The 258,495-nt window shown below is 43.6% G+C and overlaps 1 protein-coding gene, 6 long non-coding RNA genes and 1 other non-coding gene across 17 annotated transcripts; 5 read left to right on the top strand and 3 right to left on the bottom strand.

The window, feature by feature from the left end:
* Window positions 1–15,193: 15,193 nt before the first annotated feature.
* On the bottom strand, window positions 15,194–24,854 carry LOC131423351 (uncharacterized). The gene is made up of 3 exons (XR_009224786.1): window positions 21,727–24,854; window positions 17,677–18,394; window positions 15,194–17,311 (listed from the first exon to the last, which is right to left on the bottom strand). It is a non-coding gene; the product is annotated as an uncharacterized LOC131423351 (long non-coding RNA).
* A 52-nt stretch (window positions 24,855–24,906) lies between these two features.
* On the bottom strand, window positions 24,907–128,884 carry LOC124078498 (uncharacterized). Of its 6 annotated transcripts, none has more exons than XR_009224785.1 (6): window positions 126,964–127,221; window positions 86,382–86,582; window positions 83,217–84,069; window positions 81,161–81,285; window positions 29,540–29,840; window positions 24,917–26,507 (listed from the first exon to the last, which is right to left on the bottom strand). It is a non-coding gene; the product is annotated as an uncharacterized LOC124078498 (long non-coding RNA). The 6 variants fall into 6 exon arrangements; XR_009224783.1 differs by lacking the exons at window positions 24,917–26,507; window positions 29,540–29,840 and adding exons at window positions 49,610–49,841; window positions 86,025–86,219 and having other exon boundaries at window positions 126,964–127,220; XR_009224784.1 differs by having other exon boundaries at window positions 24,907–29,840; window positions 126,964–127,216.
* Window positions 118,248–121,615, top strand: LOC124078496 (uncharacterized). 2 transcript variants are annotated; one of them, XR_006846925.1, is made up of 3 exons: window positions 118,248–118,342; window positions 118,672–118,866; window positions 119,112–121,615. It is a non-coding gene; the product is annotated as an uncharacterized LOC124078496 (long non-coding RNA). The 2 variants fall into 2 exon arrangements; XR_006846926.2 differs by having other exon boundaries at window positions 118,259–118,480.
* Window positions 128,885–131,168: 2,284 nt separating the features above from the next.
* Window positions 131,169–134,261, top strand: Pou3f3 (POU class 3 homeobox 3). Its single transcript, XM_046423308.2, has one exon. The coding sequence runs from the start codon at window positions 131,206–131,208 to the stop codon at window positions 132,703–132,705; it is 1,500 nt and encodes a 499-aa protein (XP_046279264.1). The 5' UTR covers window positions 131,169–131,205; the 3' UTR covers window positions 132,706–134,261.
* A 4,015-nt stretch (window positions 134,262–138,276) lies between these two features.
* LOC124078493 (uncharacterized) lies at window positions 138,277–142,793 on the top strand. Its single transcript, XR_009224782.1, has 2 exons — window positions 138,277–141,289; window positions 142,282–142,793. It is a non-coding gene; the product is annotated as an uncharacterized LOC124078493 (long non-coding RNA).
* On the bottom strand, window positions 141,178–148,172 carry LOC124078492 (uncharacterized). The gene is made up of 3 exons (XR_006846922.1): window positions 147,894–148,172; window positions 142,580–142,668; window positions 141,178–141,326 (listed from the first exon to the last, which is right to left on the bottom strand). It is a non-coding gene; the product is annotated as an uncharacterized LOC124078492 (long non-coding RNA).
* A 12,015-nt stretch (window positions 148,173–160,187) lies between these two features.
* Window positions 160,188–182,217, top strand: LOC124078499 (uncharacterized). Of its 4 annotated transcripts, none has more exons than XR_009224780.1 (4): window positions 160,188–162,143; window positions 162,310–171,465; window positions 176,873–177,110; window positions 178,574–182,217. It is a non-coding gene; the product is annotated as an uncharacterized LOC124078499 (long non-coding RNA). The 4 variants fall into 4 exon arrangements; XR_009224781.1 differs by lacking the exons at window positions 176,873–177,110; window positions 178,574–182,217 and adding an exon at window positions 171,908–176,849 and having other exon boundaries at window positions 160,189–160,852; window positions 161,950–162,143; XR_006846932.2 differs by lacking the exons at window positions 176,873–177,110; window positions 178,574–182,217 and adding an exon at window positions 171,908–176,845 and having other exon boundaries at window positions 160,199–162,143; window positions 162,310–162,531; window positions 168,539–171,465.
* Window positions 182,218–223,346: 41,129 nt separating this feature from the next.
* Trnaa-ggc (transfer RNA alanine (anticodon GGC)) lies at window positions 223,347–223,419 on the top strand. Its single transcript has one exon. It is a non-coding gene; the product is annotated as a tRNA-Ala (tRNA).
* The last annotated feature ends 35,076 nt before the right edge of the window (window positions 223,420–258,495 follow it).

Here is a 258,495-nt window from a genome sequence, read left to right as displayed (position 1 = left end):
AGAATGGGCTGAGGCAGAGTGGGATGCTGTATTGACACCATGGAAAATCCTGATAGGAAAACAACAGTCCATGCTTACAGGGCTTCGAACATCTGTTCCCAAGAACGGAAGTGTTCTCCTTTCCAGAAACAGTGCTTGACCCACTTATGGATCTTGGTAGACCAAATGTCTGACTATGAGACAACAAGTAACCAGGTGTTCTGAGCTGACCATGCATAACTGGGTGTTATCTGAGTCACCAAACCATAGTCGGACTCAAGACACATGGGGCATTATCTATGGATGATTAGTTTAAAAAACATATTCAAAAGGGAATCTGGTTTCCAGGCTGTTCTGCATGATAATGCCAGTGACAGTCATGAGCCAACCTTACCACCATAACAGCACTCCCTAAAAGACAAAGAAGAAAGGAATCCTCATATTTGGTGGAACCTCAAGCAGCACATCTGTACTAGAGTTGTTGTTGTTGTTGTTTCCTGGAAAAAGAGAGATAACTAGCCATATGATCAAAAGTTTAGGAAAACCAAAAGTGAAGGATTCATAATAAGGAGATTTGGAAGATAGGTATATGAATGCATAAATTAAAAGGGCCTCAGAGTGTCGATGTAAATCTCTATCAAAAGGTCTTCTCGTGGAGGAGATTCTAAATAATCAGGGCAATAAGAAGAGGACCCCATGGATGTTGTTCAGCCCTTTTCTCTAACTGCCCTACCTAATTCTCAATAGGCTCATGAATTTAGCAGCCACAGTTGTGCAAATGGAGGTCATGGACACATGGATTTTTGCTTCTCCTAGGGCTGGTCTTCTTGGCCTCATAATCAGAGGATCCAGCCACCACCAGGTAGCAATCAGTTCTAACTGGACCTCTTCTAGCATGGCAGAGGCAGCAATGTCAATCCTGGCATGAAGACATATACATATGATGTTTCCTTGACTGCTGTCCCCTCTGACTAACATGAAAACATAAACATTATAAACAAACATAAAACATTAAGTAATGCACAGTTGCAAAATATTCTGTGAATCAGCACTCGGTATGTGCTGGAAAACACATTGATAGGACATCCAAGGGAAGGAAATGAAGCAGACACTCTTACTTTTCACTTAATAATACACCCACAAAACTTATATGCTTTCTGTGCTGGAAAATTTGGGCTTTACTTTCCCAGAGACCCTAATACCCAGAGAGAAATTCCTTCCTAGCAGATAGTAGCAGTGATGAGATGATGTGTGATTTGAAACTGCTACCTCGCCACAACCCCACTTTAGATAAAGGGGCATTGTCAAATAATAACTTTAAATACTCTCTTGAGAGAGTTTTATTCTTTCTTCTTATAGCTCAAGATTTTATTCACATGTTATATTTATCATCTTCAACCCCCCATCTTATCGAACTCCAAAAGTTGGCTGCCTTACATAGAATCAATACTAGTACAATTTGTGGCATGTCTCCAGCTGCGTGTCCTTGACCCAAGCAAGTTCATTTTAGCTCACTAAAATCTCCAATTATTATAATTTGGATTTGAAATGTCCCCCCAAAAAGTTCATGTGTCAGACTATGCAGCAATGTCCACAGGTAAAATTATTCAATTGTAAGGATGTAAGGACCATAATCTCATCAGTGGACTAATCATTTAATGGGTTAAAATTTGAATGGATACTGGGTAGTAACTGTAGGCAAGGGGAGCATAGCTGGAGAAAGCAGGTCACTGGGTTCATAGCCTTAGGGACTATATCTGTCCCTAGACCCTCCCTCCCGGCCCTCAACCTCTGTTCCCCAGTTGTCACGAGCTGAGCAGCTTCCCTCCATCATGCACTCCCACCATGATGTTTCCGCCTTGGAGCCTGCTGACCATGGTCTGAATCTTCTGAAACCATGATCCAAAATAAACCTTTCCTCCTGTAAGTTGTTCTCATCAGATATTTTGGTCACAATGACGAAAAGCTGTTCAACATGCCCATGTTAGATTCCATGGCATACATTGTTGATTTCCTGGCATATCTCCAAGAGTTCTTCAAGACTTCTCCTCCAAGCTGCTGAGCTGAGACACTGAGATCTACCTTGCACTTGGTGGAATGGAGGACCACTAAAAATAAGCCTTTCTCGACCCACTAACAACATTCAGGTATAAAAACTTCCTGGGCCAGATTGCCTTAGTCATCGATTCGCAGCCAAATATCTATGAGATGAGAGAATGTCATTTACTGTGTAATTGAATTTTTAAAACTCAGCACTCAATGATTGGGTTGTATCAGGGAAGTCACTGGTATACCTCCCACCTGCTAGCCATATGAATTAGGGTGCTTGAGCCAATAAAAGTATTACATCTACTTTCATAGTTCTATTTTTTTTTTTCAAAAAGACAGTGAATCGGTCTTTATTTTTTGACATAGGCTGAGTCCTGCCCCATCCAAGACATGATCCATGAGCTCAGAGACACGCTAGCAGAGGAAAGAGGAAAGAAAAACAGATTATAGGCTAAAGGTCTCCATCTAGTCGACACACAAAGGTGGAGATGGGAGAGAGATTGAGAAACCAATGAGGATCGGAGGAAAATGGAACTGAAGGATCAAATGTAGATGAGCAAGGAAAGGGGAGATATCCCAGCCAGAGAGGGCAGTGACCTCAGCGAGGACAGTGACCTGAGAGAAAACAGGAAGCAGGGAAACAATGCTCTGAGACTTCTTCAAGACTTCTCCCCCGAGCTCATTACACACTGTGCTGCAACTATTCCAGTCTGTTCCTCGTAGGCTACACTTGTCCTAATTAATCTCCATTACAAGAGGAAGACACTAAAGTCTGAAAAGATTCAGCAGTTTGGCCAAGGTCAACAACCAGTAAGCGCTAGAGGGAGAACAAAAATCCAAAGTGGTCCTGCTCCACATTAGATGTGGGCTCCTTTTCCCTGTCTTTACCGTCTCTTTAGTGGCAACCCAGGTTTCCATGCCACAAGATCCAAGAGTGGGAAGGATTGTTCTCAGCTGGAATCAGAACCACTCTTGTTCACAGAAAGCTCCAGGTCTGTCCACGTGATGGGAGTTGCCCACGGCTGAGGTAGTCCATGGGCAGATGTTGAAGAAAACATCTGCTGATGAGGTTCCTGGTTGGTTTTCCAGGGTTGGGCTGCTCCTCAGAGCTCACTAAGGAAACCAGGAGTATCATAGCCTTGCCTCTGCCTTCAGAGACACATTTCTTCAGTCTTCTTAAGCTACAAGGGAAAAACCACTCTCACTGCATCTCCCTGGGCACTTAAGGAAGCAAAGAAGCTCATTAATGATCATGAGTGTGGGTGATGCTGTGGAAGGCACTCAGCTGCCACCTGGGGCTCTAGTGTCCTTGGGTAGAGGGAGCCTGGCCTCTCCACATAGAGATCAGGAAGGAAGAGGGTATTACATAGAGGAGATGTTGGCAAGATTAGTTCTTCTGCCATTCACTTTGGAAAAATCCCAGTATTCACTTCTGGAAGCTCTACTCCCACCCTGACAATCTGCAAAATGAGAGACCCAAAGTTAACTTGGTGAAGTTTTAAATTTTAGCTAGACTGATCACAAAGCTCTCCAAAACTGCACACTTCTAAGAGTAAAAGGAGGTGGCTTTAGGATGATAAATACTACATGTTCTCATTTATATGCAGAAAAGTTGATCTCAAAGTACAAAAGAACAGAACAATGCTTACTAGATCTAGGAAGGTGGGGGCGGGGGAGGACAGAAGGTTGGATAATGGGTACCAAAACAGTTAGAAAAAGACAAGTTCCAGCATTCTCCAGCAAGGGAGGGTGATGAGTTTACAATAACTTACCATATATTTTAAGAACTAGAAGAGGGATTGGGGATGTGTGGTTGATCCTCAGTGCTACCACCACAACATAAAACCTAGGAAAGAGAAGTTGGAAGTTTCCAAACACAAAGAAATGTTTAGGGAAGGAAGGCTGCTTATTCTGGTTTTATCATTGCACATTGTTTGCACGTACTGAATTATCACACTGTACCCCACAAATATGTAAAATCGTGTTTTTGAATTTAAAAGGAAACATGATATTTTTAAAAAATAAAGTCAGAAAAAAAGGATAAGAGAAGGCATTCATAAATACACTGGAATAACGTATATAAAATGTTTTTCTTCTGCTTCTTGATGCTCTGGAAAAAATTACATTTAAAATATTTTTATTAGTTGGCCACCTAGTAAGTGCTATTCAGTACAGCATTTGTGATTTATTTGCATATAGGAAAGAGAAGCAGGAAGATCATCCAATCAAGCAAAACAACCTCACTGCAGTTAAAGTTCGGGCAAGTGTGTGTGTTTAAAACATGGTAATCCTGACAAGTGCAAGCAAGGGACAGTACACAGAACAAGCATTAGGATCAAAAAAGGAACTGTAACTACCCAGATCCCTTACAAAGAATCTTTTCTGGTATGGGATAGGGGTTGCTATGCTTTTGATTTTCCGTTGTTTGAAAATAATGTAGCAGTAGGGTTGCAACTGTATCAGTTATCTCTTGCTGCATAACAAACCACCACAAAACTTAGTGGCTTAAAACACAAATGCTTATTTTCCTAGTTTCCAAGGGTCAGGAGTGCAGGAGTGGCTCAGTTGGAGGTTCTGGCTCCGGGTTGCATGTGTGAAGTCAGCTGGGCTGTGTCCTCTGAAGGCCTGGGTGGCAGGGAGAGCTTGAGACAGTGCTGAAAATGTGGCTGTTAGCAGAGGTTTTTATTTCTCCCCTGGATGTTGGGCTGAGGCTTAAGTTCTTTACCCCCTGGACTTCTCTACAGAATGGAGCCGACTGCTCCTGGATCCAATGATCCAAGACAGAAGGTGCAAAGTCTTCCAGAAGCTGCAGTAGTCCCACGGTAGCTTCAGGGGATTGGTTCTAGGATTCCCCACAGATACCAAAATCCACAGTGCTCAGGCCCCTTAATAGAATGGAATGTTCTTTGCATTTAGCCTACGAACATCTTCTCATGTACTTTAAATCATCTCGTGAGAACTGAACTATTTAATACAATATAAATGCTCTGTGAATAGTTGTTATACTGTATTGTTAGGGAATAGTAACAAGAAAAACTCCTGTACATGTTCAGTACACCTGCAACCATCAGAGCCCAAACTATATCTTCCCCAGTGGTTGGCTGAATCCACAGATGCAGAACCCACAGACACAGACGACCAACTGTGTCCTCCAAGCTGATTACCACCATTTCTGCTGTAGTCTGTTTTTCCCACAGACTAACCCTGACACAAATCCTACACATCCATGGAACTACTATTAGTGGAGCTCATTGGGGGTAATTTTGGAGACTGGTTACCACACAGACTTTCCATTTTGCTAATTTTGGAGGTTTGGGGGGGCACCAGGGGCACTCTACGTCTGAGCAACATCCCCAGCCCTATTTTTTATTATTATTATTTTTTTTTTTATTTAGAGACAATGTCTCACTAAGTTCCTTAGCACCTCTCTTTTGCTAAGGCTGGGTTTGAACTCAAGATCCTCCTGCCTCAACCTTCCAAGCCACTGGGATTACAGGCATACACTATGACACCCAGCCATCTTGCTAAACTTTTTAATCCCCAACTGATACAACAATTATTTCATAAATATAAATGAAATTTTAATGCTAAAAGATACAATATAAGGGCATCATTTTACTTAAATTCATGACTATATGAAAAGCGTACTAAATTTTTCTAATTTTGCCATCTGTGATTATATACTTATTTGTTTTATTGACAACTTATACAGATATTTGTCTATCTCATTGAATGCTGTATCCCCAGGGATGAAAGTAGCTGCTGATGTAAAGGAGGAGACATATACACATTCATGGGATAGAGGAATGATGAATACTTTACCTTGAGTTGGAATCAGCAGTGGTCCATGGCTCTGGAGAAAAGATTTGGGCCTCCATCCTGAAGATGCTCTTTCTTCCCAAAAGGACAGAACTAGTCACATAAACCCTAAGAGCCAAATCTTTGCTGTCACAGAACTTCAAGTTAGAGAGACAAACTGCAGGCCAGGCTGTAAGCCCCCTTCAGGGAACAAGAAGCAGGAATTCTTCTATGACCTTGAAAACTAGGAGGACTCCTCCTGAATAACATTGGTGAGATTTGTCCTTTCAGGGAGCACAGATCAGATACAGGTGGCCATCTTGACCACAGCAGTCTCCAAGGAAGGCCTTCTCCTAGTTGGCTGGGTTTCCATGACAGTGGTATTGTTGAGGCTGGGAGGGTTTGAACACAGGGTCATGGAGCTGGAGTCTAGTCAAAGTCAATGGTTTCCCCTCCACCTTGTTCACCATCTGGTATAATCCTTACAACCACCCCACAATGACTGAGGGCAGAAAGTCTCTCCCAAGGCAACCCTGAGCTCCACAAATTACTCATCTTCCCCCTGGACCCTACTCCCAGTGAAAAATCCAACGTTTTGCTTAAATTCATGACTATATGGAAAGCATCAAACCACCAGGATTTCCGGGAGGCTCCACCCCACCCTTCTCCAAGCAGAAAACAGAGGTCACAGAGTGTGAGTCAGCATTTATCAGTGACTTTGCCTTCCTCCCAAAAGAAAGCTCGGTAAATACAATTTAGACCTAAATTAAAAATCTGTTTAGCAGCCAGGAGTTGTGACGCACGCCTGTAATCCCAACAGCTCCGGAGGCTGAGAAAGGAGAATTGCGAGTTCAAAGCCAGCCTCAGCAATTTAGCAAGGTCCTAAGCAACTCAGTGATACCCTGTCTCTAAATAAAATACAAAAAAGGACTGGGGATGTGGCTTCGTGGTTGAGTGCCCCTGGATTCAATCCTTAGTACCAAAAAAAAAAAAATCTGCTTAGCAAAGTAAAAGAACCCTTTAGCCTCTCTTCATTCCAACACACCTTGTTAGATGCAACAGGTATGTATTTCTTTAAGAAAGAAAGAAAGAAAGAAAGAAAGAGAGAAAGAAATTTTAAAACACACATACACCAGTAATTTAAATTCACTACCGAGTTAGCTATTTAGCGGAACCCTGTTGCAAATCCTTTCACAAACTGAAGAACATTTAAGTAATTACCCTCTAATTTATGTGCTCTGTAAGGTCAACTATTTAAATGCCTGGCTTTCTTAATTCGAGGCACACCCACATTTATAGAATGTCTTTAGAACTCATTCTGGCTGGAGATATATTTCTTTTCTTTATCAGGAAAAAAAAAACCCAGCATTTTGGTGAAGTAGGGAGAAGATATCTATTATTCTTGCTTATTGTAAAAAGGATTTCTATGGAATAAATCGAGACTTGGTATGATGGATCTAAACTCAAATTGTCTTGTATTTAAGAACATATTGTGAGCACATACACTCAAGTCCCTGTAATTTGTATGCAATCCTTAAGCCCCTGTTATTTTATATTCATTCAAGTCATAATTTGCCTGGTGGTTAACAATGTGTTTTTATTTCCCAGTAAACTTAATGAGAAAGCTATCTATTAATATAAGTTAATCATGGCAGTACTAGCAAACATGGAAGAATATTCTTTAAAACAGTTAACTAATACATTGCCCTTTATACCTCATAAAACCAAGATAAACACAGTGAAAATTGTGCTCCTTATTTTGACAGGATAAGTTTTCCACCATAGACCATTAAGAGAAACTAAGGCACAAATTGAGAGTTCATTTGGGCTGATCAGAGTTGTAACTTGGGAGACACAAACTTCAGGCAGGTTGAAAGTGTTCTGGGGTCTTATGGCTCTGACGGCAAAAACCATGAGTGGGGGAATGACATTAGTTGATTATCCAGGATTTAGATTGACGCCAACAGGTTAGCATCATGGTGTTAAAAAAGGGATTAGATAACTGTTTTAGTGAGCTTATTCATTGCTGTGTTAAAAGACCTGACAAGAACAATTGTAAAGGAGGAAAAGTTTTTGGGGGGGCTTAGGTTTCAGAGGTCTCAGTCCATAGATAGCATGCTCCATTCCTTGGGGCTTGAGATGAGTCAGGACATCATGGCAGGAGTGTGTGGCCGTGATGAGGGAAGAAGCTCACATGATGATCAGGAAGCAGAGAGAAATTCCACTCATCAGATACAAAATATATACCCCAAAGGCATACCCCTAATGACTCACGTCCTCCAGCCACACCCCACCTGCCTTCAGTTACCACTCAGTTAATCCCATCAGGGGCTAAGGCTCTCATGACCCAATCATATCTTCTCTAAGACTTCTTGCATTTTCTCACAGATGAGCTTTTGGGGGACACCTAATATCTAAACCATAACTGTAACTTAAAGAATAGACTTAAAGCAGTTTTCTGAAAGGGAAGGAGTAAAAAGATAAGAGCAAAGAAATTCTTTGGAAAGGGAGGGAATTAGGGGCGAGGGGTGCCTAGTGTCATCTGTGGGATTGGAAAGTCTTGCTCTAGTGAAAACTACACGGCTCGGGGTTGAACTGCAGGAGGTAGCAAGTTGCACTGGGTGAGAAGTTTATTTGGTGGTAGACATGGCTGAAGGTTACTCTCTCATGTCCTCTTGGCCTAGTGTTTGGGGGCACCTCAATCTGCCTTTGCTGTATGATTTCAGGGTTAAAACTTGGTCTCTATTTGGTGGATGCAAATGTGTTTAGCAGAATATACCAGAATTTACTAACCTTAAAGGAACAAAATATTGTCTAAAACTGGCAGGTTAGAAGACATTGTTTGGCCATCAATGTGAAGTGCCAAGTTCCATGAGCAAAGTCTCAGGTGCCAGGAGATCTCCAACCTCCCCTGGGACCTGGCTGAAAGGTGGCCACCAGGCGAAGGCCATCACGGCATATCTGTAGGAACCCCATTTACCTTGAGTGCACTGTGAATAGCGCCCCCTGGAGCACAGTGTTGGGACAACTTCTCACGCAGGTGAACACCCCCAGTGGTGTATCAGAGCACCCCCACTCTGCTCTGATCCTCTCAGGTTCAATTCCATAAACTGGTCTAAACATAACTAAGGGAAGAGGTTGTTTCTATGCTTCCCAACTCACCCTGCCCATATTCAGAACAAAAGGATGATCAGAGGAACCTGATAATGCTTCTACACTGCCCGCAACTTCTCCATGCCAAATGTCAGCATTGCCAAATGTCAGGGTGGACCCAGGAGGACGTTAGAAAGGCTACAGTGGTTGGAGGGAGGGGGGTGTATCCAAAAGCACAGTGCAGCTCCTGACTCTAGGCACCTGAATGCACATATTTTAAAACTCTGAACCATACAAGTGACCAGATTTGGACCAAGGGCTACACAAAAATAGCTGATATCAGGGGACAACATCAAGGACCCTATTATAGCAAGTGACAGCTTTCTAAGAAAGAGAAACACCTGCTCAATCCATACCTGGCTGCTGGGTTCTTTTTTCTCAATATGATCCTAATATAGTCATCACTAGTATAAACTGAATGTTTGTGACCCTTCAAAATTTACCTGTTGAAACATAGCCCCAGTTTGATGATATGAGGAGGTTATTAAACCACGAACCTCGTAAATAGGACAGGTACCCTTGTGAAAGGAGCTCCAGACAACTCTCTCACCCCCTTTTTGCCTCTGGAAGACACAAGAAGACAGTCATCTACAACCCTGAAGACAGCCCCCACCAGAGCCCAACCATGCTGGCACCCCCATCCCAGACTTCTGGGCTCCAGAATGGGGAGAAATAGATTTATGCCACTTAAGGGACATTGTTTAGCAGCTGTAATGGACTAAGACAGTCACCATCCATCATCACAGCCGACATGTCCTTAGAAGTCACATACACCAGCAACGGTCTGAGTGATTTCCCACGTTCATTTCCCTGGGTGGGTTTCTACCTCAAACCGTCCTGACCTCCTGCTTCTTTAGAACCCCTGCTGCACCTGCCCCAGGTGAGCCTCTAGCATCTCCGCGCAGGCGCACGGGCTCCATTCCCCAGCCTCTCTATCACCTCTGACCCTTGCCCCAGAGCTCCTCTGGTGTCACAGTAGACCCACAGAATCCTTCTCAGCACTCCACGATACACAACTGAGAAGTCTGAGGGTAGGGACCACTTGGGATCAAAGGCAGACCGTTCTGAGACGTGTCTTGTGAGGTCCAGGGCACTGAACAGCCCAGCCATGCACCTCGTAAGTCTCACTGGGTCAGCTCTCCCTCTCTCCAGGATTCTCTCCCCAACTCCCCACTCTTTTAGCCTGAGCTCTCTAGCTCCAGTAATCTACTCACGCATTCATCTTGGTCTTGACTCCCCTTTGGGGGAACCCGAGTGAGGATCTTTGTTGTTATACACAGAATATTTGTGTCACCCCAAAAACTAATATGTTGAAGCCCTAACTCCCAATGTGACTATATTTTTCTTTAAAAAAAAAAAAAGTTGTCTCTTGACAGAAATAATTAAGGTTAAGTGAGGTCATAAGGGTGACCCCTGGACCCTGAGGATTAACGTGCCTGTAAGCAGGGACACAGAGAGTGAGCTCAGGGTGACTTTCTCTCACCTCCATCTCCCTGCATGTGCACACATGTGAGGACACAGCAATGAGGCTTCTGGCTACCTACTAGCCCAGAAGAGAGTCCTCACCATCAGAAACCAACTCTGACTCAGCACCTTGATCTTAGACTCACAGGGTTTGGAGCTGGGAGAGATAATTTTCTGTTATTCAAGTGACCCTATCTGTGATAGTTGATATGGCAGCACAAATAAACAAATATAGTTGGGCCCCTAACCAGTCAGATGGCAATCAAGATATCATTGCTGGGGGCAGGTGGGGTCATACAGTCGGTCCCTGAGATGAGGGACATGCAGAAGGTGAATTATCAGCTTAGTGATATTCATGGCACTTGATGTGAGTTGGGCTTTGCTCCTTGATTTGGAAACCTTGAACAACAACAACAGCAAAGGTAACTGTATATGTCACTAAGCATTTATCAGCACCCACAGAACGTACACTGTAAACCCTGATGAAAAATATGGACTTCAGTTAATAATATGCCAATGTTGGATTATTGGTTATAAGAAATGTACCCCAGGGGCTGGGGATGTGGCTCAAGTGGTAACGCGCTCGCCTGGCATGCGTGGGGTGCTGGGTTCGATCCTCAGCACCACATACAAACAAAGATGTTGTGTCCGCCGAAAAATGAAAAATAAATATTAAAAAAATTCTCTCTCTCTCTCTCTCTCAAAAAAAATTTTTTTAAAAAAGAAAAAAGAAATGTACCCCAGGACAAAATGTGAGTGATCAGGGGGCTGTTCATGGGGGTGGGAAGGGAGATGAGCAATCTCTGGACTTCCCTCCCAGTTATTCTGTAAAAAAAATTGTTCCTTAAAAACATAAAGCCTATTAATTTTAAAAAATTAAATTAAATGGATATAAATATGAGAAACTTAAAAGGCAGGGAAGGCAGAGCTACGGGCTCAGTTCAGCCAACTCTCAGCTCAGTACAGGTTCACAGTCACGTCAAGGTCTTGCTGAGGGGGCAGGAATGCAAAGAGGACTGAGCCCACAGCCAGGGCTGGTGTCCCCTGCTGCAGTCAGGGCACAGGTAGGGAAGAGCAGTCCCTGAGACCTTAGGAAGATGCCACAGGCTGTCAGATAAGCCTGAGACTCTCAAGCCCAGATTCCCCGAAGCTCTGAGTGGGCAGAAGCAGTGCTTGTTCCTTGATGGCAGAGGGGCCACCTGTTGGCCCACAGAGAGCTGCCCCGGGGCGTGCTTCACAGAGATGCTTTCTTCCTCCTCACCTGCCTCCATGCCAGCTCTCATGCCCAGCAGAGCCTGGGTGGAGAAATAAAGTCCCGGTGTGAACGGAAATAGCTTACACACCGACAGTGTGGCAGAACATGGCAATAGCCCCCCAGGTGCTGAGAGCCATAGCCGAGTCGGAATGACGCATGGCATTTTTGCCAGAACGGGGTGGTTGAGAGGTGATGCCAGCAAGCCATTGAGATGATGATGGTTATGTTAAGCTGTGTATTCATTTATATATTAGACCCCTGCTGTCCGCCTCTGCCTGCTGCTTTGGAGTTCTCGCGGGGATTCCCGGAGAGTTCCCATTGGTTGGGGAAGTGCGGGAGGAGGAATTTCCGGAGGAGGGATTTCTGGCTGGTGGTTCCTGGAGGAGCCACGTGGCGTTTGGGAGAGTTCCCGGGAGCGTGTGTGGAGTGTGCTGGTGGAGTTCAGAAATAAAGTTTGTTCCTGCTTCAGTGGCTCGTGATTTGTGCCCAGCCAGACGGCGGCACCCAGGTCTGTGGATTCAACCAACCTCAGGCTGAAAATACTCGAAAATCCTTGGGTTTACACTACACATGCCCAACTTCTCCCTCCATCGTTAGTCCCTGAACAATACAGGCTAACTACTACTTATAAGCATGTACCTTCTATTAGGTGCTCTATTCATCTAGAGATGATTTCAAGTGTGTAAGTTCTATGCTAATACTAGACCATTTTGCATAAGGGACTTGAGCATTCATGGGTTTGGGTGTTCAGGGGGGTCCTGGAGCCCATCCTCTGGAGAAATCAGAATGGACAGGGAGGCAGGGGGAAAAAAATACCAGGGCAGAGAATGCAATGTACGTGCTGACTCATTAGTCCCCGTACCTACTCTGTATGGTCCCTTGGAGTTGGGACCAGGATGGCCATCAGCCAAAAAAAAAAAGGGCATAAGAGGATAGCGTTGGCCTAGAGATGAGGAAGAGGAGGGGGTTCAGAAGATTATAAAAGGTTTATCAAAGTGAAGTGTCTATGTTAGAGTCTGGACGTGAGGTGTCCCCCCTAAGCTCATTTCTGAAACGACGTCAGAGGTGAATGATTGGGTTTTGAGCAACTCCACCCTAGTGCACTAGTCAACTGATGGCGGTTAACTGGGCGATAAAAGTAGTAGGCAGGTGGGGTGTGGCTGGAGGAGATGTCCCAGGGCTATGCCCTTAGGGTTCCTATTTTGTCCCAGGTTCGTGGCGCTCTGTGCTTCCTGGTTGCTGTGGCCTGAGCTGCTCTCCTCCACTGCACCCTTCCACCATGTTCTACCCCGCTCAGGTCCAGAGCGAAGGAGTCAGACACCCTTGACTGGATCTCCGAATCCATAAGCGAAAATAAACTTTTCTTCCTTTAAATTGTTCTTTCATGCATTTGGTCACAACAATGGAAAGTTCCGTTACAGTGACTAAAACTGTGTCTTTCCTAGACAGATCAAGTCCCTGATATTGGAGCAGTCTGTCACCCACAGCCATAGCCCTTGTAACAAGCATGTCCTTGGGTTGGCACTCTTTCTGTCCCTATCCCTCACTCCTGTTCACACTCAGCCTCGGGGAGCATCCAGACTCCAGGATGGACTCTATCTTTATCCCCATTTTTCAGGTAAAGAAACCACGGCACAGAGAAGTTGACAAACTTGACCAAAGTCACACAGTTCGTGAGCAGGTTTGAGCAGGGATGTAAACCCAGGAAATTTGACTTTCAAATCAACAACTTCCACCAAGGCACTTAATCAAATAAGACAATTTGGAGAAGTAGGGACTTCATTTCTGGAAATCCTAATCCATAAATTCTGAAGTGGAGTCAATTTTCTTAACCACACTAATCTAAAGTGTTTCATTTACCTACAACCTTTGAGTCATTAGGAAGAATTAGATCTTGGGTCCAGTCATCCAAACACTTGCTCCAAGGCTTTTCTACTTTGTCATTATGATGTGGTTCCTCTGTCCTCTCTGATAGTTACCAGATTTCCCCTAACAGTGATAAAGCCACTAAAATTATTATTGAAGATTGGGGTGAGAAAGTAACTGAGAGAAAGTGCCCTTCAAAGAGGTGGGGAAAGCACTGTGGAGTAAGTGGAGTTTCACAGGTAATACTCACTGGGTACCCACTTTGGTTATGGTTGGTCTAAACTCAGTGGCAGGACCAAAGAATGTTAGCTAATTTTTTTTCAGTGAATTTCCTTAAAAAAATCATTATTTTCTAAGAATAATTCTTACAGAAGGAAAATAAGCATGATTCCTATCTCAAAAAAAAAATATTAAAGCCAACACCTACTTATTAGACTCTCTTCTGTGATTCCACCAACCCACTTTCTCCAGGTCTCCTCCTGAGGGTCATTATAGGCTTGGTCTCCTTCACTTCCTACACTGTCTCTGATCATCCCCAAAGGTGGGTCTGCCCTGGGAATCTGACCTGGGGGGGTCATTCTTTCCCTGCTCAGTTTGAGGCCTCTTATTACCCATGACCACCAGCCTGACCCTATACACACACTTTTCAGCAAAACCCTAACTACCCAACTATTTTTTCCCTTTCCTCCTAAACAAACCAAATTCCTCCATGCTTCCTCGTCTTTGTATACCATAATTTCTTTGATGAACTCATAGTCGTATTCCAAAGCCAAGTGTCAATGTCTACTGCAATCCAAAGACTTGACTTCCTCGGATGCCTGCATAATGCCTCTCAGACCTCATCTTCCTTTGCTTATCGTGTCATGGTTTGGTTTGTGTTTATAGAATGGGGCCAGCTGCCTGCCTGCTATTTACCAACAGGGAAGACTCTGACTGTGGACTATAGACCGGCGTCAGATGGTTTAGTAAATTCTACTTTGGAAAGTTGAAGAACTTCCCCCAAGATGTTCCCCCTCCTGTTCCCCAGACCAGCAGACAAGTCCCCTTTCCAAGCAAAAGAAAACATGATAAAGAACCTGGAGATAAGGATATTGTTCTGAATTCAGAGAAGGGGCCCAATTGAATCAAAGGTCTTTAGGGGGCTGAAGGGTCAGACTCAGACAGGGGATGTGACCATAGAGCAGAGGTCCTGAGGTGCAGCCCCAAGCCAAAGGATGCAGGCAGCCCCTAGAAGTTGAAGAAAACAAGGAATTGATTCTCCCCTAGAGGCTCCCATACCTGTTTTTTAATCCTGTGAGATCCATTCTGGACTTTCAGCTGTCTTAAGTGCACAATGATATCTTTGTGTTGCTTTAAGCAAACTACTAAGTCCGTAGTCATCAGTCACAGCAGCCATGGGAAATCACAAGCAAGCAACTCCCAGCCGGGATTCTGAGTTCCTCAAAAGCCAAGATGGGTTGTGAGCACTTTTTTATCCCCAGAAACTACCTCTGTGTCTGGAAGAGTGGAGAAATGTTTGCTGACTCGTTCTGAAAGTGAACCTAAGAGTGCAACTCATTTTTATTGTTTCAGAGCTGAACTCACTATTAAATATTGACGTGACCTGAGCGTGGATAACGATGGGTCTTTGGTACACACAGAATCACGACTCAAGTTTATTCAGCACTTACCAAGGGGTAAATTAGCAATATTTTCTTCTTTTTTAATTTTTTTTTACTTCTATTATCTTTATATCCATTATATTTTGGGGCATGTAGCGTTATGTGTTTTTGACCCACTGATAATTATCAAAACCCTGCAACACTATACATCAAAATACAAATATTATCCATCTCTAACTTAACTGAAAAAAAAATCTCTGAAATGTGTTCACTAATACTTTCCTAATATTGCTTTAGTTTGGGTTTTGATAAAGCATTGACTCTGACACAATTTCTATATGTTATAAATAGGTGAAAACAGGAGGTCTCCTGGATAATTCTTCAGTTTTTCAAATACAAACCAAACTTCACCTCCTCTAAAAATTAACCTGGTTACCAAAAAGGCAAGACCATCCCAGAAACAACACCAACTCCAATTAAGCAGGGTGAGGAAAAGAGAAGGAATGAAGACCAGGGTGGTTCTGTGATTTGCCAGAGTTAGAATCACAAATTCAAGTCATGGTTGGAATGAAGACCCATATTTTCTGATTCTTAAAAGAATTTTACCATTTTCACACAACAGACACATCCCCAAAAAAGCCTGGGATCTCGTCACATGCCCTAGAGTCGTATTCTGGAACAACTGGTCACGATGGCTTGCAGGAGGAGCAGGGAGAGGGCCAGCTGTGTGCCAATGGCCTCAGTACTTGTACTTCCTGTAGCCCCCCTTCACTCCTCTCTTCCCTTGTGCATCATCACCTGTATCCTCACTTTTAATCCCACTCTTCTATGAACTACTAAAGAGGACTTCCAGGGAGAATCAAGAGAATGCAGTTCAGCTGAGAGGAGCCTTCCCAGGGCCAGCTGACCTAAGGTGGCCACCCTTAGGTGGATCTAAAATGTCCCACAAAGTTCCATGTGTTGAAGCCTTTGTCTCCATTTTGGCACTACTGAGAGGGGGTGGAGCCATAGAAAGGTGTGGCCCAGCAGGAGGTCTTTAGGTAACTGGAGCGTGCCTTCAAAGAGGGACTGTGACCACCATGCACTGTGCCACCACGGATCTCAAGCAACAGGGCCAGTCACGAGCTGAACCCTCCACAACTTTGAGCTTAAATGTGTTTGGTTTTCTGAGTTGATTTTCTAAGGTATTTGTCACAGTAATGGAAAGATGACCAGCTTGTTATCACTCCACCATGTGTCCCTGGGCCACAACAGCACCACGTGTCCTGTCACCGTGAGCTGAGTGAGGTGTTCATCATTGGTTTTAGTCAGCTTTGTCACTGCTGCTGTGACTAAAGGACCCGACCAGAACAAGTATAGAGGAGGAAACGTTTATTGAAGGGCTCATGGTTCCAGAGGTCTTAGTCCATAGGCAGAAGGCTCCATTCCCAGAGCTTGAGGTGAGGCAGAACATCATGGCAGGCGCGTGTGGCAGAGGGAAGCAAAAACTCACATCTTGACCAGGAAGCAGAGACTCCACTCACCAGACACAAATATGTACCCCCAAAGCCATGCCCCAACTCCACCTCCTCCAGCCACACCCCACCACCTCAGTTACCACTCAGTTAATCCCCACAGGGGGATTAATTCACTGGTTGGGTCAAGACTCTCACAACCCAGACATGTCTCCTCTGAACCTTCTTGCGCTGTCTCACATGTGAGCTTTTGGGGGACACCTCACATCCAAACCATAACACTCAGCCTTCCTGCAGGCCCAGCCTCAAGAAACTTCAGTACAACAGTGAAAAACCACATGACAGACCAGTGTCGTAGTCCGTGTCACGACACCTGCAAGTTACAGTAGAGGCACAACAGTGGGTGGTGAAGCCACTTGGAGCTTTGCAGACAGATTCCTCAGACCTGGAGGGTGAGGAGTCCTTGGCAGGGCTGGAAGAATGTGGGATAAGAAGAAGATGAAGGTGGAAGAGAACAAGAAATGCAGCTGGAGACACCAGTGGGGGCCAGGTCCTGCATAAACTGTGTGCAAGACTCATCCTTCATCCTTCTCGGGTGGATGTCGCGTAGGGACACGCGTGGCACACTTAGACGCATTGTAAAATATCCACTCCGTTTTTCAAGACGGCAAACAATAGAGAAACACAAGACCCTAGAGAGGGAGAGAGAGAGAGATGGTTGGTTAGACCACAGGAAGAAGTCACACTGATTCAATTATTCATTCAACAAACATGAACTGAACTTCTACTGTGGGCTGAATAATGAAACAACAAGAGCCCAGATGGGTCCAGTCCAAGCTTTCCTGCAGCTGGCATTTATAAAGTGAGAAGGGCATGACCTCTTCACATCAATATATCCTTACAAACCAAGGTAAATGCCATGAGGGGAAGTATGCGCTGGGGAATTGCTTGAATCCTCTGCTCGGAGGAAATATCAGAAATTTAAAGGGAAGACCAAGCGGGGATTGATGGTGGGCTCTCACAAAGTAGAGCCAGGGGAGGTGGAGATCTGACCCACCTGTGACCAGTTGGTGGTGGGAGGGGTTACAAGGCTGCAGTCTTGGGCGAACCATGGGGAGAGAGAAGGTCAGCAGAGGTGTGGATTTTGAAGGAAGAGGTGATGGTGAAGTGATAAAGTCAGGCTTAGACATCTTTGAATTTGAGGTGCCGTGGCGCATTCAAGTGCAGATGCCGCTGAATAAGTGAATCTGAAGATGCATCTTAAGTCTAGGGCAGAGCCAGATATGGGGTGCAGGAATGCATGCAAGTCCCCAGCAAGGGTAATACTACGGTGAAATCAAGGGAGCAGGGGAAACCCAGGATCCGGGAAATGAGGAGACTTCAAAGGGGCCGCCCAAGATGGAGGAGTCTGGCTGGGCACAATTCACGAGCCACTTGTCAAGCAGAAACGAACTTTACTTTTAGAGCACACGCAGCACCACAGGAGCTCTGCAGGAATTCCCTCAGGGCCCAACTGCCACCACCGGCTTCCAGCGAGCCTCTCAACCCCCACTCCTCCTGCTCTGGAGGCCGATTGGCTGGGTCGTGTGGGTGGAGCCAAAAGAGCCCCCCCAATGAGCAGCTCCGTGGTCTGAAAGGGCGGGGAAACAGCCCAATGAGCATCACCGCAGAGGAGCCAATCAGCTGGCAGCTGGAAGTTTGCTGGGGCCCCTTCGGCTGTGGCTCTCGACAAACTGAGAAACATATCTTCCACGTAGAGTCAAGATGTTGTCCACCTGTATCAGAAGAGAAGGTGCACATTGTCTTACCTTGAATTAGAACAGCTACATACCAATCCACTCCCCCACATACCCTTGTTCTTCCTCATAGCCAAGTGGGGAGTAGCCAGACTTGGGATAAAATCACCTGTCCCAGAGCCAAAGAAACTAATGTGTCCATAGATGATTAAAAGTTGCCCTTACTCATAAAATGCTTTAATAAGATCCTGACTGCATGTGTTCTCTTAGCTTTGCCAACCCAAAAATACTTATTGGTATTCTCAGATAAGTCAGCACTCATGTTTATTTAATATTCTGGGTATTTAATATAAATTAATCAGGTTATTGGTGAAGAGGGGAAATTTGGGTCCTGTGAAAAATTAACTATCTACTTTTTAATATAAACACAACTGTGTTATATATGGCTTTGTGAAAATAAGAAGCCGCAGAAATAAAAATATGTCTATATAATGTACAATGGGGCTTTGTCATCTAGGTGACCTAATGAGTTTGCTCAACTTTTTAATTGATACTGATCGCTGTAGTATATCATTCGGAACTTCTCTACCTGAATCATATCACTGCCAAACCAATAGGTTCTGAGGATGCTCATGTCTCCTATTGCCAAATCTTCCCAATCAGCTGACTTTCTGAAGCAACACTGGGCACCATCCTAAGTCATGAGCATGACTCAGATGGTACCATGGATTGGAGGTGGGACCTTGGTCCCCAGAGTGGCAATGTGGGAGCTGAAGGAAACTTTTAAGAGATGGAGCTAGTGGAAGTCCTTATATCACTAGGGGCACTGCCTTTGGAAGGGAATGTTGGTCTCCTGGAGTGAGTTCTCCAAGAGCAAGTCATCATAAAAGCCTAACCCTAACCCCCAAATCTCTTTCTGGCTTCTTATTTCTAGATATGGTTCTTCTTCTACATGTGTTCCCACCATTGGCCATGGAATCCTTGCCAGATCCAGCACTACGCTCTTTGAATTTTCAGATTCCAAAACTATGAGCTAAAGAAGCCTCTTTTCTTTAAACCTCTTTTCTTTATAAAGTTAGCTTGCCTCAGGTATTTCATTATTGCCATGAAAATTGGACTAATTCAGATAGTCAATATTATCATTGAAAACCATTCCTAAATCAGGTTTTAAAATAGATTCAACTCTGGTTATGAGGAACTTGTCTTCAAAATCATAAGTGCATGGAAAACTAAATAGAAACTTCATACAACCATCACTAGCTTTATCATCATAACTTACATTATTTTTCTCACTACTGCCAGACTTTGCAAAACCCCTCCATCGCTCCACCTATTAAACCATACAATGAAGAAGAAGAAGAAGAAGAACAACAACAACAACAACATGAATCTGTCTACAATGTTTTTTTTTTTACCATATTCAATGCCACTGGTTATCATTCAAATAACATTGACATAATCCCACTGAAAATGAATTTGTGCATTCAAACATGTCCTTGGATTCTATACTATGTCAATCAAATGTGATGCATAGATTCAAGAACAAGTCCTGAGATAATATAATTATAGAAAAAAACAAGCAAAAAAACAAAATGTAGAATATTTTTCCATTATGTTTAAAAACGTCTTAACTTTTTGAGATCATAAATACCTTTGGTGCACCTTAGCAGTTCTTCCTAATCTTGAGAAAAGTTAGCAAGAAACCAATCTGAATGGCTGGTGGTACCTCCTTCACTCTGGTGACCACAGATCTTCATCTTTGGTTCCACTACCAAGCAGTGACCCAGATAACTATAAATAGTAATGAGAACCTCTGGCAAGATGCCATCAACCTTTGGACATAGTCACTGCTTACTGAGCATGCACCGTGTGTCAGACGAGATATGTCTACATGTACAGATGCATTCCGGAAAGATTGGTCAGACTGGTCAGTGTGGTTTTTTCTAAATCATGGTAGTACTCAGAAGGAACATTAAACATTTATTTTACAGAGAAACTCTTTATTCTTCTGCTTTGTTAGGTTGTCATTTAATCTCAATTTATGAAATTTTTTTAAAAATCAGATTAATGATGGAGGCAATAACTGTTTCAAAACATCCTTTAGTGAAAGCCTGTATATGTAAAAATGAGGAGTTAAAGGTACCACGATAATTTGGAGAGAAGACGGTCAGTGGAGGTTCTCTCATGAGCTCACCTTCCAGGGTGGCAGACTGTCGGGGGCAGCCCCTGGGTTTTGGTGGGTAAAATTCCACAGTTTCAATCTGTGATTTGACAGCACTTGTTTTTAATTCTTTGAACTTACAGTGGCAAAGGTGACTCTTCCTTCCTTCACTGTTGTATTTGGTAGATCTTAGGAGATTATATATACATATGACAGAAAGTTGATTTCCTTTTGAATCCATGACAGCACAGCCTAGGAATCTCTCTTGCTTCTATGCCAAAAAATTTAAAAATATATATATATATTTTTTTTAAAAGTGGAATAAATTTTTCCCCTTTAATTCTCATGAATGAGCCCTGATATCTACATATGATTTCAGGGAGGCAAAGCTAATTTTAAGGACAGTGAAACTCTTTTCCTCTCTCAAACAATAGTCCAGGACGGAGAGGCACAGCACTCTTTTCCTTGCAGTTATTAGAAGACCTAAGGTTGGAATGTGTCTGCAAAAGTTCATGCGTTGGAAATGTTTATCCCCAAATTTGTATGTTAATGGCATTTGGACTGGGGTCTTTGGAAGGCAATGAGAATTTAATGAGGTTGTGGTGGCGTGGCGAGGCTCCCATTATAGCATTAATGGTCTTGTAAGAATAGAACATAAGACCTAAAGTAGCACCTTGCTCTATCTTGCTATGTGATGCTCCCTGCCATGTTGTGATGCAGCAAAAATACCCTCACCAGATGCCAAAACCATGCCTTCAGACTTCTAGAGCTGTGAGCCAAATAAACTTCTTTTCTTTATAAATTGCAAAATACCCAATCTTGGGTATTTTGTTATAGCAGCAGAACATGGACTAAGTCAGGGACTTTGGTTGCTTCCATCCACTTTCTCCACCATTCCATGGGTATCACCCTCATTTGCTTGGTTAAAACCAGTCATAAGCTATTCTTTTTTTTTAGTTTTTTTTAATGTTTTTACATGTTGATGGCCTTTATTTTATTCATCTATTTATATGAGGTGCTGAGAATTGAACCCAGTGCCTCACACATGCTAGGCAAGCGCTCTACCACTGAGCCACCACCCCAGCCCCAGTCATAAGCTATTCTTTATTTTGCCACCAACCGGAGAGAGACTGTGTGTTAGGATCTAGGCCTACCAATATCTCCATTATAGCATCTCACATCATTTTGGCAGCAAATTATACAGACATACCTGCAAGGAGCTCTTGAAACATAGTCCCCAGCTGATAAGCCACATGCCAGGCCACATCTGGATTATTACCTGGAAGAATGGGAACTAGAATTGGTAGACAGCGAGTCATCTTCACAATGGGGTATGGCCACCATTCTTGGATCCGCGGTACAGCAGAAGCTTAGGTCTACACCACATAAAAGAAACAATAAATCAGGGAGAAAGGAAGACCTCATGAATTGATATTAAATGGTGAATAAATTACTATTTACCTATGCATCAGGTTGTGAGCCTGCCTAGTTCACATATTGTCTTCCGATCTCTAGTTTTCCTAGAACAACATTGTGAGGATGAAAGGCCACAACACCTTCTTCAACATATGGAAATGAGTATCATCTAAGAAGAGTACGAAGGGATAACAAAAATATTTCCGCATGACACTGGGGGTCAAGGATATACCCAGGATGCCTCCAAATCTGAAAATGATGCTGAGTTGGGAATCAAAACAAAATCTAAGACTCTCCAAGGCAAAAACATAAGGGCCTTCGACACACATATGGTTTTCATCTCTAGCTGAAAGAGCTGGATCTAAATGGAGTTTCAAAGCACATATGCATTTTCATAAATAGAATTAGGTATGTCAGGATACCTTCCAACCCAGAAGTTTAGCAATGTCCTTTGCACAACTGAAGATCTGCTTTTCTGAAATCTAGCCTTTGCTGAAGTTTCCTGGCTGGTCTTGGATCTTCATAAAAACCAGTTTTCACATGTGTTGGGGAAGCTTGAAAGACCTGCTTTGTGAGAAGTCTAATAAGATTGCCAGAATTTTCATTTGGGGGTTAAGGGTATAAACTAAGCCTATATACACAATCTGAACATTTGAAAAGCATCTTGAAGACATGAATTTTGAGGATTGACCTCTCAATAAAATGTACATTCTATCAAGAGAGCTTGATCCGTGAGATTGTAATCACAGCTAAAACTAGGACATATCTATGGTCAAGAAGAATTTACAGAACCCAGAATCATAGCTCTTCCATATTCCATTGCCAAAATGCAGTACCTAATCTCCTCTAAGGACTACCAACTTGAAAATATGAAAGGAAATTCAGAAATTGTGAATCTGAAGTGAGAACCTGATGCTCCCTAAATGCTCCAAATTTATTGAGTCCCTGGTCAACTCTCAATTTGATCAAGGTAATGACACACATGTGAGGAAAATCTCAGTTGAAGGATTGCATACATGGAAAGTTTATCCCCTGTGCTTATTTCACTTTGTAAGATATGTTATATTCATACATTGCTTCCTCAAAAATCCTCTTTTTGAGGTAGGAAGGTTTTGATGGTTTGCTTTTCAATTACTTTTGGGTCAGGATCAACTGACTTTTTTGCCCAAACTCATGATGTGATTCTTCTAATTGCTATGGTTCTAGAATAAATAAAAAGGGAATAAAAAGAAAGGTGGGGGGGGGGCGGAATAAAGCCTGTTCTTCAAATGGGTACACTGACCCAAACCTTTTTATTTGAATTGATTTCTGCCCAACCAGCACTAAACAAATAGTAGCTTAAATCATTCATGAAAAAAATTCCATTTGAAATGTCTCAAAATAACCATATCAGCTGTACGAAATCCAAATTTCTCTGAGAATTTCCAGCCTACGCCTTTGCTTGATTGGAGTGTGCGTGAATTAATCTACTTTGGTGGGGGAAGGCTGAGAGTTAGCCAGCATGCAAGCCCTGTGACTAAATTCCTGAATGTGTGTGTCTTCAAATATGAGACCAAGATCATGCAATTTCCAGGTGAAACTCTGACAATTGCACGTTTACCAATATGAGTGTTCTCCTTGGATGCAGAGGTTTTTACGGCTTCTATGACTTGCTACTTAGAAGCAACCTTAATCTTATGTACAGTTAATGGGAATAAGGTTCAAAGAGGTGAAATAACTTGCCTCAGTTTACAATACCTTTGACACTCATTCCAGTGCTCCTTTCTGATCTTACGACTTGCTCACAAACCCTTCCCAATATTCTTCTAGAGGAAAGTTGGTTGTGGAAATCCTAAGACCATACTATCCAGGCTGGAATAGCTTCAGTTTCTAGTCAAGCAATCAAATAGCTGATTGGAAAGTCACAGAAGGTTGAAATATGGCAATCACAGGATTGTACCCAGGGAAAAAGAGACTCATTGGGGGAACAGGCTTAAGCCCAGGCTGCTGCTCTTCAGAGTCAGGCTACAAGGAGTCTCCAGGAAAGCATCCTATAAAGTAAAAGGAAGATTACATTTGCTAGTCTGCCCTTTCTTAATAAGCCAAGGAAATGTTGGCTGCCCATCCACATGGAGAACGGTTACTGTGGGCCCAGGAAGGAACTCTTGGAGTATTCATCTGCTAGGGCTGGGTTACTGAGCCTCACATGAAAGTACCTGAAAAGCCCCAGGTCAAGACATACTTGTCCCTTCCCAAGAGATGTCAGACTAAGGAGGGTCCGAGGATGAAGCTCTGGGTGTCATATTGAAAAGGTAGCATTTAGTTAGACAGGACCTCTCTCTCCCTAGTTGTGAGTGTGAGAAAGGGGTTTTAGTTTTAATGAAGTATAGTACACCCTCTTCTATCCCAGTGTTAGTTTTGTGCATCATTCCATAGAAAGGAATTTTCTAGAAGTAGCACAGGAAATATTCAGAAGCAGAATTTTTTACTTGCACGTTCACTAGCCACTTGGGACATCCAAGATGGACAGCTGCTGTTCTGTGGCTGGAATGTCCGTATGAGCTGGAATTGGCTTGAGTGAATATGGAACAGAGAATTAAACTCAGATCACCAAGGGGAGGCACATGCAGGTTTACCTGTCCCAGACCTGGCCATTCTGCATGTCATTCAGAGAGCTGTGCTAGAGAAGATGGAACTGACAGGGATCCATGTACTCTTTCCTCATGGCCAGAATGAGTTTTTAGATAACAATCTCTTCAACTGATTGACATGTCCCCTCTTTACTCATAGTCACCATTAGATCAATAAATTTTCACTTCATGCTTCATTAGGAAGAGTCTTAGGCACTCTTTGACTCTCCAAGAGCAGAATATGTGGATTCTCTGCTATTCAAATTCTCTCTAGCTGCTGGGAGCCATTAGCCAAGTAGGTATGACAATTTCCTTGCCAGCGTACCCCATGTTGCTGACATGTTGCAGTGACATTGAATGTACGTGACCTTGCTCAAGGACCAAGGCAGATTAGGGTGTTCCCGGTTTTAAGATAATGGTGTTTAGGGCGTTCCCAGTTTAGGTTCCAGGTTTAAGGTTTAAGATTATTCCTGCTGAGAATAGGGCGTATCCTGCTGCCTGAGTTCCCCTTGAGTTCTCACGGGATTCAGACAATATATTTTGGAGATAGAAGCCCAGTGGAGGTGGATTTGGGCAGAGAACGTGGATTTCCCCAGAACGTGATTGTAGACGGCTGGTGTGAGTTCGGGAATAAAGAGTTGCTGTTTGAATCTACAAGCTGTGTGGTGGCTCGTGATTGTGTGCCCAGCCAGACTGCGGCATCTAGCATGGCTAACCCCTCTCCTCCTCCTTCTCCAACCATCAGTCCTATTTGGCCAATATTTAGATCAGATTTCAGACCATAACAGAATGGACACGGAGCATCCTCCAGGGATTCTCTAGCCTGGCGTGATGTGTGTTTAATTGTTATGTTTGGTGATTACTAATGGAGACAGAGCTTCGGCTTCTGGGCTGCTTGCAAGGCAGAAGGGAGCATACGGATTCCACACTGCACTCTCCTTTTAACTGACCTGCAGGAGCACCCGGGTGGGGCTGAACAATCCTAGGAAAGCATATCAATTAGGCAAGCCTAGGCTCAAGGGGTTTTTCAGGAAATTGACCTATCAAACGCTCTGATTCTGTCTATTGGTGTTTCTATTCAGTACCTGTCACCTTATTGCCTAGTCTCTTTGAAATGATGGTCACTTAAGGAAAAAAAAAAAAAAACAGAAACAAGCGAGGAACACAAAAAGTCATCTAATTCTTCACATTCTAAAACACTACCTGACCTTCAAACCTTAGGAATCTATGAAACGTTCAGGAGTATCTCAGTGGAAGTGCTGAGTAAAATCTTTATAAACTCTACAATGTCTGTATTTGTTAGAACATGATATGTTGTACTAGTGACAAATAAGGCCCAAAGTTGTAGTAGCTCAACTAATAGAAGTTTGTATATCACTCTTGCAAAGTCCAATGCAGGTCAGCAAGGCTCTCCTCCATCTGGTGTCTCAGGGATCTAAGGATTTCCATTTCACGATGCTCATTTCAGTACCTGGCTACTAGTAGAAAAGAGAACATTGGAAACTCTTAATTACCTTGGAAAGAAAATGGAATGCCCCTTCAGCAAAGTCCATCAGGCAGAACTAGCTAGGTGGATCTTGAACTGCTTTCAGGGCATCTGGAGTCTGTCCACGTGCTCAATAATGAAGGAGACTCAGACCCAGTAAGCACAGTACGTCTCTATTGCTTCCACCAATGGTCAAACTACTTCACTGTGAAGCAGATGTTTTCATTACCCCCATCAACACTATTGTTAATAACTGTCCCATCTGAAGGATGGTGTGTCCTTTGCTTCTAGGATGATGAACTCACTGAGGTCCCAAGGCCCTGTCTTCCAGGCTCATGGAGGGTTTCTTATCACTATGTCCAGGAGTATCATGGTCTTACTTCCTTACCTGGAGGTATAGATTAATTTCTGCTTTTTACCAGTACAGCCTGAAAAACATCAGCAGTAACAGGAAACTGGTTCTCCAGAATCTCTTATAGCCTGGGAAATCAAAATACCGTCATCATTATTTGGGTATGAAATTTGTCAATGCTGAGGCATCACATGTTAGAAAAGTAAAGCTGAAATTATTACAGAAGAGAAAGAAAAAAGCCAAGGAGGGTCAGTAGACTGCCTCATTCCTTGAGCTAGTACGATTTTGATACGATTTTGATCCAGGAATGTTCCCGCAAAAAGTTCACATGTTAGGAAATGTAGAAATGTTCAGAGGTGAGAAGATTAGATTATGAGACCTCCCACCTCATCAGTGGATTAATCATTTGAATGGACCACAGGGTAATAATGGTCAGCATGTGGAGTGTGACTGGAGGAAGTAGGTCTCCAGGGACATGCCTTTGGAGACTATGTCTGTTCCCTGGCTCCTCTCTCTCTCCTTCCCAGTTGTCATGAGCTGAGAAGCTTTTCTCCACCCTACCCTTGGACCTCAATGTTCAGCCTCCCCTCAGGCCCAGGGCAATGACTTTGACCCACCATTGGCTAATCTCTGAACCCCATGAGCCCAAAATAATTTTTTTCTCCTCTAAAATTATTATCAGGTGTTTTTGGTCACAGTGACAAAAAGCTGACTGACATGGGAGCCTTCTCATGGAATCCGCCCCCCAATGTTTGATGAAGTGACTAAACCCAGAAATGGCATGCCTAAGAGTGGCCCTTCATGAAAAACAATGGCATGGGCTACCAAGGGAGCATTCTGGCACCAAAGCAAGAGGGGGGCTTAAGGAAGTAACACCGAGAAAAAGAAATCGCAGAAGAACTGAATTCTCCAAAGTCTGACCAGATTCTCAAAGGCAGGAGCCCATCTCACACCCATCTTTTGCAGAAATGGCCTGAACCCACCTGGATGTGGACAAATGAGACCCCCAGGTAAGCCATAGGAAAGGGGGTACAGCTGATATAATGAGCTCATTGTATGCTCATCCTGGTGCCTTAACCTCACAACTCCTGGACACTTACAGAAAAAGTGTATCTACTCTCACATCTCAGGTAGCTTACATCATTGGGAATTTTGGTTAACTTATTCCCCTTCACTGCCACCCCTACATCTGCATCTTGACAACTAGGACCTAAGAAGATCAGCACAGATTTCAGGAATCCACTAAATAGATTGGGGATGTGGAAAGGTCAGGGAAAGCAGAAGATAATTCCCAACTGCTGAGAACTTACACAAGGGCAGAGGTCATCCGTGGTGACCAGCACGTCCTCTACTTCCATGGAACTCAGTTTTGCAGGCACTGGCCAACAGAATCCACATAGGTGTGGCTGTAAACTGAGCCCTGGACAATGAGCTAACTACGTGTCGAAGTGTGGTGTCGAAGTTCATGGAAGAATTTTCCAGAAACAGGAACCAGCCCTTTGCCACTTATTCCCAATCCCTCCTTTTTGCTAGCAGGAATAGAAGTGTGATGGTCAGCACTGAAACAGTCACCTTGGACCAAAAAGTTTTCCTTTGGAACAGAAGCCCATGTGGAACCACAAGAACACAGGAACAAGAGATGGATGATGGACCTCCCAGGAGTCTAGTGTGTGAAATAAGCTAAGTCCCCGTGACTCAGAGAAAAGGGGCAAAGAGTGAAAGATAGGGTCAGCAGAGTTCTTGACCGCGAACCTCCTGATTTTTATGTTAAAAAGAAAGAAATCTCCATCTTACTGAAGGTGCTATCATTCTGGATCTCATTTTACGCGCAGTCCAACCCAATCCTAAAAGGTAGTAACTTACTCTACCTGGGTGGCTGTAGATGACATTTCCACTTACCAGCCGTGGCTGTTCATTATATTTCTATTCAATTGTTCTGGGATGCTAGCATTTATTATAGCATTAATCTTATTTTAACAGAGTTATAATCTCACTCCCATATAAATGCTCTCCAAAAATGAAGATTGAATGTCAGTCCCACTAATGTCCGTCTTGCCTGGATATAGTAACAGTTTTCACAAATCTATTTTTAAAAGAAAGGCAGCCAAGACAAGATCTTATGATTTTTCTGAGCTCTGGCCTTAGGAACACCTTATGACTTGGGAGTGTGCACCAAAAAGGGGAAAAAAATTATTTGAAAAGGCTCTGGCCTCCCTTCATCAGGGAGTCATTTCTAAACATGAACTTGGCATTCTCTATGACTCACCCAGTGTTAATGAGTCTTCCCTCTGGGTGAGCATCATTTTGCAAAGATCACCTAATGCAGAGCCACTCCTGTTAACGGGCCAGGTTGGCAGAAGCTTCCTGGCACATTCAGACAGCTCCTCCGCTACTGTCCCAGGGCCTGGGAGATACCAGTTGCTGGCACTGTGGATTGTGCTGCCCACCCAAGCCAGTGGAGAAGAAAGGAAGGGGCAGGAAAGGGTCCCAGCCAGGTGCTAGCCCCCGATTAATGCAGGTCACCTGACAAGGGCCAGGTCCCACCACTTCTCTAGGACTGCTGCTGCACATCCCCAAGAGTGTGGGCCTGAGAGTCAAACTCCTGGGTTACGTTGTTGGTGGGGTGTTTTTAACACCTTGTGGCTTTAGGCTGTTGGATTCTTTTGCCGCTATTAATAGGTATTATTCCCTGGAATATTCTTAATGGCTTCTAGAAAGTAAAAAAAGAAAGAAAAAAAAGAAATTTGGTATTTAAAATTGGCAACAAGGGGCTCTGAGGGTCATGCTCTGCAGCTTTGAAAATTGAAGGACCTGTTGGAGAGATTCCCCAGGTACCTGGCCCAGGAACAAAATAGGAGGTGGGCTTTAAAAACAACCACTCAGCTGGGCACAATGGCGTACACCTGTAATCCCAGCAGCTTGGGAGGCTGAGTCACGAAGATCACAAATTCAAAGTCAGCCTCAGCAATGGTGAGGCGCTAAGCAACTCAGCGAGACCCTGTCTCTAAATAAAATACAAAATAGGGCTGGGGATGTGGCTCAGTGGTCGAGTGCCCCTAACTTCAATCCCTGGTACCCATACACACACACACACACACACACACACACACACTCACACAATGCCAAAAAATGCAGCAGAGTTGTTCTCTCTGCCTCTTACCTTAGACATTTGAATGGAAATAAAAAACGTATTCTTTAGAGCTCCTTAGCTGAGGGGGAGAAAAGAAAAATCGGACTGAGAACTAAGCCAAGATTTGCAGGTCCTCCAGCAGCACAGGTCTCTCCCCCAAGCCTAGCGTCTGATGGACTTTACAGATGGGAGGTGCTCGGACTGATTCAGGAGTGTCCAAGCTCTGCAGAAGCTGGTGCGCTGGTTTCCGGGCATCTTGGCTGTTCTTTTCACGTGGGCACAAATGAGCAGTGCACATCCAGCTGCGCCTTGCTCTGTTGTGATTTCACCGCTGAAAAGCCAGAGAAGGTTAGGATGCAATTAACAGAGTGACCTGCGGTGGGGTTAACTTGCCAGGGCAAAGGCAGCTGCAAATCAGCATCCTGGCTTCACGCACAAGTGGCAGAAGGAAATCACAGGAGAGGGCTTGAAGTCAGCCAAGCCAAACAGCACCAGCACACCTAGACGCTGGTTTCTTTTCTAGAATCTAGAATAGGTCTTTGAGACAGAAGGACTTCTCATTTCCACAAACTAAAACAGGGAGGCAAGTTGCAGTGTCCACAGAGTAGATGTGGGTTTTGTTGTGCTTTTTTAATTTTTCTTTTTTTCTTCTCCTTTTTTTTTTTTTGATTGCCAAAGAAGAGTCCTTATTCTTATTTGGTGATGGACTTGCATGTTCTTTAAAACCCAATAATACTCTTTTTAAAAAAATTTTTTGGTACTGGGGATTGAACTCAGGGACACTCGACCACTGAGCCACATCCCCAGCCCTATTTTGTATTTTATTTAGAGACAGGGTCTCACTGAGTTGTTTAGTGCCTTGGTTTTGCTGAGGCTGGCTTTGAACTCACAATCCTCTTGCCTCAGCCTCCAGAGCCTTTGGGATTTCAGGCATGCACCACCGCACCCAGCTGAAGTCCAATAATACTCTTGATAACAAAATAGAAAAACCAGAATTGTCCTTCTGTCTCTGTTTTATTTTTTCCTTTGAGAACTGATATATTTGATCAAATATATTTATGAACATATTATCCTAATGTTAAAGAAGCAAAATCATTTGTTAACCACCTAGTATGTGCCACCTGTTTATCTACAACAAATTATCCCTGTAATTGTTTTCACAAGATCTCCCCAAGTGGATCTAAGTGGGACCATTTTTCAGAAGATGAAACTGAGGACCAGAAAATAAAACATTCTTTGCAAAATTATGCCATTGACAAGTGTCAGGGTGAGAATTCAAAAATTTAAAGACTACAAACTCAAAATTCCATTTTTTCCCACCTCCTTCCATCAGTATTGGTAAGAATTTTACATAAAATAAAGGTATCCTACAGAAAGCCATCTAGTTGTTCTTGAGGTCTTGTTCTGTGCAGCACCGAGAGTTGGAATCCTTAGGACACCACCTGTCTCCAGGTTTGACCTCAGTCTGTATTGTTCTGGTTTCCACTTGATGCGTGACCCTAAATACCCTTGCCACCTGTGTATTTCCATAACCACTGCAGACATCAAGGAAGAAAAGCTCAGACCGGGTGTGCCACCAGCCCAATATGTCACATAGCAAATAGTGCCAGAGCTGGGGACCCTCCCAAAATTCTCTTGAATGTTAAAGCCCCACTTCTTCCCACAGATTCCACCAATAATTAAAGATAGAAGAGAACTGGGGATCATGCATTCCAAACCCTGTGACTTAACTTATTTTAAAAACGGAGTTGACCAAGGTCAGAGGTGGGCAGAAAAGGAGCCCGACAGGCAGCTCCTGGTCCGTGTGTCCTGCCACACAGAAAGGAGGCCACCACGGCACATGTGCCAGGGGCTGCTACAGAAGGGCCCAGGCGGTTCGCTTAGAAAACTACACATGGGTTCAAGGAAGATTTGGATAAAAAGGGATTGGACCTTTTACGTGAAACGTGAGCTCTCGATCACTCCAGAGTGGCCAGGGTTACTAAATAATTAATCAAGAGCAGTTTGAAATGTAAATGGGATGGAGGAAGGTGTGATGCTGTCATCCAAGAGCCGAATATGTGACTGGAATAAAGAGCAGGCCGCTCCTGGGAAGGCGTGGGCACAGAGGAGAAGTGAGGCCACCCAACAAAGGACACCAGAACCCCGAATTCCTACCTTTGACCTGCGGATCGCTTTCATGTCCCTGTCCCCAAAGAGATGTTAAAAAAATGATGAAGAGCTGGCCAGGGATGAAGGAGGGGAAGGGAAGCTAGCTAGAGGTGTGTTACCTCCTGACACTCCTGAAGACACATTTCTTCCTTATGTTTTTCTGCTTCTCACTTTTGTCTCTCCTCCCTCCCCTTTCTTCCCCAATTCTCAAGAGCTCTTCCTGCCAGCGGTTCTGTGTGACTCAAAGGAAGAAAACAGCTGCAAGCCAAGGAACAACAAAAAAAGAAGATTGACAGTAGGATAGGGGACAGGTGAGAGAGACTCCTTTACCGTATCAAACCCAAGAAATGTTGTGGCTTAAAAAACAAATAAATAAAATCTGCAGAAGACACAATGTCTCTCCTCTTGTCTAAACATTGATCAGATCATGACGTCTGAGATCTGGAAGACACATCCATGCCTAGTGTAGCGTGGTACACAGTAGGCACTAAATATATACTAGGGTTGTTTTTTTTTTTAATATCCTCTCTTTTCTTATATAATGGATTCCCACTGCCCTCAAGTCTGCTAATCTGGCAATGCTCCCATTTACTTCCCAGGAAAAGGGGGACCGTGCTGTGCCCAGTGGATGGGCTGTGTGTGGTGTCCAGGGCTGAGCACGTCCCTTGGCATTCACGTGAGCTAGGCAGTAAAGGTTGGTTTTGTCATTCCAGTCTCAGGAAGTCACCATGCACTGCAGAGCAGGAGGGATGATCTGTTTGGAGAAGCTGCCAGTTCTGGGAAGCCAAGTCACAGCGTTCCGGCAGGAAGGGCAGCCAGAGAGGTGGGCAAGGGCTGGAAGCAGAGCCCAGAGGGATCATGCACCTGCTGGGTGCCCTTGGGGGAGGAAGAAGGCGGGAAGGGAGGCAGATGGAGAAGGAGCAGGCAAAGGAGATTGGAGCCAGTTCAATGAGTTCAATATCGAAGGGACACAGTGGAAATGTTAAGGTTGCATGTCGTTTTTTGAGTTCCCCTAATCCTGTCCTCAGTACCCAGATCAAGGGTGAGGTGAGTGGGTGAGATGGGGCACCAAGCATCCAGCTTGGGTAGAGGCCGGGTACCCTGAGCTTCTCAGCCGTCCTGAGATGGGTGATATTTTCTGCTGCTTTTCCCTCTTGACATCTGTTTCCGTTCCTCTTGCCCCTCTCCTTCCCCCCTGTGTCTTCCTCTCCCAGGCTCTCAGCATCCTGACCTTCTCTCCTTTGGAACAAAGTCAGCAGTGATTTTTCCTCCCCCTCCTTGAAAGTCTGCACCCACCTCCCAGGTCTTTTCATAGGTCCTCCTTTCTGCTTACCTGTCTTCTTGCTGGTAGTTCTGATAGGAAAGGCCAGTTTGGAGGCCAGGACATGGGAAGTTCCCTGAGAGGAAGCATGGAAGGACCTCTCTGGGTCCACGTGACTCCTCCTTCCTTCCCCACCTCCCTGGCTCCACCCTACTCCGCTCCATGCCGTGGCTTTCAGGTATGACTCAACTGGAAATCAACTGTGTACTGGAGAGTTCTTGTTACTTTCTGATGCACAAAAGCTGGGTCTGGTGGCCCACATCTGTAATCCCAGCAACTTGGGACTTGAGGCAGGAGGATCCCAAGTTTGAGGACAACCTGAGCAAATTAACAAAGCTCTAAGCAATTTAGTCAGAACTTATCTCAAAATATAAAGGGCTGCCTGGCACGGAGGTGCATGCCAGTAATCCCAGCAGTTTAGGAGGATCTCAAGTTCAAAGTCAACCTCAGCATTTTAGCGAGCAACTTAGCAAGACTTTATCTCAAAAAAAATAAAATAAAAAGGGCTGCAGATGTGGCTCAACGGGTAAGAACCCCTGGGTTCAATCTCCAATACCAAAACAAACAAACAAACAAACAAAAAACAGCCATTTTTAATGAATGTAAAAATGGAACTGAGCAGCCTTTCTTGTTGTATGTGTCAAGTTACTAAGGCGCATACACACATTGTTCCAGATTTGAAACCTAGTACTTAACACCTCAAGATTTGGGAAGACAATATTATATAACCCTGCTGTTCACGGACTTTTTCCCAGTAATTTATGGTCTATAGTATGCATTTCTGTAAGAGGGTTAGTTCATAACTTTAAAAGGTGATAGGCCAAGACTGCTAAAACTGCATGAGTTAAGAAAATCCACCATTTCACTGTAGAATTCACACACAGAAATTAACTGTTAGGAAAAATCATTGTGGGGAAATTGACAGTTAATTTGCATTATATCTGGGGAATATTTTCCAAAGGGGGGAAAAAAAACAACATAATCCCATTGAGTTTCTCACTGTTCTATAGTGAAAGCATATGGAGGAATGGGGTTTGGGGTGTGTGTGTGTGTGTGTGTGTGTGTGTTTCATTTCTCAAAGAACTGTGGATTTGCACACATAATACTGTAACCAGCTGTTCTTCTCCCCCACCTAGTAGACAGTGAGAAGCTCCTGATTTAAACTCCAGCGGGAAGGGTTTTAGAGCACTCGGGGGGAAAAAGAATTCCTAACAGCGAGAATTGTCAGGACACTCATCCAGGTTGCCAGCGAGGACTAGGTCCCCTTCCCTGGAGGATTTTACCATTCTGTGGCTGTACACCTCTCTGCAAGGCCCAGCCTTCTTCCTCTCAGGAGGAAAAGCAGCTAGTCAATTCCCCAAGGTCATACACCCACACCTCTTCCCCAAGACCACCTTGATGTGCCTGAGGGAAGGATGATAGAGAGAGTATATTCCAGGGCCAAGGTCAGTTCTGCCACTTGCCAGCCACGGGTTCTTGAGCAAGTCACGTGCTGCCTCAATCTTTCACCTCCACAGCAAACATGATATAATAATCATACATTCCTCCCAATCTTATGGTGAAGGTCAAAATAGGAGTAAAAGGATCCATTAGGGTAGAGCCTGCTACAGGGGTGGATGCTATTAGATGCTGCATGAAATATACATATTGTTGGTTATGGTTCCAGAGGTGTTAATAACAAAACGTGCAGGTCTTTGGTCTAATCTCAGGGATTTTTCTTCCCCACATATGATATATGTGTAAATGTTGTACAAATGAGCAATTCAAAGGTCCCAGTAGCATCTTCAGTGATGGATAAGTTCACACCAAGTCTCTTCCAGCCATGAAGTGTCCATTTGGATAGTGGTTCCCAGCTAACCAGAAGCCAGTGTCTGTCCATACAGAAGGTCAAAGATCCCAGAGTGTCATTCAACCCCATGAGTTGTACCACTTGGCCCTATTGTTGCACAAAGAAAGTGGCCAGACCCCTAGTGGTCTTCGTGCCTGGAAGGATGGAACCTCGTGACTCCTGGCTCACATGGCCAATGCTAGTGCATCAACCCCACAAAATGCAATGAAGACAAGGCCAGTCCTGCAACACAGACCTCTTAAGTGAGCATCACCACCAACATGTTTTTTTATTTATATTTATTTACCTATTTTTACAGTGCTGAGATCCAATTTCCTTTTTGGATGGATTTCAAATTTCTCCCCACTGGCACTGTAGCTAACTGACAAAAAGCCATGCTCCTATTGGGAACCAGATCTGGGAGTCTCTGGGCACCATTTTCTTTTCCTTCATATTTAACTTAATATAAGGCTCATATAATTATCCTAAAGTCAGAGATGGTAGAAGGTAGCAGGAGTCTGTGCTTTAAGAATGTTTTTAGGAAAGTAACCTTGGAACCGAGATGGTTTCTGGGAAAAAAAAAAAACAAACTTATGCATTACTGACCAGGGTGGTAGAGAAAAGCCCAATTGCTGCCCCATCCACCTGAAGGAAGAAACTAAGAAGCAACTAGTGTAGAGTTGACTCCACGGAACACCAGTGTCCTCACTGCTAGTATCTTCCCACCACATGAGACTTGGTCCCTTGAGCTGCAGAGAAACCTTTTCCCATGGACAGAAGCCTAACACACCTCCAGCACTGGGTGGAGTGAGCAGCTGCCCATCATCTCCCAGGCCATGGACACAGGCCGGCCTTGCATCATGGAATTCAAGTCTGGTTGGCCCTCCAAACCCATGGGTTGCACATCCTTGGATAATACCAATTGGAAAAAGAAAAGACTTTTTAAAAAGTACCTTCACTGAACATGCACAGGGAGTTTTTCTTTTATTATTTTATAAACAACAGAGTGTAACAATTCTTTTCCTAGCATTACCATTGTATTGGGAGTTATAAATAATCTAGAGATGATAATTTAAAGTATGTGGGAGGAAAAAATCAACATACTGCAACAACATGACCACCTGAATGTTTATAGCAGCACAATTCACAATAACTAAATTATGGAATCGACCTAGGTGCCCATCAATAGACGAATGGATTAAGAAATTATAATATGGGGACTGGGATTATGGCTCAGTGGTGGAGTGCTCGCCTAGCAAGGGCGGGACCCGGGTTTGATCTTCAGCACCACATAAAAATAAAGGCATTCTGTTGTGTCCATTACACCTAAAAAATAAATATTTTTTAAAAAAGAAATTATAGTATGTATATATACACACACAAACACACACACCCCCCAAAAAAATATTGGAGTTCTACTCTGTCACTAAAAAGAATGAAATTAGGCATTTGCTGGTAAATGGATGGAAATGGAGAATATCATCATGCTAAGTGAAATCAGCCAAACTCAGAAACTCAAAGATTGAATGTTTCCTCTCATAGGAAAGGATAAGATAAAATGAAGAACCGACGGAACCTTAATTAGTGGAGGACTGAAAGGAAGTGTACTAGGGGAAAGAGATTGGGAGAGGGGAGAACAGACAGGGAAGAAAAGTGGGGATCCTGAACTGAAATTGATTTCCATGCACATACGAGTTCATCAGGATGAACCCAACTACTACATATAAGTCTCTAAATAAATAAATAAAGTTTATGGGTGAACATAGGTTATATCATATACTCACCATTTTATATAAGGGACTCAATCATTTGCATATTTGGGGATTTCAGGAGTGGGATCCCCATCAACCTAATCTCCCCAGATACCAAGGGACACTGTACAGTTCAATGCACCATTTTAGCCAGAGCCAATGGCTGTCTAAGGTGACCTTTCTCTCTCTTGTCACTAAGAATTTAAAGCACAATTCATTTTTTGCATAAAATATAGTCCCAGAAAAACAAAAAATGTTTCTGTGTTGAAATATCACACTGAACTCAATATGAACAGTCAAAACATCAATCAAAAATAATAAAAATTAAAATCTCTATGGCCTGCATGTTTCTGTAAGTTACAAATAAAATACACGTGTCTAGAATATTTTTCGATACAAACAAACACAAGAGTTGCAAAATGCTTTCTAGAAAGGATTTCCTTCTCTGCTAACTACTCATAAAACAGGGAAAAGAGAAGGTCTTGCTGAATTCTTCCCTGAGGATGTATGAGGGCAGGAAAGGGGCGTGTCTATCTCATGACCCCAATCTGGGGCACTAGCTACATGACACCTCTGGGTCAGCTTCCATCCATCTCAACTTGGATGTGAGTTGAAGCTCAATTACAAAGAACCCATGAATTCAGCCCCAGTGCCTCCCACTACCTTCCTTGAATATTCCCAAAACTCTCAATCCTTTGTCAAAGTGCCCAAAGGCTGGCAAATAAAATCACTGGAAATTAAGAACAAAAGTGTGTCCCCCCCCCACTTTCTCATCCATGTCAGGGAAGAGGCCATTGGCTGTAACAGAACAGTTTCATACTTAGAAGCCTAAGATCGGGGTTGAAAAACCACATTCACCCATGTTGAGCTGTGACCCACGAACCAACCAGTGAGCGCCTCTGAGATCCGGTTTCCCATACCCATGGAATAGTAATTCCCAACACTACCAGACCTCACAGGACCAGTGGTGAGATGTAGGTGAGACAGAGCAGTTGACATTCCCCAGTCCCAGGCCCTGTCCCTGCACAAATTTCTCAATGGATATTGGTTGATAAGTCCTGAGGGAGGTCTACTAAAATCACACGACCCATTACAGGAATTGTTTGCCCTACTGCAGCATCTGTACCAACCTGTGAAAGAGATGGCTGCACCCTGGGCTCTTCTCAAAGACCACCCCTGTTGCACATGGGGAGCTAGGAGTTGGTCTCCCGAAGGCAGTTCTGCAGGCTTTGAAGTCTTGGCCCAGAAAAGTGTTATCAGAGGGCAGGGCAGCTGTGACTCCAACAATGAGGAGGAACCCATTGTCTTCAAATCGGGACTAGCTGCCTGCCTGGAAGGCCACTAGCAAGAGACTCAGCCCCTCAGGCCACAGTGGGGACAAAGAATCGGCCAGCAAACTCCCTCTCCAGTCCCAAGCACAGTGAGGACAGGGACTCAGATCTGTGCCCAGGACAGATCTTGGCATGAGATGACCACCAAGGACTGATGAATGAGAGGATGCATCATGTCAAGAGGACACACGGCACATGCAGTCTCCAGGGCACTGATGGGAGAGACAGGGGACCCAGAGAGCCCCATGATGCGACTGGCTGGAGGGGAAAAGAGCAGCCCGCGGGGCCAGAGCACCAAAGACACGCTCTGCTCTGCCTCAAGTCACCGCCCACGGCCATCCTGCAGCAGCATGTGTCCCCCCACTTCCTCAACCATGTCAGGGAACAGGCAGGCGCTGCCAAGACACCCTGTGACGTGACTCAACGCTCTCCTTCCTCATCCTCAGGGTGTCTCCTGTGGTCCACCTACATCCTCCCAGCCTTGCTCTCAGCTGGCACACGGCAGAGGGACAAGTGCCAGTAAGTGGATGCTAGAGAGCATGCCCAGGGTTGGGGACCCGAAGAACAGACACCACCTCCGCGGTCCTCTCTGGGCTGGGGTGAGAACACGTTCTCCAACACATTTGCTCACTCTTCTGGAGGCGGTCCCTCTTCTGAAAGAGGTCACCCGGGTTCCCCTGGGTCTACAGTTACATCATTGCTAATTTATATGATATCATCATCATCAACCTTGTCATCAAAATCTAGGCCTCTCTGTCTCCCCCCCATTTCTCTGTTTTCTTACCAACTCCTTTTGTCTCTGTTCCTCTCCGTCTCTGTCTCATCCTTTTACCTCTCTCATCTTTCTGTCTCTCTCCCTCCCTCTCTTCTCCCCCCACCCCCATCCTGGCCTATTTTACGTTCTAAACATGTCTCCAATCCACGTCTCCCCTTTCCTCTCCTCACCTCAAGGCAGACCTTCCACACCATCCCATCTGAACTCTCTCAGTTTCCTCCTTGCCCATCAAACCCTCAGCTCATCACCCTCCGAGACCCTTCATTCTCCTAACCCACTTACTAAAATGTTTCCAGAATGTTCTTCATGAAACACTAACTTCATGAAGAAGGTTCCCTGCTGAAGACCAGTAGGGACCCCCACATTCCCATCCGCAGAACTGCCCTTCTCAGCCCGGGGTTCCTGCACCCCAGCAACATCAAACTACCACCTCTGAGCCCTCAGGATCACGGAGGACCCTGCCAATCTCTGTCATGGAATCTTCCATTGAATTTTCATGGCATCACAGGGAGGGGCCCTGCCATCTCCACTTTAGAGTAAGGAAGCAGAGACTTGAAGGTCTCCCTCATGTACAGCAGTGGCAAAGCCAGATTCTCATCCTGATGAGTCCAGCCCAAGGTGCTGCTCTCTCCACCTCCATCCAGTACCCAAGGTCACTGAGAAGTTTTGAGTTCTCCCCAACCTCCCAGAACCAGCTGCAAGGCACCCTTCTCACTCCCCTCAAGTCAGTAGCTTGGTTGTAAGTCTGTCTTCCCCATCGGACTGCATTCCTTGAATATAAGGATCATTTCATGTGCCCAGAGCTGTGCATGGAGCAGGTCCCTGGGAGGGCTCATTGAATTAAATACCGGTCAGCTAAGAAAATGAATGGATGCAGAGCTGTCACTCACTCAAGCGGTCACATGCTGTCTTTCCTGATAGAACTCAATTCCTTGGCTGGGCTCTGTTAGAAATGAGTTCACTGGTTTACAGAAAAGCATCAGGATGCAGTAAAAATGTCATCCTTGAAAGAGGGCGGCGTCCTTACAATAAAAGTATTCTCGTGCTCTTGTCATTGTTGTTGCAGTTGTTTACTAGGGAATGTCACCAGGCTTGAATTCTAAGCAGATGGGTTTGGGCTCCATTCATAACTTCCCCGATTTAGGAAGAGTCATTGTCACAGAAGGGAACCTTGGCACTTGCCAACTGCCGGGGCCCCACAGCAGCTTTGGTCTTGGCACAGGTGGATGTGATTTTCTTCACCGGGGATCCTGCGCTGTTTGTCCCTCTGACGACGCGGGTGAAGGATGGAGCCAGGGCTCACCCTTTTTGGGGGGGACATTGAGATTCCTGGGCATTATACCAACTCAGCCATATGTCACCCCAGAAAGTAACTGCTTTTTCCATATATGATCATAACTAATGTTGCAAAGCCTGTTTTGCCTGGATCCTTTTACAGAACCTATGCAAAACACGCTGGGTGCTTTCGCTCCATATTTCCTCCTTGGGGTGAATGGCTCTGCACACACAGGGAATGTGCTCCTATTCTGTGCATCAGGAATGATCATTATTCCATAGGCACATTCCCAGTGCTTTAGTTATGTGGGGTGACGTTCTGGCTCGGGAACAGGAGCTAATGGAAACAAGGATCCTAATGGCCAAATACATCCTAATGTTCTCCTTTCAATTCTTTCATTTTTTCTGTCTTTACCTTTTCGAAAATGTTAATGTATTCCTGATGAATTCAGTGTGAAAAAAATATGTTTATCAGCTTAGGTTTAAAATTTTTATTCATAATAAGAAGATAGTAGCACTGGCAAGCATGTCGACCCTCAGATCTTTGCCAGCTCTTCCAGGCAGGGTAACCAAGATGACCACACAGAAGCGTCACACGGCAAGAAACTCAATGCCAAAATGATAAACAAACGTGCTTGCGTTATGTTGGTGCTTTGTTCTTGCCATGTGTGGGACCCAGGGGGGGGCGGGCAGGCTCTGGTGGCAGATAACCCTGCAAGTTGTCATTTGGTAACTACATAAGTTGGGCCTCTAGTCAGGGCCAAATGGATGATAAGTTTGTCACTGTTAACAGCCACTAGTTCTTTGGAGCAAACCATACTTTGTCTTGCAAAATCAAGCTTCTCGGTTTCCTGACTACATTTCCTCATCTAGAAAACAGTGAGATGGGAGTCCTAGGGTTCTGCAGCACAGAAGGGCGACTACAGTTCAAAACAATTTATTATATATTTTACCAAGAAGTAGAAGAAAGAAGTTCGAAGATTCCCAGGACAAAGAGATGAGAGTGGTATTATCAAATGATAATTGGATCATTATGTAATGTATAGAACATCACACTGTAACTCATAAGTCTGTGCAATCGCTGTACGTCCATAAAACACTGCTTGGGAAAAAAACAGGAGCAAGGGGAGATAAGTCTGGCGGCTTCTTCCTACATCCCAACCGAGGCACGCCTGGGTCTCTGTCAAGCACCCTGTCCCAACCCAGTGTGTGTGTGTGCAGGTCCTCCCGACCCCGCCTGGCTGGCATTTGTATTTTACACCAGTCTACTCACCTCAGAGGCTTCACGGCTCCCCCTAGTAAATGCTGCAACCAGCTTCACAGCTGGGGTTTTAAGTTTGTTGTGAATCATTGCAACGTGACAGGGCTCCTCTCAGCACAAAGACGTGCTGAGGCACCGGGAAAAAAAGAAGAAGGAGAATGCTTCAGAAAACAAGCCAGCCAGGAGAGAGATGGAGGCTCCAGCTGCCTCCTCTCTTTCAAGGCCTCATCCTGTTGCCTGGGATCTGTTCCTCTCTGCTGTAAACAGAGCCAGGCAGGAATCACAAGGCCCCAAACGGCAGTCCTGGCCACAGGGGCGCCTCTAACGCCTCCCGGGCGTCTGCAGCAAACAGTGCTGCCTGCTCTGTGGTCAGACTGGGGACAGCCAGCCCTCCCGTTGTTTGATTTCTAAACCTACCTCCACCTCCCCGAGGCCTCTGAGAGCTCTGGGTTTGCAAATCAACACAACATTTAATTAACTGCACATTAAACTTTCCATCTTTCAAAGAAGGGAATTAGGGACAGTGCACTTTCTGAGGCATTCATTAATGAAAAAATAAAATCTAAAGCCTACCGAGTTCAGGGTGGTCCTGGCCATGCTACGTGGTTTCCTGCCCTCATTCTTGGGGTCGGGCTGGTTCCTTTAAATGAGCTGCAATCTTCAGGGTCCTCTTCCAGGTAAGCGCCTGTAGCTCTCCAAGAGCTGGTCTTGGTTTTGCCCCATCCCAGGGCACCCTGAATAATCCTTAAGAGTTTGCAGGCAATACGCAAAAAAATGTTTCCAATTATACTGAACCGTGAATTCTTTTTATTAAAAAACAGGTATACAGAAAGTCCGTGTGATGCTCAGGAGAAGTACAAACAGGGAAGGACACACTGAGACCAACCAGGAGACACCCAGTTCAACTCACTGTAAGCATCAGACCCCCCCACCCACCACCAACAACAACACACCTGCATTTCCTGCCAATTCGGGATGCAGCTACAAGCCACACATTCACCTCCTGTTTGGATTTTTGTGTGTCCCCAGATGCTGGTCCTGTGTCTACCACGAACTCATTCTGCTTTTCTGAACATCCTCCTCATCTGCAAAACAGGGAACCTACCTGCCCCAGCATCAGGAACACCTGCTGCCCTTTCCGTGAGTTATTGTTGCATTATTGCTAAAGGGAGTGATCTTGTCGTATCTTGGTACTTATCTTTCTATGTCCATGGCTCCTCTCAATGTTAAAAAAAAAAAAAAGATCGGATCTTTCTTAACCTTTTTTAATGCTTTGTGCATATTTATTTAGTCATGGGACATGTTTTATTTCATTTCTATTAGATGCCAGGCACATCAAGGATATAGACCCTGGCCCTGCCCTTCTAAAAGAAGCAAACAAATAACAACTAACTATCAATTACGTTAGGCAGGAACAAGGCTGAAGAGAAAGATGGCCAAAAAATAATAATAATAACAAATGCTGGTGAGGATATGAGAAAGAGGAACTCTGATACACTGTTGGTGGGAATGTAAATCCTCACAGTCATAATGGTAAATAATATGGAGATTCCCCCAAAACACTCAAAATAGAAGTGCCATAAGAATCAGCAATCCCACTACTGGGTAGAGACATGAAGAGATTTAAAGCATTCTATCAAAGAGATGCCTGCACTCCGTGTTTATTGAAGCACAATTCACAAGAGCCAAGATATATCTATATCCACTAAGTTATCAATGGATAGAGAAAGAAATGGATGAAGAAAATGTGGTACGTGTTGTTCAGTAATTAAAAATGCTGAAATCCTGTCATTAGGAGCAACCTGGAACTAGAGGACATTGTGTTAAGTGAAATAAACCAGGCACCGAAAGACAGATACTGCATGCTCTCCTTCATTGGTGGGAGAAAAAGAAAAGTTGATTACATAGAAGTAGAGAGGAGAATAGAAGTCAGCAGAGGCTGGGAAGGGCAGTGGTAGGGGAGGAGGACATAGTGACAAGTGGAGAGGGTGAACAGTGGCATCCCGGGCAGAGGTATCCCACTCACAGCCTACACAGAATCAGTGATACTTGATCTTTTGATACAAGTTTGACAGATAAAATTTTTAGCTATGTATAAGCAATTAAAATTCCAGGCTAGCATCCCAAATCTGAAATCTGAAACCCAAAATGCTGCAAAATTTAAAACATTTTGAGTGTCCAAATGACACCACATAAGTGGAAAAGTCCATAGCCCATCTCATGTGATGGGTCACCGTCAGAACACAGGTGCACCAAAAATACTGTACAGGGCTGGGGCTGGGGCTCAATGGTAGAGCACTTTCCTAGCACATGTGAGGCCCTGGGTTCAATTCTCAGCACCACATATAAATTAAAAATAAATAAATAGAGGTCCATAGACAACTAAAAAAATATTAACAACAACAACAAAATACCGTACAAAACTTCCTTCAGGCTATTTGTGCAGGTATATATGAAACATACATGAATTTCATGTTTAGACACGGGACCCATCCTCTAGATATCTCATGATATATATGAAAATATTCTAAAAATCCAAAATAATCTGAAATCTGAAACACTTCCGGTCCCAAGCATTTTGGAGAGCAGATAGTCAAACTGTGGTAAGAGAATGTCTCCCAAATATGCTTGTGTATAGACCAAGCATCCAGGAAGTGAATCTCCTCTTTCCAGGAGGTGGCAGAGCCCAGTATGCAAAGGGGTCCTTTTCCCTGAGGGTGCCTCTGAGACCGTAAAACACAGGGGAGCTCAGACTCTGTTCCCTGTAGGCAGCCTTCTTTCTTTTCACCTACCCTTACATCTCTGGTCAGGACCCATAAAGCCCTTATCCAGCAAACTGGAACACCAGCAGGTTCTAGGCTTTCAACCATAATTTCTTGAAATTCAGTATTTGTGTCTAATCTTTGGAGTTTTCTCACCAGTATGGCATTAGAGGAGAGGCAGCATCTCAATTTCCTATGATTTTTTCCTTGAAGTAGCCTGAGGCATCATCCCATATCATAAGAACACAGAGAGAAGGGACAGAATCCGTAGAGCCTATAGGCTGTATGGGCAGCTGGCTTTGGCTTTGGGTCACGGATGTGTGTGTCCCGTCTTGGGATGGAAGTGGGAACAGACAGAACAACTGCAGATTGTTCAGCCACTTGGCTCTGCTGGTACCAGTGCCACATTCTCCTGATTCCCTGCTGGACTCCATCAAAGGGGGACGTAGGTGGGGACCGTGAGGTAGGAAATATCTAGTGTGGCAAGATCTAGGACAATAGCAGGTAACTTTTTCTGACTGATCTATCCACCCAGGAGATGAGTATTTTTGCTTATTTAATCAAAAATTGCTGTCCCGGTGCCAGGACCTGTTCTGTGCCCCTCCCTTGCATTGTCAAAGGAGAGGCAGATACATACAGACTGAGACATCTTGTCTGTGTTACCAGTGTGCACGAGCAGCATGCGGCTGGAAGATGTGCCTTTTTGTCCCTGGAGACCATCCTTCACCAACAACAGTTCTATGGACGTCTCCTGAGCCAAACCCTGAGTGACACTGTTGGGGCTTTACACATGATGCCGAGTCTAGACTTCCCTCAAAATCCCAGCCTAGCAGGGATGTGTGAGCAGAAGGCTCCAGAACACGGATGGGGTGACGACTGCTATGATGGGTGTGGGCAAAGGGGATGAGGGGACACAGAAGATGATCCTGTCACCCAGTCCTGGGGGCACTGATGGAGGGTTCTCAGAGGAGGAGAGGCCAGGGTTCACTTTTCAGCTGGTCCAGAGGACAGACTGACACTGAGTCAACAAGTCAACCAGAGGAAAATGTGAGAGTCTCCATCAATACGCACAATACTGAAATGCAGTCCTCATTGCTGGTTCTCACACAGGTCCGTGGATTGGTGGGATAGATTCTAACGTTGAAATCATGGAAGGCCCCTCTGTCCACACCAGAGAGCCTAAGCTTGTGGATCTGGGTTGGGGCTCCAGAATGTACTTGTTTGCTTTAATTCTCTAATAAGATGTGTAGTGGGGATCTGGTTATTTCATTCCCACAATATTTCTTCGAGCGTCAGGAACTACCCTGCCCCATCCCATCTGCAGGAAGCAGTCATCCCAACATGTAGAAGCCACTCAGACCTGGCAACAGCGGGATTGAACCCTGACGGGTTGGCCAAGTGCTTTCTGCTGCAAAATTCTGATGGATGATGCTTCTTTTGACTGGGCTGAGCTTTAATTTGTGTTTCAGGGAAACACTTTCTTACTGTCAACGACAAAAGGCGATCTTTCCAGTCCTGGAGAATCAGCTTCAACGGTTTCAGCTCTTTTTTTTTTTTTTCTTATTTTAACAAGGCGTTTCAGTTTTATTTTGATGGAGCAGAAGAGTTTTGCATGCATCCTAGCATCTACTGTTGTGACAGCTGCGTTTAATGAGTGCAAAATGATCAGAAAAACATCCTTGGCTGTGAGTTGCCAGTTGGTGACAGGGGAGAGGTGGTGCTGGAAGTGGAGCAGTAAAGTCATGCACACATCTGCAGAGGCAGGATTCCTGCCTGACCAGGTCTGGTCTCTACCAGGTGTCTCAGTGCATGGCCTCGAAACCAAATAAGACTGTGGCCCAACGTCCCGCGGACCCCTTCCTCAAACAGCAGGATGGAGAGTCAACGGGACCACCTCGGGCGGTTCTGCAGGAGGTTCATCCAAAGTCAAGTTTTTCTTAAAATTCCACATATCTGTCTTCCTGAGAGAAGATCTTTCTATCTAACCTAACATCATCAACAAACTCAGGAAGGAAAAAAAAAAGGTAAATTAAATAATTCCTGTGTAAAGTCCTAATCCAGAAAATAAAAGACTTTCTTTCAATGTAGCCATGGTAGATTGATGGAGCATTCAGCAAATATCCACTGTCTGCCCCCTGACACATAATAAACACAGACCTCCGTGAGAGGTTTACTTTCTTGCTGCCCCACTGTTGAACTTGCCCATGGGACTGCCTTTAGCCAATGAAAGGCGCATAGACATAACCAGATGCCAATTTGGAGCTCAGGCCTTGGGGCACTGCATGTTTGTATTTGGCCCTCTAAAAGCTTCCATTTCTACTTCAAAACAAGCATAAGCCAGAGAGTGCTAGGCTCTCAGGTGAGTCTTGAAGAATGAGAAGCAGGTGAAACAGACCTGAACTCAACATGCAGGTTGAAGCAGAGTTGTTCCAACCAGTCCATATACCTGCAGAGCCTTCTGAGAGGAGAGTTGTCAGACGGGGCCCATCCCTGATCAGCCAGGCCATAGCTGACCTACGGCCCAGGAAGCAGGAGCACATATGACAATTGATTTAAGTCACTGAGATTTGAGGTTGTTTGTTATTCAGTGTGGCTATGTTGTTTTCTAAGCTTTCAATAGAGATCGCCAACAATGCATGCTTGATTGTGCACCCAAGAAATTATTCCAGCTGTGCTAAATGCCTCCACAGCTCTGCAGACATGGAATGAGGGTGCTCTTGACTCAGTGTCAATGTACCCCTCAAAATTCACATGTTGAAGTTCTAATACCCTACCAGACAGTATTTGGAACCGAGGTCTTTGAAAGGTGATTAGGGTTAGACTGAGTCATGAAGGTGGAGCTCTTATAATGGGACTGAGGACCTTTATAAAAGAAGAAAGGACATGAGATATCTCGCCACCCCCCGCCCCGACCCCAGCATGAGGGCACAGCAAGAAGGCATCCAGCCTAACCAGGAAATTTTGATCAGCTGGCACTTTGATCTTGGACTTCCCAGCCTGCAGAACTGTGGAAAATAAATTGTTGTTTAAGCCATCCTGAATGGTATTTTTTATTTTTATTTTTATTTTTTTAAGAGAGAGAGAGAGAGAGAGAGAATTTTTTAATATTTATTTTTTAATTTTCAGCGGACACAACATCTTTGTATGTGGAGCTGAGGATTGAACCCGGGCCACATGCATGCCAGGTGAGCGCGCTACCGCTTGAGCCACATCCCCAGCTCCTGAATGGTATTTTTTAATATGGCATCCTGAACTAAGATAGGAGGAAAGCAGATAGAGCAAATATCCAAGTCAATCAATCCTATCTACCAAAGGCTAGACAAATAACACCATGCTGAACTACACATTTTCCATTTTTATGGTTTCATTTTAGGGCCATAGAGTCACACTTAAGATTAACTGAGGTGCAACTTAGTCAAATGTCCAAGGCAGCTGGGCGTGGTGACACATACCTGTAATCCCAGTGGTTTAGGAGGCTGAGGCAGGAGAATGACAAGTTCAAGGTCAGCCTCAGCAATTTAGTGAGGCTTTAAGCAATTTAGTGAGAGGCTGCCTCTAAATAAACTATTTAAACAGGGCTGGGAATGTAGCTCAGTAGTTAAGCATCCTTGGGCTTAATCCCTGGGTTTACTGAAAAAAAAGAAAATGTCTGAGGCAGCTCTTTGGTTCCTCACACTCTTTATCAGTTGTTAGCATCTCACATCTTACAGGTGAAAAATAAAAGCACCTACCTGTGTCCATTCCCATCCATTGATTTCACTTCCATGTGGCCCCATTCACAATCTTCTCACTTTCCTTAATCATGGAAAAACAGTAAAAACAAACAGCCACCGTGGACCATGGTGACAACCGTACTCTTGAGGGGAGAATCCTGTGGGTGTCTGAATGCTTACTCTAAGTTGTATTTGCTTAATTTATGCTTCTACTGACAAATAATTAGGGTAGCAATTAATTTTAAAATGCAAATGTGCGATGGGTCTCCCTGTTTTGTTTTAAATATCCTTTGTCCTCAGTTCTACTTGTGTTAGAGTCTTAATGGATTTAGTCTAGCAAAGGAGTGAAATTATCTTTTCTAATGCTTTATTTACTTGATTGAATCAGAATTCTATCAAATATTGACAACAAATGTTTGTTCGAGATCATATGCTGTAGAATTTAATAGAAATAAAAACCTGGAGTACAGAACCATCATATTTTACCTGTCTTGCGGGTGATCTGCCTGAACCATGAATCAATGACAGGCAGAGGTGGTTTATGGCCATGTGCCTGTCAGTAGAAACTGCTTGTGGTTGATGGTCAGAGGGAAAAGTTCCTTATTTTCTCTGAGAATATTGTATAGATATTTTTTAAGAAAAGAAAACTTTCCAGCTGTAAGGACAAGCAGAATGGCTTCTATTTCTTTTTGCATCCTCCCATACGGGGAGATTGGGAACACAGTTAAAAGTCTATTAAACATGCCTTCCTCTGCTCATTCACCCACTGTTTACTGATGCCTCGTGGAGACGGGTGCTGTCCTTTAGGCCTGGTTTTCCTGTCCCTTTTCTCGGAGGGTTCAGTCTACTGGGAAAGTCAGGCAAGGGAAACTTCTACTCTGCTTTGGCCACAGCATGACCTGGCATCTTCTCACATGTGTGTTTAAAGTCTCTCCTTCCCTAGATTGTGGGCCCAGGAGAACAGGGACTATGTCTGTGTTGTCACCATCTGAGAAAGACCCACCCCAGGAGGGACATGCTATAAATATTTGTGGCTGTTTAAAAAAAAAAAAAGAAAGTTAAGTGACATTTTAGATGAATGGGAGCTCAAAGGAGAGATGCCTTTCTCAACAGAGGCTGTGTTGGAAGGTGGATGGATGGAAAGGTGGCAAGGAGGAGGTGAGAACCAGACCAGGGGTTTCCAGAAGGGAATACGCAGGAGGCACTGCAGAGAACAGAGTTAGGAAGTGCAGAGCAGGAGTGGAGTCCAGGAGGAGGGAGCGATCTGTAAACTTTGGAAAGGCTGAGGAGGTTTTCCTGGAGTGACGGAGAGCGTCAGGAGCTGGGGTTAGACAGGCAGCAAGAGTCATCTTACACCTCCATCGAGAATCCTCATCTTTCCCTGTGATCAGTGTTAACTCTGGATTGAAACATGTCCATGCCTAACTTTCTAGATAGCACAGGAACTTAAGAAAAGCCACTGTCCACTTTAAGCAGAAAGCTGAAGCCCTGCATAACAAACCCCCGTGCTTCTCCACTGACATGTGACTGGTTCAGGAATAAGCCAAGACCCCACCAACCAACCCAAAGAAAGTATGGGGTCACCAACCCCGAGAGTCAGCTCCAGCCATTTTTCCATCCATTCTCTGGATATTTAAAAGCGTACCACCGTTTTGGTCTGAATTACCTGAATAATCCCACAATTCTCCATCTGCTTTTAGGAGAGAAAAAAATAAGTGTTTTTAAAATGAGGGACTTGGGGCGTGGCTCAGTGACAGAGCAAGCGCTGAGCACAAGCAAGGCCCCGGGTTCAATCTCCAGCATCAAAACCAACAAACAAAAGCACTAAACGTTCTTCACATCAAAGTCTCTGATTTTCACCCACGTAAGAAAATATTCATTCACCCAGAATTAATAAAAGACTTCACACAGGCTGGTGTATTTATTTCCTCATTTATTTATTTATTTGATTGCTTTCTTTTGTTTCATGGACTTTTCTGTTTTATTAGGGGAGTAAAAAAAAAAAACCAGACAATTAAGTGGAGCGCATGTGCAGGTCCCACCCTGCCTTCTGCCGGCTGCGGGTGGAGGTCATCAGTCAGTGGTAACAGGCTACTTCTGAGCTAATTGTGAATTCTTCTCATGTGTACACAGGCTTCATCCCAGGATGACAAGGATTTTTGAACTTCAAAAAGAGAGAGAGAGGAGGGAATCACAATAAATATTTCATTGTCTAGTCAACCCAATTTATGAAGCCTGATTATCCCTTTCGGTCTTTGGAGATTGCTCCCGGAAGCTACCCCAGATGTTTTCCCTTCCAACCAAAGTTACCACGGGTGTCAGAGGAAGGCAGCCCAGTGTCTCCAGTCTGGAAGCTCAGTCACCAGGAAAGAGGGGAGAGAGTGAGTCACACCCACTGGGCATCACCTGGCCCCCAGCTGACGACCTCACCAGCTGCTGACTGGGTGCCTTGACCAATGATTGACTCAACTTTATTCTGCTCGGGTTTCCATTCTGTCCCAAGCTGGGGGAGTCACGGAACATGTGGGCTGAGAGCTGCTGAGGGAGGAGGGAACTAACCATCCTTTTTTCTCTATATCCACAGATGTCCCTAAATGATACCTGCCGCAGTCCGGCTGCAGCAAAATAACCGGGGGGTGACGAACAACTTGTGTACGTTGATACAGCAGGAGTGGGAGCCGTTTATTGTAGGACAGGAGGGGTATATATACATTCCACACAGCTTATCTAATTAACATAAACTAGATACAGCAGTCAACCAATAAGGAATCTCCACACTTAATGGCTCGCTGGCGTTACTTCACAAACCACTCCCTCTGCAAAATGCCAGGCGCCATCCTGACTTGTTTACAGACCTTAACAGACACCAACTGGACAACCACTAGCAAGGACAGGACAAGCACTTCTGAAGTTCTTCATGTGGTCCAGGCATCCCCTCTCTCTTTTCAAGCTACCCAGCTTATGGTTTCTCAGTTAGTGATGGGACTCTGAATTCTTGGGTCACTTGGTGGTATCATTTGTAAGTTCATATTATAATGTGAATTTCATTAGATAGAGTCATCCTTGGCACCCACAGGGGTCTATTTCAGGATCACCAAAGATACCAAATGCTGGGAAGACTCAAGTCCTTAGATAAAATGACAATAGTGTTTATAGAGAACCTGCTCAATTCCTCCCACATACCTTAAATCATCTCTAGATTACTTGTAATCACTAATACAAGGTGAAGGTCATGTAAATAGTTGTTTTACTGTGTTGTTTAAGTAATAATGACAGCAAAAATGTCTGTAGATGTTCATAACAGAGGCAAAGTGACATGCCTAAGTATAGTAATACACAATCTATGGTAGGTTGGATCCATGGATGTGGACTTATGGAGATGGGAGGCCAATTGTATAAAATAGACTATGAATTTATTATAATACAAATTGCACTACATTGTATGTACCGTATTATTCTTTCATATCATTCTTTCAATATGGGTACTTGTTCTTCCACTTTAAATCACAACAATATATTTTAGCTCATCCCACCAGTCTTAAACCCATCTTTTCCTTGCCTGTGGTCACAATGGCTACACCTCAGTACACACTATCATCATAAAAGAGCTTGGTCCTAGTGTGAAATAAGACAGAAAGAAACATCCTTGTGAGAGATTATCCTCCCACAAAGAGCCCTTGGGAGTTGGACCAGCCAAGTTAAGATGGGTGTAAGAGCAGTTCCCCAAGAATCCTTGTTTGGGTTTTTCAAAATCACAAAACCAAAAAGTATGAAGGTAACCTTGACCCTCTAACACCCGGCGACATGAAAGCAGATGCCCAATAGATTCATGACAAAAAAGGCCCCATGCACAGCTCCTTGGCAGAGTCTCTGAAGGCCATAGCTAGAGGCTGAGGGGCAGGAGGCCTGGGCGCACACAGAGATGGGTCTGAGCCAAAAGCAGGAGCTCAATGGATCTGTTGCTGAGCAATCTCAGGCAAAACAGGAATTTGTGGCTGTCCTCATTTTTTTGTTTCCCTCGTCAGTTGGACACAGTACCTTTATTTTATTTACTTATTTTTATGTGGTGCTGAGGATCGAACCCAGGGCCTCACACATGCAAAGCGAGCGCTCTGCCGCTGAGCCACATCCCCAGCCCTCCTCGTTCAGTTTTTAAAAGATGAGGCATTTCTAGTGCTATGGGTTAGATAAATCATTGATTACCTCTGCTTCATGGTCAGTATGTAATGACCTCATTTGGGTCTGCTAATGATCAAGTTTTACTAAAAAAAAAAAAATAGAATTAAGAAAAGAATGAAATATAAAATCATTTTGTAGGATACCGGATTTCTGGGTGTGTTTCTCATAAGAAATTCTATGTAGGCCCCATGACTTTGAATTATTAAAACCCAGAATTTTATAGTACTGGTACAAAGACTGAACTATTTTACCCATGAAATAAGAGTGTTAGGCAGACACTTGTTTATGTACTTTGGCATTGATTAAGGGAAAAGACTTTGGGTCAAAAATAAGTAAATAATAAAGCCATTCTCAAAAGAAAGAGGTAGACTAAGACCCCCCGATTCTCCATTTATCCAACTAGAAAGTGTCCAAACAAGATTTGATGTCTTTTGAACTAGCTTTTATGACCTGTGTTATAGTACATTGTCCTTTTCATTAACTTGACCACCATGGATAACTAATAACAGTGAAGTGTATTTAGGGCAATATTTAGGGAAAAATTTAAAAAACAGGTGAGACAGCCTTCTATGGCTACTTCCCTCCTATCCCACCTTCTGTCCCACCTCCACTCTTTCCACTCTGCAACCTCTTCAGACAGCAGAACCTGGGGATCACAAATGTTAGAAGGGACAAGGTATGTCTCACGCTCCTGGTCTTCGATATTGTCCCTGGCGGTTTCCCTTCCTTTCTGGATCTGACTCTTTAGGCACCTCTCTCTGGAGGGAACTGGTTACGTCCATAAATAAAGAATGGACAAAATGGCCTTGAGTTTTAAAAGTAGTTTCAACTTTAAAAATAAAATTCCTACCTGTCCAAACACCTCCTAGGTTTAATTGCCATTTTATTCTATTTTGTCATTAAATTTATTGATTGATTGATTGATTGTACCAGCAACCAAAGACACCCTAAGACCTGCATTTTAGGGGCTGGGTTGTGGCTCAATGGTAGAGCACTCACCTAGCTTGCATGAGGCACTGGGTTCAATCCTCAGCACCACATAAAAATAAAAGGTATTGTGTCCATCTACAACTAAAAAATATATGTTAAAAAAAAAAAGACCTGCATTTTAAGTTGCGTGGGTTCAGAAAAGACCCATTGGCAAGGTGGTCAGTCTGGCAAGCCTGGAGCCTTGAGCTCCTGTCACTGTGGTTCTGATACCATCTCACTGTGTCATCCACTGAGAGGTTTCACAGAATAAGAGGAAGTTTCAGAATGAATCTTCTGGGGAGACACATAGGAGGTTACTTAGGGATTTGAGAAGGGATTAAAAATAGCAAAGAGTCAAAAGAGAACTCAGACAAAAGTTCAGTAAAAGAAGGGCCGGATGATCCTAAAAGAATAGAAGTGTGTTCTCTTAAATAAGGTTTAGAATGATAGGTGCGGCAAGAATCAAAGGAGTTCAAAAAAATTAACATGTCACAACACAGAACATATTGATAAAAAATTCTTACCCCTAGTTTTGCTGGATAATGAAGGCATTGTTCGGGAGATAAAGGTTGGGAAGAAAGATTGAACAGGATCCAGAAAGTATACAGAGAATGGCAGAAATACGCCACATTAATAGAATGAAAGACAAAAAGCACATGATTTTCTCAATCGAGGCAGAAAAGAAATTTGACAAGATTCATCATCTTTCATGATTATAAAAAAGAAATTCAACAGCCAGGTGTGGTGGTACATGCTTATAATGCCAGCTTCTTGAGAGGCTGAAGCAAGAGGATCACAAATTTGAGGCCAGCCTGGGCAACTTAGCAAGACCCTGCTTCAAAATAAAAATAAATCAATCAAAAGGTCTGGGATGGACCTCAGTGGTAGAGTGCCCCTGGGTTCCCTCCCCAGTACTGAATAAAGAATTCAACAAATTAAAAATAAATGGAAGCTACTTCAACATAATAAAGACCATATATATATATATGACATGCCCCAAAGCATATTCAATGGAAAAAGGCAAAAAACATTTTTCTGAGATCAGGAACAAGACTAGGGTGATCAGTCTTGCCATTTCCATGCAACAAGGTACCAGAGATCATAACCAGAATAATTAGGCAAGAAATTTTAATTTAAAACATCCAAATTAAAAAAGGAAGAAGTAAGATTTTGTCTGTTCTCAGATGGCACCTTAAATATCAAAAACCTTACAAAATCTTAAATATCAGACAAAATAACAATAATAAGTAACTGTTAGAACAAATAAAAAATTTAGCAAAATCTCAGGGTGCCAAATCAACATGCAAAAATCAGTTGCATTTCTAGAGTAACAATGAGCAATCCGAAAAGGAAATTAGGAAAACAATTCCATTTGCAATCCCATTGAAAAGAACAAAATACTTAGGAATAAATCTAAATGAGGAATTATTTGCACACGGAAAATTGCAAATTATTGATGAAAGAAACTGAAGAAGATACAAATAAATAGAAAGACACCCATGTTCATGGAATGGGAAGATGTTAAGATGGGTTAGATTGTTAAGATGTGGATAATACTCGAAGTAATCTATAGATTCAATACAGTTCCTACCAAGATGCCAATAGCATTTTTTCACGGAAAATTTTTAAGTTATCCTAAAATTCAGAGGGACCCCAAATAGCCCCAAAACTTTTGAAAAAGAAGAGCAACATGGGTGGGCTCACATTTCCTGATTTCAAGGCATATTCCAAATCTACAGAAATCAAAACAGTGTGGTACTAACATAAAGACTTAGACCAATGAAAGAAAATAGAAGGTCCAAAAATAAGAACTCACGTGCATAGTTAAATGACCTTACACAAGGGTGTCAACGTCATCTTATAGAGCCCCTTTCTCTACACCCTTATTGCACTGATAATTCTCAATTTTTTCATCTTGTCAGTCAAACAAATAATAACAGAAATGACATTGTGTTTAAGTCTACATGATTTTTACAGCAGTCATTTAGAAGTTTGAACATCCCCGTATCATGCTTGTTGGTTACACATTCACTGCATTATTTCTCTCCTTTTTTAAAAAGCTATTCAGAGTCTCTTTCATTTACAAGACATTTTTATTGTTGAAGATGTGAACTCTTTGTCTCTTAAAAAAATATTTTTCCCAGGTGAATTTTGTTCTACTTTTTAAGCCCTACTTATAATGCTTTTGCCATACAGAAGTTCTATTAGATTTAAGGCGATTTTACTGAATTTTAGCCACATCACTCCATTTTTTTAACTTTATAAAATCATCTTTTTTCTATCAAGCTTAAAAGAATTTTCTACTACAAGAATAAGATCCCCCACCAGGCATGGTGGTGCATGCCTTTAATCCCAGTGGCTTGGGAGACTGAGGCAGGAGGATCGCAAGTTCAAAAAAGTAGGTAGGCCCTACGCAACTTAGTGAGACTCTGTCTCTAAATTTAAAAATTTTTTAAAAAGAGGCCTTTATTCATCTCTGGTACCAAAAAAAAAAGAAAGAAAGAAAATAGGGAGAGATGATGATTGCAAATCATTTGAAATGCCACTGAATTGTACCTTTTAAAATGGTTAATTATATGTTATTCAAAAATCACTTTTATTTTAAAAATGAAAATAAGAAGCAGGTAAAGGACTAGATTTGACCCATGAGCCATACTTTGCCAACCCTGATTTATAAGATAAAAGAAATTCAAATTTTAAAAAATTCAAAAAGAAAAAAGTCCCCAAAATAAAGATCACACAGTTGATAATGTAATCATGTTTTCTTTCATTTTTGTGCCATGGGAAAATGCAGCCTACCCAAAAAGCAGGTAAGAGGCAATTCCAGAGACCAGTAGAGGGACATATGATTATACATAAACATCACTATGGGGGGCTGGGGACGTAGCTTAGTAGTGAAGAGCTTGCCTAGCATGCTTGGTTCAATCCCCAGCACTGCAATATATAAATAAATAAACAAGCAAACAAATATCAGGATATCTTAGTTAAGTAGTCTAGGTTGAATAACCAATCAGCTCCCAGATTTGGTGGCTCAGCACAATAGAAATTTGGTCCTTGTTCATCTAACAATCCTCTGTCGGTACTCACATTGGCCGGGCAACTCTCCTCTATACAATCATTCCATTTGGTAACTCCCCCCAGTCTCCAGGACTAGGCTATTTCTTCTCAAACTTTAATGGGCATCTTGTTGAAATGCAGGTGACTCAGCAGGTCTGGGTAGGACCTGAGATTGTGCATCACTAACAAAGCCCCAGGGGCTCATGACTTGACTCTGCGGACCACACTCGGAGTGGCCAACTGGCTAGAACTAAGATATTATACTTTTTCTTTGCACTGCTGAGGACCAAACCTAGGGCCCTGAGCATGCTGGGCAAACCCTCTGCCACCGAGTCACATCCACAGCAGCAGAACATAGGGAGGAGACATCTGTGCTCCCCTGTGCAGCCCAGCTTTGCAACATCATTTCCTTCCACATTTCCTCGGCCAATCTGTAAGGCCTCGACTAACAAGGGAGGCTGAGCAACATGCTGACAACAGATCTGTACTGTGGAGGGAGAGAACTGATGAGGGGAACAGTTAGCAATTGCTACCCTCTACATTTTTAATATGCTTGACTCTTGGTATCTAAGGAGTATTTGTTCCAAGACCCCCATGGACACCCCAAACCACAGACACTTAAGTCCCTCTTACACAATGGCACAGAATTTGGATAGAACATGCTCACCTGCCTGTGCTTTAGATCATCTCCAGATTACTTATGACACCTGATGCCATGTAAATGCTACATAAATAGTTGTTGTGATGTATTGTTTAGGGTACAACAACAACAATTCAGAACAGGCACAATTTTTTTTTCACCAAATATTGCCCCTCCGTTGTTGATCAGATCCACCATCATGGAACCCGTGCACACATAGAGCAGATTATGCATTAAAAGAGAACGCTGAGACCTAACCAGGTTAACCACAGCTTCCTAGCAATACATGATGTGTTTTTTGATCCAAGAGAAATGCAAATTGGACCTCCTGGATGCATAAAAAAATAAATAAACCTGAAAATGACATAGTGGAGGAGATGCAAATTAAAATGAACTAAAGGCTTTGGAAGGTTTGGTTTTGTTGTGTTTTGTTTTTTAAAAGAAAAATTGCTTCAGACAATAACCTAGATGAGTAAAGGTAAATTGATCCCCAGGTAAAGATTATAAAAACACACAGGTTAAAGAAAAGACCTGAAGCAAAAGGAGATGTGTGAATAGTGATCGAGTCTCTGGTAAGAAACTGAGTAACTATTGATCCAAGAGTCTTATGGGCAGAACCCAAAGGACACTAGCCCAACAGCCAAATCAGCAGGGCAAATGTGCCCTGGTGGGGGTGTATGGCCAATGAGGAAAGAGGGGACCAGTATCAAACTCAAACAAGAGGAGACCCTTCTAGGCAAAGGTACCAAGGCCACAGGATGGAGGAAGGATAGCCCCTCCAACAGACGGCACTGGGAAGGCTAGAAGCCCACATGGTCGTTTGAGGAAGTTAGTCGCCTACTTGCCCCATGTACAGAACTTAACTCAAATCAGATAAAAAATACCCAAGTGTAAGATCCCAAAGCTATAAAACTCTTTTAAGAAAACAGGGCATTTCTTGACAGGAGATGATTTCTTGGATGTAACCTCAAAGGCACAGACAGCAAAAGCAAAAGTAGACCAAATGGGACCACAGAAAACTTAAAATTTTCTGCACCGCATAGGAAACAATCAACAGAGCAAAAAGCTAATACATGGAACAGGAGAAAATGTTTGCAAATGGTGTGTCTAATAAAAGGTGAATATCCATAATAAAAAACTACAACTCAATAACAAAGAATAATTCGATTAAAAGTAGGTATAGGACTTAAGTGAATATTTCTCCAAAGATGATGTACAAATGACCGACGAGCGTACGAAAAGATGTCCAACATTACTCATCATCACAGAAATGCAAATCAAAACCACCATGAGATATTGCCTCACACCCATTAGAATGGCCACTATAAAGAGAAAAAAAGAATGGAAAACAACAAGTGAGGGGGTGGAAAAAGTGGGACTCTTGTGCACAGTTGATGGACTGAGATGGTGGAACAGCAAAGGAAAAGAGAACGGAGTTTCCAGGAAAACATTAAAAATAGAATCAGCATAGGTTCTGGGAAGGTCACCACTAGGTACATGTGAAAAAGAACTGGAAACAGGGTCCCAAAAGAAATGTTTGCATTCCCATGTTCATTGCAGCATTATTTACAATACCAATGAGACGGAAGCAACCCAATGTCAATCAAAAGATAAAAGAATGACATGGACATCATTACCCCAGGTGCATGCATGACTGCACATAGGGTGTGACGCTACGTCGTGTACAACCAGAGAATTGAAAAGTTGTGCTGCAATTGTATACAATGGATCGAAATGCATTCTGCCCTATATACCTAATGAAAATAAATTAATTGATTTTTTAAAAAGATCAAAGAAGAGTTGGGCACAGTGGCACATGCCTATAATCCCAGCAATCTGGGAGGCTGAGGCAGGAGGATCACAAGTCCAAGGCAAGAGTTGGCAAACTAGTGAGACCCTTTCTCCAAATAAAATTTCAAAAGGGGCTGTGCTTGTTGATAAAGTGCCCCTGGGTTCCATCTCTAGTACCACAATAACAAAAATTAAGATAAATGAATAAACAGATGGTGAGATAGACCTACAATGGAATGTGGAATGTTATGCTGTCTTTAAAAGGAAGAAAATAATTCTGACATAAATTACAACATCAATGAACCTTGAGGAAGGACATTATGCTGAACCAATCACAAAAAGACAAATACTGGAAGATTCCACTACCATGTGAGGTACATAGGAAATTCTAATTCAGAGACTGAAAATGCAAAGGTGGTTGTCAGGGGTTGGGAGAAGGGGAAAAGGAGAGTTGGATGAAGCCGGATTTGTTTTGATGCTAATGAAACACAGCATCATGTCAGGGTCCCTCACTTGCATGGTCCCAGTGGTGCTGGCCACTGCCAGGAGCTGAGGCAGCCAGAGTTTTAGCAGGCTGAATCTCTCTGTAGGTATTTTTGTCCAGCTGCCTTTTGAGAGATCATATGTCTCTAAGGCTCCAGTGGCTTGGTGTCAACTCTCATCTCAATTCTAATAAATATTCTCTCTTATCTAGTTACATTTGGAGTTTTGTATTATTTTTCTTTAGAACGAGCCTTCAAAATCATTCAGGGTCATGCTTCACCAAACATAGCACATTGGTCAGCTTTCCGTTGCTATAAGGAAACACCTGAGAAAAACAACTTAAGATGAAGACAGACTCCTTTTGACTCAGAGTCACTTGAGTATGTGACAAGGCAAAACACACCAGGGCAGGGAGTGTTGTGAAAGGCAAAGCTGCTCTACAAAGGCAGAGAGCTTGCTTTTATAACTTAAACCCTCTCCCAACACTCATTAAGCACTGAATTCCTAAATGAATTCATCCATCCATAAGGTGAGAGCCTTTATGATCCTCCCGAAAGCCCAGCCTATAGACACTGCTACACTGGGGACCAAGCCTCCACGCATGAACCTTTGGGAGACCTGTAAGATTCAAACCTCGACATTTGGCTACCTCCAGGATGAAGGAGCTGTTATTTTGAAGGCTCTCCTTAGTCCTTTTCAACACTGAGGACAACCGTTCCCCTCAATCCACTATCCAATGATCAGACTTTCTGTTAGTCCCCATCTCCCGCAGGTTCTAACACCTCCTATGGTGCCACAGACTGGACACCAAGACTTGAACACAAAGGCCTTTGGGGAAGACTTACCCAGACAACAGCAATCCCTATGAGGTGTCATGTGGATATTGCAGCCTTGAAAAGCTACAGGCCAGCTAGATGCTAGCATGTGGCCAAGTCAGGGTGTCACTGTCCTAGAGACAGGTGACAGGCTCCTTCCTCCCCCATGCCCCAACCTCTTCCTTATGTGACATGCATCTACCCAAAATGGCCCCAGTGGTTCTGAACCCTGGCTGCACACGGGAATCACTGGGGACACAGGCAGCAGGATTAGCACTTCTCCCATCCCCAGGTGCACCCTGGACACAGGAGCTTTGGAAAACTTCCCAGATGACCCAAAGGGCAGCCAGGCCTAGAACCCCACAATAAACCCTGTTCCCCAACGGTTCTCCGAAAGAAGAATCACCTGGACCCCATTTAAAAGAGAAAGAAAGGGAAGGGGGAGGGGGTGGGTCATGCTTCCCAGTGTCCACCCCAGAGGGGCGGATTCAGGGAAGGGCAGGCTCCATCCAGTGTGACCGTGGTCCCAGGGAGCCCAGGGTGTTCTCATAAGGACTGGGGAGCCCCACGTTAAAAAGAGGTTACTTTCAAAAAGCGAACGCTTCTGTGGTATGAGTGAGAGAGAAAGAGAGAGAGAAGCAAAGAGCAGAACAGAGAGGAAGGGGGGGAGAGAGAGATGGGCAGGAATAAGGTGGGGGAGAGCAAAGGAAGAGAGAGGGGAGCAAGAGACCCGTGAGAAGGGCCAGGTATGAGGAAGGGTCCAGAGACGCCATCCCTGGTCTCGGAGAGGACTACCCCAAGTACAGCAGAGCAAAACCTCAAGTTCATGTCGGTCCTGCGTGCTGCGGATTCCACAGAACTGCCGGAGGCCTGCCCTTCGCGAACAGCTCAGGTGGGAGGATTTTACCAGCTGCGGAGTTACACTGGGGAACCCTGCTTTTCCCCCCAAATATTTCACCTTGGTCAAAATGTACATCAAAGGGAAACCAGAGAAGAACCCAAAGCCTGAGAGCTGTGGCCTCTGAGTGACAGGTCAGGAGCCAGCACTCAGGGGACAGAGGCAGTGGCCCTTCTCTCCTCCCCACCTGGGCCTTCCTGAGTCTTGGACTTATTTTCTGTCTCCTAAAACAACCTAGAGCTCAATGACACAAGGGCCAGTTCTACTGGTGGAAGTTTCTGGTCCCACTGAAAATAAAATGGGAGATGCTGAGGATAGGTTCTGACCCCAGGATCAGAGGCTGTAGCTCATCCTTGTCCCGCGAATACCCTCTTGAACAGTCTATTCAGATGTGGCCGAGCTAGACTCCCAGAACCAGGCTACGCTGGGTCCATCAGGGGGCAAAACAGAGCAACACCACGCCTGACTTAGCTCAGCCTCTCAAGGCTGGTTACCAAGCCTTCTCTCTGGCCTGGAAGCTGCCCGAAAGGCAAAATCTGGCACCGGCCAGATGTAAGGAGCTGGAGGCTGCACTGTCACAAAATCCTAGGTGAGTCTGGGAGCACAGATGCAAATGCGCGGTTCCACAGATGGGAACAGAATCTGGTTCCAGAGGCAGGGGATGTGGGCTGCCTGCCCTTGACTCTCAGTGGGAGCAAGGGAACAAGAAAATAACTCTTTGGCTATTAGGTGTCTCCGGATCCCTCCGGGTTCATGTCTCCAACTCCCTGATTTTACCAATGATGGAATCAAAACACAGAGAGGTGATGAACCAGGACCTAGGCGCTTACTCTCCAGTTGAATGTGCCTGTCACATGCAAATCAGACCATCCAAATCCGGGGAAGGCTCTGGAAGGCCAGGGAGTAGCCTCTGTGATAGAAGAACACAGACAAGAGCCACTCCAGAGGCCGAAGGATCCCTCAAAATCAGACGGACTCTAGACAGGGCAGAGGGGAGGGAGGGGAGGGGAAGGGGCATGGGGTGATTAATGATGGTGGAATGTGATGATCGTTATTATCCAAAGTACAGGTATGAAGACACGAATTGGTGTGAATATACTTTGTGTACAGCTAGAGACATGAAAAATTGTGCTGTATATGTGTAATAAGGATTGTAATGCATTCTGCTAGCATCTATAAATTGAAAAAATTAAATTAAATTAAATTTTTTTAAAAAAATCAGTGGGCTGCCAGTCATTTCTGCAGCCCATTCTCAGGCCCTTGAGGTTCTCAAAGTTGACCCAGATTTAAAAAGAAAAATGACCAATCTCTTTTAGCTTCCGTTTGCAAATGTGCTCTTACGTGAAGAAGAATGCCTCAGACCCTGAGACCAACAGAAGCACATGGAGATGATTTTGGGTGCCATTATGCCTGCGTTCCTCCAGCTGGGCTTCATAAGTGAACCCCCAGAGGCAGAGGCACCCTTGAAAGGTTGCCCCCCCCCAAGGCCCTCAAAACCCTTGACTAGATCACTGACTCTAGGCAATGTGCTTCCTGCCAGAACTCGTCCAAGTGACGGCACCATGTTGAGACAGCTGCCCAAACAAGCTTACCCACCAGAAGTGTCCCTTTAAGATGGAGCCACTGAACAAAGATCGTCAAAGGTGCAGACAGCTCTCTCTGTTCCTCTCCTCCTGTTTTAAGTATTCCGTTCTGGACTGCTTTAAAACTCAGACTCAAATCAACTTGAAAGAGTCCTCCCCGAAACCAGCACATTTTATCAAAACCCAGATAGATTAAAAACGATCACACAGACCCACTACACCTCAAGTAGTATCAGAGCCTAAGTTTTCAGAGCCTGGGAACAAGAGACTGGCAGATCTGGGCCAGGAATGTGTGATGGCTGATGGTTTCTTTTTCTTCCCATCTCAGTAATAAATAATCAATTTGAGAAAGTTGATAGGAAGAGGTAAGAGTGAGTAGTGAGCACAACATATTTATGAAAAGGACTTTTCCGGGTCTTCTGAAACACAGTGCCTTGATTTTCTTTTTCAATCATATTCAAAGTAGCAGAGAACACCTGTTTCTTGTTACACCACCACAGCGTGGATGTGTGATTAGATGGATCACACACTATCAGGAAAAAAAGAATTCCCAGCGAAGAGGGCTTGACAAGTGAACAAAATTTTTATATTGTTTCCAGTTGAGAAAGAGAGAGAAAAGGAGAAAGACACAGAGAGAGAGAGAAAGAGACCAAATTGCCAGATGATAAAAACACATTGTTTCTAGCTGAATTCTCATAAAAGATTCCTGAACGCAGTTTCTGACATTGAAACAGCATCTTTTTCTGATGGATTTTTTTAACCCTTTCCTTAAGAGCCGAAAATTTGGAAACACGACTCACTCCTTGATTCCTGATGGTGATGAATTAAGTAGAAAAAGAATTCCTTAGCTCCCGGGGCCAGCGTTTCCACTGAAGTCAAAGGAGTTAAGGATTTGTTACTTGATCTAATGGCAATGACTTTCCAATGGACATGCACAGAATCATTGATCAGTGTGCCCTCTCCTTGTTTGCATTGGAACACTGTTCAATTTACACCAATTAAAGAATGCTTGGTTTGGGTATTGAAGAATAATTAAGGGATGCAAATCCCCCAAGGGCTTCTAAAAAATGACATCTGACTAGAATAGTGATTACGGCATGGAGACAGCATTAGTATTTAAATAGTTGGACTGATATACAAAATCATTACAACATCTCTCCAGGAAGAGTGACATTAGGTCAATGTATGTACTTGTCTGGTCACCCTAAACAAATTTGACAAGTCTAATTTTAAGTAATTGCTCAGAGTTTAGTGGCAGCCGATGTCCCCACAAGGGCAGCTGTCTGGACCACCTCGTGTAATTGAGATGTGTCAACCCAACAGGCAAATGTGCCCTCACACAAGGTTAAGGGTTAGCAATGCACCGGTGCATCCTTTTCCCAATGAATTTCAACATAAAAACTTTACTGTAGCTATTGGTCAACTCATTGTATCTCAGTCCATATAAGGAAAGACTGGAATTTCTAGTTAGAAACCATTCCACAGTGTGATCCCTGGGACCAGAGCCTCAGCTCTGGTGTGAGATCCTTCCGTGATGCTTAACAAGCCCTTGCACTGATTCTAAAGCCCACTCCAGGTTAAGAACCACGGATGTAAACCCACGGAGTCACTTCCTCAGTGGTAAACTTGGGGGATCCAGCAGGTTAGGCAGTTTGCCTGAGGTCACAAAGCTCAAATGTGAATAGAAGGTGGGGCTGATTGAACTGTATTTAGGTTTTTCCTTTCTGAAAGTTGGCGCACCTTGTATCTTAAATGTTAATCTTAGATTCATCTTTTCCTGGAAGTCCATCAATTCTATAAGACTGGTTTTATTATTAGCTAACGTTTTGGAAATGTTTTGCTCCTCTTTTTGTTGTGCATCCCTTTGCTTATCCCTGAGAATGTGCCCAGGGTCTGTGAAGAAGGATAGCAGGTTCTTTCCTTTTCCTGGGTATCTGAGGCTGAGCCTCTTGGCTGGAGCAGGTGAGTGGAGCATTAGATTAGTGGAAGCCCCACCTCCCAGATCTAATGACAGCCAGAGAGCCTGGAGAGGTGTTTCCTTCCTTCCATCCGGGCACATGTAGAGAATGAGCCTCTTCTGCAGAACACTGTGAGCACAGCCCTTGCCACCCCTCTCTGGGCACACAGTACAAAGGATAGACGTTTACTCTGTACTGATATCTAGAGAATGTTTGTGACCACTTTATTACCCAGCATGCCACAGGATCCTTTGGAACCTCTGGACTGTCCCTTTGCACTATTAAAAGTGAGGGATTGATGCAGGCACAGTGGCACATGCCTGTGATCACAGAGACTCAGGAGGCTGAGGCAGGAGGATCGAGAGTTCAAAGCCCGCCTCAGCAATTTAGCGAGGCCCTAAGCAACTCAGCAAGACCCTAACTCTAAATGAATTTTTTTTAAAAAAGGGCTGGGGATGTGGCTCAGTGGTAAGCACCTCTGGATTCAATCCTCAGTACTAAAAAAAAAAAAAAAAAGTGAGTGATAGAGAAGTCAAAGAAGAGGTGGAAAAGAAGCAACTTCCCTCTTGACAATGTAATCAAATAGGATGAGCTTCCAAGGGAATGGGAGGATGGGACCCCTGTTCCAGGTCCTATCCACAGGACAGATTTGGGGGTTTCATTTTCTTTCTTCATTATTAAGAAATCATTGTATCTTTTGCCATTCGTCCCAGCCTGACAATTCTTGAGCTACACAGTCTACACTCAGCTAACTACAAGTGAGTGGATCAAATAAAATCTGAGAAAAGAAAAGGGCGGTCTCATTTAGGCGGTGCAAGCACGGGTCTCCAGTGCCCCACCATGCCACTTAGTCATACTGCTACAGGGGACCAAAAAAAAAAAAAAATCTTTGCAACTTGCCCAGGCTCCCAACGGCTGGAGAAGATTGTCACCTTTGGTCCCCTCCCTCTGCCCCTGCCTGCTCTTTCTCTCCTGAGCACCCACATCCCCCAGGTGAGCCCGTGCACCCAGCACCCCTGCCGACAGCCCTTCCCCTTCCTCTCCATGTCTTTCTTCCCTGGTCCCTCTGCAGTGATGCTGAGCCTTTCAGCCATTTCATCCCCAGCTCTCTGTGCAGGGCAGGGGGTAAAATGGGCCTCTGAATGGGGAGGAGTAGACAGGTGGATTAATGGCAGCCGCAGAAGAGTGATACAGCCCCAGCAGAACAAAACGAGGGCGACCCGGACAAAACAAAGCACCACAATAGATCATTTCTGAAAAGTCATCCGGGCAGCTTTGAAACCCAGGGCTGTGTGTTCCAGGGCAGTGTCACATCCACGGGCTTTCAAGAGACATGAATGGAAGCGGAACAGTAACTCTTTTTCATGCCTCTTTTCAGGGGTCTTGTCGAGGGAGAAGGATTTACCATTCAATTCCCATACTTTTATGTGGGAAATTAGGAATTTGCCCCTTAAAAAAGAAATTGCCTTTTAAACTCTCATAAATTGTGGCGATTTTATAGATTTACCAAAATTTCTTCTTCCTTTTCCTCCCTCCACTTATAGATCACTTTTTAAAAATACTCATAAACACACACACACACACACACACACAGTTTCCATCTCCCTCACTTTTCTCAGGAATCTATTCAGAACTTCTCCAGCCAAAGAGCTATTTCATCTTTCTGTTCAATGGCAGCTTTGGGTTTTCTGTCCTGAGCTATCTCATTTCACCACTTTTCATCTTACACCCAACTTTTTTTTTTTTTTTTTTGGAATAAAAAGTCCCGTACCAGAAAATCGTCCTCTCTGCAGATCAACCCAGGAGGCAAGGGCTGGACTGACCTGGTGACAAGCATATTGTCACAGGACACTCATTCCTCGGCCAGTCAGTGGCCCTGGGTGTGACTTGCTCCCATTAGCCTCTTTTAAATGGTCTCCGACCAACCATCGAGTTTTACTAGAACTCCATAAAACGCTCCCAGTTGGAGTGGCCGGCCTGTGGGTCAGTAGTAGGCAGCTAGTTGCTGGCCACTTCCCTCACAGGAGCCCACAGGGTTTGGCCATGTTAATCTCATTAACCTTCCCTATCAGTTTCAACAGGACAGAAATGAAGACTTGAGAACGTGCAGTTCCTGGCGGGGAGAAGTCAAGCTTTGGCTTCCCGCCAGGACATTTGATCTGGCTCCCCGGCCTCCTCCAGGACTTTTCTCTCTTTTTTTTTTGGAGAAAACACAAACAAGGGAACCGGCCATAGGAAACTCAGCCCTGTGTGATTCCACACATCCCTCCTGCCGCCCCAGGAGCGTCCCCGGTCCCCGCAGTGGGCAGCCAGCAGCCAAGCGCTGAGCTGCTAATGCCCAGCTATTCTCCGGGGGCGATGAAGCATCCCCAGATCCTGGGCAGAGTCCCTCCAAGAAGCCTTCGGTTTGGAGATGGAAAGGCGGGAGGGGCAAGGGAGGAGAAAAGAAGGTTTTTTTTTTTTTCCTCCTGAGCAGGTCTGTAAGGCGAGACTAGGGCTGCTAACCACTTCCTGATGTGCAGAGGCTGAAAGGTGGACCTCTTTTCTTAGATTTCCTAGATATGCAAAACCCCAAGCCAACAAAAGCCAATCTCAAAACATAGGACACTTTGTTCACTTCAGACCCTGATGTCACTTACCTGGCACAAAAAAAAAAAAAAAAATATATATATATATATATATATGTATATACATATATATTTATATATAAATAAAAAAAAAAACAATTTCCTATTTCTGAAGACAGTGTTAAATTTTTAGAAAGAAAACCCCAAAACTGATTGCATTGAACTGCAAATCTAGAAGCTGAATCCTTTCCTTCTTTGTCAATAGTCATGTTGAAAATTGACAGGACATGGCCCTTACAGAGGTATGATCTTCACAGAAGTCAATATTGGGGGGCAGGGGGCGTGGCTCAGTGAAAGAGCACATGTGCCAGGTCCTGGGTTCAGTCCCCAGAAACTAAAAGTTGACATCACTTACTTAAGAAAAATGGGTGGCTTTAGTGATCTGGGAAGGTTTCATTTACAATTAAAATTTTTAACTTAATTATATTTAATTAAATATGTTATTGTTGAATACATATTCAGATTATATTTAAATGTTCCATTCAAATGAGCCTTTTTCCACTTTCCCCTTTACCGCCTCTAAATCAGGAGTACAAATTCCAAAGGCCAGGCCCCTGGGAGGCTTTCTAATCCCCATGGCAACTCTTTGTGAGCCCCAGCAAGGGCGGTGCTGGGCTGCTCTGGGGAAACCTTTTCAGCAACCTCACCGACCACCAGAAGTACACGTGTTGACAGGTTGACAGCAGCACTGAGCTAACCAGTCCCCAGCCCGTTTGGAACGGGGACAGCAGAGTTCTTCAGAAACCCTTTTTCTGATGTAACTCTTAACAAGACCGACTTCCACTCTTTTTCTTAATTAAACTATATTCAAATATTAATTATGCGCTTAGAGAAATTCTTCTGTGATTTGTCTTAGATGGCCTTTTCCCGTCTCCATGACCTGTGGACATAGTAGTGTGGACACTTATTTGGTTTCAACCCTTTCTCCACAAATCAGTAAAAGTTATCTTAAAACAATCAAGTGAATTATCCCTCCCTGTACACTGTTCCTACCACAAAGCTGTTCAATAGCTTCCAGACTGTCAAAGAACAAGACCTGAGTACCTCCAACCTCCTGAGGTGCCTCTTTCTCCTCTTCATTCCTGTCTTAATTCCTTGTGCCAAAGAATTCCTTCTTGCCTCAGGCCCTTTGCACATGCTCCTCTGGGTTTAGGATAGCATGTCCTACTCCTTTCAAGTCTGGTTTCTTCTTTTTAATTAGGGTTGCTCATGGATGCTTCTCCTGACCACCAAAGTGGCCTTCTCCCACCATTCATCTCTATCTTACCCCTAAGTTTTTGTTCTTCACAACACGTATTCTAGTCAAGCAGCCTTTAATTTTACCTCTATTTGTTTTCGTCTTTCTCTCCTAAGTTCCAGGAGAGTAAGAACATGGCTTTTGTTTACTATCACCAGCTGTTAGCATGTCGCCTGGTTCAGAGTCTGTGCTCAGAAGGAATGAAGGAAGGACAGCAAAAGACTGCATGGAAGTCAGTGCTCTACTGCCCAACCTGGAAGTGTTCTGCACTATTCAAGGTCAAACTCGGGCTCTTACATTAACCAGATCTCAAAATTCGGTGGCTCCTAGGATGGGATTGAATTCCCTTTTACAGAGTATCGCAGAGCTGACACCTTGCCTGGAGAGGTGCCCTTTCCTTGGGGTCGCTCCTCTGTCCTGCAGGGGCTCTGATCCTCCATTTGGTGAAATGTGGTCATCAGCACATCCAGTGTGATGACCACAGGGAGGAAGAAAGAGTGAGCCCAGGAAGAGCAGTTTCCATTGAAGAGGCTGCAGAAGCGGCACATTTCACCTGTGGTCATGTTTCTCAGGTCATAAGTTAATCTCACGACCTTCAAGAGAGGTTGGGAAGACTACATGCCCAGGAAAAAGGAAAGATGGACCAGGGGTGCGAACAGGGAATGAGCCATCTGCCATGTGGTCCTGGGGTAATAGAGTGGCATGCAGATTCCATCCTCATTTGCATGAGGAAGACCTCCTACCCAGGCTCCCCTACTCCACTGCATGGTTTGTGATGCAGAGGGGGCAAGGCAACTTAAGGGTGTCAGAACCACCAATGCAGTCACCTGGACTGTTGGGTCCCCAGTATTCTCCATCCTTCCCTTCCTCTCTTGCCTCCGAGGCTGAGAACAGAGTCACGTGCATAAACGTTTCAGCATCTAAATTCTCCCATTCAGTGCTTCAATCACTGAGTAAGAAGAACATGCCAAAAGTAATCAATCGACCAGACTGTCTGCCATTCTCATTTGCAGTGAAGGAAATAGACAGACTTCTTTCTTGTCCCCAAGACAATCCCAGCTTAGAGGCTTCTGTGATCAGAAGCAAGTAACTTAACATCTGCAAGACTCAATTTGCTCACCTCTGAAATGGGAGCTAACATTCCTCCATCGTATAATTGTGATTAGAAGTTCTTAATTATTGTCAAGTTCTTAATTATTTTAAGAATCAATACATGGCAACCAGTACTGTTTTTCTTGTCAGTTTCCAGCCTGGTGAGCCCCCTCTCTTCCTCAACATAATCAAAGTCCTCCAGGTTATATGAAATTCTCCCTTACCTAAGAGTCCAATCTCGCTCCCATAACCTGTCCCATAACTGCATACATTTTTATACAATGTCTCATATAATCCCTTGATTGTTCCTTTAGTAATTTATCTCATTGATTTGACTGCAAGCTCCCCAAAAGTCGAAGGCATCATGTTGGTGGATTCTGGTAGCTTCTATCATCTAAGACTCTCAAGTCATACCCACTCAACCAACATGCTGTTAAGTTACTATGATAGAGGTCTCAGTAGATTCAAGTAGGGTCTACATGACCCTAGAAAAACAAATTAATTCAGAAGATCATTCCCAAACATTGGTGGATTTAAGATTTTGTTTTTAAAAGGTCAATCACTCTGCTTGAGTGAACTGAATGGCTAACTTACTAACCCTCCGTAGAAGAGCTGAAAATGTGGCCTAGAATTATATGATGCGCTGGGACTTCTGGTAACTCACGATATTGCCTTCTGGGTGGTGTTTATTCTATGCCACAAACACCTGAATGACTGAAACTGAAACCAAGCCAGGTCCTCTGTTTGTGGTTCCAGCACTTTGTGGACTGGCGTGTGTGTCTGACAAAAATCTGGGGAATGCTCGGCCTTTCATTCCTCCGAGAATTATGCCATTTTCCAAGAAAAGCTAAATAGCTCATTCATGTTCTGCCTCACTTTCTTCCAGGCTGGTTTCCTGAGGATATTTTTTAGCTAGACGGGTGTGTTTCCTTCTTCTTCTTTTTTTTTCCTTTCTTCTTCTTCTTTTTTTTTTAAATGGGCTGCTGTGAATTGAAAGTTTTAAACCTAAACTTACATGGAATGATTCTCGAGTGCATTATGAAATGAAGAATTGTGTCCTTATTTCATCTCTGGCGGATAAAACACCCCATACACATGAATGGTGTCCGCTCCAGTAGCTTTGCCGACAAATTCCCCCAGAGTACAACTCAAATCCACATGAAGCTCTCAGCCCTGTTTCTGAGGGCAGCGGACTAATAAGTACCATCAGGTAACCATGCTGTTATTTTTCCTTTCTTTCTTTCTGCCTCACTGTTATCATCAAGAGAAGTGAGGAATTTCATATTTCAAGGGCTCTTTACACAGGAAGCCCTGGTGTGGCCTTAACACAGACTGAATTCTCTCGGGGGGAAGTCAGGGGGTAACCTAAAAAACTTGAGGAGAGGAACAAAGCCCCTAGACCGGATGGCCTCCATCTGGGCTTCCAGAAGGAAATTGGTAAGACTGTGTGCGTGTGTGTGTGTGTGTGTGTGTGTACACACACACACATACACACACTGGGACACACTCCAGACCACCCCAATCCTTGCAGCCTATTTTCAAATTAGGAGATATCAAGAACTGCATATCTCTGAGTACAGATTTATTCCCCAAAACTAGCAATAAGCTTTAATACAGAAAAAGAAATATTTGGTTTGTCTTACAAAGACAGCTCAGGTCAGTGGGAACTGGGCAGGTGAAAAGTCCAAGAATCTACAAAAGGTCCTTAGAAAACAAAAGAGACAGCCTGGCCATATATAAACATGGTCTTCCCAAAGCTAAAAACAAGTCTCCCCTTCCTCAAAAGGATGGAACCAGCCAAGGGTGGGTCAGAGAAGAGAACACTGAACTGCATCATGTGTCCTCACAGGGGAATAAAAGCATACGGTGGGCCAGGAGCGCACGTGTATGTAGCAAGGGCCGGACGGCTGGGCTACAGGAGCAAATCAAGGTCCTGGAACATCAGCCTGCACTCTGTTGGGAGCTTGCTGAACGTGGCTATGAACAAGTAGGTTAATGTCTCCCCCTCAACCACAGGAGGAGCTGAGAATTAGCCAAGCGTTGCCGAGCACCATCCCTGCCTTCCGGGAGCACATAATGCTCTATCATGTTCTGTAATGTATAATGATGATGAATCGGGTGGCAGTGAGTGAGACACAAGCAATGCAGCCCAACGCCAGGTGACATCTGACCAAAAGGGTACTGGCAACAATGGACCATATTACTGATAAACTCAGAGATGGCAATAAGGAGGTTTTCCATAGCACGCATCACCCTCTAACCCAGGGTAGTGGTCAGGGTCACAGTGGGAAACAGGTGGCCCGTTCAAATGGGTAACTGGGGAGAGGCAAGAAAAGGGTCAGTTATCAGAGGGCAGTCCAAGTTCAGAAGGTGAGTACTGTGGTGAGCACTTCTCACCCCAAGTTGAGCAGCACTGGGGAGAAATCAATCCACTTGGCTGGGGATGGTGGTCTCCCTGTGAGGGAAGGCTGGTTCCCACTATTGAGGAGGGTGGATTCCCAGCTCTGGGGGGGGCTGGCTTTCCCCACTAGGGAAGGTAGGTTTCGACATTGAGGAGGACCGAGTCCCTCCACGGAAGAAGACTGATCTCCTCCCAACAGAAAACAGTCTTGTCAACCTGAGGCCATCAGAAAGGGACTAGGGTGTCAGTACCCTGAGCTCACTGTCCTGCTCTTCAGCCTGCCTCCTTACCTGGCAGAACCTGAGCGAAAGGAAGCCATTGTCACCATCTTTAATGGCCCATGGCCCCAGAGTTCTTCATAAAGCAGGGTAGAAAAGGGTAGAGAGGGGATCTGGAGGGGCCAGTGGACACTTCTCAGCCCACATACGGTGAATTACTTGTAAAACTTGTAAATACTCATTTCTGGTTGTCTATCTTCCCCTACAAACTTTTTTTGGTTTTTGTTTTTTATTTATTTATTTATTTATTTTGGTACTGGAAATTGAACCCAGGGGCACTTAACCACTGAGTCACATCCCCAGCCTCCTTTATTTCTTATTTATTTTTATTTTGAGACAGGGTCTCACTAAGTTGCTTCAGGACCTCACTAAGTTGCTGAACTGCTGGGATTACAGGAGTGTGCTACTGCGCCCGGCCCTATTACTTCTTGAAGGACAGAATTTAGTCTTAAAACCCTGGACCCTGAGTATCCCAAATGCCCTCACACGACAGGTTTGCAAAGAATATGTGCTGAAAAACGAAATATTAGGAAAAAGAAAATAACTGCTGGCCCGGTATTTAACAGTAACAAGTAATAAAAGATACTCAGCATTTTTTTTTTATAAATTAAAAATATTCCTTCACTGGGTGTTTCCCTACCATAAACTGGTTCTTAATTGGGCTATTCTGCCCAGAGCAATATAGCCAAGATATATAAGAAGGAAAATAGAGTGCAGTGCAAAGTTTGCTGAAAAGATTCTATTTATGCTTTCGTTGGATGAAGAACAGTGTGGGAACTAAAGTATTTTAAACCGCCTTTAAAAAAGTACAAGAAATACATCTTTCCTCTAACTTTTTAGGCCTGTGGTCCATGGATGAAGGGGCAGTTGCCAGGATCATTCAAGAAACTGTGTTCGGCAGTGGAAAGATGTCAGGTTGTGGGATTTTCTGCCACAGGGAGGTTCAGGAGACCAGCGTTGTCTGGATTTGATGACAGGTAATGACATTAACTAATTACAAAACTAATCGCATTTGGAGGGGTGGAAGCTGAGATCATGATAAGCATAATCAAATCCCTGACTTCGGGGCCTCGGGAACCAGGGGATAAGGTTCTCTTCTTGCAAAGCTTGACCAGATGCCTTTTGGATCCTTTGTCTGAACATTTTGGAAGCTGCAGATGCCAACGAGGGTTGGAACCAGCCGTGTATGGTCCCTCCCAGTGACAGATGGGCATTCAGCAAGGTGACTGTACTAGGGGATCTCTACGTGTCCCGATCCGCTGAAGAGGAACCCTGCCAACGACCTCGTCAGAGGCAACATGGAGGTAAGACTCTGGCCCCATCAACCCCCTTTCTCTTCCCTAAAAGCCTGAAGATGGCTCCCCCGCTTCTCTGCTGGTTGGGTTGTCTTAGACAATCCCCTCAGAATCTTCTCTGTATAGTCAACATACACATGTCTTTCTCATTGGCCTCAGCGCATGTTGCAAGATTCCAGGGAAATAGAGTTCTCTTCGCTTTTAATAAGTGGCCATAAATGTAAACTGTATTGTTAAAATGAAGCCAAATGAAAGGCCCAATTATCTACAGCAGGAATACCTCATTCTCCAAAGAGGTTACATCCTTAGAATAGGTCGCTGGCCATTATCTAGGGCTCCTCGAGTCCCCTCCACCCTTTCTCTCTTCCCTCCTGTGCTCTCTGGCCCCTGGGAGGAAGGGGCCAGTCCCATCCCCTTCAGAGTCCTGCCGGGCCTTGGAGGGGACAATAGAGCATCGAGCTGTGCCATAGAAATGCCCTGGTCATTCTTCCCATCTACTGACATTCCTTCAACCCCAGTGTCAAACTTGAAAGGAAATGAAATCCTAAATGTAAACACTGTCTTTCAGTCACTAGGAAAATGATCCACCTCTACTTTCTCTCCCTGACCAATTCACTCACCCTCCGTGAAAGCCGCCCTTTGAGTCAGACCTCACTTTTCAGAAACCAAGCAATCGCTTAAGAAAGAGAAAAACACGAAGAGATCCAGGTTTCAATTAACTTTGCCATTGATTTCTGTGTAATTCTGGGGGAAGCATTATTCTTTTGGTAAAGTGGGGGCAAAGAACTCAAAGATTAATGAAGGTGGTAATGACAGCAGCAGGCAAAGGAGGGGACATTAGCCATCCTGCTCCCTGGGCCCTGCTGGAAAGCAGAAATGGGAAGGAAGTGGCTTTAGAAGTCCCTGCCAAAGCACCCACGACAGTATGTAGCACAGGCAAAGAAAATGTATCCTTGTACCTCTTCATTTGGATGTAATTTCTGTGTCTTGTGTTTATTTAGTAACTGGACTGGATTGGTTTGTTGTTGTTGTTGTTTGTTTGTTTGTTTGTTTTCATGGTCAGTGAAATATTCATCCCCTCTTGTTTTTTTTTAAAGTTTCAGCTGTCACAAGTATCGAATACATATTGATCATACAAGGGTCACACAAGTGCACGTGCCTCCGTGCTCACACACACACATGCCATCAACACAATGCAAGAAGTCACTGATAGAGATGTATTTGGGGTATGGGGGTAGTGGGGATTGAACCCAGGTGTGCTTAACCACTGAGCCACATCCCCAGCCCTTTTTTGTTTTTTATTTGAGACGGGGTCTCCCTGAGTTGCTTAGAGCCTCGCTAAGATGCTGAGGCTGACTTTGAACTCACAATCCTCCTGCTTTGGCCTCCCAAACTGCTGGAATTACAGGGGTACGCGGCCGTGACTGGCTAGATGTAACTTTTAATGTGTTATTTGTGTCACTGAAGGTCTATCAGAAGAAAAAGTTACTGTGGCAATAGATTTAAAACAACAGACAGTTTAATCAGATAAGTACACAGCGCGCAACTCTGTTGCCCAGCCGCGTACCAAAGAGTCTCCACCCCGAGTCCTTTGTGGGGTGGGATTGGCTGCTGGGACCAGCCACATCAGCACTCCGCAAACCACTAGAACTAAGCAAAGGAAACAAGGACCTTCAGCATTTTGCCTTGAAAGTTTGCTTCCAACTTTACTGGACTTCCTGATGGGGAGTTCACCCATTTTTGGAAGTCTCAGTGGGGATGGATGGATGGAAGGTTCCCTTTGGGGGGGGGGGGTCAGCAATGAAGAATGAACTTTCAAGGAAATGTTAGGGGAGAGAATCGGAGCCTGCATCCTCCTTTCAAACTGGATGCAAAAAGTGAGGCTATTGGATTTCAAGGTCATCTGGATACAACTATGAAAGAGGGCTTGTTGTGGCTGCCCCTGTGCAAAATCTGACATGCTTCTAGCTACATCGTCATCATGGTGATGCTGAGCGCCACCCACTGTCACCTAGAGAGCAAGGGTATTGGTGAGGGAGCCTGCCTTGGGTGATGCTGGCAGACCAGCTAGGGCCCACTTCCCTAACCCATCAGCTGCCCCATGCCCAGCATGTTCTGTTCTGGGGAGGACCCCTCACACCACCCTGTGAGGTAGGTTCTGTTATGCCCTCCATCTCACAGATGATGTGGACAGACATGCCGTGACCATGTGGTTACTAGGTGCTAAAGAAGCACTCTGGCTGACTCTGAAAGGACCACATTACCACTCTCTGGCTGCTCCAATGAATGGAATGGAAAATCAGAAATTGTGGGCTCAAAAGAAGGCATGAAATGATCTGGCTTAGTTACATCTCCAAAACCAAGACCAATTTACCCAGTTTTCCCCCTCCACCTCAGCTGTAACACTTCCATAACTGATAGAGAAAGGCAAGAATTTTTTTCTCTGCCTCCCCTTTCTTCCCACATCTCTGCCCTAAATCCACCTGCAGTATGGAAGCATCTCAGGATGGACAGGCACTTCACTGGTTGTTGGAGAGAATAAAGGGCCGGCACCAGAAGTCAGCCCAGGACCCCAGACCTGTGGACTCCAGCAGCCCTGCCCTTCCCTGGTCTCTGATGGTCTCTACGCTGCCCTGGGACCCCATGAAAGAGTGAAAGACAGCAACCCCCAACCCCCCAGAGTGAACCCGCCACAGGAAGCTTTCAGAGAGTACTTACAGAATTCAACTCATCTTGGTCTGTGACGGGTATACATCTCTGTGCCCAACTGGAGCATTCGAAAAACACACTTTTTAAAATTCACTTGCAACTTTGAAATCTCATTCTTCAAGGGTAGCAGAAACTTCATCCCAAGGTTTTCCCTTCCCCAAGTCCTGGCTAAGTTGTAGGGGTGTGTGTGTGTGTGTGTGTGTGTGTGTGAGAGAGAGAGAGAGAGAGAGAGAGAGAGAGAGAGAGAGAGAGAGTATTAAAGCTTGAACCCAAGTTGTTCAGACCAGCCTGGAGCTTGTGATCCTCCTGCCTCAGCCTCCTGAGTAGCTGGATTACAGTGTGCACCATGGCATCTGGCTAAATTCTGGGGATTCCTCAGTTTAAGACTCAATAAGGGAGAAATGTCATTGCTAAGTGGCATGTGTCTATTCGGACAACCTCTGAGATGTCACTCCATGCCTCCACCTGAGCCACAGACACCGGGTCACCCAAACAACTTTGCACAGGCTCTCGTTCTGCCCTGCTGACCTTTGCCCAGGGTCTGGAGAGCAAGGACAGGTCTCCTTCTCTCTAGATGCCTGCCCATCATGACCCCTCACCTCCCCACAGACTTGACATGCTCTCAAGTCTCCCCATAAAAAATGTCTGCCCAGTGCTCTAAGATGCAGTCAAGGAACCAGGCTGTCTCTGCTTGCAACCTGGCTACAGCTTAGCAACGGCAGCTGTGCCCTGAGGATCACATGCTTGTAAGCAGGAAGGAGCCAGAACTGACGGAAGCAGCTACAGGAGACCCAGGCTTCCATCTTGCCGGCCAGCACTGGAGGCATCCAAGTACCCCAGGATGCAGAGAGTCCCGAAGGTGAGTTTGTAACTTTGTACTTTCCACAGCAGGCGAATGACTGACAGCAGACGAGAGAGGACATTGAGGGGTCATCCTAAAGAATCTGCCTCCATCAGAAAACTGTTTTCGCTGTCACTTTCCTCCCCAGAAGCCACAAGAAGGCCCTGACTTAGCTGCTTGAACGAATTAAAGGTAAAAAAGAAAACTGGGATATTGAAAGTTGGAAAGTGTTTAATAAAATATTATCCCACCTCATGGACTCCAGAACCCCTCAGTCTGGGCAGACAGCCCAGAGGAAGTCCTCATGCCGGGTGTCCACCACAAGGCTCAGACTCCAAGGCCTCTAATTCAACTCCCTCATGGGCTGCATGACCTACCCCATGGGCCTCTGTTTTTCCATCCCTAGCCTGGTTTGGCCTAAGAGAAATGCCTGGTGAATAGATGTTAAGCCAACAAAACTCCCACAGTCGTGCACAGCAGAGGCTGGGACAGAATGCACAGGACCTTACTTCCTAAACACACTGGACTCCAGGAGGCCCAGTCGCAGAGACAGACTGTCAGCTCAGTCTTTCTGGACCAACACTGTGATACTCAGCTCCTTCAGGGGGCCCAGAAGGGTCAACTCTGGCTCAGTCCACCTGCAGAGACCCAAGGGTTGCTCTCCTCTCCCTGGCTCCATGTTGAATTTGGATACCACTTGATACACCTGAGTCTGAACATGGGGTCTGGAATCCCGTGACCTAGGAAAAATTGCTTGGAAATGATCCTCAAGTTCCTCTTCTGTAAAATGAGAACCCGACTTGCAGGGTTGCTATGAAGAACAAGGAAGATGTTATGGTTTGGGTCTGGATTGTTCCCTAAAGGCTCATGCGTTGAAGGCTCGGCCCCCCAATGCAGCAATGTTCAGAGGTGGGGCTTTGGGAAAGTGATTGGGCTCTGACCTCATCAATAGATTAATCCATTGATGAGTGCACAGTTGGATGGGCTGTTAGATGATGCAGCCCAGCTGAAGAAAGTAGGGGCACTAGGGGCAGGCCTTTGAAGCATATATTTTGTCCTTGAACCCCTTCTCTCCCTCTTTCTCCCTCTCTCTCTCTCTCTCACTCTTTCTTCTGCCATGAGGTGGACAGCTTTGCTCCACCATCCCCTCTTCCATGCTGTTCTGCCTCACCACAAGCCCAAAGCAATGGATCCAGCCAACCATAGACTGAAACCTCTGAAACCGTGAGCCAAAATAAATCTTTCCTCCTCTAAGTTGTTTTTCTTGGGTATTTTGTCACAGTAACAGAAAACTGACTGGCACAGAGGATATCGGATGGACAGTGCCTACCTACATGAGCCCTTTTCAGTATGGCAATGGTTCCTCTTCTTACAGAAGATTGTGGATACTTGATTCAACCAGGAATAGAATCCAAATCAGTGCTTCCAACTGGAGGTGTGATGAAAGAGATTTCTACCCCTGGAGATTTCCTCTTGTAGGTGCTCCATAATTATTTGGGGGGTGGAAGGAGGTAGCAGGGGAAGAAGTCTAGTGAGAATGCTCCTGACCTTGCAGGGCTGGTTGGTGCCAGCCTGTAGGAATCACCAAGTGACCTCCACCTAGAATAAAACTAAGGGAATATTTATATGCATTGATGTGGGGTAGCATTTTGATTTTAACCTACAGTGATACTATTTGTAAGTAGATTCTCTTTGTCAGGCTCTCCAGGTGGCTGTAAGACCATCCAGCCAGGCGTGGGTGTACACACCTATAACCTCAGTGACTTCGGAGGCTGACACAGGAGGATCACAGGTACAGCAACTTAGTGAGCAACTTATTTATCTCAAAATCAAAAAATTAAAAGGGCTGGGGATGTGGTTCAGAGATAAAGCACCCCTGGGTTCAATCCTTAATACAAAACCAAACAAGACCTTGTGCTTCCATAAAGCCCCTCTGTTCCCAAGTTTAAGAAGAGAGCACTTTAACCAACAATTAGAGTAGTACAACTAAAAATGATGTGTTTGCCAAAAAATTAAATTAAATTAAACCAATCTCTGGTTACATTAGTGAAACCTGAGTCTTGCAGGTTGAGCAGATCACACCTGAAATTCTGGTGTATTCTTTAAGCTGCCCCATAAAGTAGGAGGGAGACAAAAATGGAAGTTTGTTCAGAGGAGTGGGGGTTGGTGGGGTCATCACTAACCATGAAAAGTTCTCCTCCAAGTTAAAGGAATGGAGGGTTTTGCCTGGTAGGAAAAAAAATATTAAAAACTCTTTGGATATATGGAGTGCACCTGTATGTGTGACACTGAGCCTCATTTGAAGTGCATCAAGAAGTAAAACTACTGCCCATCACAGGAGGCTACGAGAAGGTGGGGTTACACTCAAGTCAAGAAAGAGACTTTAGTTCCTACATCTGAAGACTGATGTGCAGCCCCGAGGGGCAGCAAACTCCAACAGCTAGAAGCTTCCAAGTCTGGGGAGCAAGCACCTGGTAAGGACACCAGCTCACATCTGCAGGTGGAAATGTGGTAAAGACTAAAGAGACCATGGGCTGGAATTCAAGCCCCCACCCTTACACAGCCTCCTCGTGGATGCCAATGTGGCCACACTGCACTGGGCCACTGGCCACTTATTTCGATCCAGCAGACCACAGGAGACTTCCCAGGACATGAGCCCATAGACCCTCTCCTTGGGCCCCTTGACTGCCCTGGCTCCTCCCACTCTAGGATTTTGTTACCCCTGAAGCATGAGATACCCCAGCAAAGCTTGAAGCCCCGTCATACTCAATCTGGAGATAAGAGGAAAAAATGAAGGAATATTCATGTCACACAAGAAAAACTGTTTGCCAACGGTTTGGGTCAGAACTGGCAGATTCTTTTCCTTTCTTCCCTCTCCCTCCACCCAATCAGTCTATCCTGAGTCTTCATAGTTCATGCTCAGGGAAGATGATCTCTGTATCTGTTTCCTATAGTTGCTGTAACAAATCACCACAAACCTGTGGCTTGAAAACAACAGAAGTGAATTATCTTACAGTGCTGAAGGCCCCAAAGTCTGAAATCGGTGTCACTAGGCTGCTATCGGGGTATCTGCGGGGACTTGCTGCCTCAAGGGGCTCCAGGGAGAATTCCTCCTTTGCCTCCTCTGCTGCTGGTGGCTACCACAGTCCTGGGCTTACGACCACAACACCCCGACCTCTGTCTCCTTGATCACACGGGTCCCTCCTCTTCTGTATGTCAAATATGCCTTTGTCTCTTTCTCATAAGGACACTGATAGTGGGATTTAGCAGCCACCTGAAAAATCCAGGGTAATCCCCTGATCTCAAACTCCTTAATCACATCTGCAGTCGACACCACATAAGGTACCATTTACAGGTCCCAGAGATCAAATGCAGACATTTCCCGGAAAGCCAACGTTTAGTCTAATGAGACCCTGTCTCAAAATAAAAAGTAAAAAGGGCTGGGGATGTGGTTCAGTGGTTAAAGGCCCTGGGGTTCAACCTTTGATACCAAAAGAAAAAAAAATACATATATGTGGTGGGGAGGATATTTATATAAAGGTTGATTCTAAGGCTGGTGCTATTGGGACCTGGTGGAACCCTTAGGAGACGGAGCCTAGATGCAGGTCTTTAGGTCATGAACAGGCATGCACTTGAAGGAAATAACAAGATCCAGTCCCTTCTTCCTTTTCCTTTGTTTCCCAGCCATGAGGTCAACCTATTCCTGCCAGATGTGTTACCCCATCACCGGCCCAAAAATAACAGGGTGAAGCGATCGTGAACTGACATCTCCAACACCGTGAACCAAATAAACCTTTTTCTCATTTTAAGTTAAGTATCCCAGGCATTTGTTACAGTAACAGAAATCTAACTAGAAATTATGCTTCCTTCCCAAGGATGGCCACACCAGCCACACACCCTGTATCTGCCCCTCTCCTTTCAGCCACACGTTCCTTCTCCCACACTCCTTCTGCTCTGAGATTGAACTCTCCACTAAATAGGAAGCCTGTGAGGCTTTCTTTAACCTCTGTTTTCTGGGGAACCCAGAAAGTACCATGGGTAACCCATTAAAAACAGGGCACACCCTAAGAATGACAGTAGCAGCTGCAATACAGCAACAGTTCCTACAGCTTTCAAGAAGCTTCAACTTTTTTTTCCCAGAATATTGCTTAATCATGAAAAGAGAAATTTACGTGCTGAGGAAATGATCATCTATCGCAGTGGGATTTTATACGGCATTAAAAGATTTATTTCCCCCTCTGTGAAACAGTACTAACATAGAGATGATTTTATAGTAGAACATCTACTAAATGAATAGAATCAGAAAAAGAAATGTATCCTGTAGCTAATGAGAAAAAAAAAGTTTCCTGTTTTAAGAAAGCTAAATAAATTAATGCCTGCAAGTTCCTCACAGATGAAAAGTGTTATCTGCAGCAACCCCAAGTCCTGACATGAAAATGCTTTTTAATGTGCTGAAACAAATTACGTTTTTTAAAAGAGCAATGTCCTGGATCCTAGGGATAACTCGGAGTAATGCGACTTCATGGGAAATCACAGAATGGGTTAATACCACCTTCGAGTTCAGTCTGCAAGGCTATGGCTGCCTGTGTCAGGGTAGGCGGGGGGAATAGGGCAGGACTCTCTACTGTACCTCTCAGAGGTTTTGATGGTGACTCTTGTACAATGGAAGATTCTGGAAGGTTGGCTTTCTCATACGCAACTCCACTGGCACTTTTGTTTCAGACAATCATATGACTCTTAGGTTCTGGGATAAATCTGAAAAGAACAAGTATCCAAACACATTGAATATGAAGAAGATGTTGGCAAACTTCTCTTGTTCAAAGGGTGAATATCAAAAACGGAGACATTTAAGAATTTACATTTCTTTGACAAGGCAAGTTCCGTTCTTTGGTGGTAGATGCTTACTCTAAGCACATGTGATCATCATCATCATCTCAAAAATTACATGTTATTGAGCGAATATAATCTGAATAAAGACTGTATTTAATAGCATAGTTAAATAAGGCCACTTCTAGCACAGCCATGTTTAATTGATATTATTTATCTGGACAATTCATATTGAATCATTTTTCACATGAACTCCCTTCAACTTTATGTAAAAATCATAACTATTAAATTCCCTACACGTAGATTGTCTCCATCATTTACTTGCTGGTACAATCTGCTATCCACATTTCAGTATCACTCTTGCCTCTCATGACAGGTACATACACATGAACTTGGGCACTCATGCACAAAAAAATAAAACAAGGTGTCTAGCAACATTTTGTAATATGACAGTATGTTAGTCAATTTTCAATTACTATGACAAAACACCTGAGATAATCAACTTAAAAATAGGAAAGGTTCATTTTGGTTTAGTTTTGGACGTGTCGGTCTATGAGTGGTCAATTTCATTGCTTTTAGTTTTGTGGCGAGGCAACCCAGCATGCTAAGGGTGCACGGCAGAACAAAACTGTTCACTTCATGACTGTGATAAAAGAAAGAGAGAAGAAGAGGCCGGGGTCCCGATATCCCCCTCAAATGCTCATCCCCAGTGACTTGAAGACCCCCAACTTGGTGGTATCTCTTAAAGCTTTTACGAATAATGTCACACTGGACACCAAGCCTTCAGCACATGAGCCTGTAGAGGACATTCAAGATCCAAACTACTGCAAGCAGGATGGGTCTCCCCCTTCCATCTCACCTCTTCTCTCTTACTCCACACCACAAGAAAGGCCATCCCCTTGGGCAACACAGAGAAAACCAGGAGGAGGATTTCAGCCACAACAAACAAAATGATTTGAAAAATCTTCCAACCTTTTTTGGGGGAGGGTACTGGGAATTAAACCCAGAGGTGCTTAATCCCTGAGCCACATCCTCAGCCCTTTTTTATTTTTTATTTGAGACAGGGTCTCCCTGAGTTGCTTAGAGCCTCACTAAATTGCTGAGGCTGGCTTTGAACTCACAACCCTCCTGCCTCAGCCTCCTGAATTCCTGGGATCACAGGCATGCACCACCCCACCCAGCTCCATCTCTTCTTTACCCATTCATCACCATCTCTGCAAAGTCCTGCTTTTTCCAGCTCTTAAATAATGTTGAATGATAACAAAGAAATTAACTAAAGGATTGGACCTTTTTTTATTTCTTTTTTTTTTAATCCTCAGTGCCAGGATGAAACCCATGTCCTCACACATGATGGGCAGGTACTCTACCTCTGATCTAAATGTCTAAGCCAGGACTGGACATTTTAAAGCCATAGAAAGTACACCTGCCAGGCGCCGTGGCACATGCCTATCATCCCAGCGGCTCAGGAGGCTGAGGCAGGAGGATCACAAGTTCAAAGCCAGCCTCAGCAAAAGTGAGGTGCTAAGCAACTCAGTGAGATCCTGTCTCTAAATAAAAAATAAAATGGGGCTGAGGATGTGGCTCAGTGGTCGAGTGCCCCTGAGGTCAATCCCTGGTACCCCCCCCCCTCCAAAAAGTACACAATATAAAATACGTTATGATGTGCTGGAAATAGCAGTGTCTGAAGGCTAGAAACTTAACATTCAGAGCGCCTACTGGTTTACTCCTTGGTCTTGGGCATCCTACCTAAGTCTCACTTCCTTATATGCCAAATAAAGATAATAACACTCATGCTGTTATTTTTCCAGATAATATCTAGACCACAGATAGCTTATGATCTTAAAAACACATGGACTCACGTTCTCTCACTTGCTCCTCCCAAACACCAACTGGTACCAAAAGGGGTCCATCTGTGTCGTGGAAGCAGAAGTCCGCAACGTCGACAACCGTACAGTATTGACGTAGTTAGTAAAGGTGGACCCCAGGCCACTGTTCCTGCCACGTCCACACCTTCTCCAGGTAGCAGCCAGAGGGAGAGCTGACCCTGATCCTCGACTTACACTGAGGTAATCTTAATAGATACACAGTGAACGGGGTGAAGGGCATCAGGCATCCAAACGTTTTCTATAAGGGGCCAGATCATAAATGGTTTAGCCTTGGCAGGCTGCATGGTCTGTCACAACTCCTTGATGCGGTGACAAGCAGCCACAGAAAATACATCAACTGGTGTGCTTGCGCTCCAAAGAAGGCTTCATTAAAAACAGGCAACAGTCGGAGGTGTCCCCAGAGCCTTGTTTGCCAACCCTGAGACCCCATCGCCTTTGAGAAAAGTCTTGTCAAAATGCCATTTGAGCCTGGTGGGGAGACCCATGCCTATCATCCCAGCAGTTCAGGAGGCTGAGGCAGGAGGATCGCAAGTTCCAGGCCAGCCTGAGCAACTTAGAGAGGACTTGAGCAACTTCACGAGACCCTGTCTCAAAATAAAAAAATAAAAAGGAGTAGGGATGTGGCTCAGGAGTTAAGCACACCTGGGTTCAATTCCTGCTACCCAAAAATAAAAAAATAAAGAGTCCTTTGCACACTTGGCATTTGCAGTCTCGACGACACTTGACGGGTGCACGCATCTAGGCACTTTCTCTTCCTTCGCTGTCCTTTGATGAGCACCCACTGGCAGAGGGGACATGGGGGATTTGTCCTTCGACTGCAGTTATTCTGAAAGACAAAGCAGGGGCAGAGATTAAACCCAGAGCCGAGGTCTTTGTGCCACACTCAGCACATCAAGTGCCGCTCTTCAAACTGTACGGAGCTGGCTGTATACCTTCCTAAAGAAAATAGAACTATTCTTTCCCTGAGCAAGCCTTTTAGGAAGGGTATGGGGGGCCAGGTTGACGAAAGACCCTTATGAAACACTGGCTGAAAGGAAATAATGCTCCTTGGCACGGCAGAACCTTTTTCATGTGAAGCTCCATGATCACTTTTCGTCTTGTTTCTCAAGCACCCCGTGGCACCCATCCACGTATTAGGCTAATAACGGCATGAATCTAGTTAAAAGGAACCAAGCAATTATTTTAATTAGAAGAGAACAAAAATAACACTCCTGGCTTCTGTTTGAAGGGGCAAGTAGGAAGTGGCCAAGGTTCAAAAAGATCCCACAAAATATTTTTGTGAAAGGAAAAATAATTAAGGCCAAATTTAGAATGTACTTGCGATAAATGGGCCAAATAAAATGAATGGCCCCAGTGTGCAGCCAGCAGGACCCATTCATAGGGAAGCCCCGGAAAGTCCATTTTTTTGTATGATGCCGTTTTTTTTCAGGGTGTAGGCAGTTTTACAAAGTGAAAGTGAAGGTCTAGTGGAGATTTTAGTGATCCTTGTGAATCCCTCACACAATCGCTTCGAGAGTTTCTGTGTAAACTCTTTTATTCATAAGAGAAAGGGAAGGAATCTTTATCAATTTGCCTGGTAAGTAGGATTTTTTTTTTTTCCATTGGAATTCTTAAATGGCTCCAATGCGTTTCTCTGGAGAAATCCACCTTCCCAGAAGGTTGCTAATCCACCCTAAAAAAAAAAAAGGATTCCCACCAGGATTTTAATCAGCTGGACCGAACTCAGAAAAACAGGAAGATATTGTATCTACACATTTTTCCAAAACCTTTGACTTCCTGTCTCCTTTCTGGTCATAGCATTTTGGCCATTTTCTTCCATCTCAGGCTTCCAAAAAGGGATAAAGTAGAACTCAAAAAAAATAAATAAATAAATAACAGCTCGTCACTGTTGCTCCTGCTGCTGGGATCTACAAGTGTTTACTGAGCAACTGTTACCTACAAGCACACAAAAAGTTACTGGTGTACATAGATGACTAGACTCTGCCCACAAAGAGCTCACTATCTTTTTGGTTTTTTTTTTTTTTTTTTTTTTTTGGTACCCGGGATTGAACTCAGGGGCACCTTAACCACTGAGCCATATCTCCAGCCCATTTTTTAAATTTTTTATTTTGAGACAGGGTCTCGCTAAATTGCTTAGGGCCTCACTAAGTTGCTGAGGCTGGCTTTGGATTTGCAGTCCTCCTGCCCCCAGCCTCCTGAGTCTCTGGGATTACAGGCGTGCACCATTGTGCCTAGCTAATGTCACTATCTATCTGATGACACAGAAGGCACAGAACGGAGACCCAAGCATCCCAACTGGGCGGGGATGATTGTATCCAGCCTGAGCTGGTTATGAAAGAATAGATTGCCCAGGAGAAAGATGGGGATAGTCTACTCCAGAGAGAAAGATCAGCACTGTGTGAGCGAGGCACCCAGAGCGAGCCAGCAGATGCACCTGAAGCCACAGGCAGAATGAGGTGAGAGAGCAAGCCCGGGAGGCAAATCAGAGCCAGGTCCTGCGGTCTGAAGGTTGGTGTCCTCTCCAAATTCATTCATTGAAGGCTAGTATCCATTGTGATAGTATGAAGAAGTAGGAACTCCAGGAATTGGTTGAATCACAAGCCTCCACCTCCTAAATAAGATCAGCATCTTCATCAAAGAGGCTCAAGAGAGCTCCTTGGCTCTTTCACCATGTGTGGCTGCACCAGCAAGCTACCTGCCCCAAACACCAAACCTGCTGGCCCCTCCATCTTGGACTTCCTGGCCTCCAGAACCACAAAAGTTAAAAACAAACTAAAATACCGGGTCACAGAAGAACTTATGCCATGTCCATGAGCCCAATTCATCTTGTACAGCAAACACCACCACTCAGTGCTCAGCAGGAGGCTAACGCAGTCACCTCCTCAGCAGGATGTCGAACAGCTGGGAGGAGGACGAAGTGGAGCTTAGGTGATCCGCTAATGCCCCAGATGGACAACGGGTGACAGCAGATTAGCCCTGAATGAGACACGGGATGGGTAAGACACACGGTACCAAAGGGCATCCAGAGTTTTTTTTTCTGTGGAACCGTGGTTGTAGGGATCAAAAGTTGGAGATAAAATTAGCTTTGAGGATTCTTGATGGGGATCAGGTGTTTTATCTGAATGTTTGCCCTCTCACCTTATAGCTTCGCTTTTAAATCCAGATGGGCCTTGATCGTGGGTTCCAGAACAGAAAAGCAGTACCAAATTTCAGCCCTGGACACAGGAGCATGCTGCTGTATGACCTACGGGAACCCCAGCTGACCGTCCAACTCTACTTTCCCATGCAAAATTCGCACCAAATTGGGTTTCTTTTGCAAGTCTAAGAACAAGCAGAAGCCTGAGAAGAAAGAAAACCGTGTCAAACATTTAGAACAAACTACATACATGTTTAGTCACTGCATTAGATTAGACTCACTTATATTTTAATTTCTAAAATACTTTATTAAAAAGACACTCCTAATCTCATTTTATGAGTCAGGTAAACCTGGTAACACAACTGACAAGAACATTACAGTGAATTAATTAATAAACTTGGCTCTAAAAATTGGGTTTTTTTTTTCAAAAAAACATGAACAAAACACCTGCAGGAATATATAAGATAAACTACACATCGCAATCAGATTGGGTTTAGTCCAAAATACAAACGTATCTTAACATTCAAGCGCCCATTGAATAATTCACTAGACTAACAGAAGAAAGGGGAAAGTCAAATGATGGTTACATAAGTAAAGCAGGTATTTAGTTTATGGTAAAAGTATAGTGCAGAACATTTGGGGAAAGGAAATAATTGTGTAAGGCACAATAAGTGGATATAAATGGTGGGGAAAAAAATCAGACTTGATCCCAACCTCACACCACCCACAAAAATTAGTGCCATGGGCTGTGGGTATAGCTCAGTGGCACCGTGCATGCTTAACCCATGTGAGGTCCTGAGTTCAATCCCAGCCCAGGAAAGAAGGAAGGATGGAAGGAGGGAGGGAGGGAGGGAGGAAGGGAGGGCAGGGGAAAAAATAAAATCCATCAATGCCATGTGGACTATAGATCTGAATATAAAAAGTGAAAAAATAAAGTTATTGGAAGATAATACAAGAGGACACTTTCATGACATTAGGGTAAGGGTAAGCAAAGCTCTCTTACAGAGGATATACAAGGTACTAATCCTAGAGGAGAATATCGATTAAATAGGCTGGTGTGGATCTGGAATGTACCAGAGGTTCCCATGCTGACGGTTTGGTTCCAATGTTCAGAGGTGGTGCTTTTTGGAAGGGATTGGATAATAAGGTCACACAGCTCATCAGAGGATTAAGCCATTCATGGGTCACAGCTGAATAGAGTATTGGGAAGTAGGGAAAACTGTGGGAGATGGGACCTAGATGAAGGGGTAGGTCCTTGGGGCTCTGCACGTGGGGACTATATCTGGCTCACCTTTCCTTCTCATCACCCCCCCCCCCCGAAATTGTGAACTAAAATAAGCCTTTCCTCTTTCCTTTTTTAAGTTGTTTTTCATGGTTATTTTGTCACAGCAATGAAACACTAACCCCACATACTATCTTAAAACTAAAATCCTCTCATCATCCACAGACATCACGTAGGGAACACTCATGCTCAGAGTGGCATACATTTGCCACACATGCAACCCAAAGGTTCATATCTAGAATATCTAAATATGTCCTATAAATCAAAAAGGAAAGACAGCAATCCAATATAAAGATGAGCAGGCGTCTTGAAAAGACCACTCTTTTCAAGAATATCCAAATGGCCTGAGTACCTGGACAAAAAGATGCCGAATGTACTAACAGTCCACAAAACTGAATTAAATCCACAATGACAGTCTACCCTATACCACAGGGATGACCAGAATCAAAAAGTGCTAACAAGGCTGTACAGCAGCTGTCACTCTCACCCACTGGTGGTGAAACTGACAGTCTCTTTACAAAGCTATTTGGCATCAACTATTGAAGCTGAGCTTAGTCGTGCCCTATAATTTAGTAATTTCCCTTTTAGTCTATATATAGAGTAAACAGCATACATGCACGCACGGACCAAGATGTTCACAAGAAACTTTACGGCAGTGCTCTCTGAAACAGCCTAACACTCAAACAACCCAAATGTTCATCAAGTGTAAAATGGATACACTGTGGTATACATGGCATGTCAGGGTACCATGCAAGAAAATATGAGGAAAATATACCACAATGATACCCAACAACATAGATGCAGTTCTTACAACATAACATTAAGAGAATGAATCCTAACTAACTCAAAAGCACACCCACCCATTGACGTTAAGTATTCTTACCATAATAAAATGAAAATTTTTTTTTAAAAAGGCAACTTATTGTAGCATTCCATTTATATGAAGTTTCAAAAAAGCAAAACAAATCTGTGGTGTTTGATATCAGAAAAGTGGCTGGGCACGATGGCATCTGTAATCGTGCTGATACAGGAGGATAGCTACTGGACTTAGTAACTTAGCAAGGCCCTAAGCAACTGAGCAAGACCCTTCCTCAAAATTAAAAATAAAAAGAGCTGGGGATGTAGCTCAGTGGTTAAGCACCCCTGCTGGGTTCAATCCTTAGTACAAAAAAAAAAAAGGGTCAGGAATGTAGTTATCTTTAAGGAGGAAGATGGAATTCCATTACAGGGACGATCAGCGACATTGGCAATGTGTTTTTTCTTGTCCTGGCAAGGGGCAGGACATAGGATGTGTTCATTGTAGATTAATGCATCGAATCACATGCTTCTGCTCTTTCTACCTTCCATATGTGGAACACCAATAAAGCTTTAATTTAAAAGTTTCAAATGTTGATTTCCATTTTCTTATATGAAGTAGATGGGGGGAATGAAGCAAAATTTTTGTAAGATGAGTATTAATCCTTTTCCCACTGCCATAACAAAATACTTGAGTCTGGATGTGTTATAAGGAAAAAAAGGTTTAGTTAATTCACAGCTCTGGAGGTTCAAGAGTATGGTGCTGGCATCAGCTCTGCTCTGGCAAGGGCCTCCTGTTGAACAGCATCACAATGGTGCAAGTGATTCTAAGAGGGAGAAATCATATGGTGAGACAGTAAGCCAGGGAAGGGTCCTGTATTACTTTTTTATAATAATTCACTCTCAAAGAAACTAACTGGGGTCCCCTGAGAATGTTCTCTCTGATATGCAAAGCAGATGCTGACTCACAATGTTGGGGGGATGAGGAGTGAAGTTCTCCAGATTGAACAGGGGGAGTGGGAGGAAGGGAGGGGAGATGAGAATGAGAAAGACAGTAGAATGAACCGGACATCACTTTCCTATGTTGGTGTATGAATACACGACCAGTGTAACTCCACATCATGTACAACCACAACAACGGGAAGCCATACTCCAGGTATGTATTATATGGCAAAATGCACTCTACTGTCATGTGTAACTAAAACGAAACAAAAAAAAAATTTTGTAAAAGAAAAAAAAAGTACATCATGCTTCACTTTCTGAGTCTGGCTTATTTTGCTTAACATAGATCTTTCAAGTTCCATCCATCTTCTTGTAAATGGCATGATTTTGTTACAAATAAAAGCCCATAATGTATATTTTTTAAAACCCGATACCCAGACCCTAGCAGAATGTCTTGATCAAAAACAATCAAAGTTCAATTGCGTGACCAGGTTTGTTCTTGCCTGTGTTCATTTTGCTTCCCTGATTCAGTCACAGAACAGAAAATAAGGACGATGCATATGACTTTAGACGTTCTGGCCTAGGAGGAAGACAAATGCCGTCCCCATGAAAAAGAATGAATGAAATGAGGACACCCTTCCCTTGAGAAGAGGTAATGCTTTAAGAGGGGGGAAAAAGAGAGGTCACCCTAAAACACAGTGAATAAAACAGTGACAATGATAAAGTGCCTACTGGATGCTCCTGCATTTCTAGTTTTATATAAAATGGATTAAAAGATAAACTGCTGGGCGCTGGGGTGCACACCTGTAATTCCAGCAGCTCAGGAGGCTGAGGCAGGAGGATCGTGAGTTCAAAGCCAGCCTCAGCAATTTAGCAAGACCCTCAGCATTTCTGCGAGACCCCCATCTCTAAATAAAAAAGGGCTGGGGCTGAGACTCAGTGGTTAAACACCCCTGGGTTGGATCCTCAGTCCAAAAAAAAAAAAATAGTAACAAATTTAGGCAGGCTACAAGAAAATGCTTTCTTGTGAAATGTATCATTATCCCTGTAGTCAGCGGTTAGTAAAATCCAACTCCTCCCTCAAAAAAAAAAAAAGAAAGAAATTAGCTACTGATGGCAGTGGGCATCTGCAGTTACACTAACTAGTGTTGTATTACAAAGACTCCCCTGCTTGCAGGCAAAAACTGATGGCCAGCCGGGGTCAGGAAGAAAATTTTCCCTTTGGTGTAGTATTTCACAGCTCTTGTTATCTAATATTGAACAAGTCTCCAGGCTGCATAGTATTTGCACCTCCATGGAAAGCACCTGGGCTCTAGGTGTAGCTGACTGTATTAAAATAGGCTATTGTTTCCATCTCTGACGCCAGCACCTGTAGCCTGGATTTAAGCAACATCTTGTGTTTCCAAAAGGTAAGTACAATGAATATAATCAAAATTGTTCCGAACACTACTGTTTTTACATCAACAATCTATAAATATAGGGAAGAACTCAATATATGTGTGAAATAAACAGAAGGTATGCCTACACTCAGGTAATTCAAAAGACAGCTCTATAATTTAGCAGCTTGGATTTCAATTGTTGCATTTTTTTTTGGTGTGAAACATTATGAAAAACATAGATATTATTCATCAAAGTGATTGTCCTGTGCACTTGTATACCTTATATAATTTATTTTTTCAGGGCTTTTTACTTCAAAGAAATCACTAGCTAATGACATTTTTAGACTTTAGAAATTTTTTCTGATAGCACATTGGAATTCCCTCAGGGACAGAATTGTGAATAAGTGGATTTTTTTAAAGATCATTAACAGATATTACAAACCAATTCAAACTGAGCATTTTCTTTGCAAATTACCTTTAACTTTTAAAGCCATTGGAGAAAAAAAAAAAAAGACAGTGAGTGATTTAATTTACTTAACCTGTCTACGAATTGCAGCTCAGTGCTCCATCGGCGATTCCATTTCCAACCAAAAAAATCTCTCTAACTATCTCTAATAGAGATATTTTTCTAAACGATCACACTCGATGAGTGATATTTCAAAAGAGAAGAATAATGTTTATTTTTTTTTTTCATTTAACAAGTTGCCCTGGAATTGAGAATGTTTATTCTATTGATATGTTTAAAGTAAAAACAGAGCCTGGTCTGTATCTGTGGCTTAATTAAAACTCTCTAGTAATTAGCAGGTTTATCATCCCTTGAGTGCATGCATGTATGGTGGAGTTTTGGTGGTAGATTATGGAGGTTTTTTTGGAGGAAAAAGGAGGGCTCTTTTATTTAATGATCAAACCATAGTTTCCAGGCTAAAGAGCTAATATTTGGGGTGAGAAGTACCTTTATTCCCCCAATACATCAGGCCTGATTCTTATTTGCATCAACACCCCGTTGTGTATGTTTTCCATTCAAAGAGCTCCTGGGGACTTCAAAGGGAGTTGCCTGCAAGGATAGGCTACGTGGGAGTCCTGACAGGTTCCAGAACAGACCCAGAGCGGGGAGAAATCATGCCAAGAGCTGCTCACATTGGAGCCCCCAAACCATGTCACAAAATTAAAGGGTCTCCCCTGCCTAGGCCATCCCACAGTGCATGTGGGAATCGTCCCCGGGCTTCCAACCACGGTACTGACTTCTTGGGCTACTAATAAATATTTGATGAGTGGAGCTCCATTTATAAGAAAGTATGTTAATAAGAATATTCTTTGAGATTGGTGTCCAAGGCAGACTTTCAAAAGGCTCATTGTTGGAGGGACTGAGAGATTTCCTTTCCTCCCTTTTTTAATGTGCAAAGTCAACTTAGCACAAATCAAACAAAGGAATTGCATATCCTTCTGGATGTCCTGTTGATCACAAATGGATAGGATTCAACCCTGAAGGATGTTGGATTTGGGGAGGAATTCATTCCTTCATTCATTCGTTTTTAAGGGAAGACGGGCACAGAAACATGTATTTGAGTGTCTCTTGCATGCCAGATATTTTAATCAATCTCCTAATCCTCACCAATATATTGTGAGGTAGACAGTGTTAACCCTCCTTTTATAGACAATAAAATGGGCTTTAGAGAGATCATGTGAATCACCTACTCCAGATTCTCACCTAGGGAGTTCAGAAACGAGGTCTGGCACCCAGACCTACCAAACCCCAAAGCCCATGTTGGTTACCTCACACAAACTGCCAGGTGATTTCAAGTGTCAAGTTCACAACCTGAGTCAAGTGCTGTTCTTCTAAAGGGCCAGAACTCATAGATTATGGGTTCTTTCGGTCAAGCCCAGGCATGGGATGCTGCATTATGCATGTTGATAATTAAGTTGAAAATAATTCGTTTGCCCCAAAAGGGGAACCTTCCAGGAAATGCAGAGTCCCAAGTGGTTGGAGATCGACACTAGCTAGTCTGAATGCCACATGTTTGTCCTGAAATGCTGATACAACTGATGAACCTCAGGCAGTAAACTCCTTTAGAGACAGGTTCACAGCAGAGTTCCGGAGCCCAGGAGGACAGAGGTTCCAGATGCTAATCTGTTGGCACATCCAGAAACCTTCAGTCCCAAATGTTTGAGTGGGATGGGGAGACTAGGAATGCCCATTGATCTCCTTGGCTCATTCCCCAACCTCAGGATTTCATAGCCCTGATTATGTCTTGGATGTGGATAATCAGTGGTCTCCAGCAAGATTAAGGATCTCCTTTCTACCCCATGAGCACACACTCTGGTGGACCAGATGCCTCAAAGTGGTCATGGAGGTGGTCATGGCCACCCGTAAGCTCCTTCCTGTTGACCACAAACTTTTACAGTCAGGACTTCTGAGGCCACTGGAAGGAGCCCAAGCAATTCCCGGTGTGGACACTGTGACCATTTGCCTCAGTTCACAGAAAGCTCTGCAGAGAAGAGGCATGCATTCTGAGGGTGCTCACACCCTTGTGATCTTGCCAAGTCTTCCTTCCTTTCTCTAAGGCTCCGTTTCCTTTTCTGCACAATGGGGCAAAAGGATCACCTGCAATACCCAGCTTGCTAGGTCATGATGAGGATGGGGCGGACCTCACTCGTGAAAGTCTTTCATGCAATGAGATGTCTCGGGGATCTTTCCTCTAATTTCAAGTATGTGGCTAAACTCTTATTTTAACCACTACACCTTGGTCTTTCCACAGAAATAAGTCTGAGTGAATTTTGCATGTACTAGGAGTCAAAACCAAAATTTAAAAATAAATAAAATGAAGTAGGTTGTTTCTGAGCATGGAACACCCACGTGCCACACTTAACTTGATCTCGTTGGGCAAATCTTTTATGGCTAGCTGGGTTGAGCCTCTGGTGCTGCATTGGTAGGTCAAGTTTCTGAGCACATTTTCTCTTGTCCTCACACTCTGGATAAAAATCTAAGTGTCAAACAGGAACCAGGCAGAGGGCCACCTGCATTCTGGTGCCTGCCTGCCTCTCAGCACCTCGTCTTGGTCCAGCAATTAGCTCATCCCTCTGCAGACACCCTGCCAAGATCCAGTCCCCCAACTAGGTCTCCTGCCAGCCCTTCCTCTTCATTCTGGACTTGCCTAAAATCCTCTGCTCAGAAAGAATTGCCCTTGCTTCCTCACATGCGCTGACCAATGGGTTTCCTGCAGGACTGCCATGGCCACATTGTAAAGCACTGTCTCTGTTGGCGGGGTTCTTCATGTGCTGTCCGTCTCCCCTACTCCACTGCCACCTCCAGGAGTACTGCAGCCATCTCAGCCTTGTTCCCCAGCTGTTCCCCAGGTCCAAGCACAGGGACTGGCACATGAACAGCTCAGAAATCAATAGTTTTTGCCTTACCCAGGATGCATGCATCTGTGGTCTCAGCCACCCAAGAAGCTAAGCTAAGAAGTTGAGGCAGTAGGATTTCGAGTTTGGAATCATCCTGGTTAAAATAGGGCTATTCTGTTCTCGAGTTAAAATAAAAACAACACCATTTGAAAAAGAAAAGAGTTTTGCCTTAAAATGTAGCTCACCTGATAAAAAAAAATGGAATAAAAGCCCCGGTCAGATTCTTTGTTTCTAGGAGAAGAACATTCTCAGCACTCCTCTCCACCAAGCTCCGGTTCTTTCCCTTGCAGTTAATCTGTGCCTCCTCCCGCCAGGCAGCCACACACACCTGATCTGGAAGGAAGGACCGGGCTTGCTCCCAGGCTGAAGAAATGTCATCCCTGTTGGTAAGGTCCTGCCTGCCAGGGAGGCCTGGCTCACCTTGTCATCCAAGTGCCTCTTGTCAGCTAAGTGTGAGCTGGCCAGGAGCTTAGTGCCCCACGGGCCCAGGTGTGACTCTCGGGTGCTCCTTGGCACACCCCTGCCAGAGCTAGCAGGGGTTCCAATGACAGCCAGAAGGTCGCTCCTGTTTCCTCATGGATTCTATCCTGTGCTCCAGAGTGGGCAGTGACAATCTAAATCCTTTATTCTTTAAGTTTTTTTTCTTTGTCTTTATTTTCAAATTAGAAAAGCATTACATATTGTAACACGGGAAACAATATGTTAAGAGGTGAAAAAAAGCAAAGATAATTCTTTCTCCCTATCCTGCCTCATTACCACTTTCTTGAGAATAACCAGGGGCAAGCACGACCGATGTCTATATCAAAGTAAAATAAGAAGGAAGTATGTGTTTTGTGTATATGATGTGTACCTTATATAGCCTTTTATATAAACAGGATCGTATACATGCTTGGAGAATTTTAGTGCAGTATTTGGAGGTGGGGTACGAGGGATGGAACTCAGGGGTATTCATCCACTGACTCAAATCCCCAGCCCTATTGTGTATTTTTTATTTAGAGACAGGGTCTCACTGAGTTGCTTATCACCTCGCTGTTGCTGAGGCTGGCTGGCTTTGAACTCACGATCCTCCTGTCTCAGCATATAGAGCTGCTGCGATGACAGGCTCTTGGCCTTGTGCAGTATTTTATATCTAATTATCGAGCTATTTTGTGCATCTTTCCAAAGTATAGTTATTCCAGGCCCTCCCTGGAAAGCACAGGACCATAAACTGAATGACATCAGTTTCTCTTTTTTGGAGTTTTTGTAAGTATTGTTTTGCAGTGCATTTTTTGTCTTGGGGTACTGAGGATTGAATCCAGGGGTGCTTAACCGCTGATCCACATCCCCAATCCTTTTTATTTTTATTTTTTATTTTGAAGCAGAGTCTTGCTAAGTCTCTGAGGCTTAGTTTTCTCGCTCACTTGCTGAGGCTGACCTCAAACTTATGATCCTTCTGCCTCTTGAGTCACAGAGATTACAGGTGTGTGCCACTGTGCTTGGCTCAGGTGAGTCTTGAGAAAAGCACCACTGATGTTCTGTCTTCTCACTTGGGGGGTCTCAGAGCATCTGAGGAAAACATGTCCGACCCTCTTCCTCTGTCTCCGTGGTTTCCTACAGTCTTGATCACTTCTCTCCACCTGATCCCATTTCAAGCTGCCAGCCCCTGTATTGTCTCTGACCTAATCCATTTTCAATGACCTTCACAAGGTCAAATTTTTCTCATCTCAACCAAGGGGGCCCTCTTTTATCTGCACAGGTGTCTTTCCCTATCCCTCCTCCAGCATAGCGTCCCCAACCCTTCCCTCAGCCCCCATCACTCAGCTCATCTGTCCTCCTGTCCCTCACCCTACCAGGCCACATACTTGATGGAAAACACATTTGTGCTCAGCTTTATAAGTTTCCAACATATTTAAGTAGATCATTTCAATTAATTCTTACAGCAATCCTGTGATATGGGGACTGTAACCTCTTACTCTATACAAAGCATTCTGCTCAGTGGAAGGAGTACAGTGGTGTCTTGTTTTAAGTATTTTAGTTTGAAAAAAAAAAAGCTGAATGTGGTGGCATGCACCTGCAGTCCCAGTTACTTAGGATGAGGCAAGAAGCAGATCACAGAAGCCCAGGCTGGGGGACACGGCAAGACCTTGTTTCTTTAAAAACAAGAGAGAGGGCTAGGGGTGTGGCCTAGTGGTAGAGCGCTTGCCTTACACATGCAAGGTCCTGGGTTCGATCCTCAGCACCACATACAAATAAATAAATAAGATAAAGTGCTTGTGTACAACTACAAAAAATAAATTAAAAAAAAAAAACAAGAGAGAGAGAAGGAGAGAGGAGGGGCATGGGAGCAGGAAGGATGGTGGAAAAGACAGACATTATTATCCTAGGTCCATGTGTGATTGCACGAATGGTGCAACTCTACATCGTGTACAACTGTGAAAAACGAAAAGTTGTCCTTCATTTGTGTACAAGGAATCAAAATGCATTCTGCTGTCATGTATAACCAATTAGAACAAATAAATTAAAAAAAAAAGAAACCTATCCTCTCTCTTGAAGAAGGCACCCTTAGTAAAAAGTCCTAGGTATTATTCTTCCCTACATCCAAGAAGATCTCAGAGGTTATCGATGCATCCAGTCATGCCTGGGTGAAACTTGGCCTTGGAACTGGGCCTGAAAACGTGATTTCTGAGAGACAGAGGGTTGGGAGTGGAAAATGGAGAGGAGGTGTGCTCACTCTGAGGGCATTCAGCTCCTGTGGCTCCTGCCAGCTAGAGACAAGTGAGGGGCGTGGTCCCACTGTGGGTTGCAGGACTGGGTTGCATCCGAAGGTCCTAAATGATCCATCTTTTAGGTAAGTGACCATTGACGATTCAACACAATTCTTTTAAAGCGTCTGTCCTCTGGATCTGCCTCTTGGACAAGGCTTCAGTCTCCTGCTGTTAGTAGAAGGCATCCCCTTCACCTGGAGGACAGGAACCTCCCACAAAGATCAATCCATTTTCTCAGCCAGGAAGGCACCCCCCCCCCCCGGCAAGCATGGCACTTGGTGCAGTCAGTGACAAGTCTTTACAGCCTCTTGGGTACCATTTTGTTACCCCCATGGGATCACTGTCATATTCCAAAGTAATTCAAGGCATCTGCTTGGAGTTGTTTTTCCCTCAAACGGTGAAAAAAATTGTGCTGATTCTGCCCCAGAAGGCCACTTGTGACCAGTGTCCATTTGGAGACCCGGCTGGGGTTCAGAGGCGGGGCCCCAGTGAGGGGAACCAGCTCTCCTGGCGACTGAACCCATGACCTCATTAGCACAGGGTTCTAATCAGCTGAGCCACCAGGCACATAGCTCATTGAAGGCACTGAGGCAGTAATTTGCTAAATGTTAATTCTAAGATTAACTACAGATGAGGAGAGTTCCTGGGGGTGGGGGACGATGAGAGAGGTTTGTTAATTTTTGGAAGAGAATTCAGGTCATCAGTCTTTGAACCTTTTGTTTAATTTTAAGGTATAATTCCAGAATCTTAGGATGATGCCCAATAGGGCCTATGCTTCCTATTTTTATTAATCAATATCCTGATCAGAAGCTTCGAAGGAAAAGGAAGATGGTGTCAGTCCTGCTCTTACCAAACACAGCACGATAACTTTTATACAGATTCCTATGCAGTTTTTATTTCTCAAGCACAAAACAGGTGACAAGAGGAAGGAATGGTTTCCATGTCTGAGTTAGAGATGATCCTCCAAGAGCTAGAAGGGCTGTACCCCACTGTAGGCTGTACTCCCCAAAAAACACCCTAAGTCCTATGGAAAGAAAATTGTCCCAGCAGGAAGAAGGGGAGCCCCATCCGGCTGAAACCCAATCCCCTCCCAGCTCTTACCATCTCCCTTAGCAAATCCCTGGGGAGACCCTTTTACAAACAGCAAATATGGTTTGGAACGAAGTTTTGACACTGACTTTGTATCCCATGCTCATATTACATTTCCATGAATTATTCCACTGGCTTTTCAACTCTGAAGCAAAGTTTCCGCTCCAAGGCTACATTGAACATTCAGGCCATTTCAACTCCAGTTGCTCCCACCCCGACTGCGATCTTTGAAACTGATAGTCCCCTGAAAGAAGCCAGAATGACTTTTCAAAAAATATTAATAATGATGGGCTGGGTTCCCAGTCTTTGTAATCTCACGGAAGAACCTCTGTATGGAAGCGGCCAGGGAATTGAATTGAATTTTCCATGGAAAGCTGACTTGAAAATACATGGTTGTTTTATAGGAGTATTTCAACAAAGAGGAAGACGATTTGAATCTAACCCACACTTGTACTTAGCAACTTTTGTCCCAGGAGCCTTAAGACAACAATTAAGTACCTCGGCAGGGGCAGGAATGTAGCTCAGAGGTATAGCACTTGCCTAGCAAGACCCTGGGTTTGATCCCTAGCACAGCAAAAAAAAAAAAAAAAAATACACACACACCCCACAAGCTGTTGCCTGTTGCAACATAGGTCCCCACGTTTCTTGGCAAAGTGCAACCTGACGTCAAAAGAGCACCCCAGTTCTTCCATTGCCAATTAGAGGCCTGTGGGAAAGCTGTCTCCTCTCAAGTTGTCAATTTCCTCATTTGTAAAATGATGGTGATTATAGTGACTACAAGTTACTGTCTCCTTGCCAAATAACGGACATAAAATTCATTAGCCCATGGCGAAGAACGGTAGTACTTAGTAAGCACTCATTGAAATGTAACAATTGAGGCCGGGTATGCAGTTCAGTGGTAGTGTGCTTGCCTAGCATGGCAAAAATAAATCAACAGGTAGATAGATAGGTAGATTTTTTAAATGTCACAACTGTCATAGCTACTATCTGCCTGGGGAACAAAACTTTGTGGTCTGGGTGTAATACGTTGCATTACAAATATTCCTTCCCTTTTAGAGCCCCAATAAAAATTAAATACATACAGTAGTACATTCACATAGAAGACACTAAGGATTAAACACAACCATACCTAAATAAAAGGCTCTGATTCGAGTAGATAAGAGGTGGCAAGCTAAAATGAAAATAGCCAGCTAGCCATGATTTCCAAAGAATGCTGGTAAAAGTGTTTTCTTATGAAGTGCATTATAAAATAGCAAGAAGAACTTTCCAAAGTAGCAGGACCAAAATATGTGATCTTGAAATCACAATTCTCTACAACATACCAAGTTTTTAGCCACCCTAAAGATTCACAGGAATCTGAAATACTAACTGGATAAAAATAATACCACTAATTCAAATAATCAAATGAAGTACATCTTTAACTAATTAGGCAATCTGAGATAACCCCATTCTATGGCCAAGGAGAACTCTTCTAAGCATTTCCTAAGTCAGAATTTAAAACTTCTACTCAAGTTCAAGTTGACAGTCAGGAACTAAATAAACAGAAATGAATCTGCTACATAGTATCTACCTTATAGCTGTGGGTTCAATCAATACTTTAATCTCCAGCAGGGACTACTAGCTCAACAATATAAGTATTTTTAATTTCCTCTATGCATTTCCTCAAACCACACCAATGCATTCATCTATGGATCACTTAAAGGGTCTGTTCAGCAGCCCCCAACTTACTTAAAAGACAATGTTTGATTTTCTTGTGAAATTGAGGCGTGGATGTGGGTGCTTGTTGTTTTAATGCACTGAGACCTTAATCATTTCCAGTTCTGATTCATCAGAAAACTAGGATTCTTGAGGGATTTTTTTTTTCTTTTGGTCACTAAATATTGTCTTTCATTTTGAGATATTTATTTCTTTCCAGAAAATGATACTGTATTTTTTTCCCCTAATGATGAAGGATGAAAGATGGAGAAAATTCCATTTAGTGATGATTGGACCAGGAAGAAGTAAACTGATTCAGAAAACAAATCCCCAAAAGAAAAATAAAATGTATTATGGGAAGTGGAAGCCCAGGATTCTTGGCAAATATTCAATTGGAGCCAGGATTGGTAATTTAATAACATCCTTATTTTATTAATATTTGAACTGGGGGGTAAAGCTCCAGGGCTTTAGCTTTGGGCCAGAATCCCTCCACTATCCATCATTACCTGAGCGAGAAAGGGTGTTTAAGGCTCAAGGAAGCCCTGCAAAGGGTCCTTTAAAACTGCACAGGTCATGAGCCAAGGTTCCAGAGACCATCCATCCTTATATAAGACAGAGGCTACAACAGAATCTGGATCTCTACAGCTCGGTGGACAAAGGGAATCACCCCCAAAGCCCACTCTGAACATTATTCCACCAGACCTGGAGCATTACCAAAATCAGAGCAAGCAGGTGAATTCATGAAGTGAGATGATTCTGATTGGGCAACCAGGTCACTTCACCTTGGACTGGTCCTTCTACCTTCCCCCTGCTGCTTGCTGAACAGAGGTTGGCAGGAAAGATAGCCTTTCCTGTGGAAATACTGGCCACTTGTTTTTCACTTCAGAGTGTGACATCTGAGTGGTACATAGGGGAAAAGGCATTCCAAGTGCTACAGTGACGCTGAGTGTGGTGGTGTGTGCCTGTAGTCCCAGCTACCTGGGAGGCTGAGATGAGAGGATCACTTGAACCCAGAAGTTCAAGACCATCCTGGGAAACACTGGGAAACCCGATGAAGGAAGAGAGGAGAGCGTGGAAGAAGAGAAGAAGGAAAAGGATGAGGATATGGAGGAGGAGGAGGGGGAAGAGAAGGGGGAGGAAGAGAAGGAGGAAGAGGAGGGGGAGGAAGAGGAGGGGGAGGAGGAGGAGGAGGAGGAGCTGCTGAAATAATACAGTCCCTTTCTAGCAATTGCAGGTGGTGAGATATCATTTTTTGAGCTTTGAATTCTCTTTCCCAGTTTAAATAAGTTGCCACAGGAATAATATTGAAAAGAAAAAAATATGAAGAGGAAAAAAAAAAAACAAGTTTAGTCTAAACTCAGTCCTCAAGACAGTTCTGATTTCTGCCAATCTTCTTTCATATAACTTTTTTATTCCTGAATTATGCAATCTATAGAGGAAGACAAAATTATTTGCTATAAATCTGAACTGTTTTTGTGGTCTCCATGACCACAAAAGATAAACATTATGTTACACACAGGTGTGTGAAAGATGGTGGTAGCAATGGTGGTGGTCGTGGTGGTCATGGTGGTCATGGTGGTAGTGGCAGTGGAAGGGGGGGTGGTAAGGGTAATGATGGTGGTCATGCTGTTGGTTATAATCATGGTGGTAATGGTGACAATGGTGGTGATCATGGTGATGGTGATGGTGGTCATGGTGGTGGTAGTAATGATGATGGTCATACTGGTGGTGATAATCATGGTGTGAGGGTGGTGATGGTGAAGGTGGTGATAGTAGTAGTGACAGTGGAAGGGTTAGTCTTGGTAATGATGGTGATGGTAACGATGATGATGGTGGCAGTTGTGGTCATGGCTATTGGTGATAATCATGGTGGTAATGGCGACAATGGTGATGGTCACAGTGGTGGCGGTAGTGATGATGGTCATACTGATGGTGATAATCATGGTGTGAGGGTGGTGATAGTGGTGACGGTGATAGAGTTGGCCATGGTAATGATGGCAGTGGCAGTGGTGGTGACGGTGTTGGAGATGGTAGTCATGATAGTGGTCTTGGTGGTACTGGTGATGGCAGTGGTAGTATTGTGATTATATTCAAATCCCAGAAGGAAACTTTAACTTAGAAATTTCAGAAGTCTACCTATCTTCTCGAAGTCTTAATTCCTAGCTATCGTTGATTAATGTGATCAAAATGTTGTGTGCTTTGATTAGAATTTGAAGAACCCTCTTTAAAAAAATGAAAAAAAGGAGAATTAAAGCATCTACTTAAGGGTTATATTTTTCTCCATGAGTGAGTTTTTATTTTTCACTATTACTTTTACCATCATATTGTCACTAAAAGTATTTCCAAGTATCAAAGTCCTTCAAGAGGACTATCATAAGAGTCCCAGGATTCAGGAGTTTCAATTCAGGGGAGACTATTGTGGAGCTATGTGGCAACACTTTTCCACCAATGCTCAGAAACATCTGGGGCAGAGAAATTCACACTGGCAGCATTAATTACTCTGAATGTAGAGAAACCCCTTCTTGGGTGATTATGTTTGATGGAAAATGGGATAGTTGCAGCACAGTTCACTAATATTTCTGAAAATCTCTTTCTTCTTGGCTCAGCACAGGATCAACCATTCCCAACTTCTTCAGAGTTAGGCATGCTCATGTGACTCTCCTTGACCCAAGAAATGTGACCAGAAGTGGCAGGTGTAGTTAGTTGCTGGGCAGAAGCTTTAAGAGCCGTGGCAAGATTCCCCAAGCTCCCTTCCTGCTGTTAAGATGATTGTGGAAGGAGATGAGGAAGGGCAGCAGCATCACCCTGAGCCCTTCAGTGACTATGACAGGCACACCCTCCCTTCTGACCCACAGAGGACATCCATCGAGAGTGAGAAATAAAGTCTTGTCGTTTTAAGCCACTGAGAATTTGGTGGTTATGTTCTACCACCCCATAACCTATCCTGTCCTAACAAATACAGATGGCCAAAACAAGGGAGTTGAAAGTCACTTGTGATCACATCAGAAAGAAAAAACCTTCTCTCTCAGAATAAGTCAAATTCTCAAAGTTCTCAGTCATCAAATCACTAATTCTGAGACATTTAGCTTTTCCTCTGCCAAAATCTGTCTCGACCAAACTGCCCACAAAAGAAAAGAAGGGCAGGCCGTGACTGGCTCACCCGGACTCTGAAGTAATTTGGAGATCTCATTCGGTTGAGTTCAGTTTCAAACAATAAGTCCCCTCCTCACCACTAACCAAGTGGACGGGGCACAGTTCTCGTTGACTTTTGGAGCTGTTCATTTAAAGATGCACTGCTCAAGGTAGAAGTCTCCTTCAGGGACTCTACTTTTAAGAAATCCAAATCTCATAAAAGTTAGTACATTTCCACATGCAAAGTGGGGCAGGAAATGTGAAAAGCCCATCTGTGCCCACCCCCTCTCCACCCCTCAGACTCTACCACCACCCGGAGCCGTAGCTGGGCTTGAAAAATCTAACACATGCAAAGTACAGAGGCTCTTTGAAAACCTGGCCCAGTGTGCTGTATATGTGAGTTGCAGTCTTACACAGTCTTGCCAAAAACAACAAAGAGGAAAGAAAAGGAAAGGTTTTCTTTTCTCTGAACTTGGAAATGTAACATAAAACTCCTCTTTTCTACAAGGCTGAATGGCTCCAACTTTCCACACTCAGGATGATCTCTTACTGGCCCTTACTTTCCTCATATCCAAGTGACTTTTTACTGGGCATCTCTTTCCTCCCCAGTGGCAGCAGTGACCAAAACAGATGCCCCTCTTCCCTAGGGAGAGGGACTGGGTCTTCATAGGCTCCTCAACATCATTTTCAAAGTAAAGTGAAGTAACAAAATGTGCTTTTAAACATCACGAGTGGCCTTATTTCTGCCATGTCTAGCTTCTATCATAGCTACCATACCTATTGGGTCCAACTTGTACTGGCATAAGTTTTCTGAGTTCTCATCAAGGTCTTTAACAAAGCGAATTCACATTTACTGAGACGTTCCCAGTACAAAATACCCAGAAGCCCCTATGAGTTGAGTACTATTATATCCCAGAATGTGAAAAGAGGCAGGAGACTCGGGTTTACCAGGATGACACAAATGGCCGTAACTGGAGAGCCACAGTCAGATCCCTGTCCGTCCATCCATAGATACAGCATGTGCACAGGGCCCACTCCCTTCTTTAGAGGTCTTCCTCTTAGCAGGGAAGTCTGTTGCAAAAAGGATGCATGTGCATGCGCCATCTGTGTAGCCACCAAAAAGAATGTGCCCAACTGCCCAGGCTCAGCTGCAAGGTGGAAAGTTCAACCTAGAGTCCCTTAGATGTGACCAAGCCTAGCTTATGAAGTAGGACTTGAACAAGCAAGTGAAGGAAGAAAAGACAACTGTGGAAAAGAAATTCTGGAGCAAATCCAATTGGAAAGTTAGGGGGGAAAGCATATAAAAAAAAAATTAACTGTCCATCAGTATGGATTCGTTTCAATTTTCCAATAGCTTGAGCTTCCAAAAGAAAACCCCATGGGGAGAACACAACACACTCCATCCATAAAAGCAAAGAAAACAGAGAAAGACAAGGATTCCCTGGATAAAGGAGAATAGGTAGATGCTTAAGGAATATTGAGAAGGGAACTGGATGATGGGACAGAGAAGAGACTCCAGCAACATGGCTTGGAAGAACGCTTTTTGTTCCACTGTAGTGGACCCAAAAGAAGTGCGGAAATGGCCGATTCATTTTAAACATTCAAAGGGGGAAAGAGTGAAAGGAAAGAAAATCCAAGGAGCAAAAAGGAAAGCAAAATTAAAACTGAGAGGTCTGAAAGAGTCAAAATTATTTCTGCACAAAGTAAATAAATACTGACTGCTTAGAAAACATGCTGAAATATGGATCAGAAGCAGGAGAATCGCCAGGGCCAAATCATCTGACTCGGGTTAAGAATCCTGGTGAATGCGTTCACCGTCTAAAAAAGCATAACCAAGATAAGAGGAAGGAAAGTTTTTCATTATTCAAAACACATGCAGATTTCTAAAAATTATATTTTTGTTGTAAACCTCCAGATTTTAATTGAAGTCCTTCTCCCCATTGATTTTGCTGTGTTATATACCACAAAAGTTACAAATCATTACAAAGGATGTTTGCAGTCTATTTCATGGCCTTATAAATGGCATTAAGGGCCATGTTCCTATTTTTTTTTTTAACTGAGGATTGAACCCAGGGATGCTTAACCACTGAGCCACATCCCCAGCCCTTTTTATATTTTATTTCGTCTTCTCTATCAGCAAAATATTGCGGGTTGATCATAGGATGAAAAGAAGAAATTGAAGACCTTGTCTGGTATTCTTAGAACAACTGGTAAAAAAGGAAATGTTCTTGTGTTTGAAATGGTAATGTTCTTTAGCCCCCAAACATAAAATTACCATTTACTGAAACTCTCCTGTATCATTTTTATAAGCTGTGGTCATATTTTCTTAAAAAAAGTATCTATAGAAGAACCTAGAATTCTGGTCTCAGGGCCTTCAGTGGAGAAGAGCAAGATGGCACATTTGTGGGTTTTTCTTCCCCAGGTAGATTAACCATTTCATATTTACTTAACTAAACTGTTGAAATTAACATAAATAATTAATTAATGAAATATCCCTAAAAGTTCACAAGACCCTAGAAAATATTCTCTGGGCAGACCCCAGAGTAGAAATGTAGTTTAAGGATTTCAGTTCTCCTTATGCAAAAGCATAACCTCTCTAAGAGGTTCTGAATAATAATAATAATAATATCAACCAACCAAACAGTTACTGTGATGGGCAAATGGTATTTTCAAATCAAAAAAATCTATAAGCACAGTATTGAAAAGTACCAGAGTCTTAGTGAAGGGACTTGGAAACATTTGAATAAGATGTGTGGCCAAAGTATGGCAGAGATGTTTTCCCATTTGTTTCTACATCACCTTTCATCTCCTGAGACGCCTTATGATCTCCCGCTTTGGGGTAACAATGAGTCACACTGTGAAAGTAGCAATACTTTTGAATTATAAAGCAGCTTTTTTTAGGGAATTTTTGACACACTTTATTTCTTCTCCCAAAGTCCTTATGATACTGAAGTCACAAGGTACTAACACGTGAATGTTTGCTTATGGATGTGAATGAATGGATATACCATTGACTGAAGGGTTAACATTAAACCTAAGCCAACATTATCAGTTATCAATGGATACCATTCCTCTTCACTGTGATCACTTTATTGATGACATGCTCAGGGAGTTCTCAAATGAATATTCCTAGGTAGAAGGCTGATGCGTTGTTCACCAAACCACGAATGGGCTTCATGTGTGTTTATTACAGTGGGAGGAATTTTGAGGAATGGATTCAAGAGAAACCTGGGAAATGAACTTAGGGTCCTTACCAATCATTTCAGATCTTTTCCAGAGGAGACAAAATAGCATAAAACGTGGGCAAATTTCCCCTTCATCCAAAGATGGAAACACAGTATCATTAGGCAAACTTACTCTAAATTCCCTCTTCCTGGGGTTTCCAGGTACTCAGCCTGAGTCCATCCGTCTTTCCATCAAGGCAAATAATATAAGAGACAGATCAATGACTGAACTGTTTAAGGAAAAATTCAGGCAGGATGTCTTTATGGTTTTGCAATGCTTTGGAGCATTAGAACTAGTCCTTTGGGGAAATAAATATATATAACACGTCTTTGTTCTGTTTTCTTCCTCAATAAAATTGGTCTGATTCAGGGGGAGAGGAAGAAGAGGTGCTGGGGATGAAACCCAGAGCCTCACACATGCAAGGGTTCTATCACTGAGTTAGATCCTGTGACATGCCTGTCACATTTCAATCCTTGGTCAACTAACACACACTCCCTCTCCTCTCTCTCCTTTTCTCTCTCACTTTGTCTCTCTCTCTCTCATCACTTCAATTGGCCATGAAAAGTTCTGTCAAAAATTAGAAATATGCACTAGTAATAAATAAACTGATAAATAACAATTCCCAAGTTTCTCCTATTTTCAAGGATCATCAGTATACATCAAATATAGGTGATTTAAGTCAGATGTCATATAAAGTTCATAATGCATATATCTTGCTTTCTAGGACCTTTTCAGACCATCCTCCCTGAAAAATAATCTCTCTGGGAGTTTGAACTCAGACAAAAACTCATCACCCCTTATTATATTGATTTTTGATAGATGTGCAATATGAATAGATTCTGGGGAAAGAAAGATGGAAAGAAAGGTGCATTGGGGAGTATTCCTGTGAGCTCAGAATCTGGCTTGTAGCATGCAAGTGAAGTTAGTCCACAAGCTCAGCCACCATAGCAACATGATAGATCATTAGGACTCCAAAAAGAAAATCTGAGAGAATCCTTCAGATTAATACCTCTCAAGAATTTTTGCACATTTGATCATATTAAATTTGGAGGCTGGGTCTTTGTGACACAGTATCTAACCGTAAAGTAAAAAACTTGGTGGAGCTACAAAGTGCTAAATGTTGGAAATGCAAAGTAACTCCTAGCCTGAGGCCAGCAGCACCCACTAGAAGAGTCTTCTACTTGGCGAAGTTGTGTCTCTCCCAGCTGACCACATCACCGTAGCCGGTGGAGGCATTAGTTCTCCCAGTGGACTAACTGGAGATTCCCTGGCCACTTCTGTAATTCTTCTTGTTCCCCCTCTGAGAAATTCTCTGACCTCTGGGGTTGAAATATCAAGCAGAACCTTTTGGAATTTATCATAAAACTGGCATCTGGCTTAGCAGTAGAGCCTCTGAATTCAAAACAGGACTGTTTCCTGGCTCAGAACTCCAGCTTCAAATTCCTTAGGCTCAGAACCGATGGGAAAACAGATCTCTAGCATTCTTCTGATTTAGAAATCATTCAAACTGACAACAGATAAGAAATTGACAAGGAGATATGAAATCCTGAATTTACATAGCTGTCTCTTTTTCTCTCATACATCATAGAGAACAGAGTGTCCTTAACCTTGATTTCTCACTTCTTTCAGTTTAAAGCACAGCCCATAACATTAATTAAAGTGTGTGTGAGCTGGAGGGGAGACGTTCTGTTTCATATGCTGTGCCACATGGCATTCTAGAAGAGCTGTACAATTTTTAGGTGTGCTTCTTTCCCAACCAGATTTCTACACTATTTAGCAAAACCTCGCCTATACTCCCCCGAGGAGTAACAACCTAGATATATATGCAGTCTCGTCGAACAAATGTGGAGGACAGAGGTAGCTTAAGGATTTAGGGACATGGAGGTAAATGTCCACCACAGAATTCCAAAATGCTCAAGCTGGACAGGGTATCTGAGATTATCAGTGCTCTTCTTTTATATTACAAATGAGGAATACAGAAGGTAGGTAAATTACCTACTCCAAGTTAAAAAAAAAAAAAAAAAAAAAAAAAACTATTAAAAGGCAACCTGCCCCTACAGTATTTCTCATGAGTTCTCATTTTTCCACTACACCCAGGGTCATGAACCTCTTTGAGATGCTCATGTGAGTCAGGCCTTTCCCAAAAAAAGAATAAATTAGATGCATATTCACACACAAACGTTTGCATATCAACTCAGGGGGTGCTCAGGGACCCTGAACCTCAACTCTAAGTGCTTAACAGGTCTCTGACCCTCAGGTTAAGAAGTTCTGCATCTGAGTAAGCAGCCTTTCTATGCATAGAGTGCTATTTTTAGTCTCACTCAAAACTTATCACTTCTAGAATATATACTAGCTTTAATGATGTAATCTATAAAATTCTAGGGAAAAGCAATTCCAACAACTCAAAGAGATGATTTAATCCCAAATCAATATTTTCATATTTTTAACATGTGTCAAAGAAAAAAAATAGGCAAGAAAAATTTAAACCTACATGTATTTTACTACTGATTTCACATATGGACATGGAATATCTTTTCTCCTAATATGGAGATGGCTCAGCAGTATTTAAATGATTCCTTATTCCAAGTCATATAAATATGCACCAGATGTATCTTTTGTAAATGTTATGTTTTTCAACTTCTCAGCATTTGCAAGTAGTTGAAAGCTATGTCAAGCGTGCTTTAATGGGGCATAAAAGTGTATTGTATTCAAAGAGATGGCACAGCTCTGTAATAGGTGAAAATACAAATGTTGTCAATGGATACATTTTCATTTTATTGATTTACACTGCATAATAGAATGCCCTGTATTCTTCTTTACATGCAAGTTCTCTATCAATTGAAACATAACTAGATATAAAAAATCATGTCTACATTAATGTGTTCTTTAGATGACAGAAAATTCAAAACAAAATTTTATGGCTAGACGGCAACTTAAAGATCAACTAAATCCCACACTGCGATTTAACAGATGAGAAAACTGAAACTAAAAAGGTAGGTGACATAAAGCAACCAAGTCACTAACCTAGTGGTAGTAAAGGATTCATGAATATATATATATATATATATATATTCCTAAATATAAGAAACTTTACTGAGGTCTTTATATTATCTGTCTCTTGATTGTCTAAACAAAAAAAAAAGAATCTGCAAAACATAAATAATTTATTGATTTCCTAAGTAACTGGGAAGAAGCGGAACTTGATGTATATTTTGAAAACTGTCAAATCATCTTATAGGAAGTAATACAGGAAGCAAAACACCAATTGCTAGCATTAAAGATTGTCAAAGAATATCATAATGCCCTTTCTCCAATATAAAATGTGAAGAGACTGAAGATTAGCTTTTTTTATTGTGAATAAAAAAGATGTCTTGGTAAATTCCCCTCTGAACATTTTTATTTGCAGTTAAATATATCAAAGATGTTTAGTAAATATTTTCAAATCACATATAATTGATAGTTCACCTTGAAAATAGTGTCTTTTTTTCTTTTCTCAAATAACAGTTAACAAGATTGATAGCTTATGTAAAGCCTTTTTTTTCTTTTTCTCTTTTCTTTTTTGCTATGGAAAAGGTACAACCCTGTCTCCTACCATCTTCCGTGACTTTTTTACATTTCTAAGGAGAGTAGAGCGCTGCCTGGTATGTACACTAACTCTAACCAGGTTCCCTTTTGCTCACCTTAGTTTCTTTTTACCATATATTTTTGTAAACTGCCTCCAATTCTTTGCTGGAATGAGACAGAATATTAATTAATGAATTAATTGGGTGAAAGAGTCATTTTCTGAAAGCCAAATAACCTTTTCACTTTGACCTTTAAAAATAACATTTTGCCCTCTGGGGGCTAGTGGCAGTAATGAAGATTTCATTTAAAATGAAATCCTTATCGAAGTTTTTTTTCAAACTGTATGTCCCTGCTCAAAGATCCATACATGACTATATTTCCTCTTAGGCCCAAAACAAAGGTTTTTTGTTTTTTCTAGCTAGCACACCCTGCTACCTGATTGGTGCCTAGAGTAGCAGGTCGCAGAGTTTTGTGATCCTAAAAGGGTAAAGGCAAGAGCTACTTCTGAGCCAGTCCTCCTAGTTACGCTGAGCATGCCTGAAAACAGTGTCACTGTTTCTCCAACAATAGGAAATCCATAAGGATATCCGGTCAGGGGTCCTGCGGGGTATAGTGAGGCATCCACACAGCCCCTGCTAAGGTGTGCATGAGGTTAACTCGGTGAAAAACTGCCAAAGCAGTCCCCTTTTGCTTCCATTAGCACTGACTGTGTGTTCCTCACAGCCTGGAAGCCAGGACAAGCTCCTGAGTTAATGTCATGGTTAGGGATATTGCTTTCCATCAATAGTCTATCTCCTTCCTTGGGCTGCTCATATACAGAAAAACAGACACATCCCTAAATATATCAAGTGCAAGAGAATTTGTGGACTGACACACAGGTACTTTGAGACCCTTGTCATAACTTGTCATGACTCCATGTAAATGCCGCACCCAAACCAAAAGCGTGACAATCATTGCAGGTTAATATGGTGAGCCTTACTCTGTTCTCATTCTTACAGAGGGCTGATAAATGTGGGGGGAAAAGCATAGTGGAGTGAAGGTGTATAAAGAGGTCTTAGGGGCCTTTGCTTTCATTGCTGTTCTATGAAATGGGGTGTGGGGAGAAGACAGGAGATACACTCAGCAAATGTCCCAGAACCATTTGCAAGCGTGCACAGACATGATCCTGAAGGGTCATGTCTGGAGAACTCCAAGAAGGACAGAAAACAGCAGCATTTCCTAGAATTTGGGAAGCAGTAAAGTATCGATATTCAAAGCACATTGTTTTCAACAGACGAGACTCAAGTTCAAAATCTGGTGCCACCGTCATATGACCTTGACGGGTGACTGAATCCCACATATCTCCGCTGGTGAATCTGTCAAATCTGATGTAAACTACAATTTAGCAGAACTATCAGCATCCTAAAAAAGTTGCATGTTTCAATATCTGATATATGATACATCCTTAGTAAAATATCATCATCGTCATCGTCACCATCATTGTCGTGGTCATCATGGTTGTCACCGTTATTGTGGAAATTCCCCCTTAACTCACTATGCTTGGGAATGAGAAAAAGATTGGTGTGGAAGACCTTACCTTTTCTCATCGCATCTAACTCAGAGATTAAGCACATGCTAGCTACTAAATTTTAATGGATGAATTCAAAATGGAAGAGAGAGGGGAGAGGAGGAAAAAGTCCAGGGCCCAGGCTGTAATGTAACTGCCTCTGTCACAGTGACTTTGGCATCCAGCTGCCAGCATTCATGGGCATGACCCCCTTACTCCCTTGACAAAGTCCAGGTCAAAGGGTGCAAGAACATTTCCAGAACCTGGATTGAAAACTTTGTAGGCAGATTCTCCCTCTGGCTCCCTTCTCTGGTTTTTGTCCAGACAATGCACTCACTTCAGATTCAATTCTCTGAGGGAATTAAGAAAAAAATCCCACCAAACTTAAAGTGAGGAGGGAAGGAGTCCAGACCAAGAATCCTACTCACCTCCACTGGCTTAAATTCTCAATCTACCAAGTATTCTCCTTAAGTACACACCCATGCTAAATTCGACAGCCGACAGCAATGATTGACAAGGAGGTTTTCTTTTGAAACATCACCCACCCCACCACCACCCCAGTCCTTGTCTTCTCTGAGTTACCCCCTTGCCTTGGGAAACCAATCCAATGCTTTCTCAAGCCTCTGCTGTACAAAACTATAACATCTTTAAAGCAGGTTGCTTGGCACAGGAAATTTAAAAATAGAAAACAAATCTATATCTAATATTTAATGCACTGATCCCTTAGGAAAAATGTACACAAAACTTTTTTTCTTTTCCTCTGCACATAAACCAATTCAGCTGTTATCCAATGCCATTGAACTGCAAGGGAAAATCAGCTCTTGGGCACAGCTGGTCCTGCATTGATTTCTAAGACCCAGAGTGCAGAGCAAATGTTCAGCCTGGGTCCTGTGTTAAGTTTTTTATGAGACTGAAGAACTTGAACTTGTATTGGAGCTGCCCCCACCTCACTCAGGTGTTGGCACTGGCTCTGGTGGGCAGGTCATGTTTAACAACAGAGGAGGGTACTCTATGTGGCCTGGGGAAGGAAAACAGAGCCCTGGTCACCGCCATGCTCTTGGGGATTTTCACACTGTTGTAACTTATCCTTTGTTGATTTTATTACAAAGGTGCCTCATCACATTGGGCCTATAAACTTCACAAATGAGACCTTTGCTTCCTAATAATATAATCGTTGCTGGTGTCTCCAATTCACCAAAGTCAGTACTGCGAAACAGCATTATTTTCAAAATGCCTTTCTACTTATAATAAAGGGCATTTTTAAAATTGCATTGCAACTGTTTTTTGGTATCCTAATTTCTTTCTTTCTTTCTTTCTTTCTTTCTTTCTTTCTTTCTTTCTTTTTTCTCTCTTTCTTTCTTTCAGGACCCTGAGTCTTGGGTTAAGGGCAGTGAACAGTGGCCAGTCCTGATTGGCTCACATCTGCTTCTTTATAGGAACCTTACTTGCCAAGTAGCTGGACAGCAATGCCCATTTGGTATTCATGGGAAGTACTTGCCGAACAATAATGACAATAATTGCCTCTGATTCTTGTGTTTACAACACTGCCAAAGTATCATTAGGGCCTTATTTATAGATAATAATGCTTATTAATCACAAGTATTTGAATTTTGGAATGTATTAGATTAATATTCTTTTGTACCTCAGTTCTGTACTAATGCTGTGAAAGACATTTACTGAATGCAACTCATTGGGAATGCTTATTTTGAGCTGCAAAATAATGTGTGTAATTTGCAGGTGAAAGATAAAGAAATTACATGGCTACCTCTCAACAGCTTCTACCAAGCTCAATGGCCAACATGGAAAAACTAGGCCCTACCTCTAAAATGAAAGAGGAAAGATGGCAAAATAAACATCCCTATAGGTATGATTTTTTTTTTTTAGAAGATCTTGTAAATACTTAGGGCTGATAGAAATTCCAGATAATAAGTTTATTACTCTGTTTTGGATCTGGGGCGATGAATAATTAGTGATTCTATAACAATTTAATACTGTATAAGTTTTTGAAAGCTCAATGGAAAAAAAAAGCAAAGGATAACTAATAGTTACAATCTTAGGTACTTGTTAAACACTAGTTTATTTAGTTTATTTCATTTATTCACCAGTCCCTTTCTATATGGCTAATTTCTGTACAAACAAACTTAAAATCTATTAAGTATGTCTCTGTGTTTACATGCACCTAGAAATAGAAATCATTAAAAATTTCAAAAAATTATCACACTCTTTCAAGGTTAACACAATTTCTGTTAGTATAATAAAATGACTTTATGAATAAATATAAAGTATTAGTAGCTCATATTTTCATTAGCCTCTTTCTCCTGAAATTACAGCAAAATGAAATCGGCCTTATTTTCTTCTTCTCTAGCACATGCTTTATTTATTCTTGGAGTGTTCATGCTTTATGTGCTAGAACAATATTTCAGCTTATTTAATTAGATGAATGCAAAATGGAAGGCACACGATTTTCCAGAAATTTTTGAGATAGAAAGCAAAGTTTATTAATAGAAAGTCTAGGTGCTCTTTATTAAAAATAATATTTGCAACTAGATATCTCTATTAAAACTGCCTTAATTAACGTTCACTAGTATTTTTTAAAATCAAACTCAAATCATGTTCAGTCTTATCTTACTCTACTAAAGACTACTTTAAAATAAGGCACAGGCCTAATTACCACCCACAATTCTTATCCCCATCCTCTCTTATTCTCTCAACTTTTTCCCCTACAGAAAGCAAAGGGACATGGGGAAAAAAGAAAAAAAAAAAAGTCATTCCAAAAAATCCCTTGAAGGTTTGTTCAGCAAATGTTTCCAAGTCGGATCATACAAGGAGACTAAGACCCTAATTCATTAAATGCAAAATGCTAACATTTTAATTCATTGCTAAATGTAAATAACTTTAGTGATCCCAGCTGGGCTATTTAATATTAATTTAAAGTATTTTATAATATGTGCATGTATCTCTTCCCAAGGGGCAAAGTAGGAAGGTGAACAATTATCTAATAACTTCAATCAATGTACTTATAGCAAAAACCTGGCAAGTCAGACCCCTCAACTCCCTATATTTAAATCTGGGGTAAATGTCTTAGCTCATATCATGACCTCAACTGGGGGTCCATTCAGTGATGTGTATCCCTCCTCTCTGTGACAATGGTGGAATGAGGAACCAACATGTTATAGAATTAGTACATATCTTACAAATTAAATTACAATAGACGGTCAATCTGTATTGTTCAAATTTCACAATTTTTTTTTTCTCAATAGCCAGGGAGATGGTAGGGGAGAAATGACTGAATTATACAAATAATTAACTCAATTTTCCAAGTTATTTTGTCTTCAGTAGACATCGCCTGGTTCTCTCTTTAAAAGAAGTGAGTATTAAGTGAGGAAAGAAAATCAATGTTTTGAGAGAACACAGATATATCTCAGTGTCCTAGATGCATGTCATTGATAATGTAGATCCACTGAGGCTAAAGGCCTCACATTCCCCCCACAACCACCCCAAAATGTCTCTCTGAGACTTACTAGTCTCACCCACCTGACTTGGGATGACGTGTGGGTGCAGAGAAAGAAAGAAAGAAAGAGAAAAAGGAAGGGAGGGACAAAGGAAGGGAAGGAGGAAGAGAGAAAGAGAAAGCAGGACAGACACAGAGTAAGGTCAGTCTATAAAGTTGGAGTTTAAATTTAAGGGTATTGAAAAGATAATTCTCTATGAAAAATGGTTTGACAGAATAACTTCTACTCCACCAACATCCCAGCAGTTTTCTAAGCGCCTAGTTGGATATGAAACTTGAGATCTGTCAACATTTTATAGTTACCCTGATTTAATAAGCATTTTTCCTTCTTTTCTGTAACTGCCAAATTTTTTAATGAAATTGAATCTTGGATGCCTACATTCTGGGGAGTTTAATTTGCTATATTATAGCTCTGTCTGCTTTTAAGCCACAGAATGCCAAAGTATTTATTCTTACAAATCTTTCTACATATGTAATTTGAGCCTGCTAAAATAGTCCTTTACCCACTTCATTAATTAAATTGACAGAAAAGATTATTTTACAATTTTGTAGTGAATGACTCTTCAACCAAATTTTTGAATGAATGTTGTGCGATTGTAAATCATTACATAGCCTATGTCTCCTCAGATCATGCCACACCATCAGACAGAAACTTCCCTAAATAAAGGACTAGCATATTTGCAGTTCATCTTAAAGCCCCAACCAGAGAAAAATGTTTTAACCTCTTTCCAAGTAATAATCTTTTTCAAAAAAAAAAAAATTTACTCTTGATATTTCTATCATTTTAATTTCAAACTTTTTAAGAGATTAAGAAAAAAAATCTCCAAAAACAGTTGAGCTTCTTTTCACAAGCTCCTCACTAGTATTTAGATACCCTGAGAGGTCATCAGTCTTTCAAATACTCTGAAATAAATAACAATAAATTACATGGGAAACAAATGTCATCATAAACATCACAAACATTTTTAGTAAAGAAATAGACTTTTATGGAAACATGAACAATCAATATATTTTATAATATTAGCAAAAAAAAAAAAAACTCCTTATGAGAAAAAGCTTTTTTAATCATAATCTTAGGAAAACTTCAAAAACTATCATTTTGATTCCTTTATCACTTAGAATAAATAGCTTTTAAAAGACAGAATTCAGGTATAATATTTCTTTACATGTGCTCAACACAAATGAGCTTTTGAACTCTTGTCAATAAATACCAGTATATTCATTTTAACTGCAATCTTTATTTTAACAACAACAACAAAAAAAAAAAAAACCCACAGATACAAAATACCATTTAAAAGAAGCAAATAAGTAGCATGTCATCTCATATTAATACAAATCATTTCAAGTATAAATATAAGCTCCAAATTTGCTTTTACATTGTGAATTATCACTAGACTACTGAATGTCTTTAAATGAATTATAAAAGTCCATAAAAAAACTAACTAAAAATGTTTCCTCTATAATAGAATAGAAAATAAAACTACTGTTTGTTTTTATTGTATCCACAATCTAATTTTTGTTCTAAGACAAGAGTATTTAATATGTGAAACAAGACAAAAAAAATATCCACCAGACGTTAGATAGAATGTTTATATTTTAAACTACTTACTATTCTTTTTAATTTTACATAAAACACTTTAAGTTTGCAGGACTTTTAAATGGAGTGTGGTTAAAATAGTACTGTGATTCTCTTCTATACTAATTCTGGTGGTGTCATTTATAAGGAGCACAATTGGAATTTCAAAGGAAATTTAAAATTTTTTTCAGGATGAATAAGATTGGCTTCTTATTTGAAGACTATCTGTTATAGAATGTATTGTTAATTGTAGAAGTTTTGTATATTACACATGGGCATGTTCTATGCAAATGTATTCAGTTGGGGTATGTATATATTTTGTTATGTTATGTACATAAACATCTACCCTTGTGCATATGTATATTTACATCATGTATAAATATGTGTAGTATATTACCAAACTGTACTGTACTTAAGGAGGAGGAGCTCCGAAGGAAAGCCAGGCAATATTTTAGTTAACTGTAAACTGTGTACTGTTTTCTATGAAAGTAATTAGGTTGTATTCGGGTTTGGTTTGTCACAGTCCCAAAGGTGAGTGTCAACATATACAATTATCTGCTGCTTTCCGAAAGGCTAGTTTTAAAATATTATGTTAACATAGGCTTTAAGTAAATAAAAGTAAAACTCTCCACTCCACATTTGCCTTCTCTGTGAAGGCCCATGGGCACATAGCCTAATAAATAATTCAAAGAAAAGCTAAACTTTGATTCTAAAAACAAAAGCTCATCTACTGAAACACTAACATTTTAGTATTAACATGCTTTGTTAAAATTTAACTGTCACTAAATTATCTTACAAAAAGGAATGATTGAAATTGTGTCAAGATTCTACTGGTGAAAGCCTCTTGGGGTAATTCAAAAGTGTGTGTCACTGTTACTTAGAGCCATACTCCCGGACAGGAGGTCTGAGAAAGAAATATTACTAAAGTAAAACCACCTAACATTAATAAATCCAAGTAAAAAACATATACCAAAGGTATTTCTAAATTAGTGAAAAATCTTCAGATGCAAACATTATAGCAAATAGAAAAAACAGGCGCATGTAAACTTTTTTTTTTTTTAGAATCCTCCAAATCTCAGATTATCAAAAATACAGTTTGGCAACTAGGTTCATTGCCTCAGTGAAGGAGAGAAATGTTTAGCCTTTTTCTGAATTTCTCTGTCCGGTTTCCCCTTGAGAGTTTAAAAAACTGGGTGGGGCACTGCAGGGATTCAGTCCCTGGCTTACGTTTTATGAAAGAAGAATTTATTTTGGCCCAAGTTTCTTCTACTAGTCTGCTTTTCTCTTTTCTCATGGAGAGATAATTGACAGCCCCTGTTTTGTATGAAAGTATGGAAATCACAGACTGGAGGAAAGAGGAATCATTATTTTAGAATTGAAAAGGTGTGGGTTTCTTTACCACCCCACCCCACCCCACCATCCCCACCACGAAATTTCCCATCACTAGAAAAAAGCCAATAAGTTGGAAAGGCGCACAACAGGACCACAATTGGTCAGCTAAAGACCAGTTTCTGGCTCCTCCCTATCCCTCCAAAAATAAAAAACAATCTCAGTTCTTTAAGGCCACGGCAGAGAGAAAGCAGATGCACAAGTCCCTAAAAACGTGGCTTCCTGGTGTGTGAAGCCCAATATAAAGAGCAAGCTGGGTGATGGAAATGCTCTTGGTGGCATTTCCAGCTAACATTGTCCCTCTCCCTTTACCCTGGATCACGTGAGGCAGGGTATCCAGAACATCCTGAGACCACAAGGGACCACAAGGGGGATTTCATTGGGAATCGGATTGGAAGACTTAGGCGAAAGAGGGAGAGGCACGTGTGAAGAATCAGGAGTAATAATAATAATAATAATAATAATAATAATAATAATAATAAGCTCTAAGGTTGCAGATTTAAATCCAAGGCTGAAAACGACGCGTTTGCACCAAAGCATTCCTGTAGCGCCTCCTGCCCTGCCCTGCCCTGCGCGCGCACCGCACTCACACGCGCACACGCCCTCGCACACGCACACACGCACACTGCTCCAAGCTGCTCCTCTCGCCGGAGCATGAGGGAACCGGTCTCTCGGAGGAGCTTTCGCTGGAGGTGAGGCGACCCTGCCCGCCCGGCGCGGCTCCTGCGGAGTGACAGCGAGGCCTTTGGGGCTCCGGGATGCGCGGGCCAGGATCCAGGCGCGCGACCGCCGGCACTGGCAGGGGCTGCCCTGCGCGGACCAAAGAAGGGGTGGGGACCGAGCGGCGGACAGGGGATGGAAGGGGATGGGGACTGGGGACTGACGCCTCCCTCAGTGGCTCTCACCCCTCCTTCCCCTTCGGCCCTGTCAGTCCATTGCCGCCGGGAACTGGCGTTGGAAACGGCACCGAGTGCCTGCAGGTGCCGCGAACCCGGCGGGTGACTGTGCTTATTCTCTCCAGGGGCTTGGACGTGGGCAGCTGCGGGACCCCATGCGGCCAGTGCAAGCCCGCCGGCCCTCCCAGCATTGGCCTGCAGAGGGCGCTGCCGCACTTGCTCCCCGCTGGGCCCAGCCGCCAGCCTGGGGGTGCCGAGTGGAGGTCTGGCAGAGGACCGGATCCAGACTGGAGCTGGTTCCCTCCGCACCTTTCTTAAGGGTCAGTTGGAGCTCTGATGCTGGTGCTCACCGGTAGGGTCGGGACGATGTTGTCACATTTGTCACCCTCGAGGGGCCGCGTGGCGTTGCAGTCCGCTTTCCTGCCTCTGCAGCTGGAAGAGGCCTCGGGTGACAGGGGGAGACTGCCTCCTGGCTGAGTGGCTTTGCTTGACTCCATCGTTACTATCGGATTGGGAGTTGGGAGGGGAGCTTTTTTTTTCTTTCTTTCTTTTCCTCTCCTTGCAGAGCCGCGCAAGGCGTCGGAAAGTTTTCTACCACTTGGGGGACATATAGGAGGAAGAAGTGCGAGTCTTGCTTTCTGAATGGAATGGCCCGAAAGTACCAGAAGTCTTGCCTGCAAGTGGAGCCCTCGACTTCCCCAATGATCACCCCAAACTCTTACTCCTTCCCTGACGGAGGGGACCGACTGGAGACAGCCAGTCCTCGATGGGCCCTGGGCAGGTGTCTGGAGTATAGGAATGGGAGGACCCGGGAATTAGCTGCCAGCGCTCGCACTGGTGCCGGGCCCCTGCCCAATCCGTGGATCCCGCCCGCCTTCGAGCAGGGTGGGTGGGGATTTTCGTCCACACTCAGGGAATGTTGCCCACCTTGAAACCTCAATCAAAGCGGAAAGTGGTGACCACCTTCCCAGATGAACGGAGTTTAACACCTCTTGAAGCACCAATGGGGACTTGATCCAGCCCAGAGGTTCTGCAAGTACCCCACAGAGAGGTACAGAGCCGAAAGTGCCTTCTCAGTAGACCTGATTTTGGGAAGCCCCACACCGGGGGTGGCCACGTCCCTTCTCAAGAAGTTCAACTGAGCATTGGGTAGTGACGTTCCCCAGTCTGACCCAGACGCAGCAGTCCAACCAAGGCCAGGCTGCGTGGGCAAAAAAATGTTTGAAGACCCACATCTTATAAGTGTGAGATTTTGATCAGGCAACACAGATTATTTAAAGCGTTCGGTTTCTCCGCGATCCAATTTTATTAGGATTTACTCTCATTTGTGCTCGGCTTCTCTGGGGAAATAATGCTTTGATTAATGTAATCCTGGCCCGGGATCCGCCACATGCCCCTCGACCCTCTCCCAGGAGAAAGGGCCTGTTTGACAAACAATAACAGAGCAGCAACTCTTTCAATCTGCCCACACCTTTGGGGGTGGCTGGGGAGAGGGTGACACACGTTCACACGCTGCTAGCTAAATGCAATGGCGAGAAGAGGGAGCGGGCTCTCTATGGGGCGAACTTTCCATATTAAGAGTCCTGGACTTAGAAGCGTGAGGGCTCACGCTTCAGGAGAGGGGCCTGGGGCCTGGTGCGCCCATGGATGCGTGGGTGCATGGGTGCATGTACGCGCCTGTCCTCCGCTTGACCGAGTGTCTACGCCTTTGTCCCTCGCCACAGGCCTCCACGGAAGAGAGATGCGCGCTGCTTATGGGCAACCTCCGGACCCAGGGTGCGTCCACAGCGCCCACCCGCGGCCCCAAAGTACCTTGAGAGTAGGCCTTAGGGGTTAACCATACGCACCAACCTGAGACGCCCTGCAGTTGCCAAAACCCCGGGAAGGAGCCTAGAACACGGGCCCAAATTCAGCGGTTTTCCTCATCCATCCATCCATCCATCCATCCATCCATCCATCCATCCATCCCTGCACTCATCCATCCTTTCATGCTTACATGCATACAAGACAAATCCGTGAGCAGAGGACAGAGAGTTGTACCTCGCCCTCGGTACGGGCTGAGAACGGCGCCCCCCTTGCAGCTCTCCCTCCTCCCGCTCAACCCCGGCCCCCACCCCGAGGGAAGAACAGCTCAATTACGAAAAGGAGCGAAGGAGCGAAATCCCAAGCTCTAAGGCGCCCGCCGACACTCCTCTGGTCCGGGTCCCTGTCGCACAATCCCCACCCCCACTGTCCCCAGCCCGAGGAGGGCGGGGACGCGGCGAAGTGAGGGGTCCTGCCCTGCTCTGCCAGAACAAAGCCCGCCGCGGGAGCCCGCGGCCGCGCACCAAGCCGGCGACAAAGGCGAGCAGGCGGCGCCGAGCTCCAAGCCTTCGCTCCTGAGGCCGGGCGGGAAAGAGGCCCAGAAGATGGGTGCGATTTGCACCCAGTTTTTCTTAGGCTGCAGATTTCGCTCCTGTGTACCCAATGACCTGTTAGGGTGACTCCGCGTTTATCTGATCTTTCCCGCCGCCGTCCCTCTCTCGTCCCTTTCTGTCCCCAGTCTCCCCCATCTCATCCTGCTCTTTCCTCCACCTCGCTCCTTTTACCTTACCCTCTTCTCACTTTGCCCTTTTAAATCTCTTTTTCATTTTCTTTTATACAGGAAAGTAATGCTAATTCGACTTCTGCAGGCCGCTCCACATGTTCAAATCATATTCTGAAAACCCTTACTGGACAGTGCTCAGGGAGAAAAGGGGGGGGGGTATGGGATCTTTTGGGTTTTATCAACCAAATTGTGCTCTAAATGAAATAAAATGCTGTGTTTTTTGACTGCAATCTAAGGAAGCTGAGCTTAGCCCCGAGGCTCCAATATTGCCGCTGATCGGAAGAAGTTCCTTCTGGTGACCACAAATCACAAATGGCGAGAGTCAGGGCCAAAGAAGGACCCCACCATTGTGGAAAGGCATCCGCAAACGCTGAAGTTTCCAAGGCAAACCCTTTTGGGAAAAGTTCTAATTTTATATTCTATCCCTGGAAGGGAATCTCTAGCCAATTCCTTCCAATAAAATCATGGTGTTTTCAAATTTAGGATACTTGAACAGTCTTATTATTCCATGTGAAGTTTTACTTGGTTGTTTTTGGGACGTGAATTACCAATACAGGGATAACAGCCCAAGCCACCTGGAGAATATATACCTTGACTTCTGAAAGCTTTTTGCACCAGATTTAATACTAAATTGACATTTGAAGTCTGTCCAGTGCCACCTTAAGTCTGAGGGTTGCCCCCCTCGAACTTTATTATCCAAGTTTCCTACAGAAAAATTAGGGACAGGGATGAGCATTTAAAGTAATACTGAACACATAACTTTTAAGTAGGGGCTAACCAATTTGAGCTGCAAGAAGCTATCCTGAGTAAGGTCACAAATCTCTACCAGATATTTTAGTACTGAAATGATATTGCTGCAAAACATGGAGTACTTGAAGCATCAAATATCAATAAATGCACTTGCTGTTTAAAGTGAACAACAACAGCCACACTTTCTTGAAAACATCTCTGAGGGTGGCCAGTTTCGGTTGGGTACCCTAGAAGGGGTAGGACCCAGGAAAGGAGCAGAGGTGTGAAGTGGCAGCTTCCGCACTCTGTAGCAAAGATCCCCACAGAAGCGCTGTTAGGCAGAAATACCAAAAAGAGCAACATTCAGCCTGATATGCTGCAATCTGCACCCAGCTCCTCAGACAATAGCTAAGTTCAAATGTCAAAAAAAAAAAAAAAAAAATCTAAGAGAGAGAGAGAGAGATGCACGCACCAGAGTGCAAGAATTGTTTTCCAGTATGCCACAATGACTTTCTTACCTACCTCAAGACTGCCTGGTTCCAACCCAGAGAGGAAACACTGGCACTGTAAAGTGTTTAGGGAACGTTTGGTATAGGGAGTGTCCCCAAAGGAAAGAGCAGTTTAATTCTGTTAGGACCACCACAAGCTCAAAAACTCCATTCACTCTTCTGATAAAGCTAATATTTCTGGGTTCTGTTTTTTAACACACACACAGTAAGTTGACCTTGTGAATATTTTTCTAGCTAGGACATAAACACATTTTTTATGAATTCATCATCATCACCATCATCACCATCATTATCAACATCATCTCTGGTCAATCAGCTAGTCTCTACATTGCCTTGCTCTATGAATTTAAATTTGAAGAAGACCATTATGTTTGTTAGGTAGAGAGCAGGGAAGATGGTGAGGGGTAGGCAAGGTTAGTCCATCAGCTCCTGCTTCCCCAGCGATTGGTAGTTTTCATTACCATACTTGTCAGGTGCACACATGCAGCTAGTGTGGGCAAACTGTTGGGAATGGCTTGTTTCAAAAGCATATACTCAATTACCAACTTACTGTGCCTTCTTAATTTATTTTTCCACAATCTGAAATGCACTGTAGTTTAAAGCCATCCTTCAAGTATCAGAAAGAAAGCATCTTACTTTAGGGTGGGGACTCATAATATCTTTGAATTTCTAACTACTTCTAATCCATCTTTTTAAAAAACTGAGTGCTTGCTTCTTTCCTACTGAACACATAAATCAGTTATCAAAATGATATAAAGAGAGAGGCATGGGGAACAAGGAGTACACCTCAAAAAACTTAGCAAGACCAAACAACTACTCATCTACTGCCAACGTAACAAATTCTCTCTTCTACCCAAAAGCTACCATTATAGAACCTTCCCTTTTGTATAAAACACACAATGTGGATTGTGAGCATGCTTAACATTTTAATTTGTAAATGCTAATGAAAATGTGCTTCCAAACTGCAGCGGTATCAGAGCACCTTATCATTCTCAAATGGAAGCAGATGAGTAAATACCCACTTTGTGTTTGGTACATTTGACCCAGGTAATGTTCTTCGTGCTCTCATTTGGCAAAAGCAATTTCACCATCCCCAACAATTAAAAGTCTGTAGCTTTGCCCAGCACTTTGGATCCTAATTCATACCCAGCTTGAATGTTTCCACCCCCAAATCATTACAGAATGCTAAAGCAGTTCCTATAATGTGTGAGTTCTTCTTAAATGAACTTGTTGCTTTTACTTTTACTCAGAATTCTTATTTTCTGTTTCTTTTACTGCAAGTTGCCTAAGACTATAGATATCATGAGAGGTAAGCACTTTTCTTTTCTTTCCCTGGTTCTTTTTAAGTGCATTTGGGAAAAAAAGGAAATTAAGCAGTAGCCTAGACAATCACAGATCTCATGAAAAGTGACAAAAACATAAATATGCTCTAAATGTGTATAATGATTGCTTCACCAGTGTTTTACAAAATGTCTGAATGAAAAGTTACCTTTTTCGCTAATATTTTTTAAAATGCACTGAACAGCCCTGGGCATGCAAAATGAGCTAGAGCTTTGAGACATCTGTCCAGTTCATGAGGGTCTCCCCCCAGAAGTCTTTTGTCTGAAATGTCCAGAGAGTGAGGAAAAAGCAATGTTTGGGCTCAAATTACAGTTTCCTCAATTCTCCACTTTGTTTTATTAGTGCAAACCTGACACACATTTCCTGATTCCAAAAGTGAGAGTTCAAGGGTGAAAAATCACAGAATTAAAATATATTTGAGGGTGTCTCCTTTGTTTATATTATTCCCATAATCTTTCAACACTCCTAGATGAAATGCCTCTTCAATCCCAACACTAACTTACTAAAATTATTTTTTTAAAAAAAATCTTCTGGTGGCTGGAACCTGGATGACTTGGAGCTGAGTTAGAAATAATGAAGTGGCTTGCCCCTCTTGCAGAGGGACATGCAGCAATCACTTAGTGTGCCCCCCTTTTAACAGGCTGTGCGACACACTCACAGGTGCATTGGGGCTACCGAGCAGGGGAAGCCAGCTTCGGGCTTCACACTTCCAGGAACTCATGGCTTCCCCTTCTTAGTCATGCTCCCTAAATCTCCTTGGGAAAATTGCTAGTGACAAACTGACTAATTCCTCTGAACCAGTCAGGATCTGCCCTTCACTATTTTAGGAAGTTTCCCACATATCTCTTTCATCCTTTACCACAGTTAACTTCGGTCTTCATTGGCAGTATCTAAAAACTCTTTTGAGGCGGAAACTTTGTGCTCTATTAAAACTTTTCTTCAACTGGGTTAAGTAATACTGTCCTTAAAAGTTTCAAGCCCACGGTTATCTCGATCTAACCCGTGGTTAGTTTGTATTTTCTTTTCTCTAACAGCCTTTCAAGGGCAAATCCAAAATCTTTTTAAAGCCACAGGCTGTATGGAGAATGAAAGTAGCTACTCAGTATCAAATGGAGTCAAAGGGATTCTAGGGGCTTTGACCACATCTTCAGAATCCTAGGTTTTATTTAGAACTCAACGTTTGTATGAGGTTACAGAATGTCCATTATTTAACAGATAATACCTTAGAATGCATTTTGTTTGCTTGACCTTTTTCCAAAAATTACAACAGGAAAAAAAATAGCTTCGTAAGCAGCCTATTAGTAATCAAAATTACACTTACAAAAAAAAAGTGTTCTTGCTTTCATAGCACATTTCTATAGACAGACCTATGGATACTTTTCCTGAGAGAAAGGGAGAAATCATTTCTGCACTGTGTATCTTGCTGGGCCATTTCACAGACACGAGCGGGTGGGGGATGGGAAAATCATTGTCCTAGTATTTTAAAACCCTGCGTTATGCAACGAATTCACCCCTCGTTGTGAATATGCATAGAAAGGTAGGGGTGTTTGTTCCTTTGGCAAGTTTGGAAGAGCAGATTTGCTTTTGAACCGGCTACATTTTACTCAGCACCCGCTACAACGACTCAGTGCGCCCCCTGCTGACTAGTCAACAGTGCTACTCCTGAGCAAAGTTTATTTTGTTCAGTAAACCGTGTCATATAAAATTAACAACAACCAATAAAATTAGCTTATATGTTTCAACTGTAAAAGTCCAAAACAAAATAAGGCTAGTTTTAGTGGCACTAGAAATCTCTAGTTTGGCTTCTTCTCTTTGGCTGAACCAAGGTCCTTTTATCTAAAGCCCAGTGCACAAACATATAGCTTAATGTGACTAGTGTTCTTCCTTTTATTTCTTTCTCTATGGCAACCAATATGCTCTGCTCAGAAATGTTCCCCATCAAGGAAACAAATGATCTTCAGGGAGCAGCTCTATATGGCATCTGGTCCAATGGAGCACACAGAGTTAACCCCAGTCAAATGCGACGCTGCCAGGCGCATAAACAAGGAGTAGAAAACTGGCATTTCTTAGCCCCCTCCCCAACTGAAACCTCTTCCTCCCTCGTTACAAACCATTTCATTGATTTGGCATCAACTGTTTCCAAATAAATTACCAATTCTAAATTGTAAGGTGTTCTGTGTACAAAAGTGCAATAAAATTCCAGCCATTGGATTTTCCCCTCGTCACCCCAGTCGCAGCTTCCTTTAAAAGAACAAAACCAAGCATCTTTTTAAATCCTCTCCGGCCTATTTTGCTAAGGTAAGACCGGCCTGGACTTGGCCTAGCTATTTCCTTCGGCCATATTTATCTAATTATTGTTACGGGTAAGTAACCACACCCTCAATTTTTACAAAATCCAGAGATAGGGACAAGGAGGGGCAAGTTCGGCAGTCAGAAATAAAGAAATTAAAAAAAAAAAACACACACACACACACACACACAGTAAAATCTAGTTTTCCATGTTGACGCTCTAATGTCCTTTGGGAATAAAGCGCAGGGATGTCCTGGTTAGTTGTGATTGATCACCCTCTTTCTGATGGGCTTTCACTACCAAGCCAGGAGGCTGAAACTCACCGCCTGCTCCCCAGACACAGCATTAACCAGGGGTGCATTGACTTCCTGCCTCTTCTCCCCAATCTGCTTCCTCTTTCTCTAGCTCTCTGCCCTCCCTTTGCCAAGCCCCCCTCCTCACTCCATCCCCTGCTCTCAGCATGAGTCCCCCACCCCCCCAAACCCAGGCAGGCACACACAGTCCTGAACATCACTACCAGCTACAGAAAGGGGTTTCTTCCCCTCTAGTCCAGATTCTCTGAAGAAAAAGAAGAAGAAGAAGAAGAAGAAGAAAAAGTCTAAACAAGAAATATTCATATTCTGCATGCTTAATAATCACTTCTTTTCCAAGGCTTTTTCCCCCTCATGTTCACAATTAAAATTAATAGCACTCTCTTCCTCACCCACCCAAAAAAGTAAAGTGCCTTGCTGTGTGTGGCTCTTTGGAACGAGTCCATAGTTCTACGCAATATTTTAGCAGGGTTGGATTTTTTTACTCCCCCCTCAACGTACTTTCCCTTCCCTCCTCAGACAGTTGCTCTGTGAACCCTCTCCTCCCAAGCAATGAAAATAAGCTCCCAAACCTACAAGAATATAAATAAATAGACCAGAAAGGAAGGAGAGAAAAAGGAAAGCAAGGAAAGAAAATGAAAAACACTTACCGAGCAAACTTCCAAGGTTAGATTTTTTAAAAAATAAAAGAAGTTTTTTTTTTTGTTTGTTTTGTTTTTGTTTTCAAATAAGGTGCCTTGGGGGGTGGAGGGAAAGGCATATTCTCAACTCTCCAGAACCGATGCATCCTTAGCCTTCCCTTTACACTGACTCCTCTAAGCCCAGCTCTCACTAGTCTATTATTTTCACCAAAATATATGAAAATGTATGCAAATGAAAATCAGCACTAACTGTTCTCCCCTTGTTATATACTTTGGATTTTTTTTTTCCAGACAAAACAATCACACTACGCAAAGGGAGGGGGTGGATGGGGTGGGGTGGGGCGGGGGTGGGAGGCTGGGGAACGATTCGAGAACTAAGTACGTGGAAAGGGGGGAGTAAGAAGGGGACAGACCTCGGAACAGAAGTGCATTTCTGTTATCGAGGAGCACTGCGTTTTGGGGGGCTTCCCATAAGCATACACACCCTCCTTGCAAAGAAAGAAAGAAAGTGGATCTGTTTGCAGAGGCGCTATCACGTTTCATCAGGCCACCTGAGACTGCTTTTGAAAGCGTGTACTGTGAAATTCATAGCAGTAATTTAGACAAAATCCTCACTGTATATTAATGAAAGGCGGCCCCATGGCTCTGTTCCTATCCTCCCCATTCAGTGTAAACAAAACCACGAGACTCTCTCGGTTTTTGAGCCGGATCCAAGCAAAATCGGCAGGAAAGGAAAACACGGGGTGCTGGCACTGACTATTCAAACGTCTGCACCTGGAGATCTCAGATTTATTCAATGAAATCTGTGTTCCATCTTTTATATATACATATACGCATACATAAATATAAAAAGGGACCTTTGGGGGACGCAGAGGGGAAAAAAATCCGTTCTGTTTGGGGTTTGGTTACCACTGCCTTTTAGATCTATACCTTGACAATAATGGCTTTGCTACAACCTACCTACGATGGTATCTTTTCACCCGGCAAGCAGGAGCTGGACGAGATCCTACACAAATTCTACGCGTCTACTGTTAATCTTGAGATCACGCAGAGGCTACGTTGCTGCTGCTGGACTGGAGAGCTCCGGCTTTAACTGAGTTTACCTAACTGCACTCGGCAGAGGAATTGTGCATCGGGAGAGAAGGGCACACCCGTTCACATTAAAATCGGAGCACACCGACTACTCCAAAGCTACGTCCTGGGCCGCGGCTGGGTCTCGGGACTGCCGGCTGCAGGGCTGGAGCACCCACAGCTGGGGGTGCTGGGTGCACGCACACGCACACTCATTAGGAACCATGTATTTATTGAATGTCCGAATTGGGTTAGTTCATTGGAAATCCCCGAGGAGGGTTCAATTTGCCCTTGTTTTCGTTGCCACTTTCTCTTTTTTCTTGGTTCGCTGAGGTTCCTCTGTGCAGCGTTTCCGCTTGGCCGCGTCCCCCCACTCCACCCCACCCCACCCCCGCTTCTCCCGCCTACCCCGAGTACTCCCCCTCCCATCTCCCTTAACTCTTTCTGCCGGGCTGGGACTGAGAAAGCATTTGTAGCCGCCGCTCCCATCTACCACGCAAAACCATCCGAGACGCAAAAGAAAGAAAAAAGCACCATCATGCCTAAGAATAGCAAGGGAGCAAAACCCCACCACTAATAATAATCACACTGAAATCACACGCGCGCACGCACACACACACACACACACACATGCACACACAGTATGCGGTGGAGCGCTGGAGGGCGCGGCTAGTGGATCCCAGATCTTTGGGCCGACTCCTGCTGCCACAGGAATTCTAAAGGCATTGGGGTCGAATACACTTACGATGAATCTATGGGGGAAGGTCGGAATGATTGCTTTTCAAATACATCGCGTGGCTCCGCTGACCGGCACCCTCCAAACTCACAAGGGCACGCACGTTACTTGCATGAATCCCAGAGGAGGGTGGGTGGGAGGGAGGGAGGGAGAAGGAGAGAGGGAGAGGGGGTGGGGAAGAGCGCTAGCAGCGGCAGCGAGCGGTCCGTCTCGCACGCGCGGGCACCGCGCTGGTCCTGGGCTGCAGGTTTTCCCAGATGATGGCATCCGAGAACTTAAACAAAGAAGGCCGCCGCCGGCGCGCGGCGGCTGCAGAAAGTTGCGGTGGCGGATTTCCAAGGAGCGTGGCCACGACCCGAGCTCTTGGTGAGGCGAGCCCCCCCTTCCCACCCCCGCCGAGACGAGGATGGGGGCCGGCTGGTGAAGGGAAGAGGAAACTTTGAAACCACTGGGGACACATCTGTCTATAGGTATTATCTTGAATGGTACATCCATGCCGCGCGCTTTACAAATCTCTGACGTGGGGGCTGGAAGGCTGGGGGGGGGGGGGGTTTGCAACACAACGCAATACTAGGTGGGATGCGTAGACTACTGTTTTTCGTGATTTTTTTTCCTCTTCGATTGCTTTTTGATTTGCCCCCCTCCCGCCTCATCCCTCCCTTTCTCTCCTTTTTCTCCCCCCCCCCCCCCCCCGACCTATCGTGAACGCCTAGAGCCTCCGAGGGAACGCCAACGTTTGGGCCGGACACTAAGAGTTAAGATGTGGCGGAGGGGGCGGAGGGGACGGAGGGGGAGGGGCAGGGAGGGGAAAGTGGCGAGGGGGAGGGAGACTGGGGGACGACAGATTTCCAGCTTCTACGACGCTCTGCCTAAATTAAAAAGCAACCAATCGGAACGGCCGGAAGGGGGGCCGCGCGTCCTGAGCCAGTCATTCCGGGCCTGCCAATCACCCAGCGGGTAGCCAATCAGCGGGGGCCCTGGTGCTCGACTTCCTTGTATTTGGGAAAGTGTGGTGGTGGGTGCGCGCTCGCGGCGGAGGGTAAACATTCTACAGTCCCTGCTCTGAGAGGGAGGGACAGAGAGCGAACTGTCAGATCGGAGCGAGAGCGGGCGCCCGAGAGAGGGAGAGCAGGAGAGAGAGAGAGGGAGGGAGAGGGGAAAGTGAGAGAGGGAGAGAGCGCGAACGAGGGCGCAGAGCAAGCTCCCGCTGCAACTCTGCTCCGGCACGGCCAGCGCCAGCGCCCGCCGTCGGTGCACTCTGGGAGCGGCGCAACGTGCCCACGGGAGTTGGTTGTGTATCAAGGATCCCCTATATGCACACACACACCTCCACCTCCACCAATGCACTCTTCTTCCTCCTCCTCCAGACAACTGCTGGGAAAATAATAAAACACCAACCCCAACCGTCAGCAACAAGGTAACAGAGCAATTCGACATCATTTTTTTTTTTTGCCTGTTCAATTTTTTTTCCTTGTTATATTTGTTTCCTAATTTCTGCCCAAAAGGAAAAATGTCGCATCAGACTGTGACTGTTGCGAGGAGAATGAAAAAGGACTCTTGTTTCAGAGGCAACCTAGAGCTCCGGCAATAGCAACTTCAGAGAAATGCACCATCGCAAGAAGTTTTCCTAGGACAGAACAAAACTTGAAACGACAGGACCAGAGGGGGAGAACAGGAGCCAGCCTCCCCTCTCCACACAGGAGAACAGCCAACATCACCACGCCTTCAAGGACGAGAAAAGTTTTACTACTCTAAGGCAGAACGAGTGAAGTGTGTTCCTGAGGAGGAGAGAAGAGAGCGGACCAGGAAAGGAGCGGGCCGGTGGCTGGTTATCCATAATTTGGCCAAGGAAGAAAGGGACAGCTTCTTTCTTTGTTGTCTCCCTGAACCTTCACTTAGCAGGTGGACTGAGCCCCGCGGCAGGGCAGAGTCCGCGCTCGCCGGAGGACAGGAGGAGGAGCGGGTACCCGCGCGCCCCGGGAGAGCGCCCCAAGTGCAGGTCCCCGCCCCGCCTGGTGAGCCCCGCTGGAGCAAGCCGAGCGCGCCGGGGTTGGGGGGCGGCCACGACCCCCCCTGAAAGGGCTGGCCACGGAGCGCGCCCCGAGAAGCGAGTCCCCCTCCCCAGAGCGCTGCTCCTGCTGCTGCTGTTGCTGCTGACCAAGGCCGGCCGGCGACCCCCGCGCCCTGCCCAGCGGCCTTGCAGCTGCAGCCCGGGACCGCGGCGGCGGCGGCGGCGGCGGGGGCGGAGGCGGCGGAGGAGGAGGCGGCGGCGAAGGCGGCGGGGCCGGCGGGGGCCCGGGGCGGGGGCGGGGGAGGAGGAGCGGGGGGAGGAGGCGGGAGGCGGGAGGCGGGGGGGCGCGGCGGCGGCGGCGGCGGCGGCGGCCGCGGCTGCTGCTGCGGCGGCGGCGGTGGTGGCGGCGGTGGGGTGGCGGGAGCGGAGCGGCATGGCCACGGCGGCTTCTAACCCCTACCTGCCGGGGAACAGCCTGCTCGCGGCCGGCTCCATTGTGCACTCGGATGCGGCAGGGGCCGGTGGCGGCGGAGGTGGCGGTGGCGGCGGTGGCGGGGGAGGTGCAGGGGGCGGCGGCGGCGGCATGCAGCCGGGGAGCGCCGCCGTGACCTCGGGCGCCTACCGGGGGGACCCGTCCTCGGTCAAGATGGTCCAGAGTGACTTCATGCAGGGGGCCATGGCCGCCAGCAACGGCGGCCATATGCTGAGCCACGCGCACCAGTGGGTCACGGCCCTGCCCCACGCCGCCGCCGCCGCCGCCGCTGCCGCCGCCGCCGCGGTAGAGGCGAGCTCGCCGTGGTCGGGCAGCGCGGTGGGTATGGCGGGCAGCCCCCAGCAGCCGCCGCAGCCGCCGCCGCCACCACCGCAGGGCCCCGACGTGAAGGGTGGCGCCGGGCGCGATGACCTGCACGCCGGCACAGCGCTGCACCACCGCGGGCCGCCGCACTTAGGACCCCCACCGCCGCCCCCGCATCAGGGCCACCCCGGGGGTTGGGGGGCTGCCGCTGCTGCAGCCGCCGCCGCTGCAGCCGCAGCCGCCGCCGCCCACCTCCCGTCCATGGCCGGGGGACAGCAACCACCACCTCAGAGTCTACTCTACTCGCAGCCCGGGGGCTTCACCGTGAACGGTATGCTGAGCGCACCCCCAGGGCCCGGAGGAGGCGGCGGCGGCGCAGGTGGCGGCGCCCAGAGCCTAGTGCACCCAGGGCTGGTGCGCGGGGACACACCGGAGCTGGCCGAACACCATCACCACCACCACCATCACGCACACCCGCACCCGCCGCACCCGCACCACGCGCAAGGACCCCCGCACCATGGTGGCGGCGGTGGCGCCGGGCCCGGACTCAACAGCCATGACCCGCACTCGGACGAGGACACACCAACGTCGGACGACCTGGAGCAATTCGCCAAGCAGTTTAAGCAGCGGCGCATCAAGCTGGGCTTCACGCAGGCGGACGTGGGGCTGGCGTTGGGCACGCTGTACGGCAACGTGTTCTCGCAGACCACCATCTGCCGTTTCGAGGCCCTGCAGCTAAGCTTCAAGAATATGTGCAAGCTCAAACCGCTGCTGAACAAGTGGCTGGAGGAGGCGGACTCGAGCACTGGCAGCCCCACCAGCATCGACAAGATCGCGGCCCAGGGCCGCAAGCGCAAGAAGCGGACCTCTATCGAGGTGAGCGTCAAGGGCGCGCTCGAGAGCCACTTCCTCAAGTGCCCCAAGCCCTCGGCGCAGGAGATCACCAACCTGGCCGACAGCCTGCAACTCGAGAAAGAGGTAGTGCGGGTCTGGTTCTGCAACCGGCGCCAGAAAGAGAAGCGCATGACACCGCCCGGGATCCAACAACAGACGCCGGACGACGTCTACTCGCAGGTAGGCACCGTGAGCGCCGACACCCCACCACCGCACCACGGGCTGCAGACGAGCGTGCAGTGAAGGCCAAGGGCGCAGTGCGAAGAGGGCCGCCGCCTCCGCCACCGCCTCCGCAGCCGCAGTCAGCACCGCCACCACCCCCGCTGCCGCCGCCGCCGCCGCCGCCGCCGTCGTCGCCGTGCCGCCGCCACCACCACCGCTGCTGCCGCGCTGACCCTGCACCTGGGCCGCACCGGGCCCCAGCCTGGGTGCATCCGCCGCCCTCCCCTCCGCCCAAAGACAGACAGGCATGCCCTTGGAGGAAAAGACGAGGGAGAAAAGGACCAAGGAGACATTTTTTTGAAGTCCAAGGAAGGAGGGACCAAAAAATGAAAAAAAGCATAATAAATACCCAGACTGTTTTATATACACACATAACAAACAAAACCTGAAGAGGAAAAGGGGCAACCGTGAGATCCCGTCTGTGCTGTGGTGGTGTTTTGTTTTTTTATTTTAAAGAAGGGTGACTTTGCCTACAGCACCAAAACTGCACTCTTAAGGTGTACCCACCCTGAGATGTCCTACATGGCAGCGGTGGACAGCACCTGCCTCGGCCTCCTCTCTTAAAAAAGAGAGAGAAAGAGCCCCCCTCTTTCTTCCACTTCCTCCCAAAGGGCTGCCTAAGAGCTGCGCGGAAACTTTCCCTCCTCGGAGGGACCTGAAAGCAAGCACCAGATCTCCTCGGGGGTCTAACTCTGTGCTCCAGGACCCTGTTTTTCTTGGCCATTTTAAAGTCGTTTGGGAAGTGGCAACTCAACGATGAAATGGGAAGGAGGGGGAAAAACAGTCTCGAGGCAAAGACAGATTCACAGCTTCTGAAATTAACAGACTGAATAGCAAAGCCAAAAGAAAGTATCCTCAAAGTAACCTTGGAAATAAAAGCAACGCGAAAGAGCCGAGGATGGGCGAGGGAGATCCGGACGTCCGGCCGCAAGTGGCCAGAGGCCCGGGGCTGGCTGAGTCCAGCGCGGTTGGGCTGACAGGGAGCGGAGGCCCAGCCACCGACCCCGGCTTTGCCGGCAGCCGTTGGGGTGGACCATCATGCCTAAAGATTCCACCGCTAATATTTTTTTTATTAATATTTTTTATTTTTTATTTCTGGACTGACTCAGATAAAGGGATTTAGAAAGACTGAGCACCAGCCGCTGCACTTCTCTTGACTTCTGTCCTCAATCCGTTGCCAACTTTGATTGAATGGGTGCTGTGGATGTGATTATATAATACTGCCATTTCCAAGCAGTGTTTTTGGTAGGTTTTAATAAACAGACTTTTCAAAAGACGGCAATATAGAATTGTTAGATCCGTTGTTGATCTAAAAATATTTGCTTTATATTTTCATTAAATGACTTCTTTTAATATTTTATTCAGAATACTTATGAACTGCTGCAAAACGGTAATTTATTTTTCCCCAGATCTTGTATTACCTGTTTTTTTCAGACGAGCACAAATCAAAATGAAATGAAAATATGGACAGTTGTTAGGTAATAAGGGTATCTTTTGATGTGATCATTTGATTGTAATTTAATTTGAGTAGTGATTCCGTAAGAGCTGATCGAGAAAATAAATTTGTTAGAATGAAATAGTCTGTGTCTGATGCGTAAACACTGTGTGGGCAGAAACAGAGTTCTCTAGAAATTTTTTTTTTTTTTTACTTATACAAATCCTTAAGTTAAGGAAATAGCGCCTGTTCCACTTAAGGGCAAGTTTGGAAATTAAGAGTAAAGGCATTACTGAAACAGCTGGCATTTTAACATAGTGGTCATTCCTTGTTAATCTATAAATTTCACAATATTTTTCTCTCCCTTAATTTTACTGGGTGACTTTAATGTTTTTTAGGTGAGATTATCTGTAAATGCTAGAGCCCTTTTCTTGAAGTTACCTGTGTTCTTTATTGAATGATTGGACTATATCACCAGTAAAAACGTGCCAACTGGTCATTAATGGTTAATATAGCCCTCCTGAGTTCAGCCTTTCCTTTTTCTTTCTACCCCCAACATATTAAATCTCTTCTCTTTTTCTGAAGACTAATAGTTTTAAAGAATAGCTTATAAATCTATAAAATATTTTGATATCAATTCCTATCACTATATGTAATTAAATTTAAATTATTGAGTTTTCCTGTTGTTTGAGGGTTGTTGTTTTTTTGCTTTTGGGTTTTTTTGTTTTTGTTTTTGTTTTTGTTTTGTTTTGTTTTTCATGTAATGAAAGAATATAGTTCCCAATCCCTGCTTTTGGTCCATACTGCAGACCATCTTTGTGTTAGCAGCTCAGACTTCTGTGAGTCAGTCTTTCCCCAGTGTGACTTCTTGTCTTCTTCACTGGTGCTGGGATTTAGCTTTTGGGGGTCACTTTTTAGGTAAACCCTGCAGAGTGATCACATCAAGTTAGTGTATCAATATTTCTAGTGTGGGAAAATGAAAGTAATGCCTTAGGTTGTGGGTACTAAAGATGCAGAGGCTCTACTGGGTTCACTCCCTATGTATTGGAGTTTGTTTGTTTGTTTAAGTACTCAAGGGTGAGAAAGCAATGATTTTATAGACCAGTTTCCCTCCATCTCACTTAACTGTCACTCTTTGCCTACTTCTCTCATCTTCACTCCCTTTGCCTGTGATATCATCGATGCAGGGGTTAAAAAATCCCGGAAAACTGTGAGAGAAACAAGGAACAGTTATTTCTCTTAGACAGGCCCTGTGTCACTTTCATCAATCAAGCCCAGCCAGATGGCCATGTATTGGGTGGCATTATTTTAAACACCAAATCATACTAAAAATCACAATCATTTTGATTTGTGAAATCTGAAAAAGGCCATATTTATTGAACAGAGAATAGAAAAAAAAATGAAGACAGGGAACTACAATTTACTTTTCTTTGCCTCCCTGTTTCATTTCTCTTGCTATTGTAATGGCCCAGCCCAGGGAATCTGCAACCTGGAGTGGGGGTGGGGTGAAGTTCATCATTTTTTGAGGGTCTGGAGGGGTGAGCAAAGAAGGCCTCTCTGGAAAGCTGAGAATTGGGCAGGTCGTTTGCATGTGGTGTGCACTCCTGGCACATCAGATAGAATCCTGTTTTGTTTTGTTTTGTTTTTTTTCTGCTGGGATAGTGGTGCTTGATTAGACAGGGAGTGGGTCTATTTAAAATTTTAGGAGGTATCTTCTTACTTGATTTAGCTGACAACAAAAGAGCTAACATTAGATTTCACACTGTTTTCTATTAAAAAGCAACCTTTGCTGATTACTTTGGAAGAAGCCCTGATTTGGGGGTAGCAGAGTAACTTTTAATTGGAGAAGCTGGACAAGCAAGTCCATTTGGTTTCATTATTTTGCATTTTATAAAGTGAGCTAATGCTTGGACTCTGTTGCATTTTTTTTTCTTAATCAACCTTTGAATGTATTTATAAAATGAAATTCATGGTTGAAACACAAAAGAGGAGAGATGTAACTGAGGTTTTGTGCTAAGGCTTATATTGTTACACATGTAAATAATGAAAATATTGTTATATATCAGCAGATCTTTTTAATGAATTTGGTCATTGTGTTCCTTTGCAGCGCAAGTGTCTTGTGCTTCGTAAAAGTGCCCGTTTGTTTCCTCCATTTCAATCCATCCCCCACCTCCCCTTCCAATCCAAAGGAAAGTGACAAAGTTCTGTCCCATCAGACTGGCTAATCCCAAACCAGGCCCATTTATAGTTTACAGTAGCCTGTGGCTCTTCATCAGTTGTCCAAGCTGTGGTCATCTCATTCACCCAACCATCTTCTCCTAGCAATCTGTGTGATAAATCATTCAAGGTGTGTTTTAAAACAGTCACTTTGCTCTTGTTGCCCTACCTTTTTTTCTTAGTACTTAGCCAAGGACTGTATTTCTTTGTTCCAAAATAGAACTGTCCATTATCAATCTTAGAGATTCCCTCCGCTTCCCTGTAGTCTCCAGTGTTTGCTGATTACTATGCTCATAATCTGTTTTGTATGAATGGTTTTCAACATTCAGAGAATAATTGGTTCTAATATCAAATGCAGTATATACTATTGATAGTTTTATCGATAAGTGTAATATTTTAAATAATTTTAACAATTAAATTTGTTTTTTAAATTATATATTTGTAAAGTATTTATCCTGTTGGAAGCAACAATATATTGTTGTATTTATTCGTTTATTTTTGTAATAAATGATCAACCTCTTCAAGCTAAATCAAAAATGACACTTTTATATATCTATACAAAATGCATTTTAAGAGATGGGCATATTTGTACCAATTTGTATGTAAATAGAGTAAGATCCATCAGTAACTTGTAGCTTTCAGGACTAAATTGAAGGAAGAAACCTTCTCTCCACATGGAGTTTAGTTTGCCCAAGTTCCAGGGTAATTAATCAACTCTAAAATGGATGCAACAAGTATTGGCACTGAATGCAGACTTGAAATTACTTATTTAGAAAGTGGATCTGCTTTTTTTTTTTAAGGGAGAAAGAAATTAAAGAATTTTCTTTTTGAATGAAATGCAGGTGGCTGACCCCCACCAGTTAGAGCATATTCTATGTTTCAGTGATAACACCTAATACCTGACTGTGCTCAGAACTCTATGCTGGGAACAGGACTTGAAAGAGACTTGAGAGTTTGAGGTTATTGGTGACCAGGGGCAAGGCAATGTAGGAGAAAGAGTAGTGCCAGGTAAGAAACAAAAGAAAAGAAAACAAAACAAAACAAAAACTCTTAAAATGACTGTGAGTGGAGAACCCCTTTCTCCTGTCCTGCTGCTGACAGCATAAGTAATCACTACAGGTGTTGCTCTTGTTCTTAGGAGTGAGGCATCTAAGAAGTGTGGGGCTGCCTCTTCAGCCCTCCTAGTTTTGCAGGTTACTTGGTCATCTCCGTTCCTCAGGGCTGCTGGTCTCAGGGCCTGAAGGTCATCCACATGACCTCCTGGCTCCCGGAGCCCCATGGTAGGCTTGATCTTGATTTCAATAAGGAAATCGGAGGGCTCTGCTTTTACCTCCTGAACTTTCTAGTCTAGGAAAGGAAATAGCAAGGAGTCTGGAAGAGCTGGGGGTGGGGGCAGCGGAGATAGCAAGAGGGGTACTTGTGTAATCAGATTCTTTGATTTTGTTAGCCTGGCTCATGGCCTATTAATTAGATTACTCTCTCTTTCATTCTTGATTTCACATCCGTGTTTGTTCCTGTATCCTAAAATGTGGGCGCGAGATTGGCGAGCAGGAGCCTATGATGTCACTGCCGGCCAGCGGCGGCCGCCTGGCCTTCTGGTGGGCTGTGGGCTGCGTTCTTGATGAGTCCGGTCTTCCTCGAGGAAGAGTCGGCTCTGGAAGTGACCTCAGAGGGGTCTGGGAAGAGGGCAACAGGCATTATCCACAGCACAATGTGTGTGTGTGTGTGCGCGCGCGCGTGCGTGAGTGCATGTGGGTGCACGCGAGGGGAGAGGGATGCGGAAATTCGCAGACTGGACTGAGATGCCCTAGGGATGCAGGCGACTTGGTCAGGTGTAGGGCCTGCCTGGGGTGAAACCCTGAGATCACTAGAGACGGGCGGGAGGGGCTGGGGCATTTGGGCGTCCAAAGCCGGCTTCTCTCCGGGAGGGAGGGCAGAGCCGGGCGAGGAAGTTGGGCGGTGGCGGTCGCCTTGGGGCGACCGGGTCCCTGCTCTGCCCGGCACGGCCGGGAGGCCCGACGGTGGCAGCTGCCGCGGGTCCCACAAGTTGTTTTCCTCGTGGCGACCATTCAGCAAAACGCAGGATCCTTTCTCAAAGATTTAAATTTCGCGGATGAATTACCATACACCGGTTGCTTAGCAACTAAATTCAAGCAGGGCTAAGAATATGCAAGCTTTTTGTATTCTCATTAATAAAAATGCCACTCTGACACAGCAACCCGACTTTGGATCACTGCAACTTCTGTAAAAGCCGTAGGAGAATACAAACCGATCCTGCCATTTAATTACAGATCAAAATGGCTTGAAACGCGATGTTTTGTTCATCTATCTTCCTAAAAGCGATGTAAAAAATAACGGCTTTCAAGAGCAGTAGTAAATTTTCTTCTTCTTTTTTTAATGGAGTTGTCTATCGGGATTACTGATAATTGTCAACTGAAACCTTTTTGAAGCACAGGTTGAAATATCCCTTTTCATCAACATTTCTGTTCTTTCCCCCAAAACCCCCTCACCCTCTGATCCTGTTCTTCTTCTTCACCCAATAACTGTTGTGGTGGTGGTGGTGGTGGTGGTGGTGGTGGAAATGTCAAGGCCTTGGGAGCCCTAGGGTCTAAAAAGCAGTTAGGAGAGTAATGGACAAGCCCAGTGGCTGGAGAAATAGCAAAGGAAACTTCAGAAAGTTTCCTTGGAAGTTTGGGGCAGTTGCTGAAGGCCGAAGTGGCTTAAGTTCCAAGGATTTGGCCAGAACTTTTGGGGAGGCTTGTGGGGAGTAAGGTAAGAAAACCCTGTGGCCCTCCGCTCCATATCTGCAGATTTTCCGTTCTGGAGTGGTGTCGCTTCTCTGCGGAAAATAGTTGCGGCCTCCGGCTCTGCCGACTGTGGAGTTCAGAGGGGCTGTGTTCACAGGGCCGGGCTGACCCTGCCTGTCTGAGAAATCTTTTTTTTTGGTTGCTCTGGAGCCCTCGAACTGTGGACAAAGTAAAGATCGAGCTCAACTCATGACCCTTTGGGTCTTCAAAGAGTGGCCCAGCCCAGAGACCAGAGCCTGAGATTTATTTATGTGAGGGACTGACTTTGCGCCTCTTGTCCAAGGATGCCGCGTGTGCAAGGTGATGCGCTGACTCAGAAAAAGGTTCCAATCTGCACGCCTTTGCTCCAGTCCGAGTTGGGGTGGGGGTGGGGGTGCCGAAGGGGTCAAAACAGAATGGCCTCTTGTGCAGAAAGGTCGCATTGTGTGAGAGTGTACCGCAGTCTAAGCAGCTGGGACGGCAGCGCAGGGATAAGACAGGAGGCATCTGAAGGCTTTTGTGGAAGCTAAGGGCTGCCAGGCCCTGCGCTGCCCTCGGCCATGGAATTCAAGGAATAGCCCTGGGCTCTTGGTTCAGGCTCAGCTTCCCGCCGGTGGTAAACTCGGTGCCACACCAAGGTAGGCTGCTTGTTCTCTGATCAGGGCTTGGACACTCCCCATGCCCCCCTTCCCTGCCCGGGGACTGTGGGCCCCAGACCTGCAGGGTGATACTGAGATGCCATGTGCGGGCTCCGGTGGCAAGGTCAGGCAGAGATGCCAATCCGCTGGTCTGTGCCCAATGCACTGGTCTGTGCCCAATGCACGGGCCAATGAGATTGCTGGCCGGTTTCGCTTCTAAAGCTGTAAAAACAGGCCGTAGTTAGCTTTAGAAAGATCCAGGGGCAAAAGTGAAACCCTACATTGATTCTGCTAACATTCCCAGAGAGCCAACCCCCAGTGCAACAACCTTTGTTAAAAGGGGAACTTTAGAAATGACATGTCTCTGGGTCATCCTGGACACTTAGGAATAGGAAACCTCACAACTGACTCAGTTGACTCCGGCTTCTTTCTATTGAGTACAAAAATAATAACAATGGAACTGAAACAAGTCTTAAGTTGAAGTATTTGTTGTATTAGGCTGTGCTCCTAGTTCCTTTGCCAGTAAAACATACACAGTACACAGGAAACCATTTATTTACAAATACAATTGCCCTAGACAAGCCACATTCCATGTATGTAATTCATTAATAGAACTTTTCCTTTCTTCCTTCCCTTTGGAAAGCTCCAAAATAGCTGGAGCTTGGGGGAAAGGAAGGAGAGTGGTTATCCTACCTGTTTCTTGAAAATGAAGCTAAACTACCTGGCCAGTTCCTGTCCATGATGTTCCACACTGTAAGCTAATCAAAATACATGCTGATAGTTTTGTTTTCTTTTTGACTCTTCAGAAAAGAAGTTTGTTGCTTGTGGTTGCTGTCATCAGAGTTGCCCAGTAGAAAGGAGCTGGTAATGTGGCCCTAGTTGGTATGTGTGTGATTTACATGTGAACAAAACTAAAATTTAGACAGCTGGAGCTGGCTGAGAATCTATGAAAATTGTTATCTGTAAAACCTACTCTGTGGTTATAGTTTTTAAAATGTCTGTGGACAATGCCCGTTGGACTACTTCCTTTCTGAGAAAAGTTATGCCCAGGGACCATGCTAGAGAGGGCTTCCTGGTCACCAGGAGAGCTAGGAGCCTTTATTTATAGCACCTGAGTCTGCTGTTTGAATTCAGGAAGTTTTCTCTAAGTGAGTCTTCACCTCCTGTAAGTTGAGAGAGGAGTTTTGTTTGGGGAAGAGCTGGCCAAAGGAAGCCATAACCAAGTGTGAATTTTCTGGGTGCCCCAGTGAGTTTTATTTAAACATGAAAAGTATGAAACACACCTGAATTTTGTCTGGAACTTTGTAAGTTCCCACTACTAGACATGGTTACAAAAGGACAAAAAGAATGATCACTGATGCTCATGTTTCATATTGTAGCTACCAAATAATGGGACAAACACTGAAAGAGAGGCACAAACTTTTTAAAATAAATTTTATTTTTTAAAAAAGGACAAGAGATATTTTGATGAAGAGCTTCCTGAGAGATCACACTGTAGTTCTGCCCCCAGGACTGCCTCTCAGCAGAAGGTAAGCCCATTTAGTTGGCCGGAACAGTCAGTGCACACTGAAATAGAATAGATATTCATTTCAAAGCCTTTTTTTTTTTTTGTGCCAGTACTGAAATAAAAGGTGTCACAACCCACCACCCTCACTGCCTAGGTTCAGATAGGACAATGTCAAGGTGCAGTAAGGGCTAGGCAGGTTGGTTCCAAACTGCTACTGTAAGGATCACAGAGGGAGGGAGTCTATTTTGCATTTACATCTCTAAGGTTGAAAACTCCCCTGCAGAGTTAAAGATACATTCAAAAGGACTAATCAGAAAGTATAGTATCACCCAGAAACTAACAAAATGAAAATAAATGTCCTAGTAGCTTAGTCTTGAGAATCTTTGGGTTACAATAGTGAAAAAGCCATCAGCAAACAAAATAGCACCTACAAAGTATATTTAATTTACATTTTTGGAGGAGAAATCTTTCAAATTTCAGGATTGCTCCAGCAGATCTGCTGTTTCTACTTTGTACACCATGAAGGTTTCTGCCAAGCAGGGCTTTGAAAATGTTTCAACCCTGAGAGAAAGGTCTTTAATTCTTCCAAAACCATTTAATATTTGTCCTGGATTTTGAAAAAGTTGTATTTCTTTATATGTTTATTTATGGTGCTGGGGATCAAACCCAGGGCCTGCACATGCTAGGCAGGCACCCTACCACTGAGCTACACCCTCAGGCCTGTCCTGGGTGTTTTTGTAACAAGAGAAGGTGTTAGGCAGCCTTGAGTTCCCCCACAGACTGGGGGAGCGGAAGAGGGGCTAAGCCAAGGACTGAGCACTCAGCTCCTAAAATGGGCTTTCTGCTGTTCAGTGAGAAGGGCCTGGCCTAGGTCAGCAGTATTTACTTAGGTACCTGATCCCACAGCTTTCCCCAATGTATCAAAGAGAAGGCCTGCAGGTGAGGGGGTTGGACTTGAGGGGAGAGAGAGACCAAAAGATAGAGATCAGTTAACTTCTCCCCCTTTGTTCCTAGGCCTTGAACTGGGGCTTCAAGGAGGGGAATAAAAGCCCCCCAGGGAATGAAGCCTCCACTTCCACTTGCATCACCCTGACACCCCCTGCTAGAAAACCCAAGTGCTAGAAGATTTGGGGCAAAATGGTAACTTGAGGCATCCCCATGTGAGTGTGTTACATAACACACAGAACCCTCTGCTGGGAGAGATGCACACACTTGATTGTCTCCAAATGACTATGTGCAGGCGTAGAGGTCTGGAAGGGAGACATGAAGACAAATCAAAGAAGAAGATTGTGAGGCCATATATGATACGCACATGTGAGTTGGTGTGCATAGGAACGGTTATATTTCCACTTTCTGGTGGGTCAGAGCATCCTCCAGAGAGCCTGCCTGCCTGGAGTTCACCTTGGGTAAGAAAGAGACACACTGAATATGGGGACTGGGTGGAAGCAACTGTACTCAAGAGCACTGGGACCTGGTGCCCTGTGGCCAGTACAAGCCAGGTTAGTATAAAGCTGTGTCATCCTCAACCAGCTCTTTCTGTCGGAATCGTCAAATCCTTGCCCTGGGAGGGCAGTTTACTCCCTCCCGGGTTCGCCCAGCGAGGCCCACCCCAATCACCTCTGCGGTGGCAAGAAGAGCTACTCATTCACCAGCATCAGGGTTGTGCTGGCCTGCCGCAGCCCGAGGTCACATTCAGAGAGTCGGTTCTTCCGGGAGAGGCTGGCCCCAAAGGCACAGGCGGTGCCGATGGTGTTTATCTACCCCAGGCATGAAGGACAGATTGAAAGCAAGGGACGAGCCTTTTTGCAGGAGGGGATCTAGAAGGGGGGCAGTTGTTTAGGGCAGATCCCCTGCGTCGGGCCCTTTCCGCAGCAGCGGGGTGGGAGGGAGGAACCGAGGGGCCGAGAGGGGGAGCAGTTGAAGGCACACACGCCGACAAAGCTGTAACAAAGGCTTCGTGCAAAACTACCACCCAGGATCTCTGAAGATCGCACACCTTGTAAGCGTATCCCGGCTCCCAGGACGTGGAGCCGGTGGAGTTTTTTCCCCTCGGGCTCCGCAAACGTCTGAGGGCCATCAACGCTGTGAGGCTGGCTGCCGAGCCTCTGGGACCTCGGTCCCCCGCAGGTCTCCACCGAGCTCCTGTGGGTGGCTGTGCCTGAGCCCTCAGGGCTTTGTCGATGGCCACCCCCACCCCCGCCCCGCCCGCCCGGGCGGCTCAGTGAGGCGATGGCCCGGTTGGGCAGCTGGCCTCGCCCTTGGTTGGCCCTGGGACAGTCGCGGACTGCAGTCTGGCCTGGAGATGCAGGCCTTCCTGCTGGGCGAGAGGAAGAGGGCTGGAGCAGCAGGGAGCTTGCGGGGTTGGCAGGGTATCTGCATCACCCCGGCCTGGGCCAGCCGGGAAGGAAAGGATGCCCCCACGACGCGCGCCAGCTAGGTGGGCACTGCCCAGCGGTTCAGCTCGCGCACTCTGCCCTGGACTCCCTCTGAGGTTCTCGGAGGATCCCCAGTTTCTCCCGCCCCGCTACCACACTCCCCACACCGCCACTCGATTCTGGCTGTGACCCTGAGCCCTTGCGCAGCCCAGGCGTTCAACTACGCCGTAGGAATTAGCGGGTAGAAAATGGCCCTTTAGCACTGGGAGACCCTCAGGGTTTAAATCCTTGTGATTGGTGAATTGGCGAATAAAAGAAAAAGAAGGGGGGAAAAAACACCCTATAGGACCAGTAACGTCGCCCCACTCCCCCACTGGATTCTGACGCTCCTCCTGCCGCTGGCACACTCCCCTTGGTGCTGATGGAAGGCGATTGCTCCCGGGACCTGTGGGCCCAGGACTGGGGCTCAGCGGAGGACAGGTGAGCAGTAAGCAGCTCAGAGTCCAAATTCAGGATTAGAAGCAGGTGCAAGAATCCATCAAGCATAGGTGTTCCTCCCCCAGTGACAAAGTGGGTGGTGAGAGGCAACTTTGGGAAGCAGTTGGATGTGAGTGTAAAATATGATCGGTAGCTGTTCCTCTATTTTAAAGTGTCCCCTTGATTTAATTCAACCCAGTGGAAGGCCATAGGGATGGCTACAGGCCTCAGCTCACTTGTGGGCACCCACCCTCCAAGCTCTCTGAACTGCTGAGGGCCAAGGGTCAGACTTCTTCAAGCCCTCAGGCCAGGCCTCTAGACACCTCCCTGATGGTCCCTCACCTCCCGCTGGCCTGGGCTGGGCTGGGCCTCCCACCTCACAAATGACCCTGCCACCCCTGCTAGAAATTCCAGCTAGTCAGTCCGGCTTGGCGGACAGATTTGGGAAGCAATGAGTGACATGGTCTCCTACCCCTGGTTACATACAAGTGCAAATGAGATGCATTTTGGCTGATCACAGACCACTGTATTTTATGGAACTTACTGTGTTTGTGTCTTGTCAATTCTTCTAGTCAGGAAGAATAGCAGAAACAATTTTTTAAAGATTTTATGTGTGTGGTTTCCAAGTACGATTCCATACAAGGAGCTGGGTTAGAGTGGGAACCAGGAGATGTGCTGACATGAACAACATTATATAAACCCTCCTAAATGCAACTTTAAGCCACAAAGAAGAAAGGGAAAAGAGTGGAGTAGGTTCTGGATGCTGACAGGAGACTGTGATGAAATTGGGTGGATTCTGGCTGGGAAAAGTTTAAAGCTGTAAAAATTTCCTTTTAGGAAACAAACTCATTTGCATTTTCTTGGGTTGCTGAGGATAGATCAACCTCTTTCTCTCAGTTTACCTGACATCCTGAAAAATGTGTAAGGGCCACCCACCAGGGGGTGACTGGGATGTTAAGGTGCACTAGGAGTGGACAGGCTTTCTGACACCATGGGGGCCCTATTTCGGAGCAGAGTTTTGCTTTCCTCTTTATATGTCAATTTTCAAATAAGTTGTAAGTGGAGGAAATCTGCCTCCAACTCTCCCCAGATTCTCAAGCCATGTGTCCTGAGAAAGCAGGTCTTCAGACCTGACTGATATGGACCTTCTAAGGAGATGCTAGCTCGTGGCAGGGTTTAAGGAACAGAACAACCTCTAGTATTCTGCAGTTTTCCTGGGCACTTTGGGATATCTCTGGTCTTTCTTTGAATACAGCGAGATTGGTCCACAGGGACAATATACTTAGGGCAGCTTCCCCCTCCATCCTTCCCCATCTAAGGGGATTTATTGCCTCAGGTTTGTCTACTCCTAATCCAGGGAAGAACAACCAACTAGTTTCATCCTGTTTCCAAGCCATTCCTCACCCCCACCCCAGACTTAGTGGTGAGTAGGCCCTAAACTGGAGTTGTTGACAGGAAGTTCTTGCTGGAAGTTATGAGAACCCTGTCCCGGTCTCTTGCCTCCTTTTTTTGAGGTCCTCAGGTTCAACAGTAAATTTATTCTCAGGGTGCCCCGGGGTACTTAGGCACAGAAGGGAATTTACTGTTAACATGAAGCTTTCTAGTTAAGATCTGCTTTTAGGGTCAGCCGCTCATATATAGAAAGGATATTAGTTTTGCTTTCAGGGCTCAGAGTACACGTAGATTGCCAACAACCTGGATCAGGCCAAAGAGATTTGTTCCTTGGGAACCACTGAAGATCGAATACCCCAGTCCCATTTCATTCCAATGAGTTTTTGTGGCCATTGGAGTTTTCAAGGTAATCCCATGCCATCCCATTACCTGCAGTGGGTCTCTTCCTTCCCTGCATTATTTACTGGCTGATCTTAGGTGTGGTATGCCCCATTCAGAGCAATGAACTCTGAGTAAGTAGAAATGAAGAGAAGGCTGTGTGTATCACATCAAGGGAAAGAGGCCATTCCATCCTCTGAAACTGTCAAAACTTTTATGGCTTCTGAGCTGTGGACTGTGTTCATCTCAAGCAGTTCAGGTTTCTGCCAGGCAGCCTGGGCATTTCCATACCAGCCTGGTAAATATATCAAACCCAGATGTGTACAATTGCTATGAAGTTCCACCCAGGAGCTGAGGTACTGGGCAGATGTCCTGAGCAAGATGGTATTGAGGTACAGTGCCCCAAACACATCCAGCGTCCTGGAAGAGGTGACCTACATCAAGCTGATTTGCTGGCCCCTCCAACTGCCCAGTGTTTAGCCTGCCTGCTTCTGGGTGGCAGAGGAGCTCCTACGAGATTCCCCCTTTTTTCTTGTTGTGAACTCTACCAGCAGTTTATTCCCTGTCTCCTCCCATTGAGGAGCTGAGCACGGACTTCCATTTGGGATAACAAGAGATTGTCCATAAAGAGCAAAAAGCAGTAGCAAATCCTCTTTATTAATAAATAAACCCAGCCACACAGTCACCTTTAAACTGATAAACTATTCTCAATAACCTTTTCTTTTTCAGTCACTTGGCTTACGACACAACAAAGCCATCTCAACACACCAGCAAAAAGAAAAATTAAAAAGGTAGACCACATTTCTTATTTCTGTCTTGCTCTTTTTGCGTTCAACATCCTTCACTTCCTTACCTCCCAGCATTCCCTATGGCCATTACCCCATCTGAAGAGTTAAAACATTTATTCTTTACAATCTTCTAGGATTTTCAGCAATAACGGACTAATTGGACAGAGAACACACACACACCCCCTACCTCAGGTTCACATCCAAACCAAGTATATTGTAACTACCATCATCAATTACACTTTGCATAACCTGAAAGGGCCAGAAAGGAAGACCTCATTATTTACCAAGAGTAGCTACACACTTTACTGGGAGAAATAAATTGAACAGCGTCCATGGATACCTACTGGCAAACTTGAAACGTAATCTCTGGTCTTCTTACCTCTTTTTTTTTTTTTTTTTTTTTTTGAGGAAAGAGTGATGTAAAAATCTTAGGTAGCAGAATTTTTAAACAGCTTGATTACCTTGACTGGGTTTGGAGTCTTCAATTCCAATCATTAGTAATAAAGTCATTTATAGTCATAATTGGTATTTAATTGCTTGATCTGATTAGTGCTTTATTAGTGACCCGATTTAGTTTTCCAGGGAAGTACAGGTGGTCCAGAATGGGCAAAGGGAGCCAGCCATTTGTAGGCAACTTTTTCCAGAAGGCAAAATGCTTTTTGTTGTATTTGCAGGCATGTGTCTCACACATTTCCTGCTTTCTGTAAACTATCTAAGAATAAACATTACAGATCTGGGTTTTAATTTTTCCAGATGAGATCACAAAGTACCTAGGAGATGTGTGTGCGTGCTTATATAGAATTGAGGACACACGGCTGCTGTTCACACTAAGACCCGCCCGAAAAGAAACTCAATGAGAAAAGGAAAAGGAACTGAACAGCTAGGAGAATCAAGCATCTGAGCAAGTTCACTTTATGCCTTCGCAGGAAGAGGGTCAGAGGCGGCGAGCGAAAGTTTCCTGGGTTTTGGAATAGGGGTGCCGCGAGGCTGGCCAGCCCTTTCCCCCCCTGCGCAGGCTGCCCGGATTTGGGGACTTTGTAACCTCTCTTCTCTCATCACCCCTGCCCCCATTTCTTTGCTTGGGGGTCTTGGTCTCAACCTGGTTCCCCCTTTCAGTGACCCGGTGAAGGACTCCCTTGGCCAGGGTTCCCTGCGCCCGCTGCCTTTGCTCGCTCTCTCCAACTCCCTTGGCCGCTCCCCCGCGCGCTGGACTCACCCTGCGCGATCCTTCCACTCCACACACAGACAGGAAACCGGCCTCGTTCGGGGCAACATTTGAAACCACATTTTATCAACCCCATCAAAGCCCACAGCGCACACTTAAGGTTCTGAGCTCCGGAGCCGGCTTCCAGCAGAAAACCGGCTGTGGGGGAAGGGCACTAGCGGGGAGAAATCCTGCCTCCGACCGCGATTTCAGCTTTCTTATGGAAATGAACGCGACGGCCCGAGCACCCCCGAGCCGGGATCGCCGTCACCAGCCCTTTTTCTGCCAACCTTTTCCTGGATCAACACCCCCCACCCCCCGCCCTCCCTACCCCCGGGTTCTCGCGGTGGCGGGACCCGTGCGGACGAGCTCGCTGCGCGCCCCGGCCGTAGCGCGCGAGGGGATCCCGGCCCGTGGGCTCCCGTCTCCGGGTCCGGCCGGAGTTCCACATTAAATATTCATAGGAATCGCTACTTTCTTAAAGGAGAACCTACCGCGCGGAAAAGTTCACAGCCAAGGGGACTTCACAAAGGAAGAGCTCCGTTTCTGCTTGTTCTCAAGTGGGGAGACGCATCCGTTCTGCTGCGCACTGCCCGCTCGGGCTGACATTAAGAAGAGGACTAGGGGAATGGGATCACCTAACCCTACCATCAGGTCACTTTTCTTGGAAAGTGTGGGAGAAGAAATGAACTTGGTGGCAGAGAGAAAAGTTCTCTCCCCGGATCACTCGTTAAGTAATTATTTAAAATTAGCGGTCGCAGATGACGTTCCAGGGTCCCCCAAAGGTCCTTTTCATAAAAGGGAGGCTGTTTGACTTCACCCGGCCTCCACCAGCAGGGGAGATGAGAAAGTTTTTGCCCTGTGTTGTTGAGAACACAAGCACGCAGTGAGCTTAGGAAATCTTACACTGAACAACGATTTCATTGGAGCGGTTCAAACAGCAATAACAAAACCTGCACCTGCCCCCATTCTCTTAAAAAGAGAGCGCTCGCTGGGCTGTGGTTGGGAGCTGGGGCGGTAAGTCAGCGCGCAGAAAGGGGCTGTGGTGCGCGCGTCGCGGAAGCTCCTGTCTACCCCCCATTTCTCCACTCTGCACGTCCCGGGCTTGCTGCGGCCGCGGCCAGGCTGCCCAGCTCCTCTGGGAGCGAGGCCCGGGCCCAGGAGCGAGCTGAAGTGGGAAGGAGAAGGACCAGGCGAAAGTTCTTATCCCTGGAGGGCTTCAGTAGCGCCAGGCCCTCCAGGGAGCTCGCTCCCGCCCGGGGCCCGGCTGATCCGTGACGGGACCACGCGTGGTGCCAGGCGACGCCCGCGCCTTGTGCCCGGCCCTGCGCGCACTCACACTCAAACAGACTCAACCCTCACACCCCACGGTTCTTTTTGTTCCGGGCCAGAAGCACTTTCACAGGTGGTTAGACAGTCTTGAGCGCCATCTAACGGAAGCAGCAAAAAGTTGACACTGGGTGGAGGTTAGGGGTGTCCCGGCTGGGCCTAAAGAATTCTTTCCCCATTCCCCCCCCTCCCACACACACACACACACTCCCGGGCCTCGACACCCCTCCTCTTACTAGCACTACCATACACAGACACACACACACGCATTTGGGAACTCCGGATCCCCCTGACGACGTCCACCTTCCCAGGACCCCGGGGGCAGCCCCCAGCCTGCGCGCCATGGGACTGTCCTCTGACCAATCTGTTTTGCCTCCCTTTCGTGTTCCCTCAGGTGCCCAGAAGAGGAAGGATCCTCTTGTACCGGCCTTGATAGGGCCCTGATGTCGTTCAAGCTCTTTCTTTTTCCTTTTGTCCTGTGGTGGAAAGTTCTGAGAAGCTGCAGGCAGGTGCACCTGTTTTTCTAAAGGCATAGCAATGGAGGGGTCTGTAGAGAGGAGAGGAAGGAGGAAAACCAAGATCATGGCAAGGAGGAAGGAGGGAGGACGGAAGGAAGGGAGGGAGATCCACTCACAGAGATCTGGTCCAGCAGTGGGCCCTGGAGAGCTGAAATCGTATCTCCTGGGAGGGCGGGGGCCGGGGTGGGGGGGATGAGCGGGATTCTGATGAGCTGCCCTAGAAATTAAGAGCAGTGGCCTGGGGGAGGCCTGGGAAGCTATGGTATCTCAGGCGGAACCCCTGCATAGAATGGATCAAGAGAGGAGCCAGCCACCTGGAGAGTTGCAGCCAGTGTAAGGAGGCCCAGATTGGCCATGCACTCCCATCAGGTGTGGGGGTCTTGGTGGAGTATGAGGAGTTAGCAAAAGGGCTGGTGTCCTTGACTAGGAGAGAAACCACAAAGAAAAGGGAGGAGAGTGCAAGTCAGGCCCAAATCAGCCTCTGCTTCAAGGCCACAGCTGCCCAGTGTTTGGGGTTTAGTAATTGGGGGACCTATTTTCATGCCTTTAAGCCAAGGGCCACAGGTAGAATGGCCTGTGGGCAGCACCCAGACACCAGGCTGGTTGGCGCTGGTGATGCAACCAGAGGGTGCTGGGCTGGGCTCTGCATTCCAGAAGAAAGCTGTGCATCCCACCAAACCAGGCCCAGAGTTGTCCTGTGACTGTACAGAGGGGACTAGACCACCTGCCCCTCCTCCTTCACAGGTGGCTAAGAATGGAATGTGACGTCATATCTACATTTTATGGTGGTAAAATATGTGTAACACAAAATTTGTCCTTTTCACTCTTTATATGTGTATATTTCTTTATAAATGTATATTTCAGTGTGCTCACACTGTTGGCAAACATCACCACTCTCCATCTCCAAAACTTTTCATCCTGTAAATCTGAAACTCTATACCATTCAATAATAATTCTCACTTCTCCCTCCTTCTCCCAGCCTCTAGCAACCACCATACTACCTTCTGTTTCTATGGATTTGTCTTCATATTAATGAAACATGCAACATCCATCTTTAGTAACTGTCTTATTTTACTTAACTAATGTCCTCAAGCTTCATCCATGTTGTAGCACGTGTCACAATTTCCTTCCTTTTCAGGGACGAGTAATATTCCATTATAGGTCTACAACACATTTGTGACTATTGTAAGAAGTGCTGGTATGAATGTGGGTATGCAGATATCTTTTCAAGTTCTTATTTTTGGCCCCTTTAGGTATATACCCAAAAGTAGGACTGCTGGATCTTATGGCAATTCTATTTTAAAATACTTGAGGAACCTCCATACTGTTTTCCATAGCTGCCACACCATTTAAGCAATGCACAAATGTTCTAATTCCCCCATCCTCTGACACTTGTGATTTTCTGTTTGTTTTAGATAATAGCCATCCTAACTGGTATGAAGTAGTATCTTATTACACTTTTAAAACATTTTTTTAAAGTGAAAATATACAAATGTCATCATGAAATGGCACTAACCAGGCAAATTAGCCTTAAGTTTGAACAGAGTGGAAAATCTTGATAATTATAGAAAATCTCTGACCTTTCACTTTTGTTTCCAGGTCTAGAAACAGGAAGAAGAGAGATGACTGAGACAGAGAGGCATACAGAATTAACTGGGGCGGGGGGGGGGGGGACAAGTACCAGAAATGAAACCCAGGGGTGCTTAGCCACTGAGCCACATCCCCAGCCCTTTTTATTTATTTATTTTTAAATTTTGAGACAGGATCTGACTAAGTTGCTTCGGGCCTCCCTAAGTTGCTGAGGCCGGCTTCGAACTTGTGATCCTCCTGCCTCAGCCTCCCAAGCCACTGGGATTACGTATTACTGCTCTGGCAGAATTAATATTTTTTGATGATCATGTTTTGGTCCCTTGTTCTAGTCAGAAGCTGGAAAATTGTGCAGGTATATTATTAGCAGTCCCTATTTCTTTCTTTGTTTTCAGAAGGAGAACAAAGATTCATCCTCTCTTAAGAGGATAGACTGAATATATATTATATGTATATAGATGTATATATATATATATATATATAAAAATTATATGTATATAGATGTATATATAGAATACTTGTCTTCTTTCTGGATTCTTTGATGTATTCAAATTGAAATTGAAAGAGATGCTAGTGCCCAAGACACTGCCCACTTGGGTGACGGTGGAAATCCTTGAAGTCCTTTTTCCCAGGAAAGGGCTGAACAGTAACAACTCTGAAGGTGGGCGGGCCGTCACACCCCCTGGATCTCCTGGTCTGGGAGTCCTCTCAGGTGCCCAGTGCCCCTTGCCTCCTCCCACAGCTGCACATGCCATAACCTCCTGCCGACCTTATTTAGCATTTATGTGTAGTGCATCTACAAAGTACCCTGTTCTCCTTTTATTTTTCCGTTTTTATGCTGGTCATTCTCTTTTACAACCTGAGGAGACAGGTTAGTGTTTTTATTTCCCACATGTTAAGTGAAAGTATCAAGAGTGGGCACAAAATAGGAAATGCAAATGGCTGTGGTGACGGGTGGTGGCCGAGGCTCCCAGCCTGAGCTGCGACTTGGCCCACTGAACCACACTGCGTCTTTCATCTGACAGGACGGTTGGCACCGGGCAGAGATGAGAGAGACCAGAGCAGCAAGCCTTGGCAGGGATGTCCACCTCCCTTCTGCCACCAGGCCAACTTTGCCACTTGCTGAACCGCGAAAACTCTGTGGTGTTTTTGCTCTTTGGGGCTCAGGGACCGTGGAGGAAGGGGGTTGGGAACACCCTTTGGTCCCAGGGTTGTGGAGGCAGCTCCCAGCACCTTGGCTCTGAGCGTGTGTCTGGCCCTCTCCTTTAATTGCTGTGTCTGCTCCCCAAGGAGAAGGGATGTGCTCCCATCAGGAGCTCTGCAACTTAAGACAAAAGAAAAAATTGTGATCGTGGCGTGCACGCGTGCACACACACACACACACACACACACCATCATTTCCTCTTCCCTGGTTTAAGCTATTTCCAGGAGAAAGAGAACCTTCTGGGGGCGCTGGGACCTGGAGACCTCTCAGCATACGGGAAGTGCTCTGGAGTACTTGGATCCAAGCCATTTGTTTCTAGAGCGAAGCACGTTGGGTAGGAGCTTGCTTTTTCCATTTGCAATGGCTTATTAAGTATAAGCATCTCTCTTCTCTCTGTTTACTGAGTGATTAGGTCTCCCTCCAACTGACCCTGCCAGGGGAGATAGCCAAAGTGGATCCTTAACACACAGTTACCCTGCAAAATGTCCTTGCCATAAACCCTGAGACCACAGACGGGGCTCTGTGGCTCCTTTTGGTTCCTGGTTTTACAGTCAGCAGCGAGGGCCCCACAGACAGGGGCTGTGCACTAATGCCACCCATGTGCACATGGCTCTCTTCTAGTCACACCGCAGCAAGGGATGCGTCCTCTGCACAAGGCCCAGTTGCTGTCCCTGGCCCTTTTCTAAGCAGTAAGATCACCAGTCCTGCTGATGACTGTTCTTTCTGTCCTTCTTGGACAAGATAAAGATGGGCGGGGGGGAAGACAAGACTCCTTCACCCACCAAGATGCAGACACGAAAACTCCGAGAACTAGTAAGCAGTAAAGATTAACCAGACGCTGGCTGATCAGTAGCTGGTTGCCTGGCTCAGATGGCTGGTTGCTGGTAGATGGACTTGGTAAGAAGCTTGACTGGCTGTGGTGGCGAAGCCAGCCTCCATCAGGCAGATCCCAAAGGTCAGAGTGGAGGCAAAATCATGCAATTTACCCAAATTTCAGAGGCTGAATTCAGTTGAGGGTTGGGCTGGAAACCACGAGGGATTATTTCCAACTTTGTGGATTCTTTTTCCTCTCTGCCAATGTCTTTACTATGATACAGGGAAAGCTTCAGATATTCCACTGATATTGTTAGATAAATAGTGTCTACTTGCCCATTCCACAATATGAGCTGCAATGAAATAATTAAATCAAATTATTTCCAACCTCTTAAGTATTTTCAATGGAAGTTCAATGATCTTATTCTGCATCCTGCTCTTGTGATAAGTCTGCACCCTTGCAATTCTGCAGTTAGAATTCGTGTGTGACTGTTCTTTGTATTGAATGAATCTAATAGTATTTTACACTTGGTAGAATACAGGGCCGAGGCAGATCCTATATATAGGAGTTGACATCTTGCCTAAGGGTTGGGATAATTTAATCTGCTAGTCATCCCCTCCTTACAATCTCCTGGTGAAAAGTAAAGCTCTCAGATGAACTTACTGAGTCAGGGAGCTTAGGGTGCCTGGCCAAGGTAGACAGGCGTGGATCTCCAAATTCACTGTACTGTGTCCTGAGAGTTGTGTGTAATGCACTCACCACACACAGCCCACATAACACACACAACACACATTCCACAAACAGCACTAAATATTCTCACCTAACACGTAGCACATTCGTGGCATACATACAACATAAGCACACACTTATTGCACACAGAGCACAAACAACACACATAGACACACACAGCATGTAGAACAGCACTCACACAAGAGCACACAACAACACACATGCAATGTGCACAGCACCTATAAACACACACACACACGCATAGAGGGGTGAGAGACGGCGAGGAAAGGCACCTCTGTCTCAGTCACACTGGGGCTCTGACCACAGCTCCTTCTTCTTGTGGGGTCTAGGACTCTTGGGGGGCCTAGAATAAGATGGCTGCTAGTCCTCGGAGATGAAACGTGGTTACTTCGGGTGATGGCACATGAGAGAAACCAGAAGCTAGCATTCTTCAGTTTCTTGCACTTAATTTCTTATGTATTCTCTCTTTATTTTCCATTTCTGATTATTTTGGGGGGTGGAATCTATTCAGCTAGGCTAAGAGGAATCACCATCCCCAAATTTTTCCACATTTGAACCAGTACCTTTTAAAATAGCTAACTGATTAGCTGCTTGTCATGGCAAAGGGGCCCTGAGGGCAGATGACACTGGGTGGCAGGGGGCTGGCTGCAGCAGCCTCCTTCCTGGTCCAGAGGGGTCCCACCCACCGAGAGGTACAGGGTAAGTGACAGGACAAGCATCCTTTCACTACAGGATCTCTTGGGGAACAAATTAAGTAGCTTAATGGAGAATTTCAAACTATGCATTTACATTAAAACAACCACAGGTCTATTATACAATAGAATCCAAAATCATCACACAACTGAAAAGCAGAGGATGGCTTCCGGCCAGCACCTGCCCCTTCTCATCCAAGCACATGAGATTTCTTCTGACATTAGTGATATTTCAGTGGAAAATTCTGGGAATGCTACCTTATAGTTTATTCCCCCCTTTATGTGGTTCAGACTTACGTTTCAGGACATTATATTTTCAGATTCATCCTTTCTCCATCCGCCTCCGTCCCCCACCACACAGACAGATTTGGGCCACCTGTTCTCCCCACAACCAGGAGGGTGGAAAAGATGCCTCGTGCCAGACTCTCCTTCATTCACGTAGTCACATGCCCTCTCCAACATTATGGGAGGAGAAAATCCTCCCTGGGCTCCACTTCCAGGTTCTCTGCTTGGACAGAATGCAGTTGTACAAAAATTAACTTGGCTGGGGGGAACCTGAATGGAGACTGTGAGAAACCTGGGATTCTGGGGGCTGCTGCTGAGGGGGCCCCATACATCTATATTTATTGCTCTTTCTAGGCTTGCCCTCTGTCCAACATGCTGCTATAGGTGGTGGCATTTATAATTACTACTGGGGACTGCTTCCCCAGAAATGTTCATATAAGTTGACTCTTGTTATTTTCAGGCTGTGCCATCAAGTTTATTCTAATTGACTTGCCTCTTTGTACCAAGGAAAGAAGGCCAGAGTACAGAAAAGAGAGAAAACCTTCTCTACTCTGCTTTCCTGGTTTCTCCTTCAAGGGACTGTGTGTATTCCTGGTCCAGTTCTTTGGAAGCTCCTTGGTCTGTATTTCCCCAGCAATGCCTGTGAACACAGCAACACCTCTTCTCTCTGGGCCAAGGGCCGGGGTCAGGATTTATCTCCTCTGAGCAGGAGTGGATTGGATGGAATTCCACTAGATAAACCAATACAAGACTGCCCTTTCCCCCGAGGCAGGGATTCTGAAATTAGACTCAGTTTATCACTTAAATGCGCTAAAGAGTCAATGAGGCAAAGATAGTGTATCAAAAACAACTTATTACATTAATAGGGTGGAAATATCGTTGCTTATGGACTTTGGATTCTTAGAGAATAAGGGACAGCCAGTTTACTTCACATACAACCTACTTTGACTCAGATTTTTCTCATTTTATATAAAATGATTATAGAGAGATTACACACACACACACACACACACACACACTTCAAACTGGTTTTTCAACTGGTGGCTTTGACTTGCTTCAGACATAGCCTGGGATATAATCATAAAACCAATGCATTTGCCAGAATTTAGTAATACATACTTTTGGTTAAAGTTTTAAACTGTGGTGACTTGTTCTGATGGTTGAAGTGGAGGGTCCCACATTGTCACTTGAGCTGGTGCCCCGTAAACACATCCTAAGGAAGTTCCCTTTCTTAGTCCCTTGGCCTGGCTTGACCTCCACCTTAAGTGTCACATGTCACACCAGGGACATCTATCACTAACGATTCTCATCGTTCCCTCCACCCCACTGCCTCTCACAGTTGTTCTTCTTATCTTTCTTCTTTGGAAATGGGGGAAGAAGGAGAAGGGGAATCCATACTTATAAGGAAAATAATGAAGCAAGCTGATATTTTGCTTATTGTCTCGTTGGCAGGGTTATTGACTCACTAAAAGATTATTAGAGCAGATAAAATCTACTCTAAGGAAGGGCTCTCTGAGTAATATAAAGAGTGTGTCATAGTAAAGGTTTGTTCCTTCATTTTCCAAGTTTCAACTGAGTTTAAAGTTTCAGGTACTGGCTTGGCTTCATCCGTACAATTTTTCTGGCTGGAAAGGAGTCCTGGATATTTTTACCTGTCCCTGCCTTCCTTCAGCCCCACTCTTGTCCCTCCACCGAGTACACACTGGGACGAAATACGGTTCGTGACACTGAACGCCTGAAACATTGGAAATCTGAACTCAGAAACACATCCATATTCGAAGTGCTTTAGGAGTTAGGTACACACCTTCCCACAGGATTCTTTTCTCCTCTCCTTAAATTTTAATGTAACTCTCTTCCTCTGGAAAAGAATCAAGAAGAAATATCACAGAACAAGGCAGACGCTTGGCCAAGAGTGTGAGGATATGAACGGAAGACAGGGGGAAATGGCAGGGAGTAGTAAGAAGGATGTTCGCTATCAGAACATAAGAGTCATCTCCAGGTAATTCTGCACCAGAGAGGTCGGCCGGGGACAGGTGTTCCTCCATGAGTCTACAGAAAGAGGGGTGAGAGCCTGGCTTCTTTGTGAAAAGCGGGTCTTTCCTGGGGAGAACTGCAGAAACCACCCGTAAGTGGATTAAAGGGAACCACTGGAGAAAGGCCCTGTTTTCTGATCTGTTCAGTGAGAGCCTCCCCACCCCACAAATGGCCAGGGTCACCAGAGGGGCGGAACTGCCCTGGTGTTCAATACGCCAGCAGCACAGCTCTGCAGCAGCAATCCCCTCTCCAGGCCAGAGGTGCCTTGTTCTTAGAGCTTTTTTGAAACAGTTTAAGACCTTGAATTAGCTTTGGGCAATAGAAGCTGCACACTGACAGTGTTTCCCTTCTTCTTCTTCAAATTGGGCATGAACACACATTGGTCTATCATTAGACAGGGCTGAACCCGGCAGGTCTTCCCACTGTGGGAGCCTTGTGCACAATACACTATCCCACACGGAGGATCTGGCAAAAGAGAGTCAGAAAGATTACACAGCAGCTTTGGACTCTGTCCAGCTTACCATTCTCAGCCCATTTCTCTTCTTGAAGCAGCTGGGAGACTCTAACAAATGCAATTCTCTACTCTCAGTACAGAGGAGAGCGGGGACATATTTCCAGGACCCTCCCATAGACAGTGGTGTGTTTGATGTCAGAAACTCAGCATGTCCTGTTTTAAGGTGGCAAACATTCAGGAATAAATATCATTATGGTTGTGACTGCCAGGAGGATGTGGAGGGCAGGAATAAAGGTGATGTTTGCAGATCTCCTTTATGGGCAGGAAGTCAGCATGCATAGTCGACCTCCGTGTATCTCCAGGTTCTAGATTTGTAGATTTAATCAACTGAAGGAGAAAAATAGGAAAAAAATTGTGTCTGTACCAAACATATCCAGATTTTTTTTCTCTTGGCATTATTTTTTAAACATATAATAACTACCATATAGCAACTTTTACATTGTAGCATTTGCATTGTATTAGGTATTATAAATAATCTAGGCTGGGGTTGTGGCTCAGTGGTAGAGCGCTCGCCTAGCATGCATGAGGCACTGGGTTCAATCCTCAGCACCACATAAAAATAAAATAAAGATATTGTGTCCACCTAAAACTAAAAAATAAATATTTTAATAAATAAATAAGTAATCTAAACATGATCTTAAATATGCAGGAGGATGTGTGGGAGTTATATGCAAAGTCTACACCATTTCATATAAGGAATTTGAGCATCCACAGATTTGGGTATCCTTGGGGCATCTTGGAACCCATCTCCCATGGATATGGAGGGATGGCTATACTTGGGTTAGTAGGAAGTCTGTTTTCTAGAGAGATCCTTTCTCAGAATGGCTAAACTTGCCCATAGCTAAGGGGCAGAACTAGGAAAGTTCAGGAAATGGGAAGAGGTGGAAAGAGAACATTTTCTGCAACTCTTTCTTCCCTAGATGACTCCCCAGTGATCCATTTCAAATTGCCACAGCTGATATGGAATTGCTCTTACCTGTAGGAACTGATCAGAATAGAGACCAGGCTCATCAGGTTACTAATGACACCAGCCTTGCATGGCTTTTAGAGAGAGGACTGTGGAAGGCGTGGCAGGAAGTATGACTCCACTGAATGGAATGGGTTTAGAATGCAGAAATACTTCAGAATATCGTGAAAAGCAAAGCACAATGATTTGCAGATCAGAAGGAAATTGGTTGAGGAAAAGCACAAAGTAATGCCAGAGGATGGGAACACCCAAGAATAGAGGAGTAGGGTGAGAACTTGAGGGATTCATACTCCTAGACTTTGAACCTGCCTGTACAGTAGGACGGCTCTCACCCTGCTTTCTAAGGTGTCAGGGCTGACATGGTGCCCAGAAAAGCATCCCATTACTCTCCAAGCACCTGCTAACACCTGTGCATCAATTTAAGAAAAGCCTCTCTCAGCCTCAATCCCACTCAGGAGGTATCTTGGAGCCCAATGTTCTGAGGAAGCCAGTACATATCCCCAGTTTCCATGTGCCCAACATCATAGCTAGCGAGGATAATGGCAGGAGACACAAGATCAGCCAAATTAGCCCAACTCACCACCCACTATGAAAACCGGTGGAGGGTTTGGGTCATAAGCTTTTAAGGACTCTTCTCTGACTCAGAAGGGCTAATGGGCCGTTCAGCACGCCTATAATCCCAGTGGCTCTGGAGGCTGAGGCAGGAGGATGGAGAGTTCAAAGCCAGTCTCAGCAAAGGCAAGGCATTAACAACTCAATGAGACCCCATCTCTAAATAAAATACAAAATAGGGCTGGGGATATGGGTCAGCAGTTGAGTGCCCCTGAGTTCATCCCTAGTACCACCCCACAAAAAAGAATACAAATAATAATAAAAGCTGGAGAAGATGTGGAGGAAAAAGAATGCTTTTATACTGTGGGATTTCAAATTTGTATAGCCACTATGGAAACCAGAATGGAGATTCCTCAAAATTTGACTAGGCATGGAACCGTCATATGACCCAACTATACCAAGTCTACGTATTTATCCTAAAGAATTAAAGTCTTCATACTACAGTAATACATGCATGCCCATGTTTACAGCAGCACAATTCACAATAGCCAAACTATGAAACCAGCCTAGGTGTCCATCACTGGATGAATGGATAAAGAAAATGTGGTATAGGGCTGGGGATGTGGCTCAAGCGGTAGCGCGCTCGCCTGGCATGCGTGCGGCCCAGGTTCGATCCTCAGCACCACATACAAACAAAGATGTTGTGTCCGCCAAAAACTAAAAAAGTAAACATTAAAAAATTCTCTCTCTCTCTCTCTCTCTCTCTCTCTCTCTCTCTCTCTCAAAAAAAAATGTGGTATATATACACAACAGAATTTCATTCAATCATAAAGAAAAATTGAAAATATGTCATTTGTAGGAAACTGGATGGAATTGGAAGCCATATGTTAAGTGAAATAAGTCAAAGAAGGAAGGTCAAGGGTCCTATGTTTTCTCTTATATGCAGAAGCTAGAGAGGAAAAAGGAAAAGAAAAATGGGGGCAGATCTCATGAAAATCAAAGGGAGATCAGTAGAGGAAAAGGATGAGGGAGAGAGACAGGGAGGGAGGGGGACGTGCTGGGGAGTGATATTGGCCAAATGATGTTGTCACATTGTGTGCATGTACAAATGTGTAGCAACAAACCCCATCATAGGTACAACTGTAATGCACCAGTGGGAAAAATGTGGAAAAGAGGGAGAGAGAGAGAGAGAGAGGGAGTGGGAGAGAGGGCCATTCACTCTTGTGTTGCGAGAGAAGGGCCAAGCCAGGGACTGGAATGAGTTGAAAAGTATTGAAGGTAGGAAGTCACACTCGTTTTCTCCTTGTGTAGGGACCTCTGTTCTGGGAGCCGTACCCAAGAAAGGACAGGGAAAACATAGATATTCCAAAGAACTATTTTAATTTTTTTATTTGTTCTTTATAGATACACATGACAGTAGAGTGTATTTTGACATATGCCTACGTGGAGTACAACTTTCCATTCTGTGGTTGTACATGATGTGGAGTTACACCGATCGTGTATTCATATACGAACATAAGAAAGTGATGTCCAACTCATTCTACTGTCTTTTCTATTCCCATCCCCTTTCCCTTCATCCCCCTTTCTCTAACCCAATGCATTTCTATTCTCCCCGCCCCCCTTGTGTGTTAGCATCCTCATATCAGAGAGAACTTTCAGCTATGAAGAAGAATGAAATTATTTGCCAGTAAATGGATAGAACTGGAGACTATCATGCTAAGTGAAGTAAGTCGAATCCCCCCAAATCAAAGAATGTTATTTTTTTTAAAGGAGAAAAAGGGGTTGTTTCAACAGGAGCAAAGAAGCTGGGTTGGGATCGTTGAAAAATGGGCAGCTGGGACGTGTATTGACTCCACCAAATGCTTCTTGTATAATGGGGAACTGCAAGGGCTGAATGAGTGGTCCAGGCGGGCTGCTGTAGGAAAACAGTAACAGCAAACATCTCCATGATTTCCCAGTCTTAATTAGAATAGGAAGAGAGGAAGTGGACTTAAACATAAAGCCGAAGGGATTCAGGTTAAGTGGTTACTGAAAAACATCCAGTGACCTGAAGGTAAAATATTCTCCACTGGGCCATGGATCTGAGTGTTTTGTTGTAAATGAAGCATTTTGGGAATACAACTTCAAAAACTTCACAAACCGTCCTCTCTGTTGTGAACAGTGCACTTGCACAGATAAGGATACCGGGCCGAATGGTGTAGGAGCCCCTGAAAACTTTGTCCTTACAAGACTCTAAACTGGAATATACCAACCGGCCTGGGATTCTTCCAGGTGTGGAACTGCTCAGCATCTCAAGGCCAGATTAGAGGACAATCGAGTGGAATGGTTCCACCTGCCAATGAAACTGAATTTTTGAAGTTTAGGCACTGCAAATTGCATTCACTTTATTTCTGGGTGCTGCTGGGGATTGAACCCAGGGCCTTGCTCATGCTAGGCAAGTGCTCTGCCCCTGAGCTACATCCCCAGCTCTTCATTCACGTTTACCCCCTACAGAATCTCAGAGCTTGCTAGCACATCCCGGGTGTCCATGAAGTGTGGACAAGTGGGTTCAAGTGCCCTACCCACACCTTCCCCAGGCCCCCAGATGGACAAGTGGGTTCAAGTGCCCTACCCACACACCTTCCCCAGGCTCCAGGGGCAGAGTGCTCACACTGCCACCAGGAGGGACCTGCCATTCACATGCCAACGCATTTTATTTTCAGGCTTTAAATAAAGGTACAAAAAACAGTGTTGGGGGGGCACTTAAGAAGTACAGCATTTTATTTTGAGTAACAATTAGGAATGGTTAGGTATTTAAATCATCTAAAGTTTCTCTTTTGTAGGATCCCTGCAAATACTGTACAGCATGCACTTTTCACAAGAGCTGAGAGTGGGTACTGACAATGTGGAAGTGCTATGTTCATTATCTTTCAAAAGTGCATCCATTTCATTTCAGATACAATATACTATTAGTAACAATGCAGCTCTTTAAAAAGACACTTTCACTGGAAAAATTGCACGCCTCCTCTTTCTGCAGGTAGGTCTTTGCTGCTTGTAAGGGCAATGGGCATATTTTTTATAGGTTCTTAGAGGGCAAACATTAATTGTGTGTGTGTGTGTGTGTGTGTGTGTGTTTGCTGGAGATCTAGGCAAATGCTCTACCCCTGAGCTCTGCATCTCTAACCCTGAGTACTTTTTGAAAGGGTTAAGGTTGATGAGGAAGGTCTAACGGATCAGTTTCTGTTGGGGGAGAAATCAAGAAGCTAATGCGGGTCCTGCCTGAATTGAAGGCCCCAGAAGCTCTGCGTGATGAGATTAAAAACATCCCTGATAAAAAGGGCAGCTGGGATGCCCGGCTGGCGGCGGGCTTGCCATCATCTCCTTACTCTTTCTTCTGCCGTGATTTGGAAGGGTTTCAAAACATGGTGAGTACATTTTGTTGTTGTTGATGAGGGATTCGTGCATCTTGGAAGGTACTGGCCTGGCTCATAGGCAGGGAAAGTGAGATGTCTTTCAAGGCCTGGCTTTGTTATCAGGACTCAAGAAAATGCTTATGTAAATCCCACCCCCATGTAGGAAGTATCTGTTCAGATGCCTCAGATGGAGTCCTTGGTTTCTGGCCTGCTTTTGCCACCCTTACCCACCAATCCACCCACCCACTTCCTTCTCCAATCTCAGGAGAGTCACAGTAACCGATTTGGGATTTATATTTAACACCTGCAAATCTTGGCGAAGAGATCTCCCTCTTTTCTCCTTCACCAACACCCTCCCTCTCACCCATCCAAATACTTTGAGTCAGTGCCTCCCATATCATGCCATTGAAAAGCGGAGGAAAAAACTTAGCCCAGTTACTGTGAAGGCCTGAAACGGTTGTTTCCGGTACTAGGGATTGAACACAAGGCCTCACGCACACTAGGTGAGTGTGCTCCCCCTGAGCTGTATCCTCAGCAGTTTTTTTACATTTTGAAACAAGGTCTCCCTAAGTTGTCAAGGCTGTTCTCAAACTGGAGATCCTCCTGCCTCAGACTCCTTCATAGCTGGGATTATAGGCATGTGCCACCAAATATAAAATAAGTACTTCATCTTTTTTTGGGGGGGGTCCTGGGGATTAAACTCGGGGGCACTCAACCACTAAGCCACATCCCCAGCCCTATTTTGTATTTTATCTAGAGACAGGGTCTTACTGAGTTGATTTGCTGAGGCTGTCTTTGAACTCTTGATCCTCCAGTCTCAGCCTTCTGAGCCTCTGGGATTACAGTTGTGCACCACCACACCCAGAGAGTGCCGCATCTTTTTGATGACACAGAATTCCCAACCCTGAAACCCACAGTGAACAAGACACCATTGTGGTGAAATTGTCCAGCAGCGAAACAGTTCTTCACTTTGATTGGTATTTCTACCTGGCACAATGCAGAAAGGCTTGTGGCCAGGATCAGATAAATGCTCATGAAATGAGCATATTTACAGTTTTTAGAGACATGACCAAATCTGAAACAAGGAAGAAGTCTGGCATGCCAAACAATGGCAAACCTATTATTAAATAATCTTTTCTTATAAATTTTTGTTTCTATTTACTGACATCTGAATTCAAGAGGCAAGTACAAATTGGACCTTGGTGGCTGGCCCAGGAGTGAGGGGAGAGCTCATCTCAGTGCCTTTCCTCCCCCTACCCATGTGGAGCACCCACCTTGTTTTTCCAAGGGCTCCCTTGGGTGGACTATTCTGGTGGCTGACTCCTGTGGGGCTCATAATTCCCAACGTCTATTCTTCTCTCTCTCTTTTTTTTTTTTTGTAGGGGGGATGGTACCAGGGACTGGACTCAAGGACACTCGACCACTGAGCCACATCCCCAGCCCCGCTTTGTGTTTTATTTAGAGACAGGGTCTCACTGAGTTGCTTAGCGCCTCGCTTTTGCTGAGGTTGGCTTTGAACTCTTGATTCTCCTGGCTCAGCCTCCAGAGTTGCTGGGATTACAGGCGTGCCCCACTGTGCCCGGTTCCTTCCTTCTCTTTCTTCTTCATGGTCACAATAAAATGTCAGGGGGGACAGACCTCATTAGCCCAGGTCTCTGTCTTAGGGTCAGCCTGGGTCTGACAGAGTGACAGCAAGCACTCCCGTGAAGGTGAACAGAGCCCGAATGTTGCTAGGTGCACAGGTATTTGGCATCCCTCCTCTGTGTGGTTCCTGTTCCTCCTTTCTGGTCTGAGTCTGGCCTAATACAGTGTTTTCTCAGTGAGGCTGGGAAGTGAGGATCTCATCATGTCTAACCTGCTGGACCCTAGGACACACGCCAGGTGTTAGCCACTAGGCAGGCACTATGAGAGAAGATTCCCTGTGCTCCACGGGAAAGGGCTGCTTCCCCTTCAAAGGCTGTTAACCGGCTTAGTCAAAGTTGTTTGTATTTAATTCAGATAAAGCCATCCAGAGACACTTAGAGGAGCCAGCCAAGATGGCTGAGTCACTCAATGCACTCTTTTTTAGGGGACCTAGTGTAAACTCTGTCCATTGTACTACTAAATTGCGCACCCAGAGGCATCTCTGTGCACCACTTTTTGTGATCATGTGATGGGTGACCGTGAACCGAGCATGCACAGTAACTGCCCACCTCCACGTATGCTGATGAATCTGCATGAATGCATGAATATGCATGAAGTCTCCCCAATAACAGCCCTTTACTTTCTTTGTTCGGGGAGCTACTGCTTTGAGGCTTCCCTCCAGTGCACTTCTTACCTGCTGCAAGTAACACACCTTTCCTTACTCTTTTCACTCATGGTTGGGATGATCAGCTTGGTCCTCACCAAGGGGCAAACCCATCGTGTTTGGTTGTGAGAGGACAGGCAGCCCATCCAATGCGTTCCTTTACAGCGAGAGTGAAAGAGGCAGAGAGATCCCCACTCCATCTCTTCAGCTGCATCTGTTCATCTGTGGGCAACATGGATGCACCTTCACTGTGAACTTGGGAGAACCTGGTAGGAGAATTTTCAAGCAGGGTAGAGACACTCCTGAAGAGCGCTCGCTTAAGGGAGCATCAGGGGATAAAGACAGAGCCTTTGGAACCAAACAGTCTCAAGTTAACTTTCAGGCTTCTTTGGCTACTTGCTGTGTACTTTTGAGCAATTCCTTCACCTCTCTGAGCCTGGATTTCCCCTGTCTGCATGCTATACAAAGTAGGCTTTACCCCTAGATTTCTGTAGGAATTAAGTAAGATCATTTATGAAGCATCTAGGACCATGACTAACATCTACTACATATTCGATAGATATTAATTCCTTTTCATGTCTTGGAGCTCTTTGAATCACTTAACTTACTCATATATAGTAGCCTTGAGAGATATCAATTTAATTTAATATATTTGTTATCATGCATTTGTATCAATATCTTATTACTATGTAACATACAGTGATCATGTGTTAATATTTTACTATATTAAAATAATGAATATTTGATATTGGTCAAACACACCTAATGAACATATGTTGGGTGTCTATTACGTGTGAAGCATGAGAATCATTGGCCTATTCATTGCAACTCAGGTTATTTAAGCATTTTGAGCAAATATTCAGGTCTGTTTATTCAAAAAATGGCAATAACAGCATATCACAAATCAACTGAAAGTTCCCTTGAAAATGCGGCAGATGCATTTGGAAACAGCTGAATTCTAAAGAATTCAGATTCCCAAAGTGGGAGAGGATTGCCAAGAGTTTGGAAGCTGGATCTTTAGTTGGTGTGTAGGGAAATAAGGATCATCTCTTCAGTCACTGGATTTCTGTTCATAGTCATTAAAGTGAAATATGAAATATTTATGGAAAAATTACATAAATCTTTTCTTTCCTCAGAGGACTTTAGCAGTACAGTCTCCCCAACATCAAACATTCCTGTGAAAAATTAAAAATCTAGTCAATCAACCAGCTGTTTCCAAAAATATGGTGCAGACCATCTGAGTTTTCACTTTTTGGGTGAAGAAATACATCACTTAGACACAGCCTAGAGCACATCATGCTCAGAGCTCACTGAAAAAATAGCATTCCTGTGGTACCGAGAGAGAAATATTAGTAGCAGATTCTTTTCTATCAGGTGACTTGAGCATATACTTATGCTCATTTCAAACCCTCATGTACCATGCATCTGGACCCCGAGTCTGTGACAGTGACCTGGGCCTAATGCCCCACGGTGCTAGGAATCTTCTCTGTGTTTCTGAAACATGGGCTTCTTCCCTGTCAAATGGTGGAGGGAGGCATTCTTTCTAACTCCAGCATCTTAATTGTCTTGTTCTGGGTGAAGATGGCCCATAGCTGGGAGAGCAAGTACTTAGAAGACCTGGTGCCTTCATAGAAGTCAAGAACCACCAAGCATCACACTCAAGGTGATTTTCTCAGGCTCATTTATTTAGTTAGTGTATGAATTAGTGAGGAGCTGCAGCTCCTGAGCAATCAGAGTCATTTTAGTATTTAATGATCTCAGTTGTGAAGACTTGCCATTTAAGATATTCGTGCTTTAGGCTGTGAGTCAGTCAGCTGTCCGTTATTGTGACAAAAATACCTGAGAAAATCAACTGAAAGCAGGAAAGGTTTGTTTTCGAAGTTCCATTTTATAGTCACTTGGCCCCATCACTTTGGGCCTATAGTGAGGCAGAACCTCATTGGGGGAACACATGATGGAGCGAAGCTGCTCACTTCATGATGACTACAAGGAAATAGAGGGAGAGGAAGGTACCCAGTATCTCCTTCAAGGGCATCCCCCAATGACCTGACTTCTTCCCACACAACTGCACCTCTTAAAGGTTACACTGCTTCTCAGAGGCGCCACTTAACCAGAGACCAAGTCTTTAACACATGAGCCTTTGGAGAATCTTAGATCCAAATCCCAACAGGTTGAGATGATGGAAGTATTAGCCACCTTTTTGCCACTGTGACCAAAATATCTAATGAGAACAATTTAGAGGAGGACAAGTTTCCTTGAGGCTGTTTCTGAGATTCTGTCCGTGATCCACTGACTCCATTGCTCTAGGCCTGAGGCGAGGCAGAACATCATGGTGGAAGGGTGAAGTGGAGAAACACCTCTCCATGATGGTGGCCAGGAAACAGAGTGAGAGGAAGGGGCCACAGGAAAGATGGATCCTCCTAGGGTGGACCCCAGTGAGCCACCTCCAGTCACACGTCCCCTGCCTACTGTTGCCACCCAGTGAGTCCATTCAACCTAGGATGGACAGCTTGGGTTACTGCCCTTCTCTGCACTCACTGTAAGGACACATTGCTTTTATTAATGACCTGACTTTTACAACTGTCTTTCAATCCTTATAAGAAAAGATTTATTTATTTCTCCCCCCATGGTTTTTGTAAAATACATAGACCAAGAATTTCCACTTAAAGGGGAAAAAAATCAAGATGGTAAGTTCTAGTGAGTTCCCTGGTCAGTTAGCGCATGGTGGCAGGTGGGGACATATTGTTCAGGCCTGTGGAGGCCAGACCGTCACCCTGGACTGCACCCTACCTTGGCCCCTCTGGGTGACCTCCACCATAGGGTAGACCACCTCAGTATTTCTTTGCTCCCATCACTACAGAGAGACCCCCCAAGAAGCTCACTGGGTCACTCAGTTGCATGGGCCCCTCAGGACAAAATGAACCAAGAGCCCCTTCAATGAAGGCCCCTGGACATTTCAGTAAAAAGCAGATGCCTGAGAACTCTGACTAGACCTCCTTCTACCCTGCCTACACTGGTAGACAGGAGAAGGGGACCTGGGCCTCCTCTCGGTTTGTCTTAGAGAATTAGCCCTCATTCCTTCTCCCACCTTTCAAGGGCAGTGAGCAAGCTGGGGGTTTCAGGTATCTCCTAGGACTGCTTAGTCTTTTCATGGACCCAAAGTTTCTGTTCTTATGCAAACGTAATGTACATCTGTTCCCCAAAATGCACTGTTTTCCTTGGGGGCCTTATCTAGTGCTTTACGAAAAAAATTCTAATATATTAGACTTAGCAGCCTGATCTCGAGTGTATTCAGATGTGTATGTGTGTGTGTGTGTCTGTGCGTGTGTGTGCACGTGCATATGTATATATGTGTCTACATGGATCTGTATTGTGTGTATGTGTGTATGTGTGTGTGTGTGTGTGTGTGTGTGTTTTCTTGCTGGCCTTACTCAAGTGTCTCCCAAACGTCACATGCAGCCACACCAGTTGTACTGAGCTGTGTTCAGAGTCCCTGTTTTTTTTTATATGTCTCTAAAAGACCTGACAATTTCAAAACCAATCACATTGGGTGGAAACTCAAGGGGTACGTTTTGGAAAAAAAGAAAAAAGAGAGAAGAATCTTCACTATCAATTGCCCATCTATTTTAGGTAAACAACCAGATACTGCCAGGCCACCATGAACCTCTTTACCTCTTTACGTTTGTCTCTATGAGATGCTCTCTACCTTAAGATGGTTTATTTTTCTTTCAGAGTCTTTTTGGAAGGGCCTTACCAGGAGCTCTCTGAAAAGTGGAGTAAATTATGTCAACCGGATAAACACTGTTTTCAGTTTTATCGACCTAGAAATGATAACTGTAATATTTCCTGCAAATGTCTTGATTCGGCAGAAGTTGCACTTGTGATAGTTAATGCACAATTTGAAGAATTCATTCCCAGGTACAGAAACACATTGGAGGAACACAGCAGCCATAGGAGACAAATGAGCCCAATGAGAAATTCTGCTACCCTGCTCCTGCCGGGATTTACCTTGCTCTCCACTTTTTCTGCCTGGTTTTCTTTTTAACCTCAGAGGTAACGATGGGTCCATTGGATAAAAAAATGGGAAGGAAACTGGTTAATTCGGGAGGTTTCTGAGTGTTCTTTTGACCACATAGTGTTGGCTGTGTCCAGAGTGAGTATGATGAAACCATAAAGTGTCAGCCCTGAGAGACCACAAGGTTGAAGGCCAGACCATCCTGGAGAAAGTGGATACCTCTCTAGGAAGCTTCTAGAACAGTCTCCAAGGAGGGCCAGCTCTGACCTGCAGGGGGGTGAATCAATGTTCTCTGGCAGGTAGGTCGCTGGGGCACAGTGTCAGGGAGGCAGAGGGGGTGGCCGTCAGCACTCAGAAGCCTGGCCAAGGGAGCAGGAACTCAACAGCGGAGACCTAAGACTGAGACAGGAAGAAGCAAAGGGGTGCTGGGCCAAGGGCTTCCTCCCCTTCCAAGGCAGCTGTAAGGACTCAGAATGTTCCTCCAGGTCTATGTTTCTCAGCCTTCCAAATCCTCATGCCAGTTAGATCCAAACCTAGCCGAGAAGGAGGTCCCTGCATTTGTTCTCTTGCCTTTAGCCTGCCTTCGGGGGAATGATGGTCCCAGTCGCCTGCACCTCCAGCCAGCCTGGCACAGTCTGAAGAACGTGGACTTGAGGCCGGATGAGGTCAGATTTCATCTGGACTAAGAGCCCAAGCAAACACCTCCAATTCCTAGCGGCTTGGGTTGGAGGTCACGTGAGAGATGGTGGTATCTTCCAAAGTTCAGTCCTGACCAAACACCCTGTGTTTTTTATTCACTCCATTTTACTTAGCTTTTTTTCCCATCACCTTGTCCATCAGTGGCACACGGATCACCCCGTGGGAAATGGTGAGACTGCGTCACTGCACCACCTGTCTCAGAGACGGACTTACGGTTGTGTCTACCCCTCTGCTTCATGGCCTTGAGTGCTCTGCCTCACCCCTCCCCACCTCACCCCGCCCCACCTCACCCCTCCTTGAACCTGAGTGAAGCCCCTGCTGATCTCTGTCCCACACCTGCTGGAGAGACCTGTTCCAACTGAGACGGCTTCTCTGGAACGCCACGGTCTCACACTTGACTGCAGGCATGGCCTTCACCTGTGGGTCCAGATGCCTCACCTGGGTCACCCAGTCAGGCCCCCTGATGTGGGTGCGGCGCATATTAGTCCTCAGAGCATCAGGAACTTTGAACTCTGTTGCCCACCCTCCTGCAGGATCAGCCCTACAAACCTGCATTGCACTCTGGAGCCCCTGCCCGAGAGGCTTTCTGTCCCAGCTCATCACTAAAACTCCAGCCCACCTGTATCCAAAAGAGCCCTGGGCAGCGGGGAGGACCAACACCAGCACAGAAGTAAGACCAGGCATTGCATTTGGGAGCTGGAGGGACCTCACTCTAGAGCACGTCTGTCACTGTCACTCAGACCAAGATGTCTGTTATCACCTCCCAGGTATCTCTCCTATTCTCTCTGATTCGGTATCACCCAACGGCAAAACTCCTGAGAAATTCTGACTTTTCTTTTTAGAACTGAATTTGTCTATTTTGTATGTTGTTGAAAAAAGAGAAGAAAAGGAATCCAGCAACAGAGGGTGATCCCAGGCCACTCAGGATCAGAATGAAAACCCACATCTGGATTGTACTAAGCCTTTATTCCTAGAGAAGCCACTAGTTACCTCTTCACCCAGAACTGGGGGACCTGAGGCCTCTGTTGCCCAAACCTAGCAGGTGCTTACAAATTATTCATTTTGGTAGAGGCACATGTGGGAGAGAGGGAAAAGGAGCTTCCTTTTGCTCACCTGGTTTTATCTTCCAACCTAGAACAGGGAGGAGAGGGGAGGGAGGAGTTTAGGGACAGGAGCCACCTTTCAGCCTGCCAACCCATCCCTGGAGCATTATCTGTCAGCCCTCAAACCTCTGCATGCTGAGCAATGTACACTCCTCAGAAAAGCACAGGACAGCCCCAGAGCCAGGCATCCACGCAATGATTAGGCTGCCTCTTGGTCTCAAGCAAAGGAATCATTGGTACTGGAAAGGAATGAAGAATTTGGGGGGGAAAATCAGTCTTTTCGTCTGCACAGTGTTGAAACATTTGGATCAAACATGAGACATCACTTCAAGCCAGATGTTTTCTAGGCATTTCCACCAAGTTTCGATATTTGGAAACACTAAATATGTACTGACATTTCAGTATCTTTTCAAAGACCAAAACATAGAAGCCAATAAACGCTTCCTTTCTGAGACCTTATAAAGATAGACGAAGAGATAGACTTGGCGAGGTTTAAAACCACAACTTATGTGGCTACTTGAAATAGCTGAGAAAAAAAAATATGTTTTCCTAAGTGTTATGGACTGAATGTCCATGTCCTCCCCAAAATACATATGTTGAAATCTCATCCCCACCAGTGGTGGTTTTTAGAGGTTGAGACTTTGGGAGATGATGAATGTCAAGGTGGAGCCTTCATGAAAGGGGTTAGGGTCCTCAAAGAAGAGACCAGAGAACTAGCTCCAACCATTTCACCATGTGAAGACACAAGGAGAAATCGGCAGACTGCAACTCAGAGGGCCCTTACCAGAACCCAGCCATGCTGCATCTTGATCTTGGAATTGCAATCTCTGGAACTGTGAGAGGTAAATACCCGTTGTATATAAGCCACCTAATCCATGGTACTTTGTTATAACAAGTGGACCAAGACACCAAGTGAAGAGATTTCCCCCCCTTACAATCACTCATATGATTATAAGAGAAAATAAATTTTCAAACCAGTGACCAATTAGGTCATCAATTTTAGGAGCAATTATTAAGTAAGATTTCAATAAATAATAGAATTTCTGGAATCAAAAATATAAAATATTTGGCACTGGGGTTTTTAGTACGTATAAATAATTCCATACAGGTCTTTTGCATATTTTAGGATTATGAAGTAAAGAATATAACATAATGGTCCTTTAGTAGGCCTTAAAAATACAGAGGAAATTTGTATAGAGGAAACTGTATAGAGCAAAAAAAAAATTTTTTTTAAATAAGAAACTTTGAATTTTGTTTGCTTAAACTTTTGAATATTTTCCTTAGGTGCCAGATTGGAATAACATCATGTCCCACAATTTCTGTACCTTTCTCTGAGTTAAAGTGCTTACTAAGAGGTAAGGATTTTGAAAGCTAATACAGGATACAGGGAGAATGTATTCTAGCAGTCCACTTGGGGAAATCAAAACTTTTTTTTCCCTGTTAAATTTTTCATGGGTTTCCTGCTAATAGTATGACAGGTATCTGACAGCAGAACCAGAAGATAAAATAGATACAGAAAGCTATTCCATTAGTGATAGGAAAGAATTAGGCAGGAGAGTATTCAGCAAGTCCTGAAAATTCTCCCTGTAGAATGAATGCAGGAGAGATAAAACCAATGAGTTTTGACCAAATCAAGAAATCCAGGTTCTACTCGGAGGAGCAGAATGAACAAGTGATGTGGACAAGGCCCTCATGAAGTTGACCCCTCCCTGAGGGGAGGATTGGGCAGAACCAACATACAATCAGTATTTGTGTGCACCAGTGTGTGTGTGTGTGTGCATGTGTGTGTGTGTCTATGTGTGAGTGTCTGTGTGTGTGTGTGTTTGTGACACAGGAAATTCCACCACTGCCGCTCAGCAGAAGGAGGCCAGAGCAGAGCCTTGGGACAGCCCCTTGTTTCTCATTTCCCTTTCCTAACAATAATGGGAGCAATTGGAAAAAGACCCATTTTTCCCCTCTGAGCTTGGGGATATGGTATTTTGGCAGAATGAAGAGAATCAGACCCCTAAGACCCCTATAGAATTGGTCTATATGTGGCGTGTCACACGCTATAATGGGTTTGCATGGGGCTGTATCGGATTAAATACCCCAAATCCCAGTCATCCTTTAGCATATGAAAATATTGGCTTGGACAAGATTTGTCAGAAATGAATATCACGCGGGATACTGAAGACTGGCCGTCAAGAGAGAAGGTAGAAAGCCAGTCATTATTGTTTAGGGAACATTATTATTTAGGTTAGAGAGAGGGAGAATGTTTGTTTTGCTGTTTGTGATTATGATCCAACAAAAAGGGAGGATGTGTGTGATTTCCCAATTTACAAACAGGAGGGAGGCACTTGGAGCTTTTCCAATGCTCTTGTCCTAGCTGTGCTTCCTGCATTTGACAGGGGGCAGGGAATCACGATGCCATGCTAGTCAAGGACTACTGATACCCAGTGGGATTCGGTTGTCTGGGATGGACAGCGAGTTCAAGGTACTCCTGACCATACAGGTGAGATAGTCTATTCCCAGATAGGTCTGTATGTGCATCTCTATTCAGGAGCCAAGTAAATCCTTGATTTGCATCAGATATAAGAATCACAAAAGCAAAAAACATCATTACAAACACAAGTAGAAGCCATATAAGGTAGCTTGCCCACAGATTGAATAAGGGAGGTGGCCTAAGGCCCCCCACCCATCAATACCAAGCAAGGCACTCGCCTGTAATCCCAGCAGCTCAGGAGGCTGAGGCAGGAGGATCATGAGTTCCAAGCCAACCTCAGCAAAAGCCAGGTGCTAAGCAACTCGGTGAGATCCTGTCTCTAAATACAGAATAGGGCTGGAGATGTGGCTCGGTGGTCGAGTGCCTTTGAGTTCAATCCCTTGTACCACCCCACCCCCCCAAAAAAAAAATGAGCAAGGCAGCAAGAAGGTTTCTGTTGTCTGTGCACCATAGGATTGGGTGGCACCACTGGAGGACTGGAATGAGCATACCTCAGACCAGGGCCATAAAATATGTACACTGCATAGGGTGAGGTTACACATTAGCAAGTGACAACTGCACATCAAATAAAGGTGTCCTCAGTCTGCACAAATAGATAGGGAAAAAAATACGGAATGGTAAAGAAGAAAGAAGAACCACGCACAGAACCATTTCATTTTATTCCTTATATGTACAAACATGAATAATTTGACATGATGTTTAGACAGTTTCTCCCTAACTTAAGTCTTTTAATTAAAATGAAAGGAAGGAAATATGCTTTAAATATGAATGCAAGAGGTGTGAGCTGACAGCCCCCAGCCTTCCTATTCCTCTTTCTCTGTTGTTAGCGAACACAATAAAATCTCGTCTTCTTCCTGCCGTCTTTTCATAATGTTTATGGTTGTTTTAGGTAACACATAAACCATGCTGAATGTGATATTCCCCTTATTACATGTCAGGGGCACATATTAAACTAGAGCCTGTCCCTTATCCTGCTATTTACTTTTGAGGCAAATCAGTCAATGTATTTTCCTCGACTCACCAGGCAATATTACAGGGCCCACTAGGCCAGGAAGGTAAATGCTAACTGTTCAGCTTGGGCCAGGCGCCACGCCCTCGGCTCACCATGGAGTGAATGAGAGCAGTATATTCTGGGCTGAAAAACGGGATCGGATGTTGGCCCTCATAAATTACGTGATTATTAAAATGCTGCACAGTTCCAACCCATATTATTTTATTTTACCTTTTGCCGGCTCCCTGGTTGCCTGGTCCACTTTGCCTCTGTTTTCTGTGTGCTTAACTTGTAAAATGCTAAACAAGTTTTGATATTTACCTGTTTATGATTAAATTGCAAAATGATCTGCTTAGTTCTGTTCTAAATTAAGGTCTGCATTAAATGTCATAGCATTTATCTTTCATAAAATGAGACAGCAAGGACACTAATTTCCTAGGTATTCAATCACTGCCTAGTGCCACTGGAGAGACAGCCCGGGAGCGAGCCTGCCCACAGTTCACAGCTCACTGACAGCCCTGAGATGGAATCATAAAAGTCAATTAATCATTAAAAGCTGTTACAAGCACATATCGAACCAGTCTGGCACAAAATGTTAATCAGTCCAATATCAATATAATAAATTCCTGCAAATTGGAGCGATCGATACGTTTAGGGCCTAATGAATCAATTTGAGGGCACTGGGCTGCTCCTTGGGGTCCCCATGACATGGCAGCCGGGCGAGTGCTACATCTCTAGGCGCACTGCCAACAGAGGTCACCTATCCTAACAGGCTGTTCACTTCAGCCGCAGTTACCACGGTGACAGCATGTCACCGTTGCCCTAGTGTCCTTCTAGGTAAGGGGGAAGCCGATGCATCACTGCTCTTGATGGATTCGTCAATAATACTTAGCGGGGGTGGGGGACCGCTCACACAACACTCGCAGTCTCCCGTCCCTGGGCAGTGCGGTGTGATTTAATTGTCTGAAGAGGTGTGTGCGTCTGCATATATGCAGGAACTAAGCAGTGGTCACAGGCAGAGGGACTTGGCTGCACGTGGAAAGCCTTGGGAAAAGAGCACAGAAACTAACAGGCGGCCAGAGCGATGGCCAGGTTGGTGTTACATTAACTAAGTCGCTGTGCCAGGAAGAAATAACCTGGAGCTTCTCGGATTAACAATTTATTAGCTACAACATTTTAATACATTACTCATGAGTGGAAATGGAGTTGCGTCTGAATGCCCCCGAGGCTCAGCTCAGCAGGGTTCCCAGACACCTGCTTACCCACTGTGGGTGCTCACCAGGGAAAGCCAGCAGGGGTGATTAGTGGGTCTCCCCCGTCCCCCACCAGCCCTCCATCCCTCTCTTTCTCATTTGTTCCCCCACCCCACCCCCACCGTTACCTGAAGACTCCTCCACTTGGACCAAACCAGCCATGAGACTGAAAGCTTGAAGCCCCAAAATGGGATTTCAAACTGGCCTCTTCCTCATCTGTCTTGAAAAATCAGTATTTTCACGTTGTGATACACTTTATCTGGTGTTCCCATTAAAACTGACCAGTGAGCGGAGCCCAGAGCAGTTTTGGAATTGCCAAGTGGAATGAAGCCTCTTTACAGATAAAGGAAATCTCTGCTGCCGAGACTCTGGTGAATCACTGTGTTCCGGAACCTTCACTGTCATTTAACATAAAACTTAAAGGTTAACACTGAGTAAAACAAGACCCTGCCTGATTATTTGAATAGTCTCAAAGTGCAACTCTTTCCCCTGGATTGCTCTTACAGAATGCATGGAGTTCAGGAGTCCCTGGGTGGTTGTATACGTTCCTGCCATACTGGGGAGGATGCTTCTGTTGGCTTTCATCCCCAACAGTCATTGTATGCATCTCCCTTGCAGTCATTTATTCCCTTCTAGAAAAAGAAAAAAAAGGTAGCGATGCCAATCCAAAGAAATGTTAATTTCTACTAGCTAGTTATTTTAAAAGATTTTTTTTCCTTACCTGGAAAGAGAGAGAGAGAGAGAGAGAGAGAGAGAGAGGGAGAAAATCATTTTTTTTAATAATAGTGGTCTGAATTATAGGAAACATCAAAATAAATTACAAATTCTCCACTAAAGAAATAACCATTCAACACATTGAGACAGGGTGATGTTAAGGGTGTGCAGACAAAGGTAATGCAGTGCCTCCGCTTAATTGCCCTGACATCCTGCTCCGTTCCTCCAGCTACACTCTGAGAGCTAAAAATCTCTCATTGTTATTAATTGTATTCCTTTTAGAATGTAATGTCATATCGCTGCAGGCTGAGCTAATGAAACATACCCATATTACCAAAATAGGCATATTTCTTTTTGTTCAACGTGTTCTATCAAAACTGTCTACTAAAGACATTGTGTTAAAGATCTTTTCATAGAGTAATATAAAGAACATCTCAACTACTTCAACATTTCTATTACCCGATTACTAAAATGCCCAGGAGGACTCGACGATATAGTGTGAATTCAGTTATCCTATAAGACTTTAGAAATATTGCTAATTCCTGCCTCTGATTTATGTTAATATTAATGCTAGATTACATGCTATAGCCTCTGAACTCCCGCGGCATACCGATTCTCACAAAGGCCCGGCGCTCCCATGCGCCCCAGCTATATGCCTCTATTATAATGAGAATCTGAATTATTTATCTCTATTTATCCTACAGGAGTTCACTCGACCCCAGTCCGGTTTTCTTTTCCTACTGCACATCAATGCGTGTAAACATGACTTCAGAGCTGCTGCGCAATTTGTGTGTTCTGTTCTTTTTCAGGACAGCGATAGGCAGCAGACAAAAATGTTTCACCACTAAGCGAATTCATTTAAGCATGCATTTGAGGTAGAATCTCCTAATTAAGTCAACTTTAACACAGACACGCAAATGGCACCATGCTATGTGTCTGGCGCCTAAATATCGTCTGGTGAGCCCAAAGGAAGTCGGGCAGCAGCAGGCCAAGGAGACAGTGAATGTGTTCAGCCTCTCCTTCCTGTGACCTTCCTGCTGGAGAGAGGTTTGTCTGTGGGGGGCTGGAGGGCTTCCCATTACTTGGCTTGTACCTAGATGGACCAGGCTAAGATTTGGACCTTCTGACTTGGCTCGGATGCTCAGTTGGTCTGGGGGAGGCAGGGCCAGGGCTACTGGGCCCCTCTAATTCAAGCACAGGTTTTGGTAAGTTGGAACGATTGAAAGTCAAAGGGAGAATTCAGGTCGAACGCTATGGAATGGCCTTAGATTTTCTGGGTTAGAGAAGATTCCAGAGGGCTTTGTCATGGATGAAATAGGACTTGGTGGGGTACAATGGGGAGTGAAGCATTTACAAAGATCTACAAAGGTGATATTTTTTATAAGAAAAGCAAGTTGTTAGCAATTGGAGTTGTCAATATTTTAGGTAGTCCAAAGTGACATGTTAAAGGGACACCCCTTTCCTCTGGGACTGTTGGAGGGTCAGTTAATAATCATAGAGTTAACAATTAAAACCCTGCTAAGGGATCCAATTATATACCTTCAGTTCAGGTAAACCTATTTTATTCTAGCAGTTCTGCTGAAAGGGCCACTTGTAAGGTGGATTGAAAAAGGTAAAAAAAAAAATTCTGGAAAATGAGTTTATATTTATATATATAGTAGTTACCCCACCCCTTATCCTCAGGAGATGCTTTCCAAGACCCCCAGTGGGTGCCTGAAACCACAGACAGTACCAAACCCTAAAATGACTACATTTTTCTATATATACATATATGTCATAAAGCTTAATTTATAAATTAGACACAGTAAGAAACTAATAACAATAACAATAAAATAATAGTTATACCAACATATTGTAATAAAATGTTTATAAATGTGATTTCTATCTGTCTCTCAAAATATCTTATTGTACCCTATTTTTTTGTGATCATGTGGGATGAAACCATGCCTATGTAAGGAGATGAAGTGAGCTAAATGACATAGGTATTGTGATGCAGTCTTGGAGGACTACATCAGGCTACTACATATTGACAACTCCAACACAAGCATTGCCATACCTTGACAGTCAATCTGATATCCCAGACAGCTAAGAAGTGACTAACGGGCAGGTAGCATACATAATATGGATACATTGGACAAAGGGATGATTTATGTCCCAGCCGAGATAGGGTGGGATGACATGATATTTCTTCACATGACTCAAGTCAGTGCATAATTTAAAACTTGTGAATTGTTTATTTCTGGAATTGATCATTTAATATTAGACAAAAGTAAATTGAAACTGCAGATAAATGTAGACTGCTGTATAAAATTGGCCAAACAATTGAGTGGTGAACTATTAATGATCATATAAGGCAAATGACAATATGGTAGAACTAACCAAGCTAATAATCAATTATCAATGAAAAACGAGTCTAGAACAGGAATATTTAAAACATTTAAATGTTTAAAATAGCTGAACTAAGCCTTTGAATTATATACGATATGGTAATACTAATTGTTCTTTTACAGTGTTCCTTATCCAAGTTGTGGTGTGATATATAAAATGGCGCACACACACTTCCTTAGCATCTCTTATAGAAAGGCACCCGGAGGTATACTGAATGGCTACTGGTTTCTGTCCTTTATGTATCCAAGTTCCCAGAGGGGACAGGCTGGAGCTCTCAAGACTATGGAGCCATGGGTTATGGAGAAGAATGTGGAGAGTTTGGCAGATCTTGCCAGGCAGTGTAGCCTTGGGAGGAGAGAGGCCGGGTCCCTGGTTCTGATGAATTCCGCAGGCCAGCGCCTCCAGTGGAAGCCACAAAACAGGTGCTAAGTAACTGGGAAATGTCAGGAGGCGAGTCATTATCCCCAGCTCCCAGCAGGACTCAAGACCTAGAAATCAACCCCATGGATTTTAACCAGCATGGACACCCACCGCCACGGCGACAAGGTCCAGCTGGGGCCATGGTGGATTTGAAAATGAACATGAGGACCCCGGAGCTCGGAAGCTGGCTAGCTGCTCATATTCATCCTCCAATAACACGACCTTTCATTTTACATAACTGAATTTGTTGGATTCCACTCATGGCATGATAGCAGACTTTCATTATGTATTTTTCTTTCTTTTAAGAGTACATTCTGTTATAAGGGTAATATATACATTTGAAAAAAAAATAACCTCACCCTACAGACATGTTGAAAGCAGAAGCCCTTTATTCACACTCTCAAGACTTAACAACTATAACAAATCTATGTTATGTTGGCTTTTATTTATGTATGTATTAAAATGGAACTGAAGAAGAGATTTGTTTGGCAAAAATTCAATATTCCTATTAGACACTAGCGTGCATACTATTTTCCAGGGGCTGATGTAGCAAATTACCACAAACTGGGTGACTCAAAAACAGCAGAAATGTCTATTCCCACCATTCTGGAGGCCAGAAATCCTAAATCATGGTCTTGGCAGGGCTGGGCCTCTGAGGTCCTAGGGAAGGATTTGTTCCGTGCATTTCTTCTGGATTCTGGTGGCTACCAGCTATCCTTGGCATCCTTTAGCTTGTAGTTTCATTATTCTAATTTCTGCTTTCCTCTTCACAAGGTCGTCTTCCTTCCGTGTGCCTCTGTGTCCAAATTTTTTTCTTAAAAGAATTGTTGCTGGATTAGGGCCCACCCCATCCAAGATGACTGAACCTCAACTCCATTATGTCTGCAAAGACCTGATTTCCAAATACCATCTCATTCTCAGGTTCTGGGGATTAGGATGTGAACATATCTTAGGAGGGGACACAATCCAACCACTCAGATATTTGGCTGGAGCTAGTTGCAAACATATAGATGAAATTTAAACCCCCTGGAACTTGATAGTTCAATTATATTTTAACTTTGAGGTTGGTGTTCATTTGCTAGCTTCTTGGCATATAAACAAGTTTTCCATATTTATGTCGTTTGTGTTGGCAATCACTTCTCACAGGTTTCTAATTATTATATTATGCATGGAAAGGTCTTCCTCGGTCTAAGATTACAAAATTATTCGTTTTCCCCTTTATGTCTATGACCCATTTGAATCTGTTTTGATGAAGACTAAGTAAAATAGTTACATTTTTTTAAAAAAAGGACTACCCAACAATGTACATGTACTAATATGCCTCTTTTGCATAGGTAATGCCACTGTACAAAATGTAGTAAATAAGTCAATATCAGGATCTACTTCCAAATTGTCAATTAATCTGCTTCTTCACTCCTGTTCCTACACAGTGACGCCAAGTTACTATTTCTATGACTTTATTTTACATTTTAGTAGTTGTTAGAGACTATGTTCTACTGGCACTTTTTTAAAAAAAAAATTTTTGTGTGTATTTCTTTAGTTTTTTTGTTCTTGTCATCGTTGTTGTTCTAGTACTGGGGATCAAACTCAGGGGCACTCGACCACTGAGCCACATCCCCAGCCCTATCTTTTTTTGTATTTTATTTAGAGACAGGGTCTCACTGAGTTACTTAACACCTTGCCATGGCTGAGGCTGACTTTGAACTTCCCATCCTCCTGTCTCAGCCTCCGGAGCCACCGGGTGCTTTTTTTTGTTTTTTCACCCCAAATTATCTTAGCTAGTCCCAAATAGATCTTTATTCTTCCAGATGAACCTTAATCTCACTGGTGTCATGTTAAAAAAAAAAAAAAAAAAACACCACCACTGACAATGACAACAAAAAACCCCTGCTGGAATTGCCTGGTGAACTCCATTTTCTTCAAACTGTGGATATTAGCTCTGTAAGAGCAAATTTGTTTTTATTATGTAAATCTTTTTTTTCCTGTTTTCTTTAAATCCTTCAGCAGATTTTCAGAGTTTTCTTCACAAATATTTTGGACGTCTCCTATATGATTTATTCTTGGAGGTTTCGTGTTTTTGTTTGTTTTTCTATTGTGAATGGAATCTTTGAATTACACCCTGATTCTCCTCCTACTCATTCCCCACATCAATCTGTTAGCAAGTACTGGTCGTTCTTTCTGCATCTGAAATGCATGTCTAACTCACTTGTGTCTTCCTGAGGCCACCCCATCACCATCTCCCCTCGCCTAGACCATGGGTCACTTGGTTTCCACCCCATGTTTCCAAAGACCACTTTTCACATATCCACCAGGGCTAGCTTTCTCAGTAGCCCACAAGGTCATACCAATGACACTCCTCCCTTAAACCCCTGCAGTGGAATCCTACTGCACCAAACTAAGATCCAGCCTCCTAAAGGTGTCCTGCTTGAGCCAGCGTCTCTTCCCCAGCACGATGGCTCTTCCCTGTCACTCTAAAGTGCCACACTCTTGTCCTTGAGCTTCTTTCTCCATCCCCTTCCCCTGGCTCTTTGCCTGACTGCCTACTTCCATCCTTCACGTCTCAGCTCACATTCTACCTGCTAAGAGGGGCCTTCCTGCAGGCTGGGTGCTGTAGGACTCTTCCCATCACCGGCTCTGACCTTGAGTCCCTCACCCCAACACAAGATTGAATTCCCTCACAGCACTGACTGCTACCTGAGAATCTGTCCACGTGTGCATTGGCTTGTTTGTATATTGTTTATGTCTTTTGATTACAAAGCAAGTAGTTGGAAAACAATGACTCAAACCCATTAGAGTTATGTCCCCACTGTCCAGCAAAATGGAGCCTTTCAAAAAGATTGTTGAAGCCTGGTGCAGTGATGCATGCCTGCCATCTGGCAACTCAGGAGGCTGAGGCAGGAGGACCACAAGTTCAAATCCAGCCTCAGCAATATTAGCAAGGCCCTAAGCAACTTAACAAGACCTTGTCTCTAAATTAAAAAAAAAAAAAGGCTAGGGATGCTGCTTAATGGTTAAGTACACCTGGGTTCAATTCCTGGTACCAAAAAAAAAAAAGGTTGTTGAATAAATAAGTAGGGTGTTAGGTGTCGCTAATTTTATTTTTAGTAACTGCTCTTTTTTTTTTTTTTTGCTTTAACTAAGGTGTATTAGTTCTTGTGGGTTTTTCCTGATGTGCAATCATGTTATATCATTAAGTAATAACAATTTTTGCCTCTTTAAATTTAATTCCTTTTGGCGAGTATTTCTAGAATAATTTTAAATAATATTGGTGATAATAGAATCCAGGACTTGCTATTGATTAGCAGAAATTTCTTTTAGGATCTTTCTACAAAATCTGGTTTATGATACTGACAATAAAAAGAATATGTGAGTTGCATGTGTGCATTTGTGGGGGGTATAGTTTTGTCACGTTAAGGATATATAGATCTAGCCCCATTACAGAAATGTCAGAAGTCGATATTATCTTTATTAAGACACATTTCAGCATTTATTCAGATCAACAAATGCTTGGTGATTCATTTATTAAAGTGGTCATGTACATGAATAGATTTCTTCATATTGCATCACTGTTGCTTTCTGGAGTGAATCCCAGATGGTCTTTTTAAAAAATGCACAGCATCTTTGTAGCAGTATGCATGGGTACCCACGCATGCAGGTGGTTGCTCATGAATGGTTCAGTCCGGGAATGTCACTGGTGAGTACGCTTTGGAATAAGAGCATCCCTAGAAGTGAAACTGAGATAGACAAGACAAAGGAATACAGATTCAGAACTCATATCCTGATATATATTTATAATAGAGTAACATTTTGAAAACCTTGTGGGAGATACTTAAAACTCCAACACAGCTCACAGAATGGCTTGTAGTAAGATAGTGTATTCATTAAGAACATGGCTCTGGATAAGAAGATGAAAGAGTAAAACTATTCCATTGTAGCCCAAAGTACAAAATAACAGAAGAAAGTCTGGAATGGCCTCTCAAGGTCATGTGACCACTTGTTCCAAGGAGAAAGGGATACCTGAGGAAGCTTTCACTAGCATATCTGTGCCCAAGAATGATCTGGTCCACTGTGACCACATGATTCTCTAAGATCTAATGATAGTATACAAGATCAGCTCTCACAAGCAAGAGTGAGGATTTCCTTTTCTCCCAGCTCTGTAACCACACAGGTTTACTTGACTCTGGTATAAATGTGGTTTCACTGAGACTTTCCAACAATCTATAGCAAAGAATCAATCCCCAATCTAAGCACTGCATGGAGACACCAATTATGTTAAAATATTTAGCCTATTTCCTAAGTCATTAAGACTGGATAATAATGCAAAGTTAATTACAGCCTGCGGTTAATACTAAAAAGTACTCAAGCAAGATGGACATCAACAAACACATAAAACATTCTTCCTCTTTCTTTATCTGTCTTTCTCCTTTCTTTTAAAAGTATTTTCACTTTTTGAAGATTCCTAGAGAACCAGATGGGTGATGAAAAGTCTCAAAATATCAGGTTTCACATGTGATACTAATATTGGGAGAAAAAAGTGACACTAGAAATTATTTAGTTATTCTGAAATCTGTCACTTCTTGCAAACAGTATCAGAATTAGAAAAGAAAAAATTAATCGCATAACATTGTGTTCTCACATTTTCAATGCAACCAGTGAATCAGGAAGGAGAAGAAGAATTTAAAAAAAAAAAACCCTTAAAATGGTCACCCCCGAGCCCTAGTCTGAGCCAAAGCCCCTGCCTTCTGCCTGAGAAAGAATTCTCAGACTGCCTGATGAGTAGAAAGCAAGTCTATGGTCCCAACTGTCCAGAGGAGTCCCTGTGAATCTGGACAGAAGCCACAAGACACGCAGGAGATGATACACTAAGGACATTGACATATTAAAAGAAGACTCCTTACGTGCAGGGATGCATGAGGGATGCAAGAAGCCAGGGTCCTTGATTAAAGCTCGCAGGAGTCCTTGATTGGGGAGCCACGTGGATGCTTCCCTCTCTTCCTGGTCCAGCTGGTTACATCCCTCAGTTCCTGTACTTGTCCACCAGCCACTGCCCCCATCTGGCTGTACTCACCCGGAAGCTGCCTGCACCCGCTGCCCGGCTCCAAGCTGGACCAGGTCAGTCTGCTCCCCAGCTGGGCTCCCCACAGCCACCATCAACTCCCATTTTGACATGAAGCCATTTAAATGGAAATCCAGTTTTACAAAGTACAAGGGACTGGTAATGAAGACGTGAATGATGCTTATGAGAATTTTATTTAATTCTAAATCAATTGTATATTCTAATTCATTAATAAAGAGAAAAAAAATAAAGAATACAGGAATGCCTGATCTCTGGTCATTATTCAAATGGAAAAGATGACTTCTTAATAGACATTTCTTAGGGAAATTGTCAATTTCCCATTTTCCCTCAAAATCTATTTTTATAGAAGAACGTGGGTCCAATTTGTTCTGTAAAAAAAAAATTAGATTTGACTTTACTGGACTTTATATAAACAAGAATAAAAAAAAAGTTCCAACCATGTGCTTTACCGAATTTTCACAGTTCAGTCATTTATGTTTGGTAATAAAAAAAAATAGATAAAAATAAAAGCATCTGAGGAAAATAGGATCATTCTTTGCTAGAATTAAATCCTCCCCCCCAAAAAAAAATGTTCTATCATAGGAACCTAGGGGTTCTTTACGAAATTGAAGTTCTTCAACCCAAGCTTCTTTGAGTTGCTCTGCTTTCCCTGGGGGTCAAACTAAGGTCACTTTGGCTTGTGGTTCCAGAGGTTTATTTAGTCCATCTCTCTGGGCCCAAGGTAAGGCAGGACATCATGGCGGAAGGGCATGGCAGAGGAGCGTCTCCATTTATGGCAGCCAGGGAGCACAGAGAAAGGAGAAGGATGAAACCCTCCAGGGCATATCCACAGAAACCCATCTTCTTCAGCTGCGCCCCACCTCCCTACAGTTGCCACCCAGTCATTCAAATTTGAAATATTCCCCGAGCTTTCGGGGGACATCTCATTTCCAAACCATAACAGAAGTATTCCAAAATTTTAGCTAATATAAATATTGGCCCTGAAGTAAAAAAGCATAAAGTTCTCCAGATAAAAGAACGGCTTTGAATTTATTCAGAGTGCAGCAAAGAGTTGGGTTTTGTTTGCAAAAATGGGACTCAATTGACTTAAAAAGAAAGAGCACAACTATGTATGGTTGTCCCCCCAACATACACACAAACTCTGTGCCGGGGATCTGACCCAGGACTTCACTCTTGCTGGGCAAGCCCTCTGTGGAGCCACACCCCAGCCCGAGATTGTTATGTTTAAAACATGCTGTATGGTCACTCACTGGCATCAGGAATTACAGAACACGGTAAAAAGGAGTTGTTTACCTCAAGGTGGGCAGATGAGGCCCTGTGCTATGTGACAATCTAGTTCATGGAAAAGAAGCATAGGGGACACCAAGGTTGGGAGGAGGTTGGGAGAAATGTGGTGGGAACCCTGCCCTGTTCTCAACCCCAGCAGGGTTGAGGTTGGCTTCCATGTGGGGAGACCCCACAGGCCCTGCACAGAGCAAATAAAAGTGTGAACTCACCCCTGAGTGCTTCAAGCCAGGTCACACCTGGAGGTAAGAAGAGGAGTGGAAGGGAAAAGTGGAAGACACAGGGGAGCACAACTAAACAGAGAGGAACCATTTCAACTGTGGATGATGAGAAGTGAACTCAGAAAACCCCACCTTATCCCAGACCCAAGCAAGCAGAGGCTCAGTCACGAGATTTTTTCTTTCTTTCTTTCTTTCTGGTACCAGGGATTGAACTCAGGGCACTCAACCACTGAGCCACGTCCCCAGCCCTATTTTGTATTTTATTTAGAAACAGAGTCTCACTGAATTGCTTAGTGCCTCCATTTTGCTGAGGCTGTCTTTGAACTTGCGATCCTCCTGCCTCAGACTCCCAAGTCACAGGGATTAATGGCGTGCACCACTGCACCCGACAGTCATGAGATGTTTTTGGCATATTTTCTCTTCTACTTTTGTAATGGAATGAAAGAGAGACTTACAGACAGACAGAGATGTAAGAAAAAAAGGGGGAAAAAATAAAGAGAGGGAGGGAAAACAGAAAGGGAGGAAGGTAAGAAAAAGGAGAAAGAATTGAGGGAGGAAGGAAGGAAGGAACCGGAGAAGTACTGATAGAAATTTATTTAAATGAATCTGCAAATGCAAGCTATATATAAAATCATTATATTAAGAATTAAAGAGCCAACTTTCAGAATGACTTTACCCAGCAACCAAAGGATCGGTGCAAACAGAACCTCTGTTTCACTCTTTGGGGAGTCCACAGCACCCACAGCCTCAGCCCTGAGATGCACCGGGTCCCCTCTGCCTTGTTCCCTTCAGTCTTTTGAGACCCACATTGCGGGAGCTCTGCTCCTTCATGTTGGTGGGATGAGCACCAAGTGTGGAGCCCAGTCCCTTGTAGGGGATCAACATGGTTTTTGAATAACAAAAGAAAGAAAAGGGTCAGAACCTAGGAAATCTCTACCTGGGTCAGGGGTTGCTGGCCACTCCACCCTCGGGAAAGGCTGGCCCTGTGCCCTCTTTGTGTTCCCACCCCAGAACTGTTGGGGACCATTTAAAATAATGCTTGGAAAGCTCAGTGTGGTGTGAGCAGCCCCCACAGGGGTCTCTGACGGGTGGAGAGGGGTGCTCTTCTCCACTTTGAGTACAGGGGTGGCTGGACCATTCTCTTTTTTTCCCACAATTTCAAAGGGCCATTTTTCTCCCCTGAGAGAGGTTGAAAAGCAGACTCAAGATGTGTCGTTTTTAGTTTTTGTATTATTACTTTCTCAATTTATTTTGGTGTAATGCCACAACAGGCCTGAAACTTGAGCTGCGACCTAGGTCACGGCTGAACTGTGACAGGATCGAGCTCCAGTGGGAGGCCATCCAGGTTGCTGGGGACAACAATTATCAGCCAGGGTGAGTGAGCTGCCACCCTGCTGCCCCATGAGGACAAAGACACAATGATGTCAGCTTCCGATGCTGAGGCTTGTGACATTCACTGTGCCAATGCCATCGTCACCTTGCAAACTAGTGTGGGTTTGCCTTGGACAGAAGATTCTGGAATGTGTTCAAACATTACTCATCTCCACACTCCTTTTTTCTTCTTTTTTTTCCGTCTAATAAATTTTTGTACTTAAATTATTACTCTCAAGATCACTGGGTTTTGCCTCATTTGCCTAGATTGAAGGGGAGAAGTGTAGTAAGGCGGAGTAGACTTCAAATGCTTACAAACAGTCCAGATGCTCTGTGATTTCAATCAGCTTTTATTCAGCCTTGTTCTCTGGCCCACAGGCCTGGGGTGAGCTTTGGGACTCTGTTGCAAATGCAGCATCCACGGGCTCAGGGGCTTTCTGTAAGGGCAGAGTTACTACCACTTTTCTCCATGCTTATCAGGGCTTGGGATGCTTGTGCTCTCAGAATATTAAGGCTGCCAGCTCTGACCTAGTCAGACAATCAGGAGCTCTGCTACAGGATTTAATACTTGGAAGAAGCAGTTTGTAAAAATGTATGTGCATCAGGTTGGTTTCCCAAGACCCAAACTGAAGCTATGATCTTCACCAGTGGCATTTAAAATACATATATATTTAAAAAATATTTAAAATATGTCAATGATATTTATTTATTTATTTATTTATTAATATTTATTTTTTAGTTTCCGGCAGACACAACATCTTTGCTTGTATGTGGTGCTGAGGATCGAACCCTAGTCGCATGCATGCCAGGCGAGCGCGCTACCGCTTGAGCCACATCCCCAGCCCCTGTCAATGATATTTATTTATTTGTTAAACTGTTTGTTTATATGCAGTGATGAGAATCAAACCTAGCGTCTCACACATGCTAGGCAAGTGCTCTATGACTGAGCTACAACCCCAGCACAGCATTGGCGTTATTAAAGACTCCCACTGAAGTATGATGCAAATACAGAAAACATATAATACATACATAGGTACCCTAAATGTACAGCCTGATGCATTTTCAAAATTATAGATTTCAAAAAGAAACAGAAGCTAAGCATTTGATTAATTAATTAATTATTTTTTTCTGGTACTAGTGATAGAACCCAGGCCCTTTCACATGCTAGGCAAGTATTCTACCTCTGAGCTACATCCTCCAACCCACTAAGCACATTTTGGTGACCCATTCATCATTAAAATGGGAAGACATTTGCCTATATGTACATGCAATGCGTGTCTCTGGCGAGAGGTCTGTTCACAATGAATGTCCAGCTTTTCTAAGCAAGGAAGCTATTGTAGATGACAGAAAAGATAGCTAGATTTTCTATTGTCCCTCACATTCTGCTTTCATTCCAATTCCTCTGTCAAAGCCACATTCTTGTTTATCCTTCTGCATATGTTCCTGGGATATTTCTATTTAGTAGAGACACAGTTATCAGTGAGCATCTCTGTTTTATTAAGTTTGTCAAACAACAGAATATCTGGTCTGTTGGCCAGAATTTGTTAATCTGTTTTCACGGCTCCATCCCAACTCGACTTGGAGAGGCTGTGTTCCAGCACATTCTTGGGTTCATCCTTGTGAGTGGTGTGAATCCACTCGCTCAAGCAACAGAGGGCTAATTATTGATGTGAAATCTCAGCACCTCTCTCGTATGTTTCACCTTCCTGTCTTCCTGGCTCGTCTGCCAGGTTGATTGACGGCAGAAGCCAATCATTTCACTCCAAGCTTCAGAAGCCTAAACTGTGAGAGTTGAAAGGAGAAGAAACCGAGAAATAAGACTTTTTGCTTCTTTTTTTTTTATGAAGAAAAAGCAGGGAGAAAAAAAAATTCCCTATATTTGCATCACCAAGACCCTTCTGGACCTGATGTTTTTAAGATACAGGTGCTCTCCAACTTATGACGGGGATATAGCCTGGTAAACCCATAGTAAGTTGAAAATACTGTAAATCGAAAATGCATTTAATAGGTCTAACCAACCGAACATCCTAGCCTAGCCTACCTTAAACAGGCTCAGAACACCTCCATTAGCCTACAAAGTTGGGCCACGCCATCTAACACAAAGCCTATTACATAATAAGGTGTTGAATGTCTCATGTAATTTATCACATTTTACTGAATGTGAGAAATAGGATGGTCATGCATGTATTTTCACACCATCGTTAAGTTGAAAAATCATCATCAACTGTGCCATCCTAAGTTGGAAACCATCTGCATTGTTATTAAATCATATTAATTATGTACCAGAGAGTTCAGCTAGAGCCCTGGGTGGTATCCACGGTGAGCATCTGGCTGTCTCTGGGTCTGATTGGTGATTACAAGACAGGATGACTCAGAACCAAGAAGATGTGGACTTTAGCTTGAGTTAAAGAAGGGAAGCATTGCCAAGTGCCATTTCCTCCAGAAGAGGAGGGAAAAGAAAAGGGAGACAGAGTGTCTATTTCTAGCCCCTTCTCCCCACCCAACATGAGCTCTGATCTCTGCCTGAAGGTTATTCTCTCAGTCTAAGCTGTGAATGGCTTGAGACTCCCTGAGACCCTTGAGAAGTGAGTCTATCCAAGAGCTTGGCTAACAGAGGATACTGACCTCTCTGCAGAGCCCCTTAGGTACAGGGAAGTGCCCACATGACCTATGTCCACTTGGGCAGCAGCCCCTGTTTGTGTGAGATGACTGTGGATATGGCTGAGCAGCAGGATAATTCTGGAAGTCATCGGGCCTTTGGGGCCAATTGCATCAAGTTGGGCCTCAAATAAAGATGTGGGCAAGAACCTGGAAATATGAGTTATTTCCTAGCAAATGAATTCCTACTGGAATTCACCATCTGGGGAGACCTAGAACCAAATGGGCTAATTAAGAAATAACTTATTTGTTTTCCAAACTGTATTATTCTTTGCAAGTTTTAACAGACCGCTCTGTTTCAATAGTGAACTGTGTGGCCAAGGTAATTAACACCTGAAGTTTGGGCAGACCAGCACTACATTAACCTGTAACAGTTTAGTGGTTTGACAATGTCAAGTTCTTTTGAGGGTAGATAAAGACTACTTGTGGCTGGCCCCACAACCCTTTGTTACACAATAAGCAAGTCTGTGGCAAAATTGAGCCACACAAATATTCATTAGCCTAAAAGATGAAAAAGACCCCTTAGATAAGCTCAGGGAAGTGCCTGCTCTCCGTCCTCAGCAATAAAGGAAAGTTTCATTCTGTGGTCAGCTGGGTTGGTCAGCTCCCTATTGCTGGGACAGTACCTGAGCTAATGGCCTTGTGCATGCAAGGCAAGCACTCTACCAACTGAGCTATATCCCCAGACCCCTGAGCTGATGTATTTTTAAGGAAGTATTTATTTTGGTTCACAGTTTCAGAGGTTCCTAAGGTAACAGAGTACATCGTGGTGGGAGTGCATGGCAGAGGAGCTTCACGGTGGCAGGAAGCGAAGAAGAGGAAAGATGCTGGGGTCCCAATATCCCCTTCAAGGTGACTCCCAGGATGGCCTAACTTCCTTCTACGAGGCCCCACCTCCTAAAAGTTTCACTGCCTCCCAGTATCGCTACAGGCTTGAGACCAGGACCTGTGGGGCTATTTAAGATCCAACCCATAATAACAGCAGGATGGTATTATGGGTTGCCCTGGACTCCATCCAGGGCAGCCTACTGTCCTCAGCACACTGAGACCGCCATTAAGTGAGGGGCTAGTTCCAAAACCACTCCAGGTCCTTATGGACATAATGCTATAGAGAGCCCCCGAATCCCTCAAGATAACCACTAATCTTAAATATCATTCATTTCACCCACAAAGATTTTTTTCCCAATATCTATTATGCTAATTGACAGACCCTCCAGAGAGCGTTTAGAGAATTATATTTGAAACTCTTCTCTCTGGAGTGGGGTTTTGGTGAAAGCCCTTCTCCTAATAACTAATCCCCCCTGGGGTGTGGACTCTGGATTAGGGTCTTTTAAATGCTGAACAGCCTCTCCTATGGAGTACTTTCCAACAAATGTGCACCTGTATCTTACTTCACACAGTTGAGTTTGAATAAATCTCTGTTGTTCAGGCCACTCAGATTGTGGTACAAATATTTATTTATCTATTTTTCTTCTCTCTCTCTCGCTCTCTCTCTCTCTCTCTCTCTCTCTCTCTCCCCCTCTATCTGCTGGAGATAAAACCCAGGGCCTCACTCATGCTTGGCAAGCACCCCACCAAGCGATATCCACAGCCCTCATTTATTTCCATACATGCATTCAATGTGCACTGATGAAATTCAAAGTTTGTGGCACTTGGCAAAGACAACCCTAGAAAATAAACTCACAAAATCATTGTATCACATCTCCTCTTGACTTTGGAAGGAGAAAGACAGGAAGCCAGGTATAGTCACACTGCCTGTAATCCTAGCAACTCGGGAGGCTGAGGCAGGAGGATGTCAAGTTCAAGGCTAGCCTTAGCAACTTAGCGAGGCCACAAGCAACAAAGAGAGACTCTATATCCAAATAAAATATAAAAAGGACTGGAGGTGTAATTCACTTATAGAACACCCCTGGGTTCAAGTCCCAATAGAGCCAAAAAAGGGGGTGGGGAATTTCCAGTGGTCACTTATTCACACACACACAAAAATGTTAAAACTCTCTGTGGACGTAAAGTGTGTGTGTGTGTGTGTATGTGTGCACGCGCGCATGCTGCTCACACCCAGGTTTGTCCATCTGACAGTCTCTTGACCCTGCTACCTGGTGGCCAGGAAGTGAAGAATGCCTTCAAGACACTGAACTTTGCCCTCTGCATTTATCCATTCTCCCCACTGAACATGAGCTCTGATCTCTGCCCAAAGGTTGTTCTCTCAGTGTAAACTGTGAATGGCTCCTTGGCCACTGTTGGACTTTCTCAGCTCATTTCCAGCCCGTGCCAGTTTGGGGGATGGGCAGAAATGAGTTCAGGGGCTGAACGGCCACAGGTGTTGGCAGGCCAAATGTCTGACTTTTCTGGCAGGAGAGTTACCTTGAAAACAGGCATTTCCTGGCTCATTTGCTTCTTCTCGGTGTCCCGTGCAAGTAACTCCAACCAATTATCAAGAGTTTCAAGCCTGACGTCTTTGGTTTTTCAGTTACTCAGTTACTAGACGGCTGTCCTGTCCACTTCTTCCTCTCTCAGTTTAATGACCCTCTGAGGCTGTCCATTTCTTGTGCATGAAGAAGCTGCTATCAGAAATCACATCAGGGGCTGGGGATATACACCTGTGGTATAGGGCATTCCTGGAGTATGTGAGACCCTTGGTTCCATCCTCAGCACTAAAAAGAAAAAGGTGAGTTGAAAGTGAAAAGGTTTCTGAAAGAATGCAGAGTAGGGAGCTCCAAGAATCTTCACCTAGACGACAATTCACGGAATTGGCCTGATGTGACTATTTTTAAACTCTGGAGCCCCTTTAAAGGCTTGCAACTTGCAGGGGAACACATAAGTCACAAGTAAATCACAGTTACATTCCGCTCATAACAGTTTGTCTATCTCCCAGTCTCAGGGCAGAGAGCCGTGCCCTCATTACTGAAGCAGCTTACTAGTAACTAGTGGGCATCCTGGTGGGCAGTAAGGATCCCATCCTTTATTAACATTGGGGATCTGTGTTCTTATTGCTGATTGCTGCTTCTAGTCTTGGAGGTGCAGACACATAAGCAGGTGGCCATTCTTATACTCCTCTCCCCACCATTGTAAGCCATTTTTCCTCCTGTGAAGCAAGTCTCAGAGGACTAAAAAGCTCAATGCAATCTCTCCCTTTATTTACCTTCTTTTTTCTTCCTTTGGGAAGAAAAAACATTTAAAAATCTAGGACACTCAAAATCCATCATATAATTGTGAATTTTAGAAAGTCACAGCACACACCAGGGAAAGGTACAGGCCTTAAAAAACGACCTGAGAGCCAGGCATGGTGGTGCATAGCTCTAATCCCAGCAACTCGGGAGGCTAAGGCAGGAGGATCGCAAGTTTAAAGACAGCCTCAGTAACTTAGCAAGGCCCTAAGCAACTTAGAGAGATCCTGTTTCAGAATAAGACATAAAAAGCACTAGGGATGTGGCTCAGAGGTTAACTGCTCCTGCCTTCAATCCCTGCTACAAAAAAAGAAAGAAAGAAAGAAACTGAGAAAACCTTAAGTTTAAACCTCAGGCTAATAATGCTTGGCACAGATGCAGCCTATAGCAATCAAAACACAAACATAAAAATCAACAAAACCTGGGGAAAAAAAGAGAATCTGATTTCCAGAATTACTATATTATTATATTCAAATGCCCAGTTTTAACAACAGCAACCCAAACACAAGACATATAAAGAAACAGGAAAGTATGGTCCATCCAAGGGAAAATATAAATAAAACAACAAAAACAGAAACCGTCGCTGGGAAAGACCAGATGGCAGAGTTGCCAGAAAAAGAGTTTCAAGTAATTGTCTTAAAGATGCTCAAAGAACTAAAGGGAGACATGGAGACAGTCGAGAAAATGATGTATGTACAAAATCAAAAGAGAAAGGGAAAGAAAACCTAAAGAGAAATCAAAGGACATTCTGGAGCTGAAAAGTATTATGACTGAAATGAAAAGTTCAACTAGAGGAATTCAAAGGCAAGTTTGAGCAGGCAGAGGAAAGCAATCAGTGAACTTTAAAATAAGACAATTGAAAACATTGAGTCTGAGAAATAGAAAAAAGAAAACAAATGGAAGAAACGAGAACAGAGAGAACCTAAGGAACCTGTGATTTCCATGAAGTGGCTGAACGTACCTGTTGTGGGAGTTCCGGAAGAACACAAGGAGAATGAAGCAAAGATATTATTCAAAGGAATAATGACCAAAACCTTCCCAAATTTGATGACAGATATGAATACAATCACAGGCCACGTGACTTTCTGGTCACTGATGCACTACATATATGAAAGCAGTCCCATAAGAGTATAATGCAGCTGAAAAACTCCCGTCACCTAATATTTTTATTGTCACTTTTGTGTTTAGATATTTTGATACACAAATGCTCGTCATTGTGTTGCAATCACTTATAGTATTCAGTATAGTACATGCTGTACATTTTGTAATCCAGAAGTAACAGCTTGTACCGTACAGCCTAGGAATGTCATAGGCTGTAACATTTAGGTTTGTGTACACTGTGTGATATTCACACAATGATGACATCATCTAACAAGACATTTCTCAGAATGTGTCCCCATCGTTAAATCATACATGACTGTATAAATCTCCAAGAAGCTCAATGACTCTACATATAAGAACTAAATAACACACATGCAAAACACATAATCAAACTGTAGAAATCCAGACAGAAAATCTTGAACGCAGCAACAGAGAACTGACCTGTGACGTAGAAGAATCCCCCATAGATCGCAAGTTCAAAGGCAGCCTCAGCAACTTAGCAAGGTCCTAAATGACCTAGACAGACCCTATGCCAAAAAATTAAAAAAGGGTTGGGGATATGGCTCAGTGGCTAAGCGCCCTGGGTTCAATTCCTGGTCCCTCCCAACCAAAAAACAAAGAATCCTTGATTAAATGGTCACCGGATTCCTTACCAGAAATTTTGGAGGCAAGAAGATAAAGGACAGATACATTCAAAGTACTGAAAGAAAAATACTGTTAGTCAGAAATCTCAGATCCAGCAAAAGTGTCCTTCGAAAGTGAGGAGAAATTAAGACGGTTCCAGATCAACAAAAAGCTGAGGGAACTCATTGCCATAGTCCTGCCCTGCAAGATCTGCTAAAAGGAATCATGTGGGTTGAAATGAAAGGACATCAGAGCGTGACTTGAAGCTGTATAAAGAAATAATTATATCAGTATAAGTAAATACAAAGGCAATTATAAAAGCTAGAATTAGTTTAACTTTGGTTTGTATTTTACATGATTTAAGAGAAAAACAATTTTTAAAAAGCTATTGTTATTGTAATTTTGGTTTGTAACTCCACATTTTGTTTTCTACATAATATGAGAGATTACTGCATTTAAAAATTGTTAGTTTACATATTTGGATACATACAATGTATAAAAATGTCATTTTGTGACATCAGTCACTGGGTGGGCATGGAGCTGCTACAGGAGCAGAGTTCTTTATGTTACAGAATAAAGTTAACTTGTCATAAATTTGAATCAGCATGATATAATATTAGGATGTTAAATTTAATCCTCATGTTACATAACAACAAAGAATATAACTGTAGTGTACACAGACTATAACTCTGCAATATAACTGTAGATTATGAGAAGAGAATTCAAACATTTTACTGCAAAACAACAACAACAATAAAAATAAAAATGAATTAAACACAAAGGAGACAGTAATTCAAGAAGTGAGGGGCAAAAGTTTTTAAAGCATTTAGAAAACATATAGTAAAATGATACACCGCTTCATTTTGCAAGATAAGAATGTTCTGGAAATGAGTGGTGGTGATAATTGCACAATAATATAAATATGCTTATTGAACTGAACTGTGCACTTAAAAATGGTTCAGACGGTAACATTTATCTGCATATATTTTGCCACAATAAAAATGTGCTATTAAAAAACCCACCAAGACAAGAGGCAAAACCAGACCATTCCAGACAATGTTGGACATAGGTCTCCTATGTATGCAGAATGTTACAGACTTTGGGTTTTAGAATAAAAAGCTACTGAACAACTCTAACTAAGTCAGGCATATGATCATAGTTGAGTCTTTTAAAAAAGCATTTTGCCTGCTATTTAGAAATTGATTGGCAGGGAGCAGGTGCACTCAAACCCCAATCTTTGTCTCCCAACATTTTGACTGGTTATTTCAGGGGTCTGGAGATTCATCCACCTCCACCTGCCCTTCCTCATCCCAGAAGCCTCTGCCCTGGTCGCTTGGGGTTAAGAGTAAAATTCATCTCCAAGAAGTGACACGTTTTACCATTTCGTCTGGACTTACTTTAACAGGCTTTCCAACAATATAAAATAATTATTGATTCTTGTCCTTTATAATCCTTACCCAAAACAGTTCCAATTCATGTTTTTACACCTGAATTTTCATGACCTCATCTTCTCTCCATATAATTTCTTAAAATGGGGCTCACTGTATTGCCCAGGCTGCCTAAGAACTCCTTAGGTTCAAGCAATCCTTCCACCTCAGCCTCCTGAGTAACGGGGACTACAGGTGTGTGTCACTGGCCTGCAAATCTGCTCCATCTTTTCATCTATTTGCCCTTTTCCTGAATTAATATACTGTTCTGAAATCTTGCATCTCAGCTCAAAAGTGTGCCCCAAGCTGCACCAGCCTCTATTTGATTATGAAGTGAAGCCTCTGTAGGTTACTCTACTCACTACAGGTTATTCTCAACCTATGATGGGGTGCCTCCTGGTAAAACCAACGTAAATTGAAAATGTCATACATTGAATATGCATTGAATACACATTCAATGTATGTATTCTGAACACTCTGGCTTAGCCTAGCCTACCTGAAAAATGCCAACCACTTAATTTAGCCCACAATGGGGCCACATCATCAAACACAAGGTCTACTTTATAACCAAGTCTGGAATATCTCATATAATTTATTGAATGCCCATATCCAAAAACATTGGCCATACACAACACCATAGAGCACTGGTTGCTTATCCTCCTGAGCCTGTGGCCGACTGGGGGCTGTGGTTTGCAGTTGCTGTCCTGCACCTCAAGGCCGAATTACACTACCTATCGTGAACCCAGTATAAGAATGAAAGTTAAAATCCAGCTTCTACTGAATGCATATTGCTTTTGCACCATTGTAAAGTTGAAAAATTCTTAGTTGAATCCTTGGAAGTGGGAGATCATTGCTAATTCCATAAATCAGTACCCAAATTTTGCAAATTTATAAAAGGTGATTAGCTTCAATTTTCCTCGAGAATTTTAGGGTATTGTGATCATAGCCCTGTGTATCTAATAAGTATAACACTTTTTTTAGAGAGAGAGAGATATGAGAGAGAGAGGGAGAGAATTTTAATATTTATTTTTTAGTTTTCGGCGGACACAACATCTTTGTTTGTATGTGGTGCTGAGGATCGAACCCGGGCCGCACGCATGCCAGGCGAGCGCGCTACCGATTGAGCCACATCCTCAGCCCAGTATAACACATTTTTATAAAGCATTGAACATTACAGGTATAGCAACTTTTGCACTGCACACATTTTTTATTGATTCTTCTTAGTTATACATAACATTAGGATTCATTTTGACATAATTATAAAAGCATGAAGTAGAATTTTCTCTAATTCAATCCCCATTACTTGCCCTTTTCCTCCTCTCCTCCCCTCCCCTGTGCCCTCTCCTTTACTGATCTTTCTGCTATTTACTGCTAATAGGTTTTTTTCTTTTTTTTGGGGGGGGGGGTTGGTGTTTTGTGAATGTACCTAGTGGTGAGATTCACTGTAGTATATTCATAGATGTACATAGGAAATTAGGTCAGATTTATTCTACTGTTCTTCCCCTATGCCGTCTCTCCTCCCTCCACCTCAAATCCCTTCCTCTACTCCACTGATCTTTCTTCTATTTTGCTGAAAGTACCCCCTGCGCGCACATGCGTGCGTGCGCGCGAGCGCACACACACACACACACACACACACACTTTTTGTCCTGTAATTTGGACTAGCTTCCACATATCAGAGAAGATACATGACCCTTGACTATCTGGGTCTGGCTTATTTTACTTAGCCTGATGGCTTCCAGTTAACATTCATATAACAGCAAATGTCATAATTTAACTATTCTTTATGCCTGAATACTACTCCCTTGTATATAGATGCCTCATTTTCTTTATCCATTCACTTGCAAACATATTTTAATGGAGAGAACTCACTATCCAAAAGTCTTTTCGTGAGAAAGCAATCCCTGAACAAATGCATATTTCTTCTTGGCCTATCCAACAATCTGGGTTCTCCTGATTTGAATTTTATACTAATGACCACAAATGATTGGAGGAGATAGAGACGACTTCTCTATCAACCATTCCAGTCTCCATTTTGGTGCATATTTTTGGATATCATTTGTGCCCAGGAAAGGTAACCCTTTATGTCTTTATCAGAGAGCATGTTTGGTGATTTGTTATCAGATTATTGGATGATAACGGGTAAGAAGAGTCTTCAGGGGATGCGCACAGTAGGGAACCTGGGTGATGGAAGGGTGGGCTAGTCGGATGGAAATAAGAGAAAGGAAATGGGTAGGGAAGAGTGCCCAAGGTTTCATCCCTTACAACTAAGTGTCAGACAGAAGCAAGAGCAGGTGGAGAGGAGGCACTATACCCGCCAGACCCCCTCAGGAACAGGCAGGCCTGGGAGCTGAGACTGCTGGAGGAGGTGTACAAAAGTCTTTGAATCCACAAGTAAATTTAAAACTGCAAAGAGCAAGGCCACAAAGGAAAGTGAAATCGTTCCTCATTATTTAGCCTGGAATGATGATTGAGGAGAAAAGACGATACATTTTCCTCAGGTGGAATAGTTTCTGACAGTGGTTTTAAACTTACACCCGGACGGAATCAGGGAAAGTGAGCCCAGTCACAAAGGGGTTAGACTCGGAGGTAGAAATTCCTGATAAGGTTTGTTTTTGTCTGTTTAAAAGGACATTTTGGACAAATGTTCTTAAAATACTGTGGACTGGGTGGCTTAAACAGCAAACATTTACTGCTCACAGTTCTGGAGGCTGCAAGCTGAAGATCAAGCCACCAGTAGATCTGGTGTCTGGTGAGGACCATCTTCCTGGTTTGTAGATGGTGCCTGCTGGCCATGTCCCCACGTGGTGGAAGGGGTGAGGGAACTTTGTAATATGGGTGCTGATCCCATTTGGGAGGCTCCACCTTCGTCACCTAATCACCTCTGAAAGACCCCACTTCCTAATACTATTACCTTGCTATTAGGCTCCAGCATTTGAATTTTGGTGGCACATAAATGCTCAGTCCAAAACAAGAAGGCATGGAGAACTTCCCTTAGTTTGTTTTATTGTGGTGGTTTTGGTACTGGGGATTGGACCTGGGGAGCAACTTAATCAATGAGCCACATCCCCAGCCCTTTTTTTGTGTTTTATTTAGAGAAAGGATCTCACTGAGTTGCTTAGGGCCTCACTAAATTGCTGAGGCTGGCTTTGAACTCACAATCCTCCTGTCTGAGCCTCGCTGGGATTATAGGTGTGCACCACTGTGCCCGGCTGCTGGTGATTTTTTTTTTAAGAGAGAGAGAGAGAGAGAGAGAGAGAGAATTTTAGTATTTATTTTTTAGTTTTCGGCGGACACAATATCTTTGTTTGTTTGTGGTGCTGAGGATCGAACCCGGGTCGCACGCATGCCAGGCGAGCGCGCTACCGCTTGAGCCACATCCCCAGCCCGCTGCTGGTGAATTTTAAAGTGCATTTCCACTTATATACCCATGTCTAGTATTGTAATAGGTAAAGTAAAATCTATACCTGTGCACAGCAAAAATTTGAATGCTACAGAAAAATATAGAAGATAAAGAAAAACTTTCCTTCTTTCTCCTGACATGTCCCTTTTTTAAAAAAATATTTATTTTTAATTGTAATTGGACACAATACCTTTATTTATTTAGTTATATGTGGTGCTTAGGATGGAAACCAGGGCCTCGCACATGCTAGGTGATCGCTCTACCGCTGAGCTGCAATCCCAGCCCCTGACATGTCCCTTTTTTTACAACAGAAATCACTAGTAAGAGTTTTTGGTGTCCCCTTCTAGAAAAATCTCCTCATCTGGTCCTTATTCACTATGTCTTAATTCAGAAAAGTGATTGAGATTATAAGAATTTGAGGCTCAGTAATCATTAGGAAATAATTTATTTTATCTCTTTATTAATTTTTTAAAATGCAATTGTTCATGACAATAGCTGAGGCTCACCAGTAATTCTTTTGGATCGCACTGTAAAAACGTCTTTCTATAGGTCACCTTAATTGTCACAATAGTGTTTTTATTATGGATTTACAGACAGGGCCTGTGAAGGTCCTGGAGATGGGCTACATCTCTTCAAGTCTTACAGGTCTCAAGGCTGAAGCCAAGAGCTGAGGCTGAGCAGAGGGACCGCCTCTCCTGCATGGTTGACCATGGCTATAGACCGCCATCGATTGCAGATGTCACAACAGAAGAAAAGCGACACTCAGAGACCCAAATGAAATCCATATTCGTATTAACATGGATTCGTTTCCTACAGTGACTTTCCCCCCTAAACTTCACATCTAGTCCCACACCCCTGGTGACTGAGTTGTTAGATTTGCGAGTGTTATCTACCCAGAAAGGTCTATGCCAGGAAAGGGATTCAGGGGCTGTTGGCTGTATAGAAAACAAAGCACTCACCTGATAGGACTATTCTAGAAAATCCTGAACTCGCTCTGTACTGAGGTGGGGGAGGGGAATGTGTCATGTCAAGACACGTGGCCTCTCCCTGAGGTTCCTGGCGGGAAAGAGAGGATGAGCAGGCAAGTGATCACTGGATACTAGGGGGACCGTGGGACTGCAGCTGGCTGACTGCCCTGTAGCCACAAATGTCACCACAAGTGCCAAACACCACTCCTATTTCAGATTGACCCAGAACCATAGGACTGCTGAGAGGCTAAATAAAATATGGCCTTATTTTAGATCCTTACAAGGAAGAGAATACTTGTTATAGCTGAGCATCACTTACTATATTTATAATTTAATCACTATTCAGGTGGGGATAAGAACTAGAGAAAGTGATTGTCTTTATTAATTATGAAGAGAACAGGCAACTTAATTCCCCTCTTACATTAGAGTCTTATGGAGGTTATTATTTTTTAGGTGGGTTTAAGGAAAACTAAGTGAAGAGTGTGAGTTGCAAATAGCATTCTGAGATCACTGTGAAGCAATACATATTTCATATCACTCCTGAATGTGGCCAGATATAAATAGCTACACAGACATTTAAGAGCTATTCTTGCTGAAAAAAAAAAGTAATTAATTGGTGTTATACACAAAGGACTTTCTCTCTCTCTCTCTCTCTCTCTCTCTCTCTCTCTCTCTCTATTCCTCTTATTTTTTTTGGTAACCAGCACAGCATTAATTACAAGTAATTGTCTCAAAATCAGGCTGCTCCTAAGTCCTGCATTCTAGACAGTGATTATAATCAATACACTAATCTGTCACTTTCATTGTTTTGGTCATTTGGATGTGTGAATTTGTATTTAATTCAAACAACAAACTAACCAGTTCCCTCTGTTACTTTCTACCAACTTATGCCTTGCTAAGGCACAATTTGGATGAGTGAGTTAGATTTTCATTCATTTGCTTTTACTTATGAAAATAAAGACATATTGTTTTTGGGGGGGGGTTCTTTAGGAGGATGTTTATTTATTTATTTATTTATTTTTGCTGAATACTAGGTAAATACAATAGCATCAGATGTGCAGGAGCTGGGTTTGTTACTAGTTAATCAGAAATTTTACTGGGTGTATCTGTGGAGCTGGGATTGGCTACCTCATTGCAATGAGCTGAAGTTTGCAAAATTCCCCTACAGAAATCTCTTTAGTGGATTAATAACAGCCAATTCCTCACCTCTTTCAGAATTTGTATGCTTCTTTCCTCCCCAGTTACACACTAGTGCTGTTGCTTAGATTACTGAACTTCAGTACACTATTTGCTCTCTGCTGGGCCTTTGTGTATCTGAGTGAATTTCAAAAATCAAATTCAAAAGCCTCCCCAGGACATCTGATGGGAATACATTAGCTCCACCTTGTCCTTCTGGGTGACACCACTATTTTGTCTTCTGATCTCTTATGCATGCATGCAGAAGTTCTTTATTTCCTGAATAAAATAAGTTTCCTTGAATGTAAGACAAATGGTGATGTCCTTTGTTTCTTTTCTAACTTGCTTTTTGGTCTGATAGTCCAATTCCTAAGCCAGAGAATTTTAAATGCAAAAATGGAATTAAAAATCCTGCCCATGCTTACTGAAAAAAATTAAAATGATCAAGTGATATCTTTGACAATCACTTGTTTGGTTGAATAACCCTCATAAACTCATACAAAAAGTGTTTCAATTAAACTGGAGACTACATTATCTGATGACGAATTATGCTATTATCCATTTTAAAATCTACTGAAAATTAGAAACATTGAAGAAAATTTACATTTAAACCTGCTCATTTTTTCATTAATTTTTTTTATCTAGGCTTTCTTACTAAATTAAATACTGCAAAGTTGAACTAGCCCAGAGCTAGATGGTTTTGTTCACTCTCTCCTCTCTTCCTTTTCCAGGTAAAGTTTTTACTGACATCATAAGAATTTTGCCTGTGTAAAAACTGCCGCAAATCTGACAGCATTTATTAAGGGACTTCTATGAACATGGATATTCAGTGAGATTAAGACTTGTGGTGAAATAAGCAGCAGGCAGAGGAGGAGGAGGAGATACAAAGGAGAGGGTAGGAGAAGAAACACATTCCCGTCCTAAAAAATGTCACAATCCACATAATAATGTGTGCACAGGTGTGTAATGCACACTAACACAGACAGTGCTTGTTTCCTGAATTGTTCCATGAATGTACAAGAACTGGAAAACTGGCTATCTAAGAACCAAGAGGTGATCTGAGAGTGGAGATTCCAGATTCATATTGAGGTTTAGAGAGTTTCTAGAAACAGAGCCAAGCAAATAACACAGCCTGATATGCAATAAAGTTGTCCCAAGTTGGATTTAAAAAATTTAATTTCCTCACAAGCATTATGTAAACAATGTTTCTCAGAACTTTATATTAGAGTTCTTACTTAAATGAGAACTTCCAAAAGTTGCTTTGGTCTGGCTGTGGTGGCACACACCTGTAATCTGAGGGAGGATTTTGAGTCTGAGGCCAGCGTCAGCAATTTAGCAAGACCTTGCCTCAAAAAACAGAAAGAGCTGGAGATGTGGCACACTAGTTAGGTACCCCTGGGTTCAATCCCCAATATATAAAAAAAAAATTTGTTTTGGGTAGAAATGATTGAGACTCCACGGTGACTGAGAGACCAGAAAGATTTTCCAAACCACAATCAGCAAGTCAAGAGGAAAAGAAAGCCTAGATGGGTGAAATACAGTATCAGTCTATATAGAGCTAGTGAGAAACAAGGCAAGCAGTAGCTTGGTGGCATACGCCTGTCATCCCAGCTACTGGGGAGGCTGAGGCAGGAGGATCACAAGGTCAAGCCCATCTTGGGAAACATATCAAAAGCTGTTTCAAAATAACATGGAAATCAGGCGTGGTGGTGCACGCCTGTAATCCCAGCATCTCATGAGGCTGAGGCAGGAGGATCATGAGTTCAAAGCCAGCCTCAACAAAAGCAAGGCACTAAGCAACTCAGTGAGACCCTGTCTCTAATAAACTACTAAAGAGGGCTGGGGATGTGGCTCAGTGGTCGAGTGCCCCTGAGTTCAATCCCTGGTACTCTTTCCACCCCCCAAAAAACAACATGGAAAACACTGGGGATGTAGCCCTTCCCAGTGATAGCCCCGTGGTAGAGCACTGGCCTAGCGTGTGGGAAGCCCTGGGTTCAATCCACAGTCCTGTAAATAAATAAGCAAATGAATAAATAAGGCAGGTAATCCCATCGGAATGAGTGATGGAGATGGCAGGGGATTGTGAAATCAGGAAGAGCTGCTCCAGGGGACCACAGGGCAGGTGGTCTCATTGGTATGTCCTCCTTGTGACTGCTCTCACTTTATATATGTCCTCTCATGGATCCCTGTAAGCCAGTTATCCAAAGCAAAACGAGTAGAAGTGAGACAAACTATAATGATGTGTGTTCAGCCTCTGACTAGAGGATCTGAAAGCATGTCAATGTAGTGGAAAAGAAGCCATTACCTGATACAACAGGAAGAGAGAGAGAGAGAGAGAGAGAGGAAGAGAAACGGAGGGAGCTCAAACACTTATTTACCATTTTGGTTTCCATTCCTTGGTTAGGGAATGTTAGTATGTTGTCCAAGATGGCAGTCATCTGGGCATGATCCTGCCTTTGAACCCAGAGTGAACTATGAAGGGAAACAGCACCCGGGTGTGTCAGTGGGACGCACTGCCTCTGTTTCCAACTGTTGACATGAACAAGAAAAGCTGAACACGACCACATTCCCAACTACGTGTTGCTCTTCTGTCACTAGCATTGCACATACCCAGTAAGTGGGTTTTGGATTAAGGAGATTAATTTGACTCTTAACAATGTTTTGTACCACAGGCAAAAATAACTGAGCCGCACATCAGTGAGTTTAGGGAGTTTAGTGGGCAAGGAACACACCCTGCAAACACGTTCTGGCCCCTTTGTGGACAAAGCACAGTCTGTCCATTGGGTTTGCTTCCTTTCCAGTTTGAAGGATTCGTTCTGCAAAAGTACAAAGAGGTGCCCTTGGTAAGAACTAAATAATCATCAGCGAAAGGATAAACGGGTGTTGTTAAAAGTTTGAAGATCTAATTAATAAGTACTCATTTAAAATATTCAACTAGAAAACTCAGATTTATTTTTATTATAAATTGCTGAGAGCCACAGCCAAGTCGGAATGGCCCCTGGCATTTTGCCAATAGTATTGGTTGAGAGGCAAGCCATGAAGATGATGCTGGATTGATTCGGTTGTATATTAGACCTTTACTGTCCACCTTGGCCTGCTACTTTGGAGTTCTCGTGGGGATTCCCGGAGAGTTCCCATTGGTTGGGGAAATGCGGGAGGAGGGATTTCCGGAAGAGGGATTTCCAGTTGGCGTTTGGGAGAGTTCCCGGGGAAGCGTGTGTGGAGCGTGCTGGTGGAGTTCAGAAACAAAGTTTGTTCCTGCTTCAGTGGCTCGTGATTTGTGCCCAGCCAGACTGCGGCAGTAAATATGTAAAACTTTGCGGAGGGAGATGTATCTGTTACCTTAGAAAACAATGCCATTGTCAGGGAAATTTTCTTGGGCTCCTGGGTAGGTTAGCAGGCTGGTTGCAAGGCAGGTCGAATGATACTTTGGTGGTGAAACAAAGGTGCCCTTTAGCATGTATAATGCCTAACATGTGAAGACCGAGTTGCTGAAATAAGCGGCAGGTTGAAAGTAAACGAAAATGGTTCATGCTGAGTTGGGGATGTGGCTCAGTGGTAGAGCGCTTGCCTAACACGCACAAGGCATCGAACAAGGGTTCAAATCCCAGTTAACTCAAAGAATTATCTGCCCTCATGTCCAACTCCAGTGCTTTCAATGAGATGAGGGTTTAACTATTTCTTCCAGATAATGGGAGATCTAATAGAGTTAAAGGGCAGTGTTCGTAGCAAGCCTTTCTTGAAATCAGAGGATGGAGGAATGGATTTGGGGAGGAAAACACAGGAGGAAATGGCAATGCTTTATCATATTTCTTTTCTAAAGAGGGGCTTCAATCATTCCACAGGTACAGGCTCCTTGATTGAGACTTAAACAAGTAGTATCAAACAACAGGCTTGGTAAGGTTGAGTAAGAGCTTCACCTTCATATGCTTTTTCTGGGCACTTCCATTTGCTTGACTAATTTCAGCTTCCTTATCATCCACATAGAAATAGATGCATTTTTAGTGAGCAATTAGGAGATCATAGCCGTGATCAGGAATACGACAATTTTCGAGTGCCCACCTTCAGGAATCTTGCAATCTACTTACCTCTCTCTCTCTCTCTCTCTCTCTCACACACACACACACACACACACACCACGAAGGGATCTGTAGATGGTCAATCAATTCCAATCGAGAACAGAGCATCCTTACTTCTCACGGACCCCCAGGAAAATGAGAGCTTTCTTTGGCCAGGAGTGGCCCAGACACTTTGCAATAGTGTAGAATATGTCACATGTCACTTCTGGGGGACATTACAGGTGAGGAGGGGACCAAAAGAATAGAAGGGATAGACCTGTGACCCAAATGCCAACTCAGGATCCTCTATGTGTGCATGGGTGTTTGACACAGGCTGTCTGAGGCGGTCACTGACCAGGTTACCAGTGAGGTTTTGTATGAACATAGCTGTCTTTACTTTCTTACTCCATGTAATAGTCTGTTACAATTATAATCGACCCCAATGCTTGCACCAGACCAAGATCAATTTTTTTTCTAAAAGTTTTCCTTCTTCTACATAATCCCAACCTTCCTTTTGAAAAGAAGCTGATTTGCAAATAGACCTAACTTCAAAGTGCTCCTCGGTTGGCCTTGGCTGTTTATTAGGGCAGGGACCCATGTGTGGTATTATTATCATTATTATTATTAAAAAAAATCTTTTTCTATCTTTCCAATAGCATCTGGATGATCTTTCGGTTCTTGTCTGGTGATAATGAAATCATTAAAAAAAATAAAAATGTACCAGAACCCTTTTTGCTTATCTCTGTGCCATTTGGAACATATGTGAATCAATTGAACACCACTTGCTCATTGGTTTTCTTTCTTTTCTCTCTGCCGGTGTTTTTAAAAGCCCCGTTTGAATTCAGTCACTGACAGAGCTGAACATCTGAGCTCAGTGTGACACTGGGAGGTACCCTTCCGGGTTCTGCACATGGCCTTCATCTAGACGGCTAGCCACAATCCACCCAGCACGTTTTTGTGGCTTAAGTAACCTGAAGTTTGGGGCTTTTGTTTGTTGCGGATTTTCTTGAGGGTCCAGGTTGATTTTACAACAATCATGGCTGCCCGAGTGTGTGCGTTTCACGAATCATTCCTAGATAGATGACCATCTAGAGTCCAGCTCTGATGTGGGGCCTGGTGGCTAAAGTATCTTAGTGCACTGAGATCCAAGGTCACCCACCTCTCTCTTAGAAGCCACATTGCCAGCCTTTTCTGGCCACTGGGCCCCACTCCAAGTGAAGAAAGCAACAGCGGCTCATCCCAAGAGAAAACTCCCTAGAGGAGAGGAGAAGGATTTTTCCAGAAGGAACTTGAAGCATAAAAGGTTTGGCCTCCAGACTATTATTCAAAAAAGTTTGTAAGGCCTCTTTAAGGAGACAATTTAAACCCAGCTGCACTTATCGATCAGCCATTTGATTTTGCTTTGTTAGGAGGGATTTGTAATCTGCTTTTAAATGTTTTTTTTGTTCCTGGGCTTCTTTGATAGCAAGTTTTGCCTAAGGCTACTTCTCAAAACAAAACAAAAAAAAAAAAACCAAAAAACAAAGCAACATAAAGATGGTCACTGAAGCTTTCAAGTGTTTGTGAATAACTAGAATATTTTTAATCTGGATTTTTTTTTCTTTTTTTTTCATCCTCCCCCCTCCCTTCTGTACAGAGAAGGAAATATTAGGGGGTGGCAAGAATTTTTCATCAAATTTTGACAAACCTGAAACCTAAAAAAGAGATTGTCTTAAAGGAAAAAATTAATAAATAAAAGGAAGAGTAAGGAGCAAATCCTAGCTACAAAGTCAGACAGGCAATCAGATTTCATTTCCTAAAAAAAAAAAAAAAAAATGAATCTCAAAAAATGTGCTACATCTAAGACTTTGTTCTGCTTGGGATCTACTACAATTAAAAATTAAATTTCAAAAAATATCGAAATCATAGTGAAATATACATACCATGTAACAGATATGCTTTATAGAAACTTTAAAAAATAGCTTTTAAAGGCTGTAATTGAGCCTCTCAGGGCATCCTGATCAATTCATTTGATGTCTTTCCTAAACTACCAACAAGAGAGGTTGCCTTTTTTTATCACAGTACCAAACAAAAGAGTCGAAACTGTGCTCCTAATTTAACTAATCACTTCGGATATTTCTCAAGTTTATAGAAACCAAAAGTGCTTAGAAGATGGCTGTCCTTTGATTTTCTTAATGAAACGCACACATGTTATTTTTTATAATGTAAGCGTATGCTTACACATGTATGATCTTTATGAGTTTATTTAGCAGGAAACCAAATAAGTGAGGGAGACCCGACTTTGCAGGCCGTGCTTTAATTGCCGCTCATGCGTGCTCCACAGATCATTGCTGACTGTTTACAGGTCCTGCATGGAATGACTCTACACCAGAGAAGAGGGTAACATATCTTCATTGTTTATAAAAATGACAGCTCCTAATGGACCATATTAGCTTTAACACAAACTATTAAATCCCCTTCATTACGTTTTGCTGTGTTCTGTTCGGGTGTCCTGCAAGCTGGGAAGTAGGTGCAAACCCCTATGGAAACATGAGCACACACTGAGACGATTAGAGATCATGCTTATTAGATAAGGCTCAGGAGGATGTTTTTCTTGGGCTGCTCACAAACATTTTGAAAGAGTCGTGTTCCAGGTTTGAGGTCCTATGTTTCTTCCTCTTAAACTATGAGCAGCTGTAGCACATGACCTACTTCTGTAGGGCCCTGTAATGATTTCCTTCCTTCGGAGGCTTCGGGAATCCTCCTCCTGCCCTGCGAAAAAAGGGACAAATATTTTAATCCAAGCAAAATGCTGAAGCAGGTTTTGTTGGTTTCAGGGAAGAAACTCAATACAGCTCCAGCACTGAGTGTAGGCCTCAAATTGGAACCATCTGGACTGCAGCAGGGCTCTCAGACCTTTGGGGAAGGCAGAGCAGCCCTGCCTAGGGCTGAGCCCATACACCTGCAGAAGTGGCTGGAATCTTAGCAGGCGGCTGGACTCACACGGGAACTGGGGTGCAGAGGCCCTCGCTGCCTTTGCAGCTGGAAATATCAAGTAAGGAAGGGCGACAACAGCCCAGGCAACAACTGATTCAGTAAATATCCCTCCTAATGAAAGGAATGATAGTTAGTCGACACAGTCGACACAAATCCGAGCGAAACACATGTCCTAACTTTTTCTTTTTAGTAGTAGGCGAAGAAAGTCCTCAGGAAGCTATAGGTTGGCACAGACAATATTTTTAGCGTCATTCTTAATGCTCAGGGAGGGAAAAGGCATTTAGAAAACAAAGCATGTATGCTTGGCATTCTCCATATTTGGAACTTTTTTTTTTTTGGTTTTGTTTAAAAGATTATTATTCATGTGGAGGATTTTCACTTCCCAACTAAGTGCAAGCGCTTTTCAAGTGTGCTCTGATACATAAATGTAGAAGATAAGACCAGTTCCTGGAAGGGAATTTTAAACAAAAATATTTTTTAAAGTTTTGGAAACTCTCTATAGGTGAAGGATAAGGGTATCAGTCATTTCCAAATAAAAAGGACTAGTATCCGCTTATTCAAAGATCAGATATCTTACCATTTAATTTAAAAACCAGCTCTGAATATATTTTCTGGAAAGAAAATGAGACAGAGACCAGATCCAAATTACACACAGGTTGTCCATTTAATAAGTGTATTTTCCAAATATTCGTTGATGGGGAATATATCATTTTTAATTTGAGTTTTAAATTAGGTACTGTAGCAAGGAGCATAGTGGCTTCAGTGTAGCCATTCCATTATATAATCCTAAGTGACAAGCTTGACATCAATAGAGTGGAAACCCCACAGCCACAAGACTGAGGCAGAGGGTGATTTATCAAAAAAGTATTGGGGCTGGGCGCATGGTGCAGGCTTATAATCCCAGTGGTTCATGAGGCTGAGGCAGGAGGATCGCGAGTTCATAACCAGCCTCAGCAAAAGCAAGGCACTAAGCAACTCAGTGAGCCCCTGTCTCTAAATAAAATGCAAAATAGGGCTGGGGATGTGGCTCAGTGGCTGAGAGTTTTAAATTAGGAACTGTGGCAAGGAGCATAGTGGCTTCAGTGTAGTCACATGGAAATAGAACATATATAGAGAGGAAAGAACAAAGTTCTGAGTTCAATCCCTGGTCCTTATCCCCCCCCCCTCCCCAAAAAAGTGTTGGTCACTGGAAAAGGTGGCAATTTAGGGGAAATATAGGACAGGTGCTTGAAATTTTCAGGTTAGTTAAATTCTTAGACACATAAATTTATCTGGTTTCTTGTTATTAATCTTCGTTTTATTATTTTTTTATTGCACCATTGGGGAGTGAACCCAGGGCCTTAAGCAGGCTAGGCAAGTGCTCTGCCAATGAACTGCAACCCTTAACCAATAACCAATCTTCTTAAGTCAGTAGGTCCCACGCTTGCTCGTTGTAAGTACATTAATGGCTTTATGATAATTAAATGGATTGGCTGTGGGAAATTACACAATCACGATGTAGATGGTATATGTAAGGTAAAAATATTTTATATGTTTTTTTAAAATAAAGAATTGTCAGCCAGAATACACATATATGTTTTTTATTCTCAAGGTGAAAAGTAGTATTGAAAAATAATATTTGGATAGCAAGGCTTGCTGAGCACGTCCTATATTTTAAAGAGCTCTAAGGCTCTCCATGGTACAGTGTCTGCAGGCATATTGTAGTGGAGACAGGACAGGGTGGTGTTGCAGTTTGGAGTTCTCAGGAGCCGCCTGGGAGGGCTGCAGCAGGAAGGCTGTGTGTTGAGCTGCTGCTTCTTCTTCTTCTTCTTCTTCTTCTTTTTTTTTTTTTTTTTTTTGTCCTGTTCCAAATTTATATGCATGAATCTAAATTTTTAACCAAATCTTTGTTCTTTCCTCTTGAGGCTGTTTCACGCTCCTGCCCACGCACCCAGCTGCACCCAGATAGCTCTTCCTCCCTCCCCACCCCAACAGCCTGCACCGCTGTTCAGCTACAGGGCGAGACTTAATGGAGCTGAGTGCTTCCTACCAAGCTTCCTGTGCAAAGCCAGTCAACTGAGACTGGGAAAGACCCCCGCCCCCCCCCCCCCCCAATAAATGCCAAGAGCCAGGTGAAAAATCAAACGGTGAGCCCAGTGTGGGGGCAGCTTCCGGAAAGCTTCTCCCGGCCACGGAAGGCTCTTAGTTCCACACCTTTAATAAGGGTTTGGGTTTTTCTAGAAAACAACAGAGCCATCTGACTCATGCAGCTCTGGGAGAATGTCCATCCATACCCAGCACTTGGGTCAAGTTGGCTCACCGACTCGCTGGGTTGGGAATTTCTGAGAAGTATCAAATCAGGGATGCAGGAGTTTAAGAAATTCTGCAGTGTGTCTTCATTAATATTTTAAATACAGGTGTTGATATCTTCAGTTTAGCCCCTAAATTAGAGCAATAATTAAAACAATCACCCAGAGACAAAGTCAGCATTCTGATGGTCTTGTTTGAAAAGTACCATTCTCTACCAATGGGAACTAATCAATATAAAACTTCTGTATATTTGAGAGGAAAGCCCACCCTGTTCACAGGAAAGATGAACAGTTGGGAGCTGGTAATTTCAGATTGATTTATGAACTGGGAAAGTATTTCTGATTTTTTAAGAAAAAATTATTTCTTGTCCAAAACGGTCAGGAGGTGATGGAGATTGGCTTCCCAGCCCTCCGCTGCCAACTCTCCATTGCCTGAAAACTTATAGAGATGCTTGATTAAAACTAGAATAAAAATCTCCAGTTGCCTTCAGCAAACCACAGTAAAAAGGGTGGGAAATACAGTGCCAGGTTGTAGTTAAGTATAGTTACTTGGCGCCTGCTGAAAGTACTGCTCCCTTCCTGTTTAATAATTAATTCAACTTTAAAGCCCCAAGGATCTGGACTCAGCACCCGCTTCACAAAGCAGTACAGAAACAAAATGCTTCCAGAACTGGAGGGGGGAGGATAGAGGAAGAAAGAATCTAACATTTCAAGAAACATCACCGCATGGGGCCGAAAGCAGGGGGTGGGGTTTGGAGGTGGAAAGAACCAGGGTGGAGAAATTCAAAATAAAATAAATACACACAAAAGCAAGGTTATTCACGGCCACTGGCACTGGGACTGGGAGCTGCACAGAGAGCCGGAAGCCATCCATTCGGGAAGCAGGCCTGGTTGCCCGCAGGCTAGTGGGGACCAAGAGAGTAATGGGATCAGCCTCTGGAAAAGGACAGACCTAGCCTCACTCTTCATTAGTGTCCTCTGTTGTAGGCAGTGGTCCCTGTCTTTGCTTCACCTACCACCCCACACCCCACCCCTGCCCCCCAGACCCACAATTCTCCCACCAGGAAATGGCCAGAGCATGCCCTGATGTGGAAGCAGCCTGGAAAGGAATCGTGGACACATGCACAGCTGAAGGAAGAGGGAAAGCCTTCCTCTTGTAGCCGCTCTGTGCATTTAGAACAACACAGAGAACCCAGCAAGTTCCTGGATTTCAATATTCAGAGACCGAAGTTAACATCCAACACAGCAGCAGGTACTGCAGAAAGGAGCCAGCCATCCAGCGGGGGACCTGCCTTGTGCTTTGTGATTTTTAGAAACCGTTTGCTTTTCTGTAAGCAGAGGAACCCAGCACAGAAAGTAATACACTGTAGACACTGAAAACAGGCAGAAGCTGCTAAAAACTGATCAGATCTCTTATCACACACACGATATGAGGAAGTATGTGTCCAGAATGACTGCACACAGACCCACCTCCAAACCCAGGCTCCAGGAGCAAACCACACGAACCCTTCTTCGGTACACCAGGAAATCTAAGAATCCCAGCGCATTGCGTACCAGCAACGAGCAGAGTAATTAAATGAAATGAAGACCCGGGTGGCCAAAGTAAAAAGGAAAGCTATTTAAACACCAAATTGTATTTACTTTCTGCTTGTTATTACTATGGAGAAGCTGTGGTGTAGAAGGCTCACGCAGATCCTCTGAGATTGTGGTGGGTACGTTGTCAAAGACATTCCCATAATTAAATGGTTGTGTTGAACAAATAATGACCTGAAGATTTTTCCTAATCCTTACAAGTGGATGTTTTAAATACTCTAAAGGTATGGAAACTATGAGGATTTTCTTTATATTTTTACTTTATACATAAATTAGTCATGAAAGATTTAAATGACACCTTCTTGGTGTCCATTTCCCACTCCCACTTCAGATAGCCATTGGTGCCTTGAGAATGCAAGGTCTGTCTTTTAAAATCAAGATTTTACATTTGTCCTGACTGACCCCTTCAAATGGTGCCAAGCTCCAGTTCAGAACCAGTTTCCAGTTACTACACAATTTCAAAACCAGAAGGTCAATATGTTCACTCTATTTTTGTCTCAGTCAAGGTCTAGCTGCTATTTTAATTTTTTTTTTTTAATTTCAAACTAGTGTTCCTGTTTGGTGTGTGTTTGTGTTTTTAAAGCTCACACTGGTTTGAACTGGTGAAAAACTTAACCACAACCAGGTCACTGAGCCTCCTAGGGCCTCGGTTTCCTGACCTGTGGAATGGGGATAGTCCTGTTCTCACCTGGATGCAGAGGTGTAATGCGCGTGGAAAAAATGGGCACGCTGGCTACACAGAGAGCTGGCCTCAGATTCGAGGTCCGTGAGAGGTGGCCATCCCTCACTTAGTCCTGGATTTCTGTAAGGAACACCTCCTAGAATGCAGTTGCATGACCCACTTGGTCCATCCTGAGTGTCCCTTTCCCTTTATAGAATTGATGAATTTGTGGGGGTCAGGGGGTACCAGGGATTGAATTCAGGGGCACTTGACCACCGAGCCACATCCCCAGTGCTATTTTGTATTGTATTTAGAGACAGTTGCTTAGTGCCTCACTTTTACTGAGGCTGGCTTTGAACTCTTGATCCTCCTGCCTCAGCCTCCTGAGCTGCTGGGATGGCAGGCATAGGCTCTAATTTGTGAGTTTTTAAGAGGAGTAAACTGAATTTCTGGGAAGACATCATATTCTCAATGCACAAGGAGAGCTTCCTATTTGAAGAAGCCTGGACAACAAATCCTTCTATAAAGTAGCAATTTCTATCTGGTGAGAATTATGATCAGTTTATCTTTTTAAAATGAACTTAGATATTCCTAGGAGGCTGTGCATTGCAGTGCAAACAGCAGCCGGTGCTGGGCCAAGCCAGCCTCTGGGCTGGTCCAGCACTAACTGTAAACCCTGGTGAGCCACATGCACAGGTACAACCCCTTCAGGTGACAGTTTGCATGCTGTGGTAGGAGGAATCCATGGCCCTTGTCTGCATTGGCACTGCAGGGAACCCCTATTCGGGTGAAGGAATATTCATTCACACATACGGGCCTCTCTAAAATGACTTAGGCTATGAAAAGTGCTGAAACAGAGCCACAAATTAAAAGGAGCAGAGGGAGCATGAGGCTTTTGCAGCTCTACAACTCAGCGATTCCGTGTGGATCACGAATTCACCAACATCCGGGCCAGTGCTCATTGACCTCACTTTCTAAATGTCCACTGTGCCGCATTCGCAGGGACTTCCTAGTACCATCCATGCGGGGGCCAGGGGGTATTAGGTAATTGGGAAGGTAAACACACACTGGGCCTGTAGATATGCCCTAAGGAGGGGGAAAGATGTGATCCCAACAATTAAGAGTGGACATCAAGCTTGCCTCGCGAGTGACCTATGTATTTGCCAGAACAAATGCATTCTACTCAAAATTCACCCCTACAGGGTTAAAACATCCTGTCAGAAATTAGTGGATCAAATAGAGGCATATGAAGAAAAGGGCAACCTCTCTTCTACCTTCTGTGATCCTCCCTCCCATGGTCTGAAAGATGGTGCACTTTGTGTAGTGGTCAGGTGTGGGCTGGAGCACCATGGGGGTAGGAGTCTTAACCTCAATTTCTTATCTGCAAAGTGGGGATTTCAACAACAGTTCCCTCTATTATTACAGTGGTTTACATATGTAAATCTCTGGAATACACAGCACTTAGTTCTCAGTTTGTGTCTGATATTATTATGAAGATGTGACCTGCCTTTAACCCAAGAGCTCATGACTAGTACGATTAGTAGGACATAACCAGTATGGCCAAGATGTAATTGCTTTGCCTCTGTGTTAGCTTGCTGGGGCTACCATAACAAAGTACCGCACTCTGGGGGCCTGAAACAACAAACTGGCTTCCTCAGAGCTCCGGAGGCTGGAAGTGCAAGATCAGGGTGTTGGCAGGTGGTTTCTCCTGAGGCCTCCCCTTACCTGGGTCTTTCTTCTCCTCGTGTCCTCAATGGGACTCTCCTCTGCTCGTCTCCCAGTCTCTCATATGAACAGAGCCATTGGGTTAGGGCCTACTTGGAATGAGTTTCTTTAACCTTACTGACCTCTTCAAAGAACCTATTTCCAAATCAGTCACATTTGGAGATGCTGGAGATTAGAAACAATATATGAATTTGGGGAGGACATAAGCCCATAACAACACCTGTATCCGTAAAAGCATGACACGCATCAAGTATTTAAAAGTAACAGAGGCTCCTGTTTGTACACACAGGAACTTAAATGAAAGAATGGGAAAACAGACTGGTTCCAGACCTTTGGCATACCTTCCCTGAGGTGAAGCAATTGAACTCTCTGTTCCTTGGTTAAAAATAAAATAAAATAAATTCTCTCGCTGTCTGTAACTAAATAAAAATCAAGCAGAGGTAAGCATTATTATAACATCCATGGAACTGAGAAGTGGGATATACTTGTGGACTCAGCTCATGAAGCTTTGATAACGTAGCCCAACAGAAATCTGCTTGAACCTGACTTTGTCCAGGCTGGGAGGAAACACTACTCTGGTCCTTGGCTAGCTAGGCCCAGCATTGAACTTTGTGTTCTATCAATTTATGAAGAAACAGAGGGATGCGTCACGAGCGTAGATCTCCACTTTGCATCAGGTCTAGCAACTGATGGAGCCACCCTTCCGCATCGTCCTCTTTGGGAACCTCTCCTTAAACACCTTGTCCATAACTGTACGGCTACACAGCTCCTGCCACGGTGCAAGAAAAGATGGGGTTAATTATTCAACCAACTCCTATTTTAAATTCTCTTAACTCAATAAATTTAGATGTATATTCATGATCCCTTCAAATACTTCTTTGCTGAGTTCTTTCAGACTCTCATTTTGGGATTTGCTAAATATGTCAGTCCAAGGAATGTATTTGAACAGCATAAAATTTCATTAGCTATTGGTCACCACATTGCTTGAGCATGAAGCTTTCAAAGAAAATTAAAGTGAAAAAAAAAAAAAGATCTGGTATTGGTTATTAACTCCACCTCAGGGTGACTTCTCTTCAGGGGCAATTAAATAGCAGATCTGGGCTGTTAAGTTTAGTGGCTTTCCTTGTAGATGGTACACTCTTCTTCAAGGACAACCTCAGCTCAGATCTGCTGTGATTTTTACATGATGGTGTCAAGGCTGCCTCTGCAAAACCAGGTTTTGCTTGAGATTGTAGAGTGACCACATCTGTGTGCTCTGACCTTTCTTCTTTAAGAAACAACTTTTGCACCAGGTAAATGCCCTTTCTGTGGAATTTCCATGGAACGCTGGGGACATCCTGTGGTCAGTATGGTTTAAGGCAGCCAGTCTTATTAGTAACTATCTCAGGGAATAAAGAAATAAATGTCCCATGTAAATCCTAGTTTGTTTGCAAGACCAAAATGAATGAAAGAAAGAAAGCAAAAGAGAAAAGAGAGAGAGAGAGAGAGAAATGTATGTTCTGGTTTCTACCCAGTTTTACAATATTTACATCTCTCTTTGTGAGCAATGCAATTTTTCATTGAATGTGGGTGGAACAAGATCTGGTAATAAACATTTTTTTTAAGGATAAATTTTTTAAATGGAAGTAAAATACATTTTTCACCAAAATAGAGGCAGGGTACCTCGTTGTTGAGCATTGCTCTTTGATCCTACCTGGTTCCTACTGTTGTAAGTTAGCCGTTAGATTGGCTTAACTTCTAGTCCTCGCAAGAAACAGCCTTTTGCTAAAAAGCACCCAGCATGGCTTATCGGGAAAACAGTGGGTATTTTGGCAGTTTTACACCACAGATAGTGTCCCAGTGACACTAAAGTGAAGGCATTTAGTTGTAAATGTGATATTACATTTGACGGTTTCCCTTGGCAAAGCACTGAGCCACCCACATTGAATAGAGGCAAAGAAATGGAACTTGGGGAGTAAGCCAGTCACCAGAGAAGCAGACCAAAGGGGCTCGTAAAAGCATTTGTCAGTCATTTAGAATCATAACTCAGTTCTGCACACATGCTACCAGGAGCAACCAGCTTGGCGTGAGCATTGGAGAGCAGGCAGTGGAGTTTATGTTGTTCTTCTGTTTATTAAAAACGGATGGGAGCACTTGACAGAAAAATCAAACTTCTGGTCACGGCTCATTAATCCCTGTTGTATCTGTCAGGGGTATGTGTTCCGAGTTCCAACACGCCTCCAGAAACAAGACCGCCGCTGAGCTTTGGTATTTTCTCTAATTTTGAATGGAAAAAGACATGCCAATCACCTTGGAGGAGAGATAGACTAGGAGGTTATTTTTAACCCACCTGCTTTAGTGGTCGTTAAATATAAGTGAGTTGGTTTAAGAGAAAAATGATTATGGCTAATAATTTTATTGCCCATATTTGTCATAGAGCTTTCTTCGGCAGAAGCAGAAGCGTAGAACTGAGTGTGGAATAGAACCAGATATTATGGCTCTTTTGTGAAAAGCATAGTTCCTGGAGACAAATCTTCAGGGGAGCCTTTGAAGACTCCTTATATGTCAAATGGTCATGGAAGTGCAGCCCTGAATTAAATAATCTCCAGCTTCCTGAGGTGGATATGGAGTGAAGACCCTGGTCAACTTAAGCGAATACACCAACTCAGAAGACAGGACCAGTGGTCTTCTAATTCCTCTCTTGGAACCAATTATCATTTGCAAGAAAACATAGGTCTCAAAGCCTTCACTCCATGCCTGTGGCATCAGCTAGACTGCAGGATCAGGAGAAACAAGACCCTGGGCCCAGAAATAACACTGTTGTTCCTGCTCATTGGGGCTTGGGACCTGAGGGTCACATTTCTGACCCTCCCAGAGCCCCTTCTCGTGCACAAAAGGTGTACAAGGACACTTACCAGCACATACCTCTGAGGACTTCATAAGGATTCACACATCGTAGCTCCTGCCCCAGAGAAGCACTCAGGAAAAATTGTCCTTGATACACTGTTGGTAACATCATCCTCCTCATTTTTTTTTTTCATGGAGAACATTGTTGTCTCTAAACTGCGCACTTTCTGCACAGGATTCTCAAGTGCATGCCAGGGGTACCTGGGGAGTGGAAGGGGAAGGTTGGAGAAGGGTCCTGCCAGGTCAGCTTATTCCACTGGTTAGGGCAATAATTGAACTCAGGCTTTTGAACTCTATTCTTGGTTGGTGCTGTGATTGATACAGGGCAATTTTAAATGTCATCTCTGTACTCAATAAACTTAAATCTAAATAATGTTAGTCAGGAAACTCTCTGTGCAAGCAATCTTAAGTCAGTAGCTTTAAAGTAAAGTAGGTGACGCCCCGAAGGAGTGCTCTGTGGAGGGAGAACTCAGAAGGGAGCAGGGAATCAAACCAGGCACCTGTTACCCATTTGGATTTACCCCTTCCTTTTGCATTTCTGATTCTTTTCAAATTTGTTTTTTGTTGAGAAATATACCCGATGGGTCCCTTCCTTTGCCTAGTATTCTCGACCAATAGAGAATTGAAACCAAATCATCTGAGTGTGGAACAGGTCTCAGAAGTGAGAAGCTCTAGTGACCACTACTATTGTGGTCTTTTTTCACCTATGATCCAAACTCTAGGTAAATTCTTTTGAAAATAATTCCCAAACACCCACGATGGTGAGTACAAGTCATAATGTCAAGTTCACAGGAGATACCCAGAGAGCCTGGCTTCTCCATTGTGGAGGCTACATTCCAGGCAATGAGGGGTTTTGTATTCATAAATAAGCCTAAAGTCAGGTAGTAAATGTTGAATGAGTGCAATGGCTTGAGTGTATCCTTCACAGGTTCAGGTGTAGGAGGCTGGGTTCCTGGTGCAGCAGAGTCCAGGCACTAAGTCTTTAAAGAGGTTAAGCCTAGCAGGAGGTACTTAGGGGACACTGTCTTTAGAAGGGCCTAATGCTGATCTTGCAAAGTGTGCTAGTCCTTGAAGAAACAGGTTGTTATAAAGGAAGCTCACCACCCTGCGCACTTGGCCCCTCCAGCACTTGGTGGAGTCCTTTTCCATTTCTCTATGTTGGGATGCAGCCAGGAGGACCTTACTAGCAGTTGAAGAGATGAGGCCACCTGATCTTGGACTTTCAGCCTCCAGAACTGTGAGCTAAATAAATCCCTGTATCAAGTACCCAGCAACATCGTGTGATCTGTGACAGTAAGACAAAATAGAACAACACATGCTAGCAAAACAGGGAGGAGTTCAGAGCAGGAGGCAGCCCCCCTTTTGAGGCCAGTCGGGACAACTTTCTGAACTAAGAGATGCTGTTTTAACTCCGTGGTAGAAAAGATTAGGAGCTGGACCTGAGTAACAGAAGGGTCTATTAGAGTATGTTCCAAATAGTGGGACAAGCAGAGCAGAGGCCTGGGGCCAAGGTACTGTGGCATTTACACAGGAAGGAGTATTCCTACAAAGAATCCTCTGGAAATCTCTGCTTGGGAAGTACAAACATAAATATTTCAAAAAATACTTTGCAAGAAAACTCTTATCCTGCTAATCTTGTCAAACCAGTTCATTCTATGCAAAGAGGTGCATCCAGATTTGGGGATCTAATTAACCCTGCAGGTTTTATTTACATTATAACTCGAACCTGTTTATCCCTCCCTTTCTCACTGGGCCACAGCACGTGAATCAGAGGACTGTGGGCAGCAGCATCATAAAGGAGCATCGAGGCTGTGAGCCGTATTTTCAATTTTTATTTGCATTTCTTATTTGCCCACAGCCTGATTTCTTTTAGGCTTGACATAATTTGCATGATTGAGTTAATCCAAGTGTGAAATGCAGTAGGGACCTGATTCAATGGGTGGCCGGAAAGGCAGCATTATTAGGACATAAAAGAGATGGAGCAGGGTTCTGCCCCCGCAACTCCAGGTGCAAACAGACTACAATGGGGGACTCTCACTGATCTGCAGGACAGGAACCTCCGAAGAAGAATGAACCGTGTGTGCTCCGTGTAGGAAATGCACCAAACATGTCTCAGTCTTGTGCTATATTTTGAGATGGGCAAAAAGACACCCTTCATGAGATATCAAAAATCTCTCTGCTTCACTCCTCTAGCCCCCCTGGGCAAAAGGGATATTTTCAGCACACTCCGTACATCTCTATCTTTATCTATATATCTATCTATATTTATACTTTGTATTTTAAAATAATTTTAGATCTACAGAAAAGTAGTACAGAAAGTTCCCATCTACCTATCACCCGCCTTCCCCTAATGCGAACAGTATATGTAACAATGACACAATTAGCAAAACTAAGACATTGAAATTAGTAGGGTACTGTGAATCAAAACACATTTAATAAAAGAAAAATTCTGAGCTGGACTCAATTACGAGGTCTGGAGGATAGAGGAGTGGAGAGGTGGGGGAAGGTTGTTTCACATTCTTGAACTGTGAGCATGTTACAATCTGAACTCAAATCCCACCCAGACCCCCTGTGCATCCTGCTTACAATCCCAGTGAAACTCATCTGGGCTGCCCCTCCTATCCCAAAGCTTCTCCTACCTCAAGTCATCCCACACCTCCTATCTACAGCCAGCATGCGTTCCATGAGGATAACCTGTGCTTCCTTCCTCCAAATTTTTCTTATTCTAAATCCACTGGACATATTTCCAGCTGCTACCGGGTCCTGCTGCTGGTCACTGTGGAGACCTTTCCCAGGACCTGGAACTTTTTCTGGTTAGCATGAAAAACCCCTTGGTCCCAGGAGTTTTGAATTTATTCAGATCTCCCCAGTTGTTCCACTAATGATTTTGTAACCATTGTTAGCCAACAGAAAAAGCCTTTCTTTTCTGTTTTCTTTCTTTTCTTCCCTCCTTTCTTCCTTCCTTTCTTTCTTTGGTCCTGCTGTTTTGCCCAGGTTGGCCTCAAACTCCTGGGCTGAAGTGATCCTTGTGCCCCTTGTGCTACCAAATATCTGCAATATGGACAGTCACCACTTTTGCAGTGCTGGGGATTGAACCCAAGGCCTTGAGCATGCTAGGCAAAAACATTCTTCCTTCCATTTTGCAAACTGACTGATCTTTGGGCTAATCAGATGCGAAACACAGTTCCCGCAAAGCCAGGCAAGGAGAGCCTCAGAGACCCTCCCACTTGTACCTGGCATCCAGGCTGGAATCCGTGGGGACAGATTTGCTCAGCCATTCTTGGAGCATTGAGAAGTCCAAAAAGCCAGCTCCAAGGAGCAGCGGCAAATCTGCCAGCAATCAGTTGATTGTGGCCAAGGAGAGCAGCTGTCCTCAGAGATCTTCAGACACAAAAGAAAGACCTCGAAGAGCAGCATGAGAACATTCAGAGCAATGTTAGTAGGGATCTTTGCCAGTGATAGTTCTTGCTTTTTTCTTTTTGGGGATGGTTACTGGGGATTGAACTTATGGGCTCTCGAACTCTGAGCCACATCCCCATCCCTATTTTGTATTTTATTTAGAGTCAGGGTCTCGCTGAGTTGCTTAGCTCCTCATTTTTGCGAGGCTGGCTTTGAACTCAGGATCCTCCTGCCTCAGCCTCCTAGCCCCCAGGATTATAGGCATGTGCCATTGTGCCCGGCGCCTATTTTCTACTGCAAGTTTCTTTCATGAAAGTATGTAGTCCCTTATAGTCTCTTAATAATTTTTCACAGTAATTTCACTGTTCTGTTATAAATTTTAAATTAAAAAATTTGTCAATGCTCTTAAAAGTATATACTAAATTTCATATTTAACAACCTTTAAGTATTATCACCTATAAAACAGACAGCAATTTTATGTGCCAAGATAAATAACAGGATATTTTATTTGCTCTAAAGCCATAATTTAGGAAAAATCAAATTTTGTGGACCAATTAATTTAAAAGAAATACATTGTCTCATCCTTAGAAACTCAATGTATATTAAAATACATTACAATTACAATAAGCACTCATTACTCTATCAAATGTCCTGGAAAACCAGTTCAGACCAGATATTTAGAAATCATGTATAATGCCCTTACAAAATTAACTGGTTTATTTTTATAATTTTTGCTTTTGCCCGCTCAATGGTGAGATAAGGAAGAAAGTTTCATGCCAAAATTTGTAAAAACTTTGCACGTTTGTAAAAACACATCAAGAATGCAGTTTTCCATTTTAAATTCCTGAGAGGAAACAAGTCAAATTGGATGCATTTTCTCTTTTTAACATTGAATCCTGAAGCACAGGTGACATGGTCATGTGCACTACAAGACATTCTATGGGTCAATGCAGAGAGCTATAAGAGGAATTTGCAGACCCATTATCATTTTGTGCTCCTTATTAACCATTTTGCAGGATCAATGTCACTTATGCTTCTCTTTCTAGCCAAATGGCCAAATATAAGTTAAAAACCACACAATATGTAACTAAAAATAAAAGTTAAACCTGTGGAAGTAGTGAAAAGTGTCAGCAGTGGGAAGTATCTATGTGGACAACAAATCAGCTGAGTCATTAGCAAGTCTATCTAGGTCCATTTTCAGTTACTATAACTAATTACCACAGATTGGGTAATTTATAAAGAAAATATGTTTTATTTGGTTTATGCCAAGAGCATGGCACCAGCATCTGGTAAGGGCCTTAATGTTGAATCGTAACATGGAGACAGCGTCACCTGATGAAACAGCATCCTGACTAAGAGCTCTCTTCCTCTTCTTGAAAAGCCACAGTCTCATTGAATTATGGCCTCACTCTTGTAGCCTCATGTAACCATAATTATCTCTGAAAGGTCTTACCTCCAAATACCATAGTCAGATTAAGTTTCCATTCTCTTAATACCTTGCACTGGGGATTCAATTTCAACTGGAGTTTTGGTGAGGACATTCAAACCACGTTTACCTCCATGCAATCCAAAGTTACCCCCAGGCACACTCCCTAGATACCTATTGGAGGGATCACAAACTGTTTAAAGGGCACAACATTCCAAGAGTTATTTTATTTATAAATCCATTGAACTATGTGACATCCCAACGTCTAAGTTGGGGAAAGGCCCACGACGGATCTTTGGATGTCTGGGAACAAGGAAGTGAGATTTGAAGCCCAATCTCTTGCTATTGAGGTAGCTCCTGTCAATTTAATTGCTTTTGACTCCTTTCTCTCCCATGGCTCCTGTATTAGAACACCCTTGTTTCCCAAATCCACAAGAGTGTCCTACCAAAACCTCCCAATAGGTCACTCCATTTGAGGAAGCCTGGTGGCCATGGGGGACAAAAAAGAAAATTGAAAGTTATGTACTCAAGGAAAAAAAAATTACTAAAAATACTACTGTGTTCTATATTCTAGAACAAAATATATGACTCACTTAGTATCTGGCTGGAAAGGTTTGGAAATGTGTGTGACCAAGGATGTGGAACATTGAGCTATCTGTTGTCATAGACATAATGCTACAACAATAAGCAAGGTCATAGAGTTTGGCATTTTCATTTTGTTTGTTAAAATTTTATCCACAGAAAAGCTTAGATTCTTATATCAGTTCTGCTTTCCTCTTTCCAAAGATACAAGCAAACAGTTGAATTTCCAGGTCTTAATGTGATCAACTTGTTAAACCTGGCACATTAACATGTGCTATAACTTTAAGCAAGAGATACAGCTTTTGTATCAAGCCATGGAGCTGTTTCAGGAAACTGATGGAATGTGAGCTCCTCATCACCTTAGCTTTCCGACTGCAGATTGTAAAAAAGCACGACCTTGGGGCTGTAGTTGTAGCTCAGTGGTAGAGCGCTTGCCTGGCATGTGTGAGGCCCTGGGTTCAATCCCCAGCACCACATAGAAATAAATGAGTGAATGAATAAGTAAAAAAGATCCATTGACAACTAAAAAAAAAATTAAAAAAGAAAGCAAGCACTGCCTTTGCCTCCTTAATAAAAAGAACTAGTAGGAAAGGCTGCACCCTTCCCAGGACACTTAATTCTGCACTCAGATCTGTATACCAGGAAAAAGTTAACCTGCACTGCACCTGCTTGCTGACAGTAGGTAAAAGAATATTCCTAGTAGCATGTTTCCTTCTTAAAATTTTTACTTTTTATTATGGAAATATACAACATATACAAAAATAGAAAGAATAAAGAAGTAAGTCCCCATGTACCTATCACTCAGCTTCAGTAATTGATCATCTAAAGAGGCCCAACATCTGTATCCTGCTCACTTACCATCTAACCAAGAAACTGTACTGGATTTTTTTTTTTTTAAATGGCAGCCAAAATAAATGAATGAATGAATGAATGAATGAATGAATAACTCATTTAACATAAAATTCACTGTGCCAACCATTTTGTTGTGCAGCAGATCCCGGAACCCCTGAGCTGCCTCTGCATCCCTGAATTATTTCCTACCTTTGAGTTCATTCTTCCACATATGAATATCCAGTTTTCCCAGCATCATTTGTTAAGAAGCCTGTCTTTTCTCCAGCATGTTTTTTGGGGACCTTTGTCAAGGATCAGATGACTGTGTATCTGTATGGTTTGTCTCTGTGTCTTCTATTTGTCTACATATCTGTTTACACCAGTGACTGTATCATTTTAGATTATGATAACATTGTGTGAGGGTTCCAGTTTTTCTATAGCCTTGACAATATTTGTTATTTTCTGTTTTTTTTTTCTTTTTCTTCATTTCTGTTTTTAACAGGGGCCATCCTTACAGGTGTGAAGTGATATCTCATTATGGTTTTGATTTTGCATTTCCCTCATGATTAATGATATGGTTTCATATGCTTATTGGCCATTTGTATATCTTCTTTGGAGAGTTGGACATTCAGATTATTTGTCTATTTTTAAATTAAGTATTTTGACTTTTTGTTATTGAGTTTCAGGAGTTCTTTATTGTATCCTGGTTATTGACCCCTTTTTCAGATATGGTTACACTTTCTCCTCTTCTGAAGATGGCTGCTGATCCCTTCCTTAGTTGCACAGAAGTTTGCTATATATAGTCCCAGTTGGCTATTTTTACTTTTGATGCCTTTTGATGAGTTAGGTTTCATGCTCACAAAATCATTGGCAAATTCAATGTCATGAAGCCTTCCTCCTATGTTTTTTTTTTAGGAGTTTAATGATTTCAGATCTCTAACTCATTTTGAGTTGGTTTTTGTACGTGGCATAAGGTGAGGATCTAACATTTTTCTCTGGAATGTGATACCCAGTTCTCCCACCACCATTTGTTGAAGAGACTGTCCTTCCCCCATGGTGTAGCCTTGGCACCTTGTCAAGGGTCATTTCACCATGTGTAAGAGGGGAGTGTCTCTGGACTCTATTTTGTTACATTTTGTCTGATAGTCTGCCTTTACGCTGGTCTCATTCTGTTTTGATTACTGCCACTTTGTAATATGTTTTAAAGACAGTTAAGCATGATCTCCGGATTACTTTGGCTATCCATGCTCCTTTGAAATTCCCTTGTGATTTCCTTTTTGACTCATTGGCTGTTCAAGGCTACATGGTTAAATTTTCAAATTTTTGAGCTTTTCTCTTTTCCTTTTGGTATTGATTTCTTGTTCCATGCTGTTGTGATTGAATAACACACTGGGTTGGTATGATTTCAAGCTTCTTAAACTTTCTTAAGACTTGTTTTGTAGCCTAACATGTGATCTACCTTGGAGGACGTCTGTGTTCACATGAGAAGATGTTCTACAGTTTGCAGCTGCTGGGTAAAGTACAGGTGTATGCCTCTTAGGTTCTGTCCTTCCATGATATTGTTCTAAGTCCTCTGTTTTCTTTGTTGGGGTTCTTTTATCCATTATTGAAAATAGGCTATTTGAATGTCTTATACTTATTGTGCTGCTCTCTATCTTTTCCTTTAATTCTGTCAACATTTGCTTCACATATCTGGATACTCTAATGTAGGGGTATAAATATTTGTAATTGTACTGTCACCCTAGAGAATGAACTATTTTATCATTACATAATATCCTTTGCCTCCTGTGACAGTTCTGACATAGTCTTTTTGACTGATATAAATATGTTTACCCTGCTCTCTTTGGGTCATTATTTGTACAGAAATATCTCTTTCTATACTTCCACTTTCCACTTATTTGTGTCTTTAAGTCTAAAGTAAAACAATATAGACACCATATAGTTGGATCTTGTTTGTTTATTCACTTAGTCACTCTAAGTCTTTAAATTGGAGAATTTAATTCGTTTATATTTAACGACATTGTTGATGGGGAATGACTTGCTATCTCTTTTGTTAGTTTTCTCTCTGTCATAGCTATTTTGGTCCCTTTTCCCTCTATTGCTCATTTTCTTTGGGTTTTACTGAATTTTCGTTCAACTTACTTTGAGGATTTCTTCATTTTCTTTTGTGTATATTCTCCATGCATATTCTCTTTGTAGTTCCCATGGGTTCACATAAAACAACCTATAGGTACAACAATCTATTTGAAGCTGATGTGTTCAATCATATACAAAAACTCAACCCTTTCATGTCCCACCTACATACTTTGTTATTGATGTCTTGTAATTTCAAAAAATTTCCATCCCTTAACATCACTTGTTATGGTTATTTTTAATCTTTCATCTTTTAAATTCTGTATCAGAATTAAAAATGATTGATGCACCACCTTTATTTATTATATTAAATATATTATGTACTTTATTGTAATACCATTACTAGTGAGCTTTAGAGTTTTATATGTCTTCATGTTGTTGTCTAATGTCCTCTCATTTCAACTTGGACTCCCTTTAGCAATTCTTTTAAGGCAAATTTATTGATGATGAACTCCCTCAGCTTCTGTTTATTTGGAAAAGTCTTCATTGCTTCTTAATCTTTGAAGGATAATTTCACAGAATATAGTATTCTGGGTTGGCATTTTTCTTAAAGCAGTTTTTAAAAGATATCATCTTACTCTCTCCCAGTCTATAAGGTTTCTTCTGAGAGATCTGATGATGATCTTATGGAACTTCCCTTCCACATAACACGTTCTTGTTCTCTATTTGCAGGATTCTCTCTGTTGATTTTTTATTTGGGGGCAGGGTGCAGGTATCAGGAATTGAACTCAGGGGCACTCAACCACTGAGCCACATCCCCAGCCCTATTTTGTATTTTATTTAGAGTCAGGGTCTCTCTGAGTTGCTTAGCACCTCACTTTTGCTGAGGCTGGTTTTGAACTCAGGATCCTCCTGTCCCAGCCTCCTGAGCCACTCTTTGTTGAATTTTTAGCTGTTTATATAACGTGTCTCTGTGTGAACATCTTTTGGGTCATCCTATTTGGAGAGATTTGAATTTTTTGAATTTGAATATCCATTTTTCCTTCAGATGTGGCAAGTTTTTATTTATTATTTCTTTAAATAAACTACCTCTCTCTCTCTCTCTCTCTCTCTCTCTCTCTCTCTCTCTCTCTCTCTCTCTCTCTCTCTCTTCCTTCTGGAATACCCATGATGCATATCTTGGCCTGATGATGTGTACCATTAGTCCCAGAGGCTTTCTTTACATTTCTTCTTCTCCTTCCTGCTTTCCTCCTCCACCTCTTCCTTTCAATCTTCTGGTTCAGGAATTTCAAATGACCTATTTTTGACTTGATCAAGTTTGCTGTTGTAAGTTCTTGAATTCAGTTTAATATCCTTCAACTTCAGACTTTGTTTGTGCTTCCTCAGAGTTTCTCCCTCTCTCTTGTTATTCTCATTTTATTCATGAACCATCTTTCTGATTTTGGTTAGATTTAGTTTGTGTGTATGTTTTTTTAATTCATTGAGCATCCTTATGGCACTTATTTTGGATTCTTTTTCTGTAATTCATATATCTCTCTTCCTTTAGGGTCAGTTTCTGGACATTTGATGTGTTGGTTTGGGTTGCTTTACTATTTCTTTGTATGCCTTGCCAACTTCTGTTGAATCTTGGCTTTTAAAAAATCAGTCACCTCTCATAATTATTTAGTCTGGTTTTGTACAGGGAAAATTTTCACCGGTCAGCCAGGCTAGAGACTATGGTGACCTCTCAAGCTTCTTCTGGGATATGTCTTCTCTGAGTTTGTGCATGTATGTGAGCTCATAATTGAAGAGGTGCGTCAGTTTCTACTTGGAAGCTCCCACACACACACCATCTGTCTGTGGAACTGCAGACTTTGGTGCTCAAGCAACCCATATTTATCCCTTCATTCTCAGCAGCACCCAGTCCATTTCATTGTCTCTATCACCACTTGATTCACACTATATAGAGACCAATCCTTGGAACAGCCTTCTCAAAAGCCAGAACACTAGCAGTGCGCAGTGGCGCCCGCCTATAATCCCAGCAGCCTGGGAGGCTGAGGCAGGAGGATCCTGAGTTCAAAGCCAGCCTCAGCAAAAGTGAGGTGCTAAGCAACTCAGAGAGACTGGTCTCTAAATAAAATACAAAATAGGGCAGGGGATGTGGCTCAGTGGCTGAGTGCTCCTGAGTTCAATCATGGTACCAAAAAAAAAAAAAAAAAGTCAGAACATTAGACCTATGTTCTACTCCTCTCTTTATTGCTCCTGAAGCAGTATGAGTTGGAGTTTTCTAAAAATTATACTGTGCTGTGTTGAGAGGAGGCATTCTTGTGAGTGAGTGCCCCAGATTTTCCTACTGGGCACTGATGTACTTGACTTCATGCCTACTAGGAACAGGGTCTCCAAGGGAAAGGAGGCCCTGGAGCTTCCTTATTCCATCACACTGCTGATGTCACTCTCTTGAAAACAATTCCTAGACACTATAATTTCATCCATAAACATTACAGAAGATAGCCCTATAAGAGACTATTTTAAATGCAACAAACGTTATCAAAGTTATTGATACATGTCAATTACCATGAAACTTTTCTACATGGTCTCAAATTTTTTATTGAAAATTGTTATTTTTTTCAAATCAAAATCTAAACAAGGTCTAAGTTGCATTTAGCTTATATGACTTTTAAATTGCTTTTAATCTATTGGTTCTCCCTGACTCTTTTTTCCCCTTGGTTTTTATCTATTTAAGAAACTGTTTGCTTCATAGAATTTTTCACCTTCTGGATTTTCATTGCATTATTATGATATTTTTCAATATGTTTCTATGTTCCCTCTATTTTCTATAAACAAGTAGTTAGTTTTAGAGACTAATGAGACTCAGATTTGTGTCATGTACTCCCTGTTATATCATATCAGGAGGTCATAATATCTGGCTGCCTCTCTCTCTCTCCCTCCCTCTCTCCCCCTCTCTCTCCTTCTCTCTTTCCCCCCTCCATCTCTCTCTCTCTCTCTCTCTCTCTCTCTCTCTCTCTCTCAATGTTAAGTTTGATAAGTAGGTTTAGGCATTATCATAATGCCTGATGGTTTACCAGTCATTAATGATTGTTAGCTAGATCCCTCTATTTGGAATTTAAAAATGATTATATTCTATTTCTACCATCCTTTTCAGAAGCACATTTAATTTTTTTTAAATTATTTTATTTATTTTTTTATTTATACATGATAGTAGAATGTATTTTGACATATCATACAATCATGTATCATAATTTATTCTAAATAAGATCATATATATATATATATATATATATATATATATATATATATATTTCTTTATCCATTCATTTATTGAAGGGCACCTGGGTTGGTTCCACTCCTTATATATTGTGAAATGAGCTGCTATAAATATGATTTTAAGTCCTTTGGGTATACACAAAGGAGTGGAATAACTAACTGGGTCAAATGGTGGTTCCGTTCCAAGTTTTCTAACAAATCACCATACTGCTTTCCAAAATGGTTGCACCAATTTTCAGTCCCACCAGCAATATATGAGTGTACCTTTCCTCCCTATAACCTCACCAACATTTACTATTACTTATACTCTTGATAATTCCCATTCTGATTGGAGTGAGATGAAATATGAGTTTTAATTTGCATTACTCTAGTTGCTAGAGATGTTGAACATTTCCTTATATATTTGTTGATCATTCATATTTCTTCTTCAGTGAAGTGCCTGTTCAGTTCCTTTACCCATTTATTGATTGGGTTATCTGGTTGGTTGGTTGGTTTGGTGTTAGTTGTTTTGAGTTCTTTGTATATCACGGAATTTAATGCTTTATCTGAGGGGCACGTGCAAAGATTTTCTCCCATTCTATGGTTTTTCCTTTCATGTTCTTGATTCTTTCTTTTTCTGTGAAGATTTTTAGGAGGTTTTGCAAACTGGTAGAAGAGAGGAGGCCACTTTCCATGTGCTGGCTTTCAGGGTACCTGGTGTACTCCCTAGGGATCGTCCAGCACTTGAATGGCAGAGCAACGTGGGACTCCTGAGCACAGCAGAGGTGAATCCCTCAGAAGCACACACACACACACACACACACACACACAGGTATAATCCTGTGGGCTTCCATTGTCTCATATATAAAATGGGAATAATAATGCCTGCTTTGCCTTCTTCACAAAGTTGTTGGATGAAAGCATAAAGCATTTGGTAACCTGAAGTCATTATACAAAGATGTGATAGACATCATTATTGATCCCCGAATATCCATTCCCCTTCTGAGGAAGCACAAAAAGCAATCATACTAGTAACTGACCTGGGAACAGACTTACAATCATATTCTCATGGCTCAGTCATGAAGGGAAACTCTTGAGAAACTCCTGGGAAAAGGTCCTTTATTCTCTGATAGAGTCACAGGCAGAGACCATAACACTTTTTTTTCCATGTGAACAATATCGTATCTGAAAATCTCACCTGGAATGGAATGGCTGTTACTTGCTACCAGCATTGATACAATATTGAGGGGAAATGACAGGACTTGTTCACTTGATACCATTACGAATATGCTGAATTGCCAATTGTAGAGGCCGTGATAATTAAGAAATGCTTGTTATGAGAAGTAAAATATTTATTTTTGATAGTTTTAGTTCAGGTTCGGGTTTCTGTTGCAATATTAATCATTCCTAACTAGTAGAGAAGGTCAGAGTTATAATGTGCTGATGGTGATGAGCATAGCTGTAGAAAACTACCAGGACAGAAGTCAATATTAGAGGTGCTGAATAGAGTTTGATTGTGTAAACATTCATTGCTAGCCTCTGGTTGTCAGTACTTAGCGTGAGTGTGTCCTCTGTCTGAAGCATTGTATAAAATACTGATAAAAATTTTCAGAGAAATTTCCAGGAATGGGTTATATGAGATTTCTTATTAAAAGTCATCAGCTCTGATTTTTGTCCTGAGAAAAGATCCCAGCTCATAAAATCATGGTCCTTCTCAAACCTGGTTTCCTCTTTTTTTAAATGGGATCGTTTTAAAATCACTCTGTGGGTTAATGACATTTATGAGTGGAGGGAACACTGAATTCAGCTGCAGCTCTGGAGAAATGCTAGATGACTTCCCCAAATTGTGACTTGCCACAGAAGGCTGTGAGACAATGTCAAGAGCACTTTTAAATGTACAATGTCTTTCTAATTGGAGGGAATTTTATTTTCAAAACACAAAATAGTATGATGCATCTTAAAAGATGTATTTAATATATTGAAGCAAAAAATTTAAATCCCAGCAATATTCAGTATGCACCTAGTCTCACCTCTAACTTTGATAAAGCATCTCCTCATCCTAGATGGCAATATAAGATTGTGTCTGTTGATAAGTGTAAGTGAATGGATCTGAAAGTCTTTAAGAGAATTTTAATCCTAGAAAGCACTACTGAAAGGTTTCACTGTTAACACACAAGGCAGGATATGTGGGTTCCAGAAATCACCATATATTAGTCAGCATCTTGTTACTGTGATGAAATACCTAAGACAATTAACTTATAAGGAGAAAAGATTTATTTTTGGCTCATGGTTTCTGGAGATTCCGATGGAAATCAGGCCAGTCCATTGCTTTGGGCCTCTGATGATAATGTCTCGATTGGAGTTCGTGGCAGAGCATGACAAGTCAGGAGACAGAGAGAGTGGGATCCCATGATTCCCTCCAAGAGAACAACCCTAATGTCCTAAGGACCTCCCATCCCTCTCCAAGTTTCTACCACTTCCCAATAGCACCACCCTGGGGACTGAGTGTTGAAGATATAAAGAACATGCTGTTAGCTAGCAAAAAAAAAAAAAAAAAAAAAAAAAAAACTAAATTCATCTTCTTGTCTAAGATGGGAACTAGTAGAGGCCCAGTTCAAATCCAGAGAAGGACCAATGAAAATAGCATGGCAGATGTGAATGTAGAAAGTGGAATGGGAACCAGGAGTTGGCTCCAGAGAGGGGCAACCTGTGGGGCTGAGAAACATGGATGAAGCACCAGGTTCCCTACATGTAGGATATACCATCTAAGAGTCTCAAGAGGGAGGGAGGACCTGGTGTTTGGTGTGTGGCGCGAGAGGCCAACAGAATTGCACAGTGAGGTTGTCGGGGAGGTCCAGCTAAGAAGAGCAGTGGCTCTGATTGGTAAGATTTACTTTAAGCCAGCATGGTGATCCTGGACACTTAGGGAAATGGCCCTGTTCTCCTGGATCTAGGCACAGAATGACCTTGAGAAGGTAATGAATGTGGGAATGGGTGAGAGTTGAGTCAAGGCTCCCAGAGCATAAAGTCTGCAGATTGAAAGGCCCTTACTCACTGTTTAAGGCGGAATGCAACCACTGAGGACTTGATGCCAGGAGTGCTAGAGTCAGTACCAGGACAGCAATGTCAAACCAGTGTCCCATGGCAGAAGGGATGCAGGCAGGATCAAGGTCTAGAATAACCAACCAGGGAAAGTCCAGTCCTTGTAAGAATAAAGTGTGTGTGTGTGTGTGTGTGTGTGTGTGAATAAAAACACTAGGGATTAAGCTCAGGGACTTTCTACCACTGAACTACATCCCCAGCCCTTTTTACTTTTTAAACTTTAAGTCTGGTAGAGTGGCCCAAACTGGCCTCAAAATTGTGATCCTCCTACGGAAGCCTCCCAAATAGCAGGGATTATAGACCTGTGCTACTGTGCCTGCTTTGTGAGAATAATCTTAAGTGAGTTCCAGGGTAAATCTAGATCCAAGACATGAAGCAATAACAAAAGAGCAAGGGCTGGTGTTACCGTCTGCCAGGAAAGAAAAGTGCTATGGGGAGTTACTGGTTAGAGCACGAGCCTCCATCCCTGCAGGTGCTTCTCTCTGTTCTTGAAATCCTGGGTGGTGAGAAAAGCAGACAGTTATTTTCACCCCTAAGTCATTATGCAAAGAACATTTGCGGGCGTGGCCTAGGCAAACCCTGGTGGACAGAAGAAGTATCCAGCTAAGACTGCGCTGGGAAACCTTCCGCTGGGCCCTCCAGGGCCCTCCTATTCGGACTCCACTGTTCAGATCTGCTTCCGGTTGTTTGAGCCACTAAAGAACACCAGCAGGAGGGTCAAGGGTGAAGAAAGGGTAAGTATTCCCTCAGCATTGTCCCCCGCTAAGTCACTGCCTGCCAAAGGTCACAGCTCCCATCAGATAATTCATCTAGCCATCTCGCTCTTACATATGTATATATGCACGTTCTCTCTCTCTCTCTCTCTCTCTCTCTCTCTCTCTCTCTCTCTCTCTCTCTCACACACACACACACACACACACCTGGTATCTCCCATCCCCTTTTCTTCATTAAGTCTAGGTGTGGTCAAGCTCCTGCCCTTAGCCACGGGTCCTGCACCAGCCCTCGTTATTTTTCCTCAGCATTGCCTTGATTCTGAATAGCCTATGGACTCCACTAACCATTGGCAGTGAAGTTGTTTTTGTGTTTCCTTACTTGCTAGAGGGATTTTAAAGAGCAGTTGGTAAAGCAATCTCCTAGCTTGTGATGAAAAAGAAAGGGCAAGATGACCCCCTCGTGGGAGTCCAAGGGTGGCAGTGATTGATTGAAAGCTGAGCAGAAAATCAGGGCCCCCTGTTTCCACACCATGCCACAGTGATAACAAGAAAAGGCAGCCTAGAGACACTGCAGCAGGCTCCAAAGCCTGCCACCTCATCAGGAGGTGTCCGTATGCACTCTGGTGGCCAGGCAGGTCCATTCCTGCCCCTCGTGCCTGTTTCAGTGGGTCAGCTGTAGCTGGAACACTGGAGTCCCAGCCCAGCAGGATGTGCGGGGAGAAGAGCAGACTGCGCATGAACTGCGGGATGATTTGCTGCTACTCTTCAGTACAACTCTTCTCCCTGTTACTGGGAGGGATGGATTCCCTGCTGCCAGCAAGCACATGCATTCAGGACACCAATTCAGTGACAAGGAACCAGAGGACAGTAAAGGGCTCTGTCGTCTCACACCCTCCTTCATTTTCCATTCTAGAGCCTGGATTTCTGCTAAAGGTCGGCACGCTGACCTGACAGTCAACCGGTCTCTTCAGTGACTTTCACAAGAAAACTCAGCACTCTGAGATGAGATAAATGACTCAGTGATAAGCATTTATCAACAAGTATCCCTTAAGCTTATATATATATATATATAAGCAACATCCCATAGATGCTTCCACGGACGACTTGGTTCTCAAAGTTCTGCTCTAAAGATTTCACTTCACTCTCTTTAACCTAAATTCACCAATCTCTTCAGATAGTCCCAATCCACCAGCAGGTTCCTGGGCTATTTTAATTCATATATGTAGACCAATCTTCTATTACTTCATTAATTTAACAGGTATTTGTAGTCCGCTAGATATCAGGCCTGTACTCAGCTGTAAGAAGCAACAAAGCCGTGGTCCTTCCTAGAAGAGCTCCAACTCTGGGAAGTGGACAAGTCAGCAGTGACTAGAACACAGAGTTTTCAGAGCCTGGGGACCCTGTGGGCGAAGAGCCAACAGAAGAGGAAGCCAGTGTCTCAGCTGGGGGGCGGGGGGAGATGGAGCCGGTGAGGTCAAAAACGACTCTGAGGTGGCCACACTTGGATTGGGTAATGAGAGATGAATGGGATTTTACCTGTTAAGGGGAGAAGAAGGACATCCAGACAAAGGAAGAGTGAGAGGAAAGGGACAGACATGGCTCAGCCAGCCATGGTAGTTTTTTGGTTTCTTACAATCTCCAAGCATTGGAGGTTGGTGTTAGTCAACTTCCCATCACTGTGACAAACACCAGGGATAATCAGCCAATGAAGACAAAAGTTTTACTTTGGCTCACAGTTGTGGAGGTTCCAGTCCATGATGGGTCAGTCCCATGGCTTTGGGGCCTTCTTTAAGGCAGTGCCTCATGGCGGAAGCACGTCACAAAGCAGAAGTGCTCACTTAATGGCTACGGAGCAAGATACTCTTTAGGGCCTGCCCCAAACTACCTGAGGATCTCCCACCATGCTCACCCCTCGAGCCTTTACCACCCCGGATACTGCCAAGCTGAGGACCAAGCCTTTAACACATGGCTTTTGGGGGCCACTTATCCAAACCATAGCAAGACTCTTGCACCGTGGTCCTGGGTGGTCATCTATCTTGTCACATGTTCTCACCAGTGAGCACACCTTCCATTTGTACTTCTGTAGACATCTTAAGATTATCCTTTCCATAAAGGATCACACAGTTCTGAGGAAATTTGACTCTTCCTTTGTTCCTTCCCCAACCCACCAGTGGGTCCTTGTTGTCATATTGCCAAAAATGCCCTCTGAATCCCCTCGTTTCCCTCCACCCGCATGGGTACTCCTGCTATCTAAGCCACCTATGTCTTGCCTGGACCACGAGAGTAGTCTGACCTCAGGCCTCCCCAGCTCCATCTGTTCTCCACATCCAAAGGAATAGTGAGAGTAAAGACATAAAGATGTGCCCAGGCAGCCTGCACCTCGTCCTCTCCTTCCTCACAACCTCCACACACTGCAGGTGTGTGCTAGTCAGCTTTCACCCTTAACACCTGGGATAATGAAGAAATGAAGAGAAAACCATGCACTTGGCACTGTCCTTGCTCCTCTAAAAGGGCACAGAGAAGCCTTTTGTAGCTTCCATTTTGACCTCCAAAATTTTAAATATCACTTTTAATTTCAAGATTATCTTAACAGAATTGAAAAGAGGAAAACATCTATTTGGGAAAAGTGTTGTTATAAGGTACTTAATCTAACCAGTGGATGATATTCCCCTGTCTCAATTTACATTAGTCACAATCCGTTGACTCTGTGTGTATGTGTGTGTGTGTGTGTACAATATAATTTATTGGGGTTCAGTCTTTCCTGAAGCTTATTTTGGCTAATAAGCACACCAGGCAAAAGACAACCAAAGAAGAACCCTACCTGTCCGGAAGGAATTTTATATGACTGTTCAACATTCAAACAATTAATTAAAATACTACGTTGCCTATCAGGGTAGGAATGGGGAGATGTATTTAACACAGGAGAGAAATATAAATAACTTCCAAAAGAGATCAGACTGTGATACTCTGTAAACCTGGCCCCTGAATTCTTCAAGACCTCTCCCATCCAGGTGGGTCTGTGTCTGCTGTTCTTGAACCTGGGCTTGTGACTCTTGGCTGGAGGAACATGGCAGAAGTGAGGCTGTGCACTTTAAAAGCCCAGGTCTTAAGGAGTTGGCGACTTCTACTTCCTGTCTTTTAGGTTACTTGCTTTTGGAAGCCACCACCACGCTTGGAGGAAGCCCAAAGAGAACACATGGAGAGGTTGAACGTCACCGCGAGAGAGGGATGTTGGCCAGGCTCCACCTGCTCCAGCCCCTTACTGTTCTAGCTTCCACCACTGTCTGACTGGGCTCCAGCAGGTCTCTCTGGGATCTGTCATGCAGTAGGTGGCTGGGACTGGAGTAAGAAGGCCAGAGTGGGAGGAAGGATGACTGGCCTCCCTCCCTCTGTGTGTAGTCTCAGTGACTTTCCATGTGCCTCTGTACTTTGCTTACTCACAGCAGGGAAAATAAGGTAATTAGACAATTTATAGCCCAAGAGATCAAGATGGAAGCTACAAAATTTCTTGTACCCTAGACTTAAAAGGCTAGCTGCCAGCCCACCTTCAATGTGGGAGAGATGACACAAGGGCATTACTACCAGGAGACATGGCTCAATGAGAGGGGCATCTTCAAAGGCCAGGTAGTAGTTTAGCTATTATCCTGTAGATAATGGGGAGTCACTGAGGCTTTTAAGCAGAGTGTAGATTTGAGTTTAAAAAAAAAAAACAATTTTGGGCCAGGCACGGTGGTACACACCTGTAATCCCTGAGGCTTGGGAGGCTGAGGCAGGAAGATCCCAAGTTCAAAGCCAGCCTTAGCAAATGCAAGGCACTAAGCAATTCAGTGAGACCCTGTCTCTAAATAAAATACAAAATAAGGCTGGGATGTGACTCAGTGGTCAAGTGCCCCTGAGTTCAATCCCTGGTTATCCACCCCTCCAAAAAAAAAAAAAAATCAATTTTGAGGGGACTAAGTGGACTACATCAGGAAGAAATGAGCCATTTCCTTTCTGGACTAAATTAAGAGTATGGGGGGGGGAGGGGGTTAGTGACCTCTCAAGTGCCAAGAAGAGGTGCAGGACCAAGAGCTCTGTGACCTAAAAACAGAAAGTCTTCATACATATAAATAGAAGAGCTAGTGCTCGGTCAGCACAGAAAGCAAGTTCAGGATGATTTAAATTCTCTGCCACATTCCAAAGTTACTTCCTTATATGCCAGAGGGAGCAAAGAGATGGACAAGGTAGGATATAAACTAGCTATACAATTTGTGTGCCCTCAGTCTTGGTTCTATCGTTGCATGACAGCTGGACGTGGTAATGGGGCAGTAGGAGGGCTAAACTAGAAACAGAAGCAAAGGACAGTTGTGAACTCTGTCTTCCAGGGAGCATCCCATGCTTCATCGTCACACCAACCTGGCTGGTTTGCTTTGAGTGTGTGGCGGGGGAGTTAGGCCAACTGAGACTTAGAGCTAGAAAAGCAGACGCTGGAGGCAGGGAAAGGCTACCCATACTGTCAAACGCCCACGGGATGCCAAGCCCTGGCTCACCTCTCTACAAACACAGTCTCATTTAATTCTCAAAACAGTCATGAAGGCAGGAATCACTGTCAGGCTTTTTGAGATGAGGAAGCTGGAATACAAATCACCCAAGATCACCCAGCCTACAAGTACTGGCACCAGAAACAGAAATGATGGCTTTCTGACCCCATATCCGTGCTGGTCTTACATGTTTTTTTTTTTTCCTTAAGAACTCCTTTTCAGCATTTTATTGTCAGAATGTTTGCAAATGAAATAAAAAAAAAGGACTTCACGGCTGAGGATAGCTCCCTGGTTGGATCGCTCTGGCCACAAGTCTAATAACATCTTCTAAGAGGCAACTTAAGGCTTTGCGCCAAACCAGAGCTTAAAAATTCTTTTATTTTATCAGCTCCTTTTAGGAACAGAAATCCTTCTATTCTCCTACTTTAGAATTCTCATTGGAGTTCAGCTGGAAAAATTAGCAAATGCCACTTTGATGACTTCTATTTCTCTCGATTCTATAATGCCTGGGCTTTTGCAACCTGTTGAATATAAAGCAAAGTTTGCCAGGGCCAGAGGCTTTCAGCAGCACAACTTTATTTGGCACCAGGGGGTCTGCAAGTCCTTGGAACAGGGGAGCTTAGGGCCCAGCCTGCACCAAGCCCTGTTCGATGCAGTCTCAGAATTCCAACAGAGGCTGGAATCTCAAAGCCCCACAAGTGGCCAGTCACTCATAGAGGCTTCACAGTACCTTATGTATCACTCTGTGTCCATCCAAAAAATAAACCACGACAGTATTTTAACAGAGAAAATTTAACAACAAAGAATAGTTAACTCCATATTGAGAGGCTGAAAAGGCAAAGAAAGGACACCAAGAGATCACAGAGGGGTAACTACTGTAGGAAGCAAAATCCTCTTCTAGGACTAGAGGTTGATGTTATTTAAACTGAGGAGCTTGAAGAAGAGACCCCGAATGGCTGGCACCCAGACTCCTAAGGAGGGGCACCCACTGGCTGGTGGCTGGCATCTCTGGCAGAGTGAGATGAAGCTGGCTCTGTGCATGTCAGAAAACTACAATCTTCATTAAACTGTCACTACTTCAGTGATCTGCTGCTGCCTGAGTGTAGAAGTGAGGCACGCAGGACTCCACAGGAACAGGCAGCCCGCCGGAAGTCATTCATTCCTCCTTACGCCTCCAAAGCACCACATCCCCCTTGCACCTCCTATTGGCAATGTCTATCTGGGAAGCTGCTGGCAAAGCAGAAGTGTGACGCACGGAGTTCCAGCCCTAGGTCATAAAACTCTGTAGACGTGGGTTTGAGTTGAGAGACAATGACTTAATACTTACCATATTTAGTAAGATTAGGAGAATAAATTTGACAGCAGAAACTGAACCAAAACAAAACAAAATGAAAATCATGGCACTAAAAGACACTCATTTGGGAAAATGTTTTTAGTTTAACTACTTGCATTTTATATTAAGCCATTGCCTTAGTACAGGGAAAGGGGAAAAAAACCTGTTACATTATTATTGGAAACCCTGCATTCAAGTAATGCAAATCTGTCTTCAAGTTCATTTAACAAAGTGACATTTAAATTACTAAGAAGAATGGAATAAACTCTATGTTATTTGCACTCTCCCAATACACTGAGATGAAATTGTCCTGGGATCAGCAACTGATTAAGCTGATTATATACCTCATACATGTAGGATGTGGTTTTCAACCGGCCACAATCAAAATACAATTTACTTCTGTTAGTGTAATAATGTAGATGGCTATAAAAGGCATCTCTTTGTAAGTGTTTTTCATTTACATTTCTCCTACTATTAGCAGGGTATTTTCACAGACTCATTCTATCTGCCCCCCCATTCCATATTCTAATTTTTTTGTGCTTCTCAGAGTCAAAGCTGGAAGGGAAACTTGATGCATGTTGAGAAGGGAGGGATCAAAGCTGTGGGCTGCTGAGAAACCACACGCGCACGTGTACACGTGCGCGCATGCACACACGCTAGACTGGGGCGAGGGGCTCTTCTTGGAAAGGTTTTGGGCAACATGTAAGGTAGGACAGCAGAGCATCTACCTACCAACAGTGAAGAGTGGCAATGGATCTACTGACCAGTGAAAAACATTGTCTCTGAGCACCTATTCTCAAAGGTGATGGGCATGAGGGCAGAATCCCCAGAGGAAGTGGCCCACCCAAAAGGCAGGAAGCTATTTGCTCACTTCACTCACCTTTTGGATAGATGAAGTGGTGCCTATCATGTCTTCTCTACTCTGTTGTCATTGAAATTGAACCTGGACTTCTGCAGTCATCTTGTACCTGCTCATATTAGTCAAGGTTCTCCAGAGAAACAGAACAAATAGGATTTATAAATATAAATATAAATAAATATATATATATATATGTATGTGTATGCATATATATGTATAATATGTATGTGTATGTGTGTGTACTATGTATATACATCACATCCATGTATCTATATAATACAGAAAGAAAGAGAGAGAGAGAGAGAAAGAAAGAAAGAAAGAAAGAATTCAGTTGTGAGGGATTGGTTCACGCAACAGGGAGAATGAGAAGTCCCGACAACCTGCCTGTTCTCCTGAGCAAGCTGGAGAACAGGAAAGCTGGTGATTTTGTCCCACTCCAAGCCCAAGGCCTGAGAACCAGGCCAGCCAACTTGCAAGTTCTAGTCTGAATCCAAAGTCTCAAGAAGCAGGAGCTAAGACAGTCAAGGTAAGAGAAGATGGAGATTCCAGCTCAAGAAAAGCAAACAAATTCACCCTTCTGTCTTTTTATACTGTTCAGGCTCTCAGTGGAGGGAAAGATGCCTACCCACGTTGGTGACGGTGACAGTGGAGCCTCATTATTCAGTCTATGGAATCAGAAGCAAATCCCTCCTGGAAGCACCTTCCCATGCAAACCCATAAGTGATGTACTACCAGCTTTCTGGGTCGTTCTTAGTTCAGTCAAGTCAACACATAGAACTAACCATCACACTGTTCTTTCCAATCCTATTCTTGTTCTTTTCCCATTTATTCTCCATAAAGCAGCCAGAATGAGCTACCTCTCCCTTTTTGAAAAAAAACTCAGAAATCCCCATTTCACTTAGACTAAAATGCGAATATTTTAGCGGAACTTACAAGGCCCTGCATGACCTCCTCCCTGTCTGTCCATCTTCCTTCGGTGTCCTTCTCCTCTCCCCACCCTGTGCTAGCTGGTGCCTGCAGCTCTCTCCTGCTCCCACCCTTCTGAAATCTTCTCTCCTCCATGTCTTGCATATGCAGCTCTTACTCATTCTTTGTCCCTGAGCTCAGAAATCACTTTCTAGAACAAGCTCCCATCCTTCTTTTCTCCCAATCCTTTGCCCCCTGCCAAACCACAATTCATAACCCAACTGTTATTTAGTCAATGTCCTCCTCCCCACTAGACATTCCGCCCCAGGAAATTAGGGGTCTTGGCTTTTGGTTATCACTTAGCTGTTGCATTCCTGGCGTTTAACCTAGGCTTGACACATAATGGATGCTCAATAAATATCTATTGAATAAATTAGCAGCACAAAAGCATATTACCAGACATAGCTGTCCCCCAAAGCCATTGTCATCCCCTGATATGAAAATGTTTTTATTGGCCAGGTTTATCCCTTTGGGTCCAATTTGTTCTACCTTTTCAAGACATTTCCCTTCTTATATATCCTTACTCCCTTTCTTCTCCCCGCTAGCTGTCAGCTACTAACATCTGAAGTCACTTATTAATACTGTGCTTCAGATAAGTTTCACACACCAGTGTAAAATAAGCGCCAGGCCTGCCTTTTCACATTCCAAAATTCACGAAGGCAATCTGCCAAATGAAGGGCTCATTGATCTAGTCTTCACCCTTCAGCACTACAGCAAGAATCTGCCCTTGGGATAGGAATAGGAGAGACAGTGGAAAGAATTTGCCATAACTTTCCTGTGTACATATATGAATACACAACAGTGAATCTCACCATCGGGAACATCCACATGACTGGGGCCCTAATTGGAATAAGATATATTCCATGCATGTATAATTTTTACCAAAATGTCTGTCATGTACAACTAAAAAAAAACAATAAAAAAAAAAAGGATCTTTCACCCAATTCCTTCAACACTGGTTTCTCTAAGGGAGAGTTGTTTGTTTGTTTGTTGTTCATTTGAATGTATTTTCCTTTTTCAATCTCCAGAATAATCTCTTGGAGTAATGAAGCATAATTTTCTTTCCTTAACGTGTGGTATATGTGTGATGTGGTTTAGGAAGTGGATTTCATTCCAGATTTAAGGAAAGCTTATCCCTTTGACAGTGGAGTCTGGGCTCATTTATTCAAAGTGACGGACACAATTCTGGTGAACCAAACACACCTGGCCATTGCCCTCTGGAGCTTGTGTTCTAGAAGACGATATTAGAAGGAAAGGGACTTCCCTTCCCATGTGCTTGGTGAACATGGAAATTCTGGTTTTCAGCAAGGAACTCACTTCTTTGTTAAAGTTCATAAAAATATGCCAAAATATTTTTAAATTCAGGGCTGTATGCTTTATGTCATGAATATTTCAGTTCTTATTTTCAAACATTCTAGTTAGCATAGATGCTGGGGAGAATCTTTAATTATAATAGATAAGAAAGATTACATTTGCATACATGCTCATTGTCTTAGTCCGTTTGGACTGTTTTAACAAGATAACATTAACTAGGTCGTTTTTTCAAACAACAGAAACTTATTTGTCACAGTTATGGAAATGGAAAGTCTGTGATTGAAGTTCTGGCACATTTGATGTCCACTGCCTGGTTCACAGGGGGCACCTCTTCTCCATTTCCTCACATGGTGCAAGGAGCCCAAGAGCTCTCTGGACCCTCTTTTGTAAGGGCACTAATTCCATTCATGAAGACTCTGCTCCATGTCCTCGTCACCTCCCAAAGCCCTACCTTCTAATGTCATCACCTTGGGGCTTAAGATTTCAACATACGAATTTTGTGGGAACACAGATATTCAGGCATCTAAAGGTAGAAACACGAGACATACCCTAGGGAGTCTGTTATCTTGCCAACAATAATACTTCATGTAATTCTGTAGGCAGGTGTAAAATACATGGAAAGGTTTTTGTGAAATAGCAGCTGAGGCAGAATTAACATTTCAGCATTACCTAATACTAAATTAATAAAAATCCCTGCGGCAAGAGTCAAATGTGCTTTCTTCTACTGACCACAGATTATAAGGTCTCAAATGGAGTACAATCCTGCCACATTGACTCGAACAAGCCCTTCGTGAGAAATTTGCCAGTTTGATTGCTGTGGTGGGTGGTGATTCTCCGCGTAGCAATTATAGTGACAGAATTCATCAAGACTAAAAACAGAAAAAAAAATATGCATGATTAAACCACTATCAAATGGAAATTTTGACACGGAAACATCGGGGGAAAAAAATGAGTAGTTTTCACTTTGGCCAACTATGAGGAGTTTGACTTCATTTTGAAGTTTAAAAGTTATCACACACAAAAAAATAATAATATAAATAGAATAATACGACTTGGAACTTCCATAAGTCTTTATGAGATTTTCACTCTTTTCTGGGATGAAGGTATTTTTTACTATTTTTGTGCTGTAGGTGAAAAGCAGCAACAGAGATCATTCAAGATAATCTGTTTGGCATCCAAGTTAGAGGCAGTGTGCATGGCTTCTCGCGAGTACTTGGGTTGATATTGAATCTGCATTCTCAAATTCCATGCCATTCAGGGAGAAAGGGGACATTTCCAAATTGAGCTCAAGAGAGGCCTCAGTGGTGTGTGGAGGGTGGTTAATTCCATGTTCTACAATTTAAAAGAATTTTTTAAAGATTTTATTAGAGGAATTCTTGATTTAAAGTGGTACTTCAGGAAGTAATCAACTGTTTTACTGTCATATTGAGATAATAGCTACTTCTCCGCCTGTATAAACTCAAATAATATCCCTGTCTTGGCCTACACACAGGAGAATGAAGCATTTGGGATCAAACTGACTAGAAAGAGGTCATTACAGCTAAAAACCCACGAGACCCACCAAAAGGAAGAGAACACAGACGGATCGTGGAGATAAGTGGCAAACTGTATTGATATCATCGGTTTATTTCTGATTACTTGGTAAATGAGAAAGAAGAAAAGTGAGTAAGTAAAAGGAAGTAAGAGAGACCAAAAGAAAGGGGATGCATTCAGCCCACGGCTGTCAAATACAAACATGTCTTTATTATTTGAAAATCTCCAGTTAATTTGACTAATTTACTCAATTAAAAGAAAAGTCATTTTAAAATACTCTTGTCATTATGCATCCTTTGCTGATGATTTGATTTTCTATCTATTTATAAAATCTGTCAAGATATCGAGATGCAGAGTTTTGGCTCTTATGATGTTTAGTCATTAATTTCAGCTGACCTGTTAGGATGGTGCCAGTTCACCTTGGTGAACACACAGGACCATGATAAATAGACCACTCACCTCCACTGTCACAACCATCACCACCACCACCATCATCACCGCCATCACCATCACAATTACCACAACTATCACCATAACTACTACCATCTCCACCACTGTCTCCAATTGACACCATCACCATTATCACCTCACTGTCACCACAACTACCACTACCACCACCACTATAACCATTACTACAACTCTCCCCATAACTACCAACATTCCCACCATCATCTCCATCACCACCGTGACCCTGACCACCATCATCACCACCATAACTACTACCATCACCACCACAATCACCATCCCTACCATCACCATTGTATTTCTTCACTTCAAAATTAAAATTAAACAATACGTCTTTGTCCTGGCCATTTAAAATGTCATTTAGATTTGCATGTTTTGAGTAGGGTGTCATTTCTTTGCAAATGTAAAGAATAACTGAGATAGGAGGGGCACTAGCTTACATGGAGATGGTCAAAGACAAGGTGATTTTATAGAACTGGTTACACAGGGAAGCTCTGCCTAGAAAATTATTAAAAATCCAATTTTAGTATAGGTGCTGGCCAAAGTAAGCCCTTAAGGATTATAATCCAACAGAAGCAGCAATCAATATGTAAACTGAGTGAAGTCTTATCCTCTAGTCCATTGTGGTCACTCAGGTCTTTTAATAGCAACACAAAATTGCTGGAAGCCCTATCATATACACCATGGGATCCTTGTACTTTCCTCTATAACCAAATATTCTGGAGGGAAAACAGAAGACTTTAATTTCCAGTCTGTTATGGTTTGGATGTGAGGTGTTCCCCCCTCAAACTCACGTGTGAGACAATGCAAGAGGGTTTAAAAGAGAAATGATTGGGTTGCGAGAGTCTTAACACAATCAGTGATTTAATCGCCTGATTGGGATTAATTGAGTAGTAACTGAAGAGGTGGGCTGTGGCTGTAGGAGGTGGGCCTTTGGGGGCATGGCGTTTGGGTATATATTTGTATCTGGCAGCAAATTCTCTCTGCTTCCTGATCATCATGTGAGCTGTTTCCCTCTGCCACATTCTTCTGCCATGATGTTCTGCCTCACCCTGGGCCCCAAGGAAGGAGCCAGCATTCTATGGACTAAGACCTCTGAAACTGAACCCTCAAATTAACTTTTCCTCCTCTATGATTGTTCTGGTCAGATCTTTTAGTCACAACAGCAAAAAGGCAGACTAAAACAGAATCTCAATATTTTCTCACTATTATCGCACACATCATGGCTTACAAGCTCCCTAGAGCCTCTTCCCTCAGAAATGCAGCACCCTTCCTCTTCTAGTATCCAAAGATATTTTAAGAAATAGTCCCTCCTGAAGGTTTGGTGACATTAAAGAGGATGTAGCATTGCCAGATGGGATAGAAAACAATGGGAATCTGAATGTTGTGTTCTCAAAGTCTCCTAACTCTTTGTCATCAAAACACTCCCCTTCTTTGGATCCCAGCCTGCTATCATGTTTCTGGGGTTCACTCTCTCTATTAGGACCTTTCTCCTTTCTCATTTCTGAGTCCTTTGGTCCCAGCATGATTTCTTCCTCTCTGGCAGTCAATGGTCAAATTCTAGATTCTTTCTTCTCTATTATATTTGGCTAGGATAGACTTAATTGCCAGGAAGAAATAGAATCCAACTAATTAATACAATATGTTTCTTACTTAAATGGAAATTCAAATGTTAGGTTATCTCAGAGTTGATTCCATAGCTCAGCCACATCATGAAATGCCAAAGCACTTTCTTCCTTCTTTTCAGCCCAACATATTTAGAGTATTGGCTTTTTACTCTGTAGAGAACTGAGTGTTTGTGTGCCTCCCAAAGCATATATTAAAATTCTAGTCCCTGTTGGATGGCATTAGGAAACAGGGCCTTTGGGTCATGATTAGGTCAGGAAGGTACAGTCTTCATCAATGGGATGAGTATTGTTATGAAAGAGATTCTGGAGAGCTCTTTCACTGCATTTCTGTCATGTGGGGATATAAACAGAATTTGACAGTCTGAAATGCAGAAGAGGGCCCTTACTAGGTCCCAACCATGCTGGCACCCTGATCTCAGACTTCCAGCTTCTATAATTATAAGAAATAAATTTGTTTTTCATTAGTCATCTAATCTCTGGTACTTTGTAATAGAGGCTTAAACTGGATAAGGCACACCTGCCTGCAGGTGGCAAGACAGTTGCTATGGCTCCAGGCATTGCATCCACGTTTTTATGGCAGCATAAAGCAGTACCAAGTAAGTCCTTTCTTTTTCCAATCTCATGAAAGGAAAGCTTTCCCAGAAGCCCTTTCACTGGGCAGAATGACATCACATGGTTCTGGGAGTCTATGTGCCTAGCAAAGGAAAATGGGACTGGTATCACGGGTTCACTTTTGTTCTGAACAAAACATGGACTCCAGAAGTAAAGAAGCAAGAGGTACGACAACCAAAAATGTCTGGCACTGGGCTTAGGCTTTTCATAATCATAAAAGGCTATTTGCTATGGTTTGGATATGGAATGTCCCTTAAAATCTTGTGTATTGAAAACATGGTCCCCAGTGCAGAAAGACTCAGCAGTGGGGCTCTTAGGCAATGACTGGATCATGATGTCTCCGACCACTTGCTGGATTAATCCATTAATAATCCAATAGACTACTGGGAGGTGGGACTTGGTTGGAGGAAGTGGGTCCTTGCCACAGTCTGGCTGGGCACAAATCACGAGCCACTGAAGCAGGAACAAACTTTATTTCTGAACTCCACCAGCACACTCCACACACGCTCCCCAGGAACTCTCCCCAACGCCACGTGGCTCCTCCAGGAACCACCAACCGGAAATCCCTCCTCTGGCACTTCCCCAACCAATGTGAACTCTTCAGGAATCCCCACGAGAGCTCAACTGGAACTCAACGGGAACTCCGGAGAACTCAAAAGTCAGCATCTTCATGGCTCGCTGGCGTCACCTCTCAACCACTACTTCTGGCAAAAATGCCATGCGTCATCCCGACTCGGCTGTGGCCCTCAACAGGTCATTGGTTTATCTTCTCCCCAGTCCCTTCCTCCACTTGCTCCCCTGCTTCCCAGCTGCCGTGAGATGAGCAGCTTTGCCTCATCATGCCCTTCCACCATGACATTCTGTGTCACCTCAGGTTCAGAGCAATGGAGTCTGACAACCGTGGACTGTATCTCTGAAACTGAGCCGAAATAAACCTTTCCTCTTCTAAGTTGTTCTTGTCATGTGTTTTGTTCGCATCAATAAAAAGCTGACTGACCCCGCTTTGCACCAGTCAGGACATTTTGTTTCCCTCTGACCTTTCTTTCCTCTCACTCTACATTGCTGTTACGTGTTCTCATGATAGATCAGCTTCCTCCATATCAGGGGAAGCATATTGACAGAATGCTTCCTGATACTGCATGTTCTGCTTCCAGAGGATAGAGGAACAGCATGCTGTGTTTCTCAGAGCAAAATAAGCCCCACAATAACGTGATAACCAGGTCTTGGCTTGAACCAGCTCGGGTCAGAGGTGGCCATCTCCAGACCCACCAAACACGGTGGCAGTCTAGGATTTATACAGTTGAAACTAGGTGCATCCCAGGACTCATTTAACAGTGGCCTGAGAGGTCATATCTTAGAAGAAAACAGAAGATCCTGGCCTTGTGAAAGGATACTTGCCAGGAGAGTAGAAGAAAGGGTTGCTAGGGGTCAGTACTGCAGACCTCCATCACAAGCTGCCTCCCACTTCCCAGCCTCTACCCAAAGAAAAGGGAACCACTGTCATTGTTACTTAAAATACTCTCATGTCTTAGCCAGGGCTCCCTAGAAAGCAGAGACTGGAATTAAAGCCTCTGAGCTGCAGCTTCACTAGGGAGGACAGTCCCTGGGAAAGAGAGTGAGGGAAGGAAGGTGGAGAGTGGATCTGAGAGGGTGTCGCCAGGCTGTTGTGACTCGATATCCTGCTCAGATGATGCTCCATCCTGGAGAACCATCTTTGGCAAAGCCCTATGAATAGACTCGGTCTAAGAAAGGAGGGAGGGAGAAAAATGCACATACCTGTCTTCCTACTGTTCAAAGTTTTGCCACCAGGACATTAACTTCCTTCATTGGACTTGGGTCCGAGTGAATCCTTCTGAATCTCTTGCCTCAATGAGAGAAGGGCAGCTACACAAGTGCAGGTGTGAGGTGCAGAAAGGCAGCCATGGGAGTCTGTGGTGCTGGTGTGTCTGGTGGAGCCCAAGCTGAGTTGGTGACATGGGTGTTGTGAGAAGGATCCTGAAGTCCATGCAGCTGAGCACACCCAAGGTGGGGTCAAAAGGCGTCGGAGGCAAATACTCCTCTCGTTCTTTCCACTCTAGGTAAATGTTCTCTGTGAGCATCCTGTGTGCAAGGTGCTTCCTGAGGAGGAAAATACCAAGAAGAGGACAGTGTTCCTGCACAACCACTCCCCACCAAAAAAAACAAAAAAAAAAAAAGCATCATATTGGGAAGGCAAGATATGCACTTATGCAAAGATAACTAACAATATGAGCTAACACAGTGAAAAGATATGTCACTGCAAATAATGAGTGCAGAAATACTTGCATTTATTCTTTTGCATATTCAAAAACATTTATTGAGTGTCTATTATCTAGGAGGCAAAGGGGGATTTGAAGATTCGTGGTTTCAGAGATCTTAGAGCACAGTCATGCTTTCCATTAACATTTGAAATCATTAGATGCTTTTAAAACATTTCAGTTGGAATTTATACAATATTTGTACAATAAGATCTAGACTGACTTCTCTTGAATAGTGTAAAGAGGTGGTTTTTCAAGAATATCCATGAGTGAATGAATGTTAATTCTTCCTTGAAATACTTAATATCTGGTTGGGAAAAACCCAGGATGATATTTTGTGGGTATGAATAACATAGTAAGTGTGTCTGACTGCCAGCCATCCTTAGAACCATCCCAATTGAGTAGGGGAAGGGAATGGGGAAGGAGACAAGAAGGCTGATTTGGAATCTCTGGTCCTCCACTTACCAGCTATATGACCTTGGGCCAATCCTAATCTTGTGGATCTCAATGTCCTTGTGTACAATATGGACATATGTCACACCTGTTTCAAGGCATTGCATTATAATTACACCTTGCATCTGTATAAACCATTTTACAGTGAAAAATCCATTCCCAACATTTAGACCAATGCATTTTGTATAACACTTGATCCTCCCAACCATGAAAGAAATGAATATTAGAAAGTGCTTTGTAAATTTTGAGGTCCATTAGGTTATTAGGAGGCTCTTTTAAAGTCAAAATAATAAGTAATCTAATTTAACAGCAATATGAGGTTTTGCACTTATAAATCATTTTTTAGAGTGCACAAATTTAGATGTGGATCCAGGTCCCCATGTGGACAAGGAGGACAGCATATGGCAGAGGTGGGCCCTGCAGTCTTCACCTACTAGATCCATGCTCCAAGTTCCACAACCACCTCTCCATTCACCTGCTGAATGTATATTAGCACTTTGAATTTAAACTGTGAATTTCTTTCTTGCATCTTAATTCTACCTTTACTGGCATTCGTTTATAAAACATGACAACATTCTTATGAAAAAGTAATAATTTTTCCTCTTCATGCTTTATAGTTTTAAAACAGAATACTGTTGGGAATTCCTTGAAATTTCAGAGCAAATTATTGGCACAGGCAGAAGGGGGAAAAACCCAAGACAAACAAACAAAATTCCTTTCCACCAGATCACATTGCCGACTGACTCTAATGGCATCATTGAAATTCCACACTGAATTCAAGCTACATAAAATTAAGAATTCTATACTTATAAAGAGCTTGGGAAAATTAAGACACATTTCTCACTACATTTCAAAACTTCCTAAATGCAAGAAATTATATTTTTTAAAAAAGGTTTAGCTCATTTTTCATTCAGTGGGTAATAAAAGTAGGACAACAAATTGATACAATCAAGCCATCGACTCAAAAATACAATCTCTCGTGCCTCTCAGGTTTTGCAGACACACTGCATGGGCCCCCTTAATTACCCTTTGACACCTAGGAGAGCAAGGGTTTAATGCAAATAACTAGCTTTCTTTCTGAAGAAAACATTGTTTACTTTACATTTCAAGCTGCAGTATAATACGGAGGTTATATTTACAGCAATAATCATTCTACACATTCTGACTTCTTTTTTTTTTTTATGTTGGAGAGGGTTTTAAGAGCAGTCACATATTTATCCTTCACTGGTACAAAAAAGTCTCACCGGGCATGGTAGCCCACGCCTATAACCCCAGTGGCTTGGGAGGCTGAGGCAGGAGGATGGCAAGTTCAAAGCCAGTCTTAGCAACAGCAAGGCACTGAGCAACTCGGTGAGACCTTGTCTCTAAATAACATACAAAATAGGGCTGGGGAGGTGGCTCAGTGGTTGAGTGCCCCTGAGTTCAATACCCAGCACTCCCACCCCCCTCAAAAAAAGGTTTTCAGTTCAGGCAGAGGAAATGAAGAAATTTCTGCTTCTGTTTACCCATCCATTCATTTATATAATAATTGAATGCCTACTCTGTGATCTAGGCACTGGGGATGCAGCTATGGGAAAGATATCTTTGTCTCATGCCTTATGTTTTAACTGGAGGTGAGACCATAAATATCACTAATAAGCCCATAATAAGAAGGATAAATGTTTTGGGTAACAATGAAATGGAGAAGGAGGAAAAGAGCTGGGGTTGTCCTTTAAATAATGTGATCCAGAAAAACTTCATGGAGAGGGAGGCATTTGAACACATTCTGGGGGGGGGGGTAAGGTGACTGCACTAATATCTGTGACCAGATATGACTATCCAGTGCAAAAAGAACACAGGAAGGAAAAGGGGGTGAAGGAAGAAGCCCAACTTGGGGGTAAGTCTAGAATATTTCAAAAATCGCACAAGAACAATGGAGCCCCACTGGAGCAGAGGAGCGAGATAGCCCTCCAGGAGGAGAGGTTATGCAGGCACACGATGATTCAGGGGCGACCAGTCCTGCAGGGCTTTAGTTGGTCATTGCAAACACTTTGCCTGTGCTCAGAGTGAGATGGGAATCACTGGGAGATTTTGATTAGAGGAATGACATGATCCCACCGACATTTTCAGATAGTAAGAATGCAAGCAGGGATGTCACTTGGGAGGTTATGGCCACAATCCAGATGAGATAAGAAAGTGGCTTGAACCAGGAGGGTAAGCAGTGGGCATGGTGAAAAATCGGAGGATTCTAGATCTGTTTTCAAGATAGGTGCAATAGATTTCATGATGGATTGAATCTGGAGTGTGAGACGGGGGCAGGGGTGTACGTCAAGGATGACTCTGGTTTGGTTTGTGCACTGAAAGTCACAGTTGCTGATAAGAGAAAGAGTAGGGCTGGACTGGAGCTGTTGGAGGAGCAGAGATCATTAATTCTAACGGCACATTAGAGATGTCTACTAGACACCCAGGTGGGGGCACAAGTAGAGAGCTGGGCTTACCTGTCTGTAATTCAGAGGGGTCATCAGGACTGGAGATTTAATCCCAGAGGCTCAGGAGGCTGAGGCAGGAGGATCACAAGTTCAAAGCCAGCCTCAGCAACTTAGTGAGGCCCTAAACAACTCAGGGAGACCCTATCTCTAAATAAAATATGAAAAGGGCTGGGGATGTGGCTCAGTGGTAAAACGCCTCTGGGTTTAATCCTGGGGACCAAAAACAAAACAACAAAACAAAACAGCATGAGATTACCAACAGAGTGTTAAGCAGGTTGAGAAGTACAGGGAGGTTCCAGAGTCACATCTGCACACTCCAACATGAAGAAGGGAGATGAGAAAAAAACAGGAACAAGGAGGAAAAAAAAAAAAAAACCTTAGGAACCTGTGAGCTGGAAGCCATACGAAGAATGGACAGGTCACCTGTGATAAGTACTGCTACTAATGGGTCAAAGGAAGCAACCACTGAAAATGAATACTGTGTCCAGCCAAGTGGAAGTCACTGTTAGCCACGTCGATAGAGTGAGCTTAAAGCAGGACAGAAGACCATTAAGAAAGCTTGAAAGAAGCCTGAGAAACAGTGGGCAACAAGAGGCAATACTGTCCATGTATATTCTCCCTTCAGCTGGAAGACTGTGTGTATTTGAACAGATCTTCAATCACTATGAAGTGTTACTGTGTTACTATGTTATGGCCAAAGCAGAAATGTGACCTTGAAATATATATATATTCATATAATATATAACAATGTATATTATATGTAACATATGACAGCTATGATTTTTTTAAACAATTTACCCAATCCTGTCATCTACTCAGATACAAGTGTAGATAAGATTCAGCCAAGTACCAAAACCTAAATCCAAAGGGTCACGCTTCCATCGCCATCTTCTATCACATTATCTTGCTATTTCAGCAATGATATTGGTGATTAAATATTGGCCACCTGCCTAAACGCTGGTTTGAATCTATAATTTAAATACATATCATAGTAAATAGCATCATTGTGCAAAAGCCAAGAGGTATTTAGTGGTTGGTGTTTTCTTCCTTCCCCAAACACAAAGAAGCTCTTTTTGGTCTCCAGGATGCAGGTGTAATGTTGGGAAATGCCATGAAAATTCCACCGGTGCACTTGCCTGGGAAAAAATAGCTAATTTTTTAAGTTATAAAAACATGTTTGCTCTTCCATCTGAGTGGGTGGATGGAAATGGGTAAAAAAAAAAAAATGTACCATTTCCAGCTGATCTGTTTATGTAGTAAAACCTTGAAAACCTTTCAAAATAAACAGTCCTAAATAGTTAGACTAATTTAAATTTTGCTCTGAAATGTTTATTGGACTTACTTATTGTTTTGCATTGAACCTTGACCTGTACATATGAAAATTAGATTAAGCCCATTTCAGTACATTCAAAATTTATCTTTTCAAAGAGTCACTTGCTATGGATACGCAGTCAGGAAAAACTCAAATAGCTTCTTAAAATCTTAAGTGCAATGAATTTGTGGCAATAAAAACAATTTAGAAAACATGAATGGTAAATGGTAATCGGGCCACATATATACCTCCCCTGCCACACCGAGTGTCAGACAAATGTGGATTATTATAGAGAACCTGCACACAGTATCTGGAGTTGAACTTGACTTCACAGTGTCTACTACTGCAAAAATGGTTTCAGTTACAGCTGGAGCTGTTTACAGAAAGCTATTTCAGTTTTCCTGCACTCAAATTAAACAGTTGTAGAATGGAGTGCTTTTAAACAGAAATGAAAAGGCCTATTTATTTGATATCATGAGCCAAACAGAAAAGATAAAAGTACCATTAATTACCCAAATCTCTAGTTTCACTCCCCAAGTCCAAGTGTGATTCTCTGTATGTTCTTACTGGTGGTCAAAGAGGTTCATGTTCTCTCTTGTAGATTGACGTGGCCGTTGCTGATTCCCTACTGCTGCTACTTGGCTTGTTCTTCTAGGGCATTGACAAGAGGTATTTAAATCCTAAAGCATTATAGTAGATTCCTAAAGGAGCCACTTATTTGCATCTCTTCTTATTTCCCTACCAATTAAATCTGGGCTGCCCTGTGACCTACTTTGCACAATAGATAGCAGCAAAAGTGAGGTTGTGTGTGTTTAAGCCAGGTGTCATGAGTTGGTTCCTGTTTCCAGTTTTTTCTTCATTCCCAGAGCATCAGCGTCATCTTAGGTCCTCTGAAATACCGACAACCAACTGGCTGACATCTCTCTTTACAGGCCCAAGTGCCCTCACCACACCAGAACAGGCAGTATAGCACACACAGCAATAGCAAAGAGGTGGTATCACGAATCTCTCGCTTTCCCATAGATTTCTCATTCATTTGGGATGGGTCATAAGAGACCAGGCCCAACAGGTGTGGCCCAGCTGACACCTGGAGGCCATCAGCTATGTGGACATGCAGGTCCCTTTCTACAATACAGCTTTATTTCATCAAGACTGGTTACTCAGCACTCAATAGCAATCTCAACAATGAGGCACAGTTTCCAGGACAGCTGGGTAGCCTTAGGTTGAATCCCACAAGTATCTTCCATCATATTCCTACGTTAGCAGTATTGTAAAGGGAGCTCAATCAAAGGTCATCTAGCTAAAGGAAGTCAGAGGGAGGGCCACATGGCCAGCTGTTCACCTCTTCTTCTAGCATCTCAGTGGCATGCAATGACATAAACTGATAGCTGTCAAATGTTCAGAATTGGGCTGTGCAATCTGAATCTGTTTCAATCTGTACTCTAGGATGTACATGAGAATGAGACACTAGCAAAATAAAAATGATCAATGCCTGGGGTCTAGGGAAATATACATACCCTGCTCATGGTAAAAAGCAATTCTTGGCTGGTTCTTCTTCTACAAAGAAAAGTTTAATATATATTAATATATATTACATATTAATTAATATCATTATATATTAGTCATGTAATAATTATATAATATATAATTAATATATAATATTAATTATATGTTATATATTAATTATAATAAACATTATTATATATTAAATGATATTATTATATATTAATAAATATGTTAAAATTTTCTTTGTATATGTATATATACACACATATGTATGTATACACACATATTTGTGTGTGTGTATGGGTCTATATATACTTTTTATTGCTCATCAGGCAATATAGAGCATCTTCCAAAAACACAGAAGGAAAACCTATATCTGAAAATGACTAACTATAGAAATCAGAAGAAAGATTAACTAATGATCGTGCATCTTTTTTAATGTGAAAAAAAAAACAATTGTGTTCTCCATGACACAAGAAAAAAATGAAATAAAATGCTGTGTCAAAATGAATAGAAAGCTGAGAGCCACAAGAAAGTGTTAAAGAAAATTACAAATCCAATGGCGCACCTATGACTATATGTAAAAGTGGTGGAATAAAGGGCAAGGATGGCCCTTTCCCCCTCAAAAATCACCCTAGATCGTTAAGATAATAAGACACAGAAGCAAACCCATTTTCCGTGAGCCTAGATGACATCTGTAACCTGAGCACAGCACAGAGCGCAGGGTTGAAGCATCGCGAAGGCCAAGCCGAAGTGCTGCACTAGAGGAATGCCCCAGCAGCAGCAGGTCTCTCAGGATCTGGGCTGAGCTCCCCTGCCCTGAAGCTACCCTCCCTCAGCTTGAAACTACCCCTTTTGCCATGCCGACTCTCAGATCACACCGTTCCTGCTAGAGCCTGCCAACAGAGGGTGCTACAGGAAGAAGTGGACTGTGTCCACGGTGGCAGGCAGTTCATTCCACCAGCAGCAAGGGGTTCCAGGAAGAGTTAGTTCCTGTTTCCAGTTTGTCCTACATCCCAAGAGCACCAGCCTCATCTTAGCCCTTCTGGAATACCAGCAACCACTGGCTGGCATCCCTCCTCACAGGTCATGGTTCCCCCTGACCCCCATCAAGCTGCCAGGTTCTGGTGATCCCAAATGCCCCACCACCACCACCTTTATTTCTCCAGTACCGGGAGTGGTAGCCTCCTCCTATTAACTCTGTGTTAATTCTGTGGACTCTTTTGCACTTTCTACTCCACAACAATTGTTTCATAATTTCTTACATTAATTTTGATTTAGTAAAATTACTGTTGGGGTTCAATTTTCCTGACTGCACCTTGACTTATAAGAAAATCACGATCCTTAGAAGGAAGGAGCACATCCTGAGAAGCAAAATTAATAATTCCCGAGGACCAATGGATGAAATTTCCCAGGGAGAAGTCACATCTAAGAGAACATTAAATATACAAGGTTCAGTCCCAGGAATTCTTGCCATCCCGGGAACAACCCTGCCCATGCCCTGACTTGCACCTCCTAGAGATAATTAGTCCAGGGTTCATCTCATTCAAAGGTGATCAGCAATCCAAGGTGAACTTGATATCAATTATATGCAGATACATACTATATCCCAGATAAGAAAACAATAGCATAAAACTGTTAATTCATCAAAGCATGGAAGCCATAGCAAAGGGTGAGGTGAAAGGGTACACAGGTGAGCCTGCACAGCATTCCCAGAAAACAGCAGGGAGAAGCAGAAAGATGAGGGGCTTTGACCCACGCCAGACAAGCAGGGATCTGTATAGGTTGTTAAATGAATTAGACTAGACTGGGGTTATTGGGGTTGGAGTAATTTTTTATTTGCATTGCTTTTAAGAATTGAATGTGAGAACTATCAAATTTCAATTAGGCTTAAAGGAAAATTGCAGACCAAGATCCTTGGCCCCTTACCACAAGAGAATTCAAGACATCTATTTACTGGTAAATTAAAGAGTGAGTTAGAAAAATCTCAGGGCAAGCTATCAGTACCAACAGTACTTATAAATGGCATTAGCCTGAAATACACACGTTTTATTTGTTTTAGAAAGCATATGTTAAAAGCTTATATCAAATCATAATAAAAAAGACAAACTCTTAAAAAACCAAATAGAGGTATTTTGGACTAGTCATAGGGGAGTGAAGTAGGGAGAGGGTATAGGGGTAGGAAGGACAGTAGGATGAATCAGACGTTTTGACCCTATGTGCATGTATAACTACACGACTGTGTGACTCTACATAATGCACAACCAGACGAATGAGAAGTTATACTCCCTTTATGTATGATATGTCAAAATGCATTCTAGTGTCATGTGTAACTAATTAGAACAAATTTTAAAAAATAATATAAATCAGAATACTCTCTCTTGGACATGATAAAGAACATCTGACTTAAAACAATGGCCAACACCACATCTCCACTAATCGCCCAAGAGATGACTAGATCGCTGCCATTGACAGATGATTTATCCTCATTTGAGAGGAAAACAGAATATACTAAACAACCCTTCCAAATGAATTCCCAGACCATGGAAGAATTTTAAGTAAGTATAGTATCAGACATGGATTGCCTGTGTCCATACATGAATACATGTGAAAGTCCACATAGTGTACAATTACAGGAGTGGGAGCTTGATTATATACAATAGGTCAAAATACACTCTACTGTCATGTAGATCTAAAAAGAACAGATAAAAAAGTGAAAAAAATAAAATGAGCATAGCAGTATTAGTACAAAAATTTTCTCTTCCTTTTTGTTGTTCTTATTTGTATCAGGGATTGAACCCCTGAGCCATATCCTCAGTCCTTTTTATTTTTTATTTTGAAACAGGATCTTAGTAAATTGCTGAGGCTGGCCTTGAATTTGCAATCCTCCTCTCTCAGCCTCCCTAGAGGCTGGGATTACAGGCATGTGCCACTGCACCCAGCTGTCTTTAAGATTGTTCAATTTTGCTATCCTGTATGTAGAAGCAGTGTTTTACTATCTATCCTATGAACTCTTTCAAACTGAGGTCTTGGAATTATTCTACCTGAAGACTTCCGTGTTTCTTTTATTCTTCAAAATATATTATTAAATTCCATTGAATAACAAGCAAATATTAAAAGAAAAATCAAGTAGTCGAGATATTGTTTAAAAATGGTAACTGCCGGGCTGCGGTTGTGGCTCAGCAGTAGAGCGCTTGCCTCGCACACACGAGTCCCTAGGTTCGATCCTCAGCACCACATAGAAATAAATAAATAAATAGAGGTATTGTGTCCAAATACAACTAAAAGATAAATATTTTTTTAAAAAATGGTAACTGCCGACGTAAGGAACTTGAATATTAGAACAGATTGCACTAAAGGAAGATTCATGAGCAGACCAGACCAACACATCTTCCTGTAGGGCCTCAGGATGTAATAAAAAGCTGACTTCCAGATACCAGGGATGCCAAAATGAAAGGTGAAAACAGAGGGGGGAAGCATTTGGGGAAAGCTGATAATGACTGAAAATTCTTAAAACTTGCAGACACAAAGCAAGTCACAAAGGGCCAAAAGATGGACTTCTCCATAGTGCCCCTGGAATCATACAGACAGCAGGGAAACTCTAGAGACCCAAGGAGGGTCGCCAAACGGGTCTGCACAAAATGTAAAGAGGGGTAGTTCCTGCCTCTGAGAGACACTGCCATGGTTTGACATGGTTTCTCCCCCCAGAACTCACGCAGAAGCTTGATCCTCCAAATTTTATGTTATTGTTAGTAAGAGGGTTAAACCTTAATCCAACTGTGGTGACCTTCTAAGGAGGGGGAAAGAGACCACACAGAGAGACACATGGGCTCCTACCATGATGGAGCGAGTACCTCAAAAGAGCCCAAGCCATGTTGTTGGAACCTTGCGCCTCCAGTACTATAAGCCAAAATAAATCTTTTTTTTTCTTTATAAAATAGCCTGCCTCCAGTACCTCTTTATAGTAATTAAAAGCTGGAAAAGAGAAAGGAAAGAAGTGGGGATAGAAGATAATAGTGGACAGTGAGAAGGTCTGAGGCTCAGACTATGCAATAGATGCAGCCAGAAGAAATCTCCCAGGAGGGAAATAATCAGAGAATCTGCAAAGGCAATTTTCAAAATTTGATTTAAGGCAATATACCTGGCTAGAATGTAAACTACTCTTCCATGCATTTCCCAGCTTCCCACAGGATGGTAATGAAATATTTCACTCTTCTGAATGTGTTTTATGAGAGAGAGACAAAAAAAAAATAATTCGTGGAAGAGGCTGAGTGTAATATTTGGGATTGATGTGTCTGGACCAGAGGTGCCCTGATGAAACAAGAAACCTGGAGACAGAAGGTGAC

This window comes from Marmota monax, unplaced genomic scaffold (genome assembly GCF_021218885.2).
Source record: "Marmota monax isolate L192 unplaced genomic scaffold, Marmota_monax_Labrador192_F-V1.1 WCK01_AAM20220418_F8-fsc00271, whole genome shotgun sequence".
In the NCBI taxonomy this organism is placed as follows: domain Eukaryota; kingdom Metazoa; phylum Chordata; class Mammalia; order Rodentia; family Sciuridae; genus Marmota; species Marmota monax.
This window is presented reverse-complemented; position numbering and strand designations above follow the sequence as displayed.

What these genes read in the sequence shown, in the direction of transcription:
- Pou3f3 (XM_046423308.2), top strand. Translation starts at nt 131,206, where the DNA reads ATGGCCACGGCGGCTTCTAACCCCTACCTGCCGGGGAACAGCCTGCTC.